General features: G+C 37.2%; 2 protein-coding genes across 4 annotated transcripts in view; one reads left to right on the top strand and one right to left on the bottom strand.

Moving 5' to 3' along the window:
• Positions 1–10,473: 10,473 nt before the first annotated feature.
• On the bottom strand, positions 10,474–133,502 carry LOC145986517 (protein white-like). 2 transcript variants are annotated; one of them, XM_083120625.1, is made up of 12 exons: positions 133,275–133,502; positions 104,377–104,590; positions 97,955–98,193; positions 97,109–97,180; positions 96,752–96,850; positions 25,649–25,887; positions 23,766–24,096; positions 21,137–21,268; positions 19,977–20,205; positions 17,722–17,827; positions 16,381–16,552; positions 10,474–10,754 (listed from the first exon to the last, which is right to left on the bottom strand). In XM_083120625.1, exons 1-12 carry the CDS (start codon positions 133,341–133,343, stop codon positions 10,653–10,655), a joined length of 2,004 nt encoding a protein of 667 aa, XP_082976751.1. In that variant the 5' UTR covers positions 133,344–133,502; the 3' UTR covers positions 10,474–10,652. The 2 variants fall into 2 exon arrangements, with proteins under 2 accessions (XP_082976751.1, XP_082976752.1); XM_083120626.1 differs by lacking the exon at positions 21,137–21,268.
• A 44,115-nt stretch (positions 133,503–177,617) lies between these two features.
• Positions 177,618–243,793, top strand: part of LOC145986516 (ATP-dependent translocase ABCB1-like) — a 139,877-nt gene continuing 73,701 nt past the window's right edge. Inside the window, exons 1-14 of one of the 2 annotated variants that reach the window (XM_083120622.1) lie at positions 177,618–177,774; positions 179,374–179,526; positions 191,865–191,928; positions 196,640–196,797; positions 199,053–199,185; positions 207,808–207,908; positions 208,959–209,130; positions 226,415–226,539; positions 229,128–229,317; positions 233,228–233,452; positions 233,994–234,119; positions 238,159–238,362; positions 240,552–240,722; positions 243,586–243,778. In XM_083120622.1, coding sequence (XP_082976748.1) covers positions 179,429–179,526; positions 191,865–191,928; positions 196,640–196,797; positions 199,053–199,185; positions 207,808–207,908; positions 208,959–209,130; positions 226,415–226,539; positions 229,128–229,317; positions 233,228–233,452; positions 233,994–234,119; positions 238,159–238,362; positions 240,552–240,722; positions 243,586–243,778 — 1,960 coding nt within the window. In that variant the 5' untranslated portion in view covers positions 177,618–177,774; positions 179,374–179,428. Of the gene's footprint in view, positions 177,775–177,985; positions 178,152–179,373; positions 179,527–191,864; positions 191,929–196,639; positions 196,798–199,052; positions 199,186–207,807; positions 207,909–208,958; positions 209,131–226,414; positions 226,540–229,127; positions 229,318–233,227; positions 233,453–233,993; positions 234,120–238,158; positions 238,363–240,551; positions 240,723–243,585; positions 243,779–243,793 lie in introns of those variants that run through there. The other variant, XM_083120623.1, reaches the window with a different exon arrangement.

The following is a 243,793-nucleotide window of genomic DNA, read 5'->3' as shown; positions in this document are numbered from 1 at the left end:
AAATAAGAAAGTTTTTCTAAAACTTTCAACTCGTTCTGCAATTCATTTAAAGTATTAGGTATCTCCTTTAGATACAATTTTTCGGAATACTGAGGTTTAAGTCTATCCATAAGAAAACTTACAAATGTACTTTCATTTATGTCATACTGCAAAATCTTAGCAGCTCGAGCTATACTTTCGAAATATTCTAAGGGAGTTTCATTGTCTCTGATTACCCATTAAATACTTATTACATAAATATTGCCTCCCAATAGAAGTTTCATAATTATTTAAGATCATTTGAACTACCACATCATTCCAAGGGATATTTTCAATTATACATTTCATCCATAATTTACACATTTAATTTGGGTAAAACTGCGAGCATAATCTTGTGAGAAGGAAACATTTTTCTGTCTTTAATACCCTGCAATACATACAGAAATCGATACAGGCTTTCAGCATTAATTTCCTTAACTATAGGTACAGTAGCTATTAATTGAGTCAAATTTTCTTCAGTCATTTCCATGTTTAACTTTCTCAAATCCGACCTATTATATAATACTCGTTCGTCTTCATCAGACGACGATGAACTTTCCAAAGGCTTTCTTGGGAGTTTATTCACCCACCGTGGTTTACAAGGTACCTTTACGTACGTTTCTAAATCTTCCCTCTCCCTTTGTCGTCCTTGGGCATTTTCTGGAATGTGTTGAAAGGATCCAACAAATTCATTTAACAACTGCGAAGCAGAATGTTCTCTACGCGTTGATGAAAGTGGAGGAAAAGGCGGAACAAAATTCCTCCCATCCACTGTTACTGTATATTAATTCCGAGAGGTAGCCATATTACCACACAATTTTATAAACATGTAATGCTTTTGCAGCAATCCCCAGGTGTGAGAGCTAGTGAAAAGGAACATGAAATGAGGGGAGAAACAATAGAGAAACCCAGGGATAGTCTAGAATTATGTTTAGTAGGAGAACCAGACTTTGGAAGACTAAAACCTGGAAGAACGTTTTATGTTAACGCTAAAATAATAGAACTGGAAGTTAAATGTTTGGTAGATTGTGGAAGCGTAGTGGAAGTCATGAGTTACTAATGCTGGAAGAAAATAAGAGAGAAGTTCCCTCAAGCTAAATTAGATACATGCGAGATAGACAGGATTAGATTAGTCATGGCAGCTGGCAAGGATGAATACAAGATACAGGGATCAATAAAAATCATGATGAATATTAAAGGTGAAAATTTCTCAGTAAATTTCCTAGTGGTGAAAGGATTAGGGTGTGAGATTATTTTAGGAGTGTCTTTCCTAGAAAAGTATGATGGGCACATTCATGTCAAAGAGAGAAGGCTAAATGTGGAATTGGAAGAGTCGTGTAGACTTGATATTCCTATGGAGACAATGTGTGACGAGTCTACAAAAGAAATGTGTGTTCGAAAACAAGGTCTTGTGGGTAATAAAAGGGACGTTATGCATAAAGAAAGTGAATACGACGAATATAAATATAGAGAAATAAAGGAAAAAGAAAATGAATATTGGCGTCCGTTAAAGAAATACAAGATAAAGTGAGCGAATGCATAGAAATCTCTGAAAACGAGAGAAGATAATTGAGAGATGTACTTGTCAAGCATTGGAACCTATTTAGCCAGCGACCTGGACTTACGGATGTGTATTCATATGAAAGAGAGGTCGACACAAATCAGCCCATAGTAATTAGGCAATATTCTATTCCATTTACCAAGAGGAAAGCTGTCGAACAAGAACTACACACATGGCTGGACTGGGAGATCATAGAAGATTCGAATAGTATTCACATAAGCCCCATGCACGGAGGCGTGAGACCTGTTTTGGATCTGAGAGAGCTAAATAAGCATGTATTACTATCACGAAATCAAGTAGGAAAAATTAATGAGTTGCTGCATTCATTTGCGGGAAGTAAGTACTTCACATCTTTTGATTTAACGCTAGGATACTTCCAGGTGGAGATTGAAGAAAGGTCTAGAAAATACACAGCATTTAGGTATGGGTCCAGGATGTTCCAATTTAGGAGACTACCTTACGGACTAAATTCATCGGTGTCGGCGTTTACAACGGCGCTAAACAGAATATTTGGTCTGGAAACAAAGCAATATACGTAGATGATATATCCATACATTCAAAAGACTGGATGAATCATATAAGCAAAATAGACTGGGTTTTGTGTAAATTGAAAGAAGCATGACTTACCGTTAAGTTAGAGAAGTGTTCGTTTGCAAAGAAAGAAATCAAGTTCCTAGGGCATATAGTATCTGGAGGGAACGTAAGACTTTGCAGCGATAAAAATGAGGCTATAAAATGTTTTCCAAAGCCTACAACCAGGAAGCAATTGCAAAGATTCCTAGGGATATGCAAATAGAGGAGCAAATTTATTATGAATTTCGCTTCAAAAGCCAAGCCTTTATACGATCTTTTGAGAAAGAATATGAAATGGAAATGGGCACAAGAGGAGGAAAAGGCTTTTAATGTACTAAAAGAAGACCTGACATCTAGTCCAGCTATAGGCCAGCCAGATTTTAAAAGACTTTTCATCTCTTCCAGAAAACCGAGGATGGAGATGTAATTCAATATGAGAGTCGTGCACTGAAGGCGTTCGAAAGGACGTATACCATTAGCGAACTGGAATCTTTGGCCATCATATTTGGTATTGAAAAGTTTGCAGTTTACTTGAAAGGAAGTAAATGTAAAATTTTTTGCTACCATAAGAGTATTATATGGTTAAACTCTGCAAGGCAATGGAATTCTCGCTTGACAAGATGGGCATTACTTCTCCAGGAATATAGTTTCGAAATAGTGGATATTAAAGGAAATCACAATAAAATTGCAGATGCCTTAAGTAGATCCCCTTTACATATAACGCAGGAACTAGAGGAAGTGATGAAGTTATCCATAAATGCCATCATGGATGAAGAACTCTGGAACATATCTAGACAGGAATGGGTGGAAAGCATGAAGAAAGACGAAGAATTAAGCGGCATCTTAAATGTCTTGAACGGAGACAGAAATGAAAGTGAAAAGAAAATGAGACGTGCCAAGATACAAGGAAAATATGTAATTAAGGAAGGAATGAATTTTAGAGTAAGCATAGAGAATTCCAATCAAGTGCAACTCTGCGTACCTGGCGCACTAATTGAAAAAGTACTCGCAGAAGTGCATGAGAAGTCTGGACATTTCGGGATTGATAAAACATTGAGATTCGCCCGGAGATTTTTCTTCTGGAAATGTATGAAGAGAGACGTGGTGAATTGTAAGAAACTGTATGCTATGTATAAAAACTAAACCTTCAAAAATAAAAATGGAAAGAGAAGAGTTACACGTAACTGGAAAAATCCTTTAGATATGATATCTATTGATTTGATTGGACCTCTCCCAAGATCACGAGGATTTACATATATTCTCACATGCGTCGACGTATGCAGTAAGTTTGTGATATGTTATAACCTCAAGAAGGCTACAGCAAAGGAGATAGTAAAATATTTAGAAGAAGGGTTTGTCAAACATTATGGAGTTCCATTAAAAATTCTCACTGATAATGGTACACAATTTGTATCCGAATACTTTAAAGATTATCTGAAGTTTACAGGGATCAAAATGATAAACGTTACTAGATATCATCCAAGTTCGAACCCGATAGAGAGATATAACGGGGAAATAGTAAGAATTCTAAGAATGCTATGTCACGACAATCATACGAAGTGGTCCACAGCAGTTAACAGAACCATAAGATTGATGAACAACTCTATATCTGAGGAAACAAAGAAGAGTGCGGCTGAATTGTTTCTGGGGTATATGGAAGAACCTAGCATCTTCAAAGAATTTGATTGGCCGAGGGAAGTAATATCAAAAGAAGAGGCTAAGGAAGTATTACTAGACATATACATTAAGAGAATGAAGAAAATGAACAAGAAAGCAGAGAATGGTATGAGAATAAAATTAAAAAAGGGAGACCTAGTATTTTGCAAAACACACCCAATGAGTAAAGCATCAGAGAAAGCAATCAAGAAATTGTTTTTCACATATGAAGGGCCATACGAGGTCATGAACTTGTTTCGGAACACAGCGGAAGTAAAGCATACAGAAACGAAGATAGAGAGAAGAGAGAACCTGGAGAATATCAGGAGGTACAACTGCACGGAGGAAGTAAAAAAGAGCTTAGTTAATAAATAATAGAAACAGTAAGAGAAGCCACAGAGAACGAGGGAAAAAAATATAAATTTACAAATGAATTTTCCAATATATAAGTTTTTCATCCTCAAGGAAGAGGATATTGTGTCACGTGACAGTTTCGATGACACAATGAAAAATACAAGGAATAAATGTTTCCCGAAAGCGACAATAGATGGCAGCACGCCATATAAAGAAGAGCAGAGTTCATTGTAGAAACTAGGAGCGGAGAAGAGTGATTATATATATATTATAGTAAATGCAAAATACATAAACGAAGAGTATAAAAATTATAGAAGGGGTGAATAAAATGTTGTATATAGCAAATTAAGATAATTAAGAATATGCTCGTATATGAAACAATTAGGAAAGTTAATAAGTGAACAAATGAATTAAGAAATGTATCTCCTTTCTAATCCTAGTGATCAAAATTTGATTTAATACCTCTGACGAGGAGAACATCGTCAGCTTTTGTATTTTTCCGTCCCTCGGTGGCGCTGTGTTCAATTAGACGCCCCGAAGCACTTACGGTTGCGCTTCTTATTAGACGCACTGGGCCATAGGCAGCGCTTGCTGTTAGCGATCCTGGGCTATTCCCCTTTTGGTAGTTACATAGTTGGCGCTATTGTCAGTTTAGTTGCCCCTAATCTTTCTATAAGTATAGCTTGTGTCGTTTGTATAAGCTAAAGAAGAGGGGAAACGAGCGCATACATGTAATAAATGAGATTACGCTTTAAAGGCAAGGACAATAAATTAGAGGAAAGAAAAAAAGAATAAGCCTTTTCCCTAATCAAAGATAGAAAGGAAGAAGAAGCCTTTACCGAAATAGAAGGAAGAAAAGAAGAAGAAGCATTTTCACTAATCAACAATAGAAAAAGAAGAAGCCTTTTCCCAAATCAAAGATAAGAAGGAAGAAGAAGCCGTTTCCCAAAATAGAAGGAAGAAAAGAAGACGATTTCCTTTCAATTATACAGAATAATATAACCGACGTAAATTTGGAATTAGCATATTATATATATATATATATATATATATATATATATATATATATATCAATGTATATACAAGCTTCGTTATATATTTTCTCTGTATTGTGTACAGTTTTCAGAATATAGATCCGCATTTAACTATATCCTCTTGGCTATAAAACGCTTTCTTATTTGGAATTCTCGAATAAAGAACCTATCCCCTGAGATTAAGATATATCTGTAGCGTGGTATAAGTTTATTTTAAGAAGTGCACTAGAGGGACGTTGCAGTGGGGGGGGGGGTGATGTGAACAGCACCACACCACTGTTCCCCTTTTCCCCAGAGTTTCCACAGGTACCCACTTCATACGACGCTAGGTGGGCACCGGAGCTGCTTGAACACTCCCCCGCCGGAGATCGATCGCGGTCCTCTCGCATGCTAGTCAGACGTCAATTACCGCGACTCTCTCACTCTCTCTCTCATAATATGTGTGTGTGTGTGTGTGTGTGTGTGTGTTTATTTATATAATGACAATATACGCGTATATGCATATATTTTAACGTGACTAGAGAAACAGCTTGAGTTCTGAATTTTAATTTAATCAATCCAATCTATATTTCTACGTACATTTGTAGACATATTATTATATCCTTATCCTTTATATTGATTGATTGATGTAATTTATTTTACTTCGTATTTCTGCCTCCTTTGGCCAATCAGGATATTAAGGATGAATGGTGATAAGATGGAATGATGAAAGGGCAATCACAAACACACATGGACAGCATGATAACATAATACCCACTGACGATTATACTTGGTAAGAGTCCAGACACCACCAGAGTCTCGTTAATCTCAAAATGCAGTCCAGGGTGTACTAGGTAGAAGTGAGGTTGATATTTGGGTCTATTGAGAGAAAGTCATCCCTTAAACACCTTCTCCCCCTTTCATTTTATATAACATAAAACGTTTCGCGGAAATGTGATTGGTAGTGTGTCTTTCAATACCTATAGAACATTTCCGCATACAGAATTGGAATTTTACTGAATAAGTCGAATTGTATACATTTGGAAGCAGATAAATTTTAGATAAGCATATAATGGTTAAATGAATGTAACGTTTCTGCGAAACATAGGCTACCACTTCGAGAGCCTGGATGAGAGTTCCGCATTCAGTTATCCTCCATCCACAGAACACACTCCACTGCTGCTTTTGGTTCTTGGCACGACCACCAGAGTCCGCTCGTGCTTGGAAGGAAGAGAAGAGCGTGCGGATAAAAGTGTAAGTCGTTGTGTATGGGCCGAAGAGCTCGCGTATCGTACTTACGCTCGTACATACGCAGCGTAAATACGTTGCAGATTTGCACGGTTGTGTATGCGTACCGTACGCTAAATGTACGGCTTGTCAAAATTTGCACTTGCTGTTTTATCCCTAATATTTTCCTAAGAAATTCTTAAACAAGCCTACGGACCTGGAGACAAAAATACGGTTCGTTTGCCATGTGCGTACGGTATTATCGTTTTCAAAAGTTTGCAACGCTTACAGAGCAAAGCAGGAAAAGCGGGTAACTCCAGTTGTCCATTACGCAATCCCGTTTCTCTCACTGTTCATTGGTGGAGCCGCCTCGCGTCGCTTCTTGCGCAGAAACTTGTCCTTGATCATTCTTTCTTAGTAGCCCTTAAATTAAACCTTTTATGCAGGGAGGTTATTTCAGTCGTTTACCGCGAGAGTGTCGGTCGCTCAGCGGCCCCTTCATGCAACAGGTCCCGGCAAATTGCGTTACACAAAGTCCGTAACAGAAACAGCTTGTTTTGTAGTGTTTCCACTTTTCACAATTACAGTTACAATTACAATTGAAATAACACGTACCTTGTCGCAAGGATGCTGGAAAAGGTGTCCTCCCAAATACAAATATTTCTGGCACCTTATTTCTGACATCTAATCTTAGATTAGACATCGCTACTTTATCCTCAGTTGACAGAAAGGGAAGACAGCATCCCGGCGCATAAAGCAAACCGAAAGCGTCAAATGATATTTAAAAGTAGTAATAATGATGATCACTAACCTCCTGTGTTATAAGAGATGTTGAAAATGACATCCTTCAACAGCAATACAACATGTTTCTTAGGTTCAAGAGATCCTGTCTCTGGTAATTGCCTGAGCACTTTTCTGCAAGAGTTCGTTTTCACGTAATTATCGCACATAAAAACACTTTGTTCAAGACTATATTTGTTTAGCGGAATAACTAATGAATGAATAACAATTAACACACAATAAAGCAGTAGCACTGAATAGCACACAAACTCAATAACAGTATAAACAACACGCGTACTGATAAACTCAAACAGAAGTGAACATGAACGCAGACTCACTACGTCTGGTAGCCGACAGCGTTGTTAACCATTTTCCAGCAATGTCCCTACAGACGTAGTCAAAATCTCCCTACAAATGACCAAATGTCCCTACGCCAAGTAAAGCGACTAAAGAAAACAACACCTCATGAGCATGCAAAACAGAAGAAAAAATATACACATTTACTTACCAAATCTTTCTGCTCGGTGGTTCCACAATTAATGAAGGAGCGAATTTACAATACAGGACCCTTCCCCGATTTTTGTAATATTTCGCATACTCACTATTTGAGGCCTCTTAATCACGAATTTGAAGTTACAATTTGGGGGTCAAGTGTAGAAATTGCAAAATAAGTGAAATTGAATGGTCCGCGATCGGCACGATTGCTCATTATTTACGGAAGATTTTGTGTTCCTAATACTTAAAAAACGAAATATACATTCCTGATATTACTACGACCCCAAATTTTAACTATGTTTGTCTATCCTAACCTAACCTAACCTTACCGTGAATGGTTCGTGGGGCTATCCGTCAATGGTTTGTGGGGCTACTCGTGCATGGTTTTTCGACCCCAAATTTTAGTTATGTTTGCCTTGCCTAACCTAACTTAACCTAACCTTACCAAGAATGGTCAGTGGGGCTATCTGTGAATGGATTTGTCTAATTATGATTACGAACCGATAAAAAAATCTTATTTTCGTAGCACTTTAACGGCAAACGTATCCTGTAATTTTACGATCGATGTACTGTTGCCAATCATACATGTAATCAAATTAGTCCATATTGCACATGTTCTTCTTCATCGTGATTGTCACTGTCACATGTAAGCACCTTCTTTGGGCAATATACCGAAATCCATAAGTTTATTAATTAGCCCACGGCCATCCTCCTGCACACTCCACCTAAAAATCTGTACAACATGAACAACTTTTTTACTGTTCTCTTCCGCCATTCTTACACAATCCATGCTCTCCAAGTATGAAATCAACAGTGTGGCAACGCTGTAGACAGCGTAACTAATTGCGAACGTCAATTGTTCATATCAACAAATATGGCTATCATACTTGTATACGGAGAATCATTGCGAGAGTTGAAAAGCTTATTTTACAACTTCTACACGTTAATGAATAATTTCTTCACCTTACCCCAACATGTTAACTTGAGATAAATCATCACGACTAATTATTTCGTGAGTATAAGACGTAACATAGAAATTACAGAATGGTAGGATATTGTAAATTCTTGCCTTAATGAATAATAGGGGTGTGCGGGACAAAAATTTTTGGGTCGGGACGGGACATTTTTTAAATCCCGACATTAAGGACGGGAAAAATTTGCAATTTCCCGACCAAGTCGGGAAATTTTCGGACGGGAAATGTTCGAAATTTCCCGAAGCTCTGGAAATCTCGAATTCGACACGTCATTTTCACTTTAAGTGATTGTTTTTGCATTTTTAGAATAAGAACTTACAATTTCCGATAAGTTCCAGAAACTTACAATGCAGAAAACGTCGAGAATTAACGACTTTTTAATGTGACCATTCGGTAGTTCCTGACTGCTCGGGATCCCGAAAAGTCTGGAAGTCATTTCCCGAAGTCGGGATCGGGACGGGAATTTTTTTTTTCCCTATCCCGTTCCGGACTTTTCGGGATCCCTCACACCCCTAATGAATAACGTTGAGTCATTTACTGTTGTTTATGTTATTTGAAGTCATACATGCTGCTGCTGTGAAGAGATAGGTGTTGGTTGGTGATGCTGTATTTCCTGCAGTCTTGAACAATTCTGGTCCCATTTTTTTTCTCTTTTTTGTATTTGTATCACTTAACATTAAAAATATTATTTCCGTTTCCGCGTGGCAATGTTAGCACTATTTTCGCGAGAAAAAAGAACTTGCCTTGAAAGTTCTTGGTAAACGATAACATGTTCCAAAATTCTGATGGAGATTTGTTAGTTAGTTCTTTTTTCTCCTCCTCGCTAAAGTAACCAGATAAACTAATCCATTCATTCCAAACCGAGCACGAAGAAAGTGCAACTGACTGGCGGGTAAGCTTTGCACCTTTGCACAATAAAAGTCCCTACGTTTTCCCTCATTTGGCAAATCTGTCCCTACGCGGGCGAAATTTAGTGAAAAGTCCCTATGCGTAGGGACATGTCCCTACGGTTGGCATCACTGCCGACAGGTGTCGCATTCGTGCAGTATGAAGTGCCCTCTCGCGGCTGACAACTCCCCCGATAAGCTGCCGGCGCTCTCGCGACAACTGAGGATAAAGTAGTGATGTCTAATCTAAGATTAGATGTCAGAAATAAGGTGCCAGAAATATTTGTATTTGGGAGGACACCTTTTCCAGCATCCTTTCGACAAGGTACGTGCTTATTTCAATTGTAATTGTAACTGTAATTGTGAAAAGTGGAAACATTACAAAACAAGCTGTTTCTTTTACGGACTTCGTGTAACGCAATTTGCCGGGACCTGTTACGTGAAGGGCCGCTGAGCGACCGACACTCTCGCGGTAAACGACTGAAATAACCTCACTGTAGTATATTTATACACGAAACATGCTATTTATCTCACTCCAAGACTGCCTTCAAAATACATCTGTGAGTGTAAAAGAAAAGTAATTTACTCTGTAGACAATATGAGATATGAGAATCGTTGCTTTTTCATTGGAAGCTGGTGAGCCTACTGTGAGTCGAAAGGGACACTTGGGAGGGCCAACGTTTTCCCCTCTTGGATATCAATTTTCGAAGACTTGAGAACTACTAAGGCTTCTGTTAAAAGACAAAGAGTACAAAGGCTTGTTACTTTCTCACAATATTTCCCCTTCCCTCATTTGTGTCTTCATGTGCGCTCTACAAGAAGCACTTGCCCGCTGAACTGAGAGCGGAAGAAAATGTTGCTCTATGACGGCCTATATATTGCTGTAAGCACGGACTTTCAACATAATCAAGCATACAATGGAGTTTGATTTAAGAATAGTTTATTTATTGAGTAATTTTTTTACATATTTGTTTTCATTTTACATAGATGGCAGCCTTGTTAGATACAGTTTCGAGCAACCTGCTCAATCAAAGATCCTTGTACAGAAAAATGACTAGTTTGTTTTGGTATTCTTTCATTCTTCCCCCAAGTATTTTGCAGTCATAATAATTCTTCATGTTTTCCTGAGAGTTCTGCACAACAGGGCTAAATAAGCTGCAATGCGGAATCCGAAGATAAGGGCCACAAGGCAGAGTAAGTCCATGTTGAAATGGTTCTGGAAGGAAATAAAATAGTTTAATATTCTAAACACTTTCTCTTTTCAGTGCACGCCCTTTTAAAGTCTATTACCATTTCTAAATTATTCACTTCTTGTGTTAATAAATGCTACATACATCAGATTAAGACCAATATTTATTACATGCGATGTCGGCATAACAGTCATACTCTGCTTAGTACCAACAGTTTGCCGGGTTGAGGATTGTCTGAGTTTTAACGGAACATAGTTTATATAGTAGTCTGCGTAAACAATGCACAATACACTACAAATTCATTTATAACACTGTTTAGAAAGAAAATAGTCATTTTTCAATCATGTTTGTTTATCAGATAAAAACAAATTCTCTATGCAAAACACAATTCTAGAATTCTCTTCCTATCATCGACTGGTGGGAAAAGTTAAAATATTGACCATAATTTCACAGCAATCTTGTTAAAAATTTGAAGCCTTTAATTAAACCTGATACTGCATATGCATAATGATTAATACGCCGAATTGAACATAAGAAGTTCTATTCTTAGAAGTCACACAATAAGATTGAACAAAAAAATTAAGTCGCTTCACAGACTATCTCACACTATGAAAAATTAACGTGAACATATTTGAGTATGACAATGTTTGGATACAAAACATTTTAACACTTCCGCTTACTCAAATATGCATACATACATATGACCATAATTATTTTAAACCTAACTGTGATACATGATTGTCATGCACATTTTAGATACAGGTTTTGTTAATAAATCTGCAATCATATCATTCGTTGGTTGATATCCCAAATTAAAATCTCCTTGTTGAACAGCATCCCTAATATAATGATGTCGTATTTTCAACAATTTTATGAGCACTTAAATTATCATTAAAAATTGTAATTGGCACCTTAATATCAATTATCTCTAATAACAATTTTTTCATTAATTGTGCCTCTTTAGCGGCATCACCCAAACTATAATACTCTGCCTCGGTACTTGAGTAAGCAACGGTTCGTTGTTTCCTCGATTCCTAATTTACAATTGAACCTCCAAATTTTACAATTGCACCACTGTATGATTTACGATCTACCAAATCATTAGCCCAGTCAGCATCTGTGTACACTCTTACTTCATTTCCACCTTTTTGAAACTTAAGTTTATAATCTAGTGTACCTGCAAAATATCTCAAAACTCTTTTTGCTGCAACCCAATGTCTTACATCATAACAATTATTGAATTGACTGAGTTTACTACAAGCAATAGCATTATCTGGTCGCGCACAAACTGCTAGATACATGAGACTACTTACCAATTGCTGACAGGAAAATTTGGTTTCACATTTCTCAGCTTTTTCTAATTTTACATTTAGCTCCATGGGAATTGAAACTGTATTGCAATTATTCATACCAAAACGTGTAACTGTTTAATATTCTGAGATAAAATCAGAGTATTCAGTTTCTTATTCCTGTTAACCTCCATTCCTAAACAATGTCTTACTCGTCCCAAACGTTTGACATCAACGTTTTATTTCAGTACATTGATCAACATTTGTTTTTCATATGCATCTTCACTAAAAACTAAAATATCATCAACATATAATGCTACAATCATATTTTTACCGTTTATACATCTTGTATACACACAAGGTTCACATTTTGATTGATTGTATTTAATTTTGATTAACACATCATGTATTTTTTTATTCCAAGCTCGACCTACTTGTTTTAGACCATACAAACTCTTTTTGAGTAGTCATACTTTATTATCAACCTGATAACCTTGGAACGCAGTACTTGCATCTATATGCTCTATGTCCATATTGTATTCTACACCAACGGCAAACAAAAGTCTGAGAGTAGAGTGTCTTACAACAGGTGCAAACGTCTCTTCATAATCGATACAATATCGTTGCGTAATCTAGCTTTGTATCTATCTACGTCTCTATTTACATCTGTTTTTACTTCATATACCCATTTACATTTAACTACACCCTGGTCCTTTGGACGATCTACTAATTCCCAAACTTCATTTTTTAAGAGTGATTTATATTCATCATCCATCGCTCTCTTCCATTTGGAATTTTCTTTGCATGTTGTGACACCTTCAAAACTTACAGGTTCTTCTAAACTCGTAAAAGATGTGTCGGACAAATCATGATCCCCTGTCCAAATGGGTAATTGCTTATTTCTAACAGGTCTACCATTTTCTTGCTCTACATTTTGAAATAAATTACGATCTACATTTGAACATTCAGCCGTTTCTGAATTTGTTACTTCTGATAATTCACTGACATTACTATCTACAACATTTTGACTGTCATTGTTTTTAACTTGTGATCCATTAAATGATATCTGTACAGTCAGAGGTAAAATTACATCGCGAGACATGTCAGTGTTGACATCTGTCCCATCGACACATGATCCTGCAACATTTTTCAGGAATATAACACTTCTTGCTTTAATAACCTTACCAGGATTTCAAGTATCAGCTAATCTATAACCTTTTGTAAAGTCACAGTAACCTACCATAATGTATGGTTTCGACTTACTATCCATCTTCTTTCGTTGATGGTCTGGTGTCAAAACATATGCTGTACAACCAAATACACGAAGATGACTTAGATTATGTCCTTGCTTCAGCCCAATATCTCTTATTGAGATTAGCATCTTGAAGCATTGTTCTAGCTCTTTCTACAATTGTTCTGTTTAGTTTCTCAGCAACCCCATTTTGTTGCGGAGTATATGCAACACTTGTCTCATGGATTATACCATGTTCAATAAGATGTGCAGAAAATTTCTTGTTACAGTATTCTGTACCATTATCTGATCTAACTTTCTTGATTTTAAAATTACACTGATTTTCTACAAAATCTTTGAATTCTACAAATTTTTCAAATACTTCATGCTTAAATTTAAGAAAATATACAACACTCCTCAGAGTATAATCATCAGTAAAAGTAATAAAATTTCGTGCACCACCCCAACTTGATTCGGACATTGGTCCACAAACATCAGAATGTAATAACTCTAGTTTTTGCTTAGCTCTTTTTGCCATTTCTTTTGGAAAAGATGCAGTGTCCTGCTTCCCCTCAATGCAAGGAATACATGGTTTTGGGGTGTCATCCTGAAAACATATTCCATCAGCTAAATTATCTCTCAATGATATCATTCCTCTTAGACTCAAATGACCTAAACGTTTATGCCATACACGTTGTGAAGCATTAACTGACAACATAGCTACTCTCTCTTTACAATTTTCAAGAGAATTTACAGTAGTGTTGTTTAAATTCATCATGGACAAATTTTCAACCTGGTCTAGCTTTTAAATACCACCTACCTTTGTTGCTGTAAATTTTGGAGTAGCCTTAATCTAAATATCAGTAATATCGTAACCACGACACCTTTTGTTATCATAAAACCTAAATAACCTTTTCAGTAACTTTGTTAACAGACAAAAAATTAGCTGTACTATCTGGAACATACATCACTTCAGATATTAACTTCTGCACATTATTTTTGAGATTTACTTTCACATCACCAATTCCATTACTTATCAACTTTTGATTATTTGCAATGGTAATTTCAGATGTTTTAGAATTTGAATAATTAACAAACCAATCTTTACGTTTACTCATATGTGAATTACACCCTGAATCTAGTCACCAGTCATCATCATTAAACATTTTACTGTCATAAGCACTGTGGGTAGTCAACAACAATGAACTGTTGTGTTGCGAAGAACTTGATCCTTGCTTCGTAACTGTAGGTTTCTCCATCAGCTTCTTAGACTTCTGTAGTTAAGGACATCTTGGCTTTATGTGGCCTTCCTTCTTGCAATGATGGCAAATAGGCACAAATGGACCCTTCTTATGTGAAGCTAAATGTGCAGAATCCTTGGAAACACTTTCATTTCGTCGAAAATCACCTTGCATGAGTCGTGACTTCACAAACTGGCTTGTAAGTTTCGTCTGAGTTCCTTAAATACCCATTACCAAAGGATTAAACTCCTCAGGCAATAAAATCAACATAAATTCGGTGATTTCTTCTTCTTCGATACTGCATCCCACGTCCGCTAACTCTTGTTGCAATGAGATGATTTCACCCAGGTACAAGTCTATTGAAGGAAAATCTTCATAACGCACTCTGGCCAGTCTTCTTTTAATTGCTAAGGGTCTACTTATACCCTGGTTTTCGTAAGCTGCCTTCAGATTATCCCATGCTGCCTTTGCACTTTGCGCATTTCTAACATGTGGGTAGCAAGGAGAATGTACGCACAAACAAATCTTGGCATACGCTTTCTGGTCTCGAACTGAATCCACTGGAGTAGTAGCTTCGATGCAGTCCCATAAATCACAGTCGATCAGAGTTAATTTAATTAAGAACTTCCACGTGGTGTAGTTCTTAACACCTTCCAGTTTTTCGATGTTCGGCTGTTCACCACTATTAATCACGATTGGAGTCGTCATTTTTCTTGCAGTGTATGTAGCATCAAATTTGTTTCAATTTCCTTGTCACCGTACTTTACGTGACAAGAAAAAATTACATAGCAAAAATTTCGATTCAAAACTTCACAAGCACTACATGCATTATCATATCATGTGATCAGTCATGACTACATCACAAAATTTACGATAACATTTTCCACTGTGATGAAACAACTCCAAAGTACATTGCAGCACAGTTTTTGAACACTTGGGCTGGGCCCATAACCTGTTAAAAATTTGAAGCCATTTATCAAACCTGATACTGCATATGCATAATGATTAATACGCCGAACTGAACATAAGAAGTTTCATTTCTCTTCTTGAAGCCACACAATAAGATTGAACAAAAAAATTAAGTCGCTTCACAGACTATCTCACACTATGAAAAATTAACGTGAACATATTTGAGTATGACAATGTTTGGAAACAAAACATTTTAACAAATCTTGAGACAAAAGTATACATTTTTCAATCGAACACGAGAATATTTCATATATTCTGTTTGACACTCAGTAGAAAATGGTTTGTAATTACAATGAAGAGTGCAAGGCGCTTCTCACACTATCAATCGAAATGCGGGATAATTCTATTTCTACAACGTCCATTGTTAAATCATTTTAAACACCACAACTTCACATACTCAATTTTGTAATTTGTTGATATGCGAATAGGATATTAAAAAGGAAGTAGATACTATTATCGTTCATCTTCTCAGTGAGCGAGTGCGTAAAGTGGTGAACTTTCCATCTCGCCACCGAAGTTAGTTCCCTGCTTCGAGTTCCGGCCTCGTTATGGATATTTGATATTGTTCATTCATCAATTTCATCTATCATCGTTGATTCTCATCGTCGCGATGAGTGAAAAAGCAAAAAAGCGACACTAAATAACAATACAAAGTATGTTGTTTCTAACGAGTATATTTAGCCAGTAATTCTACTTGGCCTCTTTCCGGAATCTATCCAAGAATGATTTTCAGGCGGGATATGTATATAACCTGAAACCACATTACAAACGAAGTAATTGACAACAAGAAAATTAATATTCACCTACTTAGTAACTTGCAAACAGCAAACCCATTCCGCAAGCATCAATATTATATTTCTCTTTTTATTTTACTCTGTAGTTTTCCTACAAGAATAGTCTTCTTAGTGCAAACGAAACTTACCTCATTAAAGTTTAGAGTCTCCATGATGACTTGTCCATTTCTTGGGCAAGTCATGTTGGTTCTGTGGCATTCAATATGGTCTATGTCCGACCACTGGTTGATAATTAGAGCCTCAAACCCGTAATTGAACCAGGACAGGTAACTTAACCATTTGAAGTACAATGGAATAGAACTGGAGAAAATAAAATATTTATTATTGATATTAGTTGCACATAAACATTTCTGTAAAACGACATTGAAAATCAATGTAGAATATATATAAATTAAAAAATATACGCATTGAGTTTAAAGACTTAGAGTGGCTGAAGCAAATTGAAGAAGTTTTGGCTATTTGCGCATGCAGCTGCAAGTTGACAGCTGCCTCTCTCATTGGTCTCCTCCAGAAGTGAACAGATGGTGCTAGTAGAGTGGGATGCATAAGTATTACCAATCAAACTGTCCATCACCATGTTTATGTTCTTTGCCTTATCCAACAGAACTTCAAGAATTGAAATAAAACGTCAAACAAACAGCTGACAACTTCTGTACGAGATACGTAAAACTTCAGTCCTTAAAGAGACGTAGGATGCAAGAGAAAAATGAATGAAAATAGTCATGGACAATTTGCCGAGCAATATTTGTGCATACTACTGTAAGAACACTCCCCCTTCCACGAATTCACTCAGCGTCATTGCCTTCACTGCATGTTGCTGTGAAATAGTCAAAACGTAACATTCCACTTACTTTAATAAAAGACGATCCTCTTCAGATTTTTCGCCACTCTACTGAAATTCATAATGGGCGTTTTCCCTCTGTTTACCACTGTCTACCACAGTATAGTATGTACAGTGGGATCCATGAGTATTATCGTGCAAATTGTCCATGACTATTTTCATTAATTTTTCTCTTACATCCTATGTTGTTTTAAGCTATGGATTTTTATGTATGCTGGTGCAGAAGTTGTCAACAGCTTGTTTTGAGTTTTCTTTTAATTCTTAAAGCTCTTATTGGGTCAAATAAAGTGCACGAACATGGTGGTGGACAATTTGCACGGTAATACTCATGGATCCCACTGTACAGATATAGAAGATATTATCAAAAACTCAATATGCTGACCAAGGCAGAATTTAATTTTATTTTAAAACAAACTAAACTAAACTAAACATTTTATGTGTATTCAATACAATATGGAATTAAAGTTACTGTTTGCAACAAAATCATATTTGTAATTTCAATAAAGAAGTTGAAAACTGAAGTACACATGTAAACAGATTCATTTCACTATCTTATTGAGATATAGAGAAATATTAAGCATCTAAAATTCGATGCGCCTCATTAGTTGGTCGTAAATCTAAAGCTTACCCCGTATTAAGAAAGAACCCTCCAAACAACAGGAAGGGAATGATGACTGGAGGTCCAATAGACAATGCCATCGATACACTGCTACTGATGCAAGACATCAGGTAGCCTGCGGAAACAAGAATTACTTGTAGTGGTCATTTTGGTATAAAAAAGTTATCATTTGACAGTTGGAAACTATTGGGAGTGCCAAATTGAGGGTAAAATTTCGATAACTTGATTAATTGTTCCTATTGTCGGTAATTTTTAGTTTACATTTCAATCCCTTGGGTTAATTGCGACGAAGTAGTTAATGATGAACTGATGAATTGAATGATACACGTTGATACGCAATGCACCTGACTTCCGACTTTGGGTTACGAATCTTGATTAATTCAATCAACGCACAATTAACCCAAGAGGCTAAAATAACCCTAATAGGAACGGAAAATAGGAAGAATTTATAGATTTATCGAAACGTTACTAATTATTAATGCCTGCAGTTCGTTTAATAAGAAAAATATTGAGTGCATGGATATAGCTAACACCATTCAACGATTCCATTTGAAAGTGAAACTGTGCAATTATGCAATATCAAACAAAAGTATTGTAAATAAAGAAGTATTGAGACACTACAATCCATCATTGTTCCCATTACGACCACCAAGCGTCTTAGTCCTTGTTCAAATCAGTTTCTTTCAAATTCTAAAAAAAAATTACATCTTCTAAGAATTCCTTCTAGAGCATTCACGTGAATTTTCGTGTGACTAACTTTTGTTGTTGTCTCTAACTAGATATGATGGAAAATAGGCTTACGTGGCAAGGAAACTATTGCGAATGTGTAGACAAAAACGAAAGCAAACGACACGAAGATTCACGTGAATGCTTTAGAAGGAATTTTAAGTAGACGCAAATTTTCAAGAAACGGGTGGGGGGCTATCGCTCCCAGAACAACTTAGTTTTGCAATATATGGAAAAACAATTGTACACCATTTCTCTCTCCGCCGTGACGTAATATATATCTTGCAGAAAATCATTACTTCATAAATAAATTGACTAATAGGTTATACGTGATTTCTTGAGTAGAAGTGTTTACTTTTAAAACTAGGAGTGGGTTGCAAAAATGGAAGAAAGGTATTCTTAAAAGATTGCTGAGGAACATTTTTTTTCTTTTCTCGTATTGTGATTAATATTGTGAGTACTCAATATGTTGTTCTGAATAGTTTTATACGATGAAGGTAGTTTAGATAAGGGAATACATTTGAAACACTGAACACAACGTGCAGATTAAAGAGGAAAGGTTGACACCATCCCTAGACATCCAAAACACAGCAAAAATCAAAGACTAATGAGTCACTGACGTTGAATTCAGGGTGCGAAATCCTGGGAGAGGGACAGGGGTATTTCCCCCCCACCAACAATCTTGTCCTAAAAAAAATTTCCACCAAAAACCTAATTTATTTGATTTATATTAATAGCAAGTGAAAACTAAAAAAACTTATACATAATAAAACCATTTCATCTATTTCGCAATTTATTGACTTTTTAACCAACCTTTATGTATATTTATTATTAATATACATATAAATATATAATTTATCTTTATATGTAGGGCTAGAATTTTTATGACCTAGAAATCACCAAAATATGCAAAATGAAATATGCTCTTATGACCTAAAATTTTACAAAATATGCACTATAATTTGAAAATGATGCCCTTATAACTGGACTGTTTCAAACGTCAATATCTAAATGCTGAGATATTTTCACATACGTACTATTTTTAGTTCACTTTATGGGCCCTGAGTTGCAATGCACAATGAATACTTTCTCCAAATTTTCAAATAAAAATGAAAAAAAGATTTTGCTACAGTCCAAAAAAAAACCTCTCGAGTTAACATGGGAGTAAGAACGAATCCACTTCGAAAATGACTGTATATTTCTTGAAAATGCAAAAATATGCTGAATATGACCAAAAATCCATCAAAATATGTTCTGTCACGCAGCAATGGCCAAATATGCCAAAATATGCCCTTAAATAGCATCTCAATTTCATTAGTTTCTTCATAATATGAATTTCTATATGTTTGGGGAACACATCACCTTTACCAAAAAAAATATGCTGTCATAAAAATCCTAGCTAATGATAATTCATATATACGTATATACACTGTATATAAGCTATATGTATGTGTGTGTGTGTGTGATTGTGTGTACGTACATATTTATGTGTGTGTGATTAAGGTTAAGATGGCTTGCATTCGTAAAATAGCACTCACCCCACGATGTGGCAACATTGGCTACGAGCGTGACGATTCCCACGGCGGTGAAGAACCTCTCGGTCTGCGGGTTGAGGCCAATCATATAGTAGGCGACCGAGGTGAAGAGGACAGGGACGATAATGAAGATGGGGATTTCGGAGATCGTTTTACACAGGAAGTACACGTCGGTGCGATACATCCCGTTGAAATGCTCCCTCAGGAACACCGGTAGTTCCGCACAGAACACCTGCAAGTAGAACAAGGAAGGGAGTATAAAACGTCTGCTTCGTTAACGCCAAAAACTTATATGTTATGTCATGGGCGTATTTAAGGGGGAGGTTTCAACGGGTCAAGCCCCCCCTTTGATTCAGTAAAATTACCAGATTACCTGTTCTATCCGCTGGCTCGTAAAAAAATCTCTCCGAACTTATTTTACTCTCCTAAATTGGAGACGTATAGGATCGGATACGAATGGGAAGGAAATTACGTAATTTTACACACCAGATGGCACTGCAGACCAAATGTCTGCAATTTACTGATAGTTTCAGAATTTCTGCTATAAGAAACTGCATTGGAACTGTCAAATCAGTTATATTTTTTCCCCCTCGAGTCTTCTTCAAGGAATTTGGTTTTTTGAAACGCAGTGGAAGAAAACCAGGAAAACACCGTAACATTCTCAAGTTGTTTGACACAAGATGAACAGAAAAGTATCAATACTAAGTAGCGTGACTTGTGGAATTGTATTCACTAATTGTAGTAACTTTACAGACTTTACAATTTACTAGTAGAAGATAAATATTTCAGCAAGCTCTTCAGTTTCTTCACTCTGTAACCTGTGGGGAGTTTGAAATTACTATAAATAAATAAATATCAAATATCTTTCTCCCCTTCCTACTAAATTCTTCAAGAGGAGCATACATTTTAGTGATTTGTTTTATTTTGCCTCGCTTTTCTGCCATTTTTTGCTAATCACGAAGATGAGGATGACTGAATATATGATGGAGTTGATGAAGGGACACTCATAAAGAATACAGTACCTTCATTCTTACAAGTAACTGAAGGTTGACATATTGTGTTACAATATTTCTACAAACTACCTCACAAATGATTAAAGGAGAAATAACTTCATTCAAGAAACACAAGTTATGTAAACATATAGTTGCAAATACGATATTTACATTGATCACAGCGAAGACATTCTGGAATGTCATGTTGGTTAGAAATAAAAACAAAGCGCCATTTATGTTCATGACGCCATCTTGGTTGAGTTTTTGTCCAAAGTAAATAATTCCTAAGAGAAGACCAATCATCTGGAAGAGAGAGAAAAGAATTAGATCCACAAAAAATCATGTCAAAGAAACAAACAAAAAAGAACATTTCTTCCGCACATCAGACGCGCCAAAAGTGTATTTTCCAGTTTTGTTGCCGTAAGTTAGAAAGTCACCAGTACAAGCGTCTTAATGATTTCCAAAGTAGTCCTTGAACGCAGTGAAAATTTAAGATAAAATGATCTAATCTTATGGCAGAAGGTGTGATCAAAATATTGTTGATTTACTGCTCCATTTTGGTCTTTCAATCTGCCACAACAACTCAATGTATTGAAAGCTTTCAAAAACAAAATAACGTTTAAGTAATACCCTAAAAGATGCCAAGATAATTTTTTTTAAATCTCTGAAAGTGTAGACTAGACACATTTGAAAAGAATATGGAATGCGAGAAACGTCAGAGGGGAAATTGTTCTTCGTCCATAACCTTCAAGTGATTTTTCTCATGCAATATCAGATAAGCTGCCTATGGTGTAGCTAGCACTTATATATATGAAGTTCAGCTTAAATTCAGTTATTGTGATCACAAAATTGATTTGATTTTAAAAAGAGATCAAGTATTTTGTGACGTTCGCCCATTATTTATCATACCGAAACATTTTTCTCGCGTTATCCGATCCTTATCTAAATCAGTGTTTGTCATCCTTTTTACAATGTACCCTTTGAAATAAGGAAACAGATTCTTTCCATCTCCCTTTCATATGTTTCTGTAATCTGTTCTTATTATCTTCTATCCTCATTCTAGCTGTCTTTCTTTTATCTTCGTCTTAGTAGCTCTTCATTCGTGTACTTTCTCCCATCTCCCTTCCTATATTTTTCATTCTCTTTCCCTCTTTCTGTAGCTATGTGTTTCTCTGTCTATCTCTCTTTCTCTATTTCGCTTCTATATTTTATTTCCCTTATTTCCTTATTTCCTCTTTCCCTCATGAGTCTTGCTTCTTTGTTTTTCTTTCTTTCTCTTTCTTCATTTCTCTTAACTTTCTTTTTTCTGTGTTTGTAGCTTCTATTTTTCCTTTCTTTTCTCGCATTCATTATCGTTACTTTCACATGTATATTCTGTCTCCTATAATAGTTTTATTTATTTCTGGTAACCGCGGCAACTTCATATAAATATTTGGGAGGCTGAGGGGATAAGATTGACAACAATATTTTTACATACTTCTTGAGGAATTTTGAGGGGACAGAAAGTGGCCTTGCTTTCCTAAAGTCGACGCATTTATGTAAAAATATTCTGCTTAAGGACAGGGTTCTTCGATTCTTTGACTCGCTTGGAAAAACATTCTCCGGCGTCCATCTACGAATTACAAAAGACAAATGTATACAAATAATAACAAATTACAACTATTAAATAAATTAATATCCGGTCTAGAAAGGTAGTCAACAGCGGCAATGGGATACGATTTGCTGATCACGTGTCATCAGGGTTGGCATGTTTAAAACAAAAGTGGCGGAAAAAGTGGTGTTATTACCCCCAACTTTTGTCCCTGCAGTAGAGGTGTGCGGGAACCCGAAAAGTCGAGACCGGGATCGGGGGAAAAGAATCAAGTCCGGATCCCGACTTCGGGAAATAACTTCCCCACTTTTCGGGGTCCCAAGCAGTAGGGAAATACGGAATGGTCATTTTAAAAAGTCGTCAATTCTCGACATTTTCTTCATTGTAAATGTATGTCTGGAACGTATAGGGAATTGTTAGCTTTTGTACCAGAAGTGCAATAACAAGCACTCAAGATGAAAATTACGTGAATTCAAGAGCTTCGGGAAATTTCGAACACATCCCGTCCCGAAAATTTCCCGACTTTGTCGGGATTTAAAGAATTTCCCGTCCCGATCCAAAAAATTCTCTCCCGCACACCCCTTCCCTGCAGTATGGTAAACCTTATCTCCAAAGGGAAATAAACTGTCCTTGCCGCCACTGTACTTCAGTAATATAGTTTCATAAAAATGAGTATTTTTTTCTTTAACGACTTTAACTATAATTTACTGGGAAAAGGTTGACTTTGTTTTGTTTAAAACATGTTTAAAACTATGTTTAAAACAAAAAAAACATCTTTTAAACAAAAAAAAACAGTTTGTTTTCTTTTTAAAAAACACTAATTTTGCCAACCCTACGTGTCATCCAATGAAAGCCACTTGGCAGGCGTCAAATGCTGTAGCGCCAAGCAGGAGAGTGAAGTTAATTAATAATATTGAAGATATTATATAAAAAAAATAATTTCCAAAGCAAAACTCAATCTACTTACCCATTTCTAACCCTGGCTGTGAATTATTGATCCAAATGTATTCACCGGGAGGATGATTCAACATGCAACCTCCAGTTTGTGCTGAACACCCTCGGTCGACCTTGGAGAGCTTTGCCCGGAGCTCTGAACTTCCGGTTGCACAGGGAACCAACTTCCCAACATTATGTCGTTGTACGCACAGCCAAACCAGTTTTATAGATTCAGGTATTCAGCTAGCAAATATGTATGCTGTGAGTACTCACCAAAGATTGAATGATGCGTATTCGCATGAGCATCGGCTCATTCAGCACGCTTATCCATGATCTCCAGAGGACGGCCCTGAACTGAGCCCCCCAGGAGGCTTTGTACGGCGACTTCTGCGCTGACGAGAAAGACAGGATGCTTGGTTTGACACTGGGCGACTGCAGCCCTGGTGCCTCGGCCTCCAGCTTCTTGGCCTGTTCGGAGGACTCGAACTTGTCGCAGATGAGCTCGATGGCCTGTCGGCACGAGTCCTCCCGGTTGGGAACCACGGCCAGGAGCTGAATGAAGAAATCCGCAGGGTTGTAGTTCGTGGGACATGCTGCTCCCATTCTGTAAATGATCATTAGTTAAAAGCTATTACAATTTTAATCCTGCACAGAATAATGTTTAACTATTTTTGTGCACATACTGTACGTACATCATATTTCCTAATAAACACGTGTGAAGTACAGTTAGTACATCGCAGAGGTTGTATATATGTATGTTTTTATTTCTTTCTGGGTAGCCTTTGCCAACCTACGCAGCGGAGCGATTACCACAGCGCGTTCGACGCCAGGGGTTCCGCGTTCGAATCCTGGCCTTGACATAGGCGTTCTTTGTGAGTGTCCGTTCATCAATTTCATCCTCATCTTCGCGATTAGCCTCAAGTGGTAGAAAAGCGACGCAAAATAAACCAAATCAATCAATCTTTTAGGTAACTTCTTAACATTTTTAGGCTAGTTGTGACTATGATTATTAATTAATTTGATAAAAGGATATTCGCAAAGGAACACCCATCCACCCAGGACTTGAACCTATTAGCGTCAGTGGCGAGATCATGATTCCAGCACTCAACTCGCTTGGTCGCTGAGGAGACGGTTAAGATTCGTAGGCAAATTATCCCTAATTATTATCGTGTTCTTTTTTGTTCCACATTATACGTTTACCTTGAGAAATTGTTCTGCTGTAGGTTGTCTTCTGCCTGTTACAGTGTTCGAAGTGAGGTGTCATGCAGAGGGATACTAATGCTAACAAAATGTTCGTAGAACATCGTTCCAGCTGAATTAAGTCTTGAAGCTATCCTAGCGATTCTCGAAAGGTTGGAATCTTTCCCACAACTCACCTGGTCGATAGCCCGAAAAAATCTTTTCACCCTTCCTGCTGTCTCATTGTTACCATGTTAAACCATAGGAGCATCCTCAACTACACCCAAGACTCGGCCAAACATACCCCTCTTCCCTCAGCTAGAAACTTCCACCTCAGGCGCTGGCCTGTTAGTGTTTTTGTTTCATTCTTGATTGATTGGTCATGTTTATTTTACTTCGCTTTTCTGCCACTTTTAGCTAATCGTGAATATGAGGAGTGATGATATGATGAAACTGATAAGTGGCACTCACAAAGAACGTACGTGCCCAGTTCGACATTCGAACCCGGGACCTCTGGCGTCGTAGCACGCTGTGCTAATCACTCCGCAATGGAGGTCGGCTGTTCCATTCTTAACCTCCCCATTGCGGAAAATGTAGTGAATGGACAACAAGTTGCCTGCCTACTATTATCTTTGTCGACAGCCCACCCCCTCTTTCTCTCTCTCTCTCTCTCACACACACACACACACATTTACAAGAGATTAACATATGTACATTCTTGGTACGCTTCAGTGTACATTGATACCTTCCCACTACAAGATACTATGTTACGCCAACCGTGACTTACAGGTTCTGAAAACGCAGACAGTGAATAACCCTGACTGGTGTTAGTTCATTGAACCACCCAATGTTGACATCAAATAAATTTCTTTATGTTCAGACCAGCTTCTGAAGTCAAGACAACAGAGATTCCCTTGTGGAAAAAACTTCAACGTCCTGATCCAAAATAAAATATAATTTCAGCAGGTGGCTCTTACTGTCTGAAGAATTCGCACGCGTCCTCCAAGGTCCCAAGATATGCAGTCCGCCCCTCCGCCATGAGGAGGATCTTGTCGAACATCGCGAAGACCTCTGAAGAAGGCTGGTGAATGGTGCACACCACGGTCTTTCCCTTCTGAGCCATGTTCTTCAACACTGTCACCACGTTCTGCGCCATGAAGGAGTCCAGTCCCGAAGTGGGCTCATCGCAGAACATGAGTGGAGGGTCGGTCAGCACCTGCATCACAATAAAAGGAAACAGGGTTGTAAAGAGGGTGTAAATTGAGACGGCAAGGGATTTTGAAGTGTCATGGGAAGGATAAATTTGTGTTTCTAGTAAGCAATGACCCAGAACAAAAATACATTATACATAAACATTTAGTTTGACTTTTTTGTTAATATTGTTGTTGTTTCCATTTAAGACATGACAGCATGTTAAATTCAACATTAATTGGAAGAACCCGCTTAGCATGATGCTTAGTACTGCTTAGTATGGCGACTAGGAACTGAACCTGAATTGCCAAAACGTTTTCCCCTCCAATCTCACATTTTGATATTGTCTGACAACCATAGGGAAACGAGATCAGATTCTTCGAAACTTACTAAAGATTCCTACTAATAGCGAAAGATGTAAAATATTACACATACTACTTTTCATAGGCCACATCGGCCTCATTTCGTGCAAATGATGCCCTTAGTTCTGTATTTTAGAGAACAAGGACCAGTGGCGACGATTGGGGTGGCGTGGGGGCAATGCCCCCAATTAATGCCAGTTTTGCCCCCTAGTTTTGGCACGTTGCCCCCCCCCCTCCATCAGTTTTGGAACCCAATCGCCGCCACTGACAAATACTTAAATTTCTCAAAAACACATAACTAAAGTCACCGTTCTTAGTAGTGTTGGTGCCGAGACGAGACAAGTCTCGGTTTCGTCTAGAAATTCCGGTCGAGAAAGAGACGGCCTATATAGAATGGGAACAAGAACAGAACTAAATTCGTCGAGACTAATAAACTAGATTGATTGATTGAGTTCATGTTTTAAGTCCACTTTATGTACAGTAAGGCTAGTCGGGATTGGACCTACAGTTTAAAGTGGGATCCGAATCACTATGTGCCTCCACCGGGAATCGAACCCGGGATTATCAACAAAAGATTGAGAACGAGAACTACTGTCGAAGAATCTCGATTTCTCTCGAGATTTCGGTAAGCTTTATTATGTTTGAAAACCAGAATTACTTCCTATGCTACTTACTCAGACGTGCCAAACGCAGGGGTGCCGAAACCGAGAGGGGGGCAGGGAGGCCCGGGCCCCACATCTCGTTTGGGCACACCCTCTAGGGGGCCCAATGTATAACTTTCAACATGACTTCAGTAGTGTATTTTAGACAGTTCCACAACATCCTTTGTAGGTATCCCTTATTTCTATGGATTTAGCCTCAGTTCCATCATATTATGACGATCTTTTTGTGGATTTTATGGCGTTCGACGATGTTCCAGTACAATTTTCACCGAAAATCGGTTTCCCCATCTCATCCTTTGTAGGTATGCCACGATCTTATGTGATATAACTTAACCTATTCAATTTTCTACGACCTTTTACGGGCTAAGTTAACCTACAAGTGTTGTTTTTGGTTACGTTCTTTATTTTCTTGCTATCGTTCATGAGTTAGGTAACATATGTACATTCACTCCAGTTGTAATCTGTCACGAGAACATTTTTTTACGACCTATTACGGACTAAACTAACCTACGTATTCATGTCTTTTCTAAAATGGTGTAAAAAAAATGATACGAAAGAAACTTTTCTACTTGTGTTAGTTTTTAAAACTGTTCCGGGACCCTCTCGTTTTTGACATCTTGGACGAATAATTTTTCTGCCACCAGGATTACGCTGCAAACGGTGTCGTCGGGGATTGGATTGTGAAATCGCACACGATCTTGATGTTTGTTCTATAGTTGACCACCACTTGTTTTCTTTTCGACGTGTTGATGACGAACATGGGTCTGTGTGCCTTGAATTCGCTTTGAGTGTAGTATACATCTATGTTGCCCTCGATCACTCTTTTGTAAGCAGATTATGCTTCGTATAATTTAAGAAAAACATCTTATGCTATGTCGAGGTTGTAATTTTCGCGCGGGAAAACTTCGTTCCTACCGTTTTTGAGGTATGCGTTCTTAATCTTGAAGCTGTCGAATTTGCTGGGATCTTTTTCCTTGTCGTTGTCCCTCCCGGTTTGGAAGAGTACTATAACGAAATCTGGCATGTCGAACTGTATGTTGTTGAACTGCGTCGTGACGTCGAATTCGTAATGGTTGCCCGAAGCGAGTTTCTGCACACACTGGTAACTGTTAAACTGAATGGGCACTTGTGGATTTTTCAAGATATCTGCTTTGTACTTGAGGGCGTGGTTGGTTTCGTATTCTACCACTGGAATTCTCAGCTCCATGGTTCGAATGATACATTTTGCTGCTTTGGGTAAAGTGTTTGGAAGCGGAGTGATCCCGTCCGGACCCAAGTTACTGTATCGCATCAAAACATTGTTGTCGTTCGAGGATATGCGAAAAGTGATTCTCAAACCTCCTTTCCACATGATTTCTTTGTAGTCTGAGAAGAAACCTGGTAATCGACGCATGGGAAACAGTATCGTGTGACTTTTTGTTGATATTTTTGTCCCTGCTTCGAATCATCCTGCTTGATAGTAAGCGACATCTGTTTTCGAAAGTTTCAACGTTCCCACTACCGTGGAGGTGATGCCTGGATAATCGATTCAATCGATGACTGTACCGTGTTTGCTGACTTCAACTTGCGAGAACAGGTGAGGTATGAAGTTGTCTACTAGTTTTAAATTTGCGTTGGGCGGGAATGCTTCTCCATTTTCTTTTTTCACCACGTCAAATTTAACGTACAGGTCTGATCTGTGAGGATGAACGAATCCGTCCCCTACGTCCACGTCGAACTCGATTTCCCGGTTCGGTTCGTTAAGATTGGCGAACGTGCGACGGTTGGGAGGGAAAGATTGCAAATCGTAACTTTCCATTTTCTGCATGATGGTTATTTATTATATGTTGATCTCCACGATGGCCGTGGAAGTTGCTCCTACAAAATCCACAACCTCACCTTTTTCGTTTGTCACCACTAATTCAATTTGGTCGATTCGTTTGCGACATATGGGAAAGTAGATTGGTGACGAGGGCGTAAAGATGATCAGTACCATGAATTCCGAATTTGGTTTGAAAGTTACGATGATTCCCGTTTGTTTGTGACTGCCGATATTGTCTGCTTATGTGATCATGCCTTCCGCCACGTTGCAGTGAACGTTCAGTGTCTCGATGGCCAGAAATTTTGGAATGTTTGCGCCGAAGTGTTTGATGCCAGGTTCGAGTTTCGTGTTGTTCTCGAAACCCAAAAGTTCTCCGATCGTACCTAGGTCCACGGTTTCTTTTTCGGGACACCAACACAATTCTGTGGGTCACGGAACTTTGAGAGAGAAGTACTCCTCTTGGTAATTCGGCTTGCAAAGTGGACAAATTGTACTGTCCCGGGATGATGCTGATTTTTTCGTTTCCGACTTTGATTGTGTTGTTGTGTTCGGTTACGTTAGGAATCAGGTACATACTGTAGAATGCACGAAGAGCTATGGATTTAGGATAGACGATATCGTCGTGCAATGCGAGTTTCAAGACCGAAGTTTCGCTTGTGAGATGGAACACTCCCGTGATGTTTCAGGTTCCACGATGCTTTCTGGAAATCTCGAATTGACGGGTTATTTATTCGAGACAGAAAGACGAGCATGGAAACGCAAAGATGACCGCAGTTCACTTCCTCAAAACCTAAGATTCTCTCGTCGTTGTAGTATAGGTTGGAAGCTTTGAGATATTTTACTATACCATATGGTGGAACACCATCGAAAAGAAAGCGTTATTGTTTGAATTTTTGAGATAACATATCCAATGCGTGCCTGGATTGACGACTCCACACTATTTTTTTCATATGGCGGAGTGTAAAGAATCTAACATGAAAACTCCTCTGAAGTGTTTGATTCCCAACGGTACGATCAGAGATTCGATGTCGCGGTTACTGAGTGGTTCTTTTTTAAAAAAAAACTTGTTCAAAGCGTTCTTCTTGACGCCTTTACAACTGAGAATATAAATTTGTAATGTTTGTATTCACATGATCGGTTAACACATCAATCTTAAATTTGTCAATATCTATCTTAAGTCTATCGATATCATCATTCTTTGATGCGTTTACATAAATATCAACCCCCATTTATATAATAAAAATTGAAGCTACTACAAATAGCGTTTCCATAAGTCGGGGTATGATCTTAATATAGTTTGAATAACGGGATAAGAATACCCATCAGAAAACATTTTCAAGACAGTAAGACAGAGATGGCCGCAAATAACTTCGAAGTTTTTCTGTACCGTATCTGCTCTAATAAATTTTAAGAAATCCAATCTATTTCCTTTAAGAAATTTAATCAATGAAGATGGTATACCTGTTCCAAATGAATCAAAAACATACACCTTCTTGCCTTGTTTCCAGTAACATATCCAATGTGTTCCTATGTTTGAGTGGTCTTCGAAGTTGACCACACCCACTCAACAGGGTTTGGTTTAGAGGGTAATGTGTCAGACATAAATACACCTCTAAAATGATTGATACCGAGTTTCTTTACGTGATTCATAATATCTATGTTACTTAGAGGTGAGATAAGATCTTTCTCTTGGTAGACTTTTTTTTTAATTCGCATTCCCGAACCAGATTGTGCTTCCATAACTAGGTTATGTAGCCTTTGCTCCTCGAGTTCCTCTTTCTTTGTTATTTTTATTGTCAAGAACGGTTTTGGCAATAGCAGCGCTCCCACATGCAATTAATTCTAAAGCAGTTAGTGCTCCGATAATCATGGGAATGGTGAATACAAAATCTCCTACGTGAACCTGAATTCCACCTGCAATCTTTGTATTTTTAAATGTTACAACTGCTTTGTTATATTCTGCTAAAGTCACATCTCCTGTTATTTTTTTGCAGATCTTTACTTGTAAAGAGTTTTTGTAATCTAATAATTGCTTGCAAAAGTAGCGGTATTGGTATGACGGAGCCACCATAATGAACAAAACCAATAGAGCTACCTTTTTTAAAATTTCAGATAAATTCCTCTATTAGCAATAATGCTGTTGGTAATAACATTTATTATGGTAAAAAATAGAAGTTTTTATAGACTAAGAGGCAATCCGACTCCTAATTTACGTTTTGTCCACATACCTCCTCTTACTAATGCAGCGTCGACTTTTTCATTCCATGGTGTGTGGGGGTCATGTTGAATTTCTTTGACTTCTTGTTGTAATTTCTTATCAGCAGCGTGTCTTGATTCTAAGTCTTGGTGATCTCTGTAAAACACGTCATGTTCTTTACATTTACTATCCACTTTCTTGATCGGTGGATCGCCTCTAGCCAATCGATCCTCTAGTTTAGTAAATGGACCACAGTAATTATACTTTTTCAATGTGCCGAAGCTTCTAAGATGCATTTCTGCTAGTATATTTGAATTGAGAAGTTTATTAAATATTCCTGCACCCTCTTTCTCACCAAAAATAATTTTTGGTATACATGTTATAAGAGATCCGAGTTGATATGCAGCGTTTGGATTAAGTTCCGAATTGGTATCAAATCTACTGAATATCATGTCATAGATACCAGCTATTTCATTTCTTATTTCTGGACTGTGATTCCCCGCTTTCCAAGCCCCATCAAGAATACCAATTCGATTTGAAAGCTTAGCTAGATTGTCCAGCCACATATATTCTTTAGGTTTTCCGGTATAGGTTGCCATTACTCCTTTACCAACATACGAGCTTGGTGGACGTCCAGATGTTTCTTTCCATATTGGTTTAATGTACTTGTTATACTTAACGCCTGTGCTAGATTTTGGTTTCCCTGTTGATGGATTATTATTATGATAAATAATATTAGAATTAATAAGTAATTCTCTAATATTTTCCATATCTTCACCTTCAGGCTCCATGTTATCTGGAATGTGTTTTTTGGTAAGAAAAGTGAGCATGAAATCAGTTCCTTTGTAGCGTTTACCTTCTACAATAACATCGTTCTCACTAGGTATTAACTCAGAATTTCCAAAATACAACTTAGTTCCTTCAGACCTTATTTCAAATACAGGTGGCTTATCTTTTTCATTCAAATATTTTGTTAATTTCGGGCCTATTCGTATAGTATAGTATAGTATAGTCAGTAATGGCTTTTGGTGACATTTCTTTCTCAAGTGAAGTTTCTGATGGTGACAAAGGAGCAGGTATTAACTCTGTAATAAGGTTCCTGTTCTGCTCAACCAACATCTGTAATCCTTTTTTATTATTATTAATGGCGTCATTAATTGGCTGTTCTTTTTCTTGCTAAGTTCATATTGTATTAGTGGCTGTCTTTTCCACTGTTTAAAAAGTTATCTTTGATTCTGTTTTAATTTAAAACGTTCTGTAGGATCTTTTGGTAATTGGTTCATTTATAACACAAAAATATCCGTATGCGTCTATGTTGACGTTATGTTATACGTTACGTTGACGTTGGACGTTTACGTTAATGTTATAAATTCTTTAATCTTATTTCTGTATCTCCCATTATCAGGATTTCTTGTCATATCGATAGTTATAAATCCATATCGATCTTTCCAGCACATGTTGCATAATTCCTTGAATTTATCGTAAGTCATACCGGACGCAACCAATTCATCATATGCACATTTAAGATTATGATTTTCTTGTCTAAATATCACCAGAAGATTCGAATTAATCCTTACAAGTAGTTTTGGAATTTTAGTGAACGTCTGGCCAATGTAAATCGCACTTATTCCTTTATGCCTACCTGTGATGTAGATTTCACTTATAATATCTTGATCTTTCAAAATCCAATAGTCTATAATAGCTAATGCATTATCTTCCATTTGATCTAGTGGAAATATATCCTCATCTTTGTCTATAAATGTAGCCATGCGGATTCCTGTTCCCTCCTCAAAGACATCAAATATTTTCTCTAGCTGTTTATATTTCATTTGCTCTAAAGTCTTGCAAAATATATAACAATAATCAGCGTCTATCCATCCTGATTTAAGAATAAAATTGTCAATAACTAGACCAGTTTTACTGCTACTTGATGGTCCTAATATTAATGCTCCGGTTATTCTGAATTCCTCATTTTCATCTTCTGGAATGTGCGATATATCCCAATTAGTTTCTGGGGTCAACATTTATTTATAAAATTAATTGTGCTATAAATGTATGTTGTATTAGAAGGAAGCACACCAGAGCTGCATTTTCGACTTTCCGAACACATGATTATGGATAAGGAATACATTTCTGTTGTTGGTTTTTATTCCACTTTTCTAACACCAAATGTTAAGAAAGGTAATTTAAAATACGGGACTCAAGATATCTTAATCGAAAAAGGTCAGTATACGTTCGATTCCTAAAAAGAAACACTGGGTCATATGTAAAATGTATTGGAAATTAAACAAAATCATATTAGTAATATAATAGAATTGTCATCACCAACAAAGCAAAACACAATTTTGATGTTGTAAATTTGGGTAAACTAATAGGATTTTCTAAAAACCCGATTATTGCAGCTGGTGAAACAAAAACTGGTGATGATCCTCCAAACTTTTTTCAATTTAATACTATTAATATCAAATGTAATTTAGCTGCAAACTCCGGTTTTATCACTAAACACATTAAACATCAACATAAGCATACTGACATTATTGTGAAATTTAATCCCAATGTAGCGTTTAAAGAACACATTGTCTACGAACCAAAGAGACCGTGCGTTTCCAATTAACCATATTTCATTTAGGGATATTCATGTTATTATCACGAATGCAACTAAATGATGAACTAATTGATTTTGGTGGTGCTAAGATTGAAATCATATTGCACATCGACTCACTTTAAAAATAAATATTTTTTCTTTATTAAATGGATATTATTAAAAACATTGAAAAATATCAGATAAAATCGTTCGAACCAAACACTTCAACCAAAGATAATAATCTAAACAAGCCACTTGCATCTCTAGACACAGATCTCAATATTGGAGATGGTGTTAATTACCCAAATAGGTCCTTTGTTTACATACAATATGAACCTCGTGGAAAGTCGGCAAACGGTGAATATAATAAGAACGATGACATAAAACTTGTAGACAACTTCTTTTCACGTTTGTGGAATAGAGTATTGTTAGATATTATGTGAGTTGGCACCTGGCAATATTGTTTACTCTGTTTTCCGGGCAATAGCCTGTGCAGTATTTTCCTTGTTCTATGCTGTGTTATATTACTGTCATCCCGCGCAGAAAAAGTATGAAGATTGTCATGTTTTTTACTGTGTTCTGTACATGTTCTTGAGAATATAGCCAAAGGATATTAGCAGCGAGTCTTTTATTTCTCGATCCAACATTTATTGGCGACCGTGACAGGACCTGTCTTTTCTTTCTGTGTTGGACCGGAGAAGAAGTAAGTGCAAATATCGGAAAAATGTCAACGGACATTGATCGTCTCAAGAAAAGCCGTGCAGTGGCTAGGTCAGCTTTTACACGTGTTTCGGAGAAGATTGCAAATGAGTTAGCGATGCAAACTCCGGACAGGAATGTTATTCAAGCAAATATCCAGTTGCTTGAAAATAAGGCAAGTGATCTGCATGCTGCTGACATAACTGTTTTTGATTTGATGTTGGAATCTGGTGCTAGTGAAAATGAGTTAGGGAAAGAACAGTCAGTGTCGGATGATTATCAGTGTTCGTTCAACAAGCGACGTATTGAAGTGTCGAACTTTTTGAAGTTGTCGGAAGGAAACTGCTGTCAAGGCGAGTCGTTTTCGGAAGTAAAGAATCGAAGATTCAAGTTACCTAAAATCGAACTGAAGAAGTTTGGAGGGGACTTGAAAGAGTGGTTACATTTTTGGGGACAGTTCAAGAAGATCGATGAAGATGATACAATTCCTGCAGAGGACAAGTTTCAGTATTTGATACAAGCGACAATTGAAGGTTCTCGTGCACGCCAGCTTGTGAACAGTTTTCCACCAACAAAAGAAAATTACCCGAAAGTTGTGCAGTCCATGAAATCACGTTTTGGTCGCGATGATATGCTCGTGGAAGTGTACGTGCGTGAACTGCTAAAATTGGTGTTACAAAAGGTGTTGAACCGTCAAGAAAAAATTTGTTTGAGCACTTTGTATGACACACTGGAGTCCCAACTTCGAGCATTAGAATCGATGGGTGTTACCAGCGACAAATATGCAGTAATGCTGTTTCCATTGGTGGAGTCCAGTCTCCCAGAGGATTTGATGCGTGTGTGGCAGAGAAGAACATTGCCTGCTGCTGAGGAAAATAATGAGACAACACCGACCGGAAGACTGCAGTCCTTGATGTCATTCCTGCGATCTGAAGTGGAAGGAGAAGAACGAATCAACCTTGCAGCAGCTGGGTTTGAATTGGATGGTGCAGCAGTGAAAGTTCGGAAGAAAAGGTGTTCTCCACCGCGTCAGCCTATTATCCCCAGTGCGACAGATTTGTTGAGTGTCAGTGGTGGTAGGGAGAAAAATTGTGTGTTCTGTGGTGGTAAGCACAGTTCATATGATTGCTTTAAAGCCCAGAAAATGTCTCTCTCTGAAAGACAGAAGGTTCTAAAAGATAAAAAGCATTGTTTTGCATGTTTAAAATTTGGTCATTTTTCGAAGAAGTGCAAGGCCAATTTGAAATGTATTGTTTGCAAGAAAAAGCATGTTGTATTGATGTGTCCTAATATTTCAGACAAAGATAATGATTCTGACCATTATTCTGAAGGCAAAGAATCAAATGCTGAGGTAAACAATACACTGATAAACCAACTTGAAAATCCGCATGTATTCATGCAGACATTGGTAGTAGATTTGAAAGGTAACTACAATAGGAGCAGGAATGTGAGAATTCTTATTGACACAGGTTCACAAAAATCGTATATATCCAAATCTCTTGTAACAGATATGGGTTATAACTCCATTGGCAAACAAAGTTTGATACATTTGCTATTTGGTGGTACCATGTCTAGTCCTTGTAATCATAATGTTTATAATGTTAAGGTATGTAGCATTGAGAGAGAATATTCGTGCACATTTGATGTTCTTGATCAAGATACAATATGTGGTGATATTCCTTATGTAACACCAGGTGTTTGGTTAAATGAGCTGAACAAAAGTCAAATAAGGTTAACAGATACTGGTAAGATGAAAGGTCCAGTTGAAATTCTTATTGGTGCGGATGTTTGTGGTAAATTACTGACTGGCCATGTTGTGAAATTAAAGTGTGGTTTAGTGGCTGTGGAAACTCAGCTGGGATGGACACTTATGGGTAAAGTTCCAGGTGAAAACAGAAAATCAGATACAGCTTTGTTGGTATCGAATTTATATGTTGGTGAAGCCGTAGCTGATCTGTGGGAACTGGATACCATAGGAATCAAGGATCCCATTGCCAAGAAGTCTGCGGAAGAACACACACTGGCTGTCAAAGAACAATTTTTGCAGACATTGACATTCAATGCTGAAGGAAGATATGAAGTACAGTTACCATGGAAGGAAGATTGTTCGCCTCTCCCCACCAATAAAGATCTAGCAGAAAAACGACTTTGGTCAACTACACAGAAGTTGAAACAAGAACATCTGTTGCAGAGTTACGATGGAGTGCTACAAGAATGGTTGTCCGAGGGAGTTATTGAGGTGGTTCCAGAGGATGAAACAGAGAATTTTGGCCATTACTTACCCCATCGACATGTAGTGAAAGAGAGCAGTAACACGACAAAAATTAGACCAGTGTTTGATGCTTCTGCTAAAGTAAAAGGACAACAGTCTTTGAACCAATGTTTAGAACCTGGACCCAACTTGATTGCTCTTATTGCTGATATTTTACTACATTTTCGGAAAGGAAAAATTGGAGTTATAGCAGATATTAAACGAGCTTTTTTACAAATTGCTGTACACCCTAAAGATAGAGACTACCTGAGATTTCTCTGGTGGCATGATATTAATACTGGAACGGTTCAAGAATTCAGACATACTCGTGTAGTGTTTGGTGTTACGAGCAGTCCATTTCTGTTGGGTGCTGTTATTGAACATCATTTGGATCAAGCATTGCAGAGTTGTCATTTTGGGAAGGAAGACTTAGCTTATACAGAAGATACTATTTTAAAATTACGAGGTTCCTTTTATGTGGACAATTGTGCCACCAGTGTAGACAATCACAAAAATCTCCATAAATTTATAAGAGAATCACGTGCAGTTATGGCTGAAGCAGGTTTTGACCTTAGAGGGTGGGAGTATTCAGTCCCTCAAAGGGTTAATGAGGACATTAGCCCTACTTCAGTGTTAGGACTCAGTTGGAATCCTCAAGCCGATACATTTACAGTTAATTTTGACATTGAAGATGTTGAGCTCAAGACAGTTTCGAAACGTGTGATATTATCTGTAGCACACCGTATATTTGATCCTATAGGTTTTACTTGTCCCGTGACTCTTCTACCAAAATTGTTACTTCAGCAGACTTGGGCAGAGGGGCTCGGATGGGATGAGCAAGTTAGTGAAGAAATAAGAACACAGTTCTTAAACTGGGTACGAGAATTGCCGATGTTGAAAGAGGTAAGGATACCCAGAAGTTTCATGGGCTGGGATTATGAATCCAATGAACTTAACTCTATGAGCATTCACGTGTTCTGTGATGCTAGCAAAGTGGCATATGCATCAGCAGTTTTCATGAGGGTTGACACAAGGAGAGGTGTTAGCGTACAATTGATTGAGGCAAAGGCACGAGTGGCTCCAAAGAATAGTACAATTCCTCGGCTAGAATTGCTTGCCGCAATGGTGGGGGCAAGGCTAGCAACCAGGATTCGAGAACATTTGAATTTAAAAGATAACTCCATTATCTTTTGGACTGATTCTTCTACGGTGCTGACTTGGATTCGACGAGAAGGAGTTTGGGGAGTATTTGTTGGGAACAGAGTTAAAGAAATTAGAAAACTGTCTGATCCCAGTGCATGGAAATATGTACCCAGTGAAATGAATCCAGCTGATTTTCCTTCAAGAGGTTGTGATGCAAGGCAGTTGTTGAGATCCTTATGGTGGGAGGGACCTCATTGGTTGAAAGGGGATCCGTGTGAGTGGCCACCGATGGAGTTTCTTATCAACAAGGAGGAAGTTGACAGAGAAAGAAGGAACGTGCTACCTTCATCAACGATGCTTAGTATGAAAGCTCAAGATGCTGAGTCTAGATGGTATTACAGATATTTCTCTAACTATAACCAAGTGATTAGACTCATTGGATGGATCAAAAGATTTTTGTATAATAGTAGAAATTCGCAGACTCATAGATCTGGAGATCTTGGTGTTCGCGAACTTCAGGAAGCAGAAAATGCAGTATTAAGACTAATACAACAAGAAGCATTCCGAGCAAAAGATGACAAATCCCTTTCCTCTTTGTGCACATATGAGGGCAAGGACAAGATTATTCGCTTGAAAACCAAAATTATTGCCAGAGAAGATACTGAAAATTTCAGGCTTCCCATAGTTCTTCCAGCACAACATCCAGTTGTTAAATTGCTGATAATGTATTGGCACAAGAAAGCATGTCATGCAGGTGTAAACATATTACTAAGTATTTTAAGAGAGAACTTCTGGATCCTTCGTGGTAGAAGAGCTGTACGTTCAGTGCTCTCGAAATGTGTTACTTGCAGGAGACACGCAGCCAAACCAATCCAAGCTCTTCCAGCACCATTGCCAGCTGATCGAGTTAGAGATGCTAATGTATTTGAAGTAACAGGTGTGGACTTTGCAGGACCTGTTTATCTTAAAGATGGCAAAAAGGCATGGATATGCCTTTTTACATGTGCAGTATATAGAGCCATTCACTTAGAGTTAGTTACTTCTCTATCAACTGGGATTTTTATCCAGGCTTTTAGACGATTCGTGTCAAGGAGAGGCAGACCCTCTGTAATCTACAGTGATAATGGTACCAATTTCAGAGGAACTGAGAATGCATTTATGACACTCGATTGGAAGAAAGTTGAAGAATATTCCACAGCTCAGCGAATCCAGTGGAAGTTCATTCCACCCAGTGCAGCCTGGTGGGGTGGTTTTTGGGAGAGATTGGTTCGTGTCCTGAAGGGTCTGTTGAAAAGAACACTCGGAAAATCAGTTTTGTACTACGAAGAAATGACAACAATCCTCTGTGACTGTGAAGCCATAATTAATTCACGTCCACTTACCTACATGTATGAAAGTGAGACAGAATTAGTTCCTCTAACACCTGCTATGTTTTTACAAGAAATCAGGGAGACGGGTGTACCTGATTGTGACCATGTGGATTCTTCAATGCTCAACAATCGTCTCCGTTACTGTCAGAAGTTGAGACAAGATATCAGGCATCGTTTCAGGAATGAGTATCTTGGACAGTTAACGCAAAAGGCCATAAACAGAGCATGTGGGTCTGTCAGGGTAGGAGATATTGTGTTGATTGGTTTTGACAATATGAAAAGATATAATTGGCCATTGGGTTGTGTAACTGAGATTCTTCCAGGTAAGGATCAAGTGACAAGATTGGTACGTCTGAAAACTTGCCATGGTGAACTACTTCGTCCTGTCCAGAGATTGTATCCATTGGAGGTGACTGCAGTGGAGGGTGAAGCAATGAAGAGTTCATTACCTAAACCACAAACCAAAAAGAAACATCAGAAAGACATTCTCCCTCCCACTGAAACCAAACCTTGTACCACACGTAGTGGGAGAGAGATAAAATTACCTAAGAAACTATTATTGTTTGATATGCCAACTCAGGTGGGAGGATGTTAGATATTATGTGAGTTGGCACCTGGCAATATTGTTTACTCTGTTTTCCGGGCAATAGCCTGTGCAGTATTTTCCTTGTTCTATGCTGTGTTATATTACTGTCATCCCGCGCAGAAAAAGTATGAAGATTGTCATGTTTTTTACTGTGTTCTGTACATGTTCTTGAGAATATAGCCAAAGGATATTAGCAGCGAGTCTTTTATTTCTCGATCCAACAAGTATAATCTTAAGAGTTTTGGTAAAGTTATAGAAAGAGTAGATAATCCGGTTCTCGTAAGTGATGTGCTTATTGATTTGTTTGTTCCAAAATCAGATATATATATTTATACAAAGATGCTGGTTTTACTACTGACGATAAACTGTATTATGAAACGGGTCGCATTTATGAAATATCGATTCCACTAGAGTTCTTATTTAGCTTCTTTAGGTACAATAAGCAACCCTTACCTAACCTCGGTTTAACTGTTTCTTTCGAGAGGGCGGCGTCTGACGATGCATGCTTTTACAGGTGGGAAACAAAGAACGCTGATGGGACTGTTGGAACAGCTATGCCTCATGAGGCTAAAATTGTCATCAAAGAGTTTAAAATCAAAGTACCGATCATAATATACGAAAGTAATTACAACGATTTACAGAAAGGAAAACAGTTGAAAAACCCAAAATTAAAATTTAACTATTTTGTTTGGAATGTTAAAAAAGAGCATAATTTCAGGGGGCAGAACATTAACATTGATCTAACTACATCATTCAACAGTTTAGAATTTGATAACCCCGATATTTGTATTATACGATTCAAAACAAACAGACCGAATGACCAAAAAAGAGATTCTAGTAAATACGATCACTGTCAGCTTGAGAACTGGTCATTTAAGAATTCGACAAACGAAGAGTTCTCACTTGAAAGACAAAAATTGAAAATTAGTAATCATTATTACCAAATCGCATATAAAACTTATGCATCATTTGTAGGTAGATGGGTAGGAAATAAATGTGTTCGATGGGGCATTGACGAGTTAATTCACGATAATGTTATGGCTCTAATAGATATGACCACATGTAAATATATTAGCTATGCATATAAGAATAACTTGGTAACTACTTTAGAATTTAGAGCTAATGTTCCAGATCAGACAATTATTTATATTCTGATGGGTGGTGATAAAAATATTACCATTGATCTCAGCAACCATAGAGTTATGGAGGAATATTAAATAGATACATGGAAATACCAAATAATATCCCAAGAGAAAAGTTGATTCAATTATTAGAATCGATAATGAACCAATATGAGATGATGTTAAAGAAGAAAAATAGGAGGTATAAGACTCTAAAATATTTCTATTATTGTTTAATCACTCTATCCATAACTTTATCAGCTGCAACAGGATTTGTAAATGTTTTAATACCACTAACTACATATACAATTATCAGTACTAGTTTTACAACCATTTCAGCAGTTATCACCGGATTAAGCACTAAATTTAATTTGAATAAGAAATTTAATTCAGCTGATCAAGAATGTTAAAAATGAGTTAGAAATTCTATTAACTCTTAATGGGGATATGAATGATGAATATATTAAAAATCTTGTTGAGAAAATTAAAGATGAAATGTTTAAAATCGTTTAAATAAATAAGGAAGGGCCACACATTTGAGATTTTTATAAACTGATATTATTATTAAACTCTACGGAAAATTTTATTAAAAATTGCATTTTGAATTTCTCAAATATCTCAATTTGATACGGTCCAGGTATTGCGCGTATGGCTACAAGGTATGGTCTTCACGGCCAGAAGAAGAGGAATCATAAGCAGATGTATTCTGTGTAATTCTTTCTATATCATGATTCAATGTACTTGAATGTTTCGGACATAACGTCCAGTTTCTATTAAATATGTTAATTGTTCACCGTCTGGTTTTTATCTTGTGCAACTTAGTATTAACATACATTATTATGTCCTTCACTCCGAACCTATCAATTTGGCGCTGTGGACAGTGAATAGAGAATTTGAAGGATTCCAATCGTATCGTCAGGATGACTTTATGACATTATCGGCACGGGATTATGACTAGTAAGATTTCATGTAGCGAATCAACAAGACGGTTTCTTTCAGGTAACATTTAAGTTTGCTAATATTGTTCACGCTTATGCAAAAGCAAGTTTCAGTTACACATCGTAACTTTCATACATGCCAGTGATTTCTATCAGTTAATGTAATTTGAAGTTTCAACAACATGGCTCTCAACATTACATTCAGCGAATTTGTTGAAGAAAATGAAGATATCGAAAATTATTTCATGCGTTTTGATCAACTCTGTCTCGCCCAGAATGTGGCAAATGAAAAAAAGGCAGCAGTTTTATTAGGAGTCATTGGTTCTAAGGCTTTCCAAGTACTTCGCAATATTACGGCTCCTGAAATGCCATGTAATCTATCATATGCTGTCATTCACGACAAAATGCTTCAGCACTTCATGCCCAAAACCAACAAGTTTACGGAAAGATTCAAGTTTCGAAAATGTATTCAGTCTCAAGGTGAATCTGTTACTCAATTCGTAGTGAGCATCAAACAACAAGCAGCCAAATGTGTGTATGAGCAGTATTTAGATGAGGCACTTGTTGAACAATTTCTTCTTGGTGTACAATCAGACAGTACTCGAAAAAGATTATTATCTGAAAGTGATCTTTCCTTTGCTAAATGTCAAGAAATTGCCTTGCATTGTGAATTATTAGAACGAGAAATTAAATTATTCTCGAATAAGTACAATGCAGATTCTGTGACTTTTGCCACCAGCTCAAGAAATTTGACGCGGATGAATCCAGATCGCCACACAGACCCTTCGACGAGTTCAGGCCCGGGAGAAAAGAAGCAGAACAGCTACAATCAACCTCAGAACTCAACTGCTACCAAGCAAAATCCTCACTTCCAGTGCGGCAACTGCACAAAGAATCACCCACAAGGTCTATGTCCGGCAAGAAACGCAATCTGTAGCTACTGCAAACGACAAGGCCATTGGAATATACGATGCAGAAAGAAACAGAAAGACAGAGCCGTGAATAGAACGTCCAGTTCAACCTCACGGAGCACAACATCCGATGAGTTTTCTACGTTCAGCTTCAACCATCTCAACACTGATGCGCTCAGTCATCATTCCACACTGGTTACTTCTACTCAACACATTTTGGAGCAGCAATTCAGTTCGGATAGCTTCTTAATAAATCTCCAAATAAATGTGAAGTACATGTAGATTGTAGATACTGGATCTGCTGTTACTCTTTACTACGAAAAGTATTTTGATCAGTTGTTTCCACACTATGTTAAATGTAATTCTAGCCTACGATTACAAGGTGTAAACGAAGGATATGTACGTGTTACAGCACAAACATCCGTCAAACTATGCTTAGAGAATAGGGATTATACTTTACCTGTCTTTCTCTGTCAGGAGAAACTTTTATATCCATTGATCGGTCGTACATGGTTGGACATTATTCAACCATCTTGGAGGCGATTATTAGTTACAGCCAGTGTTCTTTCAACTTACTCAGTACAAGGTACTATTACTAACGCTGGTGCCGACGACCTAAGGCGAGAAATTTCTTCTAGATACGAGAAAATCTTTGATGGTGATTTGTCCAAGCCCGTTGCACCTTATTTGGTCGATATACCACTGAGATCCAACTCTGCACCGATATTTCGTAGACATTACGAAGTTCCTTACGGTATTCGAGACCGTGTTCAGGATTCTATTCAAAATCTAGTGAAAGTAGGGTTATGGGAACCGGTCGAATATTCTGATTGGGCCTCACCACTTGTCGTTGTTGCCACGAAAGATGGCTCACTTCGTCTCTGCACTGACTTCTCAGGAAGGGTGAATAATGACAGAAAACGTCAAGTTTCCCATTGCTAGAGTCGAGGATATTTTCTTTAAGTTGGCCAGGTGTAAATACTTTACGGTAATTGACCTTCAAATGGCTTACGGACAGTTGGAACTTTCTGAAGCTGCCAAACGCATCACTGTCGTCAACACACTTTGGGAATTATATAAACCTCACAGACTACCATTTGGCATAAACATAAGTGGAGATCTGTTTAAAATGGTCCTAGCGAAGATTCTAGATGACATTCCCGGAGTTTCCTTCTACTTTGATGACGTCATCGTCGGAGGTGAAACATTGCAAGAATGCTTCACACGCACGTGTGATGTCCTGAGTCGTCTGGTCAAACACAATGTCAAAGCGAGCGCCAGCAAAAACCAATTCCTAACCTCATATATCGAGTACCTAGGATACAAGATTGACATCAATGGTATACGGCCGTCAGACAAGAACTTGGACGCCGTCCTGAATTCTCCACCACCTCAAGACAAATCACAATTACGATCTTTCATCGGGATGATCAACTTTCATCGAAAGTTCGTTCCCAACTTAGCTTCGAAACTTCACTTCTTGCTTTCTTTACTCAAGAAAAACGTCTCTTGGAACTGGGACGATAACTGTCAACACGAGTTCGACAGCATCATGGCGGAACTTCGACAGATAAATGCTATTGTGCCTTTTGACCCAACAAAGCCAGTTGTACTTATCACCGATGGGTCCCCTTTCGGCTACGGCGCGCAATTGTGTCATCGAGTTGATAGCGGTCTACAGAGCATCGCCTGCTCTTCTACAACCTTCAGTGAGACGAAGCGGAAATACTCCCAGGTAGAGAGAGAAGCTCTAGCCATAGTTCACGGTATCAAGCGATTTCACAAATTTTTACTCGTATCCAAGTTCGAGATTGTTACAGACGCACGTGCTGTAAAGTTTATATTTTCTCCGGATCGAGCCATTTCAAATCATTCATCCAATAGATTGATGAGATGGGCTCTACTTTTATCTTCATACCGATATAATTCATTCCAGCAAGGTAGAAGTAGCCGACATGCTAAGCAGGTTGCCTACGCAAACACGTGACACAATACCAGCTGGAGAAGAAGAACTTCATGCATATTTCGGGTCCATTGAAGACGCTGTAGCTCCTCTTTCTCGAGACTCAATACAGAACGCCACTTCAGAAGACCCACTGCTCTCATTAGTTGTCTCCTGTGTAGTAAATGGTTGGCCAGATCAACTCGACACGTTGACACGTCTACCGAACGGAAGAAGCTCGCACCTTTCTTCGAAAGAAGAGCTCACCTTACGTACGAGCAGGGAACGCTCATGTGGTCGGGTAGACTTATCATTCCCACAGTTAAACGGAATGAAGTTCTTAGAGCTTTACACGATGGACACATAGGTTCAACTCGTATGAAAGACTTGTGTCTATCCAGATTTTGGTGGCCAGGCATGTCAGCAGAGATTACGGATTTTGTAGCGAGCTGCAATACATGCCGAGCAAATGCTCCTAAGGTCCGCAACGGACCCGATTCTTCATGGCCTCTTGCTTCGTACGTGAACGAGAGATGGCATATAGACCACTTTTTCTTTGCAGGCCGTAAGTTCCTACTGATAGTAGACGCCTTCAGCAAATGGACAGAAGTATGGCCTGTACACACATTGGACACAAAGGAAACGATCCGCTGGCTTATGCAATTTTGCGCCACGGTAGGGATACCAAATACTATCGTATCCGACAACGGCCCAACGTTCTCTTCTCTCGAATTTCGTAACTTCTGCCTTAAGAATGGCATCAAACATGTTACTTCACCGCCTTATCACAGCCCTAGCAACGGCTTAGCCGAACGATACGTTCGTACTGTTAAAACCGCTCTGGTCTTGAACTTGATATGGGGATCGCCAACCTTCTTTTCATCCTTCGGACCACGCGACTGGGTGGAAAAGGAAGCCTGCCAGCAGTTTCGGTCTTGAAACACCGACCCAGATTTTGGTGGGAACTAAACAATCTGCCTCTGTCGAGTGAATCTCCGTTCAAGCCGAGGAAGTCAGCAAAGTTTCGGAACGACTCTTCGTCGAAATATGGTACTTTCGCCATCAACTCAGCAGTTTGGGTTCAATCGCCTAAACACGGTACTCCTAATTACATCCCAGGAGTTGTTATTCGTCGTACTGGGGATAGCATCCTCTACGAAATCATGCTAGAAGATGGAATCAAACGAGTGGTACATCCCAGGTGGTTGAAGAGACGTGTTTCACGTGACACTGCAGATGGCGACGACTTCAACGTTACAATACCAAATAGAAATTCAGCCAACCCCGGTGGAACAGTACCAAAACCTACCCCAGGCAGAGCCGGATACCCAGAACCAGGTCCTAGCACACCTCACTCGTCTCCGAGAAGGTCTACCAGGATTCGCCGCCCACCAGATCGATACGGTCATCAGCATACCTGATTTTCTTTTAATGGGACACCTGGAGGGATGATACGGTCCAGGTATTGCGCGTATGGCTACAAGGTATGGTCTTCACGGCCAGAAGAAGAGGAATCATAAGCAGATGTATTCTGTGTAATTCTTTCTATATCATGATTCAATGTACTTGAATGTTTCGGACATAACGTCCAGTTTCTATTAAATATGTTAATTGTTCACCGTCTGGTTTTTATCTTGTGCAACTTAGTATTAACATACATTATTATGTCCTTCACTCCGAACCTATCACAATTACTAAGCGAGAAAATAATAGGTTTTTGTCCCTGGAAGTTATGCAACCCGCAATACATAGGTGGGCTACCCAAATCTGAATTCAGATTGTCATATCATCTAATAGGAACCATGATGATAACATTTATTTCTGACCCCTCTTTGTTATGCAACCATCAATACAACATTTTGAATTTGGCGCGTTGATTAATACTCCTTAGAATTAGGCCGCCCGCTCGACTTTTGTAACGTAACGCTGTAACAGAACTGTAACGGTTTAATGGAAGTGTAACGCTCTAATCGAGTTTCATCGTGCACGCAGCAAAAGGATGTGAGAGAGTTGCGTTTACTTCGGCAGAGGAAAAGTGGTCTTCTAATGAGTTTTTCTTAAAAGGAGTTCAATTCTAGTTCACCTATTGCCGATTTTAATTTATTTAATATTTCTACGAAGAAATAAGAGTGTTTCGGACAATTGATATTAAAAAATCGCAGATTATTTCTTCCTGCTCTTATTAGCTGGTTAGAGAATTCGTTAAATTCATAAAATACATTATCTTTGAAGAAATACGACATTCCTTTATTATATCTGAAAGAAGAATCCATGTTTGGTGGTATACCGGGGAAATTTCTGGTTATTAGACCATGCTGTTTGGGTCTTCGTCTATTTTCGTAAAATATATATCGTTATAAAATATAAACGTGCGACCAGAATAACTGTTTACAACAGTATGAATTCTGGATCTTGAATTGATGCCAAATTATGTGATTGATTTAGGATAACCGTCTAACAAAATTAAACTGGGATAATCGAACATACATATCATATTTGTTATCTGCTTGTTAATTATTAATACTATTTGCCCTGAGGGTCTTTGATAAATTGCGGTAACTCTTTCAAAATCTGTTGGTAAAAATGTCAACCAATCGGTGATTCGTTGTGGCCCAATCGCAGCTGTAGAATTATCAAGAGAAAAGATCCAAACTCATTTATCATAAAACACGTATAAAAATTCATTTACAATTACAAAGTGATTAATATTCGATAATTCGCATAACTTAGGCTGCTCCTCTGCAAAATTTTCATCTTCTTCTTCTTCTAAAGGTTTGTTTTCGATAGTTTGTTTCTTTTTTTCCATATAAAGATTGTATGGCGAGAACATCGTCATTATGTAATTCTATTTTGTTTGTGTTAAAAGCAAACATGGCGGAATCTTGATTATTATTATGAGATATTCCGAGAGCATGCCCAACTTCATGTAATAGAACTGCAAAAAGATTTGTTTGATACCCAGGTGTATTATTGTCTACTCGCAGATACCATAATTCATCTTGATCGAGGTGGATTTCAATAGGTGTATTCGCACTATTTGGATAAGTTGCATGGCCTAACACCTATCCCTTACCATCCAATACAGCAGAACAATATCCACCTATTTTATGATTTCTGTGTGGATTCCCTTGCTTGTTAGATATAATAATATCGGGGTTTTGTGAGTCCACTTCGAAATTTAAATCTGTGTGCTGACTCCATGTTTTAAAAGCGGCCTCGGCTATTCCTTGTATTTCACGATTAATTATGGCATAATACCATTTTATTGTCTTCTTGTTCCATTTAAATCTTAACATGTTAAATTGCATTTCGTCATCATGGACACCGCATCTCGGTCGGTTCATTAATTCTAAAGTTGGTTCGTCCAAAATTCTATTTGAAGTAGTGTAAAATACGGTATTATTGGGACAAAACTTTTCTTGTATTAAAATTAGGCTAAGATGCCTATAAAAGTTTATTATTCAAGTGTCCCCCTTTATCAATTGTAAGATTTTTGTATAATATTACTGGGATGAAGAGGGAAGAGGTATTTTTGACTGAATAGAAATATTTAAAACTAAGGCAAAATGTCTATAAAATCTTATTGCTACTGTGTATAACCTACGATTTTTGAGCTTCTGAGAAAGGATGACCTCTTTTTTTAGATTAATTTGGATACAGCTGTATCTGTCAGATTGTTTTTCATAAGATCGTTAAAAATATGATTCTCTCGACACTATTTTAGCTTTACTTAAAGCTAATCCAATAAGCTCATAAGAGTTTTTTGATTACACTGTAGTATACTGTAATATAATCTTAAATACTTGTTTAAAATATTTTTGTACTATTATGTTAATATGTTGACTTGTAATATTCTGAATTAGGACTAGGCTCAACTTGCTTATCTAATACTAAGACAATGTAATATGCAAAACTCTTCTAGAATAGCTCTGCTTGGCTTCGCGTGGCTATTTTCAATGAGTCTCGCTGCTTGGTTTCGCGTTTGATAGATAGATACAGCAATATACAAGATCGAAACATAACACACGCTATTGGGTCACTGCCGCCAACGTGCCTGTACTAACACGCAATTGAGGAAGGTCAGTGAATCTGCATGCCAGTGTTACTGTCGTTCAATACTTATTCTACTTTTGTGCACGTAAGCCATTGGCATTACAACCAGTCATTTATTAAGTATAAAATTTTGATTTGAACCCCAAGAAATTGTATATAATAAACCTAGGATAAAAAAATACATACACACTAAATATATACACTAAGTATACAAAACATATTGCTAAACCTAATTGAAATTTTATATTAAATATAGAGTTTTAATTTAAACCCCAAAAAATCTTATATAATAAATTAATAATAAAAATGCCAAATCAAAAATATTGTAATCAATGCAATAACAATATATCTAGCTCTAATTGGGCTAGGCACCAAAGAAATTGTAATAAACATAAAAATACTTATTATATACAACCATCTACATCTTCATCTGGTCTAAAAAGGAAACTTAAAACATCTAATAATACTAGATCAGCAAAGAAGCCACGCTATGCACCTATTCGTAGCAGTTTTAATGGTCAACTAAGTGATTACCGTTTTATATCAGACCCAAAATGTGATATTAAGAATTTTTTGAATAATATAAATCCTCATGTGCAGGATATTCTAAATAAACAAAATAACTTATAAATTATCTTTCAAATTATTTACACAATATAAGAAAGCAAATGGATCAAAATTTACACACCCCCACATAACAGAAACTGTAGCTGTTTATTCAAATAGAAATTTAGACAAAATAATAAGTAGTTTGATAGAGCAATTGATTATTAAACATTCTGAATTTGCTGCAAAAGAATCCGGATGGAGTTTATGTGGAAGTCCACACAAGTTATATATTAATATTTCTAAATTTAACCCACTACAAGGTTCGACATATGTGCCATTACCTGCTAATATTAAAAACAAAAAAGCCGTGATTAACATAGAAAATAATGATGACAAATGTTTTCTGTGGTGTATTTTAGCTGCTTTGTATCCAGTTTTAAATCATCCAGAAAGAATAAGTTATTATAAAAAATATGAACACGATTTTGATAACCCAATGGAGGGCTTAGAATATCCAATGTATGTTCAGAATATTGATAAATTTGAAAAAAAGGCCAGAGATATTAATGGTAAAAAATTATCTATTAATGTATTTATTTGTTCTATTGGTGCTGGGAATTGCTTGATAGAACCTCTGAGAATTAGTGCACTTGATGACGATCTTGCTGTTCCGATTGATTTGCTTTTAATTGAAGGAGATGGCACATACCATTTTACTTTGATACATAATCTTGAAGCTTTAGTGAGAAAACAAATAAATAAATCTAATACAATATTCAAATTGTGCCGAAGATGTTTAACTGTATTTGATGGTCAAAAAATAATAAATGGTGTTCGTAAAGAGAATGCAGAAATTGCTAAAAACAAGTTAGTTGAACATTTAAAATATTGTGGGAATCATAAACCTGTTCATATGCTTATGCCTATGCCAAGTGAAAATGCCAAATTCAAAAAATTTGAAGCTTTGTTGGAACACCCAGCATATATAGTTTGTGATTTTGAATCAAACCTCAAACCCCTTGCATTCTGCAACCCAGATCCTGATGAATCTTCAATTACATCGTACCAGTTACATGAACCTTCTAGTTTTTGTTATATAGTTATACGGGATGGTGTTGCTAGTGAACCACAATTATATATGGGACCAAATGCTATCAAAGAAAATTGCACATAGAATAGAAAATGAGTGCCATGATATAGCATCTAATATTTTATTAAAATCAAGGCCTATGATGCCTTTAACAGAAGAACAAATTGAAAATTTTAAAAATGCAAAAAAATGTCTGGTATGTGATTGTGAATTTTCAGATACAAATATCAAGGTGAAACACCATTCCCATACAAGTGGTAAATTTTTAATGGCTCTGTGTAATAACTGTAATATTAAGATCCAGAGACCAAAATTTGTCCCGATATTTTGCCATGGTGCATCTAATTATGATTTTCATCATCTGATCAGGTACGAGGGGTTTGACAAGCAGAATTTAAATATTTTAGCAGAAAATGATGAGAAATATATAGCTATTAGCAAGATAATTAAAGTTAATGGTGTTCCTATTCACTTAAGATTTCTTGATTCATATAGAATTTTGTCGGCTAGCTTGGCTACTCTGGCCAGTCAATTATCTGATGATCAATTTAAAATTACTTGTGACATGTTTCCAAATCAGGACTTGAAATTAATTAGGCGAAAAGGTGTATACCCATATGATTATGTTACTGATTTTTCTAAATTTGATGAGTGTTCTCTGCCACCACAAAAAGCATTCTACAGTAAACTCAGGGCATCCGAAATCACTGATGAAGATTATCACCATGCTCAGTTGATGTGGGCCAATTTAAAATGCCAGACATTTGGTGATTATCATAAGGCATATTTAAAACTTGATGTAACTCTTTTAGCCGATATACTTCAGGCATTTAGAAAATCTTCAATAGAAAATTATAAGCTAGATCCAATTTATTTTTATAGTGCCCCAAGCCTAGCATGGTCTGCAATGTTTTCTAAAACTAAAATGGAATTGAATTTAATTCAAGATCAAGATATGTATCTATTTATGGAACAGTGTATAAGAAGAGGGATGGTGCAATGTTCTCAGAGATATGCCAGAGCTAATAACAAATATATTTCTAATTATGATCCAGAATTGCCATCAAATTATATATTTTATGTGGATGCCAATAATTTGTATGGTTACGCTATGATGGGTAAATTGCCATATGCAGGACTTGAGTGGGTTGAAAATTTTAGTATTGGGGATCTTCAGGATTTTGATGACAGTAACTATGGCCTGTTCTTAGAAGTTGATGTGATAATTCCTGAAGATTTACACAATAAGTTTTCTGATTTGCCCCCAATTTCTGAGGTTAAGTGTTCACCTAATTCTAAACAAAAAAAGCTAATGATGACTCTGGATCCAAAACAGGATTATGTAATATATTACAAAAACTTGCAGTTTCTGATGCGTCATGGTGTTAAAGTAACTAAGGTTGGCAAAGTTTTGAGGTTCAGGCACTCAAGATGGTTGAAACCATATATTGATAGGAATACCGAGCTTCGAACATCTGCAGTAAGCCAATTTCATAAAACTTTGTTTAAATTAATGGTAAATTCAGTATATGGCAAAACAATAGAAAATGTTAGAAAGCATAGTGATGCTAAATTAGTTACCGACCCCAGCCGGAGCAAAAAATTAGTGGCAAAGCCGAATTTTAATTATAGAAGAATTTATGATGACAATATGGCACTTTTTAATATAAAAAAACAAAAATTAAGTTTGATAAACCTATTTATGTAGGGGCGGTGATATTAGAATTAGCCAAATTACATATGTTAAAACTTTATTATGATGTGTTGAAACCTTTTTATGGTGATCGTATAAAATTAATGTACTTGGACACAGATAGTTTTATTCTTGATATTCAAACAGAAGATGTTTATAAAGATATATCACATCCTGAATTATTTAAATATTTTGATACCAGTGAACATTCAAAAATTCAACCCCATAACAAAAAGGTGCCTGGCAAGTTAAAAGATGAGACACTTGGCGATGTTATTGTAGAATTTGCTGGGTTAAGAGCTAAAATGTATAGTTTTAAAACATGTAGTGGTGGTGTTACTAAAAAAGCCAAGGGCGTTGGTAGAGTAATTGTAGATAAAGAGCTTGAATTTAAAGATTATGAAGATTGTCTTAAATCAGATAGGTTAATTAGAACATCAGAATGTAGAATCCAGAATGTGGATCACTTGTTAAGTAGCAATATTGTAAGAAAAGTAGCTCTAGACCCACATGACGATAAGAGATGTATTTTATCATGTGGCATACATACTCTACCGTGGGGGCACTGTGACTTGATAAGTGGTAATCAATGCCCCCACGGTAGAGTATGTATGCCACATGATAAAATACATCTCTTATCGTCATGTGGGTCTAGAGCTACTTTTCTTACAATATTGCTAGTTAACAAGTGATCCACACTCTGGATTCTACATTCTGATGTTCTAATTAACCTATCTGATTTAAGACAATCTTCATAATCTTTAAATTCAAGCTCTTTATCTACAATTACTCTACCAACGCCCTTGGCTTTTTTAGTAACACCACCACTACATGTTTAAAACTATACATTTTAGCTCTTAACCCAGCAAATCCTACAATAACATCTCCAAGTGTCTCATCTTTTAACTTGCCAGGCACCTTTTTGTTGTGGGGTTGAATTTTTGAATGTTCACTGGTATCGAAAATCCCTCTATAACTTTTGCTAAAATTTTATTTTTCAATAATTAAAGCGAAGTGCTAAGTTAAAAATATTATAAATTATTACAAATTTTAGCAAAATACCCCAGCATCTATTCGGTTCAGATCTGAACCGAAGATTCTGTATTTGTATATCTCTATATCACCATATGTGTACTAATTTTTATTTGTTATACTGTTAGGAAGTTGAGAGAAGAGGTTTGTTAAAATAATTAATTATCTAAAATTTTATAGTTTTGAGAAGAATCCTAAACCTCAACATATTTTATGCAAATATATTAATAAAATAACCATATAAATATTTTCTAATTATGCCAATGAATGTGTTTGGGTTTAAGAAACAACATATTCAACAAATAGAGAAAATTCCAGTCAACATGGATATTATAAAAAATATTCTTAGTAAACTGAGAAGTTTGGTCATCATTCATCTAAATAGTATCTGGTACCAAATTGATGAAGACACAGGGAAACAATTACATGTATTCAATAATAACAAACCATCATATAAAATTCCTGTCAGTGGGAAAATGCAAATAAGTATCTCTCCATCCAATGCAGCACTTGTACACATAGGTCGGAATTTGTATAGAATAGGGCATAATGCAATTAGTCCCGACACAACAAACGAAGTGCAAGCAGGTGAATTCCTGTATGCTGAAACAATTGGGGAGTATAATAAATTAATTCCTCTCTTCATCGAAATAAGAATAATCTATGAATCTATGAATTTATGAAATATATAAAATACCAAAAACAAAATAATAATAAATAAATAAAATAACAAATATATTATGGACAGATTTGGGAACAGGAGAAGACAGGAAATACCGGATAATTCCAATGATATTGCTAGATTAGATGAACGTCTAAAAAAACTTAAATCAGATTGATTAATTTTACAAAATTCATTAAATGTGAATATACAAGCAGAAATCACAAATCTTCAAACTCAACTGATTGACCCCTTAGTAAAAATTGATGGAGAACTCAAATCTCTACTGGAAAAATATACCAATTTAGCCTCAATAGACAATCTTCAAAACTTGGAGGAAAGTGTAGCCAAATTAAAAAATGAACTCGATAAATTTCGACAAATGCAGATAACCAATACCGAACAATTGAAACAGCAATTAAACGAGCAAGCTAATAGTATTCGCACCGAACTGCAAACCATTGTTCAGGGTATCAAAACTCAAGAGGAATTTGAACAAGTAAATGCGAGTATTACCAAATTACGAGAACAGTTTCAATCTTTCGAGATTCCTACACTGGAAGATATTAAAATAGAACTGCAGACAGATGAACTGCATTCAGCCATAACCGAAGTTCAAACCAAACTTCAAACATTGGAAGATTTTATTCATAATTTGCCTTCATCTACTGAACTCAATGCCATTGCTCGTAGTGTAACAAATATTAAATTGCAGCTGGAAACTTTTGAGGATTTTGGTAAGATACAAGCAACCATAGCTCACATCGAAGATACTCTTAAAACTATGAAAAATGAATTAATTACTGTACAGGAAACTCTGGAATCAAAATTGCCAGGTATCACCGAAACTTTAGCCCTAGTACAACAACAAGTTGCTAAATTAGAAAATCTCAATACCGAATCTGAATTATCTCATTTCCACCATCTCATAGATGACATACAGAATAAGTTAGAAACACTGCATCAATCTACGCCTACTCAAGATGACATAACCCAACTGCAAGAAATTTTGAAAACTGTTGCATCTGCAACCGAAGTGGATGCTGTAAAATTAACTCTGACCACACTTCAGAATACTGTAGCAGGGTTGCCTACTTCACAGGAAATAAGAGCCAGGAAGAGAGCAGTAAATCGAATACTCAAATCTGAAGATATTAAAAATATTCAGGGGGAAATTGCACAAATCAAAGAAACTGTTGCTAATCTTCCCACCAACCAAATAATCAATGAACTAAACTTATTATTTATGGACATCAGAAATCAAGTACACGATCTCGCTAGCCAGAGTTCGAAATTGAAACTAGTAGAAAGTTTACAGCAGATTATCTCGAACATTAAGGTGCAAATTAGCACCATTGAAGCAGCACAAGAATCGAACTTATCGAATTTCGCCAATCAATTGCATGATTTGAAAGAACAATTCAAACAGGTATATGTGGATGTGAAAATTAAACCGGGTTACGATGAGTTGGTTCGTACTATCAGCGAACACCTGGAACCGGTATTAAGCAGATTAGACGATGCAGATTCTCGTCAGTTTTATTCTATGGAAATTGTTAGGTTACAAAGTATTCCAAACACTCGAGGGCACTGGACATATGTTAATGCAGGTAATGTTTGCAAATTATACCCGTACGCACAGGCACACGAATTTTTTGTTGATGGCCAACTTAGATTTTTGAAGTTTAGATTTCTAAATAATATAAAACATGTCGAAGTTCCCAAATTTACTATAATAAGAAAAGATGGTATACACAAAGCAGTTCAAATACCTATAGCATACTGGGATGAATCTGCCAACAAATATAAAATATATGAGGATGAACAATTATCGCTTTTTCATATTGAAACTGGTGATAAATTAATTTTTGACATAAAACAATTATACCCTGAGGTTAATCCATTTTATGTAATATTTTCTCTTCGCACTAGATGTCTAGACAAGGTATAGTTAATGAATTACACAGACCAGCCCATCGTAATTACAAACGATTATCTGTGGTAACAAAAAGCATAGATGATCTGTGGGAGGGTGATCTGATAGAAATGTCTACGGGGGTTTTAAAAAATTTACATAAGATAAATCATGGTTACAAATATTTACTTACCGTGATAGATACATTTAGCAAATATGCATGGGCAATTCCTATAAAATCTAAAACAGCAACTTGTGTCGCTGAAGCTTTCAAATTTATTTTCGAGCAAGGTAGGATACCGAATTATTTGCACACAGATAGAGGAAAAGAATTTTAAAATTCCACATTTACCAAATTAATGAATCAACATAATATTAAACATTATTCTACATACAGTGATCTTAAAGCAAGTATAGTAGAACGATTCAACAGAACATTAAAAAATCTCATGTGGAAACAATTTACTCTACAGGGTAACTATAAATGGGTAGAAATTTTACCTGACCTAGTACATAATTACAATAATTCCATGCATAGAACCATACATATGAAACCTGCCGAGGTAACTAAATCTGATGAACAACGATTGATTTCTACTGTTTACTGTCATAAGTATAAATACACAACAGAGAAACCCAGATTTAAAATAGGAGATAAGGTGCGAGTTAGTAAATTTAAGCATTTATTTGAGAAAAGTTACACAAAAAATTGGAGCACCGAATTGTTTACAGTGGTTCGAGTTTTACCAGGCAACAGGTATACTTATATATTAAAAGATAATTATAATAAAATACTGAAAGGAAGATTTTATGAAGAGGAACTCAGTAAAACAAAATATCCAGATACATATCTTATTAAAAAAATATTAAAGAAAAAGAATAACAAATTGTATGTAAAATGGCTAGGATTGCCAGAAAAAAGTTGGATAGAGGCAAACCAGGTGATTCTATGATACCAACTTGGAACGTTGTGCAACGTTTGCCAGAGTTAGTAGAAACTAGTAAAAAAAATGGTGAGTTGTTACCAGACAATATTAGGTGTCTTATTGTAGGCCCATCCGGTTGTGGTAAAACTACACTGCTGGTAGATAATTTCTTGCTTGCGCCTAATTGGTTAGACTGGAAAAATAGGCACCAGTATGTATTCTCAAAAAGTTTAGAACAACCAAAATACCAGCAACTCATGAAATTGTATAAGGGACTGGGTATAGCCACATTTGGATCAGAAATTAAACCTCTCGACCACTGTTTAGAAAATTCTGTTGTGGTATTCGATGATGTGATTCTGGAAAATCAAAATTTAATTCGAAATTTCTTCACTCAAGGTCGACACAGAGGAATAGATTGTTTTTATTTGGCTCAAACATACTCTAAGATTCCCAAACAGTTACTGAGGGATAATTCAAATTTAATATGTTTGTTTCGTCAAGATCACACTAACCTTAAACATGTTCATTATGATTATGTGGGGGGAGATTTAAATTACGACCAATTTTCCAAATTTTGTTCATCCTGTTGGAACGATTATGATTTTGGATTTGTTACAATCGACATGACTAGAAAACCTAACAATGGAAAGTATAGAAACAAAATCAACGATTTCATGAACGTTAAATCGATATAAAAAACGTTAAAACGTTATAAAAATAACCTCTAATCAAAAAATGACAAAACAATAAAATAGAAGACAATTCTAAATTACGTGAGTACCTCACCAAACGATTCAAAGGTTGGAAATCAGAAAATCGAGGATTCTATGAACAACACAAACGTCAAGATCAACCAATTATAGATGCAATCAGTGGTCTTGGTAAAGAAATTAAAGGTGTCACAGAACAAAATAAAAATCTCATAAATGAATTGGTACCTCTTACTGCTAAAAATTATACAGATTTTCCTCCTACACCATTATCTAGTATCCATACTCCCCTAACACTCCAACAGCCGCCTATTAAAACTATAGGTGAACCTGAGAAAATTGAGTTGGGTCCTCTGGCAAGAGATTACCTAAGTACTGGAAAATTTGAAAAAGATGAAGTGTTTGGATTGTATCCGACCATGGAACCAAATGAAGGTGTAGTATGGAAAATTGGGAAATCTAGAGTAACATTTCAAGGCGATGATGTGAAAATAAATTTGGGTGAAAAAAATAGTTGGTCGAGATACCCGGGAACTATAGGGTTGTGGGAACTGATTACCAAGAAACACCCTAAAGATTACACAGATGAAGATTACCAGAGTAACTCCGAAATTTTGATATTGTCCGATGCTCTATACCAAAATAATGATGCCAGTCAGAATAGAGTTAAATCGAGCAGTGGCGACAAATACAAAAATCTAATTAAACCGATCTAGAACCAACTTAAAACCGGTAGTGGTATCAAACAATATAATACTTTACCTAAAGAGTTTGTCTGGTTGGATGATGTGAGAAAACTCATAGATAGATTGCTGGTTATAGCCGGAGAAGAAAATGCTGGGAACAATAATTTCTATAATGAAAAAATAGGTATTGTAAACATGATCAGTGATAAATTAGCCAATTTTATTGTAAATGATCCAAAAGGTATAGGATACTTAATTAAAATTATCAATACTCTACCTCCTAAATTCTGGAATGTATCAGAAGGTCGAGGTTTGGTTAATGATATTATAAATAAACTTCCATTCGAATTACATGTACCTGGTTACCAGTACTGTGGTCCGGGCACCAAACTTGATAAACGATTAAAAAGAGGAGATAGGGGAATTAATCAACTTGATGCCGCTTGTAAAGATCATGATATTGCATACAATACACGCACAGACCTCGACAAGCGGCATGCAGCCGATCAAAAATTGGAGCATGCAGCATTTGCAACCAGTAGAGATGCTTCTTTGGGTGAGAAAATAGCAGCATTGGGTACAACAATTGCTATGAACACAAAACAAAAATTAGGGTGGGGTTTGTAGAGAATTAGTTAATTTTAGTTAGTAATTTAGTTTGTTAATATATAAATAAATACCCTTAAAAAATAATTTTTAAAAAATATGAAACCGAAAGGAGTAGTACAGGGTGGCTCAATAAGTCACTTAACACCCTCAGTACAAGGCCACTGCGGCATGGAATTTGAAATTGGCGATGACCAATCGTTATCAGGCCAAGGGGGAACCACATTGACGCCACCCACACGGTCGGCGGCCATCTTGATGTCCGCCATCTTGAATTCAACTTCAGAATTTTAAATAGGAAGGGGGTCGTGCGACATATCAAAATGGGCTAGAATTTCACGAGAAATGCAATGGTGGAGGTTTTTTCGACGTATCTTTAACCAGTAAAAAGTTATGACTGAATTCTTGTACCAATTTGCTCGTTTTCGAGGTGTTAGAAAAATGCCTTAAAATTTGTTTAGCGCTTCGGTAATGCATCGAGATCAAAGTTACGTCTATGGAGAGACGTTCGCATGCCATTGAACATTATTATAATCGGATACATCCATGAAGAGCTGTGCATTATGAATGGTTGTAGCGAACAATTTACAGTGTGACGCTTCCATTGAATTAAAAGTCCTTCACAGTGACAAGGCTAATGTTTATGTTCATATGGAAGTTCATAAACAGAATATGTGATCCTTGTCATCTGATAACTAACTTTTGACAAAAACTGGTTCGTAACTTTCCCATAAGTGTTCTGGTGTTCTTCCCTATTGAAAAAACTCTGTAAAAAGTACCTTCTTCCATAAGCAAGGATGAAGAAAACTGTTTATTTAACAAATCCAAGTAGCCCTAAGCATTTAAGGTTCCGTTGATGGAAAATTGACTAACCAATCGTGTTCCACACAGCACGCCACACCATTAACTTACCAACACTGACCATTCAGCTTTGATCTGTCAAAAATGGGTTATCAGATAAAAATCATCGAATATTCTGTTTATAAACTTCCTTATGAACATAAACATTGGCCTTGTCACTGTGAAGGACTTTTAATTCAATGGAAGCGTCACACTGTAAATTGTTCGCGACAACCATTCATAATACACAGCTCTTCATGGATGTATCCGATTAAAATAATGTGCAATGGCATGCGAACGTCTCTCCATAGACGTAACTTTGATCTCGATGCATTACCGAAGCGCTAAACAAATTTTAAGGCATTTTTCTAACACCTCGAAAACGAGCAAATTGGTACAAGAATTCAGTCATAACTTTTTACTGGTTAAAGATACGTCGAAAAAACCTCCACCATTGCATTTCTCGTGAAATTCTAGCCCATTTTGATATGTCGCACGACCCCCTTCCCATTTAAAATTCTGAAGTTGAATTCAAGATGGCGGACATCAAGATGGCCGCCGACCGTGTGGGTGGTGTCAATGTGGTTCCCCCTTGGCCTGATAACGATTGGTCATCACCATTTCCATGTTGCGTGCCGCAGTGGCCTTGTACTGAGGGTGTTAAGTGACTTATTGAGCCACCCTGTATATCAAATTCCATATCGAGATCTCAAAAATTTAAAAATTGCAAATTCAATTTTAACTAAAAAACAACAGGAGAAAAAAAAACAATGTATATCCAAAGGAAATGGGATGAAGTTATTACTTAGTACACCACAATTAAAACGATTGCAAAATATAAGAAAAAAAGCACATAGTGGTGGATTCATATTCAGCATTCCTGCTATCCTAGCTGCTTTGGGTGCCGTGGGAAGTTTAGCTGGTGGCAGTGCTGCTATTGCAAAAACTGTACTCGATTTAAAAAAAAATAAAGCCGAATTAGAGGAACAAAAACGCCATAATCTGGCTATGGAGAAAAAATTAGGCAGTGGTGTGAAATCCAGAGTACTCAGAAAATTAAAAAAAAAGAAAAGCCGCTCACGAACCAAGACATTGAATCTTTAGTTAAAATATTTAAAATTCAACATTTCAGAGGAGTTTTCATGTCGGATTCTCTCCCTAAAAATAGTCACTCTCGAGAATGTGGTGTGGTCAATTTGGATAAGTCCGAAAATATTGGTACCCACTGGATCTGTTATTATAAACAAAACAACAATGTTTTTATTTTTGATTCTTTTGGAGGGAGACCACCTAGAGAATTAGTTAATTATTTAAAATATTGTAATATTTATTACAACGACCAGCGCATACAAGATTTTGATCAAATTATATGTGGTCATATTTGTATTACGATGCTCAGAATATTAAATAAAATACCACACATAAAATTACAAGATTTTCAGAAAGCAGTATTATACATAAAGTATGGGAATTTTTCATCTTTCTAGTGAAACTTCGATCTTGGAACTGCATCTCCACGATGATATTATATATCCAAAATCTATAGCTCTGAGAGCATTCTACAGCATGTATCTGATTCCGAATGTAACTTCATACAACAGTATATTTGTAGGTAACGAGAAAATTATTATTCCTCCTGGACAATATAATTTATCTACTCTACAATCAGAATTTCCTAATACTGTACTACTCTCTCAAAATTCTGTAACACACAGAGTAGAGATTGTATCCACCAATGAAACAGTAGATCTATCTAACATGGGTGAACTTCTAGGATTTGAGAACAATTCAAAATTAGAACCTGGTACTAGACACATAGGTAAATTTATACCGAAATTCCTAGCTATCGAGACGTTGAATGTTCACTGTAATATTGCTAAAGGAATGATTATCAAAGACGAAAAAAATTCAATTGGTACTCACAAGGAAACAGGTATTATTGCTACATTTAAACCGAATTCTGAATTTATGGAACCTATTTTTTATTCCCCAATCTCACCAATCTATTTTCCTGTTTACTATGATAAAGTTAATTACATAGAGATAAGAATTACAAATGAGAAAAACGAGATAGTCGATTTTGCCGGTGCTAATACCACTGCAATAATAGAAATTAATATATAAAAAATTATATATATATAAATACCAATGGAAAATATCGAAAGTTATGAGTTACAGTCATTCCCTCCAAACAGGAGGACATTTGCTAATCTTAATCAACCGAATAAGGAAGTACAGTTTGATATTTCTGTCGGGGACGGATTTATTCATCCTCATAGATCCGATCTGTATATAAAATTTGATATTGTAAAACAAAGTAATAGTGAAGAATTTCCAGCTGCTGCTAATGTAAAACTTATAGACAATTTTGTTCCATTCTTATTTTCTCAAATTGAAGTCAGAAAGCATGGTACAGTGATTGACAGGATTGATTGTCCTGGAATTACATCCACTACTGTGGCAACATTAAAATTATCAAAATCAGAAAGTGTATATTATAAAATAGGTGGATTCGAAGCTGCAACAAAAATTATGACAAAAAGTCACACAGTACTGTTCCCCATGAGATTGCTATTTGGTTTTTTCTCCGATTATAAAGAAATTATGTGGAAAGGTGGTTTAAGCATCATATTTCGCAGATCACCCAATGATTAAAATGCTATAATGAGATATAAAACTTTAAATGCAGATGGAACAGCCAACGACGCTAGTTTACCCGAAGTTGCAAAATGTGTGATCCAGTCTATGGAGTTACGCATGCCTATAGTTGAATATGATTCGAATTAGGCTCTGAAGTACAAATCCAACATTTTGAAAAATCCTCAAATTCCAATACAATTTTATACATATCAATGCATACAGAAACCTGTAGAGGGTAAATTTTTCGAGTACGACATTACTAATCAGTTCCAATCTCTACAATATGACATGCCAGAATTTGTAGCTGTATTGTTTCAGACAGGGAGAGATGACAATCAGGAAAAAGATAGCAGCAAATTTGATAACTGTAAAATTAAAAATATATATCTTAAGAATGGTAGGAATGAGGTATTCCCACGTGAAAATTACAATTTAAATATTACAGAACAAGATTATTTAAAATTATATGAAGCATATTCTGCATTTAAAAGAGTAACTGAAGGAAATATCGATATGTATTATAACCCAGACGAGTTCATAGTTCACAGACCTATGTTTTTAATAAATGCATTAAAAAGAAAATTGGTGGTTATCAATGATCGAACTAATATTAAGTTAATATGTGAATTTCATGAACCATTACCTGAAAATACCATATGTAGTGCAATTTTAATTGTGGAGAAATCATACATATATGATGTAAAAAATGAAAGAGTGATAGAACAATTTTAACAAAATAGAATAAAATAGAACAAAATATAATAGAACAGTGTTAGGTTGCTGTATTATTTTAAAAAAATATTAAAAAATTTTAAAAAAATTAAAAAAAAATTATATTAATTATATAAAATAAATTATTTAATATTTGCATTAATTTTTTGAATTTATAGAATAATTTTAATAAAAATATAATAGAATAAAATAATTTTAAATTGTTGTAATATTTATGTTAATTTTTTGAATTTATAACATTTAGAACAAATTTTTAATGTATTATAGTGTCCATATTCTCTAGTATGGATATTGCAATTTAATACTTGCAATTTATTATAATTCCCATCAAGAGCTATTTTATTTTCTATTGTAGTATAAACACCATCTAATTTACTAGTAAGATGGTAGGCAGGCATGTATATTTTTTATTTTTATTTTTTAAACATTGTTTGAAATCATCTATTGCAAATTTTCTTGTACATGCCTGTTTTACACCATTAGCTTTTTTAATTTCTTTTTCTTCCCCATCCATTTTCATGCAATACATTTTCGATCTGAGTCCGGCAAATTCTGATATTATGGACCCTGCTGCCTCATCTTTCATTTTCCCAGGGATCATCTGGTTTTCAATATTGTATAATGGATGATTTTCTGGATAATTGCTAAAATCAAAATATTTATTTATAGAGAACAAGTCATTGTATAAATTATTTGTTTCCATCTCATATACAAAACTATCAGTATCCGTATAAGCTACTTTAATTCTATTTTTGTATTTAGGTTTCATAACATCATAATGAAATTTATACATTTCCAATTTTGATAATTCTAAAACTGTAACACCGACAGCTATCGGTGCATCACACATTATATTAGTGTTGGATCTTTCAATAAGAGTAAGATTATTAGTAATTTTTGTAAAACTTTTATATGTGGGGTCGGCAATAAGTTTCAGAAGTTTTTTTCGGTCCGACACCAAATTACACCTCACTCGATTTCTTTTGTTCTCTAAACATTTTCCATATATGGAATTACTCATTAATTTATAAAGATTTTTTTCAACTTTAGAATTTGTTTGTATTCGATTATTTGTATTTTTCTCAATATATTGAGCTAACCATCTTTCTTGATCAAATTTTAACCCTTTATGGATTTTTGTTAATTTCATACCATGTTTCAAATAATACTGTAACAGTCGATAATGAAGTACATAATTATTTTTATTTTCAAATGATAATATCAATTTTGTTTCCTCTGTACCTGGTACTTCTTGAGAAACTGGTGCCATAGCAAAACCATGGTGTCGGTCACGTAAATGTGATGGATATTCCAAATCAACTTCCAGTAGACAACCTTTTGCATGATCTTCAGACCAGTTTAAGAAATCTTTGTCTTCAAGTTCTGTATCTGTCATCCATTCGTAATTGCCAATTGGTAGTGATTGATTCATGACATAACCATATAAATTGTTCATGTCAATATATAAAATATATTTAAATTTTTTATTAGCATTATAATTTCTAGATAAATATTTATTATTTGCTTTTGCATATCTTAAAGGACACTGGACTATACCACCACGCTTACCAGATTCAACAAACATGAACTGTTCGATATCGGTAACAAGACCAATTTCAACCTCTGTATTTAAAAGCATAGCTTGCCAGGATAAACCAGGTGTTGTATACATAAAAACAGGATCTAAATTGTATTTCTTGAAACAAAGATTTCGAAAAATCTCGAACACATCAGCTAACAAAAGACCATCCAGTTTTAAATAGATATCATGATAATATCCCATTGTTTTACAATTTAATATATTCCAAATTGTCTGTGCATATTGATAATCTATTTCACTACATTCTTCATCCTGACGATGGTTATAAAATTTATTTTTCGGTGGTAACTGTGTCTCATTAAATTTATCAAAACCATCCATGTATTGATAGGGGTAAACTCCTTTTCTTTTTAGCAATTCCATATTAACATTATTAAAATATTTTCTTGTGTGAATAAATTCATCATCGGATAATTGTTTCACCAGATTTGCCAAACTACTAGATAGAAACTGATATGAATCTAGAAACCTAAGTTTAATTATTTGTCCATTTTCTAATCTGATAGTTTTTTCTATGGTAATATATTTATCTTTACTGCGTGGTATAATATTAATATTTTCTGTATCATATCCTAATTCTTTGATAAATAAATGTGCATCAAAATTTTGTAAATTATGAATAAATACTGGAATAAAATTTGGTTTCTTTATTTTCAAGTTACATGAATTGCAAATTGTTTCAATATATTCTCCATTAAAATGGTTATGGTGTTTAACTTTGGGATTAAATAAATTAAAATTATTTTTACAATATTTGCATTGTTTGGTATCATAATGTTTCTGATGTTGTTCTAGTGTAAGTTTATTCATCAATTTTGTATTATATAAAATTGGAGCAAAATCTTTTACCCACTCTCTAAGTTTTTCAATAAATATTCGAGATGCATTTTTACCTCTATAAATAAATAATTGTTGTGGATTATTTTCTTCATAAGTTTTTACTAATTTTAGTACAAGACCACAAGATTCATGGTTAGCTATATTTGTTGTATATGATTCATTTGGATCGGGAAGACATGTTTGCATCGGTATCTGTATTGTTTCAAAATCAGCATAGATTACAAATGGATGTTGTACCAGCGATTCATAATTAGAAAAATTTATACTTTTGGATGGAAATTTGTAAGTTACATGAGGATAATAATAACATTTTTCAATATGTTCCTCTAATTGCTGTTCACATGATTTGTCACCTCTTCCATAAAATTTTGACAAGCATCTATCACATATAGCAATTTTAAGATGATTTAATGTTATTTGATTATTCACCAATTTTGTTAGATTTTGTATGAGACAATAGTGTTTCTTATTTCTCTCTGTAACATATAATAATCTTATGATATGTGCACCAGCAGATAGTGGATGGTGTCTGAGTGGATAAATATTATTATTTATATCATAACCATAAACATGAACATTTATTGATTTTTTATTGTATTGTTGATATTGCTTTTCAAATTTCTCAATATCTGAGATTTGTACTGGATATTTTATTCCTGACATGGATTTTTTAAATTCTGTTTCAAATTTTTCATAATGGGAGACACGATATTTGTGATCATTATGATTTTTAACTGGATGAAAATATGCTATGATGCACCAGAGGAAACATTTATTATCATTATTTTGAATATTTAATACAGATTTTTTGTTTTCAATCTCTTTAGGTAATTTAATATAACCAGATCCTCCAAGAGGGGCATTTTTTGCTATTTTCAATTCAAGTTCATGGTTTGTATCACAAAGAGACCAACCTGAATCTTGTTTTTCAAACTGTTGTTGTTGTAACTTAAGTTCTTCACAAATTCTATCATAAATATCATCTAAATTATTAGTATCATTATAGTATAATTTTAACACATGAGTCAGATGATAAAATTTTTCTATTTTATTACCAGAATTTATATAATTTGATGATAAAATACAATATAATTTGAGAGAATATTGTCTAAGTTTATCACAAATTAAATTTTTAAATTTAGGTTTAAGTTTAGCTAGAAAATTTGGAATATCTAATTCTTCATTATCTACATGTGTTGTATTATATACAACATGATATAAAATATCTTGGTTCGGATTTTTAATTTGATTATTCATCTTCGTTATAATTGGGTTTTATATCTATATTTTATAATTGGGTTTTATATCTATATTTCTATAATTTGGGTTTTATATATACAAAATTTTTTTTTAGGATTCTTCTCAAAACAATAAAATTTTAGGTAAATTAATTATTTAATAAATCTCTTCTCTCAACTTCTAATTCTCAAATAATAATTGAAAATAGCAAAATATTTGTATTTATAATCTCAATTTATTAATCAGTAAACTTTTGGTTTATATCTATATTTTTATAATTTGGGTTTTATATATACAAACTTTTTTTTTAGGATTCTTCTCAAAACAATAAAATTTTAGGTAAATTAATTATTTAATAAATCTCTTCACTCAACTTCTATTTCTCAAATAATAATTGAAAATAGCAAAATATTTGTATTTATAATCAGTAAACTCTCCGTTTTATATTTAATCGGGAAAAATTTTGATTTATATCTATATTTTTATAATTTAGGTTTTATATATACAAAAAAAATTTTAGGATTCTTCTTAAAACAATAAAATTTAAGGTAAATTAATTATTTAATATATATTTTTTTTTATTTATTTATTTTTTTTTTGCGAAAATTTAAATCGCTATATCTTGGCTCCTAATTGAGCTAGGAGGATGATCGATAGCTTGTTGGACTCGGAGTGAAGTCCTCTTTCCAATGAATTTGGTTTGATTGTTCTCGAACTAGCGGTTTCCTACTTTCTTTATTTTCAATCGTAGACCCACCTTCCGACCTCTCTAAAGAAAGGTCTCGACGTGCAGATTACGAATATATAATCGGATTCGCTCTACGTCAATTAGAGGAGGAGCTAGAGCGATTTGAAAATTTCGATTTTTTTACTTTTAACTTAGCACTTCGCTTTAATTATTGAAAAAAAAATTTAGCAAAAGTTAGAGGGATTTTCGAAAATTAGCAATTTTGCACTATGAAAATTGGAATTTGAGCTTTGACTTTTTTTTGCGTTTGTATTGTGTCACTTTTTGTAACAGTCAAAGTTCGATTTTGAGTATATTACTGTATAGGTGTACACAATAAAAGTAAACCAAAATTTCGGGGGTGGCCCAGAACGAACCGTTTACCCTACTTATGGCCTGTTCTTAGAAGTTGATCTGATAATTCCTGAAGATTTACACAATAAGTTTTCTGATTTGCCCCCAATTTCTGAGGTTAAGTGTTCACCTAATTCTAAACAAAAAAAGCTAATGATGACTCTGGATTAAAAACAGGATTATGTAATATATTACAAAAACTTGCAGTTTCTGATGCGTCATGGTGTTAAAGTAACTAAGGTTGGCAAAGTTTTGAGGTTCAGGCACTCAAGATGGTTGAAACCATATATTGATAGGAATACCGAGCTTCGAACATCTGCAGTAAGCCAATTTCATAAAACTTTGTTTAAATTAATGGTAAATTCAGTATATGGCAAAACAATAGAAAATGTTAGAAAGCATAGTGATGCTAAATTAGTTACCGACCCCAGCCGGAGCAAAAAATTAGTGGCAAAGCCGAATTTTAATTATAGAAGAATTTATGATGACAATATGGCACTTTTTAATAAAAAAAAAGCAAAAATTAAGTTTGATAAACCTATTTATGTAGGGGCGGTGATATTAGAATTAGCCAAATTACATATGTTAAAACTTTATTATGATGTGTTGAAACCTTTTTATGGTGATCGTATAAAATTAATGTACTTGGACACAGATAGTTTTATTCTTGATATTCAAACAGAAGATGTTTATAAAGATATATCACATCCTGAATTATTTAAATATTTTGATACCAGTGAACATTCAAAAATTCAACCCCACAACTTGATAAGTGGTAATCAATGCCCCCACGGTAGAGTATGTATGCCACATGATAAAATACATCTCTTATCGTCATGTGGGTCTAGAGCTACTTTTCTTACAATATTGCTAGTTAACAAGTGATCCACACTCTGGATTCTACATTCTGATGTTCTAATTAACCTATCTGATTTAAGACAATCTTCATAATCTTTAAATTCAAGCTCTTTATCTACAATTACTCTACCAACGCCCTTGGCTTTTTTAGTAACACCACCACTACATGTTTTAAAACTATACATTTTAGCTCTTAACCCAGCAAATTCTACAATAGCATCGCCAAGTGTCTCATCTTTTAACTTGCCAGGCACCTTTTTGTTGTGGGGTTGAATTTTTGAATGTTCACTGGTATCAAAATATTTAAATAATTCAGGATGTGATATATATTTATAAACATCTTCTGTTTGAATATCAAGAATAAAACTATCTGTGTCCAAGTACATTAATTTTATACGATCACCATAAAAAGGTTTCAACACATCATAATAAAGTTTTAACATATGTAATTTGGCTAATTCTAATATCACCGCCCCTACATAAATAGGTTCATCAAACTTAATTTTTGTTTTTTCATATTAAAAAGGGCCATATTGTCATCATAAATTCTTCTATAATTAAAATTCGGCTTTGCCACTATTTTTTTCTCCGGCTGGGGTCGGTAACTAATTTAGCATCACTATGCTTTCTAACATTTTCTATTGTTTTGCCATATACTGAATTTACCATTAATTTAAACAAAGATTTATGAAATTGGCTTACTGCAGATGTTCGAAGCTCGGTATTCCTATCAATATATGGTTTCAACCATCTTGAGTGCCTGAACCTCAAAACTTTGCCAACCTTAGTTACTTTAACACCATGACGCATCAGAAACTGCAAGTTTTTGTAATATATTACATAATCCTGTTTTGGATCCAGAGTCATCATTAGCTTTTTTTGTTTAGAATTAGGTGAACACTTAACCTCAGAAATTGGGGGCAAATCAGAAAACTTATTGTGTAAATCTTCAGGAATTATCACATCAACTTCTAAGAACAGGCCATAGTTACTGTCATCAAAATCCTGAAGATCCCCAATACTAAAATTTTCAACCCACTCAAGTCCTGCATATGGCAATTTACCCATCATAGCGTAACCATACAAATTATTGGCATCCACATAAAATATATAATTTGATGGCAATTCTGGATCATAATTAGAAATATATTTGTTATTAGCTCTGGCATATCTCTGAGAACATTGCACCATCCCTCTTCTTATACACTGTTCCATAAATAGATACATATCTTGATCTTGAATTAAATTCAATTCCATTTTAGTTTTAGAAAACATTGCAGACCATGCTAGGCTTGGGGCACTATAAAAATAAATTGGATCTAGCTTATAATTTTCTATTGAAGATTTTCTAAATGCCTGAAGTATATCGGCTAAAAGAGTTACATCAAGTTTTAAATATGCCTTATGATAATCACCAAATGTCTGGCATTTTAAATTGGCCCACATCAACTGAGCATGGTGATAATCTTCATCAGTGATTTCGGATGCCCTGAGTTTACTGTAGAATGCTTTTTGTGGTGGCAGAGAACACTCATCAAATTTAGAAAAATCAGTAACATAATCATATGGGTATACACCTTTTCGCCTAATTAATTTCAAGTCCTGATTTGGAAACATGTCACAAGTAATTTTAAATTGATCATCAGATAATTGACTGGCCAGAGTAGCCAAGCTAGCCGACAAAATTCTATATGAATCAAGAAATCTTAAGTGAATAGGAACACCATTAACTTTAATTATCTTGCTAATAGCTATATATTTCTCATCATTTTCTGCTAAAATATTTAAATTCTGCTTGTCAAACCCCTCGTACCTGATCAGATGATGAAAATCATAATTAGATGCACCATGGCAAAATATCGGGACAAATTTTGGTCTCTGGATCTTAATATTACAGTTATTACACAGAGCCATTAAAAATTTACCACTTGTATGGGAATGGTGTTTCACCTTGATATTTGTATCTGAAAATTCACAATCACATACCAGACATTTTTTTGCATTTTTAAAATTTTCAATTTGTTCTTCTGTTAAAGGCATCATAGGCCTTGATTTTAATAAAATATTAGATGCTATATCATGGCACTCATTTTCTATTCTATGTGCAAATTCTTTGATAGCATTTGGTCCCATATATAATTGTGGTTCACTAGCAACACCATCCCGTATAACTATATAACAAAAACTAGAAGGTTCATGTAACTGGTACGATGTAATTGAAGATTCATCAGGATCTGGGTTGCAGAATGCAAGGGGTTTGAGGTTTGATTCAAAATCACAAACTATATATGCTGGGTGTTCCAACAAAGCTTCAAATTTTTTGAATTTGGCATTTTCACTTGGCATAGGCATAAGCATATGAACAGGTTTATGATTCCCACAATATTTTAAATGTTCAACTAACTTGTTTTTAGCAATTTCTGCATTCTCTTTACGAACACCATTTATTATTTTTTGACCATCAAATACAGTTAAACATCTTCGGCACAATTTGAATATTGTATTAGATTGATTTATTTGTTTTCTCACTAAAGCTTCAAGATTATGTATCAAAGTATAATGGTATGTGCCATCTCCTTCAATTAAAAGCAAATCAATCGGAACAGCAAGATCGTCATCAAGTGCACTAATTCTCAGAGGTTCTATCAAGCAATTCCCAGCACCAATAGAACAAATAAATACATTAATAGATAATGGTTTACCATTAATATCTCTGGCCTTTTTTTCAAATTTATCAATATTCTGAACATACATTGGATATTCTAAGCCCTCCATTGAGTTATCAAAATCGTGTTCATATTTTTTATAATAACTTATTCTTTCTGGATGATTTAAAACTGGATACAAAGCAGCTAAAATACACCACAGAAAACATTTGTCATCATTATTTTCTATGTTAATCACGGCTTTTTTGTTTTTAATATTAGCAGGTAATGGCACATATGTCGAACCTTGTAGTGGGTTAAATTTAGAAATATTAATATATAACTTGTGTGGACTTCCACATAAACTCCATCCGGATTCTTTTGCAGCAAATTCAGAATGTTTAATAATCAATTGCTCTATCAAACTACTTATTATTTTGTCTAAATTTCTATTTGAATAAACAGCTACAGTTTCTGTTATGTGGGGGTGTGTAAATTTTGATCCATTTGCTTTCTTATATTGTGTAAATAATTTGAAAGATAATTTATAAGAGTTATTTTGTTTATTTAGAATATCCTGCACATGAGGATTTATATTATTCAAAAAATTCTTAATATCACATTTTGGGTCTGATATAAAACGGTAATCACTTAGTTGACCATTAAAACTGCTACGAATAGGTGCATAGCGTGGCTTCTTTGCTGATCTAGTATTATTAGATGTTTTAAGTTTCCTTTTTAGACCAGATGAAGATGTAGATGGTTGTATATAATAAGTATTTTTATGTTTATTACAATTTCTTTGGTGCCTAGCCCAATTAGAGCTAGATATATTGTTATTGCATTGATTACAATATTTTTGATTTGGCATTTTTATTATTAATTTATTATATAAGATTTTTTGGGGTTTAAATTAAAACTCTATATTTAATATAAAATTTCAATTAGGTTTAGCAATATGTTTTGTATACTTAGTGTATATATTTAGTGTGTATGTATTTTTTTATCCTAGGTTTATTATATACAATTTCTTGGGGTTCAAATCAAATTTTATACTTAATAAATGACTGGTTGTAATGCCAATGGCTTACGTGCACAAAAGTAGAATAAGTATTGAACGACAGTAACACTGGCATGCAGATTCACTGACCTTCCTCAATTGCGTGTTAGTACAGGCACGTTGGTGGCAGTGACCCAATAGCGTGTGTTATGTTTCGATCTTGTATATTGCTGTATCTATCTATCAAACGCGAAACCAAGCAGCGAGACTCAACAAATTAAGAATAGCCACGCGAAGCCATGCAGCGAGACTCACCCACGCGAAGCCAAGCAGCGAGACTCATTGAGAATAGCCACGCGAAGCCAAGCAGAGCTATTCTAGAAGAGTTTTGCATATTACATTGTCTTAGTATTAGATAAGCAAGTTGAGCCTAGTCCTAATTCAGAATATTACAAGTCAACATATTAACATAATAGTACAAAAATATTTTAAACAAGTATTTAAGATTATATTACAGTATACTACAGTGTAATCAAAAAACTCTTATGAGCTTATTGGATTAGTTTTAAGTAAAGCTAAAATAGTGTCGAGAGAATCATATTTTTAACGATCTTATGAAAAACAATCTGACAGATACAGCTGTATCCAAATTAATCTAAAAAAAGAGGTCATCCTTTCTCAGAAGCTCAAAAATCGTAGGTTATACACAGTAGCAATAAGATTTTATAGACATTTTGCCTTAGTTTTAAATGTTTCTATTCAGTCAAAAATACCTCTTCCCTCTTCATCCCAGTAATATTATACAAAAATCTTAAATTTGATAGAGGGTGACACTTGAATAATAAACTTTTATAGGCATCTTAGCCTAATTTTAATACAAGAAAAGTTTTGTCCCAATAATACCGTATTTTACACTAATACTATTACACTGATAATATTCTTTGAAAATTCTTAAAGCATTTTGAAACGTAAGCAAATCTATTTGTGTAAGTTCCTTCACAGTATTAGGTAAATATCCATAATTATGCAGATACGTTACTGCTGATAAGGTCTGATTAGGTTCACATAACCCAAAATTTAAAAATAACATTAATAGAATAAACCTGTGCATTTATTATTTATAAAAATAACCTTTTCCTTTTTATCTTACAAATGGATCAACAATCAAAACAATCTGCAGAAATACATAATTCGAGTAAAATGTCGCGTTGTAGGGGTTTAATAGAAGATTTCCTACGTAAGATTCAGGATAAAGATGATTGGGAAGGTATATCATCCCATGGTTCTAAGACTAGTAGGTTGGCTCATCCGGCGGACGACTTTCGTCCCTTTCAGCGCATTACGTCATCTGGTGAGCAAATGTCGCAGCCAGCGGGTAGAAAACACATAGCAGGGGTTCTTTTTCATTGAATGAAGTTTTCCGGGGAAGGTTTAAAACCTTATTTACTGCTTAAAAGGACTGGTATTTCTTTGTGTACAAAGTCAGTAAAAGTAGGAATGAATAGAGCGTAGGGGAGGAGCATACGGAAGAAAACCTATAGCTAATTTAGTCGCTTTTTCGTCTATCTCAAGTTAACACATGTTGCATTGATTCTTGTAAGTGTTTGGACAATGTGATAATATTTTCGCATTTTCACCATGGCTGTTGCTTTTTTTCTTCTATATTTCGCAAAGGCAAGTAACAGAAATGCTTTACCCGGTATTCGAACTTTTGTAACTTACTACACACTACTTGCGTTTACTAAATGATATATTGTCTGATGATACGTAAATTTAAAATGAAGCCTACGTATTTAAATTCCTAAAATATAACGTGTTAAAACACATTCTAAGATTCTTCAGTGTCATTGTACTAATTTCAGTTAGTTTAATATACCCATATCAGCGTTTGTGAAAAGTAGTAAAAAATAGGTTAAATATAGTACATAGGGAGGTAGTCACGGTAGTCATCCAAGATACAGTTCGTCGGGTAGAAACAGTATCAAAGAAACAACAAAAATCTAAATTGAATATTTTCTTTAATGGAAGAATGAAGAATATAAATATAAAATTTTATATAGTGTTTTTTTTTTGTAAATGATATTTCCAAAACGCCAAATGTTTAGTTACATTATTTATAATGTAAGTTTGTACTGCAATTTTTTTTTGTTCAACACAAATTTTATAAAGTACACAAACAACATTACAGTACCACACTGGGGGGGGGGGGTTTACAGGGGTACATTGTACTCCCTACATTTTTTAAGGGGGTACTGTACCCCCTAAATAGATTCTAGTTGTACCCCCCTCAGATACAAGATGCTACTGTTAAAAGAACCTAGTATTTTCTAATTTCTCAATATAAAAATTGTAAATTGTAAGCATTATTTTCCTTACCACAGGAATTCAAACCGTTGAAAAATTATTCTACATGTACTATATTGTTCTTGCTACTACAGTTAGTTCATTGATCTTTTTAAGGAGATGAAAATTATTTAAAATGTGTGTGGAACGATGGAATGAGCTAAAGTTTACTTTCAGAAAATCACGCTGCAGACGAATTCCCTTCGTATAAGGGGGGTACATGTTTTGTAAACAAGTGATCGCGTCGATTCGAAGATATATCAGAAGAGTATATGACTGACCTTCTTTCATTTTGAATTTTTCAAATGGAATTTTCCGAAACGAAATACTTCCACAATTCCTGCCTCGTCTTGTTTTCGAGACGCGACACGACAGGCCAATTTCGGGGGTACAATATACCTCACCGATTATATTTATAACTTCGTCAGAGGGTGTTCGGAAAACTGTACTTAAACCTATATATTAAGAGATTTTTGTCTCATCTCGATACCATTCCTAGTTGAAATGGATCAGCGATATTTCCTAGACATTAAAACAGGGTGCCATTTGTGATTTTATCAGAAGGAGACATTACCTATGAATTAGATATGCTTAGAATTGGACATAAATTGCTTAAAATCTAATTTTGATATTGAATGCAACACAAACCCAACACCATTTCAAGTTAAATTCTAAAGTCAAACTGTAAGAAAATTACATTATTCAGTTGAATGCACGAAATTAATGAGACACTGCAGGTTCGATGATTTGCCAGTTGGCTTGTCAAGGACACTGTAATGCTTGCTACTTGATCCATTTTGTTGCAATTTTTTCTGCATTAAAACAATGCACTGGGAGTCTACAAGTATTGAAAGAAAAAGCAGGTTTAAACTTCTAAATGATTTCTCTAATCAGTTTTCACACTCAGCTGTCGATATTGGTACAATTTGGATTGGATTCACAAGGTCTTTGAGTGAGGTGGGAATGTCTATTGAATTTTCTTTGTAGATGCGAAAATCTTCGACTGGTGACGCGTACATGCTTTCGCTTACATTAAAGTTCACTTTTTGATATAAAGCAGGAATTAACATGTCACCATAAAACACGCATATATATCTGCATTTAATACGACTACACCCAAAAATAAACCTACCTTTTTAAACCGGCTCTTCATATTGTCCACCAACCATTGAAAAAATTATTTCGAGCATATGGTTTTCCTCTAACTTTGCTTGCTCTGAGATATGAAGGATTTCGGTTTAGCATATGCAATGATAGTACTTTCAGCGTTTGAAGAACAACATAAGGTACAGCTAATTACGTACATTACAAATAATTACTATGTCAAATGTTTTACAAATACTTCAAAGTTAGATCTGTTGCGAGTTGATCGGGAATCATATCGATTCAGTATTTTTTTAAAAAAAGGCAAGACAACGCTATAGCTGTCAACTAGCGTTCGAAAAGTGCTGTTAACATACGTCAAAGTTTTCGTATTTGATAGAAAAGTACATGTAAAACACCTTCTAGAAGTCTGAGACAATACCGAATACATGGCTTCTAAAGGGCACTGCATACGGTACATATCTGTCAAAAATTAGTTTAACCTTTAAAGAGCCGAGTCGGTTTTCGGAAGTAACCCCTCTCTCGCCGCGGCCTTTGTGTGCGATTTTTAAAATTTTTACACTTATTTCAGAAAAACGTTATATCTCTGAGACTATTTGAGCAATCTACTTCGGATAACTTTTGTTTGAAAGCAAAAACATTGGAGCACGCGACCGTGTACAATTCAGAAAGCTCAAGTGAGAAAAACGGGGTTGGGAGGGGCCAAGTCCCGAGATTTCAATGAAAAAAAATCTGGCGTTCGCCCCCTCTTCTCCAGTTATTTTCAAAAAAGGGCGCAAACATTTGCATTCTTTTCAAAGAATAGACCTTCTGCAACAAAGTGAAACTTGTTTCAAGTGCCTAGTCCTCATACAGGCTGAAATATGACGCAATATGTACAATCCTGCATTTTGGCAAAAAAATAGCTAATTTGCATATTAGAGAAAGGGAGGGAGGGGGTGGCTTTTCTTCCACATGACATTTCAAAGTCTTATCTCAACATCTGTCAGCGTTTACAACCTCACATACAAGTATGAAGGTCCTAAATGTTGTAATCGGTACCATGGGTCATATATGACCCATTAGCTGTTTTCGCCTATACTTTCTATGGGTCATATATGACCCATTGTCTGCTTAAAGGTTAATGATATTTTATATATAGTTATGGGGTTCTAAAAGTACGATATCTTTAAAAATATGATTTTCATATTCAGTGGGTGGGAAATGATTATTCCTGATTTGGAATGAATCAAGTTAGAGGAGGGGAACACTCCTCACCCCTTTTATATAGCAACCTGCATTAAAATGAATACATGTAACTTGGCTCGTAATTTTCATATTACAAACTTCTGATTTTCCATCCCATTAAATTCAAAATGAGCTCAGAATAAGCTCCAGAACTTTATATGTTTTGGAATTGTTATCTGGTCTTGAAACCTGTTTTGAAATAGTCATAAATTGTAAAAGCTAAATAATAATAAATAAATAAATAAAAATCATTTAGGTAAATTTTGCATTAAAAACTCTATATTCGCGTCTAAAATGGAATTCCCCATGCTCCACATTTTACCTAGGTATACATATATGTGTGAAGTACACACGCTGCTACAAAGCGAAATCCATCTCTCGGAAATCTAAAATACCTAACAGCTCCTTCTTTAGTCTTACGGTTGTAGTTATTACATCGGAACACAGCACAAGCCACTTTGAAGAAAACTCTCACTAAAAAAAGACACGTCTATTTGTTAGCGAGAGACAAAGATTCACTGCCAGATGTAGCGGGCGAAATCTCGAGTTGCTCACCAGTTGACGTTACAGCGGTCCCGGGGAACCCCCGGCGATGCGCATGAGCCTACCATGTCTCTTAGTATCATGTATCATCCTATCAAACACTAACAGAAGATTTTATCAGAGTAATCCAGGATAAAGTTGATTGGGAAAGTACAGAAGGTTGTTTCACGTCGATGGTAACGATTTCGATCACCAGGGAGCAGCACATAGGCACAGCACAGAGCAGCCAGAGCCGATAGGACGAAAGTACTGTGTGTTGACTTGCAAAGAAGACGGTTGGTGTGTGAGTGAGTGTTTATATGGCACCGAAAATTTCAGTCTTTTCGGAAGGGTACATCTGTGCCCTTTCCGACGTTGGTTATAGTTATAGCCAGATAATTAAACAGTGCCAGACGAAAGTCTTCCATGTGTCAAAGAAAGGCATCAACGCAGTGTTGAATCACCATAAAGCTTGCACTGTACCTGTTTCTGGAACCTGTCAAAGTGGGCCTCGGACATATCGGAAGCCCAAGCGTTCCCCCGATGTTGTGCGGAAAGTGAGATCCTTGGTGCGACGTGAAAACCCTGCAACGCAAAGAGCGATTGCACAGGCAGTGCAATGTTCCCCTGCAACTGTAAATCGCATCATAGCCCAAGATTTACAACTTGTGCGGAAGCACAAGGCTCAAGTTCATAAGCTGTGTGCCTCACATGTCCAGGAGAGGAAGACCAACAGTCGGAAGCTCTACGAACGCTATCTGGCTGAGGACCGCTGGAAGTATGTGGTGTCCCGGGATGAAGCATGGGTGTATCTCTCGGGATGTGATAAAAAAAAGGGCCATCTACTATCGTCCATGTGATGCAAGAGGTCGATCTGAGTGCGTATGTGAATGTGCTGAAAGTTTTCCACATGGGTTAATGGTTGTTGGTGGTTACTGCTATAACGGCAAACTTCCACTGCGCAGAGTGGACAAAAAGGCTAAAATAAATGCAGCCTATTACCAGACGAATATTTTGGATCCACTTTACAGACATGATATCCCTTCTCTCTATGGCAGCGACACATCTCGCGTTGTCATCCACCAGGACAAGGCTTCCAGTCATACGGCCAAGTCAACGCAGGCATACATGGATCGGATGGCACGTGAAACGTGCATTCATGCATTCCCCTTTACAGACAATCCTGTGAAATCCCCCGATGCCTCTCCCATGGATTTCTGTGGGTTTCCGTTGTTGAAACAAGCCTTGGGAAGCAGACGGCCCCGCACAATTGAGGGTCATTGGAAAGCTTGTCATCAGGAATGGGATCGTTTGGACCATTGTGTTTTTCAACGCAGTCTCCTCCAATGGAAACTCCACTGCAGGGCCATTGCTGCAAGACAGGGGTATCATGTGGAGCACCACCGATGGTGGCGTCACGGATTTTCTTAAGGTGAGGTGGGTTCTAACTTTGTTACCATGGACGTGAAACGACCTTCTGTATATCTGAATTTCAAACACTATCCGAAGATTTTATTAGAGAATTCCAGGATAAAGTTGATTGGGTAAATATTTCAATCTATAAAACACTATCAGAGGATTTTATTAGAGAATTCCAGGATAAAGTTGATTGGCGAAAAATTTGTGTGTGTCAAGAACTATCAGAAGATTTTATTAGAGAATTTCAGGATAAAATTGATTGGGAATATATTTCTCGAAAACAAATATTATCGGAAGATTTAATTAGAGTTCCAAAAAAAAAAAAAAATAGGTAATATACATTCAAGTGATGAGGAGTAATAAACAGCGCCATGTATCATTTATATTTCAGTTTTGGGGGTGTTTACCCTTGATTATACTGATTTCACGCTAAAATAGACCACTGATATAAATCTATGTTCATATTCCTGTTTATCTAATTTTGAGTGGGTTTATGCCTTAAAATGGTAGTATATATAAATCTGTGTTGATATTCCTATTTATCTAATTTTGAGTGGGTTTTTGTGTTAAATTGGGTAGTATATATAATCTGTGTTGATATTCATATTTATCTAATTTTGAGTAGGTTTATGCATTAAATGGTAGTGTATATATAAAGAGGAATATCTAACATTTATGTAATTCTTTAACTCATAAATGAATCAACAATCACATATTTACCTAGACGCTCGAACATTAAAAGAAATGTTAAATTCATCGCTTGAGTATAGATCCAAGATTTAGAAATAGGTGAACCTTATACAGTACAATAACATATGGTGATATCGTTGTAACTAAACATGGAACTAAGATGCGTTTAACACTCGATAATCAATACAGATTATTCTTACCAGACCGATATGTTAATATATTAACTAATAATATGTTGAATACATTAATTGAAGACAAGGCTCAAATTGTATTAAAGGGAAAAAATAATTCTACGGTACTCAATCAAAGCATGTAATAGAATTTGTTTAATTTTATATATTTTGGTTTGGGGGACATTCTGAATTCTTGCACCACAGTAACCTTGCTATCAGAAAAAGAGTTCCAGGAAAAATGCGGTACGCGACTCGATACCCTGCTGTCCAATAATAAATAAAACATAACTTCGGCATCATAGGGGCTTTCATTAAAATTGTTTATTCCAGGGTCCTCCTAAATAAAAAATGGTATCTTGTTTTTACCCCTGATTCTGCATAATTTTCTCCAAAAATAAAGTGCTCTAGAAAGTGATCAAAATATATCGTAATTTTACTTTGCTTTTTTTCATGCTTTTTACCCCTGATTTTGCCTAATTTTCTTCGAAAAAATAAAATACGCTAAAAGTGTGAAAATTTTACCTCGCGTTTTTTGGCGATTTTTTGTGCTATATAAGGCATGTTTTGAAAAGTGTTTTAAATTACCCCTCTTGTAGTACTGTCTTAGAAAATCTGACTATTGGCACAGTACACAAAACAAATCTTGAAGCACAAACTTGGTCAAGTTGGGAGAAAATATTTTCCCCTCTGATAGGTAAGAGTGATTCTGCGGGAGTGTTGTGTTGAAATGTCTTGTCCAAGCGATGTACGGGAACTGTTCTTTTTACACCGTCTTTACTTCCGAGCTTTCTCAATCTTCCGGTACTAGGGGGGAAATGTCCTTCCTTCTTATTGGTTCATGGGCCTTAACTCCACCCACAAATGACTTCCTATTTTCACCGAGGAGGGATGATCGCGTAGCGCCAAAACACAACAAACAATCCATTGTTCGTTGGATAGCGAAAAGTACATGGTTCGAATTAATTTAAGTTCCTCGTAACTTTACTGTGAGCACTACACTCTTGACAACTGCCTAAGTTTATGCGTTTCCATGGTTTATTTAAACATGTGACTTCATATTTTCACCGAGGTGGGATGATCACGAGGAGGGATGATTGCGTAGCACCAAAACCAGGCGCGGTTGGCCCTATAGCGCACAGGATCAGTGAACCCCCAGTAATATACGATAATCACCTCGAGAATGAACAATAAACAATGTCTTTACATTTTCACATTATTTCGCTAAAAATTCTACACAATAAGTCATGTATTTGTGCCCGTAATACGGTGAACTCTTTTGCTGAGAAGAAGAAGCCGCGATTCGGCCGCCCTGATACAGACCCTCAGTTGAACCCCCACAGGACAGCTCTTGCCATTGTGAAAGCTTCGTGCGGGAGCAGAAGCTCGAGGAGGGTATAGGACAAAATACATGTAAGATGAGATTTGCAGAACCTATGTTCAACCCAACGGTCATGCGCAGTTCGTTCTCTCGCAGAAGGCGCGGGACAAGGCTCCGATCTCGCTGCTTCCTCCCTTCCAGTGTTGCTGTGTGCGGTTCAAGTTTGAAGCGCACACATTACATATTCAATATTCTCTTTGTATCATTTTTGTACTGAACTTCTTGGAATAAATGTAAAATTGTGGCAGAGATGGATGAGTGGAAACAAATAAAAGCTGGAATTAGATGCGATGAATTAAAATAAAGGAGATACATTACCAAAATAGCTCGTGCATGCATTCAGAGGTTTTTCCTTAAAGGTGGAAACACTTCGGGTTCGCGAAAGCGAAAGAATGGCGCGAAGACGTGACTCGCTGTCGCTCGGTGTCAATCGTCTCAAATTTGTTAGTTTTTGAAGTGCTTGGATACTTGTTGGAAAGTATTAAGTGATGCTGCGAGTGAAGCGAGGGATGGACTTTACCTAGGTTATGTCACATGATGCAGTGTAGGCGTTGCTGTCCGCGCAGGTAAGAAATGACCGATAGAAATGCACGTAATTAACGTAAACGAACTTCCTTGTCCACTGAAAAAAAGCGTGTGCTGGTCGACCAGCCCCAAATTTGAACAAAGCTATCTTGTATCAATGAAAGGGTCTCAGGTTCGATTTCTAGTATGCACATGCCATTAGTTGCCATTTCCCTTTAATAAATGTAGGACCAGTTCTGATTAGTCGGCATGGACGTCCGGAAGGGGAAAAGGGGGCAGCCCCCCATGGAAATTGAATGTAAACCAAAAATTATATATTACACGCATATAATTTAATTCAGTCACAGTAATTTTTGGTAATTATTATAAAAGCGTTGCAGTAACTTCAGACTGAAGGAGTGTTTTTTGCTCCTCCTGAGGAAAAAATATATTACTTGCCCCTACTTGAGGACGTCCATTCCAACAAAACTCAACTTTTTTCATAAAGGCACAATTTATTGTAGTTTCAGCCCTAAATTTATTCGCACACCCCTAATACAAAACCTTATACTCCCATATAAAAAAAATTCTGGACAAATCTTTTAAGCCCGCCCCCCATCCTTTGTTAGGCGAAGGAAGTTTATTTTGCGGAAACTGAATATATGTCACATGACTTCAGTGAACCCCCGGGTAAATAATGCACGAGCCGCGCCTGACCAAAACACAACAAATCAATCCATTGTTCGTTGGAGAGCGAAAAGTACATGGTTCGAATTAATTTAAGTTCCTCGTAACTTTACTGTGAGCACGTCACTCTTGACAACTGGCTACGTTTATGCATTTCAATGGTTTGTTTAATGGGTTGAGTGTGCTGACATATTTGTAAGGATTTTGGAGCGCTGTTCAAGTTCAAAATGTTAGTGTCTCTCATGCTGCCCATAGATGTCAGCGCCGCAGCCATTCTGTTTGGAAGGTCTGAATTTACGATTTCGGTTTGTAATGAGGCGAATCATTACTTGATCCTCTCTTATATTTTATATGTTTAATTAATTAATTTAATTGGAACTGTCGGGTTTTAGTGTCATGTGTTTGGTAATGTTGGGGATGTCTATGTATTCATGTACGTGCGTATTCTTGGCCGTTGGGTAGGTAGGTGTGTCTCCGGACAGCCGACAAGCGGATAGTTCCCATTAACGGTTAGGTGATGAGCGGGGCCTATAAAAGGAAGGTAAGGGAGCAGTCGGCCTCAGATATTTTGGTACAATACGGCGAGGTAATGAGGTGTCTTTTCTCTATGGGGCGAAACGAAGAATCTTTCTTGATACTATGAATCGGCGGATACTTTAATTTTCTTTCTTGCTTATAATACACACACTTGATCTTTTTTTCACATTTAATTCAATAGAATGTTGGAAACCGTGTACATATGTACACATACCTTCAGCCACCTTTTTTGGTACTGAAGGTGATATATTTTTTTACTCGTGGAGCCAGTGGCTACGCGAGTCTACACAATCTCTTCGGGAAGGGGGGACAGGGTACACCGAAATGTAGATTTTGCGAATAACGGCCAAGAATTAACTTCTGTAAATATAATGTCAATAAACATATATATATCTAAAAGGAAATGGGCGTTAAGTTAATTTGGGCATCCACAGAACTTCAGGTACTGCAAGTTTTGAACGTAGTGACAAGGATTCAAAAATGTATGCTTGTGTGTATTGTGTATGTTGCTGAGAATCATCTTAAAAGCACAAACTATACCTATACATACTGGGGGCTCAGAGTCAGGGATATTTTTTTGTGAGAGGTACTGAAGGCATATGTTATTGCGAAGTGGAAGAAAGTAACAGAAGACAAAATGGCAATTCAAATAGACAGGGAGCCCATTGACAAGTTGCTAGGCAATGCGAACTTGGAAGGAAGGCCTGAGGAAGATATTGTTGGGGAACTTGAGAGACTTTCTCTAAACCTTACGCAAGAAACTTCGGCAAGGACGAGCGAGGAGAAAATTAGCAAAATCTTGGAAAAAAGCAACATTAACATACTGATCTTTAAGGGAAACGTCGGCGATGTAAGTCCACACGATTATTTGTATGAATTCCGCAATTATCAGAAAATCATGGAAATTGGGGATACTTTTCTCTTAGATAGAATCTTGCCGCTTTCGTTTAAGGTAATCGCCGCAGATTAGTTCAGATTTTCGAGACCTTTCGGCACTTTTAGGGAATTCGAGAAGGCTTTTCTTGAAGAATACTTTAGTGTCTATTATGATTCGGAAATAGCAAGGATCATTCAGAACAATTACCAGTCACCAGACCAGTCTCTTCTTGCATTTATTCGACACACCAGGAAGCTTTTTGCAATGAGGGAGAAACGGGCGACAGGAGACGAGGTCATCCAGCATGTTTTGAAATTCTCCATCCTAAATTCAGAACACACCTGTACAACAGAACATTCGCAACAATCAAAGATTTGGAAACTCATTCTATGGACATTCAAAAGAGATTGTATTCAGAAGCCCTCTACTATTGCCCGGAACTGAGGGACAACAGTTCACCACATGTGTCCCCCGCGCCGTTTTCAGGGAGTGGCACCAAGCAATTAGCAGCCGCGGGGGCAACGAACCCCTACAGCAGTGGCAGGGTGAGGACAGAAGTATCAATGACCGCCATAAATCCTGGACTGGTCAACCGGCTAAGCTTTTCCGGGAATGTTGGGACCCCGTCGAGAGCAGAAGAACCGACGAAGAGAAGGGGGATCCGTTGTTTTCGGCGTGACGGTCCTGACCACAAAGCCGCCATGTGTACTGCTCCAAAAAACTCGTTAGGCCCGAAAAGATCGACACCTCCATCGTAGCAGGCGCTGCGTGGAAGAAAAACAAAGGGGGAGTAGGAAGATGCGCAACTGCAGGAATTTTACTTCTGGCGACAAAGAGCCGTTAGTCCCCTATAAAATCAATGGAAAGGACTTCTTCCTATTCGTAGACACAGGGGCCTCTGTGAGTACTGTAAATTTTGAGATCGCAAAAGAACTGGAAAAACAAGGAAATAAGATTAACAAGAAACGTATTAATATTTCTTTGGCAGTAGGCTCTGTACAATCATGTGGGGAAATGTATCTTACTGTACATTTGAATGGGATGAAACTTAGGCATAAATTCGTCGTTTTGCGCGATTGTTTCAAGGGATTCATCGCAGGTCGTGGGTTCATAAGGCAAGCCGTTTTATCTCTACACTTGAAAGAGGGAGACTACAGCTTTGCAGACAGTGACGTCATCTATTGGTTTTCTGCGGAGAAAAGGGAAGCAGGGAAGAGTCTTCCGATTCTGCAGGGGGTAACGTCGACTGTGGAGGCTGAAGCTGGGGAAACCGAGAAGGTGAACGCGACGATGGGAAAACGTGAAACATCTGTTGCAACAACCGCGAAGATGGGATATTGCCAAACACGTCCCGAAATAGCAGAAATGATTGAGCGTGCAGAATGTTCACCAGAAGTAAAATACAATTTAGCAGATATTTTAAACATCTACAGTAACGTCTTTTCTGAAAAACCTGACGTTACACACATCTTACAGCATAAAATAGAAATAACTGATAGGACACCATTCTATTCTAAGCTTCGTATTTTGATTCCAGAAAAGCAGGAAATAATGAATAACTGTATCGATGAGCTGTTAGCTGGGGGTTTCATTGAGCCCTGCAACTCTAATTACATTAATTCACCGTTGTTAATCAAGGAAGGGGATAAATACAAGGTGATCCTGGATCCTCGAAAGAGAAACGCAGTAACAAAGAAATCTAGGAATGAAGTCCCTGATATGTTTGAATCTTTAAGTAAGTTAGGCAAGGTTAGATATTTCTGTAAATTAGATTTGGTAAACGCTTTTGGCCAGCTTTTATTGGAAGAAAACTCACGCCAATACACGGCTTTCAACACTTCACGAGGAATCTTTCGCTATTTGAGATGTCCCTATGGATTGAGCATGATTCCTAACACACTGGCAAAACTGATGAATATTGTCCTTGGAGAGCTGCAGGGTGTCTCATGCATTGCATTTTACGATGACATTTTGCTTTATGGAGAAACGGAGGAAGAATTGTTGCTCGCGCTGAAAGAGGTTTTGGAGAGAATGCACAAGGCGAACTTAACACTTTCACCATCGAAGTCTCAACTTTTCTCTTCAGAAGTGGATTACCTGGGTTTCAGAATTTCTCACAAGCAAGTGGAATGGCACCCATCCAAGATTGAGTATTTGGACCAGATAAGGGCTCCGAAGAATGTGAAGCAACTCCAGAGAATCTTAGGATTCTTCGGATTTCTGAAAGGTCACATTAGCCACATGTCAGAGTTGACGAGTCCTCTCACTGACATGTTACGCAAGGGAGTTCGTTTTCGATGGACGTATGTTCACGAAGAGTGCCTGACCAAACTGAAGGAAGCTGTAAAGAATAACGTTTCTCTGTACATTCCCGTACTGAATGAGCCGTTCGTTATCTACAGCGACGCGAGCAATAACTGCGCCGGTTTCTTACAAGGACAGAGGGACCAAGGAGGGAAACTGCATGTTGTATCCTTTGAAAGTAAAAAGTTCTCACAGGCCCAGAAGAACTATAGCACAACGCACAAAGAAGTCCTCGCTTTGCTCCTTGCAGTCGAGACTTTCGACAAGTACATCTGCCACGCTCCGGAAGTGGAAGTTTTTACAGACCACAGTGCGCTGACTACTATCTTCAGTACTGAAAACAAGGGCGCAAAGATGTCAAGATGGACCGCTCGTCTCTCGCGCTATCCTTTGCTCATCAAATACGTGAAAGAAGAGCTGAATCTGGTAGACTTTCTATCGAGAAATGAAGTATGCAACACTCATCCGTCTGAGTACGACGAGTTGCCCGAAGCGCAGGAAACATTCCCCCTGGAAGATGAAAATTATGAAGGTTACGTAAAATTCGAGATGGAAGACGGAGTTGTGATCGATTCGTCAGATATTGCACAGAAACCAGTTGCTGACCTCAGTGCTTTGTGCACTCTGCAAAGCGGGAAGGAAATTAAGAAGAAACGACGAGAAAATTTGCTTCGAGGGATCAAACTACCCAAGGTTCGTCTCTCTAAAAGTGAAAAGATGCAGGGCTTTTCATTGTTGCCTTTCTCAGTGGCTGAGGGGAATGAAGAACACGAACCGCTGGATCCGAGCAGACTTCAATCATTTCCGAGCAAATGAAAGATAAATTTCTTGAAGACATATCGCAGGCTGTTAGAAACGAGGAGGTGGAAGGAACGAAGAAGTACAAGGAAAAGGTGAAGACACTGGCCAAATCTTCGTATTTCGACGATAATGAAACCCTTAGGAGAAATTTACCTGAAAAAAGTACAAAGAGAAAGGAACGGGGAAAATATGGGCACCTCTTTCTCTATGTGCTCAAATTCTTATGTCGTTGCATGATAGTGCATTCGCTTCTCACCCTGGAAGATTGAAAACTTTAGCTAAGGTCAGAAAACAATACACGTGGCTAGGTCTAACGAAAGACGTTATTCAATACTGTAAGTCGTACCAACCATGCTGTGTATTTAAAGGGGACACGACTAAGAAGCAAGGCTTCATGGCAAGTAATAAAGAAACAGAAGTTGGCAAGAACTTATACTGTGACATTCTGGGACCAGTCGTTCGTTCGAAAAAGGGAAATCTCCAATACGTTCTACTATGTGTCGATAGTTTTACTATTTTGCGCCCTCTTCGCATTGTGACAGCGAAATCTGTGCTAGAACAATTACTGGAAATATTCTCGATCTATGGATTCTACCCGAGAATCTCCACTGATAATCAAAGCATTTTCAATTCCAGAATGTGGAAACAGATGATGAAGATGTGTGATTCCAAGTAGATCAGAATTTCTCCATATCGCCCGCAGGGCAATCTCGCAGAATGCTACGTAAAGGCAACTAAATGTGCTCTTTCCACACTAATTTCATCGCACAACGAGCGGGGGTCATCGTTACCGTACGTGCAGTTTGCATTGAATTCACAAGTTTGCAACACTACCACTTTCAGTCAAGCATATTTGCATTTTGGACGTTCTGTGAGGGGTCCTTTCGAGAAGGCCAGGGACGCTTTGCCTCAAGGACCTGAAACCAGGCAGGAGGAGGAAACGAAATTCAGGATAGAAGAGGCCAAGAAGATAGCTTGCAGCAATCAAGAGCGCATGCATAATTCACAGAAGAAAGTATATGATAAGAAACGCCGCAAGTGCACGTTTAAGGTGGGGGAAAAAGCTTGGCTTAATGAACATCCTCTCTCTGATAAGGCCCGCGGAGTAACCAGTAAACTCTCGGGGAAGTACTCTGGGCCAAATACAATTGTGGAGCAAACTTCGGAAAATACTTTGAAACTAAAACACAGCGAGGACGGAAGAATATTGAGAGCCAACAGAGATCAGTTAAAGCCTTATTCTTCGCCGCCTGACTTCGAGAAGAAAGTAGCCGGGCAAAATTCAGCAAAGGGAGCGCACGTATCTTCTCCAGAAGACGAGAATGAAGATGTACCCCAGATGCGTTACAAACTGAGAAACAGATTCTGATCTAATTTCAAAAGGGAATTTTTGTAAATATTGTATATAGGGATTTATCTATCTTTATTTTCTTTCTTTCATATTTTTCTTCTGTATCCCATACCTCATACGGTACTCATGCAAATGTGCCATTCCGGAGTCAACAAAAGTAACGATACGCAGTTTGGTGGTGAGAATACGGCGAGGTAATGAGGTGTCTTTTATCTATGGGGCGAAACGAAGAATCTTTCTTGATACTATGAATCGGCGGATACTTTAATTTTCTTTCTTGCTTATAATACACACACTTGATCTTTTTTTCACATTTAATTCAATAGAATGTTGGAAACCGTGTACATATGTACACATACCTTCAGCCACCTTTTTTGGTACTGAAGGTGATATATTTTTTTACTCGTGGAGCCAGTGGCTACGCGAGTCTACACACTCTCTTCGGGAAGGGGGGACAGGGTACACCGAAATGTAGATTTTGCGAATAACGGCCAAGAATTAACTTATGTAAATATAATATCAAGGAACCCACATATATCTACTGTAAAAGGAAATGGGCGTTAAGTTATAATTTGAAGAAGTACGTGTCTGTTGCCTAAACAAGCATCCACAGAACTTCAGGTACTGCAAGTTTTGAACCTAGGGACATTGATTCAAAAATGTATGGTTGTGTATATTGTGTATATTGCTGAGAATCGCCTTAAAAGCACAAACTTTACCTATACACGGTTCAGGTTCTCGAACACGTCTATATACCGGATTCCCGGCGCCAGTGGTGGGCTTCGAGAGAATAGAGAGTTTCTTGTTCTTGACGTCCTTTTTGGAAGGCGAGAGTCGTGTTCTAACAGAGGTTTCATTGTCTTTAACAGTCAAGGCTGAGAGCGAGCGATGGTTCCCACTGAACTTATCGGGGTAGTTAAAGATTAAAGCCCCGGAATGCAGTAATAATGGCACGTTTCTGGTATCCATTTGCCTCTCCCAGTTTCGACCCAATGCATCTTTATGAGTTTTTATGGTGAAAGGAACGAAATGTAGACTGGTCGAAGATTAGTGTTGATTGCGGGACCATACTGTTTCCCCATGTCAGAGAGCGCATACGTTGATTAATCTTATGCCTGGTTTCGTGGGAAAGAGAGACGGCTGTGTCAATTCTCGGAGAGCGAGAAAAAATCTCGGCGAAGTTTGAAGAGAGACCGAAATGGTAATGGTAATTCGTACATCGGTCATACAATCCAGAAATAGGGGTATCTCAGACGTATCCACTGGCTTACCATGCTTACGCTAGATTGATTGATTGATTGATTTAGTTTATTTTACTTCGCGTTTTGTGCCTCTTGGCTAATTTACGAAGATGGGGATGATTGATGAAATGATGAAATTGATGAATGGACATTCACAAACAACCAAGCCCGGGCGGAATTCGAACCCGCGTCACAGAGCGATGTGCTAATCACTCGGCCACAGGGTCCGGCTTATACTTACGCTAGATATATTGCATAATGTACTAATTATTTTTTATTATGAACAAAGACGAACCAGATGTGAAACGTGGGCAGTAGTTTGGGTGGCCGTGAACTAATTAATAAAAACAATGTAAGCGACATTGTATCTCGTAAACATTTAATGTTGTAACACAAGTTACAACGGGGAACAAAAAATATCGGGGTCGCAGATTCAAACCTAGTAACCAGCCATCCTATCACATTTTCTACAATTCTCATTCCTGTAAGGTTAGTGCTGATGTTGCACCTTTAATAATTAATAGACAGGAATATTTCTCTCCCGTTTTTTGTCGGTTTTTCAACAGTGAAAACTCCAGTAGTAAATAAACTGGCAGTGAACTTCTGCCTGTAAAAGAGAAATTTGCATATTATATGTAGGAATATGGGCTCGTAAATTTGGAATCTCCACCCTCAAAATAGTCTCGCTCGTCCCCTATCACTTCCTCACTCGTATTGCGAAGTTACTGCTCTCCAATCATCGTTGCGTTTAATCCAAATTTATAAATATGTGACGTTAGGGATCATGGCAGTATTTAGAGGGGGTTTTTAGGGTTCAACCGCGCCCCCGAAACTTCTGGCATGTTGGATTAATGGAAGTTCAGAAACCAAAATTTGTAACACATTTTCAAAAATTTATTAGCAGTTTCACAAAAATACAACAGGGAGACAATGCTGAAATGATCGAGCTAGAATTTTCAAACATTTTGAATTCTGAAATTTCAGCGAAACGAGTTTAATTCTAACAGCTCACCTGCGACCCCTTCATCTTCACTTCTGCTGTCCTATTTCCAGTGCTGTTCCTGGATAAGACTCATAATTTTCATGTGATTGTCCCAAAATTCCCAATGGTAGCACTGTTAAGCCTTGTTTCCATGTTAATAAAACATTCAACTGCTGACGAAGGCAAATTTATTGCAAAAAAAATATACACTTAAAACGTAACGTTTGCACGTAACGTTCAGCCAAAGATTCACAATAAATTGATCTCTTTCAATTCATTGTGAATCTTTGTCTGAAGAACACCCTGTTAGAGGGTGGAAACGTTACGTTTTTAGTGTATATTTTTTTATCAATAAATTTGCCTTGGTAGTCATTTGAATGTTTCATTTTTTTACCAAAATTCCAGTTCCAACTTTTTAATTCCTTGTTCGATAAGGGTTTAAATTCCCCTTGTTAAGACTTCAAAACTAGGATATCCAGCTTGGTAGCGATTTACGTTCACTACACTTTACCAAGCGGTCGATATAGTATATGCATTTAACCTATATGCGGTCCCATAAAACACATACTTGTATAGTGGTTCTATTTAATGCTGTTTGCTAAGTATAGGAACAATATGAGCGTCGGAAAGTAGGATCGAGCTGGTCCATGGGAAAAATTATGAGCGAAATGTTTCCTGCCTACGACCATGTTTGGGACAACTTTTCAAAACTGTCATGAATTTAACTCTATATGCTATTTCGATCGGGATACATAGTTGTACTCAAGTTGTCCACTCTCCCTAGGAATCGAACCCTGTCCCTTTAGTGATAAGACGACTGTATTAGTCACTACGCTATCATCGGTGAACAGCCAGTTTTTGTAATGTTAATTTATTCTGGAAATCATAACTAAATGATAGCAAAAAAAACAGTTAAAATATCATACAAGCCATTAAAAATATTCTTAATGCTCCTTAAAACAATTTTTGCTTTCAGCATTTAAAATAGCGAAATGATTCTTGAAGAGACAGGCAAAGAAAATATTATCCCTACCCCCCTTATTGCCCCTAGGTGGGAGCTATACAATATACTCAGGGCCTGTAACCAAAATATTTTCAGAAGTCTGAAAAAATCGTAGGTTTTTGTTCCTTAGTCTGAAGTCTAGTGTTCTATTCAATAGCAAATTTATACTATTACGTAAGAGCAAGAAGCAGGCAGAACAAACCAAGAAATATGTGAGGTTCTAAATTGGTATTTCTTTTCATGGTTAGACGTTCATTATATTTAATTTTGACGAGCTGTGGTGAATTTACATTGTTTCATGTAAAATAATATTACCACGTCCTGATTTTATAATTAAATTAATAGTGCATATGAGCTATTTTTGATTGAATTGTTTGAACACGATTTTTATGTAGTACTTGTTTAAAATATAATTTCTATATTTTGGGATATTTTTAAGTGTGTCAAACTGGCACGGGGCAGCCTGAAGCGCTGGGCCTTGGTAGATTGCCCGAGTTTCCCCTCCCCGGATCGGCTCTGCCCCCTCGTCCCCATCAGCCCAAGAAAAACCAGCGTGCAGTGACGTGCACTGAGGAGTAGCTAGTCTAGCAGAGATAGATCAATCAATCTCACATCTCGAATTATATTCAAATCACAATATTTATTGTCTTGTTAAAGCCACAGTTCATATCCAACACTTTCTTTTCCACGCGCTTCTCGTCCATCGGTGTGATCCGCGGGCAAAGCTGGCTGGAAACTCTAGCTCGCTCTTCTTCCGCCTGACCAGTTTCCAGGTAGAAACGGCCGGCCCAAGGAAAAGAAAGATTTCTACCTCTACCTCCCTTGCCCCGTCGATCCCCGCTGCAATGGTTGAAAGCCCAGGCTTTTAGGTACCCCAGTCTATCTCCTATAGGACAGATAGGGAATTGGTTTCTCATAGATTTTTTTGTAAATCCTCTAAAGAACTCAAGGTAAAATTTTCTGCAGTACTTATGTTCTCTATATTTACACAACCTTTTACACGTTGTACAATATGTATGTATAATATGGGATGTAGTTTTATTATTTATGAAATGGGAACGTGTTATGTGCAGACAATAATGTTATGCTGTCTTTCTTTTTTTCTTTTTTTTTAAATATGGAACATATAATTATTAAATTACAAATGTGTGCTCAGGCTCTCTCTCACTCTCGTTTTAGTAGTTTTTTTTTATTTAAATATACTAATCTTGGCCTCTAACAGTCATAAATACGGATGTATTTATTTGGGCAAGAGAACGCGCTTTCATATTGTTGTTGGTTTGGTTTATTTTACTTCGCTTTTCTGCCACATTTGGTTATCGCGAAAATGAGGATGAGTGATGATATGATGAAATTGATGAAGGGACCTCATATGAACAATCCAGGCCAGGATCCGAACCCGTGATGAGTGCGCATTCTTGTCCTATGTGTTGCATTGAATAATGAAATAATTTGGAATGAAAAATGTATCTCAGAACTCAAAAAGTCAAATGAATATCATTGAAGAAACTACAAAAAAGTGTGTTGTGTTTTGTTACCTATTTTGTTTCTGTGCACAAAGTGCACTTAAAACACAAAATCAACCAACCGTGGGGGAGTGGTTATCACAGCGCGCTACGACTCCAGGAGTTCCGGGTTCGAACCCAGACCTGGGCATTAATTTTATCGTATCATCTTCGCAATTAAGCAAATGTGACAAAAAAAAAAAGCGACGCTAAAAATTAAAATCAAATCATTGATTTATTGCATGATTTGGTTTATTTTACTTTGCTTTTTCAGGATCTCTGGCTTAGAGTAAAATCAAATCGTTTTTTATTTTCGAATGTGGGTGGGGGTTAAGTGTACTTTTTTGGTACTCATTCATCATTTTGCAATCTTTTCCTGTTATTGACGTTCTTCTTTTTTTTTTAGGAATACTGGGCCCTAAAGGGGGAGGGGTGTGACCCACACCAACCCCCCCCTTGAGCACGCCACTGACTGCTACCCCAAGTGTCGACGTCACCGCACGTCACTGCCAGCGTGAGACGAAATATGGTACGATGTGTTACCGTGCGATCAATATTTACGTTCAGTTTTAAATGTATACGTTCAAACAGAGGCAATTAACGTTCAACATGTAACAGATTTTTGCGCAATGGGTAAAGGATATGATAATGATAGTCATGAATGAAGGAATCATGTATGTGCTTCATTGAAAATCGAACACCTTTTTGTTAAGCTTTTAATTTTGGCGGCTTTACCATTCCACAATGATCAAGAATAATTTTATTCTACTGCTTACCTCCAAAAAGACGTCTTTTGTGCTGGTTGCTCCTTCAGTCTTCCCCTGCAACCACATTTTCAGAAGCACATTTGATATGTTAATAATGATACGACGCGGTGGTCGACAGACTCATTGTTATTCACAAGTTTCCGATGAATCCGATAACTGACTACTGGCTAGTGGTTTATGAATGGGCCAACCCAACACCAAACTTCAACTGAAAAGTTCAAGTCAAAGCGAGGGGAAAATCAATCATCTTCCGAAACGTCCATCTGGACAAAGCTTTCCGGACAAGGGGGTTGTGGGCATGCAACAGCAGTTGAGATGCAGAGAGAGAGAGAGACCAGGAATTCTTCATATGATATTTTGTTCCTCCACAACACCTGTTTCGCGGAAATATGTCGGCTTGGATCTATTTCGGAACTGCAGACCGTTTTTATCTGAGTGCACCGACCTCTTCTCCCCCACCCTTCCCTGGAGCCTTGTTACGAGCGAGGGTACTCGTATCTGTAGAAAACCTGGTGGAACTGGAAACAGAAAGAGGGAATTCCTAGGAGGGACAATTCACGTTTGCATTTGCTTTGAAAAGACGGAACTGCCATTCCTAATCTGCTTAGGGATCTGTCAGTCAAGTACTTCTTTTCTTGTTCTTGCTGTTAGCGGAAACTTCAGCCCATGTTCATTGACGAATGCAAATATATTTTCTCAAATTTTATTCAGAACCAAAAATGAGCAGACAAAAAATTACATTTTCTTATGGAGCGACTGGGGGGGTGACTATAAAACAATATTGCCCCCCTCGATGATGAGTGGGGGGCATGATGCCCCCACGTCTCTGCTTGTTCAGTGTCAAAATAGGGGTGTAGGCAGGAATCACATGCTTCTAATTACAAACTGAAAACGATGAGCTTTTGTTTGAAGCCGTGCATAGTCATGGGACTAGAAATATGGTGAAGATGCACATTAGAGCTTGTTAAGTTTTCATTTTCGTGATGATATTATTTGTACTCACTTGTGAAGTGTATTCTGTAGAGTTACTGTATATACTTCTTAGTAAACTTAATAATTACAATATTGTGTGGTGCAATGACTCACAATCTTCAAAATAGTTGTTACAAGTAGAAATATGAAGGTATGCTCTCCGCCATGATAGTATCCCCCTCTCTACGAAATTTTTGGCTTCAGGCCGTACTAAAGGTGATTTTGCAGTAATAGATAACAGAAGGGTTTATATAAATTGTAGAACATTCAGAAATCTAATACCAAATCTATTCGAATCCATTCTTATTTAGACTAACATGTACGTGAATATTTGCAAGTTGTATAAATTGCCTCCTATTTTCTAAATAGAAAGAAAAATGTCGAAAACAGGTCAGAACGACTTGTTCAACCATGTACGTACAAGGGCAAAATGAGATTGTGAAACAATCGCCTAATTTGTAACTGTAAACGATTCGATATATATGTGAATAGAACGGGTAGAATGGTGATGGTGTATTTCGTGCAATACAACATATATAATCAGTGTAATCCATATTAAAGGCATATTTCTTGATCTAGTTAGAATCCTAACACGATAAATATCTGGACCATGCATAATCTAATATTTTACATCCTATTCTTATTTTACAATTACAAACAATTATTATTTTTGTTTCGAAGGAAAAGAAGCGTACCAATACGTTCAAGCGATATTCTCGCAGAAATTGTCACATTATATTTTCTCAACATTAAATAAATATACATTCTGCATCTGTTTCATATAACAAACGTTTTGCTTTTAATGGATAATATCAAGCAACATACGTACAATTAAGTACAAGACTTACCTTCCAAGATATTCCATTTTTCTCACTCCTCGATGAAATATTTGTCCCCTTGTTCTCCTATATGTGGTAGTTATATCAATAATTATATTAGTTATTCTCTGGTAATTTGCTTTGAGTTTCGGACAATCAAGGCACTTGCTTTGATCATATCGTTATAAAACACGGAGTGAAATTTTGGCAACAGTGAATGCTAAAATTAGCACCACGACGATACGGCACTTCAAAAACCATAAACATAACCACTACTTTCTGAAGATACGAAATGTTTTCACCATTTCACATGATATTGTAGGTACTAGCGGCTACACACTGGATTCGTTGTTTCACAACAAAATCTTGCTTACTGGACATAAAAGACAAAAATACACCGGTCTTGACAAGAACTACCACTTCAACGCCATCTGTACGCAGCAGTTTGAACATGACGGAGACCTTATATATTTTCTGTTATTTACTTAAATACCTTTAATCGTAAAACAATTATAGGTATTCCAGGTTTTAGTGAATAAATCAATCTTTCATATCGGAAAATTTCTTTCTTACCGAATCTATATTAATGCTATGGTTGTGTCTGGGAATTTGGGCCTATTCTTTAACATGGGTTTAGAACCCCCTTAAAGTTGACCCATAAAAAAGGCTCACGTTTCCGGTTCGGTACCTGGAGGTCTGTGACAGCAATGGCATTTTGGGAAGGTAAGGGTTCCGTGAAAATCGTTGGCTGTGGAAACATCAATCAAGTAAGAAAGAGATGTGTTTCAAATTATGGAAGAGTTCAGAATGAAAATAAAAGCAAGAAAATCTATATAAACGAAATATCACAGTATAGTTTGGCTGGTGCTTCTACCTGCTTCCTCTCTCGCGTTTGGAATAGATCTTTCCAGTAGTTTTGTCTTCCCTGGCTGGACTTTATATGGGAGCAAGGCCACTGCCAGTTGATGGACAAGGGTGGACCTGGTCTACCTCTGAGTCCACAAATACACTAATAAGTGGTTCCCAAAATGTGTGCCCCGGCGCCCTGGCTGACTTACAGGGGCACCACGAAATGTTCCATTATTGTCACTGAAATGATATGATTGTTCCAAATATTTGCTTATTTAGTACTTTTTACATGTAAAATATTTCTGAATTTGAAATATCTGTGTATATTTTAACTAAGGCAAGCAATCTAAAACACTAACTGAGCGTTGCAAGTGTTCGATAGGTGCACATTCTAACTAGGGCGCCGCGGAAATATCTTGAAACACTAAGGACGCCGTGAAACGAAAAAGTTTGATAACCTCTGGTAAATGATACATTTTCAGAATTATGTGTGGTAGAGTAAGAGCCACACAGAGAGGGATAGAGTGTGGGGTAGAAAGAGAAACAGAGAATGAATAGAGCAAGAAAGGGCGACAGGTAAACAGAAGGAGAAAAACTAAAGGTAGAAAAGAAGAAACAGAGGAAGAGAGAAAATAGAAAGAAGTAATAGATAGACCAAATACAAATATTTCGGTCCATCCGAACGAAATTCTCTAATGATGTCACTGGTATTTCAGGATGCGGATCTGGCCATCCCTACATAAGAGCGAACTCAGGATTAGCAGCTTTTCACCTTTAACTGGACAATTTATTCGCCTCCGCAATTAGCCTCATGTGTATTATTTTTGCTGTTATTTGATGAAAGTATGAATACCTAAAACAAGACGTACCTCCGAGGCGAAGGAAAGCCTCTTCGTTTCTCCACCAGAAATGCCTTTGATTCTTCCTGGTATCCCTATCAGTGTGTGCTCACATTTCGTCAGGCCTAGCTGAAATATAGAAGGGAAGTTTCAACATAAGATTTTCCATGTTAGCTACACACTATCAAGAAACTGTACTCCTATTCACGTTACTATACTTTATTCTTTCCAAGAAATTTCATAACGGGTAGGAAGTGGAGGAATGGCATTTTCAACTCCCCAGCAAGGAATATGGACTTTTGGAAATTACTTATGTTAACTTATCGAAAACTACTGACATAAAACTATAAAATTATTATTATATTTCACTGGATTCGTTGTACTTACTTCCGATATAACTTCTTCCACTCTCACCATTCTTTGTCTGTAGGGAATTGGCTTGTCCATTCTTACCAGTGCCTGCAAAAAATTGAAACAAAAAAGATATTACTAAGTTGCCAATTCTTCTTTTCTTGTTAGACCATACTGATTTTCATTAACTACAGTCAATAATCAGGATCAGAACTTAAGGAAGATGCCAGGAAATCTCCTCATGGATATTCTTTCCACAGCCTCTGCAGTTTTATCTTCGTTCCTAACCGGTAAAGGAAAATATCCTCCCCTCTGAGATTATGTGTACTATCATAGTTTTACTTTCTTCATCAATAACTTGCAGTATTAGATATTACTATGTGAAAATGGTACTGCTGACAATTTCATGCCTTTGTGAAAAGAATGGACATCTTGGAAATTGTACAGAATTACATTTTAAAATAAAAATGGTCTGAGACTTTTAATAAATATACTTTAGAATAGTAATCTCTTCTTATTGTAATGGACACAATGTGAATTATCTTCTGTTGGGTAGATGTATAGAAAGAAAACTCGCCAAGGTATTTGATATACTGTATTTCTGATTATCCATTCAAAATAAAAATTCTCACTTGGGGGAGGGAAGCAGAAAGTGCTTTGCTCTCCAAAGTCATACTAATAATGTTAATTCTAAACGTCTCGAGGGTGATCACTTGATTTTAGACAAGATTGCCTTCTTTAGACGTGGAAAAAAAGAGTGATCAGCCATTCTGTTATGGCAACTGAGACTTGTTCATAGTGTCCGAAGGGGTGGGGGGGCTTTCCCCACCCACAAATATTCGGTCACCAAAACTGTGCACGATTATCATCGTTCTTTTTTACCTGGAAAACGAGGTGTTCCTTGACGGTTAGCGTTCCAATGAAGATATCATCTTGCTGCACGTACGCCGACATGCTCGTGAGGGACGTCGGTCCCACTCGACTCCTGTTGACCGCGCACTCGCCCATCACGGTCAGGCTCCTGGAAGAGCGGAACGTGAGGGCGTTGAGGAGGGTGGTCTTCCCGGCCCCGCTGCTTCCCAGGATGGCAAGCAGCTCTCCTGGATACGCTATGCCGGAAACTTCCAAAAGAGCAAGGCAAAACATTGTATAAATATTGCGTTCAAACCTCTGAAATAATTATTTAGTTTACTAACTGGTAACATGTGCAAATTCACACAATACCCCCTCCGAAATGAAATAACAAATACGTCAATGAGTGGGTCTCCCGCTATCCAAAGCAAAAAGTTAAATTCGCACACTGTATACACACACATACATACATACATTGTAGTTAGAAACAATATATACAGTGTATCACCGCATCAACTCGAGACAAGACCGATAACAATAAGGAGATCACTTGCCGATTTCCATGGCGGAGTGCGAATTAAGGTTTTTGCTTTTTTGGTGGGGGATGTCCACTCAGTGGTGTATTTATGATTTCATTTCTGGAGGTATTTGAGGGGGGTATGCAAATTTTTATATGTTACTAGCCAGTAAACTAAACTATTGCCTTGCGGTTCTAAGGCCGTGTCCGAAAGGTGCAAGACCTTACTTCAAGCGAGCATCCTCCGAGTACGTATGCTCTTGCAGTGCAGTCTTGAAGTCGTGGACTGGAAGTGAAAGTCTTTCGAATTGCACTTCGACTGCAGCGCCAAATACGATCCGTAGATAAAACTGAGGACACGTTGTTTTCCTCGCGTTTTAAACACTTGTCTTTCACCATATATCACATAGCATTTTCAAATGTTCTTACACATACATTTCCACACATTAGAAGCACTTTAACCAAGAACTTGCTGACCCATAATGTATATTTAACCCGTGTTGCTGGCTTTCTATCTCCCCGGACCGCGATTTTAAACAAATGACCAACGAGTGTGGATATCACGTGACCTAGTCACCAACCATTTGTGCTGCAAGCTGCGTACTTGTGTGCTTCTGTTCTTGGCGCTATCGAACGGAACTAGATGACGTCACTTTCGTCAAGACCATACTTCAAATATCTGCTTTGACCTTTCGGACAGAGCCTGAGTACCTTAGGACATTGGTTCTAACCTAGGACATTAAATATTATGATAACATGTATACGTAATGTAGAAACATTTCATACATTTACATTCTAAGCAAACCGACACTCATACGCAAAAAGAGATATCGAACTAATAGTACAAAAAACTTGACCAAATTTATATTGTAAAATTCAAACTTAATGTCCATCTAACCAACCTATAAGTTTCTTGTGAACACTTCAATACACGTAAAATATCAGCACTATGCGATGAAAACCTAAGTGGAAAACAGCCTGCTGTTGTCTCGACTTGGTGAGGTTGGTCAGTTTCAGAATGGTGTCCTTTAATCAACAAGGCTGCATACTTGTCGGCAGGAAAATATTTGATAATTAATGGGCACGAATGATTTCTCAATTGTGTTTGTTACATAGTTAGGAAATTGTATAATTTATGTTTTTATGTATTTTTCTTTGAGGGGGATAAAAATAATTGTCTTTTGCTGGGAATAAAATTTATTGTTAATTCGCACACTGGCCTTAGATTGAAATCCTAGATAAAGCGTGAACATTTCATTCTGTTTATTCCCTTATCTATTGTATTACATCAGTTCATCATCATTGTCACGATTAACCTATTCACATAGAAAAGCAACGTAAAATAATCTCAAATACGCAAACAAAAATATATATTTATCAGGATATAAAACATGTATTATAATCAGGCATACGCACATGATCAAATCTTATAAGTGCGTCAGCTATTTTGAGAAAATGTACACTGAAAATAAGCTGTTCATAAGCTAAAAGGCCAAGAATCTTCCAGCTTTGAACAAGCTGGTCTTGCTTAACATTAATCATATACGACCGTTTGGTAACTTGAGTAACAAGTTGACAGGGGCAAAACCAGATGTCTCTCATATCATGAACCTCACAAGACTCAATCGGGTAGTTCATGCTTGCGAGATTCAATCAACATTATTTTCTGCTTCAAACAAAAGAAACCAGACTCGTTATCTCGAGTAGCAAATAAGGGAAATGGCCGAAAGATTATGCTGCAAAGAAAGAATAATGGAAATTGTATTCATAATTACGAGTTGATAACCTTGAAATCAACCATAAAACGCATGAATTTCCTCCCCGTTGCAACAAATTATCTCTATTATTTTTTACATTAACGTATGGTGAAAAAAATTTGCACAAAGTTTGCAACCCTGCAGAACGGGCAATATTGAACACTGACACACCATTTGAGCTGTGTTGGATTGTACGTCTACCAGTTATGTAGTGTGAAGAGCAAGAGAAGGTTGGTGTAAAAACAAGTCAGTATGGAGCTGAAAGAAGAAGACCGTCGGAAAATGATCGTGCAATATTGGACAGAGAATCGTAATGTTCGAAAGTCCTAGCTTGTGAAACATTTTCAACGTGTAGGATTTTCCCGTCGTACGGTTTATAATATTGTGCCATAATTGGAGAAGGGAATCAATGTAGATAGAAAGCCGGGCAGTGGATGGAAGTCGAAATACATGTGTGCGTTTTTGCCCTTGACCACAGCGTTTTCTTTTTGTGCAAATTTTTTTCACCATACGTTAATCCTAGTGATGTAATATGCATTTCAAGGCACGGCATTGTCATCAATTTTAAGAACATTGCAAAATTTCAAGCCGTTCCTTATTCCATTTATTATATCACTTTGTTACTCACTCAATTATTAAAACCTTGAACGTTAAGATGACGTTGCTGGGTACAGTGGGATGCATAAGTAAGCAAATTATCCTCCATGTTTTAATTTCTTTGTTGTACTCAAACAGTACATCAGAAGCAAAACGTCAAACAAGCTAATGACAACCTCTACACCAGCATAATCCTTTCCTTAAAAACACGAAGGACGAAGAGAAAAATTAATGAAAATAGTCGTGGACAATTTGCCGAGAAGTGCTAATGCATCTCACTATACGTATGAGCGTGCAGTTTGTGAAAATTGTTTACATCGCACTACAAGAATAATTCCCTGAATTCTGAAGGGAATATTGATTCCACAGCAACATGTAGGCCTACTTTTGAGACAAAATATGTACACGTATCCAGAATAGTAAGACAATAACAGACAAATGGAAAATTCACTGTGACTTTTAACAATGATACACGGAATTCAGGAAATCGATCAATGTATCTATGATTGAATGACGTATTGAATTACATATTATTTCTATATGTGTGTACTTTATACAGCGATATGCGTACATTCTTTTCAGATTTTGCAGTCGTCATTCCGGCATTTCGAACTCTTTGATTGTATCTTGCATGTTCTGTCTGAGAATGCATCAGGAGGGGCCATAAGAAAATAAATCGGTCACTGATTAGAACTTAAAGACGGAAAGTTTACAGTTTATATAAAATATGGTAAGCTAGCTTTTCTCTAGACCTAATAACTTAAACGGACATTCTTCGTAGGGACTCAGAACTGAGCGGACCGATTGCGTTTGCCAAGGAGGCCAGCATAAGAAGAGATTCGAGATGTAGCGTAGAGAACTGTGTACGATTAGCGCAGATCAGCCAAAGCGGCTGGAGGCCGACAAGGGAAGCGCATACCAATCACCCCAAAAGAGAGAGAACTCTTCAACCTACAAAAGAGGAAAAAAGACTATAGAAGATAAGGAAGAAGCAGAGGGCAGAAAAACCGCCACCAAACCAAGCCCACTACCACCCAGTGAGAAGAACAACACCATTAACTCACAGTCCAAGGAAGAACCACCTAACCAGATGCTCCACTGGAGAACAGGAAGAGAGAATATCCCTGTGACACCTCAGACGAGGAAGATATGTACAACGAACCTTACGTCTACCCAAGAAAGCCAATACGAGCTTAGACAGTGAAACCTATTGACATCTCAAACACCTTTCACCCACTTTCTGACATTGACACTGACAATGCAGGCACCACAGACACAACGTCAAAGAAGCCACCAGCTGTATACATCTACAATTCAGATAGAAGCCACAAACTGACTTCAACAGTGACGAAAATGGTAGGAGACCAAGACGTCAAAATCCGACTGCTTCATGGTGGAATGAAGCTTCAGCTAAGCAACAGACAAACGTACGACAAGCTGATCAACTACTGCAAGGAACAGTCACTCAGCTACGCTACCAAAAAACCAAGAAGAGACCGGCCAATCAAAGTCGTCCTACGGAAGCTACCAATAAACATGTCGACTGAAGAAATACAGACAGAGCTTGCACAAAGATTCAAGGTACAGCAAGTCAGCCAAATAAAGAAAAGAGATCCAAAGACGCACGCCGAGATACCAATGCCACTATACCTGGTGGCACTGAAAAGAGGAGAAACTATACCAGATATCTACAATCAAGAATATTTAATGCGCTACAAGATAAGAGTAGAACCATACAGATCACCAGGGATTCTACAATGTTACAGGTGCCAGAAGATCGGGCACTCCCAGGGTAGATGCAGGACCCAGCCGAGATGCGTCAAGCGTGCAGCCAACCACCTCACCTCTGAATGCCAGAAAAAAGACAAACAACTCCCCGCAAAATGCTGCAACTGTGGGGAGAATTATCCAGCCAACTACAGAGGATGCAGAAAGTTCCAGTCAGTCCAGCAGACGAAACAACCAAGACAGAACATCACTTCCAGAACTAGAGAGAGGAAAGAGCAGCCAGACACACCACATGCAAACCCAAAGCAAGGGACAACATAGATTTACAGCGAGAAACTACAAACTCCAGACAAAGACAAAGGAGAAACAGTTGAAATCATCCAATGGCTAATGAAAAAGCTTCAAGACACAAGACTAACGACAACCATCAAAAAAGCTATAGACAAACTTCAAAAGACAGAGGACAGTACTGACAAGTTACGGATAAACATTGAGACCCTCTTCACGATCATTGAAGCAGGAATCATCTAAACAGACAAGAGACATGGCATTACAGACAATAGGAAAATAACAGAATTGTCACATCAAAGAAGCTTCAGCTTTCATTCTTAGGCCCAAAATTCAAGTCGGCCCTTCTAAGGACCAACACACCAGTTCTGCATAGAACCACCATCACCGATCGAACTTCAGAAGTAACCAGGGACATAATCACCGCCACGCGCCATTACCAAAACCAGCAGAACAGATGGAAGTCATGGAAACGGCACTTCACTACGAGAAAAACAAGAAATTTAATTCTATTCATTTATTTAATAGATTCCAAATACAGCGTTAGCCATTTTACATTGGAACGAATTTATAGAACATAAGGTTGATTGATTGATTTAGTTTATTTTACTTTGCGTTTTGCGCCTCTTGGTTAATTTGCGAAGATGGGGATGAGTGATGAAATGATGAAATTGATGAATGGACATTCACAAACAACCAAGCCCGAGCGGGATTCGAACCCGGGACCCCTAGCGTTGCAGCGCGATGAGCTAACCACTCGGCCACAGGGTCCGGCATAGAACATAAGGACATTCATTCATTAAACGTTAACAAGCTCCGAAGAATACAAACGTCAATCAAGTACGTATACTGGAAACTGTATATGCATACTGTACAGCGGGATGCAAAAGATTGGTCGGCAAATTTTCAATTTCATTAAATTTTCTGTTGAAGTAGGCTTAAAGACTGGATTTTTAATCATACCGGTACAGAGGTTGTCGTCAGCTTGTATGACATTTTCTTGCAATTCCCAAACATCTCATTGCGTAAAATAAAATGAAATGAACATGGGGATGAGAAACTTGCGAAGAGACTTATGCATCCCACTGTACGTGCACTGGATATTAGAACATTGTTTATATTCTAATAAATACATTTTTGTATGTATACGTGTATTTGTTGTTCACTTTACATCGCTTTTCTATATGAATAAATTAATCGCGACAATGATGATGAATTATTGTAATAGATGAAGGAATAAGCAGAATAAAACGTTCACTTCTTGCCCAGCATTGAACCCGACATATGTTATACAATGTTAGATATTAACATTAATTGAAAAATATAGACACGTGAAAACCAAAGAAACAAATATCCTTACATTACTGTTATCAATCCTATACTCTGGAGTTCTTTACTCTTAACTGCAATGCCATAGAGGAGGCAATAGTTTCAATCAGCTATATTTACATATCACAATTTGCTTTGCATGGCTTTCATTTTTTAATAAAAAAAAGTGAATAAAGAATCCATTTTGAGCAGACTTTTTAGTTGACTTATATTACTTTAATAGAAATATTTCCTACCATTCTTAAGTATATGCTTTCGTTCAGATAGTTGATTGTTCCTTCTAAAGGAAAACCACCTCCTGCGTTTTGAAGGATTCCCCGATGCAAAGACATCTATCCCATGCCAGGAGTAAGTCATTCTGTCAGTAGTTAAAGTTCTGACCGGAGAGGGCTCTAGTGACGTCGATGGCCCTGTGTGAACATGGACCACAGCCTCGTTTGCTTCGTTTTCCTGCAAAGAAAGAGACGGACTGTGTAATTCCTTTGTCGTTCTTCAACTTAGTTCATATGTTACGTCGCATTTCTTCCCACTGTCGGATTAAAAATTACAGATACTCGAGTTTGTACTCTAATTAATAATTAACCAGTAGTTCTACATAAAAACGAGTTAGATCAAAATTTATCTTCTTCAATTGTTCGTTAATCTATGCTAAACAAATGTTTTTCGAGTAGGACTTTTATTTTTAATCGTTGTGAGAACAGAAAAGTGCCGATTTTTTTTAGTCTTGCAAACGATCGCTCTCTTTGCAATTCTATAAATAAAAAAAAACAGGTTGTCCGATACTGATGAAATTTTAATACAGGTTTTAAACACAATTATTAATTTTCAGATTTTTAAAATTTGTCAAAAAAACCGTTATTAATTTTGTAAAACATTTTTTCTTCGTATTGGGTAGTCCTACAAATATGATCTTGGTCTTGTTTTGAAGCTCTTTACATCTGTTTTAAGAATCCATTTTCATTTTAAATTCACATTGCGAAACCGATTTTATACATATCTTTATTCAACGAAGCAAAGATGTACGTAGAACGTGGCACCACCGCACTCACTGACTCACAGTGACAGGCCGCAGTTTCCACGGTTCAACGGACATCGCTGCGTGCGGTATGTATGTTAATCCCAACGATGAGGATGAAAGATAACTATGTAGATGTAATAGGTAAAGAAACAACGCATGCTCAGACAGGGGAGAAACCAAGACGGGAGAAAGTGGGTCACAGCCCATCCAAAATGAGCCGGGCCATCCCGTCAAAATGTAATAAGCACATTAAGTTTTAAAAGTATAATGTAAATGTATAAGAAATTATGAATACATGTGTGACATATGTATAATCCATACACTGCGTGTATACAATGTACATATTCCTACACAAACACACACACACACTGATTTTTTTTATTTAGCGTCACTCCTTCCACAGTTGGCTAATCACAACAATGAGGATGAGTGAGGATATGATTAAATTAATGAAGGGACACTCACAAAGAATAAGAACTCCACTTACACCCCCCAAACCCCTAATCACCGCCACTGTCAATGAATTTCAACTAACATGATACGGTAAAATACGGTTCTAAACCGGTCAATTTGCCTAACTTAGAGTCCATTGCTGAATTTTTCGTAGATACCTGATGATAACGTGTTCAATTTGATCATTTCCTGTACATGCTGACTAGCACTTGTAGCACAGGTGTTGCCCCTGATGCAGCAAAAGGAGAACATATGCGTAAGTGATTGAAGATGTAAACTCCACTTCCCAATACACTCGGCTTTAATGAAATTCCGAAGAATATCCAGCATCCTAATGTATTGCAGCCACAGAGCAGCAGTGTCCTGTTCAGAGTTGAACCAAATGCAGATAAAGATTTTTCAGCACCTCAGAGCTTGAACTTACATTAGCGTCTACTTCTGAATTGAGCAGAACGTATCTCAGAAATATGTTTATTTGCAATATACACTTTGCTTCTTCCAGTAGCGTGAACAGTTCTCCATAAACTTTGAAATGGCCCCTAGTAGCTCTGGCTATGGCTTTTCAGGTTTGATTTGATTTGTTTTAGTTTAGTGTACCATCATACGGCGGTTCGTAGAGGCTACATGAGGGGACCCCATCCGAAAGAAGCATGGAATATTCCACAAGGCGATTCCGAGAGTCGTATTTTAGTGCGCCACAATTGGCCAGAAACTTCACTGGCACCTGTGTCACGGTATATCCAAAGTTCGATATCTTAGGACAATAAATAGTATCTCATATTGTTCCTTGGAACCAAATGTGACAGTTACTTCACTCCTTGGTATTGATTTATTTACAGTAGCTGTTTCCTTTCTAAAGCAAAGAACTTTTCTTAATCAGGTCAGTCACCATTGCATTCTTATTTGAGTTGAAACACTACTATCACAATATTTACCACCTAAAAGTTGCTTGCATTTATTTGTACCCTGATATGAAACAACCTGGGTCAGTTTATGTATCAATTCAGGGATTTAAGTTCATCTCGTTTTCGGCTGCTGGTAAACTAGATGCAAGATTATGGCAATTCGTGGTTTATCTTCTTGATATTTCGATGCTTGAAGATTTAGAAAGTTGCCTTTTTTGGGGGGAAAATAACATGCGAGCTATTTTCATTCATCAGTTTCTCCTTACGTGTTTAAGCGATCGCCCCTCCCAACTACCAAGTTTTTGGATATACGTATTATTATACCTAATATTTTTGAAGACTCAACATTATGTTTAATAGGTTCGAGAATATTGTTTTTATGCATGATAGGCTGATCAAAACTGGATCTATAGGTTAATTTGGAGCCGAACCACCGTGCAACATGCCTCCAAAGGAAACCGAACTTGACAGACCTTGATAATAGTTTTTTTTTGTTTGTTTGTTTATTCACTTTACTCCTAATATCTCATTGTTCAGTTTACCGTAGAAATGTGAAGGTTTATGATTGATTGATTTGTTGTTTTAAGTCCACTTTATGCACAGTAAGGCTAATCGGGACTGGACCTACAGTTTAAAGTGGGATCCGAACCACTGTGCCAAGTGCAGGGAAGGTTTATGAAAAGGACAACCAATAATAACTACAGCCCGGAAGTTCAGGCATTTATTTTGGTTAAAATAGACAGGCCAAAAGGCATTTATAATGTGGAAAATAGGAACAAACAAATAAAAAGACACAATAAACCGATAAAAATGGTAAATTCTAAGTCACTTAAATCTATAATTTCTTTCAAAAACATTTAAATGTCCTTCGTTGCTTTGATTGCTAATGCTCATCAGTTTTTTTGTTTTTTTTTGTCAGAACGAATGCTTTTTCATAACAGAAAATTATCACTCTACTTCATCAGAAGTAATTACCACATGAAACAGGCTATTGTAACCGGATTCATGTCGTCAAAAAAAGCATTTGCATCTTTAAGAATATCACAAATTGTTTTCATTTTTTCCAATTCCATATCTGCACTCATTACAGGTTTGCACTTTTCTACAACACTTAACTTTCTTTCTCCTGGCACTTCAACCAGCTGCCGCACCAATTCCTTGAAGACCTTCCTGGATGCTATAAGACTTTTATCCCTTTCTTCAGCTTTGTTATTGTTTCTGGCAACACCATAATGTGCTAATAAATAAGGTTTTGGGAGGAAAATAAGTTATATACATTTGATTAAAAACATTCTAAAATTTTATTGGAAATGACAAAATATGGCATTAACATTAAAAATAAACAGTAGGGTACAAAATCGACAAAATGAAAGAAAGCTTCCAAACATTAGCAATAAAATGCATAGAAAATGTATATCAAGAAAAAAAATTATCAATAACTGCAGCAGAAAAAAATGCATTTTGTCAAACTTCCTACTCCAGCCCTGAATCCCAATTTTTGCAAGACAATACCATCACGCAATGTTAATACTGCGTTGGAATCGAACCAGAGACCCAGAATTGACTATTGGCGTAGCCATTCATCATTTATCTTCCAGATGGTTATCACTCGCTTGGCCTAATGTGAGATATGCAAGGAGTTACGTTCAAAGGAATGGCAAAAGAATTTACAGGTACAATAAATGGATTTTGTACTCTCCATGACTGAACCTTTATGGACATTGTTAAGAAAAGGATATTACTTGTCTCACAATTGGATGAAGGTTATTTCCACAGATTGTCCTCTCAATTGTCACATGTCTGACATTCCTTCTAGGATTCACTGTTTTCAAGCACCAATGTTCAATAATCGCCCCAACTTCCTTGCTCTCTAGATCCGCGATCACTCCGCGATCACTCCAACTGTCCCCGTTCTCTCAACAATTGCCTAATTACTTATTCAGCATTCCTTTCTCTGCTTCCTGCTATGTTCAGGGTAATAGCAGACTTGTCACTTCTACCCAACGCCTTGGGTACGATACGATAGTCTAATCTCTAGACCGTGGAAGTCAGTTTGGTTCCTGTTCACAGTACCACATATTGCTTACATAAAACAGCGCAAATGTAGGTTAGAATTGATTCTCGGTGAGGTGAAGTACCCGACCGAAATTCGCACCCCTGGTAGCGGATGCACCATATTTAATCCATTAGATGAAGGAATGAAAGTGTTTAAGGGTATTTTCGACATATTAGGTCTTAATTGACGTGTGAGTTCTGGGGAGGGAAATTCTGAATTAAACATTGTGGGGGACAGTATTCAACTCTAGGTCTTAGATTATGGCGACTATTTTAGTTAGAGGGGGGATTGAGCATAAAATTGATGGGGTATCGAATTCTTGAGTATTACTATTGTCTTAGATTGTGGCTGAAATTCTGGTGTGGAGACTGAGAATTATTTTTTTGGAGGAGGCATATCCACAATAACACGCTACTAGTTCTTCACTGAATGATATCAGCACTGTAATGTTCCTGTGATACTGAACTACATATCACTGCCCTTCACTGATATGTCACGAATGAAATCTAGCCACGTTACGTTTTTTGATGAATATCCGCCACGCGGTGGTTTTCGGTTGCTGCCGGAGTGACGTCTCCACGAACACTGGCGGAAGTAAACTGCCGCGCAGAATGGCGGCAACTAGGCACCGCACCCGATATGAACTGACCAATGGGAGTGCACGTTTCTTAAAGCATTAGATATACACAAAATAAACATTTGAAGTTATATAGAAACAAATGCAAGATGAGCAACACAAAGGTTCTGTTATATGTGAATATAAAATATATATAAAAAAGATAGTATATCGTAGTTAGTTTTTTAGAGATAAATCTCCAACAGGCTTTGAGCAACAAGACTTTGAAATTATAATCTGTCCTACCTTCTCCATGCTAGTAAATAAACAGTCAAATATCTTAAAATGAAATAATCTCATGCCTAGAGTTAAAAGTAAATATATATGTATATGTAAATAGCCCATACGCCCGGTGTTTCCTGATTTAAAATTTCAAAAATGCGTAAATGCTGTAAATATAAAGTAAATTTTGACTAATTTCATATATGTTTGACCTTCATGGCATTATAATAGCTATTTTTCGAGATCCGCTTGCAACGCTCCACTAACAACGTGACAACACTCGTTCTAGCATTTTTTTCAATGCCTTTCCTGACTAGACACCGGGAATATAGAACTCTTATATTCCTTGCTTGCTTTATCGTGGCTCACACCGCCTATCCTTTGCGGTTTCTAGCCATCGGGACTGCTTTATTTGATCCCTTCTTCTTGTCTCCTTCAGTCGTTATTCCTTGTGGCACTTGTACAATACACTTTCACTTTCACTCGTGATTTTCACTATGGGAGGGTATCCTGTTGGGTATGTTACACTGTGATCTTTCTTATTGTTTTTGTTTACATTGAGATGCTGTGTTTTCGTGCGAAGCTATATAGCGTCCATATGATGGGAGCTCGAGGCTGACTTATCATGGTTGGGATTGACACCGGAAATGGAACAGCTATATTCCTTTCCCGGATTCTCTGGAGTAAGAGAACGCGAACGCGTTCTGTGCGCATGTTGAAGGGTGTGCGCCTCGTCCAATGAACGCGCGGAGGGGAGGGGCATCCGCGGGATGGGGCTCATTCGCGGTCCAGTAGTTCCGTAGTAAACATGTCAGCTCGCAAGTCTAGGGGAACTCTGCATTCAGGAGAGCGCCTCATAGTGTTGAATGTGTTAGAGAACAACTTGTTTGAAAAGTTTAAAACACATGGCTTTTTGTTTTTTACAAATGTTTAAAACAAAGTGTTTGAAACATGTTTTTCAGACTTGTTTAAAACACATTTTGATACATGATGTTTCATAGTTTGTGGTTATTTGCATGTTTTTTGAAAATGTATGTTTAAATTTGTTTTAATTTTTTTCTGTTCTTCGTAGCATCAAAAGACAAATAAACGTGCAATATTGTTTGTTCTTTGTGTAAAACAATACACTGGCCATTGTTAAGAATAGAAGAATTAAAGAAGAAATTGGCAGCAGAAAGCGTTTTGCTTTATGGCCGTTACACCGCGCAGCACTTCGTTGCTTTCATCCCGCACCCTTCCCCACCTAGTCTGGCCCCGCCCAAAAGCTTTCCCCTCTGCGCGTCGCTACTCCAGAGAATCCGGAAAAGCAGTATAGTCGAAGTAGGGTTTGATACATCTGTTCCCGATGGGCTTGTCGTAAGGGGCATTGGAAAAACAGGTGCGTTATTGTTTGGCTGGGTTCTCTGCATTGACAGGAAGTTATAGGTACCGCATGTATTCTTGCCAAATGTTGATTCACCAGAACGTGACCCGTGCGCATTCTCAAGGTGAACACAATCAGGGGCCGAGGCATTTTCAAAGATTGATACCAAGGTTGTTTTGTGCCGATGTGCGTGTTCCACTTACAGGTGGTTGTGTTGTGTATTTCGTGTGCACACCATTCATCCCATTCGTGTTGGATTTTCATTTTTACGCGAGGGAGCAAGTCTGTGTAAGGCAAGCGTAAGGGGGTTACTTGTTCGAGTGTCCGCGCTTGCTTTGCGTAGATGTCTACGAAGTCGTGAGATTTGTTTTGATTGGAATGTGCCTTGATGTAGGTAAAGGTCACTTCTTGTCCCCGTTTTCGGAGCCGTAACGCTGCACTTTGAATAAGATAAGGAAACATCGTAAGTTTATAGGCTGCAGTGCCATGCTCTTGACAACGTTTGGAGCACGCTCAAGGCGTCGGTCAGTATAAGACATTGTGGAAGGCCCGACGCGAGGATATGAAGTAATGCTCTATATATTGCATAACATTCCGCCGAAAAAATTGACGCGTCGGGAGGTAATTTAAATTGTCTAATTATGTTCTGGGACGGGATATAAAATGCAGAACCTACTGCGGTATCGTCTTTTGATCCATCCGTATATATTAATGTCGACTGCGGCCATCTTTCTCGATATTTTCCATGTTCACCACGATCGACGTAATGGATATCTAGATTTGGCTCTATGGGGATATTTAATTGGTATATGAGTGGGTGGTCGTGGGTAAATGACAGCTGATAGGCCTCTGTGTCTATGAAATAGCAGTATAAGAAATAATATCGGGGGGTTGAGTGATCTATACGCTTTATTATCTCCCATTGTCTTTGGATGGCAAATTCTCTATTGAAAGGGTGCGGGTGAATAGCCCATGTTTTGAGTAGAAATTGTACCGTGAGTTTTTTTCGTCTGTGAGTAAGTGATTGTTCATTACTCTCGAGATAGACACTCACGTTTGGGCTGGAAGGCATTAGGCCGAGGCACGTTCGTAAATCCTGTCGTTGTAATATATCTAACGAGTTCAGAGTTTTTGTGTTTGCCCCACCGTATACTGGGGCTGCGTAATCGTATAATGATCTAAAGCAATTTTTATAAAATAAGAGCATAATGTATGGATGACTCCCCCACTTAGTGGTGGATATGCTTCGTAATATTAATATTTTTTTCCCCTTTTACTTTGAGGTATTCAATGTGGGGTCTCCACGTTAGTTTTCTGTAAAAAAAAAACTCCGAGATATTTATAGGAGTCTACAAGAGGTATATTTTGGATACTTGGTATATTGTTTGGATAAGTTAAAGGTTGTCGGTGATTGAAAATTAGGATTTTTGATTTGGAGGGTGAGAAGGTTAGTCCTATACTCCAGAGGTTATCCCGAAGTACAGAAATAGCCCTTTTTAGAGCAAGTATGCCTTGAGTGGCATCAGAAGTTTGTTTATAACAGCATAAATCGTCGGCGTATTGTAATATTTTAAAGTCAGCGAGATCTAATTGGTGGATGTGGTGGGTATATATATTGAATAGGAGGGGGCTGAGGGGGGGACCCCTGTGGTATTCCGGTTCGTACTTTTCTGGCCCCGTCCACTCGATCATCGAACCAAAATACAATATTTCGTTCATTATATAAATTCCAGATAATATTAGCAACGGAAGGGTGTATTGATAATTTATCTAATACATTGCATAGTATTGGGATGTAAACCGAATCATAGGCTTTCTCAATGTCTGTAAACAGGCTAAAACAATAGTCCTTAGTTTTCTGACTATTTTGTATTGCTACTGTGAGAGTGGATACGGCATCTTGGCTGCCGTGATTGAGCCTGAATCCCATTTGTTTTTTTGGGTGGGGGAAAATTGTTGCTTTTCCAGGGTCCAGTTTATTCGATATTGTAATGTTTTTTCAAAAAGTTTGGTGAGTACCGGAATTAATACTATGGGTCGATACGATTGTGCGTTGTTGCGAGGTTTGGATGGTTTGAGGATAGGAATTACGATATGATTGTTCCAGGTTATGGGGATAATACCGGTGCGATATATTTCATTGTAAATTTGTACAATGAGGTGGATACCTTCGTCCGGCAAGTGGCGAAGTACGTCATATGTAATGCCGTCATATCCTGGTGCGGTATTTTTGACGGAGTCCAAGGTATTTGAGAGTTCTGATGCGGTTACCGCGGGAAAGTCATCTGTGAATGTTGCGTTTAATATTTCGTCGTGTTTATAACCCGAGCTAACCGAGGGGGGGGGGGGTGTTAATAAAGATATGAAGTCGTTTTCCCAGGTTCGGTCTAGCGTTTTCACCTTACTTTGGGTGGGTTTGCGAATGGAGTTAAATTTGTTGCCAAATGGAGCTTATGCTATCGCTGCGATCTAATGTATTGCAAAAGTTTTGCCATGCTGCTCTCTTCGCCTGGAGGTAATTTTTTTTTGCTTTCGCTTGTAGGCGTTTTGGTTCAATCAAATTTTCTCGGTGGTGGTGTCGTTCATATTTTCGGAGTTGTTGTCCTTTTCTGATTTTAATGGTTTCGCAATCTCTCGTCCACCAACTTACGGATGGATATCTGGCCGGGATACTAAAGCGGGTACGAGGAGCACTGAAGTCCATAGCGACCGTAATCATTTCGATGAAATTGGAGTAGACTAATAGGTTGATATTTCGGAATGATAGAATTGGCATGTATATCCGTGAGAACGTGGCTTTGAACGCATCCCCGTTAATGGAAGCTTTGTTCCATCGCCGTACTGGGGGTGTCTGTCTGTTAGCCAAGCCTGGGGGTCGGAGCTTGTGACGACGTCTGATTAAGAGAATGGGTGTGTGATCGCTGCCCCGTAAGTCTGAGTCTTTATGCCACGCGAACTGAGGTAATATTTCCGGAGACGTTATCGTCAGGTCTATGCAGGATGGGTTATTTCCGTTGAGAGGGTAATGGGTGGGGGTGCCATCGTTACAGAGAATGAGGTTATTCTCAGTGATCCATGTGTCAATTGCGTTACCTAGTCTGTCGTTATGTTTTCCCCCCACGTTGAGTGGTGTCCATTAAAGTCACCTAAAAGGGCAATAACTTCCGGGAACGTGTTGTACCATTTCTTGAAGGTCTCGTGCTCGTATGCGTTGGGAGTTAGTATTGGAAGGGATGTATATCGATATGACTGTGAATGTTCGTAGGAAGATAGAAACGCGAATAGCTACTATTTCTGCTTGGAAATCTTGTTTTAATCTTATGTCATTCGGAATCCGGACTTCTGTATGTTGAACTTTTTTGTGTACGAATATTACCCTTCCCCTATTAGTTGTTGGTGTACCGTATATATTATAATGCGCAATACGATATTTTTCGCGTTTGGTACCTTTAACTTCCTGTAAACAGAGAATTTGGGGTTGATATTCGGCAATTAAATGTAATAATTCAAGTTTTCTCGCGGAAAAGCTATTAACATTCCATTGTACTATTGTTTCCATTTCCGGTATCTATCGGAAACCTTGTTCTGTCAATTTGTCGATTCTATGATAACCAGGAGATTAGATGTTAGAGATTGTATTTGTTTGATGAGTTGAATGCGACGGCTTTTGTTCTCTGTTTCCCGCACCGCGTCCCATAAATTGGGAATCATGTCTAGGATCGAGTTGTAAATAAGATTGTGCTCTATTGTTATATGCGCTGAGGTTGAGTTATTCGAGAACACATTTGTTGGTGGCCGAACAGGATTCACTCTTTCTATCTCCCTCTTACTTGTCAAAGCAGCGGGCCGGGCATTTTGTCCTATCGTTTGGAATAATTGCTTTCTGTGTCGGAGGTGGGACTGGAGGTCATGATTAACACTTCATCATCGTCATACCAGTTCCTGCTAGTGTACGTTTTGCGGGGTTGATGGTCGTCTTTTCTTTTTGTTCTGGATGAACGATGTCTATTGGGTTGCCTCGGCGGTTTAATGGCATCAGTAGGGGAAGTATTTTCTAATACTGGTTCTTCACTTGTGAGCACCGATTGCGTATGATTCAATATCTGATAGTTATTGGCCGTTTGTATCAAATGGGGCAAGTCAAGTCTAGTGTTGTCCACCGAACGTTCCGACCTTGGAAGACGTAATGGGGGAAATTAGCACCTGTGAATCTTCGGCGGAGAACTTCCTCCCTGCTGGGGCTGGGAATAAAAATCCCTTGTAGTTTGTTTTTTGCCTCGTGGTATGAAATGTTTTCTTCAGCCATTTTGTTTTGTATGGCTGATTCAAGTCTACGTCGGGGGCAATTTTTGGATAAAGAGGAATGGGGTTCTTTGCAGTTAATACACGAGGGTGAACTGTCGCACTGGTCTTCATGTTTATCTTTGGCACAATTGGCACACACGGGTTTCGAACGGCACTCTTTGTCGTGGTGCAAATAACGCCATCATTGAGAACATTGCAAAACCGCTCTTGTTCGAGGTGTTACTTCGTGTATTTGGCTATTAATGATGATTTTATCAGTATTTGGTTCCCGCGGAAGGTAACACAGAAAAGATTTGTTGGAACGAGGTCGAAAGTCCCATCTTCTCGCCAGATCTTTTTCGGCAAGCGTTTGACTGTGAGAACCCTGATGGGGCTTTCTATACCTTCCAATACGTCTTGTTCGGAGGTATCATGTTCGATACTAAATACCAAACCCTCCCTTTGAACTAATGAAAGTGGCACCCGCGATTGAACCAGCATTTCCCGATGCAAAGCAGTCTGCAGCATGAAATTATTAGCAGCCCTTGCTGTTTTGAATGTTACCCTGACCCGGTTGATACCACATTGTTCTACCAAGTCGACTGTCACATTTTTTTCCTGAGAATGTTTCCGACGCTACCTGCGGCAAGTCTTTTCGCGTTTTTCTCAATGCCGTCCAGAAGGACGACATATGGTCCCGGCATGTCTTTGTCGTACCAGTATTCGAGAAGAGTGGGTTGAATTTCGGAAAGACAGTTTCCGCGGGGGACTTTGTCTGGCTGGATCGATTCCTCCATTTCATCCCGGTGGCGTTTTTGGGAGTTTATGTCCGCACTTATCTGAGAGGGTGTTATGTGGTTAGTCTTGGGTGGCGATGAGGGTTGATCTATTGTGTCCATGTCGGTGTCCGGGGATTCGTTCCCGTTCATGGCCGTTTGGGCCGGCTACCCGGGTGAAGGTATACGTATCACTGTTCTATTAAACTACGCGGTATGTGTTCCTATACAATACCTGTTCACTACACTATCACTTGGTAGCAAAACTAGTTGAACGTGTAACCACTGCGCGAGGATCTGCGTACGTACGTCTTGATCCTGTCAAGGTTCCAGTTGATCTCCACTCTATATTCCTTGTCTATCTGGAGGGAAAGCTTGGATCTCTAAGCACGCGCGCAATGCTCTCTCGTACGCCAGCGTACGGAGCAGAGAGCTACGTGATTGGTTCTAGGGTTCATGTGACCCTTCTTGCCTTCTGAAGCAGACGACAGCGGTAGAATTCCTACCCGGTTCTTCGCGCACTTGCCACGTGCTATGTGATGCTACAAATACGCAATATTGACTGACGTAACTTTACCAAACTCAAATATACCATTTCTTAATGACCACTTCATTGTATAATTTATCGCACAAACAGCAATTTGCATTAAAAACTAAAAGATCAAGACAGTTTTTGTCAAATAAGTTGGTGAAGTCCTCGTGGTAGAAGTTCAGCCTGTGGCTGCTCTACCACTTAACCCGCAAAACTATTCCTTTTTTTAATACATTTTTTTTCGTTAGTATCTACTGCTTAATATTGGGTCAATGGAAATGTTTAGCATTCATTTGAAAACTCTTAACATCGAATGATCTGTGGACAAAAGTATTTTAAAATGTTTATCACCATTCCAAGATGCAATAAACAGTGGTCTGAATTCCTAATCGGCACTGTTACGTCAGTAGTGTTCGATAGTTGGATCATCCACCCACCTCCGTGTCAAAGTGTTTTGCACAGCGCGCCAAGACGACAGAGATCCCTGGTTCGAATCCCAGCGTTAGCAAGGGTATTCTTTATGAATGTCCCTTCATCAACTTCATAAATATCATCACTCATATTCATATTCACGATAAACCAAAAGTGGTAGAAAAGCGAAGTAAAATAAACCAAATCAATCAGTAGTTGGATCATCCACAACAATGACGTCTACTGTTGTTCAGAGGCGCTTGTGATTCAGGTAGGTTTTCTAATGACTTGAGTCATACCGAAAACTATAAATCACCAGAGTTCAAAACATTTGTTGCTCAGTGAGGCATCTCATTTTCTAGCTAAAACATGCATGGATGATGTTTTATTGAAAACCCAGCGGACTTCAGGCAAATTAACAATACATGTGGCGACTAATTCCATAAGTAAATTACGTATTAAGCAAAAAAGGGCGACCCTTCCCTCGGACTTGGCGTTCCCACCCGAAATGTCCATGCTACGCCACTGGTAAATATGTGTGTGTGTGTGTGTGTGTGTGTGAGAGAGAGAGAGAGAGAGAGAGAGAGAGAGAGAGAGAGAGAGAGAGAGAGAGAGAGAGAGAGAGAGTGTATCGTCTTACACATTTTGATAAAATAGAAGTAAAGGGTGGCTCAATAAGTCACTTAACACCCTCAGTACAAGACCACTGCAGCGCGCAACATGAAAATGGTGATGACCAATCGTTATCAGGCCAAGGGGGAACCACATTGACGCCACCCACACTGTCGGCGGCCATCTTGATGTCCGCCATCTTGAATTCAACTTCAGAATTTTAAATGGGAAGGGGGTCGTGCGACATATCAAAATGGGCTACAATTTCACGAGAAATGTAATGGTGAAGGTTGTTTTGACGTATCTTTAACCAGTAAAAAGTTACGACTGAATTATTGTACCAATTTGCTCCTTTTTGAGGTGTTAGAAAAATGCCTTAAAATTTGTTTAGCGCTTCGGTAATGCATCGAGATCAAAGTGACGTCTATGGAGAGACGTTCGCATGCCATTGCACATTATTTTAGTCGGATACATCCATGAAGAGCTGTGCAATATGAATGGTTGTCGCGAACAATTTACAGTGTGACGCTTCCATTGAATGAAATGTCCTTCACAGTGACAAGGCTAATGTTTATGTTCATAAGGAAGTTTATAAACAGAATATGTGACCCTTGTCATCTGATAACTAACTTTGAACAAAAACTGGTTCATAACGTTCCCATAAGTGTTCTGGTGTTCTTCCCTATTGAAAAAACTCTGTAAAAAGTACCTTCTTCCGTAAGCAAGTATGAAAAACCCTGTTCATTTAACAAGTCCAAGTAGCCCTAAGCATTTAAGGTTCCGTTGATGGAACATTGACTAACCAATCGTGTTCCACACAGCACGCCACATCATTAACTTACCAACACTAACCATTCAGATTTGATCTGTCGAAAATGGGTTATCAGATAAAAATCATCGAATATTCTGTTTATGAACTTCCTTATGAACATAAACATTAGCCTTGTCACTATGAAGGACTTTTAATTCAATGGAAGCGTCACACTGTAAATTGTTCGCGACAACCATTCATAATGCACAGCTCTTCATGGATGTATCCGATTAAAATAACGTGCAATGGCATGCGAACGTCTCTCCATAGACGTCACTTTGATCTCGATACATTACCGAAGCGCTAAACAAATTTTAAGGCATTTTTCTAACACCTCGAAAAGGAGCAAATTGGTACAAGAATTCAGTCATAACTTTTTACTGGTTGAAGATACGTCGAAACAATCTTCACCATTGCATTTCTCGTGAAATTCTAGCCCATTTTGATATGTCGCACGACCCCCTTCCTATTTAAAATTCTGAAGTTGAATTCAAGATGGCGGACATCAAGATGGCCGCCGACAATGTGGGTGGCGTCAATGTGGTTCCCCCTTGGCCAGATAACGATTGGTCATCGCCAATTTCAAATTGCATGCCGCAGTGGCCTTGTACTGAGGGTGTTAAGTGACTTATTGAGCCACCCTGTATAGTTATGTATCATAGAGAACTTAATAATAAAAATAATTTTAGAATAACCCGACAGAGAAAGAGGCAGTCTAGTTTAGAAATAAAAGGAAATTTACACTACCGTAATAACAAAATGTAAAGAAGTAACATAAAATATTACATTTATAGCAAAGTAAGAAACTTTCTGATATAGTAAAGTAGTGAATAGGGCTAAATCTCGCAATTACTGTATAAATATCTGTCTGTCATACACTTTCAATAAAAAATAAAAGAATACTAATCTCTAAGTAATATAATTTAGTGCAAACACTATCCCTTGTTTGTAAAATAAAGTTATTGGGTTCTCTGATAGGTACAAATATTAACTTTATACGCCTTCACTCTAAATGACATAACTTCGATATATAAGCAAACAATGTAAACCCGTCTTTATATTACAAATTTAATTCATCATTTGTCAAGTATACGTAGTGCTTAAGAACTGGCTGAATAACATAAAAAAACATAAAATTTGAAGGCAGTAACAATATTTTTTAAAAAATAATGTTTTTACCTAGGTTTGTTAATTAAATCCTAGTACATTTTGCCAATTTATAAATAAAATATACCTATTTCTTTGGTATTTGTACTATAATCAAAAACAATGTTACTAAAACGTGGCTAATAGTTGGCGTGTTCACAGTAAATCTGAGACTTTTAGCATTATTTGTTCCTAGCTGGATGTCAGTGTAACTTATTAATCTTGTCCAACACAAAATCTTTAACCTCAATTTTGAAAGCTAAGTGAACTCTATCGTTTCGACTTAAACATAGTATAGGCCTCTATAGTGGTAAGATAGGTTCAATCTGTAAAATTTAGGAAATGGTGTCTCCTTTTCTGTCGATTCGAACCAAAAGGAAAAAGTGAAGTGTTGTGTTTGCTATATATATTTTCATTGGTTTTATGCAATCACCTTGTATTATACAACAACATTTACTGAATTTTACCATCTTCCTGGTTGATCTGTTAAACAATGCAATCAATAATAACAATAATAAAATGGTTACACTTATTACTCTGAGTGTGAGTAAGATTAAATATAATCTTAACACACTCGAATGCAAAACAAAAATGTAAAGAAACATTATTCTTGCTAAATTCAACTTCATATTATTAGAGTTGAACATCTTTCTGTTAGATATAGTTACTTTGAAAATAAAAACAAATTATAATTGGGACAAAAGCAATTATACCTTTAAAATAACCTAATTTGTCTTCAAAATACAATAAATATACAAGTATCTTGCCTAAATCGAATAAATCTTGTTGGTTATGTGAGAAAATTGAGAAAAAATTAAATATCATTCAAATCTTATAGAAATGAACTCCACTTTATGCAAAGAAAAACTACTCACGAAAAGTAGAGGAAACAGTTTAAATAAGTCCACTAATTAATTATAAAACCTGTTGCTTACAATGCAATGGCGTTGAGCAACAAGACGTTGAAATTATAAATTGCCCTACCTTCTCCATGCTAGTAAATAACCAGTCAAATATCTTAAAGTAAAATAATAAAATTAAAAGTATATAAAGGATGTTTCATAAAGTGCGCAGTTTTTAAATCGCTTGTCATTTTTTTGTTTGAAGGTCAGCAACGCTGTTCTTATCATTTTCGTAATCTCGGATCGCTCCGATTATTACTTGAGCAATTTGTTGGCATTTGTTCAGTTTAGTTGCCATGGAGCGGTTCACTATCGAGCAACGCGTCGTTATCTTGAAAACACATTACAGAAACGGGGAGGGGAGTCTTATGCACATACAGTTCGTATAATCTTCGCGCGATCTTCGCACGTAACAATGCCCTCACTGCAACAACAGTTACTAGGTTGGTGAAGAAATTCGAGATATCCGGGTCAGTTGCAAACATAAATTCGCCTGGGCGAAAACGTAGTCGTCGTACAGATGAAAACATTGTAGTAGTGCAAGACAGTGTGAATGTTAGCCCTGCGAATTCACTTCGCCGTCGTTCACAACAGTTGGGGATATCGGTATCCTCAGTGCAACGAATACTGAAACAAGACCTTCATATGCACATTTACAAGGTTCAGTTGACGCAAGAGATCAAAGCAACCGATCATGCGAAACTAAGAAATATGCCATATGGACATATGCCAGACATCATTTTTCAGTTTTAAATCGCATACGGGCATATGCTGGACACTTTTCAATTATTAAATCGTAGTGAATGTGTAAAATAATAAAAATAAAAATGTCAACTTTCATGCAATTTTGGCTGAGTTATTGCCTTTTCAAAAACTGCGCAATTTATGAAACACCCTTTACATATAATATGTGTGTGTTTGTGTGAGAAAGAATATGTGTGCGTATGTGTGTTTTCTCTTACATAGTTTGATAAAATAACATGCATCATAGAGACAGTTTGCCTTAGAAATAAAAGGAAATTTACACTAGCGTTGTAACAAAAGTAAAAAGTAGCGCAAAATATTATATTTGATAGCGAAATAAGAAACTTTCTGATATTATAGAGTAGTGAATATGGATAAATCTCCCAATTAGTGCATAAATATTTGCTTGTCATACACTTTCAATTTAATCCCAAACAGTATCTTTAGTTTATAAAATAAAGTAGATAGCTTCTCTGATAGGCCCAAATATTAATATATTACGAGATCTAAAAATAATTTCCTGTAAAGAATAAATTGTGTTATTGGAGTAAAAATTTACATAAAGTTGTAAATTAATAAGTTAAAAGTTGAAAAAAATTCACTTCGTGTATCGAAAATGTAATAAAAAGTATTTCCTGGACAGATCAAATTGTGTTATATGAGTAAAAAAATTTACATAAACTTGTAAAGTAATAAATTCAAAATTGAAGGAACACACTTCCGTGTGTCGAAAATATAATAAAAAGTCTTTCCTGAACAGATTAAATTGTGTTATTTGAGTAAAAAATTTACATAAAGTTGTAAAGTAATAAGTTAACAGTTGAAGAGACACACTTCGTGTGTCCAAAGTGCAATATAAAATCTTTCTTGAACAGAATAAATTGTGTTATTTGAGTAAAAATCTACATAAAGTTGTAAAGTAATAAATTAAAAATTGAAGGAACTCACTTCCGTGTGTCGAAAATGTAATAAAAAGTCTTTCCTGAACAGATTAAATTGTGTTATTTGAGTAAGAAAGTTACATAAAGTTGTAAAGTAATACGTTAAAAGTTGAAAAACACACGTCGTGTGTTCAAAGTGAAATAAGAAATCTTTCTTGAACAGAATACATTGTGTTATTTGAGTAAAAAAATACATAAAGTTGGAAAGTATTAACTTAAAAGTTGAATAAACACACTTTGCGCGTCCAAAATATAATAAAAAGTCTTTCCTGAACAGATTAAATTGTGTTATTTGAGTAACAATTTACATAAACTTGTAAAGTAATAAGTTAAAAGATGAAAAACACACGTCGTGTGTCCAAAGTACAATAAAAAATCTTTCCTGAACAGAATAAATTGTGTTATTTGAGTAAAAATGTACCTAATGTTGTAAAGTAATAGTTAAAATTTGAAGAAACACACTTCGCGTGTCGAAAATATAATAAAAAGTCTTTCCTGAACAGATTAAATTGTGTTATTTGAGTAACAATTTACATAAACTTGTAAAGTAATAAGTTAAAAGTTGAAGAAACACACTTCGTGTGTCGAAAATGTAATAAAAAGTCTTTCCTGAACTGATTAAATTGTGATATTTGAGTAAGAAAGTGTAACGTACCCGAACGAAAAGTTTAATTATACAGCGGACGATAGATGGCAGCGCGCAGGAAAAAAATGAAAGAACGCTGATTGTTGGATTAACGCGCGAGGAAAACATATGAAAGTAATTGTAAATAGTAAAGATAATTATAAATGTTTAATCTGTGAATAAATAATAATAATGAATTGTATCGAGGCGTCAGACATAAAGGATCGCCATTAATAACGTATATAATTTGGCAGGAAAAGTAAATGACAAGTATGATTCTTGCTTTTCCGTTAGACCTTTTGGTTGTTTGTCCTGTGGTGGCGCCAAGTCTTCGGCAGCCCCCAAGCACTTTCGTGTAGAGCATTTATTGCAGCTCCTAGTCGAGGTTGAGCGCGGGATGGGCGGTACCCTTCGATTACCCCTTTTTGGTTGAGTTAGGCGGTCGCGCAGTGTCTCCAGCAGCGACCCGAAGGCGGGGCTTTAGATCCTTGGGTAGATGTCTAAAAAGATAGGAAAGAGAGCAGGGAGGAAAACCCGCGAATCTACCTTGGAAAGAAGGAATCGAGAAGGTGTAGAGATAATTCAACCACCGGCATTGGTTATAGATCCCTTAGGTCTTCTATATGATCTGGAAAAGGAAGAGAATAAGTTTAAGCTTCAACGGCTGGCTTTGTCTAGTGTACCTAAAGACTTATACAAGGATGTATGCGGAAGTAACTCAGGAGACCCGCGATCTGCCCGCAAGAAAATAGAAGGGCACATGAAAAATAAAGTGAATAGTCATCAGCAGACATGATGATCAAAGAAGCTATCTACTTTATTTTATAAACTAAAGATAATGTTTGGGATTAAATTGAAAGTGTATGACAAGCAAATATTTATGCACTAATTGGGAGATTTATCCATATTCACTACTCTACAATATCAGAAAGTTTCTTATTTCGCTATCAAATATAATATTTTGCGCTACTTTTTACTTTTGTTACAACGCTAGTGTAAATTTCCTATTATTTCTAAGGCAAACTGTCTCTATGATGCATGTTATTTTATCAAACTATGTAAGAGAAAACACACATACGCACACATATTCTCTCTCTCACACACACACACACACATATTTTATGTATATACTTTTAATTTTATTATTTTACTTTAAGATATTTGACTGGTTATTTACTAGCATGGAGAAGGTAGGGTCATTTATAATTTCAACGTCTTGTTGCTCAACGCCATTGTATTGTAAGCAACAGGTTTTATAATTAATTAGTGGACTTATTTAAACTGTTCCCTCTACTTTTCATGAGTAGTTTTTCTTTGCATAAATGGAGTTCATTTCTACAAGATTTGAATGATATTTAATTTTTTCTCAATTTTCCCACTTAACCAACCAGATTTATTCGGTTTAGGCAAGATACTTGTATATTTATTGTATTTTGAAGACAAATTAGGTTATTTTAAAGGTATTATTACTTTTCTCCTAATTATAATTTGTTTTATTTTCAAGTAACTATATCTAACAGAAAGATGTTCAACTCTAATAATATGAAGTTGAATTTAGCGAGAATAATGTTTCTTTACATTCGAGTATGTTAAGATTATATTTAATCTTACTCACACTCGGAGTAATAAGTGTAACCATTTTATTATTGTTATTATTGATTGCATTGTTTAACAGATCAACCAGGAAGATCGCAAAATTCACTAAATGTAGTTCTATAACACAAGGTGATTGCATAAAACGAATGAAAATATAGCAAACACAACACTTCAATTTTTTCCTTTTGGTTCGGATCGACAGAGAAGGAGACACATTTCCTAAATTTTACAGATTGAACCTATCTTACCACTATAGAGGCCTATACTATGTTTAAGTCGAAACGATAGAGTTCACTTAGCTTTCAAAATTGAGGTTAAAGATTTTGTGTTGGACAAGATTAATAAGTTACACTGACATCCAGTTAGGAACAAATAATGCTAAAAGTCTCAGATTTACTGTGAACACACCAACTACTAGTCACGTTTTAGTAACATTGTTTTTGATTATAGTACAAATACCAAAGAAATAGGTATATTTTATTTATAAATTGGCAAAATGTACTAGGATTTAATTAACAAACCTAGGTAAAAACATTATTTTTTAAAAAAAATATTGTTACTGCCTTCAAATTTTATGTTTTTTTATGTTATTCAGCCAGTTCTAAAGCTCTACACTTGACAAATGATGAATTCAATTTGTAATATAAAGACGGGTTTACATTGTTTGCTTATATATCGAAGTTATGTCATTTAGAGTGTATGAAGGCGTATAAAGTGTTGGGTTTTTGATTCACAAAGAGTGAACGCAAATAATGTGTCAGTTAACAGAAAGTGTATAGATCAAAGTGTATAGCACAAATTATTTAACACAAATATGGTTTTGGTGTAGCCCTTGACTTTCAGTAAACTAAGCTGTGTCCCCTTGAATATAAAAAATAGCAGTTTCGATTCCTGGTGTAAACATAGGTGTATAACATTATTCATCCTCATCTTCGCGATTAGACAAGAGTGTTGAAAAATAATAAAACAAAGAATCAACTTAGATTCTTTCGGGGAAATATAAGAGTTTTATCTACTTGTTAACACTATAGTGTAGTTTTTCATATATTTGGACAGGAGCATAGGGAGGCCAACGACCGTGCAGGGCAAAGGACTCCTGTACGACCTGCTCTGGTCAGATCCGTCCAACGAGACCCTCACATGGAGCCCCAACAGCAGAGGCGTGTCGTACGTCTTCGGGGCGAAGGTCGTGAACGACTTCATGAAACAGAACGGCTTGGAGTTGATCTGCAGGGCTCATCAGGTCGTAGAGGACGGGTATGAGTTTTCGTTCGGTCGTCGCGTGGTGACGCTCTTCTCCGCTCCCAACTACTGCGGGGAGTTCGACAACGCAGGGGCCATGATGAGTGTGGACGAGAACCTGAAATGCACGTTTCAGGTCCTCCTCCCGTCGGCTGAAAGAAAACTGGAGCTTCAAAAGGGCACACCTGCGCAGAACTTGCAGCCCATGTACGGCTACTCGATACTCAACCACACAAAATTTTCACCGATGTCGAAATATATGCGAAATCTATAGATCGCATAAATTGTTCTGGTTTTCCTGTGTGACAATAGAGAGTGTATCAACAAATCCTTTTCAATTTTATGCGTCTTCGTACTTTAGACAAGCAAAACCGGATCCTTGAAAGACCCAATCAAAATATTCCAAAAAAGGGTGAGGGCCAAAATTGTAAAGTAATGAGCTTAAATGACGTCATGTGAACGTGACATGAGAAGAAAGCAATGTTTTCAAGAAGACATGAGAAGAGATGTGAGGGGTCTCGGATTCGATACAGAGTTTGTTGAAGTCCACTTTATGCAGGGAAAGGCTAATTCTGACTGGTTCTACAGTTTAAAGTAGAACCCGAACCACTATATGCCTCTACTGAGTATCGAACCCGGGATACCTTGATTGCAAGGCGACGACGTTACCACTACGCCATCGAGGAGACCCCACTCCTATTTAAAAGTCAGCCTGTGTAGCAGTAGTAGTGAAGGCGTGCTCCCACTGTCATTAAGGGTTTGTTAAATTCATTGTGAAGATCGAATAACCAAATATTATGGGCCTACGTCAGAACTACAGTAACGCAGGAAAGTGGCGGGGTTAGGTACTACAGGTGTATATTGTACTCCCCAAAAAATCCTTCTTTTTTTTCGAATTGTACCCCTTGCAAACCCTCGAGTAATATGAATTAAAAAAACCTTTTTCAAGCAGATCTCATCTCCATGAAAGTATCAACTCGGGGCAAGCCCCGGCACCTACCGACCCGTTGGGTGAGAATGAGCCAAAGCAAGAGTTTAGAAACCTTTCCCTGCTTCCCCCAAAATAGGCAATAGTTAGGCTGGAGAGTTCAATGAACTAACCTATCTCTAACTACGCACTGGTAATGGTTTGGAGATCCAAGATAAATATCAATAAGCTTGCTTGATATACCTTTTAATTTTCTGTGCATGTCTGGTAATAGGTATATAACAAAAGTTTACAAGCGGGAAACAATTCACAAGGAAGGCAATATCCTGTTAGGGTCTGCCTTTGGTATCCTTGCCGGTGAGACAGTTCTTTGTATTTCAAACTGAAATGTCCAAAGGAATTCAACTGTGACAGGCTTGATATTATTTACATTATCATGACTTCACCTGGAGCCAAAGTGCTTCCATCTATAGACAAGATTAGGAAACACACAGTATAATCATTTAAGAGGAGATAACACAGTTTAGGTTTCGTCACACTCAGATGGCTGGACTGAACGTAACCTTTCGACCACGGAAACTAGAAGTCTTATTTACATTTCTTAATCTTTTCTTGTTTGTCGTTGGCACTGTTGATTCTTTGTTAGTACATTAAATGGATCTAGAACGACTAATTCCATTGTTGAACTTAAATATCATCGAGAGCTCTTCGACTCTTCCACAAAGTAGAAAATCAGGAAAGTTAGAAACAAAAGCAACTTAGTAACAGCATGGCACGTTGAAATTTCACTGGCAGATCATAACCGTTTACAAGGAAAAGTCATTGTAACTCTACTGTAGAGTAATGTGTTATTTCATTGTGCAACGTATAAATGAATGGTAAGGGTAAGAAAATCAGGTAAGCGTATTTTCTCTTTTACGCGACGTAGTGGTGTTCTTACGATCAAGATGAAGACAGGCATGATGAATGAAGCAGAATCATTATCAACTTGCTTCTTTCCCCATTTAACGTCTCTCAGCTATACCTCTCTTCAACTTGCATCCAAAGAACACCACTACCTCGCTTAAAAGATAAAATTGACTTACCTGTCCCTTCCCCCCCCCCCCCCCATGAGCCATCAAATAAAATTGGCCGGTTTCCGAAGCAACTGTTAAATCAAGAAAGTATAGAAGTGAAAATGTAAAGCTCTTTGTTTCTCTTCGTATCTCCCTCCTATTTCTCTCTTCCTATCTCTCCCCGTGTTTTATCCAATTCTTGCTCCCTGTTTTTAAATACACTCCAGGGACGGCGACACTGTGCCCACCCGATTGTCCACCCAATCAAATTCAATAAATATATACAATTAGGGATGTAAATGGTTCTGTAAGTAAAGGCTGGTCCTCACTCCATGCATATTTTACTTGTGAATATTGTCGATATTAGAAAGTTCACAAACTTCATCCCATAACAAGCTTTGATGTAACTTGGCGAATCTTTTGTCTAGTAAGTAAGTTTACGAAAATTTGAGCAAATATCCTGTTGGAGAAAATCAATTTAAGCATTTTTATTCTTTCTTAATTTTGTCATTGGAAAGCTAAAGGTACTATCAGAACTCTTATTTCAAATGTGATCTAATGAACACTGCTATGATTAGAAGCAATCAACAGGCTTAGTAAGTTTTATGGGATACTCACAATTATAAGTTTATGATCAAGAGTTAATCAGAATTTAGGAGGATTTGGAGGGTTGCAGCTCCCAGCCTTCAATGGGGGAGGGGGGAAATGCTTCGAAATCAGCCATATATTGTAGAAAAAAGATATTTGGAATGTGGAAAAATATTAAAAAATATGACGGTGGCTCAATCGGTAACGCGTCTGGCTACCATGCTCAAGGTCCCGGGTTCTATCCCCGGCCGGTTCAAATCCGGGAACTTTTCTAACGATGGAAGCGGCCCCGGCGCCCACCCAGCGTCGAATAACATGGGTACCTGGGGGAAACCCTGGGGGGTAAAGGCGGTCAGGGGCGTGGTGCTGATCACATCACCCCACTCACGACCGGATCAAGAAAGTGTGGGGCGTTACCCCCACACCCCCTATACGCCTTCATGGCGTGGTGCTATGCACAGGGGAACACTTTACCTTTTTTTTTTTTATAACTAACCATCTGACATGACTTGGGCTAAAGATTATAGACTAACTAAAACTGTGCATAAATGGAAGTGAGTTCTTGATGTTGTCAGCACCGACCCTCCACATAAATCTCGGCCTGAGTATAATCAAAGTAATAAACAATAATAATAAGAAAATAAAACATCTTCTTCGCCTTGCTTCCTCCAGCTACGCACGAAATCATATCGACCTTTTTAATTGGGTCCACACTGCAATACCAGGAAAGAAGACAGGCAGGCAGAATTTTATGTTTGATTGATTAATTTTTAAAAATAATACTTCCCTTTTCTTCATTTTTGACTAGTCGCAATGATGATATGATGAAATTGATGAATAGACACTCACAAAAATGCGCATGCTCAGACCGAAACCCCTGCATCATAGCGCACTGCGATAACCACTCCGCGGGTAATTTGATGTGCCACTTTCTCAATTCTACCACATTCTTTACATCGCTGTCATCTTCAAATAATGCAACGTATCTAAAATAACAATTTTTAATTTGTTCTAATTAATAACGAGTATTCAGAATCACTACCAAACCGAGGTGACCACATTTTAATTTAACAATTTTGTAGGTTTGGAAAAAATCTATAGAATTACTGAACTGATATAATTAGTAGCTAGAACTATTTACAAGTTCTCCTCCAACATATAAATTTACACTATCAGTTATGCAGGTCTTATGATTAACTTGCATGAATTTCAAAGAAGATGAAGAAAGGGGTGGAAAGAAACCTTGACTCGACGGTGTCAGAGACCTATAATGAGGCAGCCAGATTCAATAAAAAAAATAATCAGGATAATAATCCTGGAGTCATTTTTATTTAAAAGGTCCACATGCTCAAATAGGCTAAATGTCACTGGATCTTTATTTTAAGCTGTAGTCCTAACGAGAATGCATTGGGCTTTGAACCCAGGACCCCTTAATTATAAGACGAGAGCGTTATGCGATCGGAGAGACGATATACAGAAATGACTCCGTCAACCGTATCATTTTATCATATCATAAGATACGTCCATTTAGGAGGTGGATTACACTGTTATGATTGGCCCATGGACGTCCGCAGAAATTTCTTCCAAGGAGGGGCAAGCATGGTAATTTGTAATAGTGCTGCCCCCTCAAAGAAAAACTGATTAAAATTGAAGCTCTCATGTTCCTACAACACCCACCTTTCCAATAATTAACATAAATTACTGTGAATAAAATGCAATATATGTGTGTAATGTATAAGTTGGTAGTAAGATCCATTTTTTATGGGGTGGGGCTGTCCCCTTATCCCTCTTCCGAACGCCATGGATTGGCCTGAGATTTAAACTATTTCTTTCACGTACGGACAAAAATACATATTTGAGACTTGTATAATGCAATGTCGTTGTTCGTTTTGTTATCTGTTTTGATAAAAAATGAAGCATTGTGGAGTTGAAATCACTATCTCAAGTTTCGAAGTGCTATGAACTATTGATACTCTATTTGTGGAAAGTAATGAAGACTGACTTGACTCATTGTTATATTTCAAGTCGATTTTCTGCTAGTTTTGACCAATGGTGACGGTGAGGTTGAATGGTAATGAGTAGTGTTGCCCACGGGACGAGACGGGACAGGCTTTTAAAAATTCGAGACAAGACGAGATTGACCATGTGTCATAAGACAAACGAATATTTTCGAGACGGGACAGCATTTCCACGAGACTAGTAATGAGATGAATGCAAACACGCAAGGAGGCACAAAACACCAAGAGGATTATCATGACTGCAATTACAGGCACCAGAAACTCATTTGCCTACAAGAATACAGTTTCCAGGTGTACTATTGAGGAGGGAGGTTAACATTTGAGAGTGTTCGAAAAGGTCACACTTACAGCACAAATAGTTTGTGAAAATGATACGAATTACTGAATACGATGATAATGTTTGATGAATTCCTTGCTTTCAAATCGCTTTCCACACAAGGTAAAAGGGAGATCTCGAGTGAAGGAGAGAGAAAGACAGAGAAGGGAGGGGGGATACATGTTAGTCAAACTCACACAATGACTTACGTTTGTACTGCCCATCCTAATTTATCAATATACAGCTTCTGCCCACCCGGTCGAAAAATTCTGGCGCCGCCCCGGATACACTCATTATATTGCCCCGTATCAATCTATTTCTCTGGCTTCATTCCTTATGTTTGTTTCTGTACGTTTGCACGTCTCTCTCTCTCTGCCTTTTACTGTTTCTATCTCTCTCTTTCTTCTTTCTCTCTCTATGTTTTTCCTTCTTCCCTTTTCTGCTTCTATACTTTCACTCTGCATCTATCGATTTCCACTTTTCCTCTTTCTTCATCACTATCCTAACTGTCCTGTATTCCAGTGACTTAAGAACGGGGAAAATACAAGGGAACATCGTACCTCCTTAAATCTTTGGAAAGGGGCACAATCCAAAATGCACTTAAGAAAACAGTAAGTTATGAGGAATAATTGTTTGTTGGTGGCACACTCCAAATTAGAAATGTTCCTGTGCCGCTACTCTCTTCTGTGTGCCCTATTTGTTTGTATTAATTTATATTCTACCACGCTTATTGTTCGCGGTTTTTGTTTATTGTTTTTTCCATTTGGACGATTGCTTTCATTTCTTGCCAATTCTTTAATGCTTATTTCCTCCTCTGCAGTTACCCCTTTCGTGTCAATTAAATAGCTAACTAATTTATATTCGCTGCTTTTACTTTTGTGCTTTTCTTCTAGACTTTTACATTCATTGCGAGATTTTGATTTCAAGATTCAATTCTGCGATACTACTTACTGCGGTTATTCTTAGAGTTTATTTACTTTGTGCTTTTCGCGGTTATTCATTTAGCATAGTTAAGTTAAGCTAAACTCAGTGATTCAACAGCGCTTTGAGAGCCAAGGCCTAGCGGTCCGCGACGTCAACTCATCGTTTTCCAATTCCGCTCTTAACTCCTGATTAGGCTATCTCATCACAAATGAAAATAATAATAATAATAGTAATGCAGAAGTTAAATTCCGATTGGCGTCCGAACGAATGGAATTGGAACGTCACATCGTGAAAATTAAGCTACGAAAAAGTTCAGTGTTCAAAACACTACTGCAACCACTATTGGTAGTATGACTACAAAGAAGAAGGCTAAGATGAAGATGATGATGATGATGATATATATAGTATCAAGTCTTCGTTGTATAAGAATTCTAAAATTTTATGTGGCTAAGTTGTAAAATGGTTTTTAATTAAGGTCATATGCATGTTTTGTTTGTAAACTGCAATCGGGTAGGTCTACAATTGTTATCACGATGTCGGGTCAACACTCGAAGCTCGGGATCAAACCCGGGTCCGCTTGAACTAAAGCTGACAACACTAACCATTTAGCTATACAGGAGCTTTCTTATCAGAGTGATGAACTTGTGAAATAGATCATGAGACGAACACAATGACATATGCATGCCTTGCGTTGATTGGAACTTAGAACTTCTTGCTTCGTAGCACATGTGTGCTACCACGTCTCGTATCATCTCATTTTGATACCATCCCTATGTGGCGCACCCTGTATATTTATTTTATATACATTTTCTATATTCATGCATGTAAATATTTGAGAATTAGAAAATAGGAACAACATTGAAGGGTCGAATTCAGTGGCGGGGTGTGGGTTACAGTCAGCCTTCATTTTGCCATCTTTCTCTGCATTTGACGCTCTTTGTTTTAAGGAATACTACGTCAAAGGGGGTATGATCTCCACCAACCCCGCTTTGAGCACGCCATTGGTCTAATTTCAGAATTCTAATTGTCATGGGGGAAAGTCTATGGATACGCATGCGAGAAGTAAAGTTGGAAGGAAATCGACATATATCTACATCTTAATTATTATAGAATTAATTGCTTGTAGAGGCTCCCAGAAAGGGTAGTAGTAAGGTCGTCGCCATAGGCGTAACTTGGTGGGGGCAAGGAGGGGCACTGCCCTTTAAAATTTTCAGGTTTGTTAAAATTTACAAGTTAAGGATACTTTTGTTAACATACTAAAACCTGAGGAGCTAAGTCATAAATAATAATATTTATGATTTCGCATATGTAATAGTAATTTAGCAAATAATCCTGAACACTATTTTTATGGGATGAAAAACTTTTCGAATCTACCCCCCCCCCCCAAACAATTAAGCCTCAAGTTCGTACCTGCCCCTTCCTCAAAGTTAAGTCCAAAGTTTCGCCCATGGTCGTCTCCTTGTAATTAAGGTATCCTTTCCTGGTTTAGTAGATGCCCTGTGAAGACACATAGAAGTGCGGTCACACTTTCAACAGTACGTCCAGGAGTCGCGATCAGTCTTACTGTACAGCCACGGACATTTCTGGGTTGAAACACTCCCATTAAATTTCAATCGAATCATTACAAATCACAAGTGTCCGTGACTGTACATAGAGTGACCTTAAAATTCAAAGTGCTTTTTTTTTTATAGAAACTGTACTTCTATCATCGGTCTATGTAAAATTATTGGTCCATTGCCGTTTATTTTGTGTGCATAAAACTGCAACATAAAATTTTGGTTCGAGTTTTGAAACGAAAGACGAAGTGTCAAATGACCCGGGGCTTGATATAAACAAAATGTCACTCCATTCATTCAGAAGAGCCCTACTGGGTCAGTGATGAACGGAGTGAGGGGTTGGTCTGTATAGTATTTAGTAAAACAATTTATGTAATGTAATGCACAAAATGTACGTATACCTCAATAGAACAATGTTCTGTGGCATCATTGGAAATAAATAAAATAAACTAAAGAAAAAACGTTACTTAAAAAACTTATAAATAATTACTTACGTAAGTAACTGAGTTGTATCTCTTTTTCCCAGAAACAAGCAAAGGTTCTTCTTCTTCGCAAATAGTCATAATTAAAGATTCCAAATAAAAACTAGCAACGGACAAAAGTTCCCATTCACATTCGCAACGTGATCCGTAAGGAAACGAAAGATACTGTTTTACGAGGTCAACACAACAAACGAAAACCCACAACAGACGATCTCCTTTCGACGGCGTTCAGTGACAGCGTGCATGACCAGCACTGATCTCGTCACCTTCTAGCGGAGATACAATGAACTACTATACCAGAGGGTGCATTCGGCTTCAACTTTTGACTAGAAATGTATTATGTTCTTCATAGACTACGTATAGTGTACGTCATTAGTAGCCAATTGTAAGCCAACGTGTATGTACAAAAATCCATAAAACAATGACAGAGAAAGGCTAAACATAAAAAAGGCCAACGTCAGAGTAGGAGCCCTAGCAGTGGCGTACGCAAGGCGGGGGTTAAACTCCCCTCCTTGAGCTTTTGAAATATTATGAAAAATGCTGTGAAGATAAATTAAAATTGGCCAATTTATCACAGTCAAAGATCTGCGACAATACTACTACTACGACTAATAATAATAATAATAATATTAATAATAATTTGAATTGTTATTCTCATGCAGCATGGAGAAAAGTGCAGCATTCCAAACACACGCGTCTTTCAGAGTGAATGCCTTGGAAATAAACACGAATTCTTGAAAATAAAATATGAGGGCACCTTTGATTTAAAAGAGAAAAAAGGTTGCTTTGTACCTCAACTGCATCAATGTTCAATGAACATGTATTTTTTTGTGTACGTGAACAATGAGCACTTACTAAAGAAAGTTGTTGGTTCGTTGTAAGCGGGTAATGTATAGTTAGGCGAACAGCCACCAGTCCACCTTCCCATTGTTTACACTGGCACGTTTAAATTTCTGATTTCAAAAGATAATAACATTGACTATTGTAAAATGTTTTGTTGATAAGAACAGCGAGACATTCCAGATGTGAATTAGCGGGGACATTTATGCGGGGACAAGAGTTGAAAAATTCCAACCAATTCCGGGAATCGAACCCTGATCTTCCGACTGGTTTTCAGACACCCTACCGACCAGACCACCGCAGCTCCTTGGATGAGTTCCATACTTTGATTATTTCAATTTATTTTAATATATTTCTTGTTTTTATGGATTTTCTTCACACTTAAAATGTCTCACCTTGTTGACTAGACAATTATTTCGTGTCAAAGAAACAAAAAGTGCTCCTAGAATTTGTCAAAATCGAATGACTAGAAAGTAATTTCCTTCTATTCCTTTCATAAATATTATGTTTATGTAAATCTCTATTACTTAATAGCAGTAGTGGTATTAGTACCATTATTAGTAGTAATTCAACTCATTAATAAATTATATGTATTACACGCATTAATAAATTATGATTATTATTATTTAATTAAAGTATAATAAAACAATGGTAATGTGAATTTGGAGAAAGCTTTCGAAATAACCAAACCCCCTTGATTGAATCATGCGTACGCTACTGAGCCCTAGCCATTTTTTCGTCCAGTGAGACAAAGGGGCGTATCTCAAAAAAATGGTAAATTGAGATAAGTCCACCGGGGTTTTCCTTTTGCTGACATCTACAAACTGCCGTAGTGGCGTATCGCAAAACTCAACGGATGCGAAGATACGGTCTCCACGAGTGACGACGCATCTCAAAAAGTAAGCATTTGTCGCAAGACAGAAGGGCGTAACTCGATTTACTCAAACTACAACTTTACTATTTACGATCTCAAAACTAAGATGTGTCACTGTTTTACGTGGCATGAAGGAGAGGGGAAAAGAGGATCATATGAAATCACCACTTACTTGAGAATGTACCTCGAAAATCTCAATGCCGCACATAATATCAAAGAAGTAACTTTATTTGCGGATGGATGCCCTGGACAGAATAAGAATTCCATTGTAGTAACCATGCTCTTGCACACAGTATCGAGCTTGGAGAAAATCAATGGTTTTTTTTTTGGGGGGGGGTTAACCTTACCACGGGCAGAACGAGGGAGATTCTGCACATAGTGCCATTAACACAGCCATAGGTAATGCTGGTGATCTCTACGTGCCTTCCCAACTGATCCCAGTCTTCAGCCTCGCGAGGAGAAAGAAACCATATATCGTGCACACACTCCAGACTTCTGACTTCGTAACTCACTTATTCCCCACTTCATGACATACTTTGCGTGATCTCCAGTTACGAGACAAAAAGGCGTATCTGTGGCGTAACTCAAAATATCTCAACTGGAACATGTTTTTCTCACAAGACAAATGGGCGTCTCTGTTTCCAGCGGCCAACAAAGCCATTATTACTGATTGGCAAAAATGCAAACACACTCACCAAAAAGCACGGACCTTTAGCTATCTGTATGCTTCGACACATTTCAATACCCCTGAAAAGAAAAGTACAATCAATGATAACGTATGATCACAAACTTTACAATGCTCTACTGAAAAATCAAGAAAACTGAGATACGCCTCTTTGTCTAGGTAGGGACGTTATATAAGCCTGTATTTTACGCAGCGTTACAAAGAACGGTTTCATGTCGTATAAAATCTTGTTTAAATCAAAAGAACATCTCTTGCCTCTTGTGCCCACACTGGCGTACGCAGAGGGAGAGCTGATGGGGCTGCAGCCCCTGGGAAATTTTGAGAAAATCAAAATTTTCCAATGAAAGCAGTTAAGAACTCGGGAAAAACCAGTGACCAATGCGAACCCTCTTATTACAATTTTCGTTTTTGAACAACAAAGGTTAAAAATAGTAATTTCGAAATGTTTTATTATTTATCCCACCCCCTCTAGGAGCAGTTATACACTAATGTCCACTTTTACAATTCCACCATACTCCGGAAAAGAAAGTCCTTCGTACGCTAGCGCGGTTGGCATAGAATTCTGTTGCAAAAACTGGACGCTTTCTTTTTATTCCTCCATTAAAAATTAGCCGATTTGTATTTCCATTTATTTTACGTCGCTTTTCTGCCTCTTTAGGCTAAATTGTGTCGATTAGGACAAATTATGACTAGATGACATTGAAGAAAAGACAGTCATAAAAATAACACCGAAGACCACAACAGGGCACGTTCGGTATCGAGTAAAGATGGTATCGATAGGAGACTTGGCAGGCTCTCGGACTGATTACGAGTTACAAATGCTCGTCTCGTTCTTAGTCTCGTCTCGAATTGTAAATGGTTATTTTATTATTGGTATTGTCTCACGCCGACCTCCGCGGCGAGGTGGTTAGCACAGTGCGCTACGACGACAGGGGTCCCGGGTTCGAACACCGGCCTGAGCATGGGTGTTCTTTGTGAATGTTCCTTCATCAATTTCATCATATCATCACTCACACTCATCTTCGCGATTAGTCAAAAGTGACATTAAAAGCGAAGTAAAAACAATCAATCAATCAATTGGTCTCGTCTCGTCTCGATTTATAAACTCTTGTCTCGGTTTCGAAAAACAAGTTTTCATCTCAATATATAAGTATGAGCAAGATATGAAGCGTGTCGACATACAAACTTGCGTAGCGTTTGAAGGCCATCAAGGCAAACAGCTTTCTGTTTAATGTCTCGTTTCGACGAGTGGTAATGGGTAATGGTAAAGGTCTAATTACGATTTAAGACGGTAGTAGAGAGGCAGCACTTTGTTCCTACGCGTCAGCAAAAATTTGATGCGACTGGTGTTATGTTACATCCGGTCGTAGCGGGCCACGAGCGGTTTTATTGTTGAGTCAGCAGAACGTGTCTGATCACGTTGAAGACATCGGAAGCGGTGGGGGGAGGGGGTCAATGGATTTGTCACGTTGTTTCTTGATGTATGCTAACCTAACACGTGCATATGTTTGTGTGTGTGTGTGTGTGTGTGTGTGTGTGTGTGTGGAGGAAATGCGCGCGCAACCATTGCGTATGATGGAAAGACATGAAGAAATGATTTAAAGATGGCGCCGAAGGTGCTGTACCCCCCCCCGAAAGCTTAGCGGCTAAGGTTATTGCTCTGTAAAACAAGAGGCGTCGAGGGTTCGATTCCTGGTAGAGTCAATATTGATTGATTGATAGATTGAGTTAGTTTTTTTAAGTCCGTTTTATGCACGGCAAAACTAATCAGGATTGGAGCTACAGTTGAAAAGTGGTGATTCGGACCACTATGTGCCTCCACCGCGTATCGAACCTGGGACCCTTTGATTACAAGGCGACGATGTCAATATTGAATGGTCTCAATTAGCCTGTGTGTAAATAAAGGCAACAAAATGGTTGAGTTCGAAAATCGAGTTGGTTAATGTTGTCACCTGGCAATGAAGAGGTCGCGGGTTCGATTCTCTAGGTAGTTAAATTAGGCCAATTGTTTAGTCCCGCCATTATAGGTCCCCGATTAGTCCATCTGTGCATAAATAGTGTTTGAATAAAATCAATATGGCGGCCTTGGGTTAGTGGTTATTGTTGTCGCCTGGTAATGAAGAGGTCGCCGGTTCGATTTTCTAGGTAGTTAAATGAGGCCAATTGTTTTGTCCCGCCATTATAGGTCCCGATTAGTCCATCTGTGCATAAATAGTATTTCAATAAAATCAAAATGGCGGCCGCGTTTTGTGTTTAGCGGCGGCGGCGGCGGCGACCGGGGCGCGGTGCGGCGCGGGGCGGGGGGTGTTTTTTATTCCGCGAGATGTTTTAACCAAGTGGTTGAGGGTTCGATTTCCAATGTTGGTGAAAATTGGATACTCAATTGTATTTGTTTAAAAGTTCCGATTAGCTTTTTGTGCACAAAGAGAAAATGAACTAATTGGAAATAGGATGTTTATGCTGTAATGAAAAGGTCCCCGGGTTCGATTCACAATGTCAAATTGGCTGATAATGATGTTGTTTTTAAAATAATAAAAAAAAGAAGTGTGAATAAATTAGAATCTGTTGTTTTGCCGTGTGGGGCCCCAGTAACGATTATCTTAAATGCATAAAGAGTAGGTAAAATAAGCAAGATGGCCGTCACTATTGTTTTGTGATCAAAGAGGAGTCACAGGTTCGATTCAATCAAAGGAGGCAACATTCTATGTTTCAATTCCATGTAAAAGTCTAAAGTTATGTTTCGATTAACCTCAATGCATAAAGAGGAATTAAACAAAAACAAGCAAAATGGCGACAGATGTGATAAAAGAAAAATTGAATTAGTTTTTTTATAGTGACAAGAAAAAATAGCGAATCACTGTTATAAATAGAATGAAAATAAAGATACTTGCCTTTGCGTGTCCAGCGCTGTGCAGAAAAGCTCTCATGCTTTATCTCCGACAAGTCCAATATACACATTTTTTTTTATTGTATAGTTAATTATTAATGTTGTTATTAACACAGATTCTTACCAGTGTGAAGAAAAGCTCTCATGCTTTATCTCCGACAAGTCCACAATACACACTTTTTCATTATATAGTTAATTATTAATGTTGTTATTAACACCGATTTTTACCAGTGTGAAGAAAAGCTCTCATGCTTTATCTTCGACAAGTCCACAATACACATTTTTTCATTATATAGTTAATTATTAATGTTGTTATTAACGATTGTTACCAGTAAAAATATAAACCATGTGGATTTTTAAAGGGGTGATAAATGAAAAAAAAAGCCAAGACATATATTTTATCCCTGTTTATTACCAATATTTACAAAATTCAAAAGAGCCGCACACACACACATACATATGTAAAATGTTTATATTGTGTCACCAGTTTATCAGCATGTTATTTAACAAGTTTTTATTCTTCAAGTTTGTTCACTCACCCACATAAGGAATTGTGTCACTATCATATCCATTTTCTGCTGCAACCACTGAATTAAAATGTTTCACTATTTTTTCCAAAAGCATGTTCTCGCAAAAAAGAAACACTTCTTTGGAAAGTCTTTTTCCGTCGATGTTTTGTGTAGACAAAGGCTCAGGTTTTGTACATCCATGTAGATGGGAAAGCACAAACTTCTCCTTATTACATGCATGGACAGGGGAAATATCTGTGCAACCGAAACATTGTTCGCGAAGGTCGAGAATGCAAGATTCCACACAGTTTCCAAAATATGACTTCAGATACGGCTACACTGTTTCACAAATAACTTTCGCATGCTCGATGCACACAAATATCTTCATAAAGTTCCGCCACGAACTTTCTGCGATGAACACTATCTCCAGGGAACCGTAAGCTGTTTTTTTCCTTATAATGATCTGACGACGATTGTACAGTGTGGTTATCAGCAATTCATGTTGCTCACTTAGTGGGTAGGAAACACGAGGCTGCTCACCTGGAATAGCGATGTAATTGTCGATTACTGGAAACAATTCCTGAAGAGCGTGCCACTCCTGCAACTGTAGTTCAACACCGGCCGCCCCGCTTCTGTGTAGCCTGACCACAGGTTGGAAATCCAGATGAGAGGAAAGTCCGATTGAGATAACCTTTGTTTTCGAAGCATTCAAATAGTAGACGTGATCAAATAATATCGACTGGCGTATAAGACAAGTTACTTGTTTTTGTTCTTCAGGTAAATGCTGATCGCTCTCTTTCTGAAGAACCCCCTTGAAATTAGTGTACGGTTGAAATCTTTTTTTCAGCGGCATCGAAATAGAGGATTCCATGACTAAGAACTGCGAGATACTGCATGTCGCAGCGTGCAGATATACATTTGAAGAAATGCGTGGGTGTGTTTTTGAGACGCATGCGCGCGTAGCAAACCAAGCATGTGCTGGACGAAAAAGGTGGAGGGGGCGGGGCGTTACAAAGATCAATGGTGAGAGAAAAATCAGCAGAATATCATAAACGTCATATTGAGGAAATATTGGATAACAAATATTAATTAATTTAATTAAAGCATCAACCGCATTGTCGGTCTGAAATTAGGTTTATAGACAGGGGGCAAAATGGAAAATATCGACGATGTTCTAGTATTGGATTGTTTCTGTATTTCCATCGGTATAATCCTCCACCACATTTGAAGCATACTGTTTTATCCTCTTTTTGAATGTAAAATAATCCTGCTTCGGACAGAACTTCTACAAACGGGAATTCTTTTGATTGCCAGTTTCTGAAAGAGGACAATCTAGCATTGAAAGATCCCATCTCTGGATATTGCGTCATTGTTCTGTAAAGACACAAAACAAGATAAAGATTATAAGTAAGCTGTTGTAAACTGTAACGCTACAAAATTATTAATATACTATTAGGACTATATGTAACTTGTATAAAATTTCAAACAGTATTTACTGTCAATATTTTCTAGTATACGTACCGAGTATTATAAATTTAATTTACGAGTCAGCAAATAAGTTGTTATAATATTGTCGTTTTTTATCGGTACTGGGAATAAAATTTGAAATTTATGCATGGGTTTACCAGAGGCTCTATGGAATAAATACAGAAAACAGTAATGCCCACAGTACACAGACCCGTAACTTTGTATCTGATGAGTGTTGTACGTATAGAATTTAGAGTTACTTTCCAAAAATCGCAAATGGTTATGCACATGTGGAGGTTTTCCGTAACTATCAAAAAATTCCCCCCCCCGGAGTTACTGTCTATGTAAATTGCTACCCAGTGCTTCCCGGGCCTATCTTTGGGGTCTGTATTTACAATCAACGCTGCTGGTAGTTCCACATGTACAGGTAATTCATTAGCTGCGAAAACCCCAACATGATGATTGTCAAAGGCTCTATTTGATATTAACCCGTGAAGCAAATTTAAAGTCGACAGCATTGCTGGACGCTAAATAGTAATATTGTGCAACTCACCTTTTTATACTTCAAAGTAGACGGTACACGTCACAGTAGATTCAAGAACCAATTTGATCTGGACCACCAAGCTGTTTATCGTTGTTGAAACAATGGAGAGCTATCTAACACAACGCTGATGCTCGGAATATGTAGGCGGGGTTTACAAACGCGCATGCGTACAGTGGTAATGCTACCTGGCATTTGTTGTGCTGTTGTAAAGTGAATTTTGTACTATAAGAAAATTGTTTGTATGTGTGTGTATATATATATATATATATATACAGACACACACACAAATTTATTTATTGATGAAGTATATATATATATATATATATATATATATAATACAATACAATATATTATATATATATATGTAATTTGAAGATACAACATATCAGTAAAATCTAACAACTAGAAAAATATTCATAACATTCGACTTTTATATTACATGTAATTTAAAACATTCTTCACAGTTTGAGAAATGGAGTGCTTGTGGAAACACCCGTTCTCTGCAATATTGGCTGGTCCATCAGGATGCGGAAAGACATATTTTGTGAAGCATTTTCTCCAGTGTTTACCCCAAATGGTAAATGTAAAATTCAACAATATTTTGGTGTGCTACGGGGAATGGCAATCTGCATACAATGATTTCTCTGCTTTTGTACAATTTCGGGAAGGAATGCCTAATATTGACCAATTTGTGCCAAATTCTGGACCTCATCTTATTATTATCGATGATCAGATGAGGGAATGCGATCAAAGAGTCACAGATTTATTCACAAAAGGGTGTCATCATCGTGATATTAGTATTTTCTTTATCACTCAAAATCCATTCCATCAGGGAAAAGGGAATAGAGATATATCTTTAAATAGTCATTATATTGTATGCTTCAAAAATCCAAGAGACAGAGCCCAAATTAATTATTTATCTAGACAAGTATACCCGGAGAATCCAAATTTTATAAAAGATGCATATTACAATGCCACCGCTGAACCCCATGGATATTTGCTGTTTGATCTGAAGCAGAACACTCCGGAAGAAGTACGTTTTCGGTCGCGGATATTTCCCGACGATGATTTCAATTATGTATATATTCCTACAAAAAAAGCAAGCATAATCACTAGTCGTTTATTCTGTCATCATGGCTCCAAGAGTGAAACACGCTAAAGTGCTCCAAGTTTTGTCGGATGCTAAACCAGCTCTTCGCACAGCGATATTACAAGCTGCTGATTCTTCCTTAGTTAATTCAATCTGTGAGTGTTGTTACAATGTTCTAAAAGGGAATGTTCCTCTTTCAACACCTCAGAAAACAAGATTGAGCCGGTACAAGAAGGTGATACGTAATCTCTCTGCCAAAGGACACTCTACAAAGCAGAAGAAACAGATACTACTGCAACACGGAGGATTTCTACCTGCGTTATTAGCCTCTTTAATAGGAGGTGTGTTATCAAGTTTATTTAAGTGAAAAACAAATCTGAACATGGAGCATGCCAAAAAAATGGTTATAATACCTCAAGAATTTATGGATAACATAAGACATCCTGTTATGTCTGCACCGTCTACTTCCTTATCGCAATTGGATCAGGATATGCAAGTAATTTTGAATCTCAAAGGTCTTTCGGATGATGAAAAATGGAATCGTTACAGCATTGTGCTCCAAAAATTTCTGTCTATTACTCGCAAACAAAGAGAACCTGTGTCGCTACCGATTACAGAATCTACTGAGAAGTTGACTGATATGAAAGAAGAAATTCTAGCTGCTACACCTAGCATGTATCGTAGAAAAGCCGAACTGTTGTATGAACGTCTTTTACATAATAGTAATATTGATTGGGATAAATATGGGGCAGTTTTTATTAACAATAATAAAATTGAAGGCTCAAAAATTGTCGATCTAGTATCGGATATAATTCGACCACGAAAAACAAGCAATCCTGTTGGGTGGCAACTGTTCAATAGAGCTCTGGCGTTATCTAATATTCCTCAAGAATATATTGGAAACCCCCGGAGACAGGAGTTTATTCAACAGATTGTTTTTGGCAACCCCGGACGCCATATTCCGCTGTCCGGAGCTAACCAAGAAGAGGCACAAGAATTAACAGAAGCAGAAGAAGAAGAAGAAGAAAAAGAACCAATTTCTTTTGTATCATCATTTCCAGGGCACAAACGTAAACGTACTGTTCCAGTTTGGTCAAGATACAAACCATGAGCGAAAAAATATTAGAGAATATCTGGTACAATCCATCTCATCCAGCATCCTATTCTACAGCTTCAACACTATGGAAAGCTGTAAAAAATCCATACCATTGTCAACAATCAAACATTGGTTGACAAAGCAAACTGCATACACTTTGCATAGACCTGTAAAGCGTCGATTTCCGAGAAACTTTTATTTTGTGGATAATATTGATGACCAATGGCAGGCTGACTTGAATGACATGCAGAGTTTGCGGAATCACAACAAAGGGTACAGATATATACTCACAGTTATCGATATTTTTAGTAGGCATGCTTGGGCTGTCCCTGTAAAAAATAAAACTGGTGTTTGTATGAAAAAGGCTTTCCAGCAAATTTTCAAACAAAGCAAAAGAAAACCTTTGAAATTACAAACTGACAAAGGGCGTGAGTTTACCAACAGTATTGTGTACGAATATCTCAAAAAACAAAATTTAATTTATTTTACAACAAAGAATCCTGATATTAAAGCTAGTATTGTTGAAAGATTCAACAGAACTTTAAAGGAACGCATGTGGAAGTATTTTACTAAGCAAAGAACCAGCTGCTATGTTAATGTACTCCCAAAGCTTTTGAAAGCTTATAATCATAAAATTCACTCGAGTATTAAAATGGCACCAGCAGATGTTACTCCTGAGAAGTTTTTGAAAGTATGGCACAATATGTATGACAAAAAACTCAAATCTGATTCATCTCCACTATTGTCATTGAAGATGCCATTCAAAATAGGAGATACAGTGAGAATAACAAAAACCAAAAAACGATTTGACAAAGGTTACATGGAAAATTGGACAAGAGAAATATTTGTGGTGGAACGTATTTTGAAAAGAAATCCTCAAGTGTATGAATTAAAAGATCTACAAGGACATAAAATCGATGGAACATTTTATACGGAAGAGTTGCAACTGGTCCGCTTACCGGATATGCATGAAATTGATAAAATCCTTGCGACCAAAGGTAAAAGAGCCAGTAAAAAGTTGTTAGTTCATTGGAAAGGTTACTCCAGATTATTTGACAGTTGGATTAGCGCATCGTTTTTGGAGTCAAAAAGAGAGAGAGAGAGGCATAATTTTTTGTAGATATTCTCATCAGTGGTACAAATAACCTTTATAACACATCATGAGAAAAGCAAACGCTTTCTACATTACTTTGCCTAGTAACAGTTCCATGAAATATTTCCCAAGTAATACTCTAACTAATTACACCACAAAGCTTCAGAACCGTGTGGAGTTGGACACCAACAAATGGGAGATGGCATTGGTAGAAGTGCATTATCCTTATTCAATACTAAACATTACAAGATTTAACAACTTTATTCAATATAAATCTATGGATGATGTCAAATGGAACGAACTTCGAATATCCGAAGGCTATTACGCATCTATAAACAGCATTGTTGCAGAAATCAATAAATATTCTGAAACATTAAATTTTAGTCTCCGAAATCATCCTGCGTACAAACATGTGACTGTTGATATATCTACCAAGCAGAGAAACATAAATGTACAATTGTCACCTCAACTGGCACGGATATTAGGTTTTAAACCGACTGATGATCTATCAGAAGTAAAAATTGGACGCTCGCCTCCAAATGTTGTGAGAGAGATTCCTTCCCAGATGTATATTTACACAGATATTGTGGAATCACACATGGTGGGGGATGCTATCGCCCCTCTATTACGTATTATAAACATTAATCCTATGGAACATACTTTTGGAAGTGATGGTGTGCAAATTTTCGATTCACCACATTACATCCCAGTGCAGAAACATAATTTCGAACAAATAGAAATTGACTTAAGGGACAGCACTGGTGCACACATCCCATTCTCCTTCGGACTAGTGTGTTTGAAACTTCATTTTAGATGTTGTGGTGAAAAGCTGTGATTATGAATGACCCATATTTTCAATACTACCATCAACAAGCTGGATCTGGTGTGGGTAACATATATTACGGTGCTGCCTATCAAAAAGGACATGGCATTGGAAGTTTTCTTGGAGGACTTTTTTGGTCAGCTTTGCCTCTTATCAAGAAAGGAGCGAAAGCTGTAGGGAAAGAAATGTTAAAAAACAGGGGTAAATGTGTTAGGTGATGTTGTAGACAAAACACCCCTAAAACAGTCACTACAATCCAGAATTTCGGATGCCAGATCAAATCTTAAAAGAAAAGCTGAAACAAAGCTAAAGGAAATGATTGGTTCAGGTTATCAGGGGCATAAACATTTCAAAAGGAATCACTCTGCTTCGGGACAGCGAACTGGAAGGACCGCTCAGAGAAGGAAGAGATCCAGTGCCAATACAAACACCAAGAAAACAACCAAACGCAACCGTAAAAAAATTCAAATAACATCAGATATTTTTGATTAGATATGGCGCTAATTAGGGAGAAATCATGTGAGTGTTTTAAAAGTGAATTGGATATTTTCTCGGTAAAACCTACTCAGACAAGCATCTTAGAACACCACACCATCGGATACAAACCTGTTAGTTCTCTGGCAGATAATGCCCCCATCGAGTTTGTAATACCTGGACATGGTGATGATTATATGGATTTAGCACACACAATGTTGAATATAGATGCCAGAATTGTAAAAGCGAATGGTCAGTTATTGCTACCCACAGATAAAACAATTGGGCCTGTCAATGATTTTCTCAATGCAATGTTCAGCGAAGTACAAATCTACTTAAATAAAAAACTCATCTCGTTTCCATCTCACATGCACCCATACAGGTCTTATTTTGAAAAAGCACTGAACTATGACATATCTGCAAAATCATCTCATCTCCAAAGTGCATTGTGGTACAAGGATACAGCAGGCGCTTTTGATAACGTTTCGGAAGACAACAAAGGCTTTACAAAACGTAACCAACTAACAAAACAGAGTAAAACATTTGATATGTTTGGTTACTTGCATTCTGATATTTTCAATCAAGAGAAATTTTTGATCAATGGAGTGGAAATGCGAATAAAACTGATTCCTTCGAAAAACACTTTCTGCTTGATGGAATTAGATGACAGTGAAGGCAAAGTGGAAATTCTGGATGCTACACTATATGTGAGAAAAGTATCGGTCAGTTCATCCATCAAACTGAGTCACAATCGCATATTGCAAAAACATACAGCAAAATACACTCTAACAAGAGTACAACTTAAAGCTGTAACTATTCCAAAAGATATTGTTTCAAAAACAATTGACAATGTGATACTTGGACGTCTTCCGAAACGATTAGTTGTGGGGTTTGTTACCAACGATGCATTCAACGGCACTCTGTCTACAAACCCATTCAATTTTCAACATTTCAATTACAACTTCTTTACTTTATATGTTGATGGAGTCCAAATTCCCGGCAAACCACTTCAACCAGACTTTGAAAACAACAAGTAGATAACAGCATATCACAAATTATTCTCTGGAACAGGGATACACTATATGGATGAAGGAAACAATATATCGCGTGAGGAATACCCCCAGGGATACGCATTACTTGTTTTCGATATAACACCAGACGCAGCTGCAAGTGCCATATCCCACTGCAGTCTTCAACGGCAAGGGGCTGTTAGCTTGGAAGTCCACTTCAAATCGGCTTTGGAATTTACTGTGACTTGTGTTATCTACTCTGAATTTGACGCTCTCATGGAAATTAATAATCAAAGAGATATTCATCTGGATTAATTGTATAACAAGGTGAGTTGCACAATATTACTATTTAGTGTCCAGCAATGCTGTCGACTTTAAATTTGCTTCACGGGTTAATATCAAATAGAGCCTTTGACAATCATCATGTTGGGGTTTTCGCAGCTAATGAATTACCTGTACATGTGGAACTACCAGCAGCGTTGATTGTAAATACAGACCCCAAAGATAGGCCCGGGAAGCACTGGGTAGCAATTTACATAGACAGTAACTCCCGGGGGGAATTTTTTGATAGTTACGGAAAACCTCCACATGTGCATAACCATTTGCGATTTTTGGAAAGTAACTCTAAATTCTATACGTACAACATTCATCAGATACAAAGTTACGGGTCTGTGTACTGTGGGCATTACTGTTTTCTGTATTTATTCCATAGAGCCTCTGGTAAACCCATGCATAAATTTCAAATTTTATTCCCAGTACCGATAAAAAACGACAATATTATAACAACTTATTTGCTGACTCGTAAATTAAATTTATAATACTCGGTACGTATACTAGAAAATATTGACAGTAAATACTGTTTGAAATTTTATACAAGTTACATATAGTCCTAATAGTATATTAATAATTTTGTAGCGTTACAGTTTACAATAGCTTACTTATAATCTTTATCTTGTTTTGTGTCTTTACAGAACAATGACGCAATATCCAGAGATGGGATCTTTCAATGCTAGATTGTCCTCTTTCAGAAACTGGCAATCAAAAGAATTCCCGTTTGTAGAAGTTCTGTCCGAAGCAGGATTATTTTACATTCAAAAAGAGGATAAAACAGTATGCTTCAAATGTGGTGGAGGATTATACCGATGGAAATACAGAAACAATCCAATACTAGAACATCGTCGATATTTTCCATTTTGCCCCCTGTCTATAAACCTAATTTCAGACCGACAATGCGGTTGATGCTTTAATTAAATTAATTAATATTTGTTATCCAATATTTCCTCAATATGACGTTTATGATATTCTGCTGATTTTTCTCTCACCATTGATCTTTGTAACGCCCCGCCCCCTCCACCTTTTTCGTCCAGCACATGCTTGGTTTGCTACGCGCGCATGCGTCTCAAAAACACACCCACGCATTTCTTCAAATGTATATCTGCACGCTGCGACATGCAGTATCTCGCAGTTCTTAGTCATGGAATCCTCTATTTCGATGCCGCTGAAAAAAAGATTTCAACCGTACACTAATTTCAAGGGAGTTCTTCAGAAAGAGAGCGATCAGCATTTACCTGAAGAACAAAAACAAGTAACTTGTCTTATACGCCAGTCGATATTATTTGATCACGTCTACTATTTGAATGCTTCGAAAACAAAGGTTATCTCAATCGGACTTTCCTCTCATCTGGATTTCCAACCTGTGGTCAGGCTACACAGAAGCGGGGCGGCCGGTGTTGAACTACAGTTGCAGGAGTGGCACGCTCTTCAGGAATTGTTTCCAGTAATCGACAATTACATCGCTATTCCAGGTGAGCAGCCTCGTGTTTCCTACCCACTAAGTGAGCAACATGAATTGCTGATAACCACACTGTACAATCGTCGTCAGATCATTATAAGGAAAAAAACAGCTTACGGTTCCCTGGAGATAGTGTTCATCGCAGAAAGTTCGTGGCGGAACTTTATGAAGATATTTGTGTGCATCGAGCATGCGAAAGTTATTTGTGAAACAGTGTAGCCGTATCTGAAGTCATATTTTGGAAACTGTGTGGAATCTTGCATTCTCGACCTTCGCGAACAATGTTTCGGTTGCACAGATATTTCCCCTGTCCATGCATGTAATAAGGAGAAGTTTGTGCTTTCCCATCTACATGGATGTACAAAACCTGAGCCTTTGTCTATACAAAACATCGACGGAAAAAGACTTTCCAAAGAAGTGTTTCTTTTTTGCGAGAACATGCTTGTGGAAAAAATAGTGAAACATTTTAATTCAGTGGTTGCAGCAGAAAATGGATATGATAGTGACACAATTCCTTATGTGGGTGAGTGAACAAACTTGAAGAATAAAAACTTGTTAAATAACATGCTGATAAACTGGTGACACAATATAAACATTTTACATATGTATGTGTGTGTGTGCGGCTCTTTTGAATTTTGTAAATATTGGTAATAAACAGGGATAAAATATATGTCTTGGCTTTTTTTTCATTTATCACCCCTTTAAAAATCCACATGGTTTATATTTTTACTGGTAACAATCGTTAATAACAACATTAATAATTAACTATATAATGAAAAAATGTGTATTGTGGACTTGTCGAAGATAAAGCATGAGAGCTTTTCTTCACACTGGTAAAAATCGGTGTTAATAACAACATTAATAATTAACTATATAATGAAAAAGTGTGTATTGTGGACTTGTCGGAGATACAGCATGAGAGCTTTTCTTCACACTGGTAAGAATCTGTGTTAATAACAACATTAATAATTAACTATACAATAAAAAAAATTGTGTATTGTGGACTTGTCGGAGATAAAGCATGAGAGCTTTTCTGCACAGCGCTGGACACGCAAAGGCAAGTATCTTTATTTTCATTCTATTTATAACAGTGATTCGCTATTTTTTCTTGTCACTATAAAAAAACTAATTCAATTTTTCTTTTATCACATCTGTCGCCATTTTGCTTGTTTTTATTTAATTCCTCTTTATGCATTGAGGTTAATCGAAACATAACTTTAGACTTTTACATGGAATTGAAACATAGAATGTTGCCTCCTTTGATTGAATCGAACCTGTGACTCCTCTTTGATCACAAAACAATAGTGACGGCCATCTTGCTTATTTTACCTACTCTTTATGCATTTAAGATAATCGTTACTGGGGCCCCACACGGCAAAACAACAGATTCTAATTTATTCACACTTCTTTTTTTTATTATTTTAAAAACAACATCATTATCAGCCAATTTGACATTGTGAATCGAACCCGGGGACCTTTTCATTACAGCATAAACATCCTATTTCCAATTAGTTCATTTTCTCTTTGTGCACAAAAAGCTAATCGGAACTTTTAAACAAATACAATTGAATATCCAATTTTCACCAACATTGGAAATCGAACCCTCAACCACTTGGTTAAAACATCTCGCGGAATAAAAAACACCCCCCGCGCCGCCCCGCCCCGCCCCGCCCCGCGCCCCGGTCGCCGCCGCCGCCGCCGCTAAACACAAAACGCGGCCGCCATTTTGATTTTATTGAAATGCTATTTATGCACAGATGGACTAATCGGGAACCTATAATGGCGGGACAAAACAATTGGCCTCATTTAACTACCTAGAAAATCGAACCCGCGACCTCTTCATTACCAGGCGACAACAATAACCACTAACCCAAGGCCGCCATATTGATTTTATTCAAACACTATTTATGCACAGATGGACTAATCGGGGACCTATAATGGCGGGACTAAACAATTGGCCTAATTTAACTACCTAGAGAATCGAACCCGCGACCTCTTCATTGCCAGGTGACAACATTAACCAACTCGATTTTCGAACTCAACCATTTTGTTGCCTTTATTTACACACAGGCTAATTGAGACCATTCAATATTGACATCGTCGCCTTGTAATCAAAGGGTCCCAGGTTCGATACTCGGTGGAGGCACATAGTGGTCCGAATCACCACTTTTCAACTGTAGCTCCAATCCTGATTAGTTTTGCCGTGCATAAAACGGACTTAAAAAAAACTAACTCAATCTATCAATCAATCAATATTGACTCTACCAGGAATCGAACCCTCGACGCCTCTTGTTTTACAGAGCAATAACCTTAGCCGCTAAGCTTTCGGGGGGTACAGCACCTTCGGCGCCATCTTTAAATCATTTCTTCATGTCTTTCCATCATACGCAATGGTTGCGCGCGCATTTCCTCCACACACACACACACACAGACACACACACACACACACACACACACACACACACACACAAACATATGCACGTGTTAGGTTAGCATACATCAAGAAACAACGTAACAAATCCATTGACCCCCTCCCCTCACCGCTTCCGATGTCTTCAACGTGATCAGACACGTTCTGCTGACTCAACAATAAAACCGCTCGTGGCCCGCTACGACCGGATGTAACATAACACCAGTCGCATCAAATTTTTGCTGACGCGTAGGAACAAAGTGCTGCCTCTCTACTACGGTCCCGGTACTCGAACCCACGATATGTAGCTACTGATAATAATTATAGTGTACTATGTAATAATGTTATACGGTATGAAAGAAGTCGATCCGAGACACTAGACAGAAGATGGTGAACTCGGCGCAGGGAGACAACAAAGGCATTTGAGGAATGTGCAGTTAAGGTCAAATGACGTCAGAACGCCAGAACAAAGAAAGAACCCGATTGACCAATCAGAAATCACGTCGGTAGATATTGAGAACAGCTCTTACTAAGGTTAACTAGAACTTAAGAATATGGGAAAGGTATGCAACACCGTAGGACAGGACAAGAGAGTGATTGAACCAGACAACAAAGGATGTCTAGGACTGCGCGGTCAAGGTCAAATCTTTGAAGCTGTGCGTTGTTTGTAGAACCGGTTTCCGCCGCCAAATAATATTCCGCTCGGGGTAGCCTCCAGGGCACGGGATGCTGCAGCACGGGTTTTAGGACAGAACGCTTGCAAGTCAGAGTATGTTTCTGTCAAAATAGGCCAAGGTTAGCAAGAACAAAGAAAGCGTCGGTTCATAAATCAACCAATCAGAGAAAGCGTCGGTTTCGCTTGCGAGATATAAAAAGCGCGTAAAAAGTTGCGAGAAGCTAGTTTGAGAAGTATTTCTGAAGTATTGTGTCAGAGACGATATCAAGTTGTTATCATTGTCTGAGAGTTGCAGACAAAGAACTCAAGAGAAGCTACAATTAAGGTAAGTGATTTTTATTATGTAGTGTGTTTTTAAATAATATGTAAATCCAAAAAATAATGAAACGGAGAAAAAACAAATATGCGAAATGTGAACAAGTACTACAATTATTTTTCTATTTTTACAGGGGATTCTATCTTCTGGGTACGTGTGAGTGGAAGAAACTCTTAGTGAAAGATGGCGTCTACAAGCTCTACCAACGAGGCTAACCACACTTCGGTGAGTACTTCAGACCAGATAATACGTAATTTTACCTCTGGAATGTATATTTCCGCACTAGAACTGGTTAATGTATATTACGATATGTGTGACAGGGTTGTGTTCTACGACGATATCCCTACATATGATCCGTCTTTTTTCTGTGAGACAGTGTAAACAGCAATGTGTCAATTAGGGGTGAGGGCAAGTTAATTTTCAATTGCGGATGAAAGAGAAATATATTTTAGACGGTTCGGAATGTTAGGACGAGAGGTATGAATTGAAATACCTAATCAGGTTGTGGGGGACCCTGAATTCTTGGTTGGGTCTATGTTCCAATTTTTGATGAGAAAAGTTTTCTAGGATATTTCTTCGGACAGTCAAGTTGGCTGATTATTTGCGGCAATGAAACCAATAAGGATATTTATATCCCTTGGCGCAGCCTTTCGGCATTAAATACTAAAATTATTCAGCACTATGTAACCAAAGTGCTGAATAGCAATGAATCCTTCTTTGTGGATAACGCTATGAAATGTATGGCGCATATTGTTGAACCTAAGCATGGTAGAGGAAAGAACAAATACCCTCTGTATAGAAAGTATGCTCCATTACTAACTGTGAATAATACCAATCAGAGGCAAAAAGCTATTACTGTTCTGACAAAAAATGTCGACAAGAATGCTAAGAAAATCGACTCGTTCCGAAAATATGACAATAAATTGAAAGAAACAGCTATGCGGTTATGTCAGGAAGCACGCGTTGATCCCACCAGTGGTTGCACTGTAGAGGACATTATTAAATTTCAGAACCAATTAGGACCAGAATACCAGATTGTTGTGTTTTCAATAAAAGAAGGTGAAAGAGAGTATGAAGTTATTCGATCCACACCGTTCGCTCCCAAACAAATTAATTTAATTGTATCATGATCAACATTTTGATATAGTCAACTCTGTCCCATCACTTATAGTGAAAAATTATTACTGGCCCAAATGTCAGGTAGGATTTAATAATAAATAACAACATACTGAATGCACTAGATATTGCTCATTGTGTGAAAACATACACGGCAATGAAAGCACTAACACTATGCCCATAAAATGCGCTGCGTGTAACAGGAAATTTTTGTCAACAAAATGCTTTGAAAACCATTTGCGCACAGAAGGACGGAAATCTAGTGTTGTCAATCTATTCACCAATGTAATGTATGTCACAAAGTGGTGAAGAAGAGAAAGCGCGATGAATTTTTTTGCAAGAGCTGTAATGCTTTTGCTGAATCTGCACACAAATTCTATATTCAACCTGTCAAGCCTGAACCATTTGCCACGTTTCTCTACATATTTTATGATTTCGAGTGTATGCTGGTAGAGGGCGAGAATGACCAGAAACGCGAAGTCAATGTAGCTGTTGCCAAGCAAGCTTGTCATGTGTGTAAAGACAGTGGTACAGATTTCTGCAAGACATGCGGTCCTCGTGTTCATATTTTCCCCAATATCCAAAAATTTATGCACTATGTAGAAACACCGAGAGAAGCGTTAGATAAAATTGTGTGTATAGCACATAATGCGGGACGCTATGATTCTCATTTTGTTTTAAATTACCTAATTACTAAAGAGAATATTACCCCATCTGTAATTATGCAGAGTATGAAAATAATAGAGATCTCACTTACAAAGAAAATAGTGTTCAGGGACTCGTTGACTTTCATGCTCATGAAATTGAAAGATCTGCCAGCAAGTTTGGGACTAGCAGATGATTTACAGAAAGGCGATTTTCCATATTTGTTTTCCACTCCAGCAAATCATAATTATGTAGGTCCATTCCCAGATTTTATGTATTATGATATAGATTCCAAGTCCCCTAAAGAAAGAGAAGAGATGGTAAAATGGCACGAGGAAACGGTGCAAACAGGGAAAATTTTTGATTTTCAAAAACAGTTGCGCGAATACTGTATTAAAAATGTGGAAATTCTTGCTACTGCATGTATTAACTTCTCTAATCTGATCGAAGATCTGATTGGAATACAGTGCTTTGTTAGCTTTTCGACTCTTGCCTCGTTAGCTTCCCTTGATATTTAGAAGTAAATATCTGAAAGAAAACACCCTTATTAAAGTTCCACCATTTGGATTTCGTGAACAGGACCAGCAGAGTCTAATTGCATTAAAGTGGTTAAAGTGGGTGGAAAACAGTGGCGGCTGGCAGCTAGTATGATGGGTCAACGTGATCAAGAAATCGAAAAATGTTCGCTAGCATGTGTCATAGAAATCTAATGAAAGAGGTAATTTTTATGGAACTTTGTTTACAAAAATTGCAGACAAAATTTCAGAGTTCCTAAGATTGGTTTATTTTACTTAGCATTTGTACTACTTTTGGTTAATCGCGAAGATAAGGATGAGTGAACACTCACAAAGAACACCGATGCCCAGGCCGAGATTCGAACCCGCAATCCGTGGCGTCGTAGCATGCTGTGCGGAGGTCGGCCAGAGTTTCTAGGAAATAAATGCAACTATTAAAATTTCGACGCCTGTCATCTTTTACCATTTTTTGGTTATTTTTAAATAGAATTGATGTTTAAATCTGGGAAAGCCAAGTTGTTTAACTTTTAATTTAATATCGTATAGTAACTTGGAAAACGGTGTATGAAATAATTCTCTAATCTGACTCATCTTTAATAACTACCCTTCCTTTCACACACCATCGGACACTTTCACTTCACTAAAAAGAAAACACTGAACAATTAGAGACACCGAGTCGATCGCCTTGCTTTGCTTATAATTTGCAACCCCAGCACGGCAGACGGTACATCAACGATCGGTGTTACTAACAACTGATATATGATTATCTGCTAAATGAACTGTAGATCTACAATTTTTAGAATTCAGTGCAAGAAATTGAATTATATCTACAAGTGAAATTCTTATACTGATAGATTTTCCGTGTGAATTTTTACAAATTTTAAAGTAAAAAATCCCCTTGTGATGCGAAATCCCTTTGATATTTAGGTAATTCTTTTGTACAGTAAATGTCTTCAATGTTGTCAACGTCAGTTGCAACACATGAGTGTCTGTGTGCGCGTGAGAGCAAGGGATATATGTTTTCTTAAGGAAGAAATCGATAACAAAAAAAGTCTGGATGGCTCTTTAGACGCACCTATCTGGCACGGCTGGTTGTCTTATGGCTGCCACTGGGCTACCACCCCACCTCCTCGCTCGTTAACTGCGGAGACTTTTTCATCCTCCGCGCAAGCCTCTGCCCTCAGGCAGGAATTGAGGCGGCCGTAAGCTGGAACGCTTACGAGATTCGAATCTCCTCGTTCGTAAATGTATTAATTTAAATATATTTTGGCAAAGCAAGTGCTATTTCTTTTTCTGACGGTAGAGCCATGGCACGGCGACTCTCCCCTTAAAGCCGCTGCTAAGTACTAATAAAATCACTCTAAGACACGCAGGTAATCTCGTGGAGGCTATAATAGGACGTTATAAGTTGGACGGGCTCCATGAAGAAAGCAAAACTGTTTATAGTTTCCATGGGTGTTCTTTTCATGCATGTAGGAAATGCATGGCTGAAAACAGGGATAAGCCTCTTAACAAGACTGGCGACACCTTAGACCATAGGTACGAACGTACCGTTACCCGTAAAGAGATTTAAGATCAAATGAGGTACACAGTTGTAGAAAAATGGGAATGTGAAATCAATGAGAAAATTAAAAAAGATCCAGAATTACGCAAATTCACTGCTGAGAATTGTTATTCCCTTAATAACCCACTTATCCCAAAACAAGCTTTTAATAAGGGACGCACTGAACTCTTCAGGGCAGTTTATGAACAACAAGAGAATGAAACTACGTGTATGAAACTGCTAGATGTAGTTTCCCTGTACCCTGCAATGATGAAGCAAAGAAAAATGCCTACAGGAAAACCAGTGATTTACACGTCAGAGTTTCCTACCTTGGATAATGTATTTGGGGTTGTAAAATGTGATATTTCCCCCCCTAAAGATTTATAATTACCAGTACTGGGCATGTAATGCAATAACAAATTAATGTTTGCTTTATGCAGGCCTTGTGCACAAAGCGAGAATCAAGAACAATGCACACATACAGACAAACAACTATACTTACATGGCACCTGGGTATCGGAAGAACTGAAACTGGCTGTAAAAAAAAGGGTACAAAATTCTCAAGATATATGAAATTTGGGATTTTCGTTCGGCTGAACAGAACAATAATGTGTTCAAAGACTATCTAGACACATTTCATAAAATGAAAAATGAAAAATTCATAAAAGTTATAAATATGCAGATACATAAATGTAAATTAGTGTCATTATAAGCAAATTTATTCTAAATACATGCAAATGAATTATAAACACATGCAAACAAATTATAAATATTAAATACCAACATCCACTAACGCAGATCAATACTACTGAAACTAAACTGTTGCCTGGTTATGACCGGCCATTAAATCTCGTCTTAGCCTTCTTACTGGTAAAGGTCTCTTACCATCAGGCTTCACAACAAGAATCATGTATACTCTTCTTTTCTCTCCCATTCATGCCACATGTCTGTCTCATTTATATTTTCATCATAATTTAAATCATGCAAAACATCGAATCTATTTGACAGTTTAATTTGGTAATCTTTCTTAATTATTTCATCAGCAAATTATCTCGTATTACATTTTAGAACTTTTAGATTTTGTTCCTTATGATTTATCACTGAGAGTCTTTCTCTAAATTTAGCAATTACTAAATAATGGTCACTGGCACGTCAGCACCTCTATGTGAACGAACGTCAATTATACTAGTATGCCAGCCTTCTTTTAGCAATGAGATTTGACTTGTATTTGATTTGTTGTTTTAAGTCCACTTTATGCACAGAAAGGCTAATCGGGATTGGACCTACAGTTTAAAGTGGGATCTGAACCACTTGTGCCTCCACCGGGTATCGAGTCTTGATTACACTAAGCCATCGGGGAAGTCCCTTTCATTAATGAGAATATGATCTATTTGATTATGAGTTCTACCATCTGAGGAAGACCAGGTATATTTATGAATATATTTATGTTTAAAAGTGGTACTTTTCACAGTTAAATTATTTGAGGTTGCAAAAGTAATTAATCTTATGCCATTATCATTACTTAATTCATGAAGACTATCTTTACCAATCGTGGGTTTAATGTATCTTCTTTACCAATCTGTTCATTACAGTCACCTAACAACATTTTCATATCATACTGGGAAAATTTATCAAACGCCTGTTCTAACTTTGCATAAAAATCATCTTTAGTATTATCATCTTAATCTTCCGTTGATGCATGGATATTTATTAAAATAATTTGGCACAACCTACCTTGTAAAACTGCTAATGATATCAGTAGACCCAAATAGACAGTTCAGCGCCATTAATTGAGGTTCAGTGTTGCCAACCCACCCCAAGAAAATTTCACCATGGTGATATTTTACAGGCGAAGCTAACCTACAATTAGGAGTTGGCAACACTGACTAGTTGCTTCACAAACCTCTTGTTTTTTAAACATATGATATTTCACAGGCGAGGCTAACCTACAAGTTACAAGTTGACGGCGTAGCCTTCTATAAGATGACAAGTATGCAGTAAGATGAAGAAGACGACGCCAACTGGCAATAGCGGTGTTAATGCTTCCTCCTCTCTACCCCCCCTAACCCTCTTCTTACCGGGCCTCCTCCCTTATGGCGGGAACCCAACGTGTTCCGGCGCGGTCCTTTTTTTTATTATTTTACGACGTTTTACGGACTAAACTAACCTGCAATGAGAGAAAAGCGGACAGAAGAAAAGCTCTGGCATCACTTTTTAAGCTATTTTTTTTACCTCCTGCTATTATGCTAACCTCGCCCTTTGACCTATATTTTTGAAATGACTTTCCTATAAGTCTGCTGTCTCCTCTCACTGTAAAGGTCCCCTCAGTGTAATCTACTACGACCTTGTACTATCAGCGTAATCTACCACGATGTGTTTTTTTTTTAAAACTCATGTGTGATCTTCTACAATGTGTGGTACAAATCTTTCAAGACGTTCAACTTGTTTTCCAGAACCGTATAATGCAGCACCAAGTAGTTGATGTTGCAGTGTATGATGAAGAAGGTTGGGATGATGCAGCAGAATCGATAGATCAGACCCCAGCCGAGAAAGTAATGCGTGTGGAAACGATGCTGGGTCGTCCACGTGAATTCGTTCAGAATGTGGCTGTCGCAGACGGTGTTCGGAAAAATCGTTCGCAAGTACATGGCCGGATCCTTTCTGAAAACCTTCTCGAAAACGTGACGCCAAGCCAGAGCGTTGATGCAGTCGCTTTTGAAACTAGCCAGCTGGGGGCGGACAGATCGAGCTTCCTCCCCAAATCTAATTGAGTCGCGTGCCTCTCCACGAACTCCAAATAAGCCTTCGCCGTGGGCCACACGATGCTCGTGACGATCTGATCGACCGAGTCCGTCGTGCGATATCCCGTGTCGAAGTATTCGCCCCACGCTTTCTTCAGGATCGTGAGCAGAAAATTTCTCTCTCGCACGTCTATGGCTGTCCTGAGCCCTTTAAATTGTACCTCGTCGCTGTCGGCCAGCTGCACGACGTATTTTTTCTTGGTCAACGCGAAAAAGTTTTTCAATACGAATTCGACCTTCACCCGCAAGTTCGGGAACCAACCGCTCGTGCAGGTAATCGATCAAGCTAGCCTGATCGCGTTTATCCATGAGGATGAAAAGCGAATCCGTGTCCATGTACATCATGCGCGGTCGCGGGGGTTCGAGGGGAAATTTTCGACCACGTCGCGCGATTTCAGTAGGATGGTTCTCGACAGAAAAGTAACGATGGGGACGCGCAAGCGGTGGGTTCTTCGAAACGAACGAGCGCCCCACGTTTTTCCGTACGGCCTTCGAACGTAAGGTTGGTTCACGTGAGCGCGAATTTCTTCGGGAATGTCTTTCAGCTCGTACATCTGACCGTACATGCTGTTCATCATCAATTTCGCCGTATTCTGTTTCGCGTCCATTTCGAGCAATTTGCCCGGTGGCAAGGTCTTCTTGCAATTCTTGACTTCCTTGATTTTTTTTGCGCAAGGTCATGATCTTGCGGATGCACATGGCGTTGAGCGTATCGGGCGAAAAATACACGTGGAGATCCGCTTCCGTGCAGCCGGTTGGGGATTCGTGTTGCCGCGATAAACATCCACTTCCGTGCCTGGTGGAACGGACGTTCCGGTGTGGAATTCACGCCCTTCAACGTGAACTTGGAGTGGCGAGAGCCCCGTTGCGACCATGACACTCGGGTAGAGGGGACGTATGAACCCCGAGAAAATTCTATATAAAATAACATACCTGGAAATTATATTCACAATAGATTGAATTTTGTTTTTTTTGTATTCGCACTCAAGAAATTCTATATAAAATAACATACCTGAAATTCTATTCACAGTATAGATTGAATTTTTTAGTTTTGCAATCACCCCCCAAGAAATTCTATATAAATAAAATTGTATTGCTATATACTAGACTTTTTTTGATTTCTGTGATTTTGGAGAAAGCATAATGGCATCCACCACCAGTTTTTCAATCTTAAAAAATAATAAAACTGAATGTGTTACTTGTGGGAAGCTAATCTCAAGGAACAATTTATCGGTACACAGGGCAAGATGTAGCGAAACAGGTTCGAGAATTAATCGTTCGTTACCTTCTAAGCCTTGTGCTCGATGCGGAAAGATGATCAGTATTGCAAATTTAAGTAAACACCTGAAAATTTGCAAACCATCGACCGAACAAGGAACATTGAAAAGAAAAATCGATAATTCAGAAACGGAAGCTTCCACTTCCAAACAAGTAAAATTATCCGATGAACGCAAACCAATTAGATCTGCATTTAACCGTCATATTCAGGATTTCTCTTTTACTTCGGAACCAGGCTGCGACATTCTTAGTTTCTTGCGTGAAACGAAAACATCCGTGATAAATATTCTAAAAAATAAATTGGAAAATAATTCCATAAAAGTATACGTTGATCTATTTTCCGAATACGAAAAAGTCGATGGTACAACAAGAGTCTTTTATCATCGAACAAAAAACCAGGCTCTTCATTTGGCGGACGTCGGTAATTTGGACGGATTTTATTCTGATCTTTCAAATGAACTGGTTAAGAAACACGACGATTTCGAGGCTAAAGGGTCGGGATGGTCTCTGTGTGGAAGTCCTCATACGTTAACTGTTTACGTGAACCAATTCTCGCCTCTTCGCGCTTCCAGCTACGTTCCTCTTCCACCGAACATTCAACACAAGAGGGCTGCGTTAAATATACAGAACAGCGATAACAAGTGTTTCCTTTGGTGTATATTGGCTGCACTGCATCCTGTTTATTGCAAAAATAATCCACAGTGGGTTGGACATTACAAACAATACGAGTCCGAGTTTGAAAGTGTAATGTCTGGCATCGAATACCCGGTGACATTGTCGGATATAACAAAGTTTGAAAATCGTGCAGGAAAACGCATCGCTATTAATGTATATTCCTTCACGTCAGATAAATATCTCGTGCATCCCGTCAGGATAAGCGATATCGACGATGACGATGCTCGTGTGATTAATCTTCTTCTAATTTCAAACGAGGATGTTCATCACTACACGCTAATTCGTTCTCTATCACGTTTGGTCAGAAGTCAAACTACCAAGTATGCAAACCACATCGAAGTTTGCCCGAGATGCCTAACCACGTTCAACGATAAAAAACGAGTCGATTATCGAAATTACACCGGACGTCAGATTGCTATCGATAAACTTGCCGAACATAAAATTTATTGCGGTGACAACAGACCGACTTGCATGTTGATGCCGAAATCAAAAGAGGTCGAAGAATTTAGGATGCATAGGGCATTGTTCGAACATCCCGCAATCATCATTGCTGATTTTGAGTCTTTTCTCAAACCGTTGTCGTACTGCGAACCAGACCCCGAACTTTCTTCCACAGCACCGTATCAGTTGTACGAAGCCTCGAGTTTCGGATATGTTGTTGTGCGACAGGATAGGATAGATGAACCGTATGTTTACCGAGGACCAGACGTAATCAAACATTTTTTTGAAAAGATGGTTGAAGAGGTTGAGACCATTGGCAGCCTCTTACGCGAATCGAAACCAATGCTTCCATTATCCAGCGATGATCTTCAATCTCACAATAACATTGAAACGTGTCCGGTGTGCGATCAACGTTTCACCGACGAGAACCGGAAAGTATTTCACCATAATCACTTCACCGGAAACTACATCGGTGGAATCTGTAACACGTGTAATCTAAAGATCCAAAAACCTACGTTTGTCCCCATATACCTTCATAATGGCAGCGGTTACGACTTCCATCTCTTAATTCGGAATCTTGGATATGATAGACAAAAAATAAATATTCTAGCAGAGAATGAAGAAAGGTACATCAGTGTCAGCAAGCGAGTATTGATTCCGGGAACAAACGAAACTGTGGAGATGAGATTTTTAGATTCTTACAGATTTTTATCTGCGAGCTTGGACGCTCTTGCAAGCAAACTTTCGGCTGAACAATTTAGAATAACGAGAGCTAGTTTTCCCAACCTAGACATAGAAATTATTAGACGTAAAGGTATTTATCCTTACGAATATGTTAGTGATAATTCTAAATTTAACGACGACACTCTTCCACCTCAAAAATAATTTTACAGTCGACTCAGAGAGAAAGGAATCACGGACGATGAATACGAACACGCGCAACGGATGTGGGACAAATTAGGATGTAGGACACTCGGCGATTATCACGATGCCTACTTAAAACTGAACGTGACAATACTCGCGGATGTTTTTCAAGCATTCAGGAAAACGTCGGCGAATATTTACAAATTAGATCCTGCATATTTTTACGGTCTCTCGGGCTTAGCGTGGTCTGGCATGTTATTACAGACAAAAATAAAACTCGAATTGATACCGGATGTGGACATGTTATATTTTATCGAGAGGGGGATACGAGGTGGAATGGTGCAATGCGTACAGAGACATGCAAAAGCAAATAACGTTCACATGACAGAAGAATACGATCCTAACGAACAATCGAAATACATATTTTATGTGGATGCAAATAATTTATACGGACATGCTATGATACAAAAACTTCCTTACGGCGGGTTCGAATGGGTGGATACCACTTCCATTAACATTAATAATTTCAACGACTGTGAATTTGGCTTGTTTATAGAGGTGGACCTCGAATTCCCCGACCATCTACACGATTACTTCAAAGATCTACCTCCTGCACCCGAACTAAAATGTTCGCCTGATTCAAATCAACGTAAGCTTCTGTTAACATTGGGTAGGAAAGAGAGATACGTTCTCCATTACAAAAATCTTCAATTCTTAATTGAGAAGGGAGTTCAAGTAATAAATGTGAGAAGAATAATGAAATTCAAACATTCCGAGTGGTTAAAACCTTACATTGAAAAAAATACGTATCATAGAACACGCGCCACGTCAGATTTAGATAAAGATTTTTTTAAACTCATGAATAATGCTGTTTACGGAAAAACAATGGAGAATGTCAGGAAGCACGTGGACGTGAGATTAGTTCCCGATTCAAATAAATGTAGAAAATTGATAGCATCGCCGACATTCAAATCACGAAATATATATGATGAAAACCTGGCCCTGTTTGTGATGGATAAAAAAATAATCAAGTTCAACAAACCAATCTACGTGGGGGCGACGGTTTTGGATTTATCTAAACTGCATATGTTTGAATTTCATTATAATGTCATGAAACCCTTCTATAATGAAAATATAACACTTTTGTACAGGGACACGGACAGTTTTATTTATTCCGTACAGACATCTGACCTCTACAACAATTTGAAACAACCGAAAATGATTGATCATTTCGACACATCTTCCTTCCCTCAACCAAACAGATTTGATCTCCCTTCTCGCAATAAAAAGTGCTTGGTAAAATGAAGGATGAATGCAACGGAGAAATCATTCGGGAGTTCGCCGGCTTACGTTCCAAAATGTATGTGGTGAAAACAGAAACCAGCATCACCAAAAAAGCCAAAGGTGTTGGTAAAAATACCGTGAAAAACAAGCTTGTGTTCGAGGATTACATCAATTGCCTCTATTCACAGTCGAGGATTCTACGTTTGGAGACAAGGATACAAAGCGTAGACCACGTGCTTACCACAAACAAAGTTAGGAAAGTAGCATTAGATCCGCATGACGATAAAAGATGTATTTTGTCTTGTGGAATCCACACGTTGCCTTGGGGACACTATCGTTTAGAAACTAGTAAAAATTGTAGGCAATGCAAATGAAAAAAAAATAAACTTAAATAACTCTAACTTAAATAAAAAAAAAACTTTAACTGTCTCAAATTATCACATACACAATAAATAACTAGCAAGGACAATGAATCTCTTTGGTTTCCGAAAGCAAACAATGGAGACTCTACACCGCACGACAGATCATGAATTTCTACCTTCCATGTTATCTAAACTCAACGGCCTGTTGATCAATCAATTTTCGGAACGTTGCTCTTCTTGCTGGAACAGTGACGATTTCGGATTCGCGACGATCGACATGACGAGGAAACCCAACGACGGAAAATACAGAAACAAAATCAACGACTTTCTAAACGTTGCAACGTTGTGAGAAACGTTTCTCATCGTCCGTGATTCCTTTCTCTCTGAGTCGACTGTAAAATTCTTTTTGAGGTGGAAGAGTGTCGTCGTTAAATTTAGAATTATCACTAACATATTCGTAAGGATAAATACCTTTACGTCTAATCATTTCTATGTCTACGTTGGGAAAACTGTGCGCTCTCTCTAGAATATTTATTTTTTGTCTATCATATCCAAGATTCCGAATTAAGAGATGGAAGTCGTAACCGCTGCCATTATGAAGGTATATGGGGACAAACGTAGGTTTTTGGATCTTTAGATTACACGTGTTACAGATTCCACCGATGTAGTTTCCGGTGAAGTGATTATGGTGAAATACTTTCCGGTTCTCGTCGGTGAAACGTTGATCGCACACCGGACACGTTTCAATGTTATTGTGAGATTGAAGATCATCGCTGGATAATGGAAGCATTGGTTTCGATTCGCGTAAGAGGCTGCCAATGGTCTCAACCTCTTCAACCATCTTTTCAAAAAAATGTTTGATTACGTCTGGTCCTCGGTAAACATACGGTTCATCTATCCTATCCTGTCGCACAACAACATATCCGAAACTCGAGGCTTCGTACAACTGATACGGTGCTGTGGAAGAAAGTTCGGGGTCTGGTTCGCAGTACGACAACGGTTTGAGAAAAGACTCAAAATCAGCAATGATGATTGCGGGATGTTCGAACAATGCCCTATGCATCCTAAATTCTTCGACCTCTTTTGATTTCGGCATCAACATGCAAGTCGGTCTGTTGTCACCGCAATAAATTTTATGTTCGGCAAGTTTATCGATAGCAATCTGACGTCCGGTGTAATTTCGATAATCGACTCGTTTTTTATCGTTGAACGTGGTTAGGCATCTCGGGCAAACTTCGATGTGGTTTGCATACTTGGTAGTTTGACTTCTGACCAAACGTGATAGAGAACGAATTAGCGTGTAGTGATGAACATCCTCGTTTGAAATTAGAAGAAGATTAATCACACGAGCATCGTCATCGTCGATATCGCTTATCCTGACGGGATGCACGAGATATTTATCTGACGTGAAGGAATATACATTAATAGCGATGCGTTTTCCTGCACGATTTTCAAACTTTGTTATATCCGACAATGTCACCGGGTATTCGATGCCAGACATTACACTTTCAAACTCGGACTCGTATTGTTTGTAATGTCCAACCCACTGTGGATTATTTTTGCAATAAACAGGATGCAGTGCAGCCAATATACACCAAAGGAAACACTTGTTATCGCTGTTCTGTATATTTAACGCAGCCCTCTTGTGTTGAATGTTCGGTGGAAGAGGAACGTAGCTGGAAGCGCGAAGAGGCGAGAATTGGTTCACGTAAACAGTTAACGTATGAGGACTTCCACACAGAGACCATCCCGACCCTTTAGCCTCGAAATCGTCGTGTTTCTTAACCAGTTCATTTGAAAGATCAGAATAAAATCCGTCCAAATTACCGACGTCCGCCAAATGAAGAGCCTGGTTTTTTGTTCGATGATAAAAGACTCTTGTTGTACCATCGACTTTTTCGTATTCGGAAAATAGATCAACGTATACTTTTATGGAATTATTTTCCAATTTATTTTTTAGAATATTTATCACGGATGTTTTCGTTTCACGCAAGAAACTAAGAATGTCGCAGCCTGGTTCCGAAGTAAAAGAGAAATCCTGAATATGACGGTTAAATGCAGATCTAATTGGTTTGCGTTCATCGGATAATTTTACTTGTTTGGAAGTGGAAGCTTCCGTTTCTGAATTATCGATTTTTCTTTTCAATGTTCCTTGTTCGGTCGATGGTTTGCAAATTTTCAGGTGTTTACTTAAATTTGCAATACTGATCATCTTTCCGCATCGAGCACAAGGCTTAGAAGGTAACGAACGATTAATTCTCGAACCTGTTTCGCTACATCTTGCCCTGTGTACCGATAAATTGTTCCTTGAGATTAGCTTCCCACAAGTAACACATTCAGTTTTATTATTTTTTAAGATTGAAAAACTGGTGGTGGATGCCATTATGCTTTCTCCAAAATCACAGAAATCAAAAAAAGTCTAGTATATAGCAATACAATTTTATTTATATAGAATTTCTTGGGGGGTGATTGCAAAACTAAAAAATTCAATCTATACTGTGAATAGAATTTCAGGTATGTTATTTTATATAGAATTTCTTGAGTGCGAATACAAAAAAAACAAAATTCAATCTATTGTGAATATAATTTCCAGGTATGTTATTTTATATAGAATTTTCTCGGGGTTCATACGTCCCCTCTACCCGAGTGTCATGGTCGCAACGGGGCTCTCGCCACTCCAAGTTCACGTTGAAGGGCGTGAATTCCACACCGGAACGTCCGTTCCACCAGGCACGGAAGTGGATGTTTATCGCGGCAACACGAATCCCCAACCGGCTGCACGGAAGCGGATCTCCACGTGTATTTTTCGCCCGATACGCTCAACGCCATGTGCATCCGCAAGATCATGACCTTGCGCAAAAAAAATCAAGGAAGTCAAGAATTGCAAGAAGACCTTGCCACCGGGCAAATTGCTCGAAATGGACGCGAAACAGAATACGGCGAAATTGATGATGAACAGCATGTACGGTCAGATGTACGAGCTGAAAGACATTCCCGAAGAAATTCGCGCTCACGTGAACCAACCTTACGTTCGAAGGCCGTACGGAAAAACGTGGGGCGCTCGTTCGTTTCGAAGAACCCACCGCTTGCGCGTCCCCATCGTTACTTTTCTGTCGAGAACCATCCTACTGAAATCGCGCGACGTGGTCGAAAATTTCCCCTCGAACCCCCGCGACCGCGCATGATGTACATGGACACGGATTCGCTTTTCATCCTCATGGATAAACGCGATCAGGCTAGCTTGATCGATTACCTGCACGAGCGGTTGGTTCCCGAACTTGCGGGTGAAGGTCGAATTCGTATTGAAAAACTTTTTCGCGTTGACCAAGAAAAAATACGTCGTGCAGCTGGCCGACAGCGACGAGGTACAATTTAAAGGGCTCAGGACAGCCATAGACGTGCGAGAGAGAAATTTTCTGCTCACGATCCTGAAGAAAGCGTGGGGCGAATACTTCGACACGGGATATCGCACGACGGACTCGGTCGATCAGATCGTCACGAGCATCGTGTGGCCCACGGCGAAGGCTTATTTGGAGTTCGTGGAGAGGCACGCGACTCAATTAGATTTGGGGAGGAAGCTCGATCTGTCCGCCCCCAGCTGGCTAGTTTCAAAAGCGACTGCATCAACGCTCTGGCTTGGCGTCACGTTTTCGAGAAGGTTTTCAGAAAGGATCCGGCCATGTACTTGCGAACGATTTTTCCGAACACCGTCTGCGACAGCCACATTCTGAACGAATTCACGTGGACGACCCAGCATCGTTTCCACACGCATTACTTTCTCGGCTGGGGTCTGATCTATCGATTCTGCTGCATCATCCCAACCTTCTTCATCATACACTGCAACATCAACTACTTGGTGCTGCATTATACGGTTCTGGAAAACAAGTTGAACGTCTTGAAAGATTTGTACCACACATTGTAGAAGATCACACATGAGTTTTAAAAAAAAAACACATCGTGGTAGATTACGCTGATAGTACAAGGTCGTAGTAGATTACACTGAGGGGACCTTTACAGTGAGAGGAGACAGCAGACTTATAGGAAAGTCATTTCAAAAATATAGGTCAAAGGGCGAGGTTAGCATAATAGCAGGAGGTAAAAAAAATAGCTTAAAAAGTGATGCCAGAGCTTTTCTTCTGTCCACTTTTCTCTCATTGCAGGTTAGTTTAGTCCGTAAAACGTCGTAAAATAATAAAAAAAAAAAAAAAGGACCGCGCCAGAACACGTTGGGTTCCCGCCATAAGGGAGGAGGCCCGGTAAGAAGAGGGTTAGGGGGGGAAGAGAGGAGGAAGCATTAACACCGCTATTGCCAGTTGGCGTCGTCTTCTTCATCTTACTGCATACTTGTCATCTTATAGAAGGCTACGCCGTCAACTTGTAACTTGTAGGTTAGCCTCGCCTGTGAAATATCATATGTTTAAAAAACAAGAGGTTTGTGAAGCAACTAGTCAGTGTTGCCAACTCCTAATTGTAGGTTAGCTTCGCCTGTAAAATAACACCATGGTGAAATTTTCTTGGGGTGGGTTGGCAACACTGAACCTCAATTAATGGCGCTGAACTGTCTATTTGGGTCTACTGATATCCTATCATTAAAAAATTCTACTGTTTTTGTAAGGGCCGAGATAAATCTATTATTTATAAGAAGCCTGTTCCAAAATTATGATTTTTCAGTACCACCATAGAAAAATGGACAGCTGAGATCTGAATGTAAACAATAAGCCGTAAGCCGTGTGACAGCCTTTATATGGAAGTGACTGTAGTTATTACTTATTTTTGGGTCGGGGTTGGGGGGGGGGTATCGGTGAGATTAATTTTAATTTTACCTCTACAAGTGTACGTTTAGCTCTAGCTGTAATATTACCATGGCATTGGCGGCCAATATCTAATACTCCAACAGCATTTCGCCGACCACTCTGGCAGAGTGGCTAGCACGACGTCAGGGATCCCAGGTGCGATAATTTTTTTTACAAACAGCTTTGCCATATCTTAGAGTTTCGACCAATAGCAAGCCAAAAAAACTAGCTTCAGGGAAGTAACGCTTGGTGGCGCAGCATTCGTTCGTCTTCTTTTCGGCTGCATGTATATGGTACGATAAAAATATTTGTATTCATTTAATCAAGCATCGAAGAAGAATACATCAGTGGAAGAGAAATTTACATGTGGAATGAACACACGTCACTTTGGTTGTCGTAACTTATGAAATGGAAAAGTAAATATGATATGTTCGATTTCGGTGATTGTTTTCAAAATATTTGCCCAAGATCATTTTCACTTTTTGGTATGCACTTAAGAAATAACAGTAAGAAATATTATGAGATAAAACCAGTAGCGGCGATTAAGGTGCGTGAGGGGCGGTCGCCCCCTACTTTTTGCTACTTTTGCTTCCGCTCTATGCTAAACATTGATTGATTGGCTTTATTTTACTTCGCTTTTGTGCCACTTTTGGCTAATTGCGAAGATGGGGATGAATGATGAAATGATGAATGGACACTCACAAACATCCATGCCCAAGCCAGGATTCGAACTCGGGACCCCTGGCGTCGTAGCGCGATGTGCTAACCACTCCGCCACAGAGGCCCGCACATGTTTCGTCGAACCTTAGCTAAGAGGATGCTTCCATGATTTGACATTGACAATGAGACAACTGGGGGAATGCTTTGAGAAAATTTTGCAATGTTAATACCAATGTTAGGCTAATCATTAATTCTTTCACGGATATCACACACGCATACATTTATCACCTGTCAAAAATAACCCAACTATCCTGGTATCAAATAAAAATTCAAACCATTTCAATCGATGTCTGTATTTGTACGTTCCATGGTAAAGGAAATATGGAAATGAGAGATTTCCTGAAAATATCACCATCGATGTAAACATACACGTACAATTAAAGCATATTGAATTTGTCTTTCTGATAGGCTATTGCTAAAACAGGCATTAAAAAATCAAAGTAATGCGCGTGCACGTTTCTCATGATTCCACTGTATTCCATTTTCTCTTATCTGCAACTTGCGCCTGTCTTTGTTGCATAGGCGTGTGCAGAACCACTGATTATGTGTGGGGGAAGCCTTCATGAATGTTCAATCGGAGAAAGAAAGAAAAACTCATTTCATATGACTGTTTTATTCTATTGATGGGTACGAAACAGGGTCGTGTATAGTGTGTGTCCGGACTAATCGAAAATCTATATCAAAAAAATTCCTATTTCCTTGGCACCAATGTGCTTTGTCCCTTCCTTCATTTCCCCTCTCTGTGATTCAGAGACTAATTTACATGTAAAAATGGTTTCGTACAGCAGATTCAAAACAACTACACCTACTTTATACTTTTTCATCAGTGACGGTCATTAGGGGACATCATTTATTTATTTCGTCTTGTTTTACATGGCGAAGTTAAGGCTGTGGAGCCTTTTCTTCCATTTGAACCACTGCCGTACGCAGGATTTTTTCGGGGTGGGGGGGGGGGGCTGAACTTTTGAAATTGGATGGTGCATAGGTGCGTTCATCAGCGCAGGAATATTTTTCACTTCGGGGGTACAAAATTCGTCCTCCATACATACATATCGGTGTGTGTGTGTGTGTGTGTGTGTGTGTGTGTGTGTGTGTGTATACATGCACACTCACACTCACACACGTAGGCCTATACATAAATGGGGGGCAGGGGGAATTCCATTTTAGAAGAGCTCAGATGGATTTCCTGTTTTTAATGGAAAGTTTACTTAAATACATCTTATTTCTTTAGTTTTTAGAATTTATGGTTATTTTAAAAACAGATAATTTCTAAACATATAAAGCTCTAGATCTCGTTTTGGGCTCATCTCAAATGTGATGGAACGGAAAATCAGAAGTTTGGCATTTGAAAGTATGTAACAAACATGCATCTCTTCATTTTAATGCAGGGTGCGATTTGAAGGGCATAGGAAGGATTACCCCTTGTTTTGAACTAACAAACTTCCGGTTATGAATTACACATCTCAACCAGCGATCATTATTCCAGTTCTGTTCAATTAAGTTTAATGCACCATAGCTACATACAAAAATTTCGTTGCCCAATTTATGGCTTCTGCGTACATTGGGACCAATTTATACGGGTCAGAGACACCCAATAATTTATGTGATTTTTTTTAACTTATAATTAAAGCGTTTGAGCTCTAATGTTTTTGAAAAGTTGGCGCCCTGGCTGTGTCTTTTTTTAGATGCCATGTAGTATTCGGCATTTTTTCAGACTTCTGGTGTTTCACATGTACTTTTGTATCGAATACTATAAGTGGGTTGTGTTTTTGATTTATTTTGAGTCGCTTCGTCGTTTAATCCTGTTCGAACGCTTGTTGAGATCTATAGCGGTTTATTGTATCTTAAATAAGTCGAGTGTAATGACCCCGAGTTGGCTATTACTTCGTGGTTTTATATTATTATTATTATTATATCTTATATTATTATCTCATGCTTATTATAGTTGCACGTATTATACAGTTAATAATTCATATATATATATATATATATATATATATATTCATGAATATTATATTAATGCCTTCAGCCAATTTTCCAATATGGCCGCCTTTATAATCGTTAACATTATACACTGATATATCTACAAGTATGAATAGCGGCAAATTTAAGCAATTTATATAGATTCAACATTAATCGTTTGATTTGCCTTTAGATGTTCTAAGGAGTGTTATAAGTAAGTTTCATTTTGATCAGCGAATTCAAGTCGAAGTTATTAGTTTCTAAGTTAAATTCCTTATATTCATTTGTAATTCATGTTTTTTTGGCAGACGCTATTCTATTCCGCATTATTTCAAATTGCATTGTTGATTTGTTTAAATTATTTTGTCGAGTAGTAGATCACGCGTTCCTGCTTGCATTGTTGCCCCGGCATATAAAACTTTACAGTGCCAGATGAATGTATGCTTCTAATATTTTACTGTTGAAACATATCCAATTTCTGGTAATATAAAAGGTTATTGTGTCTGGTAACACTGTGTAACAGGGGAGGTATAATCAAGGTACAGGTATAATCGCCTTCCAGAAAAACGGTTAGGAGTTGCGCGGAGAGATTTGAAGTACCAAGAGGTGCTTCGCGTTACGGGAAAGATAGGCTTACGCATCTCGTCTCGTGCTGTACCGTTCGAAAGTATTTTTAATTGTAATTTTAGTCTTACATGATATACGTGCGTGTCTATAATAAACGTAAAGTTGAACATATTACGGTTTTTCTTTATTTCGAAAGTGTATTTCGTACTTGTAGATACCTGCATAAGGAGGACAACCTCGTGGGTTGTCATTGGACTTCATCTGTGGATCCAAGGGGAAGGAACGCAGAACCCGAACCCTGAGATCAGGCCTGTAGCCAGGAATTCTTTGTAGGGTGGGGGGGGGGGGCGACGTCAATCCTAGAGGGGACACATTTTTAATACAATGTGTCGAATTGGCAGATATAGCAGGGTACACAGAGGCACTTGCCCCCTCCCCCAAAAGAGATACGTAACAGAAAAGGGATGATATCTTGAAACTACAACGAACAAAAAAAAACTTCGAGCAACATCAAATAGCAATATTTCGATAATGACCTTTCCAGATTGCCAAAGAATATAAAGTTTAACATAAATAGGCTAATAGGGACTGTATCTACTTGATATTTACAGGTCGATAATATTAATAGACGATTAATATGCTTTGGGCCTCTCTGCATAACTGATTAAGGGAGCCCTTTATAAATCATGCTTCATAATGATTCCCTCTAGTTTCCAGTATGCAAGATTTTTACGCACAAAGGAATATAACGAGAATCTAACAACACCATTGTGTTGTGTTATGCAAGAAAAATTTAATTAATTAAATAATAATGGTTACAAATTATCTACACTTTGATGAATTGTGTAAAAATTTGTAATACTACATTTTTTTGTACTTGCTAAAACATGGGTCCCTTAGTCCACCACGGACTCTATTTCCTTCAAAGGGTAGACTCTTGCATCACTACAGATAATGTTCGCCTACTGGTTACGTTAACCATTTTGCAAAATATTGTTTGAATTGTATTATAGTTGAAATACATGTTTTGACACCTGACAAACAAATAGGAATCCCTTGATTGATCAATGACTTCTTGGATTACAGTGTCACCATTAATATTTCATATTGAGTTTCATAGAAAGAAATTGTTTTAATAGAGTGCAAATAATTTTACGGGGGTACCATGGCATTCTCTTTTACATTTATTTCTTCATATAGATCGTTTGGCTCCCAGGGCCGACTCCCGCCGCCCCATAGCTATGGCTCTGAATGTGGACCATAAGAATAGTAGAAACTGCGAGTGAAGCGGGCAAGAAAATTTTACGAAATGTGTTCTTATTTGTATAAAATTTGAAATCGAGGGGGGGCAATTGCCCCTTGCAAGTGCCCTTGGCCGTCTGGAAGAGAAATTCAAGGAACAAGTAAAAATTAATTCCATCATGAGTATCCAATTGTCCTACTATTCTCAGATTCTCCTAGTCTTGTTTTTTACTTCAATGTTTGCTTCCCCTAGAATGGACTTCCGTCCAAGGTTGGGGGAGGGTGACAATGCCCCCTGCCCTCCTGTGGTTGCGACACTGCTTATGATTGTCTCTTCATCAATTTCACGTCATCACTCACTGTTGCAATTAGCTAGAAGTGGCAGAAAAGCAACGCTAAGTAACAAAAATCAAATATCCACACCCTCTCTCTACCATATGAATCACTATTACCAGAAGGTAAACTTGGGAAACAAAAATTTAAGCAGTTCCAAGTTCATAGCAACATATCCAAGAAAACATCCCTATACACTAGGCACCTTTAATACAAGACTACTCAAAATGTCACAACTGTTGTAGATACTAAAAATTGCGAAACCATTTCCCGAAGACTGAATCTGGAAGGGAATCCCCCCCACCAATCGTGATACGACATTATACGGAATCCCATACACCCTAATAAATCACAAAATCAATAAGTGTCTTTGTTATGTTTCTAGAGTAACACATGATATAAATGTAAAAATTAGTGTTCTGTATTTTTCACAGGCGGGGCAAACCAGCCTCTCAGGGGGGCAGTTGCCCCCCCTGCCCCCTCTAGCTACGGACCTGCCTGGGATTATCCAGCATGCTATGATGAGCTTACAAGGTGAGTGTACTTGTGAAGTGCACTGCTACACGAGGAACGTAGCACGAGATGGTCCCCGATCGACTCGTAAGAGGTCCAACTATTTGACAAATAGTCATTTATAATAGAATTTGCTACAAGTGCTGAAAGTACTATCATTGTATATGTAAAACCGAAAGTATTCAGTTCTTAGAGCAAAACAAGAAAAATACGGCTATTCTTGAAATGTTTGCCGGCCTCCGTGTCGGAGTGGTTAGCACATTGTGCTACTATGCCTGAGGTCCCGGGTTCGAATCCCGACCTGCGCATGGATGTTTGTGAGTGTTCATTCATCAATTTCATCATATCATCACTCATCCCCATTTTCGCAATTAGCCAAAAGTGGCACAAAAGCGAAGTAAAATAAAGCAAATCAATCTTGAAATGATGAAAACGATTGATCAAAGGTGTAAGAGGGCGGTAGTTCAGGAGTTCAAAGGAACACCATGCGTTAGAAGCAATTTTTTTCAACCTTTGGTGGACAATATAAATAGCCGGCAATTACATGGGAAATAGTGCGCCTTTCCGTAGTTGCTCGGAACTATCTTTCAGAGCATAATACGTATTATTTGACATCGGTGATAACATTCATCTACACACAATTTCTAAGTAAGAGTATTAGGGGAGGGGGGGGGGCAACCACAAGCGCACGTCTATGGTTCGTTGCTATTGCCGATATCACTTGCAAAAGTTAAAACAAACTCTTCGCCAGAACCATCCATCGTAAGTTGGATGGCAGACGACAGAACTAACGCGGGAATGGGCCGGAGGTGCAGACGACAGATTCGCGCGGGAAACAAATCCACGCATCTGATTGGATAATTCGCTAGTTATGGCATAGCTGCAGTGTTGCCAAGTTGGCCCTTTTGTGGCCAGAACTGGCCCTTTTGAGTACGTACTCAGCCCCAAAATTCAGCAAAAGCCCCAAGGGGCTTTTTAGCCCTACAGAGATAAATCTTGCTACAAATCTAGCCCTTTCAGTAATGAAATGTTTTTTTTTTGGTATTTCAGTAAACTGCAAAGAAGAATTCACTAAACCGACCCTCCTCTGCACCTGCAAGCTCGTCCTGCGACCCCTCCTGGGGAGCAGGTAGCAAGTGCACATTGTCACTTTATCCCCTTGTTTCTGGTTTTGATATGCTGTGTAGCCCGAGGCGAATTACGGATAACGTCGATTCCAGAAAATGCGAATCTTCGTTCAGTTGCATTGCATCTCGTCCTTGAAAGTTCACAGAAGTGCTGTGCGGAATCGACGAATCGTTCGTAACAGTGAGGTTCACCCAGAGACTAGTTCGTGCGTGCGGCCATGTGTGTGTGTGCAGTGGCGTACGCAAGGGGGGGGGGGGGTTACGGGGTTTAAACCCCCCCCTTGAGCTTGTGAAATATTATGAAAAATGCTGTGGAAAAAAAAATTAAATGGCCAATTTACCACAGTCAAAGATCTGGGACAATACTATTACTATTACTACATCTACTACTACTACTACTACTACCACTAATAATAATAATAATAATAATTTGAATTATTATTTCCATGTAGCATGAAGAAAAGCACAGCATTCCAAGCACACGCGTCTTTCAGAGTGATGCCTTGAAAATAAGCACAAGTTCTTGAAAGTGAAATATGAGGGTAACTATGATTTAAAAGAGAAATAAAATGTTTTGTATTTCAATACTCTGGCGTACGCAGTTTGGGGGGGGAGAGGGGCCGGAATAGTAAATGTGGATAACACATGGTTTCGTTTTGGAGGGCAGGATGCATAATAAAATATTTCGTATTTTTGGAGCTTTTCAGTCTATTAAAATTGTATTCAAAGACAAAAATGGTAATCGGGACTCACTTTAAAAGAGGTTTCGTATTTACACATTTTGATTTTTTAAAGTTCTTAACGGATTTTTATTTGAAAATTCTGATTTTCTCAAAATTTTGGTAGGGGCTGTAGCATCATCGGTAGAGGCATGCATATTTCGTTTTTGACAAAAAGAAAACGAAATTTGAAATAACACATTGCAATGTTAATTTTTAAGGTTTCTGAAAGGTGTGAGGTGCATTTTCCTACCCTGTTTTGTCACGAAATGATGCGAAATGAACTGCAAAATGCGAAATAGACTCTTAAACACGAAATTTACCGTTTATATACCGACGCGACACTTTCTGAAGTCTGAAGTATCCTGTGTGTTATGCAATTCACGGAAAATTGATTAATTTTGCTGTAAATATTTGAAAAGCAAAAATGGACTCCTCTATACAGGAATAAACTTAATATTCTGGTAATGATTTAATGTGCTATTAGAAGGGATATGTTTATTTTGTGTAATAGTGCAGTTTTCAAATCAATTGGGATTATTTTCACATTTTTAAAACCAAAATGTAATTTTATATACAGCTTTTTCACCGCTATAACAGCTTTTGAACCCGAAATTGACTCTGTTTTTATACTGATATTTTGCTTTTTTATTTACCAAAAGTATGTGCCTCTAACCATCGGCCATGCCTCTACGTACGCCAGTGTTCAACGAACATGTATTTTTTTGTGTGAACAATGAGAATTAACTAAAGAAAGTTCTTGGTTCGTTGTTAGATTCTAATGTATAGACAAAGGCTAGGCGGACAAGAATACAGTCACCAGTCTGCCTTCCCATTGTATTATTTACCGCAGCACGTTTGAATGTCTCTCTTTAAAATGTCTCACCTTGTTGACTAGACAATTATTCAAACGACAATAAGCTTAACTATTGTAAAATGTTTTGTTGGTAAGAACAGTGAGACAATCCAGATGTGAATTATCGGGGACATTTATGCGGGGAAGAAACTGGAAAAATTTCAACCAATTTCGGGAATCGAATCCGGATCTCCCGCGTAATTGCCAGATGCTCTACCGACCAGACCACCGCAGGATGAGTTCCATACTTTAATTATTTCAATTTATTTTAATATATTTTCTTGTTTTATGGATTTTCTTCACCCTTAAAATGTCTCACCTCGTTGACCAGACAAAAAACAAAAACAAAACCAAAAAAATGCTCCCAGGATTTGATAAAAATTGAATGATTAGAAAGTAATTTCTTTCTATTGTTTTCGTAAATGGTATATTTATGTAGATCTCTACTACATAATAGTAGTAGTGGTATTAGTAGTATTATTAGTAGTAATTCAGCTAATTAATTAATTATAAGTATTATTAATTAATTGTGATCATTATTATTTAATTAAAGTATAATAAATCAAAGGTAATGTGAGTTTGGAGAAAGTTTTAGAAATAACCCCCCCCCTTGACGAAATCCTGCGTACGCTACTGTGTGTGTGTGTATGTATGTGTGCATATATATGGAGGAGGAATATGCCGAAAATGTGTAATGCTTTTGTGTAATCTACTGCACCAGAATTTAAGGGGGAAATAAATTATTTAAGTTAAGAAAATTTAATTTGGTTGAGCGTATGCCCCTCATCGTGACAGTTGATTAGTTGTGGTTCTTGAGTTTCAGAAATTTTGCACCAAAACACCCAAGAATTAAGAACCAGATTTTTTTCAGTGCGCAGCCGCACCTTTGTAAATCTAGCCCCTTGGATGTGAATTTTAGCTCCATTTTGGGTGCGATTTAGCCCGTTTTTCTCTCGTGCTGTTGGCAACACTGCATAGCTGTTTGTAAAAAAAATTCTCGCATCCCGCCCGGGTTTGAATCCTGGCCTGGGCATGGGTGTTCTTTGTGTGTTGCTTCATTAATTTCATCATATCATAACTCATCCTTATCGTCACGATTATACAAACTTGGCAGAAAAGTGAAGTAAAAGAATCAAATTCAATCAACCCCACAGCATTTGATCCACATTTTCAGATTTGCCCCCTTTCTCCCTGAAAAAAATCCTGGAATCCTGTGATTCTCTTATGGTTTATAGAGAAGCATCTATCTAATATATTTCGCTGAACAGTGTATATATATATATATATATATAAACGGAAGGGTCATAATAAGAACACATTTTCAAATGCTATTGCAGTCAGCATGCTATCCAACTAAAAATACAATTGCTTACAGTTGTGCAATATCCTCAGAAAGCGATACGTAATCGAGGATTCAACAGATCAGTCGCCATTCTTACATTACCCGCACAGAAAGACGGATCCTTCATAGAACTGTTTCTTGTTTACTATCGATATCATTGCAGACATTGTCATAAACAAAGATCAGCTGAGATCAAAGGTTTTTTCAATTACAGTGATTTTTCCGAAGGTAAGTTTCACAAACGAAGTCATGTTGTTTATTCCTGTATTACAATATTGTAACTTATATTACTTTAAGTAAAGTTGTGCAACATTATATAAATTTTGAGCAATTTCTCACTTCACGTTTTACCAGTTTAATAGCTTCTGTATTTTTATTTTACAAAATGCCGATTCGTGAGGTACTACATTTGATGTGTGACGTCATCGAGCCAGAAGTCGTCTGCAAAATGAAAACGAACAATTTTTTGTTTTTATAATTTTAACTTACTAGAACTCTTGTAGGTGCTTATTTATATCAGTTCTGTACATCGCTTACTCTAGAAAATACAAGAAAGGAACGAAACATTCACTGTTGTAATGAACTGTCGCAAGAAAAATCTCAAGGTATACACACGAGTTTATTATTGTCCTTGCACTTATATTACAAGGGCATGAGTTCGCAAGCACATATTAAATATAAAGAAAATACAAAAGCTAAGTATAAATGAGCAGTAACTTTGTTCATCGTGTATGTTATATATATATATATATATATATATATATATATATTATATATGTGTGTGTGTGACATACGTATCGTATGTAAGAAAAAGAATATTAGTTTGACACAATGCAAGCACATTCATTGAATTTCGAACAGGCGTTATTGTACAAACCTGGCGAATAAAAGCTACTATAAAATTCCGGAACAAACACAAAGGATTAATGTTTGTAAACCGTACTATGTTGAGAAATGTAGATAATTTCTTAGATAATTTGTGTACCATTTACAAATCAATACATAATTTCTGGCTATCTTGTATTTTGTTTTCCATCCTTGGTACCAGTCTGTTATAGGGAAAACACATTTCATTCGTTCAAGTCATCTTTTTTACATTCGTACTTACCTATTAAGCATTGCGAAACATTATTTGAGGTGGGATTTTGCTTTTTTCACTGAAATAATTGTAATTTTTCACGAATATTTATTGTTTGTTGCTTTTTCGCTACTGTTACACGCAATATGGCAGGCAAATCTTCACTAGCATTGTCTATCATCTGTGGGTATGCAGTGTTTCAAACCATCGGAACCAAAAAAATCCTACTTTCGTGTTACAGATTTTTTTCTTCCAGGTTCCAAAACCCCATGAACCATGCACTCATAGCCCCACATGCCATTTACAAATAGCCCCACAAACCATTCGATTAGCCGCACGACCATGCACGGATAGCCCCATGAACCATTCCCGGCAAGGTTAGGTTAGGTTCTGTTAGGTTAGGCAAACAGTTAAAATTGTCATGTTCTAACAAAACAATGGCATGGTTGGAAACACTGACCGGGGGTTACGTCATCGAACGCACGGAACATTTGGTTCACGTAGTCGAAGGTAATGTAGGCAAGAGCTTTTGTGCATCGCAGAGACATTAATGTCGAAAAATACATGTTTTACCAGCCGAATAAATTGAACGAAGAGAGAAAACACTTCCACGACCTTTCAAAAGTCTACAGAAACTCCGTTCCATAAGTACTTTCTCATGTAAAATTGAAGAAATGTGTTTTCCCTATAACAGACTGTTACCCCATCCTTTGCTTGTGTAGAATTCAACAGCAAATTTATTTTTCCAGGTAGCTTTCAGAAGAAAATCGAGGACTAGTTTTGCAGCTGGCAGATAATAATATAATGACAGAGATTACATTGAACTCTAATGAAACAGCTGTTCAGATTGCAAACAAAGGATGGAGCAGTCCTTTGGGTGATGAAGATTCCAAAGCCGATAGGTACTATGCTTCTCTTTATTTTCTCTTCACTGTAAGACATGGCATAAAACTATGTGACGTATTTTCTGCATTGCCTATGTTGCCTCTAATCTACATTTCAGCCCAATTAATATTTCATCATAATTATTTAAAGGAAAAGATCAATGCATTGTATGTAATCGCCTTGTTCCATTCTATTTTTAGTATGTATTTTATTTATAACTATCAATTATGCTAACATTAAGTAACTCAATATATTTATTGTTGGTAGAAGTTTTTCCGTACCCTAGTACATAAGAAATGCAGGTCTGTTTTTTTTATTATGAATATAATTAGAAATTTTCTTTAAACATCAAAATGGTTGTTTTGGTAAGGGAGGGGGAAGATTGTCCATGGATAATAGAAGATTCCAACCCATACATGATAAAGAAAATAGGGTAAGTGGACATTGTTTCAAAATAATAAATGTCAAAGGTACTTTACAATATATATTCTACTTTTCTCCCATGATAAATGAATATCTCTTGTAAATTTTCAACATTTTCATGTCTAATGTAGGGGTGTGCGGGACAGGACAGAATTTTTTGGATCGGGATGGGAAATTTTTTAAATCCTGCCATTCGGGACTGGAAAAATTCTCAAGTTCCCGACGAAGTAGGGAAATTTTCAGGATGGGAAATGTTCAAAATTTCCTGAAGCTCTTGAAATCTCGAATTCTACACGTCATTTTCACCTTAATTGATTGTTTTTGCATTTCTGGCACAAAAACTAACAATTTGCGATAAGTTCCAGGTATTTACAATGTAGATAACATCAAGAATTAACAGCATTTTAAATTTACTATTTGGTATTTCCCGACTGCTCGGGATCCCAAATAGTTGGGAAGTCATTTCTCGAAGTTGGGATCGGGACGGAAATTTTTTTTTCCCGATCCCGGTCCTGACTTTTCGGGATCCCACACACCCCTATTCTAATGAAACAGAAGAATGTTTCTTTCATCAGAATTAATTATGCTAGCCTTTGTATCAGTTCACACAGTCGCATACTTTCACATAAAATTTGGAACTTTGAAAAACACATTTGTGAATATCCTCTGAAGGTATGTCATATCAGAACTATCATAAAGATAACAGAAACATATTTTATCAGATATGCTTTATGTTTTTTCCTGGATATGACAAACTTCAACATTTGGGTCCATTGACCCACTGTAACCCCCCTTCGAGAATTGTGTTAAATTATTTTAAGTGACAGAATTCGACATTGTATGTAATATAAAATTGGTTCCAGCATGCGAAAGAACACAAATAATGGAGATATTTGATCCCAAGGTATGTCCCGTGTAAGTAAAAGCTGCCATCTCGGAGCACTTTCGCGGCTTTTTATTAGTAAAAACTAGTTGTGCGCACAGTCAAATAACTAAAGAACACATGCAAAAGACCACTTAATCAAACTTAGAACTCCTAACTGAACAGGAATGCCGAAAATTGTTATCAGCACTAGGGCTGAGCTGGTACCGGTAACATTATTTTTGAGTCACTAGTTTTTCCGAGAAATGCTGGACAAACCCCACACCCTCTAGGGAAGCAGATGATTGACAAGATCAAAGACATGGGTAAAGTGAGAGCTGTGACCAAACCTCTCAAAGACATGTAACTACTTGGTAAAGGCTGTGTGGAAATAAAAGAAATAATTTGTTTCCAATTCTTGCTCGCAAACTCATGGGGTAAGAAAGGTGGACATTTTTAACCAGCATTACTATCATGCTGGGCTGTTTCCAGGCCAGTTGATGGTGCAGTTCTTGGGAAAAACGGGTGAAGATCAAAGTGGAATTTGTTTTATCTTAGAGTTGCAAATAAGCCGGCTTTTTGAATGGACGTTTTTTTTTTTTTGTTTTTTTTAAATACAGCTTTTTGGGGGGAAATACGGAAATTTTGGCTTTTTTGGCTTTTTACCAATTGCGGCTAACCCATTTCACTTGCAGTGTTGGTTAAGAGTTTAGAGGTTTGTAATGTCATATTTTGCAATTAGCTAAATAATTTTACGTGGTGTAGCAACGAAAAGACATATTTGCCATTTCTTCTACAGGATGTACAGAAAGTCAAGCATCCAAGACTTTGAACGTACATAACTTTTGTGTAAATAGTTATAAAGACATGAATCTTCAACTGGGTATTAACTTTTTCTATGTGGATATTTTTTTTAAATACTGAACTAGAAAATTGTGCTGTTCATGAACGTTCAGTATGGGGAGTAAGGTGTAAAAAGGTTTTCGTATGACGTGAAAACGAGCATAGCTATGGAGTCGTTTGCAAAAGGTTTTCAATGTATATCGATGGTCTTTGTGGATATTTACCGAAGTGATAAAAGAACAAAAAGTTTTTACACATTACAGACAATTTATAAAGTTAATTATGGCATATTCATTAAAAAAAATATGCTTTTTTTTTTATTACAAGGTATACTGACAACATTGGTCATGTCTGAGAGCAGAATCAGGTGTATGCGCGACAACTGTCTATGTTATTCAATCAATGTCCAAATGAAAGAAAAGATTTGAAATTTATTAAATTTGAAAAACTTTTTGTACGATAAATTTCAAATCTTTTCTTTCATCTGAACACTGACTGAATAACATAACCAGATGTCAGGCACACCTGATACTTACCTCTGACACGACCAATGTTGCCAGTACCAGGGTTGCCCAGATGGGCCCAGCCCAGTTTTCCCCATGCAGGTTTTTCATAAATTATTGCTTTAAATACTTGTGAGGTTCTATGATTGTCAATTTTTTTTGGAAAACTTGTAATACTAAAAATAGTGAATGTAGTACAAGTCATAGTCGGTTTTTTAAGGTTGTTTTCCTCAAATTATGCTAGAAATGAAGATTAATACAAATTAAAAGATCATATATCCAAGAAACAAAATAGAAAAAGTATCAGAAATTTTTAGATAAAACATTTGCATTTATTGATGCAGCATACTTGAACAAAGCTTATAATTTTGAAATGTGGGAGCACTTTGGTTATGTCACTTCCTTATGTGGGGGAAACCATAGTGCACATCATAGTTTCAACTGTGATGATCAATTGATAGAAGAAATTTTTGCATGTTTAAACATTACAAGGGAGAATTGAGTACATTTTATTGAAATGTTGTTAATTGTGACAATGATTAAATTGGAACACTCTTTAAATGAATTTTGTCATTTCTCATCCTAATGGGTTGCTTGCTTATGCAGTAAAATGTTATTTTATATCTGGTTAGGAGCTCTGTAGCCATGCAAGTTGTACATCTTCATAATTACCACAATGTCAGCTATGTGCACGAAACTTACAGCAGCATTATGTACTTGCACTCTAATTTGACAGTAAAATTATCAAAATATAGTGTCTGATTTAGGAGGAGCATGAGTTAGGGTGGATGGACAGAGAGGGATATGTCATCTATTTAATGAGTAATATTAACAAATGAAAATTATATTAAAGAGGAAATAAGAAGTAGGCTTAATTCAGGAAATGCATGTTACTTCTCTCTTCATAAACTTTTGTCTTCTCGTTTAATATCTAAGAAACTGAAAGTTAAAATATACAAAAGAGTAATTTTGCCTGTAGTATTATATGCATGTGAAACTTGGTCCCTTACATTGAAAGAGGAACATAAATTGAGAGTATTTGAAAATAAGATCCTTAGGAAAATATTTGGACCTAAAAGGGATGAGGAGACAGGTGAGTGGAGAAGGTTACATAATTTAGAACTACATAATTTGTATTCATGTCCAGATATTATTAGAATAATTAAATCAAGAAGACTTAGGTGGGCAGGCCATGTGGCACGAATGGGAGAGGAACGAGGAGTTTACAGGATTCTTGTTGGGAAACCTGATGGTAAGAGACCTGTAGGAAGGCCAAGACGAAGATGGAGGGACAACGTTGAGATGGACCTAAGGGAAATCGGTAGGGATGGAAAAGAGTATATAGAACTTGCTCAAAATAGGGAAACATGGAAGGCCTGTGTTGCTGCAGCCATGAACCTTCGGGTTTAAGAAGGCTAGAGAGTTAGTTAGTTATTTAATGATGATGATGATAACTGCTGTGAATTTAGAATCATTTAGGTAACATTATTTCTGCAACTATAAAAACGTGTGAACAAAATTGAACAATTTGTTTCAAGAAGGTGGATGGAAAAACTTATTTTCCACATGTTGCAGGCTCTGTGCTATGCTCTACAATGTTTTTTTTTTTTTTTTAGATGGTCTAGAATACATTTTCAGAGTATAAGGAAATAAACAGTAATTTTAGAGATATAATTGGTTTGCAATTTTGCAGTAAAGCTTATAAAATAATATTTCATAGCTTAGGAAAGGAGTGGTGGTAAATGTTAAAATCGAGTTGCAATTTTTATAGTTGCAAGATAACTTGATGGATTGGTCTCACATTGCATTTGAGAAAAATTGGTCATCATGTTTAAAGTTAGTAGACGACAGTCTGGTTTAACATGTCTTGTGAGAACTTTAATTTATGCTCATATTTGACTAGGTTATATTTTCGTAGATTAAGAAACACAAGTCTCAGCAATGTTACTTCTAGAGTTTTAAGTTTTTAGTAAAAACTCTGTATTGTAGTGTGTGTTTTAGTAAGGTTGGGGGTAAGTCACCAATTTTGAGACCATAATAACTACAGCAAATTTAGAGGTTTTTAGCTGAAATTAATCACAACTAGATACACCTCGGGAAAGGTTTTGTTTTTCATTTGCATTTGTTCAAAGTATTTCAAGATTGTAGATAAAAAATAGATTTTTCTTATGCTGAGGTAGATTCCAAATTCTGATGACACTTTCAAATCTCTGCCTAAACTACATTTTTGGAGATTTAGAAGAGAGACTCTTTAGAATTTTAGGACTTCACTTAAGCTATAATTTGACAATAAATGTTTTGCACGTTTGGGGATCGTTGTGGACCAAATTGGAGGTCATCAATGTTTTGACCATGGGAATTGACATTCTCATAGCAGCCAGATATTTTGGAAGAAGTATAAGGTATTCCATTTGGATGAAATCAGCCAGACAATTAAATACGGCAAACTTATAATTTGGCATGTTTAATACATGGAGGAGGTATTTTGCTTGAAACATCCAGAAAAATAATGGGAAAACACTACTGTGATAAACTGTGAACAAAACAGATTTAAAACATTGTGTTACACAGTATTTTTGAATTATTTAATGGTCTATGACATATGAAATAAACGAGATAAAAAATGTGTTTGTAGTTGTAGCATAATTCATTCCAACATATGCACAACACTGCATTCGAAAAATAATTTGTTTCATAAACTGAAGTTCAGAATGGTTTTTATTCATTTGTTTTATTTTACTTCACTTTTTGTGCCACTTTTGGCTAATTTGCAAAGATGAGGATGAGTGATGAAATTGATGAATGGACACTCACAAACATCCATACCCTGGCTGGGATTTGAACCCAGGACCACTAACCACTCCACCATGGGGGCTGCCAAAGTTCAAAATGGAATATTCACTAATCGTATTAACTAAAAATGTGCTTAATCTTGAAAAACATATACTTTACCATGCCTAAATTTGAGTATCATTATGGACGAAAAAGGTAGCAAACCTGATTGATAAAATTAACTGGTAAGAAAGTTCCGGCACTTCAAGTTAAATGTTACCATATTGTTTGTTAATGTGTTCATCATAACAACTACTCAAAATTGTGTTATGTTCATAAACAATGATGCATCCAAGCATACATGCATATGCATTTCTCTTGTTTGTTTCACTGATGATTGATGTGCTTTATTTTACTCCTCTTTTCTGCCACATTTGGCTAATCACAAAGATGAGAACAAGTGATGATATGATGAAATTGATGAAGGGACACAAAGAATACCCACACCCAGGCCAGGATTCAAACCCAGGACTTCTGGGCTCATAGGCATTTCTCTTGTTATTAGTCCTCACCTATAATAAGATGCCAGTATGGAGTACAGCTGTTGACTACCAGAAAAATAAAACCACTGGTCATAACATATTTTGTACCCCTAGTAGTCTGATTCTTGGATACACCAAAGTATGTGCCTCCTCAGGGAATGCAACCCTGAAAACTGATCACAAAGCAACAGCATTAACTATTACACCCTCCTGGAAGAATAGAATCAAACTGTTGGATGAGTATTTTAGAACAGATTGTGTTAACAGAATTGTTAAATAGTTTTTGATTCAGTCAACTATTCCCTGTCACAGGTATGTCTGGAGCAAGGGTGAGCATAGCATCAGAGAAGGGAAGGAAATAGAGTGGGCAGAGGGAAGCAGTACATGCTGCTGTGAAGACTGCAGTCGCTTACTCCCTCCAGGGAATCCATTTCTCTCTCTGGTGTTCATTGGTGGAGCCATCTCGCGTTACTTCTTGTGCAGAGACTTGTTTTCGTTTGCTTGCTCCAGAGATAGTTGGGACAGGGTATAAAGCAATACAAATTGAATGTTACAATGCATTACTACTAGAAGAAAAATATATTTCATTTTTAATACATATGTTTTTAAACATAAACTGAAAAAAAAAAACAGTTTTGCCCGGGTTTTATTGAGTTTTTCTGAAAAATCCGAAAAAAAAAACACCCAGGTTGGGTTTTTCAAAAAAAGATATGGCAAAATGCCAACACTGGCCAGTACACCTCGTAACAAAAAAAGCTTCTTCATGAATAAGCCATAATAAGTCTCTTATCGATGTTGTTTTCACTTCGTACACTTCCTTTTTTTTTGTTTTTACACTAGATTACTTCATGAGACCACTTTCGATCACTAATATTCATTTGAGTCTCCCACGCTCGAGTGTATAGAATCAAATATCTATCAACATGACAGTAATCATAGAAATATACATGTCAAAAATATGCGCCAGTAGGTTCAACCCATAATCATCTATTTCAATTTCATATATTGCTATATATTGATAAAGAGCCATGGTAGCTCGGTCGCTAGTGCATCTGACTACCATGCAAGAGACCCGACTTCGATCCCCAGCAGGGGAGAATCTGGATTTTTCCCACCTGTTCAAGCAGCTCCAGCACCCACCCTGCTTTGTATAAAATGGCCACCTAGTGGAAACTGTGGAAGGGGGGGGGGTAAAGACACCCAGGTACGTGGTGCTGATCACATCACCCCCACCTTCGGCTGTGATCAAGAAAGTGTGGGGTCCTAACTCTAGACCCCCCTATACGCTTTCATGGCATGGTTCAAAGCACAGGGGAGCACTTTACTTTTTTTTATTGGTAAGATAGACTAAACTTCAGGGTGTTGCACTTGTTCTCGGCCCCTGATTTTCCCTTCATTACATCATGACCAATAGTTTGATTTTTATAAGCGAAAATCAGGGGCCGAGAGCGAGTGAAACATGGAAATGATTGTTCAATATGTCTTTCACTTCACGATCCATACGAGGGCTGCTGCAAAAGTTTCTGCAATCAATATGAAAAAAGACATGTGAAATTCTGGGAGTGGCTTTATTGTTTTTCAAAGTATTCACCCTTAAGATCGAAACACTTTTGCATACGCTCAAAGCAATTTTGAAAGCATTTTTTCCACTCTGAAGCTGATACCTCAGAAACCGCTGTTCGGAATGCGTCAACAGCTGCTTCAGGCGACACAAATCGCTCACCACGCATTTTATTTTTCATGTGTGGGAACAAAGAGAAGTCATTAGGTGATAAATCAGGTGAGTACGGAAAATGAGTCATTAATTCGACATTTTTACTGGACAAAAAATCAACAGTTTGGTGTGCTAAGTGGGAACTGGCGTTGTTGTGGTGAAGAATAATGTGACGATTTGGGTTCATTTTACGCAATTCATTGATGCCCTCTGGCAAACAAATTGTTGTATACCACTCAACATTCTAAAGCTATTGTTGCCACTTGTCTGGTATAACCAAAGAAACAAGCAATCATTTGCTTGGCAGCGCTCCTCGAATGAACAACTTTTGTTGGTTTCGGCTCACTTTGAAACTCCCAAACAGTGGATTGCTGTTTAGTGTCGGGTTCGTATGAATAGATCCAAATTTCGACCCTTGTAACAATGTAGTACACCAAATTTGACTTGCCTCGGTTGAATTTTGTGAGCATTTCTTTACACAAATTTACACGAGCTGGTTTTTGAGCTTCGGTCAAGTTGAGTGGGATCCAACGGCTTGAAAGTTTCCTTATGTTCAGATGACCATGCAAAATGGTATGTATTGCTTTCATGTCCATGTTCAAGGATGCCTGAATCTCACAGTATGTCACATGCCGATCTCTCTCAATCATTTCACGCACAGCATCAATATTACTGGCAACAACAGATGTGGATGGACAACCTTCACGTAATTCATGACTGGGACAGCATCAATATTACTGGCAACAACAGATGTGGATGGACAACCTTCACGTAATTCATGACTGAGAAATGTGCAACCACACTGGAATTCGGAAAACCAATTGTACATAGTCCTATTGGATGATGCTTCATCCCTAAAAGCCAAATGAAGTCGCTCGATGCATTGTTTCGGTGTTAAACTACATTTGAAATCATACAAAATCATTGCCCGAAAGTGTTCATGAGGAATTTCCATTTCTTACACGAAACTACTACTTCAAACTGCTGTGAAAAATAAACGAATAGGCTTAAACAAACAATTAAAGATAATTTAAACATAAAAAAGGTCTATTCTTCCGATTTTTATAATAGCGGAACACTAGCGCCACTGTTGGTGATAGTTTGCAGAAACTTTTCCAGCAACCCTCGTATTTGAGGGCCAACTACCACAGACAAATTAAAGTTATACATAAACTACTGGTCTTCAAACATATACCACTCGTTTTGCCTGTGCGAACTATTATACACTTGAGCAAATAGCCCTTGCTGCAGCACTCTATTTTACACCTTACTAACTTTTCCACAACTGAACGTTCATGAACAACCTGATTTTATAGTTTACATATCCGCATTGACAAAATTAACACCCAATGTAAGCTTTATGTCTGTCGGTTTTTGTGCAAAAGATATGTACAGTCAAAATCTCGGTTGCGTGACTTTTTGGATACCCTGTAGCTACTAATTTGTTTACCATACATGAGTTTATGTGTGTGTCTACCCAATGGCATAGTGGTAACCATGTTATCTTGTAATGGATGAGTATCAGGTTTAATCCTCAGTGGAGACATATTGCATAAAGATTTGGATTCCATTTTAAAAATGTAGGCCCAATTCTGTTTAGACTATCTTAGCATCAAATGAACTTTCACTTTCTCAGCCTTTGATGAAAAGATTATCTCGGGCTATTGACTAGGTGAAGTAAATGTTAATACAAAACTATTATATGTTTCAAGACAATTTAAAATGTTACCATTCATAGTATGTATGTATGCAGAACTACATGCATATATAGACCCCATTTAATACTTACGTTCAGTATGCTACTACAAGGGTAATTTAGATCCTAAAGTTACAATTCCGAGTACTGTTGGAAAATGGCCAGACACATGTAAAAGAATGAACCTCCCTGATTGCATAAAATAATGTCACCTTGTATACAAAGGTTTCCAAGTTCAATCCCCAATGGAGGCACAGTGGTTCAGGTCCCATTTTAAGCTGTAGGTCCAATTCCAATTAGCATATCTGAGCAAAAAGTGGACTTAAAAGAATATTTTACTGAGAGAAAGCCAGATTTTTTAATGAATTTTGTTTGCTATATGTGCCCAATCTATTTTAGTTTCTGCCTCATTTTTAGGTCACTGTACACTAGGACAGTGTTTCTTTTTTTCTTGTTTTTTGCTTCATATGCATGTTCACATGTCAAATTCAAACAATGAAAATTATATCATAATATTAGATTCTATTTACAAAATATGTACAAAAGTACTTTAGTTGTGTGTGTGTTTACATACTACGTAGATATATTTAATGAGCCTACTGAAATATGACGTTAACACTTGGGGAAAAACCATCCATTCAAAAAAGCTGGTATTTTTGTAACTACTGCTAGTTATGAATTCCATGTCAGAAAGTTGTATTTTCAATTTAGACATATCTTTTTACAGTGTAGAGATGAATGATAGCTATGAAACAAGAAAAATTCAGCCAAGTAATGTATTTTCATTGATTTGAAACACTTTGGGGAAAAAAGCCGTGGAAAAAAAACTCCCGTTTTTTTTTTTCGACCACTTCCAACTCTATTTATCTACATTCAAGCGAAAAGGGAGGATTGTGACTTCACTTCTGTGTAAGTCTCTTATGCAACTGTTTGTATTGGCAGATACCACAGTGACTTGTTTTTATTTCACATGACAGAGAATGATGGATAGCATAGCATAAAGAGGCATTATTTTAATAACTGTATTTTTATGTCGCTTTTCTCCCTCTCCAGTTTAACCCAAACGACAAGAATATTTTTTACATGAAATTGAATAAGAGACTGAATTTCTTTGATGTAAATGCAACACCACAAACATTTTAGAGTGTTAGAATGCTATATGAGGATAATTTGGGAGTTATTTAATGTCATTATAGGAATGTGATGTGATGAGAGTATGACTCAGTAACTAGCCTTTCTTATTTTAAAATTGAATTTGCATTGATATTGGTGAGAGTATCGGTATCGGCTCAGCCCTAATCAGCACTAAACCTTATAGACCTAACCTTACGACATAAAATTATGATCACCAATATGTATATATAATGCTGCTAATAATAATTTCACTTCTATTTTGTTTGCAGTCCTTTGTGTTTGATTTACTTTATTTTATAATGCATTTATGCAATGGTAAGCAACATCCTCTCTACTGCTGTTGTGGAATGTTGTGTTGGATGCTATATTCACTTGCACTAAACCCGCAGTCTGTTCTGCTTCACACTAAGGAAATAGACGTACTTTACTTCACAATAACACATTTATGTGAGCTAGAAACAACTGAAAACGTTCACAAACAACATAATTTTCATAGAGGATACAAAATATTTCACTTTGTCGAGGGGGTTACAAAAAAGGTCAAGGGTGCCCAACATTCTAACAGCACACTGCCCTAAAGTGGAAAGGAACAGGGAGGGGGGGAAAATTTTTCGTAAAGCATCTTCCCAGATGGGATGATTTGCATAGGTGGTATATAAGAAATTTCCGGGGGGTGGGGGGGGTGACTCTACTGACTATCTAAATTACGGTTACATTTGCCATGCCCATGTTATTTTCCATTTGTTAAATTTTTCATGGGCAACCAACAATCAAAAGGAACTCACCACTACTTCTTGTGTAGATACACTTCAGCAGTTGCAAATTTTCAGAACCAATCCTTTGATCAACAGTCTTCACCGCCACCAGCTTTATTGTTCAATTTGAAGGCAGATTCCCGATATTGCAGTCTGGAACTCATAATGCTCACTTCTTTCACTAACATCCTAGCTTCACAAAGAAATCGAGCACATTGTTCTAAAAAATAGCACACTGTTCTTTAAAAAATGGATTCGTAAAGTGCTATCGCTCTTGTGTCAAAAACTCCATGTAGGCTATCTTCGTGCACTATTGTTACTCTCGTACAGACGTTCTGTGGTGACAAGTTAGGGTCACGTGACAATTCATTTTTAACTTCCACATTAATTTGGGTGGCATTTTCCTGACAAATTCCATGGACAAAGAAAACGGAAGAGTGGAGGTGGTCTTCAACCCTGGACACTTGTTTGACAGTTACAGGAATAGAGCATCTGTGTTTGCCAAATGGAGATTCCAGTTGTCTGACAGAAAATATTGCAATTGAATGGCGAAGTGAGAAAAAGTAACTAAATTGCCAATCATTTCTTGTCCCCCTCCCCCAGGGATAAAATTTATCAAGCAGAAAGGGGGACACAAGTATCCAGAGGGGAAGAATTCTCCCATCTCCCCTACAAATATCACACTGGGCGTCACCAGTTTTCTTCATTGACCCCATGCTGATCCATACAAGCATCCCCAAACTTGACCAAACATCCCACCAGCTAGGAATTTCCACTTCGAGCACTGTATAATCATATAATGAGGTGGTGGACAGCTCGAGTTATTGTTTTTATTTCATCTTTTGCGAACCACTTTTAATCATGCTAGCAAAGCAGTTTCTGATTGGAGGGAAAAATGTAAATAAACACAATGAGACAATTGTTGTTTGTGACACTGTGGCAATAATAATGGTAACGAAAAGAATCCTCAGTATCATTGTTAAAATTTTCAACTTTGTACTTTTCTTTACGGCAAATAAAAAGTGGCTGTGAATACAATCATTCTCACGAAGCCATTAATGTTGTTTCGTTTCTTTTGTTGTTGTTTTTAATACTGCTTTTCTTATCACAGCATTGCAGATGAACCTGCTAAGGATAAGGAAGAAGGTCCTAAACCTGTACCATTTCATAAGCTGGTATGTAATGTTAAAACTTTGTAATTTCACACATTGCTAACTTTTACATTAACAAGCACATGCTGGTATTAGTTTTCTATTTATGTGTACTGTATGGTTACATAAAGGTAATGAAGAAAGTTATGTCGAACACCTTGAAATGCCAAAAAGTGAAGTGAAATGAATCCCCATGAACATCAATGACCTGTCTCCAATGTTATGGAAGACCAAGGATCCCACTGTTTTAGAAATCTGTGAAAAATGAACCAAGGATTTTATCAAGTGCAGTTTACACCTCATTTCGGAACTGTCATCCTTTACGGTGGCTGTCCATTGAAGGAAAGATATGATAATCGGATGGGGTAATGTCTGGGAACTAAGGTGGATGCGTCAGTGTTTCCCAACCAAGGAGGAGTATGGTGTTGCCCATGATCTTAGATGCCAGGGGTCCTGAGTTTATATCCCAGCCAGGGTGTGTGTGTCCCTTCATCAATTTCATCATATCATCACTCATCCTCATCGCCTCGATTATTCAAAAGTTGCAGAAAAGCAAAGTAATATAAACCAAATCATCCACTTTAACCACCAAGTAGAATACATCTTTGCAATTCACAAGTACAGGTGCCATGTTTTTCAGTTTCTCGTGAACATGTTACAGCTGCTGAGAGTATACAGTTGTGTTGGCAGCAGTTCTCGATGCAAGATACTCTGAATAGTCCACCAAACACAGAGCATATTGATGCAGTGGTGGTTTCAGTTGTCTTGGATCAGGTTCATGTGATCCTAACCATTGATGATTGCAACGTGGAGTATCATAAAGAACCTATTTCTCATTGCATGCTGCATGTGATGTCTCAGCACTCTTTGGTTATTAAATTTCATGTAATTTTCTTCCTGAACCCTTTTTGTTGTAGACAAATGTAATCTGCATTCTATCTCAAAACTGCACCCTATTTCTTTTTTTAAAATGGCAAGTAGTTAAATAACATAAATAGAATAATAAAATTATAATATAAATTAAACAATGAAAAGTATGTAAAACTAATTATACAAATAGTAAAATAATGAATAATATCTGAATTTCTATAGTTCCTTGATGCATCTCCTTATTACTTGTGGATTCGTATTTTCTTTTTGTATTTTACAGCTTTTTTACATAATTTATGCATTTTCTATGTACGAGGCGCATCCAGAAAGTAAGTTTCCCTATTTTTTTTCCCGTGAAAGTAAACATAATGAGCCGTGTAAATTGTGCATGTGCAGCAGAGCTAGGACGTATCAATCATATGCCAGGCGGACAGATCCCGCCCGGCGCCAGTAGCGAGGCAGCAGTGGTCCGAAGTGGAAGTTCGTATTCCTTCTCCCGTCACATGCGAGGTTCGGTCGGTGATAAAGTTCCTGAATGCACAAAGCATTGTGCCAATTGACATTCATTGTCAGCTCTGTGAGGTCTATGGGCCGTATATTATGAGTAAGCAGATGGTGCGTCGCTGGTGTCGGCAGTTTTCGGAAGGTCGTCAAAGTGTCCATGATGAAGAGCGCAGTGGGCGTCCGTCCCTCATCACTGATGATCTGGTTGAGCTGGTGCGGCAGCGCATCGTAAAGAACCGTCGCTTCACGATTACGGAGTTGAGTAGCCTTTTTCCGCAGATATCGCGATCCGTGTTGCATGAGATTGTCAAGCAGCGCCTGCTGTTCAAAAAATTGTGTGCCAGGTGGGTGCCGAAAAACCTGACACCCGAACACAAAATGAAACGTTCAGGAGCAGCACAGACATTCCTGCAACGGTACCATGATGACGGCGATGATTTCCTCGACAGGATCATCACGGGCGATGAGACGTGGATTTCGCACTTCACCCCGGAAATCAAGCAGCAGTCAATGCATTGGCGGCATAGTGGATCTCCGGTCAAGAAGAAATTCAAACAGATGCTGTCGGTACAGAAAGTGATGTGCACCGTGTTTTGGGACAGGAAGGGCATTTTGCTCATTGACTTCCTCCCCAGAGGTGAAACGGTGAACGCTGACCATTACTGTGAAACACTAAGGAAATTGCGACGTGCCATTCAAAACAAGAGGCGTGGCATGCTTACTGCAGGTGTTGTGCTCCTCCATGACAATGCTTGTCCACATACGGCTCGGCGCACAGCAGCTGTTTTGACGGAATTTGGCTGGGAGTTGTTTGATCATCCACCTTACAGTCCTGATCTGGCTCCCAGCGATTTTCACGTTTTCTTGCACCTCAAGAAATTTCTGTCCTCCGGTGGCAATGACGAAGAGCTGAAGACGTCTGTCACACGCTGGTTCCATTCACAGGCGGCAGAGTTCTACGACAGTGGGATCCAAAAGTTGATACCACGATATGACAAGTGTCTCAATTCTGGTGGTTGCTATGTTGAAAAATAGCTGAACCTTTGCTGTACCTGTTGCCAATAAATGGTTTCCTGAAACTATGTTGTTTTTTTTTTTTTTAAAGAAAATAGGGATACTTACTTTCTGGATGCGCCTTGTATTTGACAAGTTTTTGTGCATATTTTACTCATCAGGAAACCTTTTTTACATGTAAGTACCCAATCCTGACTGTAACACATCTGCACAAGCTCAAAAAACAGAAAACATTCACAAACAGGATAATCGGCATAAACCATGCAAATTTTTCCTCTTTCTATCAGAGGCACAGAGGGTAAAGGGTACCGGACCCAACTCGATAAATATGTGCTAACCAGATGGATTTGAGTGAAGAGGTATCAATGAATACACCCTGAGTGTATCGGATCAAATACCACACTCAGATTTAGGGGGGGGGGTAATGTGCAAATACACACACACATTCAAGATGACATGTGGCACAAAACTAGCAAGTGTCACTGAATTGCAAACATTTATTGCAAGAGAACATTCAAATAACAAATGATTTGTGATGTTTGGTCTGTGTTATCGTCAGTGCCAGAATCAGAGTGGCCATGAATTCAAATACCTCCTATAGCTTTAAAAATTCTACATATGTCTCGATCAAATTAGATAGTAGAACTTAAATATGTCTTTATATTTATTTGAATCATGCATACATTATATTCAAACACCATGTAAGATAAATGCTTTTATGTTGTTGATAGTCTCTTACAAGGATTTCCTTGTAACCTATTTTGATACCCATTATGAAAATTTTCTGCCATTCTTTTGTCATTTTAATTGATATTGTGTACTTAAATGTTAGTAAATAAAAAAAAAAGATGATAAATGCTTCAAGAAATTCTGAATTATCAGCAGTGCTGCAAGTGAAGGGGGATGTGGGTGGAGGATGTCACCCCAGCTAGGAAAACTTAAAAGTATTCCCCACCTGACTCATTATCCCCATGCTAAAACATAGCAGTATTCCCCAACCCTACTAGGACATGCCTCAATCAAATATAACCCCTAACAATTTTCACTTTGGTTATTGATTATGAGGTAATCACAAGAATCTTAAGTTTTTACGCTGACCTCCATGGGGGAATGTTTAGCACCGTGTGCTACGACGCCAGGGGCCCTGGCTTTGAATCCCAACCTGGGCATGGGTGTTCTTTGCGAGTATTCCTTCACAATTTCATCGGTCATCCTCATCTTCACGATTAGCCAAAAGTGCCAGAAAAGCAAAAGTAAAATAAAACAACTCAATCAATCAATTCTTTACCTCATAAATGAGTCAAAAATTAAAAGTTTAAAATAAATATATTTCTTTCACTCTTGACATAATTTTTCTAGAACAGATTTTGTGACTACGTATTGTGTTTTTTTGTGCAGAATGATATTTATTGTCCTGTAACATATTGTAAATTGAGTGGGGTAGGTGAGTCAGGTGGAATGTTCGTAGCATTATGATTACACTCCACCTTGTTATTATTTACATACAGATACATATTGTATCTACCAACTTCAAATTACAACGGAAAGATGGTGAGTGCTTGTAGTAACTTATATGGTTATGAAATAAAAATATACACATTGGCAATTAATACAGTGTATAATATGGACAATACATACATCAATTAACCTTGAAAATAACATCCTCTAAATGTCCTCCTCCTGCTTGGATGCACTGTTCGAGGCGACACAGGAAGGCTTTGATCACATGCATCTCAACATGTTCCTTGGAATAATGCATATTTCATGGCGACTGATGGTTCACATTATTACCTGTGGCTCTCCACTGTTTAACTCACCCCAGAATCAAAAAAGATGGTGCTGTGTGTTTCTGGAACAGGTGTGTGTTCCATTGTTCCGGAGCAGTGCCCGGTGCTTCCAGTGCCACAATCCAAATCTGTATTGGCGAACACTGCATGGTATACTAATTGCCTGACTCCCAACTCTCCATGGATGTAGATACACCACACATGCGCACATTCATTTTGGCAGGGTTACCAACTAAATTGGTAGATACAATATGTGCCACCCTGTATTTAATTGGGTAAGGATTGTTAGATTTGAATGCCATAGTAATTCTACATTTTCTTTCACCTCCTGCACGTGTATGCAACATTTTCCATGAGACGAGAATGCTTGAGATAACTAAGACTTGTATGGTCTACTTTTCACAACACAGTTGTTCACAAAATAATACTTTCTACAGCTTTAAATTCACAAATTTACTACAATAATTTTCATAATTCTAAATGCAGTAATTATTCTTTTGTACAACTTGCAAAAATAATTACATAATCAGAACCGTGACCAAGACTATTTTTATTTTCAGTTTGCTTTTGCTTCGTGTTGTGATGGGCTTTTGATGATCATCGGTACAGTTGCAGCCATAGTTGGAAGTGCCTGCATTCCCTTTGCCATTGTTCTATTTGGAAATATTGCTGATGCTTTTGTGTTTAATGCTATGAATGAATCACTTTCCAATTCTTCGTAAGTATGTCAGTTGCTATTTTAAATTTTAAAAGTTGTTTTCAGAACTTCTCTTCTGTGTTCGATGCATTGCTGGCACCAGAAGCTAATAATTAGGGTAGAAGCTGATGCAAAGTTTGTAAATAGTCAAGTGACACTTATGTTAGTGAGTGGAAAGTGTTTTGAATATCCCATGTCATCTTTGTCAAGTTGATTTATCTCGCAAAGAAGACATGCTCACTAAAGTAAGTGAACCTTTGACTAGTACCAACATACAAGTGAGCCATTCATGCCTATTGCAAGAACTGTACAGAGCTACAAGAATCAGATAAAAATAGTAGCAATGGTTATCACAGCATGCTAAGATGCCAGAAGTCCCAGGTTCGAATCATTGCCTAGGCATGGGCATTCTTTGTGAGTGTCCCTTCATCACTTTCATCCTATCACTCATCGTCATCATTGCTATTAGCCAAAAGTGATAGAAAATCAACTAAGTAAAAAATATTAAGTTAAAGGAAATCAAATAGTGACAACTTGCAGTCAAGTGCAGTAAAATTATTTATATTATTATCTCCTATGCAGTGGTGGCTCGTGGGGAATCAACTTGTTATGTTCGTTAAGACTGTGAGTTTAGATAACAATTTTCTAATTTATTTGTCAACATGGTAAAACAAATTGTGATATTTGTTTTTATTGAATAGCACCTAATATTTAACAGTAATACAAAGATCATGAAAGATGGAAGAATAAATAAAATGCTCTGATTTAGCCCTAGTGTTTCCTAACTTAACAGACAGAAAGAAATATAGAAGGAAAGTTTCCAGACAACTTTGCTACATTTTCAGAAATTTTTAATAAGTTGCTAATCTGATCATGTACTTTATATCTACATGATGTAGAATACATTATTGTAATCCATATGTACTTTCCACTGAACACATAGAAAAATAAAAACAATATATGCATGATAACTTTGCAAGTATGTAACATGAATCTGTACCAGACTTCCATGCCAGAGTGGTTAGCACAGCACGCTATGACACCAGGGGTCCTGTGTTCGAATTCTGACTTGGGAATGAAAGTTCTTTGTAAGTGTCCATTGAATAATTTCAAACTCATCCTCATCCTCTGGACTGAGGCTCCGGTATCTCGGCCCATGGCCAGATAATCCTCTATGGAACTTGCGTCATGTGCTGTCCATGTGTGTTTGTTCCATGATCTATTTCATCTTATCGCTATTAATCTTTATCTTCGTAATTAGCCAGAAGTGGCAGAAATGTGAAGTAAAATAAATCAAATCAATCAAATGTTCCCACATCACTTCACCTTCCATTTACTTCTGTGCTTCACCAGCCCTTCACCTATCTACAGTCAATCTTTTGTGTTGACCAAGATGTGCACTCTCTTTACCTGTTCTCAGCAAGCACATAGAGAAAGCAGGTAGGCTCATCTGGTTTGGGTCAGTTCGGTCATTTCCTAGACTCCCTTTGCACACAAAATGTATGAGCCTCTGCACCCAGGCATATACTGGCATTCCTCTTCCGTCATGGCTTGTTGCAACCCTGTTCCATTTGATACCATGTGGTGAGTCAGGAGCAACCTACTCATGAATGCAAAATAAAATGCATTAGGCTCACTTGGCATTAATTGCAATGCAGAATTCAAATACAGGATGTGCTTCATTTTTTGTTAAAAAAAAGGAAAAACAAAAGTTTCTTTTGCTGAGCATTTGTGCAATGTTTTTTTCTTTCATTTTCACCTGCTGCTGCAATGGTGAGTGCTGAAACAGGAATCTTCTCCTGTTGTTCCTAAAGACAGATTTATGTTAACTGAAACTACATTCAGTATTACATGGAATAATGGTAGTATAATTAAAATATACAATGGATTTCACCACCAAAGCTTGAGCTTGTTTTCTGTAATGTTGACAAGAATGTTAGTATAGCAGATGCACTCTGTACTCTCAAGATTTAATACGAAGAAAAATGTAATTACAGCATGAATCAATATTGTAAAATGTTTGTAAATATGGAGATTATTTGTAAAAATAACTAAAAAATGTAAAATATGTGCTAAAAGCTATGTAAAAATATTGAAAATAACAATATCATTTCTTGAGCATACATACTACTATTTGCAAAAATAATGCAAAGTAACATTGATTTTTGCTTTATTTGAAGACGTATTTACATATAAGTCTGTTCACTGATTATGACACATAACACCTGATCCTTTTTATTGTTGTGGTGAAATGGTTCTTTTAATTGCTATTTTAGGTGGCATCCTCCGAAAGTTGACTTCATGGAGGCTGTGACGGAATTTGCAATATTCAATTCCATACTTGGGCTTGCGGAATTTGTTCTTAGTTTCTTGTACGTGATGACATTTAATAGTGCAGCTGAAAGACAGGTAAGCTATTTCATCTGACTTCACTTTTATTCATGTAACTTTGTAGTGATTTTAATATCTGTGTATGCAGCAGGGTAGAAAACTAGAAAAATACAGGGTGCTCAGTCTCCATGCACCTGATTTTCCAATTCTATATTTTTTTATTATTATTATTTTTAATATTTAGAGTTTGCTTATAAAAATTTTTATTACCTTGTTATTTAATAACGTGATTTTTAATGTTTGTGTGTTTTCCGCATAGCATCTACAGGGTGGCAACAGACCTGGAAAACTGGGAAAAGTAAGGGAATTTGAGGTGTCAAAAAAAGTCAGGGAAATGTCACAGAATTTTGTCTTGATTGACTTTTTTAAATTTTTTTTTAAAGATATCATTATGGAACTCTACACGTTAACAGGAAATGTTGTTGCTAAGTTTCCTCAACTTTTAGGCCCCTTTTATGCACAACACAACCACGGAGCTAGAAACCAGTGATGGCAGGAAGAGAGAGAAATTTCTGGAGGGGCAGCAAAATGTGTTAAGCCTCTAAATATTACTTGGAAAATGCATTGAATTATCATTTTTTCTTGTCCGTATGGGAGTAGTAAGGGGACAGAACTGTCAACAGATGGAAGGGATGGGATCGGGTGGCGCCGTCTGATAGTTGTTGGTCATCGTAGTAAGGCATTTTGTTGGACAAGCTGAAGGAACATGGAAACAAATAGGCTCCGTTGATACATACGATTTTTGTCGAATATTGCCACCCGACAAAGTATCTCACTACAACATGCGACAGAAATTGCAAGAATGTCACTCTTATGGAATTAATTTTTGTTGGGTGTCTTCGGACTGCAACATCCAACAATAATCACATGCATAAACAAGAAGAGCTCTAGACTGCAAATATGCTGCTGGAATTTTATTACCCTTCTGGCTCACTTCACCTTATTTAATGTAGCAGTACTTACGACGGTTTGCTTTCATCATCCTGATGTATTACTGGTTTCGCACAAGTTAACATACGTTTACAATGACATTGTACTATTCTTAGTTATCGAGAAGAACCTAATAAAACGGAATATATATTGAATACTATCACAAAAAAGTTAAACATAAATGTACATTGATAAATGTTATAAAAATAGGCAAGTACATGCTCCCAACCTCAAATTTTCTGCAACACTAGTATTGCAATGAAATTAACGCCACTATCTGTCCTGTCTGTTTAAACTCGTGAGAGATGGTCATTAATCTCTCACTGAGTGAAGTTAATACCCAATATTATGAAATAAAATACTAATAATAAATACGTAAATATTTTAATATATTTACTCGAATCATTCAATCATAAAAGTATATCACTTTCTTCAAGAATTGACTTTTCTCTGCCAGCCCACCTGAATTTTCACTTTTCATCTACTGATTTATATGAGGGGTGACCAGAAAGTAATTTCCAATTAGTAGGGACCTTGATTTTTCACAAACGCAAAAACCGTGAAAAATGTTAATTGCTGCAAAGTTGTGTTTAAGAATGTGCAGTGATGTCTGGACACATTTTTTGCCCGTTTGAAATATCGAAATAACGCGGATTTGTCATAAGATGCGAATTGTTGGCGTGTTTAGCATTTTCTTTAAAGCAGTGTTCTAACAGGAGATTGAGTGTTGTGTATCTACCATCACACAGGAGCCACATCTTCAGTATTTGGCACACGAGATGTGTTTTGAATTACCAAGCTAAGTGTGCACCATCCTTATTTGTCCAGCGAGAAATAATGGATCTCAATCGTTAGGGCATCTGACTACCATGCGAGAGACCTGGGATTGATTCCCTGTGGGGGAGAACCGGGATCTTTTCCACCTGTTCAAACTGTTCGGGTGCCCACCCAGAGTCGTATCAAGCGAGTACCTGGAGGATACTTTGGGGGGTAAAGGTAGCCAGGAGCGTGGTGCTGATCACATCACCCCCACCTTCGTCCGTGATCAAAAAAGTGTGGTGCCCTAACTCCACACCCCCTAGATGCCTTCATGGCTTGGTGCTAAACACAGGGCAGCACTTTACTTTTACTTCCTCAAAAATCTGTTCCAACATATCAAACTGCCACGAAAATAAGTAGACCACGTGACCTACAATTTAAAATAATAGTTTAAAAGCACAATGGAAGTACTAAGTTTTGGTATATTTGGCAGAAAAATGCTCTAAAACAAAAACGCGAATTTTGGTAAACGTAACACTAACAAGTCAATAAGATATAATGCCAATTTTTTGTGCAATAATATATCGGTATCTGTCACGTGAGATTGATTGATTTAAAATTTTTGTGTGCGTCGCCACTTATGGTCATTATGCACCCATCTGTATATACGGGGAAGATTCCATTATCTAAAACCCTTACCCTAAAATTTAAAAGGGGGTATGGAAAGTAACTTTCCCAAAATAACTACAAAGATATCAAACTCTTATGAAGAGCTGTAGGCCATGTGACTTACAATTTGAAACAGTAGTTTAAATACACCATGAAGGTATAATTTCAGGTATTTGTCAGAAAATGCTAAAATGAACATGTGAATTTAGGGAAAAATAACACCGAATAGTAATAAATAAAAAAATATACAGCATTTCGAAAAAAAGAAAAATCAAGGTCTCTACCAATTAGCCATAAATAAAACAAGAATATCAGAAGTAATTACTATAAGAAAAATTATAATAAATGTGTGTGCATTACTAACAGTGAGTCCTAACCTAATTTTCGGCATAATCACCACCGTTGTTTTGGCATTTGTCGTAGCATGACACTAAATTTTGTATGCGCATGGCATATGTGTCTGACAGCAAAGACTGGAACTATCTCTACCGCAGTGTAGCTGTCAAATCCTTGTCCTGCCAGAAACATCTTCAGTTGAACAAAGAGATGAAAATCGGTACATGCAAGGCCAGGGCTGTACAGGGGGTGGTCCAAGATCTCTCACCTGAAGTGATGCAAAGGGCCTGCGTGTACTCAGCTGTATGGGGTTGTCAGAGGCGTGGCGTGCATGTAGCCGCTGTTACCGCAGGTAACACCAAAATATAAAGAATTGAAGAACCCGTCTTACAATATTATTACGTACATAAACTGGTAATATTGTTGTAAAGTAAACATTGCAGACTGACATTTTTTCTGACACCGGCAAAAGCGAAGAGGAGGACTGATCCGGTACCCTCCACAGGCAACATGAGGAAAGGGCCCTGAGCCCACCCAAGGAAGACTTTCCGTCGCAGCAAAGACTGAGGAGGAGGCGGGTTAATGGCATGACTGTTTAGCCGCCGTAGTTGCCGGTGATACCTACCGGAAACATACCAGTGTTGCCATATCCAATTGACAGAAAAGAGCTAAGTCGCCTAATCGGGTCTATCTTATTCTGAAGGTAACCAGTCACACTGGGGAACGATGGCGCAGTGGTAGCGTCGCCGCCTTATAATCAAGGGATTCCGGGTTCGATACCCGGTGGAGGCACAAGTGGTTCAGATCCAACTTTAAACTGTCCCGATTAGCATTACTGTTCATGAAGTGGACTTAAATCGCCAAATCAAAATTTAAAAAAATCAAATCACACTGTGGCAAAAGCAAACTACCAAGTGATATTTTGTATTTACACTAAATATCAGCGATTATGAAAGTCCTCTTTGTCCTTCTTCGACATCATGGGCGAGAAGGAGAGGAGAGGGATGGGTATGGTCAACGGGTGAGCTGTCCTTCTAAAAATGTCAACCTAAAATTCTATATTTCACACATATAATATTATTTCGGTTACAGGAATTTGTGATAATTGTTGATAATACTGATTGAGATTGACATACGTTGTCACAGGAATGCAATAATTTTGGATTGAAGCAATGTTTCTGAGGTGGTAGAACTGTTTTTGTGTGAAAACAATACTTACAAGCATAATTTCCCGATTGTTATCTTAGCACGCTCTGAAGTGTCAGATGTCGCAGGTTCGAATCCTCAGCAAGAAATGGTTATTTCAGTGGTCGTTGTTATTATTTTACTTACGTAATTATAAAAAATAATAATTACATACACAAAGAAATAATAATTTTATTTCAATAATTCACCATTCATCCTCATCGTCACGATTATCCTATAAAGCGAAAGCCTTAAAGGTAGCAAAGGACGTAAAATATACGAAATAGTAGTGATGTCAGAAATGAGATTTCAGTGGATTTAGCGAAACATGGGAGTGAGAGTAGTTAGGAAACAGATGAAGACTACATCTACTCTACATACATCTTATTTGAAACAAAAAGTTTCGCGATTTGGGCAAATCTGGTTTCAAAAGAACTAAGATGGCAACATTAGTAGAACTGGACTTCTTGCAGGTTCCGAAAGAAATATTGGGGAAGGGCCGATGCTGAGAGGGGAGGGGGCAAGGAGGGTGCTTCACGTGTTACAAAAGTAAACAACGGTTTGTGGGAGGGACTGTGCAGTGGGAGTTTTGTGACTGGTGTATTTCGTCTTTATGTTGTTTTCGGGCATTGTCAATTAATTAATGAAGCTTGCTCCGAGTTCCGAGGTGGCGGGTTCATCCTATCTGGACAGTGTGTGTAATCGTGCGATAGAAGATATTTTGAAGCAATCTTTCGGTTCGTTATTTTGCAGAAAAAAATCGAAATTGTGGTGAAAGGGAGGCCAAAGCCATTTTGAACGATTTAAAAACCAAGTCGTCTGCTGGATATGACCGACATTTCAATGTTTCGTGGTATAACGACTATCCGTGGTTATGTGGATGTGTGCAGTTGTCGAAACTCTTTTGTTGGCCATGTACTCTATTTTCGGGTGAAAAAAAACATGTCGAATTCAGATGTGGATAACATGGACCATGACCATGACGCACCCAAAAATTCAAATTCAAATGAAAAACTTCTCTTTATGACAGCATCATAGAAGTTTTTTGATTTGATTTGATTGATTTTGCTTCGCTTGTGCCGCTTTGGCTAATTTGCGAAGATGGGGATGAGTGATGATATGATTAAATTGATGAATAGACATCACAAACGCCCATGCCCAAGCTAGGTTTCGAACCTGGGATCCCAGAATCATATAACTATTTTCAAAGTCGGATTGATCTGCTCTATAAGTAGCCTTCAATGTTTCTGTAAGTATCAAATTACGTATTATTGTGTCAACAACCAATGTTTGCGATTTCACTTTAGTCCTTATGTCAACATTTTTTTTCCTGATTAATAACTTTACCAAAATCTAGTATTGAATTTCATACGTACCAGATTAATATTATATGAACTACTTGGAAGGCATTGGGGGGGGGGGGCATGAGGTGGGGAGGCGCCCAAGTCTCCCTTAAATGTCCTACTGATAACCGGTAACACTTTTAAAAATCCACGCCACGCCACTGGGGGTTGTGCACATTGGATTGGCCTTCTGTGAATTGTCTGCACTATTGTCTGACCATACTAGCCCCATCTAGTTGGCTGCACTGTTTGACACTCGGTGGGTGCAGTGCAGGTGTATCCAGTGTCAGGGTGGTGTAAGGGTGGTGCAAGCATATGATGTTCAACCAACTAGACGGAAAGCGGTGTTCAAGTTCAGAAGATTCAACAAATGCCTGTCTGCTGCTTTAAACGGTCATTTGATTAGCTAGTACTCACCACGTGACCATACACCAAACATACACTGACCCAGAACGTAGTGCAGACACCAAATACACTATTTGACTCCAAATCAACGAAGTAGACCACTCAGTGTTGCACCGTGCAACCAACTAGACACTTCGGTGCAAAGAGAGTCAAATTGAGTTAAAAAATTGCAGCCAACTAGATCGGGCTAATATCATTCACAACGTCTGGTCTGCACACCTCACATGATTGCTGGTGGCTCTGTGCCAAATCTGAGCATGCATAAATCTGATTAATACACGTAGGCTACATCGTGGGAGACTGTATGATAGCTGCAATCTTTAACCTAGAACTGTCCTAAAACGGCTGCATTGCAACTGTACCAGATTACAGCTACATGCCACTTCTTCCTGCCCGCATGTGTGTTTCGCTCTCCGGCTACTAGTGCTGCGTACTGGCACCATTGGAGCTCCTTTTCAGAAGCTGTTATTAACAGAGTGTTCCTGTTTTAATGTTTGGTTAGCTAAATCAGGTACATATACAATGCAATTCTATAAATTCCTTGCGTTAAATTTCTAATACCTACATACCCTTTTCGTCAGCAATAATGGTATAACAGCATGTTGTCAGTTTCACAGTACTTCACTTGGATATACTGTACTGAAGCAGAAATCCCATTGATAATGTAAGGAAATTTGACACTTTCTTTTGTACAATTGAATTGTTTCACTTATATGCAAGAGTTAAGTTGTTTGCTTTACAGAGAAGAGAGAAGTAGCTTTATGCATTGAAAAATGAGTGCGCACTCATGGTTCTTGCAAGCAGAGGGTTCCAAACCTCAGTGAAAATATCTACATATAATACCAAGAATGGATAAGGAGACTGATAAATTACAAAATGTATTTCTTAGTTAATCACTCTTCACTCTAATCTCATTTAGTCGTAACTTTTAAAATAATCAAATATTTTATTTTAAACTTACTGTGTATGATAAAATTCCATAATCCTTCCCTAGCTTGTGAATTTTAATAATTTTCCAGATTCACTATTTTGCTGTTTGAATTCAAATCATAGAGAATAGAGAAATTAAGTCAATTTCATAGAAGATAATATTGGTACTTAACAAATCCATACCTAGATCTGTATGAGTGTATTATTTCAATTTGCAAAAACATCGATTTAGTTTAGTTTGTAATTGTCAGGGAAAAATGTAAATTTTGTCCTGGAAAACCTGGAAAAGTCAGGGAATTTCATTTCTGCTTGTTTGTAGCCACCCTGCGTGTATCAATAAACATGTCATTATAAATTTTTCCAGTGTTGCTAGCAGAACTTTAAAATCTTCAGTGATGTGGTAGAGTCAAGCCATATACAGGGAGTCCATAAAGTCCTGCAAAAAACTAAAACTCTATAACTTGAAAACTATTAAGTTTATTAACAAAATATTTTGTGTGTACTTACAGCAAGGTTCAAAGTTTATTTCCTGCTTGTTAGGTTCATTGCCAAACCTCCAATTGTGCACCATTCATGTCCAAACACTATTGCAGTATTTTTGTGAAACCGAGAATTGCGTGCTGACGCATCTACCTTGAAATTGTTCGTTAAAAAACTGCCGAACTTCAAGGGCAAAATGCGCCGGCGCCCCATCTTGTTGCATGTGGACGTCATTGATGATGCCTAACCTATTAAGTTCTGGCACAAGGAATGTCTGTAGCATGTTCAGATAGTTGTTGCCATTTACTGTGTCTTCCTCGAAGAAAAATCACTGACTGAATCACATAGTCACTCGATCCTGGCCTTCCACTGCGTGGCAAATCTGACACACTTCCCGTTGTCTTGAACTTTTCATACCATCTCTTGATACTTGAATTTGCTGGGGTTGGTTTCTCATATGTTATCTGGAACTTTCTCTGCACTGAAACACAAGATTTTAACTCTGCAAACCACAGAAAACACTGTGCCTTTTTCTGGATGGATGCCATCTTAAGTCACATGATCACGTGATTACCAGTGCAAGCGTCATTGAGCAGTGTGACCAGAACAAAACTTTAAACTTCCACCCTTCTCACCCAAAAAATGTGTATTGTTAAACGCAACAGCTAAAAAGTTATAGAGTTTTAGTTTTTTGCAGGACTTTATGGACTCCCTGTATTAGAATGTATTGCATAGTTATTCATGCTCTTACCAGTTGAAACTTCTTTAGGAAGGCCACTTCGGTGCAAGAATTTATTACTTTTAATCCAATCTTGTACTAATTAATAAATTAAATGTTCTAAGATCACATTTCAAAATGTGTAGCTTTATCTGAGTTCGATTTATGGCTTTCTTTACCAATATTTGCACAAATAAATACATTAATAATATGATAGCATTTAATAGAAGCTTGGCTCCTGAGAGTGAGGGGCTGGTGCCTGAATTATTTTTGGTTTTCCCTTCCCATGTGTATAGTGTAATTTGTAGGTTATTTTACATCACTTTCTACACCTCTAGTTTAATCAAGGTAACGAGGAAGAATGTTGAATTGATGAAATAGATGAAGTATTTGCTGCAAGATTTTATACACAAGGAAGTGAAGTTTGGCAATTTGTAAAGTCTATGCAAAGATAGACTGTTTTCATTTTCTCCCCCTGTCAAGATTTGATGTACAGTGGCTGGGAATGAAATCTGGGACTCTTTGATGTAAAGTGTGTGACATGTGAACATTTGGGATATTAACTGAAACTCAGAACACTGAGAACTTGCACGGTTAATATCTATTCTGTCAGGGACACAAAAGAATGCAGTTGGGCATGTAGACATTGCTTGACAATGCATATCAACTGGTTTGCTGAATGTTGCTTTCCAGTTCAGTCAGGTTGTAAAACACTCAAATTTGGTGATATTGCTAGGAATGCAACATTGGCAAGGGTCATTCCATGCCAAATTGCACAGAAGTGTGTACTTTTCTACCCAATCCACGTACTATAATTTTAGTATCTTGAAATTCTTTCCAGAGTTTTTATGCTTTGAAATATGATAAATTCATTTCTCATTCCAGGCATTTAGAATTCGGAAGTTATACTTCAAGTCCATTTTATATCAAGATATGGAATGGTATGATACACATAACATTGGTGATTTTTCTAGTCGAGTGACTGAGTAAGTTTGTAAGTTGTTTCAGATTCTTTCTTTATTATTGTTGTTAATGTTTGTTAGGAATGGGACTGTGGGACTGACACATCATTTCCATCAAATACTATATTGGTATTATTAAAATTTCATATCAGGCTGATCTTAATATTTATTTTTTTACTATAATTGGATATAAATACATTGTCTGTTGTTTTCTCATTTTAGACAATGAAATCTTGTACATATTGATACATAATAAATAATAATAAAAGTACCATGTGTGTGAAATTGATGTTGTATGGTACAGTTGATATCTGGGTAATGTAATTCCTGATTTAATTGATTGATTGATTGTTTAAAATAACATTTTTGGTGCATCAATACTTGGTTTGTTTGTCTGAGTTTTTGTTTTAAATCCACTTTATGCACAGTAAGGCTAATTGGAACTGGGATCTGAACCTGGAACTACATGATTACAAGGTGTCAAAGTCAAACACTTGGGTTATGTGCACCCATCACACTATATGGGACCCAACCCATTACTACATAGCACAGTGGTTCGAATCCCACTTTAAACAGTAGATCCAGTCATCATTAGCCTTCCTGTGCAAAAAGTAGACTTTAAACAACAAATCAATCAATGAATCAACCAACCCCATACTGTAACTAAAATGAACACTTGTATCTGAGGACTAAAATCTTCTTACCCATGTTAATAATGTTAAAAGCTGAGGCTGTAAAGGGCCACTCAGCACACATATGGATAAAACACGGCAATATACACAGCCCTGCAGATGATTATACTGGGCCATTGGTCCAGAAGTCAGCCTCATTGGCCTGCAACGTTGGGTGTACTATGCGGAAATGACATTGACTTTTGGGTGTATCCCCTTACACCCCCAATTCTAGATTTAAGTCATAGCAAGAATCACAGTTGGATGTCTAATGTCAAATTTTCTTAAATATACAAAGAAACAAATAAAAACAATTCTCTAGGTTATAAGATGAAATTTGAACTCGTACACATTTGTACAATTTCCAACATAAGAGTGTAAATGATTTTTTTTTTTTTTCCAGTGACTTAAATAAATTCCAAGAGGGTATTGGAGAAAAGTTGGGAGCTTTCTTCTACTTGATCTCAATGGCTTTTGTCTCATGTGGCATAGCATTTTGGTTTGGGTGGAAGCTGACTCTTGTTAGCCTCTCAGCATTGCCATTGATGCTTGTGATTGGTGGCATTGTATCTGTGGTAAGTAGATTATGGGACAATCTTATAACATGCTCATTACAATAAGGTTGGATGTAAAGCAAGATGATAAATATCGATGAATAATCTCCTTATGACAGTAAGACTTTGACTAAATTTCTTCAAGTCTTACAATAAATATGAGAAGAAAGTCAATAATTAGGTCACAAACAGTTATTGGAAAGCTGATAATGGTAGTTAGTAGTTTTGAAAGATATCTGTATGAGGCAGTATAATCCAGCTTAATAATGAATTAGGGGGTCTGTTCAACCAGACCATGGTACTCATAATCTCAAATTTTGATGAGGCACATTTAATCCTTCCATGGTGGTGAGAAACCTCCCCCCCTTCACACACACATACATAACTGGTGTGGTTTCATTTGTATAGCTACTAAAACTTTCAGTGATTCCTCTTTTCTTCCCTTTCCAGTGTCTTCAGTGTAAGCTGCACTGTCTTAGAAAAGAAATTCTATCTCCCTTACAGTAGATGCATGTATGTTTGGTCTGTAGGACCAATGTAGGTGCCTAGTTTTGACTTGCTAAATTAGTGGAAGTAATTAATTCACTTGTAGGTTTGATTCAACACAATATATCACTCAACACATAATACTTACTGCATTTAATTGACACTTGTATATACACCACTTGAATATTAGATGTTTGCACTGAAATGTTTGAGTTGTGGTAATACAGATGTTTTATGAAAATATATACTTTTAGGTTGTTTTCCAAGGTGGAAGGGGCTCTCTTATCTTGTCTACTGGACATCTATGTAGTATGTTGTCATATTTTTTTTCTGAAATTCTTATTGTTTGGTTAACATTGTTGTGAAATTTTAAAAATATTGAATAACTTATAAGGTTAATATAATTTTTTTCTAAGATAGTGCAGCTCTGACGGGAGGGTTTGGGAATGGAAGAGAAGAGGATCACTGATAATTTGAAGGGTTATAAAAATGAGACCAGACATGTTAGAGACAAAAAAATTACATACTTTCTCACCATCATGGAAGGATTAAATGTGCCAAGTTTCATCAATATATGAGATCATGGGTTTCAAGACCCCCCCCCCCCTTTATTTTTTGGTTGCGCTGACATAGGTAGCATAGGTAGCTGACATAGGTAGCAATTACTACATATTCCCTGCTCAGCTCAGTATGAAAATGTTGATGGTTCTCAAAGAGAGTACAGCCACAGACTCTTTTGGATTGCCCCCGTTTAAATTCAATGAGGCTTTTACAATCCAGAAGTGCCCTTGACTACAACTAAAGAGCAAAGAGCAGCATGCTCCTGTGCATTTTTTTATGTTGGCAAAAGGACTTCCTGCAAAGGATATTCACACAAAAAAAAATGCTTCCTGTTTCCTATGAGAAGTGTTTGCCATGTAGTGTACCTTGCATTACTCAAATTACATAGACATTGCTCTAACTAACTAACTCTCTAGCCTTCTTAAACCTGAAGGTTTATGACTGCAGCAACAGAAGCCTTCCGTCTGTCCCTATCCTGGGCAAGATCAAGCCAATCTTTTCCATCCTTACCAATTTCTTTATACAGGTCTCTTACCTTCAGGTTTCGCAACAAGACATTATTCATGTAAAAAAAAAAATATCAAATTGAAAATGTTTGTGGCTAATTATTTCAGTGAAGGTTTGATTCTGGGATCATAGCATTCACAACTGAGCAACCAAGCCAATCCCTATGGATGCTGTACCATTGTGGTTCCTGACATGAATCTGCATATCTGTGTATGTAGTCAACAGCAGCATACACTCTGGGTCATCTAGGTAATCTGAGATGACCGGACTATAATTTAAAAAAAGTTGTTTTTTATTTCTTCGCAATATTCTTCCGAACCAATCTTTGATTCACATATTTCATTACTTCCAGTGTGCAAATGTTTTCAAGCATTTGCCACGGAATGTCTGAGAGGCTTTCTTTCTCCAGCTGGTGGAATCTGGTCAGGGTGAGATTCCACCGGCTCCCTTTAAATTCCTTTGATGGGAGGTAGGGGAGAGGGGAAGGAAACACTGCTTCTCAGGTGCAGTGATTCCGTGGCTGGTGAGTCCACCGGTCGCACTCTCCACCCCAGAGTCTTTGCAGTTCCCTCTTCTGCCATTCTTCCCTTCCTCGATGCCTTTGTATCGTAGGAGGTAGGAGGTGTGTTGTTTGCGACAGGGAAATTTCTCGGGCACGGGAATTCTGGGTTCACAAATGACGTACTGAAAAGGGAAGTAGGGAAAATACTTCTTAAAGTGCGTGAGAAACGGGGAAATCTGAACAATAGTTGTGAACCAATTCTATGTTAATTCTCATTTTACGTTTGCTTCTGTCTTCCTTATCTCTGCTATTTGAACAGAATTTGTCGAAGGAAAAAAGCTTAAATATTGAGGATGAAGGTAATTAAATAAATTAAAATTTGAACTAGAAATTCAAGAAATAACACCGATCTCTGTGGCGGAGTGGTTAGCACAGCTCCTTACGATGCCAGAGCTCCAGGGTTCGAATACCAGCCTAGGCATGTGTGTTATTTGTAAATGTCCCTTCATCAATTTCATATCATCACTCGCCATGATTACCCAAAAGTGGCAGAAATGCGACAACAAATAACAATTTAATCAATCGATAAATGAAGTAATTAAACTATTTATATGCTTACTTTTTTCTTTTTTGTATTTTAAAATGCGTGATTACTTGTCTTTGTAGACTTCAAAACCAGTGAGAGTACTTCCTTCACGGAAATGAATAATTTTTGAAAGGGAAAGCTATCAGAAGTAAATTATATACAGGGTGTTACTAAAGTTCGTTTCCAAAACTTAGGAGGTGATTCTACAACTGAAAATAAATACAAAACTTCATGTGACAAAATGCCGAAAACTGCACCCATTCGGAGTTATTGAAGTGGGAAAAAGTGTGGAAATTATGTTTACAAGGAAATATTGGCACAACCGCCAAAAACATGACCGCGGCGAAGGGCGTTCCACAACGAAATGTGGCATGCTCTATTCAAAAAAAGGACATGGCAGATGTGCGAAGTTTATGAGCAAGGGATTCTCCAATGGAAGCGAATGGGTCTGTTGAAGTCATGGGGTTAAGGAGGGTTTACTGAGATTTGTTATCCACGGAAAGTGATATGTGGAGACTGACAACCAAGAAGAAAGCGAATATCCGTAGTGGACATCACCGTTATGTAGAAAAACAAAGATGGTGGTGGTGCTGCGCTAGGTTGCATATGTGTCGACATGTTCACATTCACAGAATGGAGGTGCCGAGGGAACCACATCACAGATGATGTTCAAATTGTCTGCCATTAACTTCCATGCAGAGATGACAACGCCGAATCAGATTGTCTAGTGTGACCAAACAACCCCGCGGTGTCTGCTATCGTCACTGCAGCGACATTAATGCGTGCAACGAGATTGTCGGCCAACATGACAGGTGTTTCGTATACGAGGCCTTTCATCTCTCCCCATAGAAAAAGTCCAGGGGAGTGATGTCCGGTGATCTTGCTGACCACGGCACAGGCCCACCCCTACCAATACACCGATTGTGGAACAAGCCATTGAGGAAGTGACGCACTTTTTGGTCGAAATGTGGTGGTGCACCATCGTGTTGGGACCATAGTCCTTGCCTCAATACCAAGGGCATGTCCTCCAACAGTTCAGGCAAAACATCACTAAGAAATGCATGATATGTATCACCACACAGGCAAATAGGGAAGATGTACGGCCCAATCAAATGGTCATGCACTATCCCACACCACACTTTAACCACAAATCTGTGCTGATGGTGTGCCACGAGAATTGCATGTGGATTTGCAAAATCCCAAACGTAACTGTTTTTACTATTGAACACGTCCGTTTTGGTGAACATTGCTTCATCGGTCCACAACACCCTGTTCACAAAATTCAGGATAGTTTCAATGTGATGCAAAAACCATTGGCAAAACACCACACGTGGGTGAAAGTCCTGAGGTAAAAGGTCTTGTACCTTTTGGAGTTTGAAAGGGTCCATTCCCTCTTCGGATAGGATGCACCACACATTAACATGGGAGGTGTTGTGGGCACTGGCTATAGCGCTTGTACTGGTGTCAGGACGATCCCTGACAGCATTTATCACCGTAACTTCACATATCTGCCATGTGCCTTTTTTTAAATAGAGCATGCCACATTTCTTAGTGGAACGCCCTTCACCAGCAAGATTGCCGGACATCACTCTCCTGGACTCCTTTCTATGTGGAGAGATGAAATGCCTCGTATACGAAACACCTGTCGTGTCGGTCGAGGGTCTCGTTGCACGTATTAATGTCACCTCAGCAACGATAGCAGACACTGCGGGGTTGTTTGGTCGCACTAGACAATCTTTGATTCGGCGTTGTCATCTCTGCGTGGACGTTAATGGCAGACAGTTTGAACATCATCTGTGATGTGGTTCCCTCGGCACCTCCACTCTGCACACAGTGAACATGTCGACACATATGCAACCTAGTGCAGCACCACCACCATTTTTGTGTTTCTATGTAATAGTGATGTCCACTACGAATATTCGCTTTCTTCTTGGTTGTCAGTCTCCACATATCACTTTCCGTGGATAACACATCTCGCTAAAACCTTCCCTACCCCCATGACTTCAACAAACCCATTCGCTTCCTTTGGGCAATCCCTTGCTCATCAACTTCGCACATCTGCCATGTGCTTTTTTGAATAGAGCATGCTGCATTTCTTTGTGGAACGCCCTTTGCCGTGGTTATAATGTTTGGCCGTTGTGCCAATGTTTCCTTGTAAACATAATTTTCACACTTTTTCCCACTTCAATAACTCCGAATGGGTGCAGTTTTCAGCATTTCGTCACATGAACTTTTGTGTTTATTTTCAGTTGTAGAATCACCTCCTAAGCGTTGGAAACGAACTTTAGTAACACCCTGTATATATACGTACACATATATTAGTTAATTTAAGTTGCTTTCGCCCTCTTTAAATTAATAATTATCATAAAGATGAAAGATGTATGAATGTAAAATATACTTGTATAAAGAACAAACGCAATGAATCCAACTTACAGAAACTTCGGTATCGCAGGCAATATAAAGCTGGGAAAGGGAATTTTTCAGCATCCATAGGGAATTCATTCAGAGTCATGCAGGAAGGATCCACAATAGGGTGGAGTGAAAATGGGCTTTTTTTTTTTTTTTAATTAGATATGTCAAAAGGTGCCAATAGATCAATAGAACACTGTGTAAAAATTTCAAGACATTTGAACAATATTTTGATCGCCCTTCGCAACCCTTTAAATTACAATACTAAGCGACATTACAACGATATAACGTTATAGTCAGTCAATAGTGACTATTAGTCAGTTTAGTCACCTTAAAACTCAGTTAATGCAATCAAATGCCACAAACAGTTACAAGGTGAAGTGAGAGAAGTCACGTTTCGACTCGAACATTGGCATTAGCTGTCGAGAAGCGATGCATGCACAGATGAAGCCATCTCGCGATTTCTGTCCACAAACAGCTTTCACCGCCTCGGTCACCAGCTTCACGTGTCTTTTCACAGCCTGTGTGTGGTTGGGGAATTTTTAGAAGGTGAGAGTTGGAGTCACCTCTGTCGTGATGAGATCCCTGAGCTCAGTGTTCTGTCATTACCTTGATTACGGGAGGATCCGAGATAGGGCAGACTGCCCATTCGATCATGTTGAAGTATTCCACGGCGTCAAAGTTGAGTTTTGCGGGAACCTTAAACCTCCATATTTGTCCACTGGGGTCTGCTGCAGCTCTGACCTTCATCACTCGTCGCCGGACCAGCTCACGTATGTGTGGTCGATGGTCCGTCATCATGGCCAGGAGCAGATTCTCCGGGTGAGCGAAGTATGCATTGCGATGAATGATGGGGTCAACGATCTTCTTGTGCTTAGGGCTAAGGTATCGTCACTTGACGAGCATCTGGTGAAGGCGCCTAGCTCCATCTTTGCATGACCAGTGGGCTTTTACGGCGAACCACGTTGGAACATATACGCGAATGATGGACGTCACCAGCGTTTTCAGATTCTCTGACGGTTCCATGTCGCTTACATATAATCTGAGGATTTGATTGGCTGTCGTTATCCATCGTGAGTGATTCAGGCAACCTGGGTTTCACATTGCCAGATTGACGCTACATTCACCTTTGCTGATGCTATTGCACATTTCCAGTAGTTAGCGCTGATCTGTGCTCAACTCCTTCGGGTCAATATTGGACAGTTGCTCGGTCAGCTAAACTGGTGCAAATGAGGAGACAGGCTGTTCGCTACACGTCACTAGCTGCTTTCCGATATCTCCAGAGAATCTGCGCGGGCCTGTAGTCGTGCCATCGAGTGCCTGGAATAGATGGCGGAGGGGCAGCTCATTGGCATAGAGCAGACATACCACCAGCCACTGCAGAGGATGCTCGAAGGTTTCTTCCAGTCGGCGGATAATGCCCGCTGTGTGTCCCGCGTTCACATTTGTGCCGTCACACCCTACAACTTTAATGTTCTCTGTCTGCGCATTCCGTTCTTTGAAACTAGCGACTAATGACTCAGCTATGTCTTTGCTGGAGCCTGACGGCGGAGTCATGTGGCTGAAGTATGAAGAACCCAGCTCTGCGATGATGCTTATGTGTTCTTCCGTGAGGGTTTTGCTGTGGCACTTTTTGTCCTCGCCGAGAACTTGTGTCAAAGTTTCATCCTTGCGGCTATCAAAGAATACTTCCTCTATGCCAGTTTGAGTGTGGTCAAACTGGTCATCATTGTGCTGGAGTTCCTTACGAGTTTTGCTGCGTTCTCGGCGGATCTTGCTTCGATCGATTGCTTTAGATTGGTTGATTGGCGACACAAGACCAAGATCATGCAGAACTGAGACTCCGATCCGATCGCAAGCTTTAGCAAGTGTAGGTAGAGAGATTGTCATTTTCTTACATTGGCGATTCTGCTTTGGCTTAGTCTTGACTGATTCTGTATCTGGTATGTACTCATCGCTAGTGGCACTGACCGACGGGTACGTGTCATCTTCGGCACTGTTGGCATAATTGGCTTGACCTTTGATCTCAACGGTCCTCTGCTTCTTCATTCGTTCGAGATTGGCTTCCTCTCTTTCAGCTTTCCTCTTCAATTTTGATGTCTTCTCTTGTTCTATACTGCCGATTATCATCTTTCTTGGTCCTCTCTGGTCTTCAAGGAAATGGCGTTCCTTTTCCGGAACTTTGAATTCTTTCACGCATTTGCATTTGGAAACCATGTCGAAGCACTTGCATTTGCAGAGAACAAAGAGACTATTACCTCTGTCGCAAAAGTCCGATATTCTCCGTTGGTAGTTGGGTTGATTCTTTTTCCCTTTGGAGACCTTTAGGATTGTGTTGTATTGGTCGTGGAAGGATCTGAGTTTTTCAATCGCTTGTGCGTGAGTTACTGTTGGAAGTGAGGCCCTTTCCCAGATCTTGACTTCATAGCACAGTTTGTGAGATATGGGTATATTCCATTGTCCGTCCTTGGGTCTTGTCGCAGTTGAATATTTCTTCATGAGATCGGTGTAGGTCGGCAGAGTATTGGTCGATACGTTTCGTGGAGCGCCACATATCACGCACGATACTTTGTCTCTTGTAACTGCCATCTCTCTGAAAATGCAAGTTCTGGGGATGGGGATATCCTGAGGATAACATGATGTCCCCAGGATATCCCAAGGACATCCTGGGGATAACGTGTGTTGTATAGATAAGCTATAGGGCAAATAGCACATTTTCTATAGTCTAGCTTCTAAAAATTAAAAAAATAAAATTTTCACTCCACCCTACTATACAACACACGTTATCCCCAGATGTCCTTGGGATATCCTGGGGACATCATGTTATCCTCAGGATATCCCCATACAATATATAGGTAAGCTTAAGATGGACAAAACCTTTTTAATAAGTAGCTCGCTTAGATTCGCTACTTAATAAGTCATGCTGAAATCATACTGAATCAGGCTATAAAGTCATAAAAATGGTTAAAATGCCAATTATTTCAATAAGGTGAAGGGCGATCAAGGAGTTGATAGAAAATAAAATGATAGAAAATAAAATGATTTTTCAGGATTCTTACTATGGACAAATGGCACATTTTCCATAGTCTAGCTTATAAAATTATTTTTTTTTCACTCCACCCTAATGTATAATATGATGTCATTCTTGGTATTTTGTATCAACATTCAAAAAATGGTAATTGTAAATATTAGATACTTATATTGTGATATACATTCTAAAATAGCTGTAACAGAACAAATATGTACATTTACTACATTAACATTCAAGCTGTTAAGCACTTATTGACAAAAATATAAAACAAAAAAAAAAAAATTGAAGATAACACATACTAAAAAATCAGGCTTGAACTAGTTACTCTGATACTAGTTGTCTGTGACTTTGAAAATCTGATGATGGAACAAAGATAAGTACAGATATAGCAATATGGCATTGATACATATTTGTACAATTATTGTTGCTTTTAAAGCATTAAACTTGGCAATTTGATAATAACTTGGATGCTTAAGCTATATAGAAGCCTTTTATGAATCTTTAGTGAACTTTGATTATGATATAATCTTTAAAAAAGATTGGAAAGTTGTGGAATGTCACTCCCATGTATAAAATCAAGGTTATTAGAAGTATAGGTTGGGCCAATCCGTTGTTTACTCGTGATGACGAAACGACGGTAAGAGGTGAATTTATCCATGAAATGAATTCCAAATCTATGCGCTAGTGTTGCACTATGAAGATAGGAAACCATGCCAGAAACTGGACACACGAAATCGAGTACACAAATGAGCATTTCCACCCATTTACATTTTGTGGCTTCAGACAAATGAACATAAATATCGATGGCTACTTATTGTTATGCGGGACAGAATATTATTGATCGGAACGGTAATTGTTTTTAAATTCCGACATTCGGGACGGGAAATTCCCGAAATTTCCCGAGGCTCTGGAAATCTCAAATTCTACACGTCATTTTCACCTTAAGTGATTGTCTTTGCATATCTGGAATGAAAACTAACAATTTCCCATAAGTTCCAGACACTTGCAATCTAGAAAACGTCAAGAATTAATATCGTTTTAAAATGAGCATTCGGTATTTCTCGACTGCTCGGGATCCAGAAAAGTAGGGAAGTCATTTGCTGAAGTCGGGATCGGGACGGAATTTTTCTTTCCGATCCCGGTCCCGACTTTTCGAGATACCGCGCACCACTTGTTATTATTATTTATTTTAGTTCAGCACAAGATACATCTTCCAAGTACGTTGAACATAATATGCTGTGCATACCAGAAAAGAAAAGTTCAAATGAGCATTTATGTACAGTGGGATCCATGAGTATTACCGTGCAAATTGTCCATCACCATGTTCGTACACTTTATTTGACCCAATAAGATCTTCAAGAATTAATAGAAAACTCAAAACGAGCTGTTGACAACTTATTTATTTATTTATTTAGCAAAAGATCCTTAACAGAACCAATAGTTCCAATTACAAAGAATCTTATTAAAAATATTTACAATAAAGATTAAATATACATTTTAAAAATTACAAAAATACAAAACAACAGAATTACAATATTACAAAATACAAAGCAAAAGATAAAAAAAGACAAAAAGATAAAAATGGCAGTAGGTATGTTACACAAAATAACAGAACAAAATACAAACACAATATAGTACAATCACAACAGAGTACTGCTAAATACTTTCAGATACAAACATATTATGCATCGCACAATAGACGATGAACACTAAGATTAATTATACAATTTGTACAAATATCAAACCCATATAATAATAAATAAAGTATGACTTTAAATACATAGTATCAATAAAAATAATATAATATAAACACAGCTTCAATCAAATTTACTGTAAATTTAAATGATTAGGCAATGACAATATATGTCTTTTTATTATTGAGCTATACGTTATAAAAGGAAGCGCGAAGTCTACTTTAATTCCCTTTTGAACAAGGTTGTTATAATTTGTGCATAGTCTGATAACAACTGAAGATTTATGTATATTGTTTCTCGATTTATCAATAAAAAAAGGAAGCAAACACCTAAAATTTATTGGCTTAAAATTAAGTTTAAAATATTGCAACACTTCAGGAGAATCTATTAAGTAATTCATAATCTTATAAAGTATAAAATATTGAGCTATTAATCTTCTAGATTTCAAAGGTGGCACCTGAAAATCTACAAGTAAAAAATTATAAGAAATTCTATTTAATACTGCTGAACGATTATACTTTTTTAAAATACAAATATCGTAAAAATTTAAACTGAATTCGTTCAATATTATCTGAATGTACTTGATAAAATGGATCCCAAATTTCACTTAAGTATTCAAGTCTTGAACGAATGATTGCATTATATAGGTTCATTAAAACTTGCGTATTCTTAAAATCTTTAGTTGACCTAATTATAAATCCAAGATGTTTATATTAATCCGAGCAGATGTAAGAATAATGATGTTTATAGTTTAAATTCTTATCCAATATTAATCCTAAATCATTGATTACATCTACGCGTGTAAGTACACTTTCATTAAGAATATAATTAGGAAGTACGACTTTTGTTTTATTTGTAAACGTTATTGTTGAGCATTTACTAATATTAAAATATAATTTATTCTGAACGCTCCATTGATAACAAGCATCTATATCTTTTTGTAATAAGATAGCATCTTCTGGAAGTATAATGCCTTTAAAAATCTTTAAATCATCTGCATACAATAAGCAGCGTGAAAACTTTATAACAGATGGAAGATCATTTATATATAACGCAAAAAGAAGGGGACCAAGATTTGATCCCTGAGGGACACCTGAATGTGCTGTATATACTGTCGATGTAGCATAGTTATAAACTACTTTGTATTTTCTGTTTTTCAAATAAGAGATAATTATTTTTAATAAAACATCAGATAAACCAAATGAAGAAAGTTTATTTAATAATAACGTATGATCAATCTTATCAAACGCTTTAATAAAATCAGTGTATATAACATCTACCTGAATGTTCTCATTAAAAGAATCCGAAATATATTGAGTAAAATACATTAAATTAGTGAAAGTGGATCTTTTTGGATAAAAACCATGTTGAACATCAGAGATATAAGGCTGAACATGAAATAAAATTTTACTATACAGGATCTGTTCAAATATCTTCGCTGGGGTTGAGATTAGCGCAATAGGTCTATAATTTTCAATGTTATTAATATTTCCTTTCTTAAAAATAGGCGTAATTTTACTAATTTTCCATTGATCAGGAAAGGTTTGTGTCGATAAAATTAGATTATAGATAAAACATAGTGGAAGTCGAAGAGGGTCGGCACAACCTTTATAAATATATGAGGGTATTTCATCTGGACCACTTGATTTCTTAGATTTCAGTTTTTTCAATGCTTTCATATAATCCCTTGAAGTTATAGTATTTATATTTAAACAGTGAGAAACATCCAAAGTTTCGCCTCTAGGAATATCATATGTTGGAGTTACCTTAGCATAAACACTGCTAAAGAACCTTGCAAATCCATCTGCAATATCCTGATTAGACGTTAGTGTAGCCTGTTGATATGTCATACTAGACGGTTTTAATTGAGGTTGCTTCTTATTTCTGATATATTGCCAGAATTGTTTTGAATCATTTCGAATTTCATTTTGCACATTGTTTACATAGTTTTTGTAGGCTAAGTTTATTAACTTCTTAGATTCTCTTCGTAACTGAATAAACCATTCATTATGATAATTAGAAATATGTCTTTTACGCCTATGTAATTCCTTGCGTTTCAATATTCTTATTATTTCACCATTAAACCAACAAGGATACGAGTTTGTTTTATGAATTCTTTTCTTTGGAACATGTTTATTAAGTATATCATAAAAGGTCTGATAAAACTTATCAACAGCATTATTTGGGTGTTTACATTGAAGCACTTCTTCCCAACCACCACCAGCAAGATCCTGATACAACTTCAAAAAATTAGCTTGCTTAAAGTTAAAACCCATAGCTGAGTACAATTTATTTCGAGAGCCCTTTAAATTAAAAGGTAAATTAAATATAAGGGGAGGGTGGTGACCGTCAACTGGTAGGAGCGGAAACATACTTTTTAAAACATTAATACGGTCTTTAACATTGGTTAACACTAGATCCAAAGTTTTATTGTTATTATTTTTTATGTCATTAATACTACTTAAATCCAATAAATTCATAAAATCGTTAAGTGCATTTGCGACATTTCCACACCGCGTAAGATCAGTATGTGAATCCAATATTGTTGGGATATTAAAATCTCCAATAATAAATATATTACCATTATAAGAGATATACACTTGTTCTAACAGACAATATAGGTTTAAATATTTATCCAATTTAGTATCAGGAGGAATATACAATGATATAAATAAATAACTTTTGACGTCACCACTTATACGCAAAAATACAATTTCTATACAATCAACTGACATCTCAATACATTTTACACAAATAGTTTCCCTGACGGCGACCAACACACCTCCCCCTCTACTTTTTGTTCGATCTTGTCTAAATATCTGATACCTATTGTCTAATAGTTCTGAATTTTGAACATCACTTGTCAGCCAAGTTTCCGTAAGAACAATGATATCATAATCAGTTGCTAAGACACCCAAGTGCAACTCAGTTAATTTGGTATTCATGCCCCTTACATTTTGATAATAGCATAATAAGTTATTGTTTTCCATTGGCGGCATTGCTAATTAGGGCATGCACATCATCCACACTGTTTAAAATGTACACCTGGGGGTCATTAGGGGTCTTTCTAAGCTTAATAGTCCCCGTCATGTCAATCCAAACATAAGCAAAGTTCTTATCTCTCTTTACTTTCCTGGCTTCATTAAATATTTGTTTACGACATTTTGTTAAATTTTGGTTAATATAAATCAAACTACCAGTACTATAACCCAAATCACAATTCCGTAATGTCTTTTTAGTTTTCTTTTTTCGCAGCAAATTATCCCTATCTACAAGTTTAACAAATTTCACGATGATTCCTGGTGGTTGTTGAGGCGAGAGAGACTTCAGTCTGTGACAGCAGCTGATCATGTTCGTGTCTATTTGATAATCTAATGCTCGAGCAACATCCTTCACTATTTGCATTGTATTCTCATTAGCCTGACAAGGAATACCATGAAGTTCCAATGTGTCCCTTCGTTCGTACTGATCTAATTCATCAATCTGCAATTCCAAAGATTGTACTTGCTTTCGTAATCTTAAGTTCTCAGACTTTATATTGTCAATTGTATCATAACACTTTTGCAAAGATTCTCCATGACTCTTCAAAAGCTTAATATTCTCATCTAGTTTCTCATGAGCAAGATTGAACGATTTTCCAAGATCTTCTTCAATAGTTTTTTGAGATAGCTTTAATGTTTCTATTTCTTTCTGAATTGCTAACAATAAATGATACACTTCCTGTATAGTTGGACAATCATTTGACAACGAAACCGGTGTTTCAGTTGTTAAACTTGATCTTCGAGCTTTATCACACCGTTTGCAGCACCAAATTTGGTTTGAATCATGTAAGAATTCGATATCCTTTTCAGTAAAGTCAGCGCATGCTCCATGGAAAACACCAGCACAAGATCCACACTTCACTTTTAAATTTTGATCTTGCCGAGTAATTGGCTTAGAACATTTCTCACAAAGTCCCATGTTTGTACTAATATACACTACTACCAAGAAAACAATAAAAACAAGTTCAGTTTAATGTCTGTTAATAATTGAAAATATAATCGAAGAAGAAAAAAATCAGGCAAAAAATAATCGAGAAAAATAATCGAACGATTGTGTGACTGTGCTCCGCCATATAGTTCCAATATAAGAGCTGGCAATCTTGCCAAGCATGAGACTCGGTTCTATTCTGTGACTCGGTTTGTTTACATTGAGCAGTTCAACTTTAAATTAACTAATTCGATTCATACAGTTCATTCTTCCACTGTCCAACTTCACAATTACATAAACAGAGTACTTACGTGAAAGAAATCACTATAATCTTCAGTTCCACATTATTAATAAACACAGAAAAGTTTATCCAAAGGCGGAGCACAATTACAACCCGTTAACATCACGCCATGGTCAGTGTTGCATCACTTCTGCATCAGCATACATAAAAATTCATTGCTTAAAAACACACAGGATGTAAGAGAAAAAATAATGAAAATAGTCATGGACAATTTGCCGAGCAATACTAGTGGATCCCACTGTACGCTATATTTACACTAGGCTATGCACTTGTATTTTTTCCTCAGTGCACAACATGTTTGTGCATGTTTATATTTTAACAAATGATGATACTTGCATTCCACTTATGTTTCTGACAAACTGTTAATTGTTATAAAATGTAAAATATATTCACATTCTCATTCTCTAATCATATATTTATGCCGTGCAAATAAGCAATAAATTCGATATTTCATAACTTGAACATTTGAAGCAATTATAGTATCATTCATTTGCATGTCAGAAGTTAAGTTTAAGATGTTACAAGGTATATTTATTTAAACTCATCCTCATACCTATGTGGGAATTATGTAGAAATTAATGAAAATGAATAGTAGTATTAATCGTGACAATAGATAGCGTGAATAATTAGCGATATAAAGTCTCGCAGCAGCGGTCCTTAACAATCATATGAAATATGAATTGGAGAAAGGTGGATGACTTGTGCGCTCCTAAGGATAATTACTCATAGTCGGGCATGTAATGGAGTTAAACGAATTGTAAAGGGTAAAGACACATAAATTTTGATTGGAATACTTTCAATCCGTCAATACTTTTTTCTTCAGGGCAGAAATATAGTTTTCTTGAAACATTAATTTAAAACAAAATTAAAGGCGTACAGCCAACTACAAAGTTTAATTCATTGAGTTCCATTCACTTGATCATACAAGTATAAGTTTCACTATGATATGAGATATGTCAATAATATTAATGTCTAATTTTGAATACAAGGAAATTAACCTATAGTCTAGTTTTATCTATTAAGTTAGTAAAAACAATAATACTTTAAGAAAGTTAAGAAGTAATGTAGTGTATTTTGTAATAATAAGAAAAGTTTTAAAGTTAATGTCCATTAATGGAAAATATGACACAAATAATCTTCTATATAACAAATGTTACATTAGCAAGCTCCTTAGTATCGTTCTAAATTTAGATGTATTTTTATTCTTGAAGAGATAGATAATAGTAGGCAAATTGTCCATCATTATTTTCATTTTTTTTCTACATCCTGTGTTGTTTAAAATAATGGAAAGCAGATGTTGTCCTCTGCTTATTTCAATTTGTGATCACCAGATTGGGGAAAACAGACTGGAAGAAAATGTTGATGGACAATTCGCCTACCATTTCTTTTGCCATTGGTGTACAATTCTCTCTCGTTTTTCTCTACATATTCACATAAAGCAATAAAAATACACTGCTAATTTTTCATTCTATTTTGGTTATTTATTAAACTGTACGTGTTTGCATTTATATTTGATAAATTTGCTTTGCTCTTCCGGCCATTGAAGTCAATTGAGATGAAGAAGAAGTGATAAAATAGATGAATGTCCAATCACAGTTCCCCTTCCTTATAAGAGCGACTACAAGAAAAAGAACCTTCGTTGAAAAGTCCCCGCGCACGTTCCTCCTCTTCCGTTCAACTCGGGCTATAAGAGAGCTGCTCCACTCTCCCCCTCCCCTCCACACTGGAGTACGGTGCACAGGAGTCGCGAGTCTGCACAGGTTTCTTTGCTTGTGGCTCCACTAACTATAATAGTAATATAAAAATGTACACTCACCTCACTTAGTTATCCGGCAGTTTGTTTCTTTATACATCATATTTGGAGAAGATACAATTCAATCTATAGGTGTACACTGTATATAATACACCTTATTACTGACTTCCTTGACCCTGGATGTACAGGGACAATAAAAACAAAGAAAAGAGCATAATTTTCTCTTCGGAGAAGATGTTGAACCTAAACCAAAAATAACACAAATAATGAACTCAACAATGTAAATTGATGAGATTTAGTAAATCATTTGATGAAGTGAACTAATTCTGAGTGGACTAATCGCAAAGGACATAATCAGCTCAGATCCTATTACTTCTTCATGGTATGTGACGTAAAGTTCCCGCCCAACCGTTTGACGGCGTTAGTGGTTATCGCATCTCCTTTTGCACAGCCTGTAGTACACATCCTCATCTAGACATTGTTCTTGTTCTGGTGTTTAATATCTGCATACTGCAGCACTGTCGTTCTGTCATTTCACGTGACTTCACATTGAAGTGATGCATTCACTTGGCCGGTCACACGTAATCGCACGCAAAAACTTCAACCGTTACCATGGTTTTGGGCCAGGGCTGGTATAAAATATGTCATATTGAATTTGAAGCAGTGAATATGTATCTGCTTTCATCTTCCTGAATAAGCAAGCTTATAAATGCTACAATTCCTCAAAGGAATGCGTTGAGTAAAGTTATATAAAGTGACAAACATATGTTCAACATTTGGATGTGATTTAGCGAGATGCTGAGTTTTGAAACTGAAGATCAGGATTGTAGAAGGCCTGGATGAGGAAATTGCCATGTTGAGTATGCTCGGTGGTGCAATGTATGCATGCTAAATTATAAAAACGAGGACTTACTTTATCTCAAAAAGAGATAATAATATAAATATTTTCTTCTTATAAATAACACTTATATGTTATAAATGTTCTTGTTTATAAATGCATAATTTGATTCTGTTGTAATTTTTGTTATTTCTATTTTTTATCAATATAATAATTATAAAAATATTCATAATTGTTTGAGTATAAAACTATTTATCAGCATATATAAATTGAAATTTCCTTTTCAATATAGAGCCATAGCTTCCTATTGTGCTAATACTCGAGTTTGAATTTAGACCAATGGTTAAAATTAACTACAATCACAACAATTAATCGACAGTGGTCGCAACAATAAGGTAAAATTTTCCACACATATATTCATAAATCCTGTGTGGATGCTTAGGTAAACTTGCAGGGAGACTTCAGGAGCAGGTGGATGAATCAAGTGTCAGAGATTGCCTACTTGTTAAAATTAGCATTCGTCACTGGTAGTCAAAGGCAATGGGAGTTGTATGTCTGGAATAAAGTAAAGTCTCCTTTAAGGTAGAAGAGAGGAGACTGGATTTCATGCCTGGTATACTATTGTGATTCTATTTTAGTTCCATGTCTTATTTGTTTACTCTTGACAGTTTCAGTCATCCATAGCTGAAAGAGAGCAGAAAGCCTGCGCTAGAGCAGGATCTGTAGCTGAAGAGGCTCTGAATGCCATAAGAACAGTGTTTGCCTTTGGTGGACAAGCAAAAGAACTCCAAAGGTATGTTCTTCAATTTATTGTCCTATTGCTATGAAGACAGTTGTGAAATGTGGTCAGATTTACCTTTTACAAGCTGCGTGTGATTCGATTCAGCTTCAGTACGGTATCAGATTTTCGCTGACATATCTATTTGAATACGAAGAAGAAACATGCCAATCTACAATTTCTGATAAATGAAAATAGAATGAGGAACTGTATGACAAGCATAAATTGTGTAGTAAAAATTGACAGGCTGTGGTGTCAGCCTCTGTCTCGGTGGCTAGTGTAATGCACTAGAAAGTCAAATTTGAATCCTGGACGGGCATAGATGTATCATTGTGCTTGCCCTGTCACCAATTTCATGACTCCATCATTTTCCTCATCATTGTGATTAATGCAGGAAGTTGAAGAGTAATGTAAAATAAATGAAATAAAATAGAAACCGCTGAAGCAACTATCAACCATTGATGGAGATGTTAAACTTTAGCATAGAGCCACTTTTGCCACTGACTACCCTCTCAAGATGGGAGGTTTGCAAGCATACACTTTTCAAATGTGCCCTAATGCACAATAAGTAAATAAATTAAATAACTAATTGCCATAGAGAGATGAAATAAGTGGTTTTTTTTTTTACAGTGACAGAACTGTCAGTGGTAGTAAAATTTAAACATTTTATCTCCAAATAATGGGAGTTAACAAAAAGAAACAAATTTGAAATTTACCAAAAACAAATCTTATTTGGAAGGATTCTATTGTCACCACAATAAACCAAAATGAATGAAAAAGTCTCATATGTAGCACTGTTATGTTCCTACAATCATGTGAAGTTGTGTTGGAAATAAGTACGTTAGGGTAGAAATATTAAAAATAAACCTATGAAAAGCATTGTATCGAAATGTTATTCTTGCATCAACCCTATGGATGTTAATCACTTGAGATTTGCAGGGAATAACATTCGACATCACATGGTCCCTATCGAAATAATTTGAATTAAAAAATATGATAATTTTTTAGAAATTTTGGTATTCGGCCCTATCCTGCCATGTCCACGATAATATTACATAGAAAAACAGTTGGCTCCCATAGTACAAGCATGTACCTAGAATCCAACAAAGATTTGACACATACTCTTGCATAATAAGGTGTAGTGGTAAAAAAACGAAAACATGTGCCATTATACAGGAGAAGTTATTATTTTTTTTTTTTAATATTCGCTTCCTGCATTCATCCCTGGGTCATCAATCAACAGCAATTTAGTGAATTGTACAGACATGTTCATACTATGAGAACCAACTGTTTATTTTCATGTTTACCTAATAGGGGCCTGGTGGAACAAGCTCAAATTTAAAAAAGAATCCAGAAGATTTTTTTTCTTCTTAAATGTGAAGGTGCGTATTTTGTGGTGATTCCCTGCATATTTTAAGCAATTAGCAGCCATAGGACTGATGCTGCAACTAATTTTCAGGAACATTGCTTCTCATACTTTTCCCTGAAAAGAATAACTTTTTATAAAACTACCTCTAAAGAATACTAGCTCTAAGTGAATTGTTTTCATATTCAAGTAGGTCATTCCTTCGTATGTTTACTATTAAAAGAAAGAAACAATTGAAAAACCTTCAGTAGTTTTAAAGAAATAACATGTTAAATGATGCAGTGTGTTGCTGGGACAACTGCTATCCCCGTTGTCTTCTAGTAGATTACAGGCATTGATAGAGGAATGCATATTTCGTTTTTGACGAAAACATGAAATGTGAAATAACACATTGTAATGTTATTTTTTTCATGTTTCTGAAAGGTGTGGGGTGCATTTTCCTAATGTGCTTTGTCACGAAATAATGCGAAATTAACTGCAAAATGTTAAATAGACTTTTAAACACGATATTTACCATTTATATACCAACGTGACACTTTCTGAAGTCAGAATTATCCTGTGACTTATGCAATTCACAGAAAATTGATTAATTCTGCTGTAAATATTTGAGAAACAAAAATGGACCCCTTTGTACAGATAAACTTAATATTCTGGTAATGATTTAATGTGCTATTATTAGAAGGGATATGTTTATATTACGTAATAAGTGCAGTTTTTAAATCAAATTGGGGATTATGTTCACATTTTTAAAACCAAAATGTCATTTCATATGCCACTTTTTCACCTCTATAACAGCGAAATTTCGTTTTATTTACCGCTTTTTAACCCTAAATTGACTCTGTTTTTGTACCAAAATTTTGCTTTTTTATTTACCAAAAATATGTGCCTCTAGGCATTGACAAGCCAGTTGTCCCAGCCGGCTGCTTGAGATTGCATTTTTAATTCTAGATATCATTTGAATATCTTGTGTATGTATGGACTTTGAATAAACTGTTTATTCTTTTAAGAATGAAATATGAATATATGAGTTCCCATTGATAATAATAATCCCATTACTTTATTTTCAAAAAACTATTAATTTGTTTCTCTTTTACTGTGAGGAATCATATTTCACATCCATATGAAAGATTCCAGATATATTAATCTGTTAATGCCAGTATGTTTCTTGTTTTAAATCTGATCTCATAAATTTAGAATTTTAAATCATCTTTGATGTTCCTGTCACTTCTCTGTGCAGGTACGAAAAAGAGTTAACCTACGCTCAGAGGGCAGGTGTAAAACGAGGTATGCTGACGGGTGTCAGTGAGGGAGTAATGGAATTGCTTTCTTATGCTGGATATGCCCTATCATATTGGTACGGAATACAACTGTTTATTGAATCCAAAGCCAATAATGACACTCTGTACACACCCGGTGTTATAAATGTGGTAAGGCTAATATTTGCATGTTTTTCTCAGTAGATACACTATTTAATATGTCACCATTTTTGTTTTTTTCTGTTACAGCATGCTGTGTTTGTAACTGTTTAAGTTAGATTCAACAAACAATGTTTGTAATCTTAAAGCTGTAAAATACAGAATTTTAAGAATTCTCTAAGGTTCAGTATAATAGGCTATGTTATTTTAATATTCTGATTCCACCCTTGTATCTGATAAGGTCAAAATATTATGAACAAACTTGAGTGAAAGTGCCAGAATTGTGAATGCCTATTATAACTGTTTATATATTCTGTGTGCCATAAATAGCGAGCAGAGACCTGCACAAGACCCAGAAGAAATCCATCTGCAAGGAGGTACACCTACAATAATATGCGACACGCACGTCAAGCCTAGGTGTTCAACATCGTGCAAGCGAGCTTGACGCCACAGCAGTGCACAGGCCTCAATGCTTGCCAGGTTTTTCTCTCTATCTGGGTACTAAGAAGTCACGTGAGATTCGATGTAGTTCTTGCGAGCACTATTGTCAGTGTTGCAAATGGCCATTATATTTCACTATGCATGGAAATATTTGAATTTCTGCTAGGCGCACTTGCCTTGAGGTTGTATAACCATTGGCGTAGCAAGGGGTGGGCAAAGTGGGCGACCACCCTGGGAATGTAGGGGCCTCGTGTCCCATGAGGTTGATACGAAAAACGTAATAAATGGAAGTGAGAAAAATAGAAAATGCTAAATTTTGTGGGCAATAAAATCAAAATCTTCTGTTTTTATCTGGCTTTATATTCTAGTTTAACGTTATAATTTGAATCATTATGTCAAATCAGAGGCGGGTTGGAGCTCTAAGCCTAAAGGGCCCCGAAAAAGTGAAAATAATTCTCATTTCTCATGTGAAACATTAACGAAAAAATTGCTTGGACATTCTTTTCCATTTATTCTTTTCTTGAATAAAAAGCACTATGTCTTGCCTTTTCTTCTGTCTCGTGACCTTGCATAGCCTACCCAATTTTAATATGTTAATGATAAAGTACCTCAAACTGCCACAGAGCAAGGTATGGGGCATTTAAATGCTTCCGTTGTTTTCAACTGAAGAAGGACATGGATAATATTAACAGTTCTTCCTTCCTTCCTACAATTTCAGATGCAGCTATTGCTCTCTCTAACGGGCACGAAGATGATTTATTTTCCGAATTTCCTGATCAAGTTCTATGTTTCAGGAATATGCTTAAATCTGAAATCAAGTGCTTCGGCAAAGTTTCTTCTCCTTGATAGCTCTCCTCTAACTTCCAGTGTTCTCTGTATCCTGTACCGCCTTCTGTTTGTTTCCTACTCTTCAAGTAACAACCACAAAAAAAGAACTATCTTTCACAAAATTGAAACTTAGGAAAAACTTCTGGTAGGTAGTGTAGAATGGTATGATTCAGCCCAAATTTAGTGGTCTCAGTAATTTCACTTTTGAACGTGAAAGGGCAAGATGTAATGATGTTGTGAAGTAAAAGTGTCATTCGCTGCACAGAAGCAAGGTGGTTTGATTTAAATTGGGGAATTCTATTTTAAAAAACACTTATTGAAAAAACTTTAAATAAAATTACAGAATAATGTACACAAGAAATTTCTAGATATCAGAATCACTTTTTCTGAAAGTACAGTAATCTTGTAATCATTTAATGGTGTTTATTAGTCTCTAAGAAAGGAAATAAAGGAAACAAAATATATGTACTGATGTATGAAAGTAAATGTAATATGTCATCTGAAAAAAAAATTCCCTTGATTTGAAATTTTGTAATTTTTATAAGCAAAAATAGCCATTTTTTAAATAGAATAATATACAAAATACTAATCATCTTAAACCGTAAATAGTGTCATTATCATTAAACAGTAAATAAATATGGCAGCTGATATTTGGCTAACTATCATTAAAACACTAAAATTAGGCTACAAAGACTAAAAAATATTTTAAGCTATAATTATAGAGTACATCCAGAAAATGTTATTTTCACTGTAAGAAAAGTTACAGAAATTATAATAGTTTCAATGTCTACCACTGCACCATAGGGGAGCACCCCCAAAAAATGTATAATGTAGAACAACCACCAGTCACATAAAGTTCCAAAATATTTACGATGGCACTTTTTGCGAAATTTGGTTTGTACTCCTTTACAGGTGTCAGCAGTGGCGGCGATTAGGGGCTGGGCCGAGAGGGGGCAGTTGTTCCCCACTTTTTGCCACTTTTGCGCAACACTAACCTTATGTATCAAGGGAAAGTAAACTGTCCTTGCCCCCTAGTTTTGGAACCCAATCGCCGCCACTAGGTGTGAGTGATACAAATGTTTTCTACCATGGAATAAATGTCTGCAATTTCAAATTGATAAACGTGATGAACATTTTAAATGCTCCTTGATCAGTTTAGAATCTAAAAGTTGGCAAGGGTGACTGCGTGACTCATGTATCTGGAGATGGTGCAAAACCGGAATGAGTGTTTGCTGAAGATAAGGGAGCTTGGACTTGCAAGGTCTTCCAGTTACCCGTGGGCTTTCGATGCTTGACGGGTCAAGGTGGGCCGATTTGCAGCTCTCTCGTAGCGAGGGACCAATGCAAATTTTTGGTGATGCTGATAAAGTACCAGTATAAAATTTATATATACCGATAGTAGATATTCTACCTAACCAGTATAAATATGCAAATGTTTCTTGAAGAACCACTACCTTAAATAACTTTCATAAGTAATGTAAAAGTTGCATTGATATAGAATCATTCAAATACACCCTGAAATTGCTATTATTTATGTATTTTTTGAGGACAAGGCAGATACATAATTGTAAGAGACAATACATAATGCAAAGTTGACTTTCGGGAAAGGGTGTAATTTGTTTTTCAGTATGCCCTTAACAATGATAAGTATTTCCCAACTGTATCAGGTTTAAATTCAGAAAAAAAAGCTGCATATTTAGATATATACTCTTTAACATAATAATCAGAATGGCAGAATTTTGTGTTATTTTACATTCTCTGCCTAGGATTGGATCAATAAAACCATCAGCAATTGCACTGAAAAGCAAACACCCCAATTTTATGAGTGCAGTAACCATGAGAAAGTATTGTGCATTAACCCCCACCCCCGTAAAGAATCGAAGTCCAGCTGAAAAAATGGGTAAAAAAGTTGAATAGCTCCCTCAAAAATAAACGTAGAGAGGACTTGGTTTTCCGTGATGGGCACAGGCTGCTCTATCAAGTTATGACCAGTTTGTCATTGGTCATTTGGGAATGATCGTGCACTCCCTCCTCCTCCTCCTGACAGGTTTTGTTATTGCCTGATTAATTTTGAAGATCACTGCTTTCATTAACACTGGTTGTGGAGCCTAGGATGAACATGGTAGTGATATTTCTTGTGTGTCAGAGGTGTCTAATTCATGGTGTGGTTCAGTAAAGTAGGTGAAAGTCCTAGTCTCCATCCTAGATGTCCCAACCGGTATTAATTAATTCTTCAAACTTAAGGACAGAAGTAAAAAAAAAGAATGTGGAAATATGGAACTTTACCAACACAAACACACTGATAGTCTTATGTTGGATGATACCAATGCAGTACCGATTAATCTGTTATCATCAGTAGTATATGGATATGTCATTAGCCTTTAGCGAATGAGAGCCTCCTTCACACCGTCAACCTCCCGAAATGAGAAATTTCTACATCCACATGTATGCTTTTCAAACTTTCTGTGGTTGAAAGAAAATTGTTTCAGGAAAATTGATTGTTGTAGAGAGGATTTTTTTTCTTTGGAATGACAGGGATCTTAGTATTTCTATGTAACAATCACTAGGAAAGCTCTACTTAAGAATAAAATACAGGAATAAATTAGAAGTAAATTCATAAATGGACGTTCCTAAGTAAAGTTTTATGTTGCAGGTGTTTTTCAATGTATTGACTATTGGATATAATTGTGGGCAAGTTGCAACTTACACAGAAGTGTTTTCTATTGCTAGAGGGGCTGCTTCATCAGTATTTGAAGTTATTTCACGTGTCCCAATGATAAACTCTGGTGATGAGAAAGGATTAACACCACTTGAAGTTAATGGTGAAGTTGAGTTTGAAGAAGTCCACTTTTCTTACCCTACCAGACCTAATGTGAAGGTAAGGCAGAAACTTTACTTGTTTTTATATTTTTGTTTTCCGTTTTTAATTAGTCATGCGAGGATTTGTTGAAAAACTTTTTGCAGGATATGGATTTATATAAATACAACTGTGATATGTTCTTCTTACCTTTAAAGTTTAAAATTTGGCAGGAATTTGATTTGCATATGTATTTTGTTATTTATGTTCAATTTCTGCCATTTTTGACTTACCTTGACATTGAAGCTGAATAATAATGGATGAAATTGATGAATGGACTCTCACAAAGAACACATATGACCAGGCAAGGATTTGAACCTGGAAACTTCAGTGGCAAGATTGAAAGTCTACCACTTAACATGCTTGGCCACTTCTAGCCAATGTATTTCAGCAAAACAAGTATAGATTATGGTCAGACAACTGCCACAATTACTTTTCTGCACATCCACAATATAAAGATAATAAATAGATAAAGCCACATAAGTTCAGATGATAATCAAACACTTGTAATGAAATTAGCATTTTATGAAGTTGTGATGATGGATTTATATGCATCTTTCAGGTTCTACAGGGATTTAATTTGGTTGTGAAAAGGGGAGAGACAGTAGCTCTTGTCGGAAGCTCAGGATGTGGAAAATCTACATGCATCAATTTGCTTCAAAGGTTTTATGATCCTACTGAAGGATTGGTAAGTATGAGTGTCACATACTTCTCTTCATCCAGGAGAGTAACTTTAGCCTCAAAAACATTGGAATATTTTTGTGAACACAAATGATCATTAACCAAAGTTCAAGAGTAATGTAGTACAATTAGATTATTTTTTTATTCAGTTTATTTTTACTTCACTTTTCTGCCACTTATGGCTAATCTCAAAGATGAGGATGAGTGATGATATTATGAACAAAGAATATCCAAACCTGGCACCCCTGGAATTGCGGCATGGTGTGCTAACCACTCCATCCCGGAGGTTACATGTTACTTTTTCATTTTACGAGGCACATGTCAAAAAAAAGGGCCCATAATTTTTATACTTGGGACTGGCAACACTGACGAAGCTGTGTGTGCCTGGAAACATGTTTAGTATTCTGTGCCTGAAACAGAGGTATATTTCTCACTGTGGAGGTGTGTACTTGCAAGTAGATGAGAAAGTGCGATCTAATCGCTGTATCACCATTACTGATGTAGGCAAGGAGTTTCCTAAAGTGTCTGCAGTGCTGGATCTACAAGCCACAAAACCCCGCAGTGCGGGGGGGACCGGAGACAAGTAAGCCTTTAGGGGGCCCTCAGCCATTGACATAGTAGAGGGTTCGTATATGCGTATGTAAAAATAAAATTAGTTACTCAGGGGTACAGAAACGAATACAATATATACAGGTATAGGTAAAGTTAATGGTAAGAAAATTTCTTATTAAACATTATAACCAATATATTGATTATGGTGTATTAAGTAAATTAGTAGTGCTAGAGGAAAATACGATCAACAAGATCAAATCGGGCTAGAATTTCACGAGAAATGAAGTGGAAGGTTTCTTCAACCTATCGTTAATCAGGGGAAAGTCATGACTGCATGTTTGTAACATATGTATCATTTTCCAGGTGTGAGAATACAGTGTCATATATATATATATATATATATATATATATATATTAGGGATGGGCCGATATGAAATTTTAGCCGATACCGATAAGGTACCGATATAAAATTTATCAATACTGATAACCGATATTCTACCGATCCGATATAAAATTAGAAATGGTCCTTGAAGAACCTGAAAGGTTCATTGACCTCCTTAATAAATGTGTGTTTCAAGGTAACTGCAGTGCAAAAGAAATTGCATATTTAGACATTTACTTTTTTAGAAAGTAGGGCATGGAGATTATCTATAAAAATTACAACAAAATAGCAGAATTTTGCACTAAATTATCAGATATATTTCGATATATCGGATCGGTAAAATAATCGGTAATTTTACCGATAAACCAATACACCGATATGCCTATATCGGCCGATACCGATAGAGTACCAATTAATCGGTCCCATCCCTAATATATATATATATATATATATATATATATATATATAACATCACCTGGGGGGCAGGGGACTCTGGCCCCTCCAGTTCTCATTTGCTCCCTCCCCTATAAGTGCCTCAATGTATTGCATAACTTTCAACACATTACACAACTTTTGCACACAGAAACTTCGCACACAACAGGTGGGAAATTACGCAGGATTCTGCTCTGAAATGGGCAACATGTATAGTATATAATCAGGATTACTATTTTTTTACATGTGCCTGTAAACATGTGTGTGCTACTTCATACTACATTGATGTGGCTAAAAGTTGCAGTGTTACATATTTATACCAATGCTTAACCAATGTTCAAAACAATAAATACTTGTATGTGTGTGGGTGGGGGGGGGGGGGTGGCTAAAGAGTCAGGCAACCCAAGTGATTGCCCTGTGCACCATCCTCGATGGCACTTATTTCTGATTACATAAATGTGGATATTTGTTTCGTAATGAGTTGGATTTCTGTAGAAAAAAATAATTGAAGTAACTTCTCAATGACAAATGAATATTGCAAAATCATGTAGCAATTTAAACCAAGAGACTAATGTTATTTTTATATCAACCTACAATATACGCATTCTTTCATATTAAGCCATTGAAAAAACAATGCTATTATTTATCGTGGTTAAAATATACAACACGGTCATGTTTTTTATTGGCCGAAGGTGGAAAGTAGTGGAATCAGAGTACAAGTTGAGGTGGCGGTTAACAGGGTGGACAGTTGAGGTGCCAAAAATCGACCTCGCCTGAATTAAAATTTACAATTTTTCAAAGGTTAACTCAAGCGTATAAGGTCCCAACTTTAACACCCCCGCAAACAGGAAGAAATCCGTATTTATGCTTTACTTTTGGCTCTCCCAAATCTCTGAAGAAATCGGCGCCTATGCACATCACTCTCTTCCCATTTAAAAATTTTGAGTTGAATTCAATTTGGTGGCCATCTGCTTGGAAAACACACCAATGTGGTTACCCCTAAGCCTAACCTGTTTCTATCATGACCTTCCTGTACCTGATCAAGAATTACATACATATATATATTTGCTTTTGTGTGTGTGTGAGGGTAGATAAGTAGAGGGGGTGGCCTTCGGTAATATTTTGCGGGGGGGCAAAGATTTGTAGATCCGGCACTGAGTGTCTGATAAATCATTGCACCGAATTGTAATGGACAATCTGGGTTATCGCAAAACATGTGTGCGAGGTGGGTGCCAAAAATGTTGACACACACAAAGTTGAAAGAATGAAATCAGCACGTGATTTATTTGGTCCGCTGGGAGAAGGATGAGGATGACTTGTTTTCTCACATAGTGACTGGAGACAAAACCTGGATATCGTACGTCACTGGTGAGTCGAAGCAGCAATCCATGTAATGGTGTCAGTCCGGTTCACCGAAACCGAAGAATTTGAAGCAAACACCATCACATCGCAAAATCATGGCAACGGTGTTTTGGGACCAAAACGGTGTAATCCTCGTGGAATTCTGGTGCAGTGGTAGTATTGTCACCTTGTAATCAAGGGGTCCTGGGTTCAACACCCGGTGGAGGCACATAGTAATTCAGATACCACTTTAAACTGTAGGTCCAGTCCCAATTAGCCATACTCTGCATAAAGTGGACTTAAAACACCAATTCAATCAATCAATCCTTGTGGAGTTCCTGGAACCGGGACGAACCATCCCAGCATATGTGTATTGACAAACACTGTCTAATCTGCGACGTGCCATCCAAAACCAGCAAAGAGGAATGTTACAGTCTGGAATTCTGCTTATTCATGACAACACCCACCCACACACAGCTGACCTTACTTTTGCGACAATTTAAAAAAATTCCGATGGGAATGTTTTAATCACCCACCATACAGTCCTGATCTTGCCCCAAGTGATTACTTTCTGTTCCTTCACCTCAAAAAGTGGCTTGCTAAACTGTTCCTTCACCTCAAAAAGTGGCTTGCTTCACAACGTTTCGATGATAGTGAAGTTCTCAAGACATCAGTTCTTGGCTCACCGAGATCCCAGGTGGCAGATTTCTATGCAAAGGGTCTACGTAAACTTGTTCCACAGTACCAAAAATGCTTGTAGAAAAATAGCCAGGGTATGCACTTGTATAGCATCAAAATAAAAATTTTCTCGCTTGATTTTATTCTCTATAATAACAAATTGTCCCTTTTATTACATGCCCCTCATACATTGGTACTTGTAATGCATTACTGAAATTACAAGAATAGTAATTGTACTGGTACTTCGTTCATTTTGGTTACTTATTTGCGTTACCATGATAATTTCAGAACTGAAGAATGTATTTGCCAGGATGAAGCATGGTTTGTTGTTTTGTTTGAATCTTGTGCATGTAAAGTTACACGGGAATACATACACTACAGGGAATGAATGTGATACTTGTGTGAACAGTTAAATGTCATTACTGTGTGACAAAGGAATGGTTACTGTAATGCATTACTGTTCAGACAAACATAACCAACTCTGCCATTAACACAAGAGAACCTCTCAGTATATGTTCTGTCTGTTTATAGTGTACTAAGATTGACATAAGTTTTCTTTTTTTGAAAAAATTGAAAACTTATGCTTCTTGTGTTTGTTGCATTCTAATGTCGGATATGATAAATAAAACACAAGTAAATAGATTTATTTCTTTCCTGTTAGATCAAATTAGATGGAGTTGATATTAAGGAGTTGAATCTCATGTGGCTACGAAGATGTTTTGCTACAGTTAAACAAGAACCTGTTCTGTTCAGGACAACTATTGCTGAAAATATTTGCTTCGGTAATGAAGCTGCCACTGAAGAACAAATACAAAACGCAGCCAAGGAGGCTAATGCACATGATTTTATTATGTCACTTCCACAGGTTAGTAGTACTGCATAATTATAGGCCAATAAGGTTGTGATGCTTCTAACTGCAGTCGGAATGTTTTGTTTTTAATGTTGGGCTGAACCAATACTCATATGAATGTATTGGTATTGTTATCTGAACATATTGGTTGGAGTCTTATCACTGATAACCACCAATATTTTGCAGTCTGGGTGTTGCACGGAGTCCAAAAAAATTATAACAAAAAGGCATAATTTTGTACTAAATTATAAGATAGTTATACAATATACATATATATAATCTAGGATCGGTAAAATAATCCGATTCACTGATATATGTATATTGGCTGGTACTGATACGGTACTGATTAATCTGTTCCATCCCTAATTAATATATACATAAAATACGTATAATATACAGGGTGAGTCATAAGTCTCCATACAAATGGTGAAAACGGTGTCTAATGTTTATTTTTCCTTTTCAGGCAGGTGAACCAATGAAAAGAGGTGCCACTAACGAAAGAAGAACGGATTGACATCATTCTGTTGGTTGGGACTGGTACCACCCTTCATGTAACATGTACATTCAATGCAACCCACAGAACGCAGATAACTCGTGGCACCTGCGTTACCCTCCTTTCATCTGTTGCTGTCTTTGGGCTTCCAGGTCTGCTTTCGTCGGCGACGGAACCTGTCGTTCTGAATTTCTTGATAAGTTTGGCCATGGTGCCATGGGTTATCTGCGTTCATGGGTTGCATTGAATGTACGTGCTACATGATGGGTGGTACCACTCCCAGCCAACAGAATGATGTCAATCCGTTCTTCCTTCGTTAGTGGTATCTCTCTTTATTGGTTCACCTGCCTGAAAAGAAAAAAAATAAACATTAGTCACCGTTTTCACCATTTGTATGGAGACTTATGACTCACCCTGTATATATTCTGAACTATTTTGAATTGTTACAATTTTCAAGTATCAGTATTGGTATTGGTTTAAATAGATAAGAGTGTAATCAGTGGTATTAGCTCAAAGTGATATCGGCATCCCTAGTTTAGTTCGTTGTCCTGTGTGAGTGGTGCAAATGGTATATCTATGGTGGGTCATTACATCTCCAGAGAAATGGTAGCTTCCCATATTTAAGGGGGAAAAAAAGTGTTTTCACTATTAATGTATATTGGCATCATGATGACTAGGGCTCGGATAGTTATGCACTAAAAAAATGCAAAATATGCACTAAAAAGTGTAAAATATGCACTTAAATATGCACTTTATAAACCTATTTCATTTATAAATGCTGTATATTACAAACTATGAAAGATTACATGCCAGGCAATGAATATGCATTATTCTGAATGCTCATTCGCTACACAGATTTTTTTCAATTAATATGGTTCTGCGTTAAATGAAACACAATACACTACAGATCAAGATCATGATTGCATTTGATAACAACATATCTGAAATTTGCGAACTTGAAACTCCTGTTTTCAGCTAGAATAGTCTTATATTCAGAAACACATGTTACACTTTGCAAGATACAAGTGGACTGTATTTTAGTTCAACAAAGTCAGACACATCAAATTACAGATCATCCACACATTGTCCATTTGCGATAAGAAACTTACACGTGGCATTGCCAGCTTATTCGATTTTTGAATTGAGAATGACGTACTTGCCACATTTCATACAATCCAGGAAAAGGAGAGAAGAAACAGAAATGATAAAGAAAAGAGAAAAGAAGCGAGGAGATGAATAATAAATACAGTATATGCTCGGTGTTGGTTGTGGGTACAAAAGTATGCACAACATCAATTTATTTTCATACAAATATGCACCTGCCTGTGAAATATGCATTTTTAGTTAAAAATCCTTAAATATGCATTTGCATATGCAATATGCAAAATGCATAATTATCCGAGCCCTAATGATGACTGTATACATATAGTCTGTGTTAATTTTGGAAAATATTTATAAACAACTTTAAGGGCATACCTCAAAGGGGGTATCATCCAAGTTTTAATGAATTGGTAAAGGCAAAAGTGAAATTGTAAGGTTCCCTGTGCATATAGCACTGTGCTGTGAAGTAACATTTATTAATGCATGATATTTTCTATTATGTCATACAGAATATTTGATGATTTAATGAAATAAAATATATTATTAAAACTAGTTAATATCTGCAGTTGTGGTTTCCTTGTATTTTTTTTATTTGTTTTCTTGTTTGAAGAAATATGACACAATAGTCGGGGAAGGAGGTGCATGGTTGAGTGGAGGGCAGAAGCAGCGTATAGCAATAGCACGTGCCTTAGTAAGAGATCCACTGGTCCTTCTTCTGGATGAAGCAACCTCTTCCTTAGATGCAACAAATGAATTACATGTTCAAGCTGCTCTAGACAAGGTATGTATTTTGATTTCTCAGATTTTGTTATTGTAAAGTGCATTCAGTTTGGCTTGGTGCTGAGGTAGCACATGACTGCAGATGGCAAAGCATAATGCTGATGCTGGCAATTTTGATCTGTAATATTCTCCACTTATTTTTACACACATATCTAGCTTGCAGACAATTAGATTCATATTGCATAACGAGTACTAACATGTGTTATAAGAGTTGTTCAAAGTAGTTGCCAACTGGATTCACACAGCTTTGGATGAAATTTTTATTGACACGCAAAATTTCCTCCTCTGAAATTCCTGTAAGTTCTCTTCTTATATGTATTGTCTTTCAATTCATCTATAGTGTGGAGATTGTTTTTGTAGGCTCTATTTTGGGGTGGGTGGGTGTTCTTTGCAAGGTTGGTTTTAACAGCTTAGTAGCCCTATGGGTTGGTTTTTTTTTTTTTTTTGAAATACCTACTTCCTGTGGAACACATTGTAGGGATTTATGTAGAGAGCATTCTAATGATGCCCCAATTTCATCGAGTCTTTCTTCTGTTCGAATCCTTCGTATTCCCTCAGCAATTCTATTGTTTAACAATCCAGTTTCTCTTAATCTCAGAACAAGTTGCCTAACTGTTGCTCTACCTGGAGCTGCAATGCCAGGTAATTTCTGTGAAAATTGACGATTTGTCTCTCACATTTGACATTAGTATCATATACAAAAATTCTTTCTACAGATGTGAACTTTTCGGCTGGCATGTCAATGGTCACACAATCTTATTAAACACACACTGAAATTGCACAGAAATAACTAACACTGAAAGTTATATATTTGATCTATGAGAGACATCACACTGGACAAACGTGCGCACATACACTAGAATTAAACAGAGAGAAATTACGCTGGTAAGACTAACAGAACTGTACTGGTAAGTGAGCAACAACAATTGTGCCTGGAATTTGAACTTCAGACAGTGTGTTGCTTTGTGCACTGTAACTACGCTGACAACTCGCATCTAGCGTTTAACAAAACACACACAAGAAAGGGGGAACCCCTAAGTTAGCCCACCTCCACATGCATACTTTCGAGATTAGAGGGTATGCGCTTAAGTCCTGGTGCCTTTAAATAAACCAGGACGTCGGTTGCTCTAAATTTAATCGGTTCCCCTGCCTTTTTATTTCTTGTCATATTTATTTATTATTTATAATTAGCAAACAAAACATGTACAATACATAATGTAAAGGTGATATGCTCTTCTTACCATATTTCTTTCTCATTTTTTTCTCAACAACTTTATCTTTGCGTGATGAAATAGAAATGTTCAAGCTTAATAAAATGTAGTTTATCATTGAAGATATTATTTACATGTTTTGAAACAATTAAAATTCGGACTTAAGAAGCAATTTTCTTCTGGGTATTTATTTACTCAGCATGCATCCTTACATCCCTGCAGAAAGTACCTATCCTTCAAGGTTAACAATGGCAAGAAAACAACTTGCAAACAGAACAAATATGTCAATCAATATTTCATCAAAAGTTGACAGGAATGTGTGAATGCAGATAGGAGTGTGAGCTCTCAAAATATTACATAAAGAAAAATGTCTTTGCTTGCCTGTAACAGCTGTAAATTAGGAGAAAAAATGTACAATTAAGTCTCTTTAGATTTTATATTGTTCTCCTGTATTATTGTTGGTTTTTTAATCTTTATTTTCTCAATATACTGTTTTGTGTTGTGTATTATTCTTAGTTTATGCCTTTTATGCTAATGGTGATTCAGTGGTGCTTGAGGAGTGATATTTCATTTGGTTCTAGCTGGGGAGATGCTCCTGTGGTTTAACATGCTGTCAATGAGACAGGTGGCAGGATGCTTTGCATAAATGTTTTCACCCCCACCCCCTTCCCTCCCACATTTTGAGTACAGATTATGAGGATGAACATGAAGAAGAGAGACAAGCAAAGAACAACCATGTCCAGGCCAGGACTCAAACTTGGAACTTTCAGTGATGAGATGTGTGAGTTGACCACTGATGATCACCTCACCTCCAAGAATCCCAGGTTCGAATCGGATCATTCCATGTCAAATCATCCAGGAGATGTCACCAACCCTCTCCAATTTTGATGAAATTTGGTACACTTATAGAATTTTTGACGCTGATTCCAAAAAATTCAATTTTATTGAGATTGGTCGAAGGGTTCAGAAGTTACGAGCTTTTCAAAATCTCAGTATATGCCACTTCAAAGGGCATGCATGCATTAGGCTATAAGTGATTGTGTCTTCCCTCAGGTTTGTCTCAGAACCTTCCAAGATTTTCATATTTTGTTCAGAATGGTGTAATCTTTCATTTAAATAAGGTTTCAGATGAGTGCATCAATAACCATGTATTTTCATGCTTGTATTTTTGTATTAAATTAAAAACAAAAGACAAATTAATAACCAACAGCTCATTCAACAGCTTCAATTTCAATGTGGAACCGTCATCAGAAGTTCCATAATGTACCAAATTTCATCAAAATCGGAGATGGTGGATGACATTTTTACCAAATTCTGTAGGATTTGACATGGGATGACCCAATCCTAGCCTGGACATGGGTGTTCCTTTGTGAATGTGCTTTCACCACTTTAATCATTATTTCATCCTCATTGTCTCAATTACCCAAATGTAGCATAACCCTAAATCTAATGATAAAGATTTTTAAAAAAAAAACCTCAACATGCCTTTCAGTTTTATTTTATCCTTTCTGAAATTCATGGTTTGTTTAAATGCCATCTTTATTAATTTTTAATGTATGAGATGTAATATTTTTGTTGGTGGAAGATTAGTAGCAATGTAAAAAAGGCCTGGTAATTTTAATCTTTATATGTTCGTGTTTGAAATACTTGCAGGCTCGTCAAGGAAGAACAACTATCATTGTTGCACACAGACTTTCCACAATTAGAGCAGCAAATAAGATAGTTGTCATTTCAAATGGCAGAGTGGCAGAAATTGGAACCCATGATGACTTAATGGCAGTCAAAGGCCACTATTTCAATTTGGTCACAACTCAAGTTGAGCACAAAGCAGCTTGTGAAACTGCAGGTTATATATTTATTT

The sequence above is a fragment of the Lepisma saccharinum genome, chromosome 4 (genome assembly GCF_977018435.1).
Source record: "Lepisma saccharinum chromosome 4, izLepSacc3.1, whole genome shotgun sequence".
NCBI lineage: Eukaryota > Metazoa > Arthropoda > Insecta > Zygentoma > Lepismatidae > Lepisma > Lepisma saccharinum.
The sequence above is the reverse complement of the archived record's forward strand: the minus strand, read 5'-3'. Positions and strand labels throughout refer to the sequence as shown.

Excerpts from the sequence above, each read along its gene's own strand:
- LOC145986517 (XM_083120625.1), bottom strand. The coding sequence starts at position 133,343 with ATGACTATTTGCGAAGAAGAAGAACCTTTGCTTGTTTCTGGGAAAAAG. Across the intron at positions 21,269-23,765 it reads TACGCATCATTCAATCTTTG|ATGATTGGTCTTCTCTTAGG; the intron begins GTGAGTACTCAC and ends TCTCTCTTCCAG. Across the intron at positions 16,553-17,721 it reads GGGTTCTTTCTTAATACGGG|TTCTATTCCATTGTACTTCA; the intron begins GTAAGCTTTAGA and ends TATTTTCTCCAG.